We start from the raw sequence: 284513 nt of genomic DNA on the forward strand, positions 1-284513 counted from the left end.
TCATCCGAACTCTCATTCGGACTCAATTCCAGCAGCTTCTCTCTCCGTCTCTCACAGTGTTAATTTCTTTCGAGGGGCAGAAAATTCCCAAGCACATATATATGTTCCATGTCAGCTATCCTGTATCGCCTTACATTGCAAGAGTCTCACGGTGCTATAATTGTTATAGATTTGGCCACATAAAAGCCAACTGCAAAAGCCAGACCCGCCGCTCTCACTGCGGAGAAAAAGGACACTCTTACTCAGAAGAACATTGCCAGCCATCAACCACCCAAGTGTGTTAACTGCAAAGGTGAGCATCGAGCAGACTCGTCCGCCTGTCCTGAACTTCTAACTCAAAAAGAAATAAGGAAATACGCCGCCTATAGGAACATTTCTCTACTAGACGCTAAAGAGATATTTAAAGGTAACAAAACCCCTCCCTCTTTTTCCTCATCGTCCGAAGAATTCCCGCTGTTAAAACTTTCTCATTCTCTAACCCGTCCTTCGGATCCCAATTCACATTCCTCTTCCCCCTCTCCGCATCATACTTCTTCTCACCTCTCTTACGCTCAAGTCACGAAGATCCTATCTCCTCCCAGATCCCACTCCTCTCCTCCTCGCATGCCTGTCAGAGATGCTATTTTATCAAATTCTTCCGCTCCTCACTCTCACCGCACACGTCATAACAAAAATGAAAATGAAAATGAAAGTTTTCATCTCTTCCCTCCCTTTCATAAGTCCTCTCATCCTTGTGTTTCATTCTCTGCATCCCCCTCCTTCCCTCCAGCAATTCCTGCTACTTACCCTGGCAATCCTATTTTACTCAGTCCTTCTACTTTTAACTCCTCAATTACTCCCCAGAACGCTCTTAACCACACTTCTCGACTTATTATCGAATTGCTACCTTTTCTCACCTCTTCCAACCTTTCCGAACTCGTCCCCATTATTTTGTACCTTATTCGCAATCTTTCAGATAATCCAGGTAACTCCTTCTCTTCACCTCCTGCTTCGCATGAACAATAAATCCACTAACACCAACCTTAAACTATTCCAATGGAACTGCCACGGCATACTAAATAAGAGGGATTCTCTTACTCAAATTAGCAGCCAATTTGATATATTCGCGCTGTCTGAAACCTGGCTCTCTCCGGGTAAAGAATTCTTCTTAAATGACTTTCATATCCTGAGGAAGGATGGGCCCTCCAACAAATCCGGTGGCGTCTTACTTGCAATAAAAAAATCCACTCCTTTTACAAAACTCGACTCCATATTTTCTCTAGATAACATTCTCGAGGCTACTGCAGTGAAAATCTCCTCCTTACACACCGACATATTCATTATTTTTATCTATAGACACCCATCTAATTCTCCCTCTTCCATCTGGGAAGATCTCTTTAACTCCATTCCTATTTCTGGTCAGATCCTTATCACAGGTGATTTTAACGCACACCACATCTCTTGGGGCTGTAACCGCTCAGATTCCATGGGCTCTTCTTTATTCGATACTTCTCAAGACTTCTCTCTTTCCCCCATTAACGACGGCACTCCTACATACATTTCTTTCTCTGCACCTTCTTCTTCAGTTATCGACCTTACTTTCGTCTCCTCAGGTTTGACACCTTACTGTTCCTGGGAGTCTTTTGATGACTCGCTTGGCAGCGACCACATTCCATCCATAATTACTATCAGCCACCCTGTACAAACCTACTCCTTTTTTTCTCATAAGCTTCGAACTTCCAAGATCAACCGTAAACTCCTTTTCTCTGCTTTATCGCTCGCCTTCCCTTCCCTTTCTAACTGTATCGAATCAGCTCCCTCCCCATCCAAAAAATATGACATTTTCTGTAATTTTCTTAAAGATACAATCACTTCTTTAATTCCTGACCAGAAACCCGCTTCTAATTACTTTCCCTCTCAAAATCATAAGAAAACTCAACTAAACAATGGAAAATAACCTTCTCCACATATTCGTCCCCCCGCTACCTGATGGAATGAGCAATGCTCCGAAGCTGTCGAACTGAGGAAACAAGCACTCCGTGCGTTCCGCAAAAATCTTTCTAGCCACAACTTCCTCCATCTAAAGAAACAAGAAGCACTTACTAGAAAAATCCTCCGGCATGCTAAACGCACGGGCTGGAAATTCTTCTGCGAGTCCATCACCTCCTCTACCAACATTTCAGCCTTATGGCGAATAGTTAAAAGATTCAAGAACAGATTTCTGAACACAACTTCCGCTTCTTCTTCTCTCAGCAGCGCCACGTCGCCTGCTATCCTAAATTTAATCGACTCCATTTCCCCCCCTTCATGCCTCCATAAACTTCCTTCGACTTGTTTTCTCTTAAATCGCCCTTACTCTTGCCATATTTTTGATAATCTTTTTCAACTCGAGGAACTTCATCATGTCTTTTTTCACTCAAAAATAAGAAATCCTCTCCAGGTATCGACCAAATAGACTATCTCATTCTTTCCAGCCTTTCTTTCCAGCAATATCTTCCCCTATTCCTCACAATTCTAAATAACCTCTTCTTCTCCGGGGAATTTACTGAGTCGTGGACTCATTTGTTGGTCTATCTCATCCCTAAATCTACTCCAGGTAAATTCCGTCCAATTTCCCTCACTTCATGTTGCCTTAAAGTTGTCATGGGGTGATTTCCGCGCGATTTCGTTGATTGATAACGGGATTGGAAATCCGGATTCGAGGTTTTGCAAATGAGCGAGAGCGTGTGTAAGAAATAAAATAAACAAGTTTATTGGGTGTCTGAATTACAGTGTGAATGTATGTGCGCGTGGTTGTGTGTGTGTGAGCGCGTGTAGCTGTGTGTGAACGCGTGTAATTATGCGTGAGCGCGATATTCGGCGTGAGGCACTAAGTCGTTATTTTACGCAATTTTCTTTGAGTCGCAGATGCACGTCGTAGCGTGCCGCGATAAGGAGCTAGAATTTATTAAAGCTGATATGATAGTATACAATGGTGTGTATCTCGGATATAAGATATTTTGGATCGTAACAATACCTTTAAATGGTATATACGGCGCGTGTTGTGATTCGGGCGCGGTCAATGACCGTTGACGCGGCGCGTATCGTTTTTATGCACGCACGCCAGGAAAGCTTTGTTTTTAGTATATTTCTTTCTGGCTGGTGTTAGGAACGCGCGCTATATTTCGCAGAATTTAATAAATGCGGTTACGTGGTATTTAAATACACAGTCCCTTGCAATTAGGATGGATTTTCGGGAACGCAGTGCCGACGAGAGCGACTCGTCCGAGGTAGCTCTCTTCTCTACCTCGTGAAAGATGCACTTGCGTTTGGCGGTCGGATCTTAGACCGGTAGTCGAGATCTCTCGACGGAATCGGAGTTCACTCGGATTCCTGTTCTTCGGTCAGGTTTATGAAGATCGGATGGAAGTGATCTGGCTTTGTGGATCGAGAGCACTCGATGGAGGAAGAGTTCACTCTACCTCCTTTCTGAAAGCGAGATTTTAATTTCAGAGCGGTTTAGGTTTCGGAGCTGCTTCTCTTAACGAGAACGGATCGGGAAAAAGTAATTAGTGTGCCGAGCGTGCCCGTTTTATATCGGCTTAATTGCCTGCGTCGGCGCGCGGCGATATTACCCCTTCCGAACGGGTTACGGAAAGCGGTACGGTCGGGGGCCCGCTCGAAGGGGTTCGGGGTGTGCGCCGAGCGCGGGTTTTCGCCGGTCGCCGGATCGGGACACGTCGGCAACACTCGGCGATATTCGGCTCCCTTTTCCGAAAGAGTTAAAGTCGTTTAAAAAATGTGGGCGCACCGCGCCCCTGCCTATGTCCGGTGGATGTTCTGCCGGGCGGCAGCTTCCGGCGGATCGCATGCCGGGTATACGATGCATCTAAGGGGATGCACGGGGTGCATCGTTACAAAGTTCTCGAAAAACTTATTCTTCTGAGGTTGGATTGGTGGATGGAAAGATATGAGAGACTCCCCTCTACGCAGGCTTCCGCAAGTTCCGTTCTTGTCAAGACAATTTATCCATCCTTACCACCGAAATACATACTAGTTTCACCCGAGGCTCCTCTACCGCATGCCTCTTTCTTGACCTTTCTAACGCCTTTGACGACGTCATTCCCTCTATTCTCATCTCAGACCTGGTTGACCTAGGTATGCCTCCTATCCTATGTCAATTTCTTTATTCTCTTATTCATGTTCGAAAACTTCAATTTGTAATTGACGGGGAACTCACTGACATACGCTATACTCACACACAAAGGGGTCCCGCAAGGTTCCATACTCAGCCCTATCCTCTTTAATATTTAGGTATCAAAATTATACAAATATATAGGTGAACACTGCGAATTAGTTCAATTCGCAGACGATTGCCATCTTCGTTAGCTCTCCTTCTATCGAAAAAGCGCTTACAGAACTGGAAGTCTCGGCAAACAAAGCGGCTAAACATCTCACTTCTAAAGGTCTTACGGTTTCACCCTCTAAAACTTCCTTAATCATCTTTACAAAGAAACGCATAAACTCATTCGCTTTCTCAATTAACCTCGTAAACTCCGCCGTTCATTCAACTGATTCTCACAAATTTCTCGGAATCTCCCTCGATTACCGTCTATCGGCAGTTACTACATCCGCTCTCTCTCTCCGCTCGCTGCTCGAAGCTTCTCAACATCATCAACATGCTGAGGGGCACTTGGTGGGGAGGAGCACCTTCCTCTCTCCTAAATATCTACAAAGCCTTAATAAGAGGCTCCATGGAGTACGGTTGTCTCACTTTTCCTTTTAATAATCACTCTGCCATGCGTCATCTTGAAAATATCCAACTACGCGTCCTTCGCGCTTGCCTAGGCCTGCGAAAAACCACTCCCACAAATATTAATTGTTCTTGCGGAAGTCGGGGAGGGCCCTCTTAGATTTAGATTTGAATTCCTCACCTCCAAGTATATTCTCAAAATCTGCGCTTTGGACTTCCATCCGCTCATAGATAAATTATTTGCGCTCCTTTGGTTTTCGCGCAAATCTCGCATGACCAATCCCTCTGAAAAATTCCTCTTATTCAAGGCCTTCAACTCATTTTTTTATCTTAAATCTCATATCTCGAAATTTGATTATCCGGCAGTATACTCCACGGACTACAAGGCTCTCATCTCTCTCCCTTCAATTATCATCACGTCCCCACTTGAAGCAGAAAAAATTAAAAACGCTCCTATTCCTCAAATTGTTTTTATAGACATCTACAAAACACTTATCTCTTCCTGCACTTGCTTCTATACAGACGCCTCTAAAAATAATTCTAATGACTATGTAGGATTCGCTATCTACTCCTTTTCACCTCATTTGCAGTTCCTATTTAAAACCCAACGTTCCCAAAAATTCGATGGAAGAAGGTTTCCGATTAATTCTTTGATAAGTGGCAGTTTCCTAATTGTCTCGGTGCCATTGATGGAGTATAGGTATATACGTATTAAAGCTCCTCCTAGGTCAGGATCAGAATTCTTTAATTACAAAAGATTCTTCAGCATTGTGCTCTTGAGTACTTGCGATGCAGAATATAAATTCACCTGGGTGGATATTGAACAATATGGTATGTATCTGTAGCAATAATAAATCAAGTAAAATCTAATTTGTAATTGTTTGCATTTCATAAAATAAATTGTAATACACTTCAATATTTTAATATTTCGTCAATATTTCGTTAGTAGATTACATTGATTTGTTAAAACAATTCTTTATACTTTTTTCTGATATTTTAAAATAATAGTTTAGTCTAAAATAATTTAAGTAAAAATTATTTTTTATATCTCTTTATATTCTTTTTTCAATTAATATAATTTATTAATCAAGTGTCAATTAATTTCATGATCGAAGTCTGTTAATGTAATTTAATAATGCTTTTGTGAAAAGTCTCATATGCATGTACATTTTCATGTTCTGTTTGTAAGGTCGATAGTGATGGCGCCTGGAGCAATACACACTTTTTTTTAAGCAGGATTTAGAAGAAAGAACAGCGAATTTGCCACCACTTACTTTACTACCAACAATGGTACAACAATGCTATTTCCGTATGTCTTTGTTGCGGATGAGGCATTTCTTCTGTCAAATTATATGATGAGACCAAGAGAAATGATAAAATGACTGACGATGAGCGCATATTTAACTACCGTTTGTCCAGAGCTAGAAGAGTTATTGAAAACACATTCGGTATTATGAAAGCAAAATGGCAGATTTTACATTCCTGCATAAGCTATTCTCCAAAAAATGCAGAATTAATTGTAAAAGCCCTTGTATGCCTGCATAATTTTATGATGATTAGTGGAAGTGCCGAATATTGCCTTCCGGGACTTACGGATACTAAACAGAATAATGGCGAAATACAAAGAGGACCGTGGAGAGATAGCCAAACAATTTTTCATCGCCTTGGCATAGTTGGAGCAAATAGAAGTACTCGTATTGCATATGGCATGAGAAACTACTTAATGCAGTATTTTGTTTCCGAAATTGGCAAAGAGCAAGCCCCTTGGCAATATGAAAGAACATTCCGTATACATCAGCTATAAATCAACCACATTAAGATAACAATTGTAACATTACTATAGGAATATTTTTTTCTATTTTCTGATAATTACTATATTAATTAATTGTTTCTGTTTTAGATTATAAAATAGATGATATATAAAATCGTGTGCCATACTTTGTCGTTTTATTTTGTTGTTTGATTTATGCAAAAAAGAAAAAAAGAAGAATGTTAAGGCTCCGGAGTACTCACCGTGAAACTCTGAGTTGACGATGGCGACATAGGTTGAGAGTGCGGTAGGAACAAGAACTATATGCAACGACTTACCAGTGATCATATGGTAAGTCGTTCTGCAGTTCTTTTATAATAATAGGTGCTTTCCATTTATATCAAAACTCAGATAAATCTCACTTCCGTCTTTCTTTAACATTAATGTTGAAGAAAAACAGAAGTGATATTTATTTGAGTTTTGATGTAAAAAGAAAGCACCTAATGACAGAGAAATGATGATAATATATAGTTATTAAATAAATTAATATTAAAAATTTTAAACCAAAAAAACTTTCTTATATTTATTTTCCCGATAAATCTTCATTAATGGTCATATTAGTGATATCTAAATGACGACGCGGCTCGAAAATCGAATCGTAAAGCATACGAAGGGAAATAAATATAAATATATATATATATATATATATATATATATATATATATATATACAGGGTGTCCGTCGATTTTCGACCAAAATGAAATAAATAAGTAGATTGGCTCGAATTAAGAAGGAATGACCTGTATTGTTTTGGGATTGTCGCAATAATTAACGAAATATTAAATAAAAAAGATCGGCCAATCTGCGTGAGTAAAAGCGCGCGGCGACGAGAGTTGTCCCACCGTAATCCGATACTACGAGCGCGGCGAAGCGGTGGGCGGGTCGCTCCAGACATGATGGTGGTTTGCGATATATCGCAATACCGCGCCGAAAAATGACCCGTCCCCCCTTTTCGTAGCGAGAAAATGATGCGCTATCATTTCCACACCACCTTGCGGTAGATAGCATGGTGCGCTTTTTTTATAGTGGTTTCCCCCATAGGCCTATTCCACTCTCAATTTAAAAATTATTCAAAATGCTATTTACTATACGCTGAATATATCGTAAATGTAAAAAATTAATGGACAGTACCTTTACAAAAATTGATTGATGAATTGTGGTTGAAAATCCCTCGATAAAATGTATTGCACACGTTGATAATGTGATACGATGATAAAATTCTTCAAGAATCCTTTCTTCATCTCGTACACGAAGACGCACTGCTGGACCGGTTATCCCGATATTATGCACGACACTCAGTTTCACATAATTATTGCACAACACGTAAAATTGTACGGCCACTTGGTTTTCGTGCACACCCGAGAAATGATTCCATGTAAATTGCGGCCGCACGATAAGTATTTTCTCCCGCTAGTCCGTATGCCACAATCATCCGTATATTCCTGCAGAGTACACTTCATTTTCTCTGTTAATTTACTACGCAAACATAAGATTTTTATTAAAACGTCTTAGCTCTCGCACGCTGTTACCAGACTGCGTACGCCAGCAGCACGCAACTACAGCTGAGCGGACATGTGAGTGTAATCATAGTGCGCAGGCGTCGAACTCACACGTACGCTTACACTCACATGTCCGCTCAGCTGTCAGCTGTAGTTGCGTGCTGCTGGCGTACGCAGTCTGGTAACAGCGTGCGAGAACTAAGACGTTTTCATAAAAATCTTGTGTTTGCGTAGTAAATTAACAGAGAAAATGAAGTGTACTCTGCAGGAATATACGGATATGATTGTGGCATACGGACTAGCGGGAGAAAATACTTATCGTGCGGCCGCAATTTACATGGAATCATTTCTCGGGCGTGCACGAAAACCAAGTGGCCGTACAATTTTACGTGTTGTGCAATAATTATGTGAAACTGAGTGTCGTGCATAATATCGGGATAACCGGTCCAGCAGTGCGTCTTCGTGTACGAGATGAAGAAAGGATTCTTGAAGAATTTTATCATCGTATCACATTATCAACGTGTGCAATACATTTTATCGAGGGATTTTCAACCACAATTCATCAATCAATTTTTGTAAAGGTACAATCCATTAATTTTTTACATTTACGATATATTCAGCGTATAGTAAATGGCATTTTGAATAATTTTTAAATTGAGAGTGGAATAGGCCTATGGGGGAAACCACTATAAAAAAAGCGCACCATGCTATCTACCGCAAGGTGGTGTGGAAATGATAGCGCATCATTTTCTCGCTACGAAAAGGGGGGACGGGTCATTTTTCGGCGCGGTATTGCGATATATCGCAAACCACCATCATGTCTCGGAGAGCGACCCGCCCACCGCTTCGCCGCGCTCGTAGTATCGGATTACGGTGGGACGACTCTCGTCGCCGCGCGCTTTTACTCACGCAGATCTTTTTTATTTAATATTTCGTTAATTATTGCGACAATCCCAAAACGATAAAGGTCATTCCTTCTTAATTCGAGCCAATCTACTTATTTATTTCATTTTGGTCGAAAATCGACGGATACCCTGTGTATATATATATATATATATATGTATATACAGGGTCTACCAAAAGTGTGGAAACCCCTAAATATCTCGGAAAATATACGTTTTACAGAAAAGTGTTTCCAACAAAAGTTGTAGGGTTTAAGAAGATCTATATACTGATTCTATCAGTTTGACCTTGGATGGCGTCGTCAAGGTCAGGTCAAGGTCACATTGACTTTTTTAAATGACACCCCCTACATTTGATTGCATATTCTTATAGCTTAATTCAAGAGCTTTCCAAAACACTATAATAATGTTCATTTTTATTAAGTACTTTGCGAGTTATGAGGGTTGAATGATAGAGTAGCGCCGGTATTAACATTATCCAAGGTGTACTACATGGAGGTTACTCGCTCGGATTTGCATCTGTTGTGTGTGTGATCCAGCTAACTAAGGCAAGATCGATTCCTCAACATATCCTCATATTTCGCTGAAGTCAAATTGCCAAAAAATTGCTCCATAAAACGTGTATGAAACGTCTCGTTAGTTCCTTCATTTACCGCTATGTGACGCACTACATGCAGTCTAACTCGCATTTAAAATTCAACTAAGAATGTATAAAGCTATCAAAGAACGAGCACCTTCTAACTTCAGCTTTGAGCAAGCAGAAATTAATTGTTATCGTCCAAATACAACGTACGATTAATTAAAATTAAACGTTTTAAAAATGGCTGGCGACTTGTCGGAACGTGAAAGAATCACTATCCTCATGATGCGTGGATGGGGTGATAACGAAAGATCGTTCTCTGATGTCGTTCGATTATTTAATGACACGTATCCGAACCGTCGAATTAATAAGTCCACTGTGTTAAAAACAATAGAACGTTTTAGACAAACTGGTAGCGTAAGAAATCGCTCTAAGTCAGGAAGACCATTGTCTGCAACCAACGAAGAAAAACAACTTGATGTTCTGCAGACATTTATTGAAGATCCCAATTCTAGTGTTCAGAGAGTCGCTCAAACTCACGATATTGCTCCCATGTCGGTTTGGAGAATTTTAAAGAAGAACAAGTTCCATCCATATAAATTGCAATACGTTCAAGAATTGCAAAACGGAGATGAGGAGCGTCGTATACATTTCTGTGAAAGAATGATGGCACTAATAGATGTCCGGCCCATCTTCCCTTATCAAATTGTTTTCACAGACGAGGCAACTTTTACCTTAACGGGAGAAGTTAATAATCAAAATTTTCGTTTCTGGTCAGATGAGAATCCGAATTGGGTGCGGGAAACTCACACACAACATCCACAAAAAATAAATGTATGGTGCGGAATAATAGATGGCTATTTAATAGGGCCGTTTTTTTTTGAAGAATATTTGAACGCTCAAAGGTATGAGAGATTACTTGTTGATCAAATAATTCCAGCCATACAGAATACTTTTCCAAATAATTTCCAAGAAATATGGTTTCAGCATGATGGAGCTCCTGCTCATTTTGGTGCAGGACCACGTCGTATTTTAAATGAGACTTTTCCGCTACGGTGGATAGGAAGAAGGAACGGAAATGAGGGAGGAGAGGATTGGCCACCTCGGTCACCAGATCTAACTCCTCTTGATTATTATCTATGGGGATATCTGAAGAGTAAGGTTTACAGAACAAAACCTAAAACCATTCACGAATTGATACAGCGAATAAGGGATGAAATGGCTTTGATACCTTTTGAAACGAATCGTAAAGTCATTTCTACATTCTACCAAAGATTAGCATATTGTCAGGAAGTAAATAGCAGCCACTTTCAGCATTTACTTTAACACATTGAAACACATTTGCAATCGTTTGGTGCAACCTAACCTGATCTCTGTATACACGCACCGCACGCACGCACACGCACACATTTCGAACAATTATTATGATAAATGAGCATCCACAAATTTATTTACTGTTTACTATGTCGATTGCTTTCCAGGTCTTTAAATGCTCGATTGTAATTTGGTTGGGTCTTTGCTTTTGCTGACTGGATCCACGACCGATCTTGCCTTAGTTAGCTGGATCACACACACAACAGATGCAAATCCGAGCGAGTAACCTCCATGTAGTACACCTTGGATAATGTTAATACCGGCGCTACTCTATCATTCAACCCTCATAACTCGCAAAGTACTTAATAAAAATGAACATTATTATAGTGTTTTGGAAAGCTCTTGAATTAAGCTATAAGAATATGCAATCAAATGTAGGGGGTGTCATTTAAAAAAGTCAATGTGACCTTGACCTGACCTTGACGACGCCATCCAAGGTCAAACTGATAGAATCAGTATATAGATCTTCTTAAACCCTACAACTTTTGTTGGAAACACTTTTCTGTAAAACGTATATTTTCCGAGATATTTAGGGGTTTCCACACTTTTGGTAGACCCTGTATATATATATATACAGGGTGTCCCTAAATTCGCGCCCACGGAGTACAAGGCGTGATACTTTAGGCTAAAAGAAATAACTTTTTCCTTTAGCAAAATTGCGTGCGATAAGTAGTTTTTGAAGGAGAGCAGGTTGAAGTAAACCAATAGACGTTCTGGTGTAAGTGGCGCTCAGGGCCGGCGCGCGCGCTTCGTTCACTTGTATCAAATTCTTGACTAGTATTTACAAGTAATGTTAAAACATTAATGCTTTGTTATAATTAGTTTACTATGAATTTATTTTTATCTTAGTTATGATTTTATTTTAATTATACATATAATTAGTTAGATTATACTTAAGACTCAAAATGTAGAAAATTTTTCAAAATGTAAGAAAATGATGAAAAAAGAAAAAAATTTAGAAGAATAGAAACGCGTTTAGCTCGCAAAGCACATTACTATTTACATTTGTCTCTATTTTCAGATAGATCTACAAAATCAGACATTCTTTTATCTTTTATTACGTAAGAAATAAAAGCAATATTTATTTTGTTAATTATTCACTTTTTAAAGAATACAATATGGAAAAAGATCACGGTTCAGTATTCAAGTTGATTCTTATTATTTGAGTCTTAAGTATAATCTAACTAATTATATGTATAATTAAAATAAAATCATAACTAAGATAAAAATAAATTCATAGTAAACTAATTATAACAAAGCATTAATGTTTTAACATTATTTGTAAATACTAGTCAAGAATTTGATACAAGTGAGCGAAGCGCGCGCGCCGGCCCTGAGCGCCACTTACACCAGAACGCCTATTGGTTTACTTCAACCTGCTCTCCTTCAAAAACTACTTATCGCACGCAATTTTGCTAAAGAAAAAAGTTATTTCTTTTAGCCTAAAGTATCACGCCTTGTACTCCGTGGGCGCGAATTTAGGGACACTCTGTATACGCGAGCATCGAAGCATATAATAAATATAATATTATATATCTTATATACATATAATAATAATATATATGTAATTAATAATAATTATATATCTTAAATAATACTACAATTTTCGTATTATATGTCATCTTGTTATAAAAAATAAATTTTTTATTGCGCATTTTATCGCAAGTTGGAAAATAATTTTAATAAGACTTTTGCGATTAAAATGATACCAAATACAATATGAATCGGAGAATTTTTAATTATATGAATATTTTTATTATTTATGTAATTAAAAATAATCCGATTTATGTCGTGTTGTCATTTTAATCGTAAAAATCTCATTACTCCATTACAATTATTTTCGGATCAATAAAATGCGAAATGTAAAAATTGTATTTTCTGCGGAAAGATGAAATATAATACGAAAGACTGGAGATAAAGGAAGGCTCGCGAGCGAGACTTCGGAACTCCTTTCATGTTGTTCATCTAGCTTACTCCTTACTTGGTCTCTCCCTCACTTTCGACAACTCACCGCCCTCGCCTTCTCTTTTCTCTACAAACCACACTCAAAAAACCTCCTCCCTATCACCTAATCTCTCTCTTAAAAGATCCGTCTCCTTCTATTGTCAACTCTGTTTTTTCCTTCTTACACTCTCACAATCTCAAAATCTAAATTCAACATGATTTCTGACTTCCCTTCCTCGCCTATAAATTTACTACTCCCCTCACCCCCCCTTTTTTTCGTTACCCTCTTTTTGCCCCCCATTCACCCACAATCAACTTCTATATATAACACATATTCCTCCTTCCTAGGCTTCATCCTCTACTCTATAGAAACTGAAACTGAAACTGTAAAACTGAAAAACTGGAAAAACTATAGCTGCATATAAACCAGTCAAACAAAATTGGAAACCGAACCTAACGCATCAACCTTGAAACAACTTATCTCTGGCCGTAAGGGTCCGGATAGACTCGGCGCCACGAAATCTTAGAAGAAGAAGAAGAAGACAACTCACCAGTCTCGCGAAGATCTTATCTTATCTATAATATAAACATTTTAGAAAATAAAAATTGAAACTTTTATTTCGCATTTTATCGGTTTGAAAATAATTTTAATGGATTAATGAGAATTTTCTGATTACAATGACAACACGACATAATGATCAAACACGACATAAATCGGATGATTTTTAATTAATCAATAATCAAAAAATTAATTATTTATGTAATTAAAAATAATCCGATTTATGTCGTGTTTGGTGTCATTTTAATCATAAATATCTTATAACAATTACTTTTAAAAAATGTGCAATAAAAAAATATTATTTTTTATAGTAAGATGACATATAATACGAAAATTTTAGTATTTTCGACAATCTTACATCTTACCACAAATGTTTATTTATCTACAAATAAATTAATTAGTTTTTAGAGAAATAAATATTTGTAAAATTACATAAAAAATATAATTTAAAAAAACGAAAAACATTGGAGAGACGGAAACCGAATCCTACTGGATAGTAGACCTACTGTACATACGGATTGCAATCATATCTACCCATTAGAGAATTGATAATTGCAACTCTAACGGCAAGATATAAATGCACCCATATGTATATATGGGTAATTAGCACGATTTATTATATATTTTTTCATTTTAGATTTTCACTGCGCTCAACGCAGAATGCAAGTACATAAGCAGAATTGCACATACATTTCATTTGTCTATGATTAACTGCACCCAGCGCAGAATGCATTTTGATATTGATACTCACTGCGCCCAGCGCAGAATGTATTATTTTGACGGTAATCACTGCGCGTAGCGCAGAATGCATTATTTTGACAGTAATCACTGCGCCCAGCGCAGAATGCATTATTTTGACGGTAATCACTGCGCGTGGCGCAGAATACATTATTTTGACAGTAATCACTGCGCCCAGCGCAGAATGCATTATCATATATTTATTCCTTTTTCTAATGCAATGCTTATCTGTGTATCTGTCTTTTTTTCAATTTTTCCACGTAAATCTATTTATTCATCTTTTCTTTTTCCATAATTTTTTGTCTTTTTGCTTCAATTATATAATCTGGGTCACGAATTGCCATATTTCTTTCCAGTCTTAGATCAAGTAATTCTGGTAAAACACAGTCTTCATAAAATTGCGCCAGTTTATTAACCATATTTTCTGACCAGAAAATATCATCACGTTTAATTTGTTCCATTTTTAATCCAAATAGTGTCCATAATGCGAAGATGCAGTATTCTCGTTGTGTAATATGTAATTGTCCTTGTATTTGATAATAGTAAACGTGACTGCGTTTCATTTCTTTATCTGTTGCATTCTTGTATAACGATGGCAGATTCGACATATTTGCTGCAATCGCATCTTCTGGTGTTAAAAATCGTGCTGCAAAATGATATTTTATTTCTACAATTCCATTATCTCCTATTAATCCATCTGGCGAAGCGCCTAAAAATGGTATTTCTTTATCTATAAATAATCCGCAACGTTTAATGTTAATATTCAGTGCGCTTTCGATACTTTTGCGTGCAATATTTTCGTATTTTGTCCCGTGTTCCACTGATTCCACATTTAATTGTTGTGGATATATTATTGATTTAACTCTTGACACGCAAGAAGTACTTTTTCTCATTTTACATATATGTCCAAAGTGAGACGCGGTTATTATTTTTGTGCGATAATATCGCCAAATGCCGCTTGCTGCTTGTTCTTTAGTTTCTTCTTCTATTGTTATTCGCTTTAATTGCCAATCTCGTAGCATATGCATGTGTTGCGCTTTTCTTAATTCAATTTCGGCTGATGTTGCATCAGGTTTATCGGCCTGCGGCCCATAATCTTTGTCACTTATTGCACGTTTTACGTAACGTTGCGGTGTTGATCGTTTTCTCATATAATGTGTACTTGTTTTTTTCTTTTCTTCTAAATGCACTACTATTTCCCCTGGATTTGTTCCCAGAACATTACTTAAGGGGAGATATACACCTAGCATGGTCGAAAAAATCGATTTTTTTGCATTTTCTTGGTGCTTGAGGTCTCAAGAATGTCTGGTTAAAATTGCAAGTCAATATCTCGATAAATAACGAAGTTACAGCGGCAAGCGACCCTTCGAAGAGAGCGTGTCTAGACCTGTTTTACGATTCTATTTTGTTTTGTTTTCGTGCTCGGGTCCAGGTATAACGGAAATATCACACGACCGTTATTCTTTGTCAGAAATTGAACGCGTTTCGTCAGTAGCTTGCCGTTCGTGCAACTGTGCGTTACAGTGAGTTTTCGTCTGCGAATACATATTCTGAGGAAAATTTCTTGCAACATGCACGTTCAACAATGGTGTCACGTCATTGTTAGAAATCATGAACGTTAGGAATATCGGTCGGATCGGGCGCGCACTTGTACGCTGCGCAAGAAGATGAAACTCGCATAGCGAAAGCTGCAAGCGCAAGAACAGACTAAAGAAGGTCGAATACGGCGCCGACAACAAAATTTAGAAAATATGAACATTCCGTCGACCGTAGAAGACTTACACTATGGGCCTGGTATCGATGATTCCATGTAAATTGACAAATTTAATGATTTATTCCCAAATTTTCAAATGCGTTTTTCTCAAAACCACGTTTTTCAAATCGGTACCCAAAATTTCTCGAAAACCAATGAACCGATTGCCTTGAATTTTTTTGTGGTTATTCTATACATCATTATCTAGTACTTGTCATAGGATTTTTTTTTTCGTTGCTTAGTTTTTGTTTTATAGGCAAAATAATAACTAATTTTTGGTCGAAAAATCGCTATGTTATGTTCAAACGTCCGCCATTTTGTCATAAATCAATATTTTCAAAATCGGCTATGACAAGTACTAGATTATAGTATCTAATTTAATAGTCTTTCTGGTTTTTTGTTTCAGATGATTTTTGAAGAAACGCCAGTGGGTACCGTTTACCCGGATTTTTTTACGGCGCTCCAAAGATTATACCGCAACCTTATCAATTTTTGATTTTTTTTAATAAAAAAAAATTGGACATATTCCTGAATGTGTATACTTTTAGATAGAAAAACTCCCAATCCGAAATTTCAAATAGTTTTCCTTAAAAAAATTCACAAAAATGACCTTTTTTTCCGGCTCCTAGGTGTATATCTCCCCTTAATCGACTTATAGGCTTGCCAGTGTTAAATGTGACTGCTGCAGCATTACAACGCGTTTCATACGATCCTCTTAGACCATAATTAACTCCTTTTCCACCAGTACATTTTGCTATTACAGAGTTAAAAGTTTCTATTCTATTACTGTCTTTATTTTGTAATAAACTTTTGGCATTCCAACTTATATATTTTAATGCATTTTGAAGCTTTTCATATAGTCCACATCTTTTTAATTCTGGAATATAATTTTCTTCGTTTTCTTTTTGCGATCCATCGCAGAAATATCCTATTCTTGCACATCTATTATGTTCGCCAAAAATGTGATTTATTATATTATCCACGTCTATTTTGAGAGCTTTAATTTTTTCTTGCATTGTACTTTCCTCCTCCAAACAAACGATATTCTACAGCTTTCGTTACAGCTGTTCTAATTCGAAGTATCCGATTACCAATAACATTTCTTAATTTGCCAAAACGTCCTTTTGTTTTTGCTATTTCCTTTATTTTTGATGCCAAGTTGCGCAATAAATGATTTCGACATTCTATTTTTTCTATAAAAACATTTGGATATGGATTTGCTTGTATTATTTTTTTATATACACTGCTATCTCCGTCTGCTATAAATGTGGAATAAATCAGTCCTTTTCTATACTTCTCTTAAATCCTTCTACAATCACTTCTGCTTCCATACTTGTTGAACTACAATCTCTACCCCAAATTTTATAACATTTATGATTTGTAGGTTCTTTTTTAAACTTCTCTGCTGTAACACAAACTGCACAATATTTATTTTTTACAGACATGTGCAGTACTTTGCCTGTTCGTGCACCAATTATTGTGCCTACACCTGATTGAAGATTCATACCGTCCTGTTCTGTATGATCTTTTCATCCAGCTTCCGTCACCTTTTACTGCTATATGTGATATTCCATTTATTATTTCATTGCGTTGTAATGCCAAATCACGTTCTTCATTCGCAGCAGCATTCATGCTTTCTTCCGCAATTTTTGCAAATGCTTCAGCAACAGTTTCATGAGCCTTTTCGTAAGTTTTCTTTGTCATGCACTTAATATTCATAGCAGCGCAACTTTCTTGTAACTCTGTATATCCTGTACCAGTTAGTATTGTGCCAGCCACTGCCCCTATATTTACATGTAGACTTTTGTCAGGAGGCGGCTCACTCCAGACGAAGCTTTCAAAATGGCACATTCGGCATTTGAAAAAGAATTTATTTTTTAGTCTATACGCTCTGGCACCAATAAATATTAAGTCACGAAAACTACATTCTATTCCGTGACTATGGTTATCAAATTTTTCATGTAATTGTTGAAAAAGATAGACAAAATCTACGATACATTTTCTTGGCATAGTATTACTTTCTAGGCGGTATGCATCTATATTGTTATCTGTTATTAAAGTGTCACTTTCTTCAGTCTCACTGTCCTCTAATATTTTTCCCAATTCATTAACTTAATTCACTTAATGTATGTGTCGTATTTCCTTGTCTGTATCTATTTCGAGACCCATTACAGCTAATTTGCCATGCATAATTCTGTTACGTCCAGACCCTTGAAAGGTCGGGCCATCTGGAAGAACGTAACCTACTTACCCGGTGACACACTTTCGGGCGTGTGTATGGATCGGGTCGAGCGCACTGTGCTGGGGCCTAACACAGGTCAGTGACCAGAATGGTTCCTTTAACACTGTGAGTGCCTTAGGCCTATGCGGTCGTTAGTCCCTTTTCGGTAAGAGAATCTAATCTCTTTTACACGGGACGGGACCTTGTGCGATATTGGAAATAAAGGAGACGAGTGTGGAAAGATAGAAATAAATTTATCCCTCTATTATAAATTAAATTTATTCAAGATTATCATTAACGGATTTACAAGAACATTTTTAATGCGCGAGTAGTGTGTGAGGTGTGTGTATGTGTTACTATGGAAATTCGCGGGTGTTACATTGGTACGGAGGACATCAGCCAGGAATAAATAAAAGGAGTTGAGGAGGCTATATCCTGGCTGGATTTTACAATTCCTATTTAAATAAAATCTAAAGGAGTATTTCAGAGAAGGGACAGAGGTTAAAGGTCATTGAACTGGATGGTGGACGGTGGAAATTTTCTTAATAGAGCTTGGATGGGGACGGCTAGTGGTAAAGGTGAACCGGGGAGGTACCAAGGTATTATTGAGTCAGGAGGGGCAGTAGTCAGATAGTGTAGGAACTCTTCGTGGTCCACGTCACCTGGACCCACGCAATAAGATCCTTCAGGGATAGGGATATCGAGGAGGGGGAACTGGCTTATAAAATAGTCTAATTGATCGGGATGTGAAGGTTCAGAGGTAGGATTCGGGAGAGGAGATTCTGACGGGGATTCAGGGGGGAAGTCGAGGGGATGAGAGCTCTCGTCGAAGTCAGGAGGATATCCTGAGAAATCCTCCGGATCCTCAAGGAACTCTGAGGCCTCCGACGACGAATCGGAATCAATAGTAATTATAGGTATGGGAGACGGGGATCGAGGTGCTAATAAAGGTTGAGGAGAAGAGGGAGGGGAAGGCTCGGGAGAGATCGGGGTGGAAGATCTGGGAGGTGATGCAGAAAGGGGAACAGGTGTACTGGGGGAGGAAATGGGGGAGTAACTAGGTGGAGGGATCGAGGGGGATTTGTTAAGTGAATGGGTGTTGTCTTTTGGCGTGTCTATACTTAATCTAGACGAATTATTGCACGAACTCCCAGAAATTGATTCGGTTATCGTTTCAGGCAGGGCTTTCTTTAACCACCGGTTCCGCCGATTCCGTCAACGCTTAATATTAGACCGGGATTTGGGAGTCGACACTAATAAATTATAAGTACACTGTTTAATTATGATAGGAAGCGGATGATTGACCAGAGATTTTAAAACGATCTTTATTGAGAAACGATCTTTATGGTTTGCTACTGGATTGTTCTTTATTTTTGTGAAATATACTGATATGATTTTCTAAAGGAAAATATATATATATATACACTCCCCAGCAAAAAAAGCGGTACACTAAAAATTTAGGAAAAATTTACCAACCTTCAAATGCTTGTAAAACAGGAAATATTTATGATACGGGGGTGTTTAAAAAACGAAATTAAAGCTTGAAGCCAGTACTTTGAGAAACTTTTAATGCCGATTAAGTGGCGTGCTTAATTTACTAATGGTCGATGACAGAACGAAAACTTGTAAAATCGATAAGTACAACGTGCAGTTTCTAGAATTGTGTGGAGTGAAGCAGTTGACGTAACTCAATGAAGTAAAAAGCGCGTGAAAGTTCGAAATTTTCCCTTCAAAATGCGCTTTTGCGGAACTCGATACAATAATTTTTCGCTAAGTTATGCCAATCTGAAGAAAAAGTGTTTTTTACGAGATAATAATGAATTATGAATTGTAATGCCGCCGTTATGAGTGCAAATCACCACAATTCTGTCCAAGCCATATTGTTAGTCTGAAAACATATCAGTGTGTGTGTGTGTGTGTGCGCGCGCGCATATGTGTGTGTGTGTGTGTATTTGCACACCACAAGGATAAGGACCCCGTGGTTCGTCAACTCTCACAGTATTTAAAGTGTTTCCGAACAATCGCTTGAGACAGTATCTGATCGTATGAATGAAGTAATACGCGCAGGAGGAAGTCATACCCATTATTAGTGCACATGTGCGCGCACGTACACACACACCATAAGGAGGGTTTGGAGTCTTTAAATACTGTGGAGTTGACGAACCACGGGGTCCTTATCTTTGTGGTGTGCAAATACACACACACACACACACACCCACACACACACACACACACACTGATATGTTTTCAGACTAACAACATGGCTTGGACAGAATTGTGGTGATTTGCACTCATAACGGCGGCATTACAATTCATAATTCATTATTATCTCGTAAAAAACACTTTTTCTTCAGATTGGCATAACTTAGCGAAAAATTATTGTATCGAGTTCCGCAAAAGTGCATTTTGAAGGGAAAATTTCGAACTTTCACGCGCTTTTTACTTCATTGAGTTACGTCAACTGCTTCACTCCACACAACTCTAGAAACTGCACGTTGTACTTATCGATTTTGCAAGTTTTCGTTCTGTCATCGACCATTAGTAAATTAAGCACGCCACTTAATCGGCATTAAAAGTTTCTCAAAGTACTGGCTTCAAGCTTTAATTTCGTTTTTTAAACACCCCCGTATCATAAATATTTCCTGTTTTACAAGCGTTTGAAGTTTGGTAAATTTTTCCTAAATTTTTAGTGTACCGCTTTTTTTGCTGGGGAGTGTATATATATATATATATATTTATAGAGTAGGTTGTGGTTAGCAATCAAGTGGGAATGGGAAAATATACGTGGATGATCTTAGGAGATTTATTCGCGAATTCCAATGCTGAAATCCGGAGCGAATAAATTAAGGGAATACTCGTGAATTCCAATACTGAAATCCCGAACGAGCGGATAAAGATCTTGGGAGTTTTATTCGCGAATTCCAATGCTGAAATCCGGAGCGAATAAATTAAGGAAACACTCGTGAATTCCAATACGGAAATCCCGAACGAGCGGATAAAGATCTTGGGAGTTTTATTCGCGAATTCCAATGCTGAAATCCGGAGCGAATAAAATAAGGGTTACGGAGAAGAGAGTCGGATAGTTGGAAATTAGTTATCGCTAGTAAATTCTTGCAAAATTCTAAAGGAACTAAATAATGTCATTTGGTTCTTTTCAAATAGTTAAAGATCGTTTTAAAGGTCGTCAATTGAAGGAAAAAATAAAAGGAGTGGAGATTTTGAAACAGTTAAAACTTACTAATTGTTGAGTGCGTTGATAAAATTTGACTTAGGCCGGACTGTGAAGCTGGACCCCAGAATTGGTCGTTTGAATTAGCAAGAGCGTCCAGGGGACCTCAGGGATCACACTCACTTCGATTTTTGTTACTTGGATTTTTATATATATATATATATATATATATATATATATATATATGTATATAGCGCACTGATGCGGACAAGAGCAAACCGAAAAATTCTTGAGATTAACTGCATGTCCGCGCTCTCGGCTCTCGAATTTTAAAGTCTTTGCTCCTCCTCTCTTCTGGATAGTGGGAATTTCTTTTAATCAATCAAAAAATTTTTACTATTCCCTTCTTAGGGATCAAGGAGTTAGATTTTTAGGAAGAGAGGGTGTCTTAGACCTCTAATTGGTTAAGCCCTTTTTCTTAAGGTTTGGCTTCACCATCCAGTAGAGAGTGGGAGCAACCTGATTTCCTTATCTCCTACGAAATTGATTGAGAATGGCCTATTGATCCAGCGCACGTGCGATATTAATTTTATGGCTCTGCTCGTATTTACCTTTTGGTCAATTTCTTGATCACCAAGGCTCTTATTTCTGAGACGATCCATTGATACGCATGGATTGAATTTCTTATATTTCCTAGGCTCGTAAATTAAAAAAATTTTTATTTAAATTTTTCTTAGCGCTATCTCGACTGACCACTCTGGTTGTTTATCCGAGTTAGGTTTTCTTTATTTTAAATTCAACCCAATCGTTGATTACTTCTAAGAAACGTTTCGATGAAAGAACAGAATCGTGAAGTCCACCGGACGTAACAATTCTATCTTGGTGAAAAGTTAGCTCATTACTATCTAATCTGTGTCATTGTGCTCTTGTGTCAATTTTTCCTCATCTATATTTATTTCGATATCCATTGCAACTAAATTATCATGCATAATTACATCATCCTGAAAAGTATGCTTATTTTGCTCTACTTGCATTATTTCTTTATTTAATACATTAATTTCTTTATTCAATATATCTATTTTTTTCAATTTTTCTTTTCTCCTATAAATTAATGAAATGAGTTAATGAGAATAATGCGCGAATAACTCAGATTAATAAAACGTTTGCATATTGTTTTTTATAGTAATTAAATTGCAATAAACTATGCACTTTAGAAAGAAATGTTTCACACAAAAGTTGTATGGTTTGAAGGGGGCCATCAGATAGTGGCAATGATTTGGGAGAGTCATTTGAAAGTCACGTGCAGATCACAGTCAATTTCTTAAATGGAACTCCCTATTTTTTATTAAATATTCTGGTAGCTCACGTCGAGATCTTTCCAAAACACTATAATTCAGTTAGTTTTTATTAAGTACTTTCCGAATTATGAGGCTTGAAATCATTTCTTAATTTTACATATACCGTTAAATATCTTGCAAAATATTCATTTTTCGAAAATCTTACCTTTATGTACAAAATAATGGGAGGAATCAATTGGTGTAAAGAAAAGACATAGTTGTTTTTAAGAAAAAAATATGTAATTTGCAATTAACAATTACATATTTTTTTTAAAACAACTATGTGTTTTCTTTACACCAATTGATTCCTGTCATTATTTTGTACGTAAAAGTATTAAATACTTTATTATAGTGTTTTGGAAAGCTCTCGACATAAGCTATAAGAATATGCAATAAAAAATAGGTGGTTCCGTTTAAGAAATTAAAGGTGTCCTTGACCTGACCTTAACGATGCCATCCAAGGTCAAACCAATGACATCATCTTATGTTTCCCTCAAAACCATCCAATTTTTATCCAAAACGTTTTTCTCTAAAATGCTTAGATTTTGAAAGAAAAGGGGTGTACGGGTGGTGTAGGACACCCTGTATATATATATATATATATATATATATATATATGTGTATATATATATATATATATAGGGTGACCCATTTTAACTTAGGCAGCCAAATAACTGGAAAAATAAGCACGCTACGAAAAAATGGTTAGAATCAAAATTTCGTCATTTCGAGGGGGACGTACAATGACGTTAAAATCAGCCCCCCCATCCCTCCCCCTGGGCGGTGAGGGGGGGCAAGTTTGAAATCTTAAATGGGAACCCTTATTTTTCATTGCATATTCTTGTAGCTTATCTCGAGAGCTTTCCAAAACACTATAATTAAGTACCTTTTTATTAAGTACTTTTTGAGTTATAAGGCTTGAAATAATTTCTTAACTTTACATAAACCATAAAATATCTAGTAAACCATTCATTTTTCGATTATCTTACCTTCATATTTTTATGTACAAAATAATGAGAGGAATCAATTGGTGTAAAGAAAACATACAGTTGTTTTTAAGAAAAAATATGGAATTGTTAATTGCAAATTACATATTTTTTCTTAGAAACAACTATGTGTTTTCTTTACACCAATTGATTCCTCTCATTATTTTGTACATAAAAATATGAAGGTAAGATAATCGAAAAATGAATGGTTTACTAGATATTTTATGGTTTATGTAAAATTAAGCAATTATTTCAAGCCTTATAACTCAAAAAGTACTTAATAAAAAGGTACTTAATTATAGTGTTTTGGAAAGCTCTCGAGATAAACTACAAGAATATGCAATGAAAAATAGGGGTTCCCATTTAAGATTTCAAACTTGCCCCCCCTCACCGCCCAGGGGGAGGGATGGGGGGGCTGATTTTAACGTCATTGTACGTCCCCCTCGAAATGACGAAATTTTGATTTTAACCATTTTTTCGTAGTGTGCTTATTTTTCAAGTTATTTGGCTACCTAAGTTAAAATGGGTCACCCTGTATATATATATATATATATATACCCTGTATATATATATTGTTGTGCCCGGCGCGGCACAGGGTGTGGGGTAGCCGGGAGAAACGATTCGGATCCTCGGATCAGTAACAGCGATTCTTTTATTATAAGAGTTTTATTTTACAAATAGATTCTCGTACTTTATTTCTAGTCGATTTCTTTACAAGCCTTCTGTCCTTATTGTCGTCCTTTCCTGTGTCGCCTCGTTTTAGATTTAGAGCGTTTAATAATTCTTTGAGTCAATCGTTACACAGTATCGCAGTTAGCCCTCGATCTCGTACTAGTTGTTGTTTGATTTATAATTAACGACTGTCCGCCGCGGATTCGCGGTGGACGGCTTTTATTTCCTCGGTTTCGAGGGTGTTTTGGAAGGGATCGCCTAGCGACATGACCATGTATGGTCATGGGGGTTCTTCGTGGCGTCCAAAGTCCAAATGCAAGCGAAGGAGGTTCAAAGTCGAATCCCTTCGTTAGCGTCTTTCGCGTTTCCGGCGAGCGTTCTCGCGCGTGGTTTGCTGAGATGGCGGTTTTGCATGGTTCGCGAATGTTCTCTTATATATTCTATTATAATGGTATAATAAGTTATAGTCTCTCGGACTATAACAATATAAATTTAATTAGCTTTTTTTATAGTATAATACTTTATTAGAGGAGTACTGCAGTGTAGCAAAAAGATGAAACGCTCAACCGTTTTTGAGAACATTTATTTAATAAATACAGCATTCCTTATGTATCAGTAACTTTGCACCATTCACCATTAAGGCAGTATAGCGCGAGCACTTGAATACGAAAATATCACGCTACGAACTAGGGTTCGATTCCTATTTTCGATTTTTTTTTCCAATTTTTTTAACATATAATTGGGCCCCAAATTGTATTTATTGATTTAAAAACGAATTAATGTTGAATTATATAAAATTATTTTGACTAACATAATTCTTTTAAGAAAAAAACACAGGAAAAAAATTAATAATACCAAAAAGTCAACAAAAAATAATATAAACAAATAAAAAAAATAAAATAATATGAAATAATTTTGTTTTTAACCAATAAAATATATATGTAATTTTGTTTAAAATAAATAAAATACATTATAAATAAGAAAAATTGTTTTACTCTTTTAAAAACCGCATATTTGTTACTTCAATTTATTTTTTTTTAATAAATAAACATTAATTTTGTTTTTCATAAATAATCATAATTTGTGACTCAGTTACATGCAACATAAGACATAAAAACAAACATTAAAAAAATTTGAAAAAAAATTGAACAGAAATCGAACCCTAGTTTGCAGCGTGATACTTTCGGACTCAAGTGCACGTGCAATGCCGTCTTCATACTGAATGCAAAGTCAACGGCAGATAAAGAGTGCTATATTCAATAAAAAAATTTTTTACACAATGTCTGATAATGAGCTTTGCGCTCTATTGCTTCACTCGGGTACGTTTCTAATAAAGTACTGATAGTACCCGCCCTAGTTACGATACTGACAGTACTACTTTATAAAAATAGTTCATCCATGATACCAAGATTAATTACCATGATTGATGTACACTGGGTTTCATTACTTTGGCTATATAACGAACAGTGTGCACGGTAATTTTTCTATTTTCTTTTCTATTAATAAAATAATGTTACCTTTTATTTATTGACGATTTTCGTCTGCTTAGCCGCTTGCATGATAATCGGTACTTTTTTGTATTGCGCCTTCTCCCATAAATTCGTTCATTAACTTCGTCGCACATTTTTTTACTAATTTCACGCGTTTCCATAATATCACTTTATGAAAGTAATGAAAACTTGAGCTGTCTATTAGATCGCTCGATTGTTAAAGTACTTAGCACACAAAGATGTAATAAGATATCGCGCGCGACGAAAACAAAAAACTAGCGAAAAAGGCGGCGAGAAGCGGCGAGTATTGTTAATGTAAACCAGTCCATGCTTTACTGCGGTGCAAGCAACATGTGAGTATATATATAAATATACGTAAATATTATTGTGGCGGTACACGCCACACAAGATGTTTCGCGATAGCGCACTGACTCGGCGCGCGGCTTTCTCGCAAGCGCACGAGCAGGCGGCGACCCTGCTTTCTCGCAAGCACGCGGTCACGCGGCGGCCCTGCTTTCTCGCAAGCGCGCGGGCACGCGGCGGCCCGGCTTTCTCGCAAGCGCACAGGCACGCGGCGGCTACTTATAAGCTGCGCGCCTAGTACCGGGCACCTCCGCCAAGCGGCGCACGCCAACTGTGCTTTTCCCGCAATTCGGAAACAGCAAGCGGCAGATATAAGGAGGACCCCCGCAGAGACAAGACACCTCTCTCACGATTACCGCTTTGAACGCGCATCAAGAAGACAGAAGAGATTCCAGCAGAAGCAAGCAGCCAGCGATTCAAGAAGAAGTAGCGACCGGGATGGCATCATGGCGGCGAAGGAGAACGCGCCTCCTCTCCAGGAGGAGATCATCACCGTCCGGAAGAGGACACGTCCAGCGCCAGTGTTCTCTGGCCGAAGGAGCAACAGGGAGACGCCAGGACCACCCGCGGCACTCCCGCTGCCCCAAGGTACATTGGCTACCGGGAGCACACACTCGGGAGAGGCCTCCCTGGAATTTAGGCCCCGAAAGGTCATCCTCGGGGTTCGCATTCCGGCTTCTCTGAAGGAAGAAAGAAGGAAGATCGTCTACGACCGTCTCTGACCAAGTTAAAACAACCAGGAGGACGAAACCGGACAAACCGCACCCTAATCTTCCACCCTCGAGGCACAAACAGGATCGGTGAAAGACCCAAGGCAGTCCTCAAGCCGAGACCGACCACTCAGCTTCCGCCTCCGGTCTCACCAAGGTCCGTACCAGTCCCGGCTATACTCTGGTACACGCCACCAAGGATTTCACCGGAACCACCAGCCCTACGAGACCCACGGCTGTCACGGAGACAGGAGGTTCTCCAGTCAACGGCCACGCAGACTCCTAAAGACACGAAGGACGCGTCAACACAAACGGACGTCGTCCGAGAGGAGACCGTCCGCTACCGGGTCCGGAACACCGGGACACAGACCCTATCCCCGGAGCGCCACCGACACCATAGGCGTATTTCCCCATACAAACATCCTCGCCGACCATATTTATATTAATGTATGAAGACAGAATAAATGTTACTTGTATCGTTATTACCGTGTGATTACTGAGTACGAACCTATCATTACCTGCGGTTCCCTACAATTATAATAAATACTTGTATAATAATTATAATTCTTTTAATATTATAATAGAAAATCATTCGGAATATACTGTAATAAAAAATAACGTGAAGTAGTGACGTATATATAATATTTATACATTAATTTTATTTATTATATAAATAGATCCAGCCCAAAAGAGAAATGATGAGAAAAGAAACCGAGAGGATGAAAGATGACAAAAGGATGAAGAAAGATGAGGAAGATAGAAGAAGGAATGAAGTTGAGAGAAGGAAAGAGAAAGAGAGAAGAGAGAGAAAGAAGAAGGAAGAGAAGGAAGAATTAAGAAAAAAAAGGTTTGTGTGTTATTATATATATATACAGGGTGAGGCATCTAAAACAGACCACCTGAATAACTCCGTTGGTAAGCCGAATACAAAAAAATTGTTCAGACAAAAGTTGTATGGTTTCAAGGGGGACATATGATGGTGTCATTAGTTTAATCTTGAAGAGCCACCCGAAGGTCACGTGAAGGTCAGCTCCAACTTTTTAAATGGGACACCTTATATGCTTTTGCATATTCTTGTAGCTCATCTCAAGAGTTTTCCAAAACACTACAATTATGTTAGTTTTCATTAAATACTTTCCAAGTTATGAGGCTTGAAATCATTTTTTAATTTTACATAAACCGTAAAATATCTTGTAAAATATTCATTTTTCGATTATTTTACCTTAATACTTTTATGTACAAAATAATGAGAGGAATCAATTGGTGTAAAGAAAACATACAGTTGTTTTTAAGAAAAAATATGGAATTGTTAATTGCAAATTACATATTTTTTCTTAAAAACAACTATGTGTTTTCTTTACACCAATTGATTCCTCTCATTATTTTGTACATAAAAGTATGAAGGTAAGATAATCGAAAAATGAATGGTTTACTAGATATTTTATGGTTTATGTAAAATTAAGAAATTATTTCAAGCCTTATAACTCAAAAAGTACTTAATAAAAAGGTACTTAATTATAGTGTTTTGGAAAGCTCTCGAGATAAGCTACAAGAATATGCAATGAAAAATAGGAGTTTCCATTTAAGAAATTGAAGGTAATCTTTATGTGACCTTCAAATGACTATCCAAGGTCAAATCTAAAGTCACCGTCGGATTGCCCGGGAAAAATCCTACAACTTTTGTCTAGGTTATTTTCCTCTGTGATGCGTATTTTTCAAATTATCCAGCCGTCCCGGAACTTTTGACACACGCTGTATATATATATATATATATATATATATATATATATATACATATATATATGCAGTGTTGTGCAAGGCACTTTATTTTCAGTACAGCCCAGGTAGCAAGATGACGTCTAAAGACTTCTTAAAGACGTCTATGACGTCATTAAGACGTTATTAAGACGTCATTTGACGTCATTCTGCTACTAGGGAGGTACAGGTACTCTGAAAAAAATGTACCGACGTACAGATACAGGTACTCTGCAAAAAATGTACCGAGGTAGAGATATTTCATATTATGAAATACCTCTGCCTCGGTACATTTTTTCTAGAGTACCTGTACCTGTACTTGTACCTCAGTGCTGAAAATAAAATACCTTGCACAACACTGTATATGTGTGTGTGTATATATATAAAAGAATCTAAAAAGAAAACAATACATGTTATATATATATATATATATATATATATATATATATATATAACATGTATTGTTTTCTTTTTAGATTATTTTCTTTTTTTTTGTTAGAGTATTCTTTAAATTAAAGTCCTGTAAATAAAACATTTAATAAACATGATTAAATTTGCAGATTGGAAAAAGATTTAAGAAAAGAAGAAAGAAGAAAGGATAAGGACAAAAGTGAAATGTGAGTGTAGAAGAATCAACTGATGAAGAAAATGAAAGAAAAGAGAAGGAAAAGAAGAAGAAAAGAGGAGGAACAACATTAAAGGAGAGAAATAAAAAGTATGTATTTTTAAATATATACAAAAAGTTTTAAAATTATTTCTATTTTGTACATTTAATTTAATTTTTTAATTGCTACGTTTTCTGTGTTCATTAGTTATTATTTAACAAGAGCGAAAAGAGGAGGATGGAGAGGAGGATGGAGAGGAAACTGGAGAAGAGATGGTACAGGAGACTGGAGAGGAGGATGGAGAGGTGGAAGATGGAGAGGAGGAAGAAGAGGATGGAGAGGAGGAAGAGGAGGATGGAGAGGACGAGGATCTGGCTCTGGATCTGGGCCAGTTTTCATTTTTAATTATTGTTGAGGAAATATAAAAAAATTAAAAAAATATATATATAATAATAAATAATAATATATATAATGATAATATATATGTATTAGAAAATAATAATATTAATAAAATAACATAACATGAAGATTTGAATATTAATTTTTTTTATTATAATAAATAATATCTTTCCTCTCTTTCCTATATTCTTCCCTATTCCTATTTCTCTTGCTTGCCATTTTTCAAGGGTCATTATGTCTAAATATTTCTACGTTACCTACATGATATCGACATTACCCACACGTTATCTACATGTCAAAATTCTCATGCAGCGCCTCACTGCTATAAATCAGTGAACTATAAGGCGTGAAAAATGGCCTCGTAAGCGAGAAATGACAGCCTAATTTACGTTGCGTCCCATAATTATTTGCTTTGTACTAGTGTTGTGGTGTGCAATGTATTAAGAAAACTTGTAAAAATGGACGGATACTAAGCTGTATAAGGAACAAACTTTAGAAAGTAACATTTTCCTCTCCTTTCGACAGCTGTCAAATCGCGTGTTTTTTCGCATTTTCAAGGCTTCATTTTGGACTCAATTTACGGCTATTTATAAATTATCAAAGGAAAGGATTAGTATCCGTCCATTTTTACAGGTGTGCTGAAGAGATTGGTAGTCTTATTTCATTCAAATATGTTTTTATTTAGATGTCAGTCGCAATATAAAAAAATATGTAATTGTTAATTGCTAATGACATATTTTTTCTTAAAAACTATGTGTTCTTTACACCAATCGATTTTTCACATTATTTTGTGCATAAAAGTATTAAGGTAAAATAATCGAAAAATGAATATTTCACTAGATATTTTATGATTTATGTAGAATTAAGAAATTATTCAAGCCTCATAACTCGAAAAATACTCAACAAAAAAATATTTTATTATAGTGTTTTGGAAAGCTCTCGAGGTCAGCTACAAGAATATGTAATAAAAAATAGGGGGTGCCATTTAAAAAAATTGAGGTGACCTTCACGTGACCTTCAAATGACTCTTCAAGGTCAAACCAATGGTACCATCTTATGGTTCCCTCGAAACCAAACAACTTTTGTCTGAAACATTTTTCTCTCCTGGGTTTGGTTTTCGAGTTATTTGGCTGCCTAAGTTAAAATGGGTCACCCTGTATATATATATATACAGGATGTCCCATTTTAATCCATCCAATCGAATATCTCGAAAACCAAGCTTGAAAGAGAAAAATGTTTCAGACAAAAGTTGTATGGTTTCTAGGGGTACATAAGATGGTACCATTGGTTTGACCTTGAAGAGTTATTTGAAGGTCACATGAAGGTCACCTTCAATTTCTTAAATGGAATCTACATTTTCTCATTACATATTCTTGTAGCTTATCTCGAGAGCTTTCCAAAACACTATAATAAAATATTTTTTTATTGAGTACTTTTCGAGTTATGAAGCTTGAAATCATTTCTTAATTTAACATAAACCGTAATATATCTAGTAAAATATTCATTTTTCGATTATCTTGCTTTAATACTTTTATGTACAAAATAATGAGAGGAATCAATTGGTGTAAAGAAAACACATAGTTATTTTTAAGAAAGATATGTAATTTGCAATTAACAATTACATATTTTTTCTTTGACGTTCTACCTTCTTACAAGTAAATGAGCACATGCTCAGGGATACCCTGTATATATATATATATATATACCCCAATACCCCAACACCATGTATATATATATATATATATATATATATATATATATATATATACCCCAATAGCCAAGTCTGCTAAAGCAGATCTTGTCAGGGAATCTGTTACAAATTGTTGTCGACAGAAAGATTACAGAATCGATGCAGATTCTGATATATCATGTGATGTCGGCAGAATATCAACAGAAATATAACAAAGCTTGTTAACATAGTCAGTTACCAGATTGGCAGCAAAAATCGAACAGATTCTGCCGGCATAACTTAGTGGCAAATTGGTGGCAGAAATTGAACAGGATCTGTGCAATGCAATTTGACAACAGATTATCGGCAAAAATCGAGCAGGATCTGCATACAATCTCTGATAGCAGATTGTGGCAAAAATGGAATAGGGTTTGCATGATTCGATAGTTCCTTCACTTACCGCTATGTGAGCTGTACTTTCTCGTAATTGAATTTTTGTCAGAAATATATATAAAGTCGCGAATATGAATAAAAGACTAAAAATATAATAATTATCATTTTAATTTCTATCACTTTAATTTCTGATATCTGATACAAGCAAATGAGAGTCAGAATATTAAACTGATAGGAATCAATATGATAAATGAAAAATTATTCATGTACTGCCTATTTGAGGTATAAAGCAAGAATTTAATTCTAAATATAATAAATTACATCTCAAGTTTTACAAGTTACATTTACTTTTATCATTTACTTTATTATTAATTTAATTAAATTGAATTAATCCTTCGCTATATGAGATATAATTACGATATACATAACATATTATATATATATATGTTATTTTCTAAGAAAATTCTAATTAACTTGCCGATAATATTGTTATTTAGCACTTGTAATAATCAATTTTGATGCATTTATATAACATTAATAAAAGTAAGCGCAAATCTTGTGCAGTTTCTGCTGTCAATTTGCATGTCAAGTTGCATGCGCAGATTCTGATCGGTTTCTGCTGACAATCTAACATCAAATTGCACGCGCAGATCCTGCTCGATTTCTGCTGTCAATCTGCTGTCGGTTTATGCTGACAGATTCTGCTAGCAGAACCCAAGCTTAATGCGGACACAGTTGTTGCCAATCTGCCGAAATATTCTGTTCGAATCTGCTCGCATGCTGCTGGCAGACTGCTAACATTTTGCTTACTGGGTATGTATATACAAGAGTAGTTATACTAAGGGGATTCTAACTCTGGTCCTCTCAGGGAGGGTGAGGCGCGAGGGGATCCGCGCAGTGAAGGGGGATCCGCGGCGCGAGCGATGGACAAGAGGGTCCGCGCAGACAAGGGGGATCCGCGACGCGAGCGATGGACGAGGGAGTCCGTGCAATGAAGGGGGATCCGCGGAAAGAAGACGGTAGTGTGAGAAGGACAGCGCTACGTGTGGGAAAAGGATAGCGCTAAGTGTGTGTGAAGAGGACAGTGCGACAGGGATGGAGTCATCGTGGGACAAAGACGATGCAATGTAAGACGGCGTGAAAAGGACGACGCAAAGGTAAGTGAGCAACGAGTATATGAAAGAGAGAGAACGATAATATTCTAAAACAACGCGTGTTTTTTTGTGTCATAGCACGAAAGAGAGATTACTTATTCTAATCACGAGAGAAAGAGATAGCGCGAAAGAACAATGACGCATGCCGAAGATAATGAGACTTATGATTAACGCACGAGAGAGAGAACGATACTTACAACTAGCGCGAGAGAGACGCAGGGATGGGAATGCAAGGAGAGGCGTGTAAATAATCACATTTTTTTTAAATTAAAATATATAAAATTTATTAAAAATGTGTGTGTATTTTACAATTTGTGTGTGTGTACTTAAAATTAAGAATAAAGAATAAAATTTAAAATATAAAATAAAATATAAAATATAATGATATAATAAAATGATATAATAAAATATATAATGATATAATAAAATATAATAAAATATATAATGATATAATAAAATATAATAAAATATATAAATTAATTTTGGGGGGGGGGCGGTGCGCCAGGTCAGGGGGAGCCGCTCCTGTAACAGAAAAAGGATATTGGATTAATACAAGCGTAGTTATGATAAGATTTATAAAAAATACACTTGTCTATCCATTCCTTATCCTCCAGCTCCCTATTCTCCACCACATCCTTCTCCTGCTCCTCTTCTCCAATATTCCATTCTTCTTGCTCCCAATTTTCTTTCTCTTCTATAGTAATATCATATGGCTCTTCCCCGAAGAGCCGCCGCAGGTCAAAAATATCATCTACTGGCGACTCTCCGGGGTGTCGCCCCACATGTAGGAGAAATCCTCCCTCCTTGCCTGGCGCACCGCCCGCACCCACTAGCGGTGGCGTATATTTATAAAACCTGGTATTTGAACCTTATCCTGGAACTACAAAAAATATTTATTTTAAAAAATACTCACAAAATTTTTCACAATTTTTCATAAAATAATCACAAAACACTACTTACGTTCCATGAAAAAGTCATGTTTAACACGACGATGCAAAATATATCTAATAATTTTGTCTTCCAATCTTTATCTAAAAATGATCCATTGTTATATTGTTAAAAACAAACTCGTGACACACTTCGCACTCTCGCGCACTCTCTGAAACTTTCTGATGTGGCAACGAGGCCTCGGCACGAGATTTTATAGTAGACATGCCGCATTATCACCATGCCAAAAACGCGTCGTGAGACAAAAGTACGCGCGGTCCCACGCAACTCGGCGTGGTATAATATAATATTATCATATCGCGACTTTGTGAGCAGACAAACGTCTCAATACGAAACTTTAGAATAGGGACGTATTATTATCGCTTTACCAAAAACGCGTTGTAAGACAAAAGTATGCATATTTCCATGCAAATTAGCACGATATAATGTGTCAATTCTGATCAAATGGTTATCGAACGGAAATGAACGGCTATCAAACGACCATCGAACGGAAATAAACGACTGTTGAACGGAAACGAACGATCATCGAACGGTCATCGAACGGAAATGAACGACCGTCGAACGGTCATCGAACAACCGTCGAACGGTAATTGAACGGCTATCAAACGGTCGTCAAACGGAAACGAACGGTAATTGAACGGAAACGAACGACCGTCGAACGGAAACGAACGGAAATAAACAACTGTTGAATGGAAACGAACGACCGTCGAACGGCTATCGAACGAAAATGAATGGTCGTCGAACGGAAATGAACGATCATCGAACGGAAATGAACGATCATCGAACGGAAATGAACGGTCGTCGAACGGAAACGAACGGTAATTGAACGGTCATCGAACGAAAATGAACGCCCGTTAAACGAAAATCAAACGCGAAACTATATTCAATTATCGAACAAATATTTAAATGTATTACAATGTATCACAATGTAGTATCGAAATACAATATATGTGGCAGCTGTGTCACGTACGGAAACACGATACTGCGCACGTACATAGATAGGGATGAGGAAGGAACGGAGAGAATAAGAAAGACGATAAAAATATATCGCATCATCAATTTATTATAAATATGGATTCGAAGAATCATCATCATGATGTTTCAACCACCAATTATAAATCTTAAATACATTTTGTAGAGCGCAATTTTTTACATGATTTTCACACGCATAGTATTCTTAACATCTAACTTATTTAAAGAAGCTACATCCTCATAGTCTGCATCCAAAGTTTCGATAATCACATCGTTTCTCGCATCATTGTCCAGTATATCGGCCAGCCATTGCCGTTTTTCGTGTCCTTTAATGTACACGAGAGGTGACGCATCATCCTCCTCCGTTGCACCCATCACCGCCATCGTGATTAAACGTTTCAACTTCCAATATGAAACGTGTCCATCATTCCATGATAATCCATGGCGGTTTTTAATCAGCCATAGAACCTGGCATCTCTTAGATTTTGTGAGCGTGTGCCATGATACCGGACATGTAAAAATGTAATGAGAATGTATGGATCCTTTTCTCAAAACCGCAGCTTCCTTCACGACAAAATTTTTCCCAACGATAAATCCTTGCAGACCCACAAACGTTGGCGCAGCCATGATGACAAGATTCGATCGCAGACTGATGTCGATCGTCAAACATCTCAATCTTTTATATTTTTCTTCATATGCAATGGAGGGGATATTTGCTGACCTATGTGTTTTGCGGACTACATTAGTCAATGGATTATATTCGACAACCCGATCGTGCAAGATGAGACAATAGGCGGTAGTATTCGCCGGTATATTTTCCCTGCACTCAAACTCTATTCTCACGTCCACGATAGCAGTTTTGACGGATTCGTTTTGTCGCGAGCAATCAATGACCGCGAGAGGACCGCAATGTAGAAACTTTGAAATGGTTAACAGCGCGGTGCTATTCTGGCATCCGTAATAAGATTTGCGAAAACGAGAGTACATGTCGAATAGGACAATAGGCAAATCTATTTTTTTCAAAATCTAAATTTAAATTATCGTAGGGATAAAATTCCGAGTTTAAATAGAGTTTAACGTTGGTCAGTTTGCAGTCATCGAACAATGTAACATCTTGTGACACTGAATTCTTTTTACCAGTTTGCAGTGCAAAGATCACGTATCGCGGTTTCTCTAGCTGGGAAGCGGCTTTCACAGTCCACGAATGTTTGGTCGTGCTATGTAGCAGAGGAAATTAGTATAGATCCCAAGATCTGAAACTCATGTTCAAGTATCGTCCGCTTTTCATTCGCACATTCGCAACATTGATAATTTATTAAGGAAAGACACCACTGTAACTGCCCATTTTCGACTGTCTTCTTTGGTATTTTTTTTTTTGAGAAAGGAATAAAATATATGGTCAAAAGAACTTTTAGGCTTTATTAGACATATATTGAAGTACGTAAAAAAATTTTTTATTTGTTAAAAAAATACAAAATGGCGGCGCACGAGTCGTATAGCATTACTGGTTTGCAGCCAACCCTCTCCGCGGCACGCAGTAGAACTGTTGTAAATTTGATCTTGGAACAAAAAATAAAATATTTTCGTTAATTATATTAGTTTTAGCAGTCAAGTACGAAGGGAAATAAAAAAAGATTTTAAAAAAATAGAGACGAGTTTGAATAAAAAGTTCGATTTTTTGACCATAATTTTCATATAAAAAGTGATATATTTTTTGCAATTTTCAATTAATCGAAAAAGGCGCTCGTACTTGACTGTTAAATCGATCTAAGAAGTTACAGTTAAAATTTCAAGTCGATCGGATGAAAATTATTTGAGTTCTGCTGCGTGCCGATTTCAAAAACATGGTTTTGAAAAAAACGCGTTTAAAGTTTTCGGTACCAATAAATTGTTTATAACTTAAGAAATTCTTTATGTACCTTTAATCAGCGATTCCAGCTCCGTACAGTTGCCCTTCCACGTTGAGATCAGCCTCGTTTTTCTTCTCTCCGAGCTGCCAAATTAGCTCTTCGAGCATCTTTTGCCTGATCCGACATCGATCGCTCTGCCTTGGCGATTTGGATTGCGTCACTTTCCATGCAGAAATTGTAGCAGTTGGGCCCGATTTTCACGCCTATTACTTCCAAAACTTTGGCAAGAGACATAAGGCCATCGTTAAATGTCAATGTGGCTTCATCAACTGCAACGTCGAGCAATAATTTTCCACCAGAAGAATGTTTCGGAGCGATCGTCCACACGACTTTATTGAAGCACTCGTTCGTATTTTGCGTATATCCGCCTAAGCAGCGCTGAAGAAGTTCGCCTCTGCTTAAATCATCATAAATAGGCTTGATTGCCTCGTATACTTCATTACATATAGCCGGATTATGATTGTATTTTGCTAAATCATTAGCAGCTTTAGCACGTTGCCAAGAGCACCATGACTCTGAGCCGGCTGGGCAATCGTCGTGGGGCTTGTCGTTCGTAGATATTTTGTTTTAACGTGGCCCAAATTTCTTTTCGCATGTTATTGACGGAATCAACATTCAATAACAAGTAAACAATAAGTAGAGAGAAATTGCCGCGCACCGAAAACACGTGAAAACAAACGGCGTCTAGTCAACGGTTTTACAGATGCTACAGCTGATGAAATTTTTTTTTTCGTAATGCAATGTCACCTATTGGTAGAAAATAAAACTTATTTCAGTCAGTAACTTTTTCCTCAAAAATAATAAATTCACAAGGGTCGAGAACTGCGTCTACCTGCGTCGCATCGCCAAAGGCGCTTTTCAGCGCTCGGAGACGCTCCTCAAAAATAGCTCGAAAACCATTTAAAAAAATTTTTTTTCAGCTATAAACGAATATGCATCGTACTTTTGAAGGTTCAAATTTTTAAAGTGTTTCCAAAAAATCGATTTTTTTTTAATTTTACAGTGGTGTCCTCCCTTAATCTCGTTCAATATTACATGAGGCATATGCCACTGTATCTTGAGTAATTCAATCTCAGCTTCCGACGACGGATGTCCGAATAGATAATTATTATCATTGCGCGAACGTATCAGAATCAATTCGTGACAAGCGTTAATTACAACGCGTTTATAATCTTCGCAAGTCCCAACAACATGCTGAGCGGCACGCAAAAATTGAAATAATTTTTGTCACCGTTGTACATCAAATCCCTCGCAGCATTCTTCAAGTTTATACTTTTCTGGTGTGTTAGAGAGACATAATTTTTGAGCGTCGATGTTATTGCAACATTTCTGTTGCGATCAATCTCTACTCCGTCGAGTTCGTATCGAAGCTCATCAAACATGAATGCGACGCAATTGTTTCCGAATACAACCTTCATTTCATCATTCGCTTTATGCACATTAAACCTTCCCTCGATGTAAAGAAAGCTTTCGCACGGTACTATGTACAAATCCTGATGTTGTATAGGTATTCGTATCTCATCACTGTATCCAAGCATTGTATTGGCGTACGGATTGTACGTATGAGTCTCAATTTTGACGATGCGATCGTCAAAAACTGGCTCACCTCCGATATTCAAAATATCAATCATTCTTTTCGTACGATGAATCCCAATGATTTCAAAAATTCACGATTCAACGCGCTCAGCTTCTTTTTAACGATTATCTTATTATTGTCACCCGATACCGCTCGCCTTACTGCAATAGTATTGTCCCGCGTAAAAGTATTGTCTCTCGCGTGCTCCGTTTCGTTCAGCACGAGCATACTACGTTTGTCGCCGCTGTATATGCAATCTTACGGTAAATTCCTCTCCTTGAAAATCGAGCAATCGACCGCTTTAATCCACAATATGTATCGTTAAATCCATAATGCTTCGTACGACGATCGGCAGATAAATGATCTGTGCCGGCGTTTCCGATATCTTATATCCTGGCGGTACGCTCGATGAAAATTCATGTATCGTGTATACGTGCATGCCGTTGCTGTACGCACCAGTAGTCACGTTGCATTCTATACGAATAACATTTACGTTTATAATATTAACAGGTTCGTCCGATTCATACTACTTGCGAAGTTGCAATATACGATTCGATGAGAATCCAAGCAAGGATCCTACATTGTCGGGTTTGGTAAAGTTTATTCTGTAGGCGCATTTGATTTTGCTCTTTAGCGTACTGTGATTGGCGCGGAGCGCTATTGGATATTCCTCATCATAATCGTTTTCAACATCTCTGGAAAGGTGTTCATCCCGCAAAATTGCGCGTTTGAGATAGTCATTTATGGCGTACAATTCGTACGATCCTTCGGGAATCGTAATTTCCTTGTCGTCATTGCCAAAATAAAATTTATTATTCGAAAAATTTACGTTCGGAATCGTATGATAAGTTTCAAAATCCGTTAATCCAAGCTCGTAATCGGCATCGGTCAAATCTATAGCGGGGAAATTGCTTACAGCGAGAACGCTGCTTCTGCCAGTCAACGTAAGTGTCAGTGACATATCGAACGAATACTGTGACAATGGATTGTCAGGTTTTAAATTGATCATTTGAAGAAATTTTAAACAACTGTCCACAGATACTCTGATTATAACTTTGATAAGATGTGTAATTGTATTCAATTTTCACTCGTCCGAAATACAAGTTCTTTGGGCGGTCGAAGATTTCCAAAACTGTCGAAATATACGACACGATCACCCCTCTTTGCATATACTACCCAATGAGTACTGGGATCATCAACGTCATCCAAATTGCTGATACCGCTCTCGTTTCGTCGTACACCGTTTATCGGTAAATTATTGCGCATGAAAACACTTCTAAAGAAAGGTATGCGCATACGTTTCGCAAATTGTTCCAATTGCACGTTAGTTGTCGCATCCGTAGGCATTTTTAATGTTTTTTCAACGTTTTTCTTTCTCTTAGATTTTGTTGAGAATTTCTGTCCACGCTTGTACGGAGCGAGATAAAGTCCGCGACCTTCCATAGCGCGATTGTGACGCTGCATCTCTTCCAGCTGACGTTGCGCAGCCTTGCTATCGTTTACCGCCTTTGCGATTCCCGCCGCACCGCTGGCCAATGAACCGACAACTCCCGACAACGGTAAAAGTGGTAAAATACCACCGCGTTTTCCTACTGGAAGTATCCGTTTTTTCCTTCTCTTTGCCGTCGATGGCTTTTTCATCCCCATGCCGAGTTTTGTCTTTGCCTTCATTGCCGCCCAAACAGTCGTAGCGGCTGCTCTTTCACCGAGAATCGAATCCCTCGCGGTAATGCGTTCTCGCGCTCTTGCAGCTAATATGCGATCCGCGATGTGACGTTGGTCGAGGTCGTTGCTTCACGAGTAAACAATGTCGTGTTCGCGACACGCTGCGTCCAATGGATTGATACCTCGATCGCCTCTGGCCAATCGTTTCTCTAATCGAGTTCCCGGCCCGCAAAATTGATAACCGGGAATATGTAATTCGATGAGAAGCGCGTTTATCGCACGATTTAAGAGACCGCTACCTCTTACGACCTCTCGCTGACATTCGTAGCAATCTTTTATCAACGGTGGCGGACCGTCGATGTGTGTTCGTTGCCACGGCTGATTGTAATGTTGCATGCACGAACGATATTGTCGAACCTCCGAATCAGCCTTTATATATTCTGGAAGCTTGTCCCACAATCGTTCTACGTAATCACCAAAATTTTGCAGTAAAAGAATCTTTGGGATATACTGCAGTTGTTCGGCGGTAAGCCGGAGAATGTCTCTCTCATCCGACAGAAGAAGAAACATTTTTAATACTGAACGGTTTCGAGTCGAGACACTTCTATAAATAGGTCTCCCCCTCGTTTGCAAAATTGATTCGAAAGAGAAAACATGCGGTTCGTGCGACAAGCGCGGGTAATCAAAGTATCAAATTTCGACGATAGACTAATATCGGAGAAAAAAGTACGCAAGCATGGAAATATGCTACCGACTACTATACGCGGTATCGTTTGCGGCCCTTCAAACTGTGGTAAGACAAATGTGTTCATTAGTTTGATAGAAAGTCCGCACGGTGTACGTTTCGAGAACGTGTACGTATACTCGAAATCGCTTCAACAACCGAAATACAAATACTTGGAAAATTTACTAGCACCTACGAGGGTAGTTCGAAAAGTTCTCGGCCTAATATAGAAATGTCGCTAAGAATATCAAATGGTTATGATTTTTCTCAAGTTTAATCCCTCAGAGGGCGTACCGCACAGTTTCAGACAGATTCGTTCGCTAGTTTGTTTACTGTGCTCGAGTAAAACAGACAAGATTTGATACTTCTCCAAAAATGGATAAAATTGAATATCGCGCAGTCATAAAATATTTCGTTTTAAAAGGATTAACGGCAACAGAAATAAAAAACGAGCTGGATTCCACTTTGGGAGACTCTTCTCCATCATTTTCAACAGTGAAGAAATGGGCTGCTGAATTTAAACGTGGCCGTTCATCCATCTTTGACGATGAACGTTCGGGTCGCCCGAAAACCGCCACGAATGAGGAAATCATTCAAAAAATCCACGATAGCGTGTTAAATGATCGACGAGTAAAAGTGCGTGAGCTTTCTAACATTGCAAACATCTCAATAGATCGTGTTCACAATATCTTACATGAACATTTGCATATGAGAAAGCTCTCAGCGCGATGGGTGTCGCGTTTGTTAACGGTCGATCAGAAACGCATTCGAACGAACATTTCTCAAGAGTGCTTGGACATGTTTAAACGCAATTCAACCGAATTTCTGCGACGATTTATCACTGTCGATGAAACATGGATTCACCATTACACGCCAGAGACGAAACAACAATCAAAACAATGGGTGGAAGCGGGTGGAAGTGCTCCAAAGAAGGCAAAAACAGTTCCATCAGCCGGAAAAGTCATGGCGACTGTTTTTTGGGATTCGCAAGGTGTGGTGTTCATAGATTATCTAGAAAAAGGCAAAACCATCAATGGGGAATATTATGCAGCATTGCTGGAGCAATTGAACGATGCTATTAAAACCAAACGTCCTCATTTGGCAAAGAAAAAAGTGCTTTTCCATCACGACAATGCACCCGCTCACACGTCTTCAATTGCAGTTGCAAAGCTCCATGAATTGCGTTTCGAATTGTTACCACACGCACTGTACTCGCCAGATTTAGCTCCCAGTGACTTCTTTTTGTTTCCGAATATGAAAAAATGGCTTGCTGGAAAAAAATTCACGTCAAATGCGGAGGTCATCGCTGAGACGGATGCTTATTTTGGAGGCTTAAGCAAATCGTATTATACTGAGGGTATAAAAAAATTAGAACATCGTTGGTCTAAATGTATTGAGTTGAAAGGGGACTATGTTGAAAAATAAAAAAGATTTTTGCTGGAAATCATGTGTTTTCTTTGCCAGGCCGAGAACTTTTCGAACTACCCTCGTATACATGAAATTGGTTATTTTACATTTTCTAATAACAGCGACGTCATTCCACCAAGCGAAGCGCTTCCGAATTCCATCTTTATCTTTGATGATGTGGCGTGCGACAAGCAAAATGTGATAAGAGAGTACTTTGCAATGGGTCGACACTCGAGCGTTGACTGTTTCTATCTTTATCAGACGTACGCCAAGATACCTAACCATCTTATACGTGACAACGCGAACCTGCTGATCTTGTTTAAACAAGACGGCACAAACATGAAACACGTGTACAACGATCACGTGAATACCGACATGTCTTACGATGATTTCCGTGCATTGTCAGAAATGTTGGCAACGCAAATATGGTTTCGTAGTCATTGATAAAGATAGTACGTTGATTAATGGACGATATAGAAGAGAATTTAATGATTTCGCGATACCGTAAAGCGATCAGTCGTCATCGACACATTGATCGAGCATCATGAACGGTGATCGTGAAAAGATTACGACAGAGATTGCAAAAACGAGCGAATCGATTTGCAAAAAATATCGCGCTTTTAAAACTGGTAAAATGGAGGAAGATATCATATTGGAAAAACAATTTAAGCCAATTACCGAGCCTTTAAAACAGCTTGTCGAAAATACTGTGAAATCTGATGCGTCGAAAATCGAACCGTTGAGTTTGACGTTCGGAAAGAAGCACGAGGAAAAAATAAAGAGTCAAAGCAAGGAATAAAGCGAGCACGGATAAATATGCCGATAAATTCACACCAAATTCACCGATATATTCGATACCAAATCGATCAAAGCGAAGGAAGCAATTTTTTAATATGGCTACTGTTCAGGATTCACCCTAAATTTCGAGTGAAAATATCACCCCCGGTAATACTGGCGCCATCCGTGCTCGCCAAAGCGAACTCACGAAATAATTCCATACGGTGTTTTTTCGAAATCAGGATCCGCGTGATTGCGGAATAATACATGATCCTGGCCAATTAAGCACTCGGAAAATCACGCGATTCTACGTGCCTGAACAGGATAGGCTCAAATCGGATCATCCGATGCGCCATCAAATCCTTATTATCCGGGAGAAAGGCTCTCTCCCGAGCAGTCTTTGTCTAGTTCTTACCGAGTCATAACGGAATAATTGCGAGAATCGTGGAAAATTATAACGAATTATTACCAAAGTTATTGTCGGATTATCGAGCAGCGAGAACCGAAAGTTTGCAAGCGCGTTTGAAACAGTAGAACGCGCAAATCGCGATTATATTTAATAGACGAACTTCTGTAACAGATATCGCGACGGATCATTGGACAATTCATTTAAAGATAATCGATTCCGTTCAACACCTGAACGTTCTGAGCGCGAGTGCCGGGATTCGTTTGAGCGCCTCCACTCTAAGTCAGAGGTGGAGCCTGTCTCTCATTGAGCCTCCGCTCATTCGTCAAACACGAAGTAAGAGTAAGAAGACCTAACTAGATAGCGTACAGAGAAAAAAGTTGGTCACGAAAAATGTTCCACGAAGAAGGAAGTTTGCCGAATGGAATAACTTGCAACATTTCGTCGCCATCTTAAATCTGTTCTTTTTAGCTGAACCATGAGGAGCGTGAACTGAACTGACTGCATTAAGAGCAAGAGTTTACTTTATGACTTGTGACTAGAAATATTCATATACAACGTGGTATGCAAATAATTTTAATTAAACATTTTATATAAAGTATATATTTCAAGATTATATATTTTAAAGTAAATGTAGTTTAACATTTAACATTTTATTTATAATTGTATGTTTTGCAGAAAATTAGAATTTGTTGTAGTATAAACTTTTAATTTTTATAACCTAAAATTGTTAGTTGCATGTTAAATCAATTAATATATCGTTATAAGCAATATCTTTTAATCTATCTATTAATAAGTCAGAATAGATATATTTTCTAAGTATTAATATAAATATTAATATAAATAATTTTTAGCAATATATTAATATTTTCATTTTTTTATTTATAAGATAATTTAACTGCATTTCATTTTTCAATATTTTTAATTTTTATTATAGATACAATAAATTCTGAAGTAATGGCCTGTTGTGTCAAAGGTTGCAATTCAAGGGGAGGTAAAAAAGGATCAGAAAAAAGAAGTTTGTTCACACTTCGTACTGTGAGTATTTATGTTGGTTTTATATTCAGAAATCATTGTTGTATTTATGTTAAGGAATAACATTTTTGTTCAAGTTTTTTCTAAAGTTATCACGAGTATTGTACAAGTATATACTTTATTTAATTTTTTTATAGAATGATATGTTCATTTCTTGGTGCAATATTATGTGTAATGAAGATATAAAAATAAAGAAAACTAGCAGAATTTGTGAACTGTATTTTAAACCTGAAGATATTATTAAAGAAGATGCATTTTTACAAGAAGATGGATCAATCATTTATGTGCAAAGAAAAAATCCAAAATTAAAAGAAGGAGCTATTCCTACAATTTTTCCAATAAAAAAAAGTATATTATATTATCAACAGATAGAACATAAAAGTAACAATGATGTTATGTCTTCTGACGAGTTTTCAGTTTAATGTGAAACTTTGGAAACAGTTTCAACAGAAGAAACAATTCCATCTACGTCACATGTGATAAATAAAGCATTCCAAACCTTTATTCCAATTATTATTCCAAACAATAAACCTTTGCAAGAAGATGCATCTTTTGTGTCAAGGAAAGAAACAACTGAATTTTCTATTGAAGATATCAATATTGCTAAAAATATTAAAGTTCCAATAGTTTATTGGTTTACAAATATTAACAATAGCTGTATGATGTGGACATGCTGGACAAGAGATTTGCATAATATTTTAAGACGTGTCATTATTAAAACAAATATGAAAGTTCAAGTAAATATAATTCAATAAAACAATATTATTTAATTTAATTTTATTATTAAACTTAATATTATTTAATATTATTTAATATATATTATTTAATATTATTTAATATATATTATTTAATATACATTTACATCAATAATTTATTAAAATGTTGTTGATATATAAAATAGGTATTTATTGGAGATAAAAATAAAATGTATAAATAAAAAACATACTTTAAATAAAATGTACTAACTAATTTTACAGGGTTACAAATTATCATGGTTTTGTAATTAAAGAGCAATATAGAGGAGAGAACATGAGATGTTTGGCTTGTAAGAAAAATTGGAAAATGTTATTAAGAAAAGCGCATAATTTAACACTAATACAAAAATTAAGAAATAAAAGCAAAAAATTACAAGTGTCAAATTTAAATCACAAACGTCGAGAAAAAAGGCTTCGAAACAAAGTATATTAAATATTTATATATATTTTTTATAACATACAAATTACATTTTTCATTGGAATTTATTTTTTAACTTAACATATTTGTATATAGATTATAAAATTATATAATAAAATAAAATATTTGAAATATAAGTGCACTCAATGTAATGAAAAAATAATTGAAGAAACTATTTCCAAATTACCACAAGATCAGCAATTGGCAGTACAAGGTTGTTTTGCAGCAGCAAAGTTAACAGAGGCATGAGATATTCGAATGAATGGGTATATGAATACATTTTACTTCGGATTAAAAGTGCAAAAACCTACAATCACTTAAGATCTCATAATATTCTAACACTACCTTCAAGTGAAACGCTAAATCGTTATATTAAGATTGTCAAAGGTTGTTATGGTTTTCAATTGAGCACATTTGAAATATTGAAAAAGAAAACGGCAAACATGGAACCTAATGATGTGCGAGGTATACGAGTACATACAATATTTGATTTATAAAAATCAATTTTATTAACATGCAATGCAATTTTTACGTAATACATCAAACATAAATCGTATATCGATAGATATTATATATTTTAATAGCCAAAAGATTTTTTTAGGTGTTTTTTATTGTTGGATGAAATGAAATTATCAAAAACTTTATATTTTAATAGAACGAATCTAAAAGTTGAAGGCTTTGTTAATTTAGATAAATATATTCCAGAAGAACAAAAGAAAAAAAAGGGGGACCATGCATAGTTCTTATGTTTCAGCCTTTTAAAGGAACATGGGTTCAATCTTTAGCTTGCTTCTTAAGTGTTGGTAGCGCAAGTGCATCAATTTTGCATAAAATTATTATGGAGTGTTTAACAGAACATTTTAACAGAATTTTATTATTTTAACAGAACAATGTGGACTAAAAGTAGACGCTGTAGTGTCAGATGGAGCATCATGGAATCGATCTATGTGGAATATATTTGGAGTAAACGAAGAATGTGTTAGTATACAGCATCTTGTATATGTAGAAAGACGCTTGTGGTTTATTTCTGATTTTCCACATTTAATAAAATGTCTTCGAAATTATTTTTCTCAATTTGATCGATATGCAGGAATTTGGGTAAGTTTAAAAATTTGCATCATAAGAAACAAAAATCGAATATATATAATTACACATATAATTTCTTTCAAATTATTATTTAATTTAATAATTAAAAAATATGATAAACAATTGTAATCAAAAACTTAATAATTATAAATTATAATATATTTTTTATAATTGTATACTGTTTATATTTTATATTAACAGAAGCATATTATATACATTTAATATGCAATTGACATTAAACAATTTCATATAGTTATTCTCCGTTACGTACAGACTCCAGATGGTATAATTTCTTTAAAACATTGGTATGCGATACTTGCCATTGAAAATCCTCATGGTTTTAACTTAAAATCTAGTTATCATTTGGATGAAAACCATATTAAACCTAAGTATTACCAGAAAATGAATGTAGCAATGGCATTTCAAGTATGTAGATAAAGCTACACCGATTCGACAGTTTATTAAGCGTTATATACTACATCTGCTTCTTCGATTGATTTAAATCATTTAAGATAAAACCTACACCAATCAAAGCAGATTTAATATTTTATACGCATACTAAACAATCGGTGTAAACTAAGTCATTATTATAGTCACATATGTTATATATATATATATATATATATATATATATATATATATATATATACACACTAGTCACAAAAATTAAGGGATATTAAAAAAACTCCAAATTTTTAGGTGATTTTCAACAGGCTGTAACTTGGAGAGAAATGGTCGTACAGAAAATTTTTTTACATGCGCGGTTTATAAGTAATAGTAAGGAACCCACCGGAAAAAAAATTTTCCAAATTTTGCTCGTCTTAAAAACGATCTATGGACTTCAATAAATTTTTTTTGATAACGTTACCATAAAACTTTTTCAGATAATTTAATTCTTTTTAATTTGATCTACTTACGAGCTCTGTACGATGATTTGACGCTGAGTTATTGTCGATCAAAGCAAAACAGTTCTTTTTGACTTTAACAATCAATTACTCGCAAAATAATGATCGCACAGAAAATGAAAGTAGGGTTTTGTAAACTGCAAAACATTCTCTACAAGGTGTAATTAGTGGGGGGGAGGACACGAACATCTGGGTAGGAGACGCAGAAGGAATAGGGGAGAAGGAAGAGCCGCGGAAAGTCTCTCCTCCGCCGAAAGGCGGGGAGACCTTCGCAGACGACCCAAGGGAAGGAGGCCCGAGTCCACCACTTCCATCCAAAGATGGGGGAGGCCTCGGGAGGAAAAGGGACCGAAGAATCTCGCAACTGCCGGAGGGCAGGGAGACCCTAGGGTCCCAAGGAGAAGGAACGGGAAAAGAGAAGGACCAAAGTGCTAATAAGGCCAAACCGCTCCCAGCCGTGAAAGCAACGCCGGCCAAGAAAGTGCTACCGAAAGTCACGAGTAATGTAATGGTTACTGCCCCGCGTAAACTAAGCGAGAAAGACCAGCAAACAATATTAGACGCGGAAGAGAAAATAGCGCTAATGCTGAAAGAGATAGGGACATTGCAAGAAACGGTGAATAATATGAGGAAGAAGGCGGAATCTGGATCGGATAAGTCTGGGGACGCTAACGAACGGCCAGTGAGTGCCAAAGTCCTCAATAAAACATCCCAGCAACAGGATGTCTCAAAGACGTCAAATGCTGGGAAAAAGAAGAAGAAGGTGGGAAAGACTCCGATAAATCCTCCCCAACAAAGGGATAAAACGAAGCCCACTCCCGACCCAATGCCAATGGAACAACCTTGGTCAAAGGTTGTGGGCAGGAGGGAGAAGAAGAAGAAGATAGAGGGAGAAACAGAGCCACCGAGTGACAAAGAAGGTAGAGCGAAAGGGAAGGGGGCAGCGCCAGTGAACCCCCCCACTGCCACCGCTGGAAAGAAGAAGAGGAGACCACCCCGATCCGCGGCGGTGGTGATGACATGCGGAAAGGAAACGTATGCCCAAAAACTGAAGGAGGCCAGAGACAAGGTCAATCTTGAGGAGATAGGTATAAAGGACCTAAGAATAAGGAGAGCGATGACGGGTGGCTACGTCTTCGAGATCTACGGCGAGGGGAGAGCCGGAAAGGCGGACCAACTTGCGACGAAGCTTCGCGAGGAAGTGAGCGAGGTGAAAATTGCCCGCCCCTATAAGACGGCCGATATCAGGGTTCGGAACCTGGACGCATCGGTGACGGTGGACGAGGTTCGAGCTGCACTGGCAAGAGAGGGCCAGTGCAGCAAGGAAGAAGTAAAAACCGGGCCGATAAAAGAAACGCAGGTGGGTCTGGGCACAATGTGGGCCAGATGCCCGCTTGCCTCGGCTACGGCCATAGCCAAAGCCGGGAAAATTAAGGTGGGGTGGACTGCGGCGAGAGTCGAGCTACTGCCCGAACGTCCCCTTCAGTGCAACAAATGTCTGGAGGGAGGACATGTGGCAGCCAGATGCCCAAACAAGGCAGACTACAGCAGGCGATGCTACAGGTGTGGAAGAGCAGGACACCTTGTGCGCGCCTGCAGCAATGAGGCGCACTGCATCGCCTGCGAGGAAAAGAAGTTCCCAGCCGGACATAAAACTGGGAGTAAAGCCTGCAAAACGGCAAAGATAAAGAGGAGGGGGAAGAAGATAGGGACCGCCACTGCACCACCACCTCCTACATCACAGGTCCCAACCGAGGAGAGGGCAGTGGATCCCTCTCGCCCGTCCACGTCCAAAGGGGAGGCCTCGAAAAAAAAGACCTCGGTAACCCCCAAGGCGACCCTGAAAAAGGAGGAAGAAGTGGTGCGAGAACAACCCAAACCGCAAAGAAAGCCACAGAAGCAGCTCAAAGCAGTTAGGAAGAGGGTCCGGGAGACAGAGTCGGATACGGACTCGGAGCCTGGGACGCGGCCGTGCAAGGGTCGGGCCGTCGAAAAACAGGACAAGGACGGCGGGAAATCGGCGTCCGATGCCACGTGTGACGTGGACACTGAGGAAGAGAGGGAGGAGGTTTGCAGGATACTTGAATGATCAGGATCCTGCAAGCCAACATTAACCACGCCCGCCAGGCGCATGACTTATTCATGCACACCCTGGCGGAGCGAAATTGCGGACTTGGCATCATCGCCGAGCCGTACCCGAGAGCGACCAATCCACGTCATCCCTTGTGGATGGTGTCCCGGTGCGGCTCGGCGGCGTTAACCTGGAGGATGGCGGTTGACTCCCCCCCGTGCACACGCATAGAGGCCGGGGAGGGGTACGCAGTGGCAAAATGGGGGTCCATCGTCGTGGTCAGCGTGTATTTGTCCCCAAGCCTGAGCCTTGCCCAATACGCAGGAAGGTTGGACGGGATGGAGGGGTGTCTGCGAGGACGCCTCCTCCTCTCGGGCCCAGTTCTTGTCGCGGGGAACTTCAATGCTAAATCTCGGCTTTGAGGTTCTCCGCGGCAAGATGGAAGGGGCAGGGTTCTGGCGGACTGGGCGGCGGGACTTGGCCTGTGCATTATGAACACAGGGTCAAGGAGCACCTGCGTGCGACAGGGGGAGTCCATTGTTGACTTGACGTGGGCGCATCCCCCGGCCGCGCGCCTAATAAGGTCCTGGAGGGTGGTGACGGAGACCGAAACTCTATCCGACCATAGATACATCGAGATGGTCTCCGCCCCCACCCCCAGAGAGGTGCTCGCCCGCCGCAGGGAGACGCGGGACGCGACGCGACGATGGGCCCTTAGGAAGCTGGACGAGGAAGCTTTCGTAGCCTCGATCCTCGCGGCGCTGTGGGAGAGAGAGACGAGGGGAGAAAGAGAGATAGGACTCGAGGGGGAGGTACAGTGGATCCGGAGGGTCATGAGGGAAGCGTGTGACGCGTCGATGCCCCGGGTCCACCTCTCCCCCAGGAAGGCAGCTTACTGGTGGACGGAGGAGATCGCCGCCCTTCGGCGCTCCTCCGTCCGGGCGAGAAGGACCCTAGATAGGGCCCGCAAGGCGAGAAACTCCCCGCATCGCGCTATGAGGATCGAGGCAGCGCAGGAAGAATACGCGGCCATCAGGAAAGCCCTGCAAAGGGAAATCATAAAGGAGAAGGCCAGGGCCTGGAATGAATTGGTGCTCGCTCTGGACAAGGATCCGTGGGGCCGCCCCTATAAAATAGTCCTAAACAAGCTAAAGGGAGGGGCGACCCCAATTACGGAAACCTTAGACCCCCTGTTCGTTCACCGAATCGTGACGACCCTCTTCCCGGTGGAGGAGGGCGTTGACCCGGTACCCGATCCGGATTCCGGTTTGGAGTGGGGGGACAAGCTGGGGGTCACCCAGGGCGAGCTGAGGGACGCCGTCAGAAGGATTAAATCCAGGAAAGCCCCTGGCCTCGAGAGAGATGGCCGCGTATATGGGGCACCTCTTCACTGAGTGCCTCAAAGGAGGCTGCTTCCCCCTGGATTGGAAGAGGGCGAAATTGGTCCTCATTCCTAAGGAGGGCAAGCCGGAGGATCGTCCCTCCTCGTATCGCCCCATCTGCCTGCTGGACGAGGCGGGCAAGATCCTAGAAAGGATCATAGCCAATCGCCTCGTCCAGCAGCTGTCCCGGATTGGTCCCGACCTGAGTGAGGATCAGTACGGCTTTCGCGGCGGAAGGTCTACGATAGACGCGATACAGCGCGTCAGGTCCGCCGCGGAGGCCGTGACTGAGGACGGCGGGGTGTTATTGGCCGTTTCGTTGGATATCACGAACGCCTTTAACACCCTGCCGTGGCGGTGGGTGATGGGGGCGTTGAACCACCACAACGTTCCCCGTTACCTTACCGCAATGATCAGGGACTATTTCCGGGGCAGGGTCCTGGAATACACGGACCGCGATGGGGTGGTGCGAGAGAGGAGTGTGGGATGCGGGGTTCCGCAGGGTTCAGTATTGGGCCCGCTGCTGTGGAACCTCGCATACGATTATGTCCTCCGGTCAGCCCTCCCCCCTGGCAGCACGGTTGTCTGCTACGCGGACGATACGATCGTGCTGGCCGGGGGACTCAGCTGGGCGGAAGCAGCGGCCAAAGCCGAGATAGCTTTGGAATGCGTGGTGCGCTCCATAAGAGTCCTGGGGTTGGAGGTGGCGGCCTGGAAAACCGAGGCGGTTTTCTTTCACGACGGGTCGCACGGGCCGCCGCCCCCGACTCTCATCCATGTAGGTGATGCTCGAGTTCAGGTGGGAAGTAGTATTAAATACTTAGGACTCCACCTGGACTCGACCTGGTCCTTCGGCGAGCATTTCCGCCGACTGGCCCCGAGAGTAGAGGGAGTAGCAATGGCGTTAAGCCGGCTGCTCCCGAACCTCGGGGGACCGGGCGGGAGTGTTCGCCGGGTGTATGCCGAGGCTGTTAGTTCGGTGGCCCTATACGGGGCCCCTGTATGGGCCGATGATGTGGCGGTCACCCGCCGACTCAAAGACCTGCTTCGCAGGCTCCAGCGGCGGGTGGCCATTCGAGCGGCACGGGGCTACCGAACGACCAGCCACGCGGCGGCGACGATCTTGTCCGGCATGCCACTCCTGGATCTCGCGGCCCACATGTACCAATCCGTGTACATGAGGGTTCGCGAGCTCCGTAGCAGGGAGGTGGAAATAACCGGCAAGATTCGAGCCATGATGAAGGACCAGGCTCGACGGTCGATGGTCCTCGAATGGCAGAGGTCACTCGAGGACCCAAATATTGCGGGGAGGCGGACCGTCGAGGCCATACGACCCTGCCTATCAGAATGGATAGACAGGGTCAAAAAGGAAGGAATCACCTACAGGATGACGCAGGTACTCTCCAGTCATGGCTGCTTCGGGGAGTATCTGTGCAGGATAGGCAAGGAGCGCACCACGCAGTGCCACCATTGCGACCACCCGCACGATTCGGCGCAGCACACGCTGGAAACCTGTCCAGCGGCCGAACGTGCGGAATTAATGGCCGCGGTGGGGGCGGACCTCTCTCTCCCGGCCGTTATCAGAGCGATGGTCGGGGGGAGGGAGGCTTGGAAGGCTGTGTCCTCCTTCTGTGGCAAAGTTATGCTGCAGAAGGAGGACGCGGAGAGGGAGAGGGAGAGGCGCGGCGAGCGACAACGCCGGGTACCTCCCACTCCGCCGGGAGACGGGGGCATGCCTCCGCCGTATGGACCACCTCCGAGGCGGCGGAGGCATCGTAGCCCCCAACATCCCCTCCCACAAATTATTGGTGGGGGAGGATGACCTTGACAGGGGGCGGGGGGCCGATAGATCGGTACCCCCTCCCCCGGCCAAGGAGAGATAGGGGGGTACTGTCTCGGGAAGCGTACGCTTCCCGCGGCAGTACCCCGCGAAAGGCGAGTAGGAGCCCTCCGGGGGCGCGGCCGAGTCCTGATCCCTAAAGGGAAAGGAGGGAGCCCACCCCCGGAGGGACATATCAAGAAAGAGCCCTGGGGTGCTGCCCGAATCTCAACCCCTCTTGGGGAAGGGAGGGAGGCCCACCCTGGGGCTCGGGGGGCCGGAGCTCGAGCGGGAGACTCGAGCCCCGACCCCGCCCCCCGGAAAACACCGAGGAGGGCGTGGCGTGGAGGTGATGCCCCTCTGCGCCACAACTAGAGCAGAAGCCGCCATACAGGCGGAGTGGGCGAGCTCCCCCCCCTCGGGGGGATTCGCCCACGAGGTTAGATCGTGTGGGTGGGGGGAGGACGTCCGGTTGACATCGCTATGGCGCACCCGGTCCTCCCCCCAAACACCCGAGTAGGCATCCGGTGGAGTTTTAGTGGGTATACTGGTCCTTCAGACCAGGAATCCCACATAACCCGCCCTCCCTCCCCGGGGAGTGCGAGTATCCATAAAGGATTTCTCCACCGTTATCAAAAAAAAAAAAAAAAAAAAGGTGTAATTAGTGGCTTTTGATAAAAAAAATTTTTCCGAAGTGAAGATGTTGGCTGAAAAAAAGGTAAAAAATTGCATCTTTAAGGATATTTGGATAACTTGGAATAACTTTGCATATAATGGGTTAACGAAGGATATCGTCTGTAACTTTTCAACCACAAAGTGTCTTGAAAAAACCCTAAAAGTTTCAAAGCGCTGCGATTTTTTTTTCTTAGTGCCCAGAAGGTTTAAATTTCGTAAAAAATCGTTTTTGCGAAAAATCAACGTAACGAGCAATTTTTCACTTCTTATTCATTTTTTTAAGTTCAAAATGTTTTTTTAGCAATAATCCATATTTCTTTGATCAAAAACTTTGATTGTTGTAAAAAATTTTTTTACAACAATCGACGCGAGTGCCGGGATTCGTCTGAGCGCCTCCACTCTAAGTCAGAGGTGGAGCCTGTCTCTCATTGAGCCTCCGCTCATTCGTCGAACATTGAAAAGTGCGGTCTCGCTCGCTCTCACAGACAGCCCGATAGAGCGCTGTCTCTCTCTATCTCGCGCGTGCAGCCGTGGAAAGTGTGGTCTCGCTCGCTCTCACAGACAGCTCGATAGAGCGCTGTCTCTCTCAAGTTCGTGCGTGCACCCGTGAATAGTGCGGTCTCGCTCGATATCGCGAACGGCCGCAATAAAGCCGTCTCGCTCTCTCTCGCAAACAGCCGTTGGAGCGCTGTCTCTCTCAGTTTCGTGCGTGCACCCGTGAATAGTGCGATCTCGCTCGATCTCGCGAACAGCCGATAGAGCGCCGTCTCGCTCTCTCTCGCAGACAGCCGTTGGAGCGCTGTCTCTCTGTTTCGTGCGTGCACCCGTGAATAGTGCGGTCTCGCTCGATCTCGCGGACAGCTGATAGAGCGCTGTCTCGTTCGTTCTCACGCGAACAGCTGATAATGCGTTGTATCGTTTATATCAAGTGAACAATTGTATAGTGCGATCTCGCCGAACCGAGTACGAATCTCGACGTGCTCGAATACTCAAATTAGCGTCGCACACGCATCGAAAGCTAAACAAATCTTGTACATATCGTGTACTTTTACGTAATAAACTTATCGCCACTTGTGTGGATGCCATTGTGTTACAATCAAAGGAACAATTTTAACGAAACGTTATTTCATCCCGTCACTCATCCAGTGCGAAATCACGATTTGCAAATTCGCGATACTCTCTCGGGTGTGTCCCAACAAAACAAAATCGCAACTTACAGGTGCGATCCCGAACAGCTACTGTTTCTACTTCGATAAAAGTATAACCACGTCAAACAATACCATCCACGTCCGTCGAAGAAATTTACGAGACCACACTCGATTCGTTTGTAACATCAGTCCGACATGAATTAGAAACGTCCGAAGGTCAGAAAACGTTCCGAGAGCATTTTGGTCCATTGGCGCAAAAATATATAGGAGATATTATGAGTGTTGATAAAAATAAGAGCATGGATTACGTCTACGGTGTTAAATTTACCAGCGAAGAAATGATGCTCGGTGATAAATGTTTCGATGTGGACAAGGAAGATAATATAATTATCGATGGAATAAAATATAAGGGAACCGAAGGTATCTACGATTTGATTTTTAAAACATTTCCCAATCATAAAAAATATACTCGAGACGATTTGTATAAATATCAAAGTATATTAAATATAACAAATGCGCATAAGCGCGACAACAAAGTTAATAATCCTATTAAAACTAATAAAGGATAAACAAGTATAAATATATAATTGCGCCATTATTCCCCGATCGAAAGGTGGGAAGAGGTATAGATGCCGCGCACCATGTCGTTAAGCGACAATATGATCGATTACGTGCATTGGAACGGTCCCAACGAATTGGCAGATCGTTTGCGATTGCTGGACGCCTCGCGTCGAGCCGGCAACAATGCACACGACAATGAAATCTTGTCAATTATCGAAGAACTTCGCGAGGCTGGCATTATTATAAATTAAACTATGCGTCGACGATACGTGTCACTGTAAAATTCGATGTATTTTTTGTGATGCGAAGACCGTGACGCATACACTGCTGCAGGTTGCGATAGTGTATCACATAACGCTTCTGATCGTATAGCATTGCAAGCAGTTTGCATTCCCGCTTGCCAGGTGGTTTGTCGTGTGTCGAGTAAAACGGTAGGTCAGTCAACATCGTGAAGATGTTGCGGATACTCGAGATCGACTTCGAGGATATAGCTTGAAGGCGAATCTAGCGCGATTGATGATAAAAATTGGACACGTCGTCGAAAATCGGCATAGTGCAACGGCTGATACATTGTCCATCTGTATAAGTTTGGCTATTGAAAAATGAACGGTTATGGAATGATATTAAACGACCATCGAACGGAAACGAACGACCGTCGAATGGAAATCAACGATTATCAAACGCTTGTTGAATGGAAATAAACGATCGTTGAATGGAAATCAACGGCTATCAAACGTAAAACTATATTCAATTATTAAACAAATATTTAAATGTTTTATCATGTACAATGTAGTATCGAAATGTAATATTTGGCGTTTACGTAAAATGTTTTGGAATGGATAAATCGTTCTACTCTTGGATATATAAAAATTACGTATTGTATACAAAAACATCACACTATCGGTATGAGACCTGCCGACGTCACTCCAGCGATCGCCGAAAAACTTTTTAAATACGGTGTATAGCAACGTAAAAATTGCGGCTCCGACAAAATTTAAAGTAGGCGATTCGTGTGAGTAAATACAAGACCATCTTTGAAAACGGTTTCACGCCAAATTGGACGATCGAAGTGTTTAAGATTATCGAGGTTCAGGAAACTAATCCCGCAACATTCATACTTGAAGATTCGCGCGGAAATCCCATAGCTGAAGGATTCTACGAATACAAACTACAACGCGTCGCTAATCCCGACGTATATCTCGTGGAAAAAATTTTGCGTGAAAAAGGTGATAACGTATATGTGAAATGGTTGAGAATGGGTAAATCATACAACTCTTGGATACATAAAAATAATGTAAGTGTTTTAATAAATATTTATTAAAATATATAAAATATGCGTGGAGGATTCTACGAATACAAACTACAACGCGTCGCTAATCCCGACGTATATCTCGTGGAAAAAATTTTTCGGGGAAAGGGTGATGACGTATGCGTGAAATGGTTGGGAATGGATAAATCATACAATTCTTGGATTCATAAAAATACTGTATTATAAATATATAAATATATAATATGTTATAAAATATATAAAATATATAAAATATATAAAATTTGTGTATAAAATATATAAAATATAAAAATATAAATAAAATATAAACAAAATATGGTTATGTACAAAATATATACAATAATAAATAAAATATATACATGTATTAAAATATATACATGTATACAAAGGTATCCTATAATGTCCTCACGGTAGCGTATCGGTGGTATCGGATACGATACCATATCGCTTGTTGTCGTACGGACTCAGAGTAATTTTCGTCTCGCGAATCGTGTATACTTGATGTAGTTTAGATCGTATATACGACTGCTGACGCGTCATTCAACTTCTTCGTTTAAGCACCGCGTGTAATCGTCGAACGTTATCGTTCTCGCGACAACGTTACTCTTGACACCTTTAACTTTCTTCGTGTCTTTCTTTCCGTCCACTCGTAACGTGTACATCTTTGCTCTTAGCCCGACGAATTCGGTCATTTTGGCACCGTTGTTTTCGTCCTTCATTAGATCCGATATGTTTTTATTTACAAGCTGTATACCGTACGCATTGTCCACCGCATAATCGCTCGTGTCGAATCTGACGATATCACACTTCATATTCTCATATACGTCTTCACACTCAATGTGATATATGAGATTATCGATGTCGGTGTACATGACTTTACTTTTGTCGCGATACATTAGCAACTGATTCGACTTTGCTCTTCCAACGACTCGATATACGTATCGCATCGTTGTTCCCACACAATGTAATCTTCCAATGAATTCACCAAAGTGGATTGCTCTCGCAAATTTTGTTTCTCCATATTGTAACACACTTGCGAAAAGCGCTTTCCAATGACTGTTCTGATGTACTTTAGTGAAAATACTTGCGGGGTGTCTCTTTATCATGATCTATATTCTCCTGCATTGTTTCATCATCGAACATTCTAGAATGATTTCATCTTAAAAATTCTCCGCAGCAGCGTGTGCAATTTAACCTTGATAATTTCATGTTTTGTCACGTACATTTGAAAAATCTAACGTGATTGCATCAGGAGCAGCCGTACATCGGCGTTCAATTTTAGCGCATTCAACTAAATCTTTCTCGATTTTAGCGCATTCAACTAAATCTTCTAGGGATGATACACATTTTAACCTTGGCGGTTATTTTTTCACGTTTTGTCACGTACAATTGATTGCATCAGGAGCGGTCGTACATCGGCGCTCGATTTTAGCAAATTTAGCTAAATTTTTGTTCTGATGATGATGATGATAATATCATAGCAGCCGTACATCGGCGCGACAAAATTTTAGAGGAAATTAAAATGTTGCGTTAGCAATAATCTACATTATAATTTACGATACTATTTGAATTAATAATAATAACTCTAATACGATTGCAGTATTGCATCAATCGCGCATATGAAAGGTTCACTGCTGAAGAACTCGAAAGATGAATTTTTACGTTCCGATTCGAAACGGCGAAACTCTACCGTGTAAGAAACAAAAATGCGACACGTAAGTTTAAATCGTTTAAAAATTTTTCAATTTGTTTAAAATTTTCTTAAATATTGGTCTAATTATTTATATTTTATAGTATTCAACCTCGTCGTGCAGCTCGCATACTTGGAAGAAAGTATGCTCTAATACCGACGTCGTACAAGTATTTGAACATTGGAATAAGCGTGGTATAAGCGTTGAAGCTGTGCCGTAAGTGGAACTGATTCTCGGTGACAATTGAGGCAATCAAATAGTGTTATCTTTTTCAACGTGGAATTTGTTGATGCGGAAACAAGCAGACGTTGAACAATTTCTACAATCGACTGCTCACCCATTAAGGATTGGAGATTTAACGATCGAATGTATCAATCGAAAATTGTGAAAATCACATTATGCGAAAATTCTTTGTACATGAAACCAGAAACGTTATTACATTTATTTAATTTTGAAAATTGTATCGATCATATGCACAATTGGTTATGCGAGAATAGGTATCTCGTAAATGAAAAATTTAAACAATTTGAAACTGTATTACAACGTAGTAATATTACTACTGTATGCGATGCTGTAAAAACGATACGTGAGAGTGATGTTTTTAACAGCGAATCATTAATCGATTGCGAATTATTAACATGTGCTGTAAATGATATTCTTTACGATGCATGCAATAAATAATTATTTTTATTCCATCTATGATTTTATTTCTTTCCTTCCATACGAATAAGAATAGTTGACAATTTTTCTCAACACGCTCCGCCAAAGATGTAGAGAAATGCTGAGATAGATGAGACGTGATGCTCTAGTTGGAATGAGACGCAAGATATTAAAAGATATAATAAAGAGGAGTCTGCGGCATTAGAATATTATTTCTTTCGTTGTTCTTTGCGTTTCGTTAGTCTTGTGTTTCGTTGATCTCCTACTATGGCTGAAGAAGACATAATCATCGGCAATGAAGATATGGATGATAATTATGATGATTGAATGGGTCCAGCTGTGGCGGAAAAAATTGAGATTGAGAAAGAGAGGAGAGCGAAATGGAAGAAATTGTATGCGAAGGAAGAATCATCCGATAAGGAACCTGATTTCGATTTTCGGACTAGTGATGTTGAAGAATTACTTCAATATGAGCGGGAACAACTTTCAAAGAAGAATCTGGAAACTTCAATCGTTCAGTTTATAAGACATCAAGAGCTCGGCTTAAAAAAACCCCGCACAAATTCATTAAAGAGATTTCTCAAATCTCGAAAATTTTGTGCGAACTCAGTTGAAAAATGTGGTACAAATTGGTGCATCTATGCGGAAGATCCTAATCATACTACAGTAAAATGTTTTGGAAATAGACTATGTGAAAGACTTGAATCGGCCTCCCTGGCCCGGCGCACCGTCCCCCAATTAATTTTATTATATTTTTTAAAATTATATTTTATTATATTTTTATATTATATCATTATATTTTTATATTATATCATTATATTTTATATTTTATTTTATTATTATAATCTCAATTTTAAGTACACACACACACAAATATGTATAATACACAAATTTTAATAAATTTTATATATTTTAATTTTAAAAAAATGTGATTATTTACCCACCTTTCCTTGTGTTCCCATCCCTGCGTCTCTCTCGCGCTAGTTATAAGTATCGCGATATCGTTCTCTCTCTCGTGCGTTAATCATAAGTCTCATTATCTTCGGCACGCGTCATTGTTCTTTCGCGCTATCTCTTTCTCTTGCGATTAGAATAAGTAATCTCTCTCACGCTATGACACAAAAAAGAAATGTACACATTGAAATAAATTTTATATATTTTAATTGAGAAAAAAGAAAAAATCTAATTATTTGCATGCCTCTCCTTGCATTCCCATCCCTTGCGTCTCTCTTGTGCTAGTTGTAAGTCTTGCGTTAATCTTAAGTCTCTCTTTCGTATGCGTTCTCTCTCACTCGCGTTAATCATAAGTCTCACTATCTTTGGCACGCGTCATTGTTCTTTCGCGTTATCTCTTTCTCTCGTGGTTAGAATAAGTAATCTCTCTCGCTAGCACGACCAAACATTCATGGACCGTGAAAGCTGCCTCCCAGTTAGAGAAACCGCGATACGTGATTTTTGCACTGCAAATTGGTAAAAAGAATTCAGTGTCACAAGATGTTACATTGTTCAATGATTGCAAATTGACCAACGTTAAACTATTTAAACTTGGATTTTTATTTTTTTCTTCCCTGCGATGATTTAAATTTAGATTTTGAAAAAAATAGATTTGCCTATTGTCCTATTCGACATGTACTCTCGTTTTCGCAAATCTTATTACGGATGCGAGAATAGCACCGCGTTGTTAACTATTCCAAAGTTTCTACATTGCGGTCCTCTCGCGGTCATTGATTGCTCGCGACAAAACGAATCCGTTAAAACTGCTACCGTGGATGTGAGAATAGAGTTTGAGTGCAGGGAAAATATACCGGCGAATACTACCGCCTATTGTCTTATCTTGCACGATCGGGTTGTGGAATATAATCCATTGACTAATGTAGTCCGCAAAATTACATAGGTCAGCAAATATCCCCTCCATTGCATATGAAGAAAAATATAAAAGATTGATATGTTTGACGATCGACATCAGTCTGCGATCGGATCTTGTCATCATGGCTGCGCCAACGTTTGTGGATCTGCAAGGATTTATCGTTGGGAAAAATTTTATCGTGAAGGAAGCTGAGGTTTTGAGAAAAGGATCCATACATTCTCATTACATTTTTACATGTCCGGTACCATGGCACATGCTCACAAAATCTGAGAGATGCCAGGTTTTATGGCTGATTAAAAATCACCATGGATTATCATGGAATGATGGACACGTTTCATATTGAAAGTCGAAACGTTTAATCACGACGGTGGTGATGGGTGTAACGGAGGAGGATGATGCGTCACCTCTCGTTAAAGGATACGGAAAACGGCAATGGCTGGCCGATATACTGGACAATGATGCGAGAAACGAAGTGATTATCGAAACTTTGGATGCAGACTATGAGGATATAGCTTCTTTAAATAAGTTAGATGTTAAGAATATTATGCGTTGTGAAAATCATGTAAAAAATTGCGCTCTACAAAATGTATTTAGAGAGATTAATATTTATAATTGGTGATTGAAACATCATGATGATGATTCTTCGAATCCATATTTATAATAAATTGATGATGCGATATATTTTTATCGTCTTTCTTATTCTCTCCGTTCCTTCCTCATGCCTATCTATGTACGCGCAGTATCGTGTTTCCGTACGTGACACAGCTGCCACATATATTGTATTTCGATACTACATTGTGATACATTGTAATACATTTAAATATTTGTTTGATAATTGAATATAGTTTCGCGTTTGATTTTTGTTTAACGGGCGTTGATTTTCGTTCGATGACCGTTCAATTACCGTTCGTTTCCGTTCGACGACCGTTCATTTCTGTTCGATAATCGTTCATTTCCGTTCGACGACCGTTCATTTCCATTCGATAGCAGTTCGACGATCGTTCGTTTCCGTTCAATTACCGTTCGTTTCCGTTCAACAGTCGTTTATTTCCGTTCGACGGTCGTTCGTTTCCGTTTGACGATTGTTTGATGGCTGTTCAATTACCGTTCGACGGTCGTTCGATGACCGTTCGTTTCCGTTTAATTACCTTTCGTTTCCGTTTGACGACCGTTCGATGATCATTCGTTTCCGTTCAACAGTCGTTTATTTCCGTTCGATGGTCGTTTGATAGCCGTTCATTTCCGTTCGATAACCATTTGATCAGGGTTGACACATTATATAGTGCTAATTTGCATGGGAACATGCATACTTTTGTCTTACAACGCGTTTTTGGTAAAGCTGTAACGGAGCACCTTTCCCGACACCGCGGATCGGCTCGTCGGAGTCAGGATTCAGGAGAAGGGGAGGCTCAGACTCGCAGAACTACACGTGTACGGTTTAACAGAAAATTTATTTATTCAGATTATAAATCAGGGTTTATTAGAATAAGCAGGCAAGGCTCCGGATAATGAGCCGCGCGAGAATAAAATCCAAAAAAAACTTAAACTACGGATTATGTACATGCCTTATTTTAGTAATTAATTACAAAGGGTCGCGCCTAAATCTAGAAAAGTATTTATAAAGCGGTTGGTGCTCAAACACCACATAACGCGTACGACTTCTTCACGGGTACGAACGCGGAAGAGAAAACCCACGGGTGGTCGCGTGCAACGAGGCACGGACGCAGGCCTAGCAGGGTCTCAACCGAAGTCGGCTGAGGACAGGAGCACCCGTCTTCAGGGTGACGTACACGGGTGCCCCGTGGTACGCCGGGATACTGGACGTCTGTACGGTGCAACCGACCGGGCCCGGTAGCAACCAGGCTCTAGACCAGGGGAATTAATCAGGGCCCCAAAGTAAAACTCGCAATTCGGTGCGGTGCGAGGCGAGCGATACGTTAGGCAGCTGCGAAAAGAAAAAGGAGAGTCAGCTAGGGATCTAGGTTAGTGGAGACCAACTTTATTAACAACAGGTCGTCGCTCGAGAAGCCGTGAAAACGGCTGGTATTCCGAGGGCGGGCGGTCGGTGTCCAAAGACCCGGGGTGATGGTTGTCCTCCAGTGTCGAAGATACGGCGCTCGTCCAGGAGCCGTGGGCAACGGCTATCGTCCGGGAGCCGTGGAAGCGGCTAATCCTCCAATGCCGTGGATACGGCGCTTGTCCAGGAGCTGTGAAAACGACTATTCGGGGCGCGAGGTTGAGAACCGGACCGTTCCGGGCGTCGGTTGCAACCGACCGAGTACGGGAGCGCCCGTACCCTGGATCGGATCGTCCTTGGCTCGACAGGAACTCCTGGTTATTGGGTTCACCCGACCGGGCACGGTAGAGACCGTGCTCTGAACCAGGGAGCGAGGATAGGAGCTCGGTAGGCTTCGATTGCCCAGGGTGCGCCCTGTGGCTTCGAGCGTCCCGAGAGTCGGAACAGGAATAGGTAGCGATCTGCCGGAGCGGCCGCCTTATATACCCGGCTGTTACCTCCCCGCGATATCCCCACGCGGTCATGCGCGTAGCGGTGGGGTAGGCCGTGATCCTCAAACAGCGGCTCCTAATCCGCGGCTCGGTTGAGGTGCTCAATCGGCGGCGCTTGGCGCCAAATTGGCGCAGCGCAGTCTTAGTAACGGCCTTGTCGTTACAAAGCGATAATAATACGTCCCTATTCTAAAGTTTCGTATTGAGACATTTGTCTGCTCACAAAGTCGCGATATGATAATATTATATTATACCACGCCGAGTTACGTGGGACCGCGCGTACTTTTGTCTCACGACGCGTTTTTGGCATGGTGATAATGCGGCATCTCTATAAAATCCCGTGCCGGGACCTCGTTGCCGCATCAGAAAGTTTCAGAGAGTGCGCGAGAGTGCAAAGTGTGTCACGAGTGTGTTTTTAACAATATAACAATGGATCATTTTTAGATAAAGATTGGAAAACAAAATTATTAGATATATTTTGCATCGTCGTGTTAAACATGACTTTTTCATGGAACGTAAGTAGTGTTTTGTGATTATTTTATGAAAAATTGTGAAAAATTTTGTATTTTTTTAAATAAATATTTTTTGTAGTTCCAGGATGAGGTTCAAATACCAGGTTTTGTAAATATACGCCACCGCCAGTGGGTGCGGGCGGTGCGCCAGGCAAGAAAGGAGGATTTCTCCTACATGTGGGGCGACACCACGGAGAGTCGCCATCGCCAGTAGATGATATTTTTGACCTGCGACGGCTCTTCGGGGAAGAGCCATATGATATTATTATAGAAGAGGAAGAAAATTGGGAGCAAGAAGAATGGAATATTGGAGAAGAGGAGCAGGAGAAAGATGTGGTGGAGAATAGGGAGCTGGAGGATAAGGAATGGATAGACAGATGTAAGTATTTTTTGTAAATCTGATCATAACTATGCTTGTATTAATCCAATATCCTTTTTCTGTTACAGGAGCGGCTCCCCCAGACCCGGCGCACCGCCCCCCCAAATTAATTTTATATATTTTATTATATTTTATTATGTCATTAGATATTTTATTATATTTTATTATATCATTATATATTTTATTATATTTTATTATATCATTATATTTTATATTTTAAACTTTATTCTTTATTCTTAATTTTAAGTACACACACACATACGCGCGCGCGCGCGCACACACACACACACACACACAAATTGTAAAATACACACATTTTTAATAAATTTTATATTTTAATTTAAAAAAAAATGTGATTATTTACACGCCTCTCCTTGCGTTCTCATCCCTACATCTCTCTCGCGCTAGTTATAAGTATCGCGATGTCTTCGTTGCGCCAATTGTAAGTTTCTTTCATACACGCTATCGTAGCGCTGTCCTTCTCACACCACCGTCTTCTTTCCGCGGATCCCCCTTCACCTCGCGGACCCCCTTGTCAATCACTCGCGCCGCGGATCGCCCTTCCCCGCGCATGACGTCACCCCCGCGCGCCGCGGTTCCTCCTTTCCCGTGCGTGACGTCACTCCCCCCCCGCACCGCGGTTCCCCTCGCGCCTCACCCTCCCTGAGAGGACCTGAGTTAAATAAATTTGTCTCTATGTATTGGGCGCCCGAAGTCGTCTCGAAATCCTATTCGAATTATGTAAAATGTAGCGCGTGAAAGATGAGACGGGGCCGACAAGGGATGGAAAGAGACATGAGCTTTACGATAGAAAATCACCGCTCGCCTCATGCCTACCGCCGCGTGATTTGCCATCATTAATGACACAAAAGCAGAACGATAGATAGGCTCTTGTCTAACTCTCATGTCCATCTCATGTGAATAGTTCGGATATGATCCATAGCCCGGACATGAACCATAGCTCAGACACGAACCATAGCTCAGATACGAACCATGTATTATTATCGACTGTAATGGATGTAGTTGACGTCCACTTTGTCAGGCGGCGCATTAGCACAATGTGCTCGTTAAAGCGAGGTGGCCGGTCTCAGGTTTCTCTCTGGTTTAAGGATTACAGAATAAAGAGTTTGTTCGTAATTACACGTGTAGTTCTGCGAGCCTGAGCCTCCCCTTCTCTCGAACCCTGACACCGGCGAGCTGATCTGCGGCGTCGGGAAAAGTGCTCCGTTATAATTTATATATCTCAATGAAAAAAATCGTGCGGCGGTAATGGAAAGTGGATTTAAAAGGTGAAAATGCCATTGGCAGAAATATTTCAAAAAATTTGGTTGAACCCTACAATAAATTTATGAAATTGACCAAAATAGAAATTTATAAGCCATTCTATTACAAATTACTCGAAAGCCTGACGTTCTGAGGAAATTCTGCGGTCAGATTCGTTTTCAACGTAACAAAATCTATCAGATTCACTTATTCTACTTTTTATAACTGAATTTCGCAGGCCTGTGTTATTATACAATTTAAAAAATAAGTAAAAATTATTATATATAAAAAAATGATGAGTTTTTATATTTTAAATTAAGATTTAAATTTATTTTACTTAAAAATCGGAATTATCATTGCCATTTTAATGAAAAATGTACAATAGATAGAAACACATTGAAGTAATTACAAAGTATTTATTCGTTCTAAAATCCATTCTAAAATTCTCTTTTGTTAATATAAATCATAAAAAAATGAAATAATCTTTGATTAAATTAGATTGTATTATATATTAATAGATATCTTTTCCATTTATGTATTAATAACATTCTTAATTGGTACTCAAATGCAATAAATTTTTTAAAACTTCATTGTCGTTCATGATATCACATACTTAAGTCCATAACGCAGTTGGCATCATTCCTTCTACCGTAACAGCGGCAGGTTTTAAATCTTCATTGCATAAAAAATGTAATGGAAAATCGACCAAGTGACCCTAAACGACATTCTTTTAATATAAAAAAACAAACGATACATAAGTATTTTAAAGATTTACTTACCTTAATATTTTCCACTATTTCTTGTGCTAATAATGGTTCAGATAATGAGATAGGTATTTTATCTTGATATTGTTTCAGCATAGATAAATTAACTACTTTATCAGTGGGAATACACTGAAATACTTCTTCGTATATTTCTGTATTTTGTTTGCTTCTAGCGCACCATATGTCCTTGTAAAAGGATTTAATAATAGCGTCATCGATGTTGATATCTTCTTTAGTTTTTAATAGTCCCAAATGTTCGCGGAATAATTGTTTTCTTAAAGAAGAAGCAAATTTGCCACAAAGAAAAGGTATATTATTCATGCATCCATCTTCAAATTCTTGATCCTGTTTACAATTATAACTTTTATTAATTTATACCGATATATGAAGAAGATACAGAACGAAATGTGATAAAATTAACAACTCGTTTCATCAAATATTATAACATAAAAATAACAAAATATTATAACAATATAGATCAAAGATATATATATTAAATGTAACATCAAATCTAAGGTTACGTTCCAAAACGCAAGTAACCGAGGAAAATTTTACTCGATAGCTGATTTGAACCAATCGGAAACGCTTAAAAGAATTTCGGAAGGCTAGCGAGTAAAGTTTTCCTCGGAGAGTACGTTTTGGAACGTACCCTAAATAAATATTAAAATGTTCTGTTGCAAAATTCGCGTGTGTATATATATTATTATATAAAATAAATAAAAATAATCAACTCTCACATATCGATAATTTATATGTAAAAATAATGTTTTTGCTATTAGGAAAAAAAGTATAATTGTTTGGAATTTACTATTGATAAAAGTCATTATTCAGTAAACACGGTTTATTAAAATAATATAACATAGTAGTAAATAAATATCTAGAAGTGCCATTCTAACAAAAACTCAAGTTTTTTATAGCAATTAACAAAATTATATAAATCATAAAAATAAAATGTACGTAAATTTTTAGGAGAAGAGCAAGTCTTTATTAAAAAATATTTACTGAAAATTAGGGGTGACCTTACCAATTATCAAAATAATGTTGATGTGAAATCCTGCTTTGTTTGGAGAAAATCATATAAATCTATCTCATCTAGAATTGTATATTTTTAATTTTATATCGAAATGATGAGCAATATCATGTCTCTTATATTTGATACTTAAAGCTGAGCAATATTTAAAATTTATCGGAGAACACTCGCTCTTTTTTTTCATAATATATTTTAAAATGATTGAAATCAATGAGATCATCTTTAATATTCAATGTTACCAATATTATATACAGGGTGTTGAAAAATTAAGTGCCATAAATTTGTGTGATGAAAGAAGGAATCAATATAAGCATTTTAAGTATAGGAACCGTGGGTCGGCGACGCTTACTTACGGCGTGACAAGGGTTTAATTAAATTGTCACAATGTCTGCAATACAATGATTTTATTCGGTTAATTTTAGATGTTTATAATAAATGTTCGAAATTACGACCGCCAACGTTCCGACAAAAATCAGAACGACTTTACGGCTGAAGCACGCAATCATCTGACAGAGACTTTTGGCAACAGATGGATCGGGCGGGGTGGACCTGTGGGCCTGCAAGGTCACCAGATTTGACGCCTCTCGATTTCTACTTCTGGTGCAATGAAAAATATGATTTATTCCGAACCGGTTGAATCCGAGGAGGATCTGGTCGCTCGTATCGTTGAGGCGTCTGAAACTATCCGACAAACTCCTGGAATATTCCAAAGAACGCGGGAATCATTGCTCCGTCGTTCTGATTTTTGTCGGAACGTTTGCGGTCGTAATTTCGAACATTTATTATAAACTTCTAAAATTAACCGAATAAAATCATTGTATTGCAGACATTGTGAAAATTTAATTAAACCCTTGTCACGCCGTAACTAAGCGTCGCCGACCCACGGTTCCTATACTTAAAATGCTTATATTGATTCCTTCTTTCATCACACAAATTTATGGCACTTAATTTTTCAACACCCTGTATATACAGGGTGGGGCATTTATCTTGAGACATCGAAATATCTCGTAAAGTCTAAAAGATACGAAAAAATGTTTCAGACAAAAATTGTATGGTTTCAATGGGGACATAAGATTGTGTCATTAGTTTGATGTTGAAGAGCCATCTGAAGGTTACATAAAGGTCATCTCCAACTTTTTAAATGGGACACCCTATATGTTTTTGCATATTCCTGTAGCTCATCTCGAGAGCTTTCCAAAACACTATAATTAAGTTAGTTTTCATTAAGTACTTTCCGAGTTATGAGGCTTGAAATTATTTCTTAATTTTACATAAACCATAAAATACCTAGTAAAATATTAATTTTTCGGTTCTTACCTTAATGCTTTTATGTACAAAATAATGAGAGAAATCAATTGGTGTAAAGAAAACACATAGTTATTTTTAAGAAAAAATAATTAATTGTTAGTTGCAAATTACATATTTTTTCTTAAAAATAACTGTGTTTTCTTTCCACCAATTAGTTCCTCTCATTATTTTGTACATAAAAGCATTAAGGTAAGATAATCGAAAAATAAATATTTTACTAGATATTTTATAGTTTGTGTAAAATTAAAAAATGATTTCAAGCCTCATAACTTGGAAACTACTTAATGAAAACTAACTTAATTATAGTGTTTTGGAAAGCTCTCGAGATGAGCTACAAGAATATGCAAAAGCATATAGGGTGTCCCATTTAAAAAGTTGGAGATGACCTTTATGTAACCTTCAGGTGGCTCTTCAAGATCAAACTAATAACACCATCTTATGTCCCCCTTGAAACCATACAATTTTTGTCTGAAACATTTTTTCGTATCTTTTAGACTTTACGAGATATTTCGATGTCTCAAGATAAATGCCCCACCCTGTATATATATATATATATATATATATATATATATATATATATATATATATATATATATATATATATATACAGAATTAGGAAAAAGTCTGGATCCCCCTAAATATTTCGAAAAATATGCTTTTTAAAAAAATGTTTCATACAAAAATTATATATAGGGTTTTATGTGGCGCATTACACAACAACATTATTATGATCTCGAATAGCGTTGTCAAGGTTATGTGAAGGTCAGTTTCAATTTTTTAAATAGAACCTCCTTTTCATTGCATATTCTTGTAGCTTACCTCAAGAGCTTTCCAAAACACTATAATAAATTATTTTTCCATGAAGTACTTTTCGAGTTATGAGGCTTGAAATCATTTAATTTTACATAAACCATAAAATATCTTGTAAAATATTCATTTTCCGATTATCTTACTTTAATATTTTTATGTACAAAATAATGAGAGGGATCAATTAGTGTAAAGAAAACACATAGTTGTTTCTAAAAAAAAATATGTAATTTGCAATTAACAATTCCATATTTTTTCTTAAAAACAACTGTATGTTTTCTTTACACTAATTGATTCCTCTCATTATTTTGTGCATAAAAGTTTTAAAATAAGGTAATTGAAAAATGAATATTTTACAAGATATTTTATGGTTTATGTAAAATTAAAATTATGTAAAATTAAGAAATGATTTCAAGCCTCATAATTCGAAAAGTACTTCATGAAAAAATAATCTATTATAGTGACAACGCTATTCGAGGTCATAATAATGTTGCTATGTAATGCGCCACATAAAACCTTATAACTTTTGTATGAAACATTTTTTTTTAAAATGCGTATTTTTCGAAATATTAAAGGATATCCAGACTTTTTCCTAATCCTGTGTATATATATATATATATATATATATATATATATATATATATATAGTATAATATTATACATACACATATTCACTATTTATATTACATATACATTCGAAAAATTGTCCACTCATATCTTGTATGGTTGAAAGATTATACGACTTGCTTTTTTGTAATGAGGATACAAGATGAAATAAGGCTATGGTAATGATAAGTACATATACTTACACGAATTATTACGGCTATTTCGCTGTCTCTTGTAGCAACCATACTTCTATCATTTATATTAGCTGATCCACAGATTACTGTGTTATCATCTATTATTATTAGTTTGCTGTGAACATAGATAAGTTCTGTTATCATTGTACCATTTAACATGGAATGTGTCCTCAAACCATGGAATGTAATGTATTCACTAGGATCTTCTATACCTGCTTCTATAAGTTGATTTAGAATAGCATCCTTTCCCCTGTCATTAAATAAAATAGAAAAAAATTTATATGTACAGGATGTTTCATAAGTGGTAGGCAAAATTTCAGGAATGGATTCCTTATGCTTAGAGAAGGAAAAAAAGTTAATCAATATAGGTCCAGAAATGATTAGTTTTCAAGTTATTAAGATTTTGGACAATTAGAGGAAATGTTCAATATGTCCACCTCCTGTCGCAATACAAGCCTATCAATCGTTGTTGTGAGACGCGTTAAATGATACTAAACTTGAAAAATGTTTCAGTGCTCTTGACACACGTACGGCAGAGTGTTCGTGTATACATGAAAAAAGTATGGAATTGTAAACAAGAATAAGAATAATCCACCGCACTAACATAAACATACGCCGCCGAACTTGAAAAACATTGTTGATGCCTGTAAAAGGACTTCTAAGATGAGAAATGAGACAAAATTTTGTATTACAAAAATCTTAATAACTCAAAAACTAATCATTTACGGATCTATGTTAATTAACTTTTTTTTCTTCTCTAAGCATGAGGAATCCATTCCTGAAATTTTCCCCACCACTTATAAAATACCTTGTACACTATATTTTTTAATTAATTGTTTCGAAGAAAAAATATGTAATTGTTAATTGCAAATTACATATTTTTTCTTCGAAACAACTATGCATTTTCTTTACATCAATTGATTCCTCTCATTATTTTGTACATAAAAGTGTTAAGGTAAAATAATCGAAAAATGAATTTTTACTAGCTATTTTAGGATTTATGTAAAAGTTAAGAAATTATTTCAAGCCTCATAACTCGAAAAGTACTCAATGAAAAAATATTTTATTATAGTGTTTTGAAAAGCTCTTAAGTAACTACAAGAACTTTTTTTGGCAACAGATAACCCTGTAGTGCAATCTCTGATTGGTCTGCGCTTAATAGTATACTAAATGTTCATAACATAAAATGCACATAATTCTTTTTGCTGAACTAGCTGCACTAGTTTAGAATTTATTTTTTCTTACTCCATTAAAAGGAAAAGGATAAACTCTGAATTGTACAGTACAATTAGTTCAGCTACAAGAAACAGATTTTTTGTTTTTTTTTTTTCAATATGTGGCCACCAATGATGTTCGCAAAGAAACAAAATATAGCAAAAAGTGTTTCGACTCATTAAATACTGCGAAGTCTTTATCTTTTGTGTAAGACACGCACGTATGCATACACAATGTGCAAAATCCGACCAGCAATCTCCATGTGATACACATTAGACACTAAAGTGTTATTTAAAAACATAATACAAAGTTGATTTTAAAACCATGTAAAAAAAAATCAAAAAAAGATTTAAAAAAAATTGTTCTTACATTTTTTTGAGGAAAAAATTTTTTATCAAGTTGCAAAATATATCAAAAATATGTAATTTTAAGGAAAAAACTGTGTCCCTATTTAAAGCATGTAAGATAAAAAATTTTTAAATATTATTGATAGTGCGTTAAAATTGCAACTTCAGATTACAAAATGCTTTTTAATTTATTGTCTATGATTTTCTGTCGAATTTCAGCAATTTGGAAAAATAGACCTATTTTTAGCATATAAAGTGTTCTTTCTTTTGTTTTTTAGGTAGTGTACATATAAATAACTAAAGTTTTTTCACATGCGATCATATTTGATAATATGAATTATAGTAAAATATATCAAAAATTTGATTAATTTTGAATTAATATTTAGCCCATCTGTTACTGCGCGTAATTTATCATTAGACACTATTGTGTTTTCTGACTGTACCTCGATATAGAAGCATAATTCCAATGTGTTATCGCCCGTAATGCTGTTCCGCTTGGTCCCCCAACTTCTCCTTCAAAACCTGGTAATAAAGGCATTACGACAAATACCCTGAACACCGACCCTTCTCTATGCGCTCTCAAGATTCTTTTTAATAATGTCTCACCAATTCGATTTTTTACATTACTTTTATCCATGGAGGCAAGCGTTATAAAAAATTGATTTTCTATGTATATATACCTACAAAACTATGTAGATTAATAAAATGTAACAAAAAATATGATGAAATGCAAAATCTTACCTTTCAGCTTTACTGATGGCGTGGATATAAGCTTCTTGTATGCTCTGCTCTACAGTTTCCGGATCAAGGAAACCAGTCGACCAAGAACTCACTGATCGCAATACTTGACACTTGACATTGTACTTATTTACTTCTTTGATAAATGGAGCATAACTCCTACAATGTTTGTATGATTTTGGTAGTAAGTAAGGATAACATGGATTTTGATTTGCTTTTTCTAACTATAACAAATATTTTATCAATATACTATTTCTTCAATATATCTAAGAATTTAAGTATGTATATTACTAAGTGTCATGTACTTTGGCAGCATTCCAACGTTGTATAAAATGTCTGGCTACATCCCTAGCAGCAGAATTCTGCACTAAAATTCCTATATCGTGCCATGGCATTCTCGGAGTAGTAGTTCTATCTATCAGATCTTGATATGGTTTTTCAAGATCGTTAAAATCTTTAACAATGAAATTTGTATAATCTTTACCAAGCCACAATTTTGTAGTAGGTTTTAAATTGCAGACATAATCTACTGTATCTTCAGATTGCGATATCTCTTCACTAAATTAAAACAAATTATATTATGTAATTAAAACAAAAAGAAAAGTTAAATAATAACTAAATAATTAAATAATAATAAAGAATGATCAGTACTTATCAACATCTTCATTGGCACCTTCTTCGTGAGAACTATACATTATATCAATTAATTCCTGTCTTTTTTCTCGTACGGTGTTTTTCACTTTATCGACAGTTGTTTTCGCCATATCAAATATATTTTTTCTTTGTAATTCGGGAGTATTACATTTTACATTATTTTCTTTTTCTTGCAACATAAAAAATGAATTATCTATTAACAAATCTGTTGATGTTTGAACCTTTTGTGTTTTGTTATCCATATGTATCATTGGTCTATAAAAATAAATAAAATTAACTATATTATTTTTAATTATAATTCATATTTATAATAATTGTAATAACACTTACAACAGAGGCATGGATCTCGCGGTTACCATAGCAATAGTATTCGTTGCGATCGCTAGTGATAGTAATACGTGTTTATCTGTATTACAAGTTGATACCTTTTTACTGCTAGTATTAGTTAACTTATCTTTCGAAGGAATGTAAATACTCGATTGATGAATGGATTCTACAATTAAGATGGAATAATATAGATGAACGATACAGAGCAAATGAATTATGTGGGTTGGTTTGTATAAAATCTTTACTTGTTTCAAAATCAAATTAATTAAACATTGAATAATACAAGAAGCGAATATATTAGAAAAAATTTAAAAAATATTTACCTAAATCTATCAATCTATGTTCACTATTATCCCATCTACCATAACATAAATCGATACCACCAAGAAACGCTAGAGATTGATCAACGACTACGATTTTTTCATGATGAGCCCAAAGAAAAACGCCCGCTCTTGCATGATTTGGATGTCTCAAGACTTTTATATTTTCAGGGCATTGTTCCACAAGTCTTTGTTTGCTGTAGTAACTATTTATACCTAAAGCAACTTCAATTTCTTTATATATCAATATGAATATCTTGACACCTTCAAACTAAAACAAAAGTGCGAAAAATTTTTTATATATTAAATATAAATATTTTTTGTTTTGTACACATATAATTTAATAATATGTGACATAATTATAATATGATTGCAATAATTTAATTAATTCTTTAAAAACATAATTAAACAACTTTTAAATAATTTTCTTTACAATTAATTAGTATTACGTTTACTATAATTATATATTTACAATATTTGTACTTTGAAGAAAATATTATAATTATACTCACTGCTTTTCTTTGTAAAATTTTATCTAACCGCCAATAATCTCCATTATGCATTGGTCTTTTCATATGAATTTCTGGTGAAAGCCACCAATCTGCAATAAAAATTTCCTCTTTGGCGTTTTCTAATGCATCAGCCACAGCAGTCATATAATCGGCTCCATCCACAAACCAAGTTGCAAATATAGATGAACGATACGGAGCAAATGAATTATGTGGGTTTGTTTGTATAAAATCTTTACCTGTTTCAAAATCAAACTAATTAAACATAGAATGATCAAAGTTAAGTATAAAGTTATTTATTGCTTTGTTCAATTTTACCTTCTCTGTTACTAATTTCTTGTATAAACTCCATCCATTCCTTAGCTTTTCGTTTTGTCCAACATTTGATAACTATGTGCCTACTCAAATTTGCAATCTGTATTCCACTTCGTGAACCTGTACTATATATTCCAAAACTGATCCCAAAACCATTATCCATCAAAATAACAGATTTTATTTTTCCATCTCGAGTAAGATATGCCACAAAAGTTTCTTTAACGATGAGATGTCTCTTATGCCATTTGCCACAAAGTGAGGTGCACAGATAATTGCATTTGATACAGAAGCCACATTCAAACAAACCACAAAAATTACATCTGGTTTTAGCACCTGATCCAGTCCGTTTCAAAATTGTACCTTCTTTCCCTTTCATTCCTAAGTCTATCACGAAAGACAAACGTGAAATATCCAAAAAATTGATCTGTAAAGAATAATGGTGAAATGCTTCTTTAGAATTCTTTGAAATGATTTAGCTGATTAATTAAAACATACTTACAGTCTCAGGATGACGTCTGTATATTTCTATGTTAAGTAAATTATATAAATAATCTTCTAATTCCCTTTTTCTATGATTTAACTGTTCATAAGGTACTAAAATGTCAGGCTTATTAGGAAATCTATAAAAATATTTAAAATATATTTTTCATTAAATATAAATATAAATATATAAATATAAATATACATATATATATATATATAATTTTTTTATACTTTTCATTTTTACCTTGGCAAAGCATTTTTTTGTCTTCCTTTTTTTTCATTCTTAGTTCCAAGATTCTTTATGCTATTTCTCCTCTCTCTATGACTTTTTGTAGGGAAAGGTATATTCAAACTAGCACGATATATTTTCAATTGATTATGCAAATATTGAATATGTTTGTATCGCTTTTTAATAATCCAGACAAAAGGTCCATGTTTAAATTCTATAGTATATAGATTTGGATTCAAAGGATGTGTAGTCACACTGCGTTCATTATTTATAATTTTTACTTGTATTTTTTCACCAGGAATAAACACATTATAATTTTGACTTTTAAAGTTTAAATTATGTATAACACTGAAGGGTACCATGCCACAAGTTTCTAATAATATAAGAAAAAAGAATATAAGGATTAACGAAACATACTGATTTTTAAAAAAGAATATAAAAAGAATATAAGGATTAATAAAACATAATGATTTTTAAAACAATGAAAATTAAATGAAAATAAAATAAAAATATATGAATGTAAATGAAGAGTATATATGTTTTTATATTATATTGTGTGAATTTTAGTAATAAAGTGAGTAGGAAATTAGATTTTTTAGTAAATAAATACATCATATGACTAAAAAAAGTTACAGATTAAATTTAATAATGTTAAAAAGACAAAAAATATAAATGGAAAATGTATATGAAAGTAGATGTTTTAGTAGTATATATACATACCTTCTTTATTATCTGTACATTCTATTTTTTCTTTAGAAATTTGTATTGTCTTTCCATTCTCATCAACTATTATTTCTAATGAATCAGGTATCTCCAAAGTGTCGTCATATTCAGAATCTTGTGATGTTGTACAAGTTATATCTTTAGACGCAACCTCAACCAATTCAATAGACATTTTGATAAATTTTTCTATAAAATTTTCTATAAAAAACATATTCTTTTCTAAATATTAATAAAATATATATTAATAAAATATATATAAAATATGAGAGGAAGGTGATTTTATAAATTTTATTTTACATAATAATAATTATAAATTTGATTTTGGAATATTTAGACAAAAATTAAACATTCTAATATATTAATTAAAAATTCTAATATAGTAATTAAAGGTCTAAAAGCAGCAAAGTAAATCTTAGATATTGTCTCATACACACACACACATACATACACACGCAGACTTTCTGAATTTCTCACTAAATATAAAAATAATATAAAAAGTTTTTCTTTAAACTTTTTAAAAAAATTTATAAAAAGTTTTATATATATGAGAGATCTTAATATATATATATATATATATATATATATATATATATATATATATATATTAAGAAATTTACAGTTTCTTTCTCTTTCTCTTTGTGTGTGTGTGTGTGTGTGTGTATAAATCTATAAAATCTATAAAAATATGTAGGAGAATAATTTGCTTTACAATTTACATATACTTACAATAAAACACAATTCTAGTCTACAATCTCAATATAGTATGTGTACATAACTGATATATCTTTTTCTTAAATACTTGCACCAAAACGCACCGTTAAAATAATAAAGAATTATCACTGTTTTTTTCTTTCTCATCACTTAATTCAAGTAACGATTATTATCACAATTACTGCGGTTATATTATATGCACAGTTATATAAAATACGTAAACTAAATATTATTTAGCGATAAATATTATTTACGATGAAAAATCTCAAGTTTAGAAGAAATAAAAGAAAGGTTAAGAAATGTTACCGACTTCAACTACATATGCTTGTGATTTCCAGATATTCTACCATTTATCAGTAAGTATTGTGCCGAACCCGAATCGCGTTGACGGAATTACCCGAAGCCCGAAGCACTCCGAAGTCAGTGAGACATATATGTATATAATATCCTTGCGAATCTAAAGCCTCCGTTACAATGATTCTCGAGTGTATTACAATTCAATCGTACAGTCATATCGATAGTCCAGCTTCAGATGGTTATTTTCTTATTTCTGTATTATTTTCGATCGCAAAGCTGTCGTAATCCCTCGAATAGGAATTGAATCTATTCATTTTACTGTAACTATGACTGTTTTGCAACCGAAATTATCACCTCAAGCGATCATCGATACGACTGTACAACTGAATTCTAGATACACTCGAGAGTCATTGTAGCGGAGGCTTTATGTTTTCTTGTTATATCTATCTTTTGTTTATGACTTTTGTATTTTTATGAATTACGTAGATTATACGATTACGTGATGATTCACCATGCGATGACGATATGATTAACTGCCTACTGTGATTCGCATCACATCAACATCAATAATATATTCTTTCTACATTTTCTTATATTTTACACACACACACACACACATATATATATATATATATATATATATATATATATATAATAAAAATATATTGGATATATTTTTTCTGAATATTTGAAATTTGTATGCGATATATTAATTAGTATAAGTGTACTATAAATGTAAAAAAACCGTTTTTTTTTCTAATGAAAAAGATATACAGGATGTCCCATTTTAATGACCCACCCTAAATAACTTTCTTATTTTTAATTTTAGAAAAAGATGTTTTAGACAAAAGCTGTATGGCTTCGAGGGGGACATAAGATGGGACATAATAGTACCATTGGTTTCACCTTGAAGAGTTTGAAGGTCATATTAAAGTCACCTTCAATTTCTTAAATGGGACCTACATTTTTTCATTACATATTCTTGTAGCTTATTTCGAGAGCTTTCCAAAACACTATAATAAAATATTTTTTCGTTGAGTACTTTTCAAGTTATGAGGCTTGAAATCATTTCTTAATTTTACATAAACCGTAATATATCTAGTAAAATGTTCATTTTTCGATTATCTTGCCTTAATACTTTTATGTACAAAATAATGAGAAGAATCGATTGGTCTAAAAAAAACACATAATTGTTTTAGAGAAAAAATATGTAATTTGCAATTAATAATTACATATTTTTTCTCAAAAATAACTGTTTTTTCTTTACACCAATCAATTTCTCTTCATTATTTTGTGTATAAATGTATTAAGGTCAGATAATCGAAAAGTGAATATTTTACAAGATTTTACGATTTATGTAAAATTAAAAAATTATTTCAAGCCTTATAACTCGAAAAGTACTCAATGAAAAAATACTTTGTTATAGTGTTTTGAAAAGCTCTTAAGGCAAGCTATAAGAATATGCAAAAGTATATAGGGTGTTCCATTTAAAAAGTTGGAGGTGACCTTCAGGTGAAATTAGTGGCACCATCTTATGTCGCCCTCGAAGCCATACAATTTTTGTCTGAAATTTAGAGACACTTTCTAGTAAAACTTTTCCTTATGGAGATATTCGACTGTGTCCAGACTTTTTTAACACCGTGTACACACACACATACACACACACACACACACACACACACACACACACACACACACACAAAGTGTTTCTTAAAAATAAGTGCGAAAAATTTTAAGAGATAATTCTTTGTCGAAAATTAAGAGAGGTTTTTCATATAAGCATATAATTCTACAACATTAACTAACATTCTCTCTCTCTGTGGAGTTACACTTTTCCAAAAATGGGGATAAAAATTAGATCTTTATTTTTTTTTCAAATTTGGAACAAGTTAAAGAAATGAAATTAGGTGGATATTTTCTACTAGTAAAAAGTATTTATTAATATTTTGTTCAGTTTCCCATATTGTTATAAGGGGATGAAATTAGCAACCCCTATTCAATTTTTTATTAGAACTTTCTAATGGGCCAGAATATAATCATCTAAAAATATGTATTAAAAAATTTGATTTATTTAGAAACTTTTTTATTTTTTTCATAAATTTAGTAGTTTTCAAGAAAAAAAATAAAATACATTATCGTGCACAGTATGATGCTAATAACATAGATTTCGAATTATGGGAAATAAAATTTTAAAATAAAAATAAAATTAGAGTAAGTATTGGAAAAATTGAAAAAGGAAAACAAAATTATAATAAAAACCTAAAAAATAAAAACAATTTTTATCTCCATTTTTAGAGGAGTGTAACTTCACAGAAAGGGATGTAGGAATATGTTTATTTGAAAAATCTTCCTTAATTTTCGACAAAGAATCATCTCTTAAAATTTTTCGCACTTATTAAGAAACACCTTGTATACCTACAGTACAGAATATTACAGCAATATTATTAATATTGTTGTTAACGTTGCAATAACATTTCAATATTGTTGTAACCCAAACAGTATCAAGTCAACTGTTAGTTGACTGTCAGTCGGTAGAAAAAGTCTAAAGTCGGCTTCAAAGTCAGACTGAATATCAACTTATAGTCGACTGTCAGTCAGCTAATAAGTCGACTTAGAAGTCAATTTTATGGCCATTATAAGTCAATTTTCAATCAATTTAATGTCATGTGCATTAACTACTACATTTTTATTTTAATGTCATTTCTCAAAAACTCGATCGATTTAATGTTCTCTGTATACAAATACATATATGATGGAATTAAAAAAAAATTAACCGTCTGCTGTTAATTACATGGAGCTCTGGAGCTCCTTGCAAAAGCTATAGGAAATGCGGCTATAATATCGCTCTTTAATTGATAAGCCGTGATTCGTAGGACCTGTGTCACAGCCTTATATTCTGTCTTAGATGAATCCCACTTTCGGGTTAGGCATTTTCCTTTTCGCCACCTAGAGGCGAGGCGTGAAGCTCGTGGAAGTATGAATATTTCTATTTATTCATTAGATATTTTTGATAACTACTTAGTGAATATACACTCACACAAAAAACAGGCCACTAAATTTTAGCAAAATTTTTTAATATCTTTTAATAGCAACAAGTCAGCAAAAAATCATCATATTAATATGAAATAAAGTTCAAATTAAACACTTCTCTTAAAAACTAAAAAAATCACAAATTTGAGTTTCACAAAAAATGTTTTACAAAATAACGAACTGCTACAGATAAACTTTGAGAAATAGAAAACAAATTCTTTTTTAAACTGCTGCATTGCTTAGGAAAATCGGCTTCCTGGTGCAAATACTTTAATTATATAATATTGTTACATATAATACAATTAAAGAATAATAAAATTAAATCAACCAAGTCTTTAAAAATGCGTACTTTAATTGAAAATGTCTAATTTAATCGATTTATTGCTGTGCCGAAAGGTGACTTTAAATTTTCTGAAAATGATCGACCTTAAGTCGACTTATAGTCGATAAGTTGAAGTCGACAATATAAACCGTACTAGAAATAGTTGACTAAAGGTCGACTTAAAAAGACGACTTCAAGTTGATTAAAATATGTCGACTATCAGTCGACAAATAGCCATTCGTGCTGTATGGGAAGTTTTAGCGAGACATAATTATTTTTCCAAAAGAAAATATTGTTTCCTAAGAGTCTTATATAAAAAATATAACATATTGCTCATAGTATGTATTCGTTTAATTATGTATTCGCAGTTTTTATTAAACTGAAATATTTTACATATATTGTATAAATATTTTTTAATACATATATTTTGATGTGATTGATTTTTATTATATTTTATTTTAATATATTTTGTATAAGTATTTGAATTATTGGAATCATATAGAAATCAAACATTATCATAAAAATGAAACATTTCTATAATATAAAAAAAAAGAATTTTAAACCGTATTTGTATTACATTTTTAAAGTAAAATAAAATAGACAAATAAAACATGATTTTTGTAAGAAAAAAGACAAAATATAAAAAATTAGTTTGTAAAGACAAACTCATTATGTTGCACACTCCATTGCAACTAAATAAATATGTGCAATCAATAAGCTATTATTAAACATCGAGCTATGATTATGTGATGAAGAACGTTTGTATGAATTTATAGTGTGTAAATGTAGGTAATAAAAACTTGCACATCACATGGCATTTTGCTTTCTCTTTGACATAGATTTCGAGAAACATATCATTATAAAGTCGATAATGTATTATTCTATTGATTGATATTTTACTGAAAGTCGGCTAAAAAATGAAGAAAATGACACACGTGACCTAATTACTTTCATGATATGATTATGTTATAAAATGGGTATATTAATATATTAATACACGAACACACGCATACGTACACACACACACGCGCGCGTGCGCACGCACGCACGCACGCACACGAATATACATATTATATATATATATATATATATATATATATATATATATATATATACAGGGTGTCCTAGATCACCCGTACCCCCCTTTTCTTTCAAAAACTAAGCATTTTAGAGAAAAACGTTTTGCGACAAAAATTATATGGTTTTGAGGGGAACATAAGATGGTGTCATTGGTTTGACCTTGGATGCCTTCGTTAAGGTCAGGTCAAGGACATCTTTAATTTCTTAAATAAAACCACTTATTTTTTATTACATATTCTTATAGCTTATGTTGAGAGCTTTCCAAAACACTATAATAAAGTATTTTTTCATTGAGTACTTTTCGATTTATGAGGCTTAAAATAATAAGCTTAATTTTACATAAACTATAAAATATCTAGTAAAATATTTATTTTTAGATTATCTTACCTTAATACTTTTATGTACAAAATAATGAGAGGAATCAATTGGTGTAAAAAAAATATATAATTGTTCCGAAGAAAAAATATGTAATTTGCAATTAACAATTACATATTTTTTTCTTAAAAACAACTGTGTGTTTTCTTTACACCAATTGATTCCTCTCATTATTTTGTACATAAAAGTATTAAGTTAAAATAATAAAAAAATGAATATTTTACTAGATATTTTATGGTTTATGTAGAATTGAAAAATTATTTTAAGCCTCATAATTCGAAAAGTACTCAATGAAAAAATACTTTATTATAGTGTTTTGGAAAGCTCTCGACATAAGCTATAAGAATATGGAATAAAAAATAGGTAATTCCATTTAAGAAATTAAAGGTGTCCTTGACCTGACCTTAACGATGCCATCCAAGATCAAACCAATGACACCATCTTATGTTTCGAAAACGTTTTTCTCTAAAATGCTTAGTTTTTGAAAGAAAAGGGGTGTATGGGTGGTTTAGGACACCCTGTGTGTGTATATATATATATATATATATATATATATATATATATATATATATATATAAAATACATTCAATTCTTTTTAAATCACGATATAAAAAAAAAACAAAATATATATCTATATACAGAGAATATATATCTATATACATATACAGAGTAGACCATTTTAGTTAATACACGCAAATATCTCAGAAACACTGCATTAAATCGAAAAATGTTTCAGATATAAGTTGTATGGATTGAAGGGGGACATAAGATGGTATCATTGATATGACTTTGAGTGGCGTTGTCAAGATGAGGGCGAGGTTACTTTGGATTTTTTAAATGGAACTCCCTATTTTTTATTACATATTCTCGTAGTTTACCTCGAGAGCTTTTCAAAACTATAATGAAATATTTTTTCATTAAGTACTTTTCGAGTTATGAGGCTTGAAATAATTTTTTAATTTTACATAAACTGTAAAATATCTTGTAAAATATTTATTTTTCGATTATCTTACCCTAATACTTTTATGCATAAAATAATGTGAGGAATCAATTTGGTATAAAGAAAAAACATAGTTGTTTTTGAGAAAAAATATGTAATTGTTAATTACAAATTACATATTTTTTCTCCGAAACAATCCTGTATATGTATATATAGGAAGACCCATTTAAAGCATTACAAGCCATTATTTATAAAAATATGCATTATATTATAGCAAAACGTATTTTAGAGAAAAGATGTTTGAAGAAAAAAAGGAGATATTAGTTTAATCTTAAGCGTATATATGAAAATCATATAAAGTTTAATTTAATTTTTTTAAATGGAACCTAATTTTTTTTTATATAAATCGGCTTATAATATTTGGTATAAGGGGTTAAAAAGTAGGATTACTAAAAATTAAATATATATGGTTAGATTCCTCCATATCTTTGGTGCCATAATGTAAAAGTAAATTCCAATAATATTTTTAGCGGAGAATATGAGAAAAATAGTTAAAAAAATCTACGATCAATAGATATTATTAAACAATATTAATGTTAGTGTAATGAATATGTAATTTCATGACACTGTACATAGACTATGTACGTTTTTGACATTGTTTACCTTTCTTATATTGAAATCAAATGGAACAATATAATGATTGAGTTCTATGTTGTTAATATTTTTTACGACAGTGAAAATTATTATATTTTTACAACTTGAAAAGGGATGTTGTTGAGGCACGTACTTTTCAAGACGAGCCAAATTAGTTATAATAAATCAGAATAGATTTGGGTTAGATTATATTACTATCTAAATTACATAAATTAAAGAAAACAAGCAACAAAGAAAAATATCTTATTTATCTATTATAATATTATGTAAAATGGAGAAAAAGGAATTATTTCTAGGAAATAAATAATAATAAATAATGTTATATTATATATTCAATTACTATATATTTTAACTAATATTTTTTAAAAACATTTTATAATAGTAATAAAAATGTGTGAAAAAAATTAATATTCTATTATATTCTTTTACGTGTATCTAATAAGTAAATTAATCCTTCTGAAAATATTATATCGTGTTTTGACGATTATTTATAAATCAGAGTCTAAACCTTTTAAAATTCTTGGAAATATATTTGCCGGATATCTCTTTATTGGAATTATATCTCTGTTTCTTCGATCATTGTTTCGAATTATTTTTCGAAGTTTTGGTCAATATATATTTATTTATTTATGCGTTTTTATACAAACTATTTTATTCTATTAGATATTTTTTTATTATTAATTGAACAAAATATTTATATTTTTAATTTATATTAAATATTAATTTAAAGCTTATTATTATTTATTTAATTATTTTCCCAAGGATTTAACAAACATTAAAAATATTTTTAAATATAATGTAAATAATGAATTTTTAATATATTTTTTATTGCACGCGTTCAACGTTTTATTTTTAATCATGCAGATTTTATATGTTTCCCGGAATATTTTCTTAATAATAAACTTTATTAATAATAAACTAATAAATAATAATAATGTATAATTATAAAATAAATATTTCAATACATAATATACAGAGTTGAAATAAATCAATATTATAAACTTATATTTGTGCATTAAAATTATTGAAACTTGTTGCGCATACCATATATGTGGCACTTTTATAGATTAAATTTAAATAAAAAACTAACAAGATTTTTATGATAAAAAATAATGCATAAATATACATTTAATCACATTTATATTACAAATTCATATATTTATTCATTTATTTACTTCATTCACATTAAGAATGAAAAAACTTTCTCGACGGTTATATAATCAATAATGTATTAAAAAGTAAAGCAAATATTGCATAAATCGATTAAAATCCGGATTAAGCAATTAAATGCATTATTAGATCAATTAAATCGTGATGTCGAAAAACTTGATTGTTATTGTGTATATGATGTGTGTGATTAGATTTTTCGTTGGAGGCATGTCGTCTTAAAAATTTTGAATTTCTTATTATTTGACCTTAGATTTAAATATTATTATTCATTGTTTGCTTTAGACTTCAAAACTAAAAGTTAAGTTTATAAAAAATTAATGTGACGCATACATCTTAAGTTTCTGTTAAATCACAATCATTTATTGCATAAATAATCGTTTTTATATCATTATTGTAAAAAAAAATAATTTGCATAATATATTAAAAATTATTAAACAAATGCATTTTAAACGAATTTATTTTGTAAAATAAATTTGAATTTTTATGTAAAAAATAGTCAAATTTTAAATTAATACATTAATTAAGTTTTATATTTAAAAAATGATAAATGATTTGAATCGATTCGTATAGAAAATATCTTCCGAAAGAGTGTTCTCTTTATAGTATATTATCTGGTCTTATTCCGTATACTGAAATCCTTTCTCTTTAATTTGTGGTTACAGACTTTTCTTTTATTTCATGCTAGGTCGTATTAAATTGAAACTATTCCATGATCTATACACTCAGAAGTTGACATTTCATTTTAAAAAAATGATTTAAAATAATACTTTCTAAATGAAGCAAAAGTAATGTGCTTCATGTACAGAAAACCAATATCGATTTTTTAAATAAGTATTAATTCAGAATCTCTATTCTAATTAATTATACTAATTACTTATACTATTAATCTGAGGAATATCGATTTATATATTTATCTACTGATCAATAATAATTATAATTGTAAAAAATATAGTTGTAATAAATTGGTATTTAGAAAGCGAGTAAAAAATCCGGTACGTTTAGATTAGTTGATTTAATAGAAATAATGAATATTATATAACAATACCGAAATATCATAAAATAAATTGAATTTAAATAGTATAATACAAAGTATAATATAATTTAAATTATCATTGCAAAGAATCATCATGCATGCCGTCCATTCACTGCCATAAAAATAAGTTTTTTCGTAGTTTTCATGATCTACTTTTCGTTTAATGTTTTTCATTGGCGATAGTAACGACATCAATGAGTATAGCAAGGTTGATAGGCAGCAATGATGGAGATAGTGATGGTAGTGGTGGTAGTGATGGTAGTAATAGTGGTGATGGTGGTGATCGCGTGGTTCTACCACATTCGGGCGAAAGGGAAAATCTGATCGAATGAATTTTTTTTCTCCCGAACGTTGGCAACCGACATTTTTGAAACGGCTGATGTTTGAGCGGACTTGCATTTGTCTCGGAGCGTTCGACCGATTATCGTCTCAACTTCCGAACGCGCGAAAAATCAGCAGCGCATCCGAAAATGCGCCACGTGCATAATCTTATCTAATCATTTTGTTGTCATCCTTTCATACACGTATCCTATGATCTGATTTTTTTTTCATTTGTCGCTAAAATCTCTATTGAAAAAGTGTTTATCTCTCTTCTGCATTCTTATTCACATATAATAACATATTGTGATTTATTTATTCTTTCAACTCAACTGAAGTTTCTTTCCGTTGTTGGAGAAAGTATTAATTGCGAATTGTTGTAGTGAATTGTGTCGTGGCTTGAAATGAAACATTAGACAACTGCAAGGTGAGTGTTCTTGAAAATTAATATATTATTTAAATTAATAAATTATTTTTCAAATATACATAGAATTGAACTTTTGCAAATAAACTATTTATAATCAATAATATCTATAATTAATTATGTGAAAATAAAATGATAATTTGTCATTTATATATAATTTGTCGCTATATTGTGTCATTATATCGTGATTGATTGTGAATCGCAAAACTGTGGCAAAACTGTAGCGTTAACAGACTCAGTAACAGTCAAGTAAGTTAACTGACCATTCTTCAACTGGCCAATACAACTCGATAAACCACTTTCACATGCACGAATCGCCAGCCGTATGACCTCCGTTTCTTATATAAAACTCGAGCACCCGTGTAGTCATAACGATTATTTAAACGTTGAAAATATTTCACTTCCATCCAGTATTCTTTTGTCGTAGTTTCAATGACATTTTATTTTTAGTTTTATAATGATACTTTTGACAACAAGTTAGTTTTACAATTTTAACAAGTTAGTTTTGCGATTTTAACAAAATGAAGCTAGGTTCTAAAAAAATTTTTTAATTAAAATCTATAATCTATAATTAATGCTTCATGCTTACAAAATACATATGTCATAAAAAATGAGCTTAATTGAATTAACATATATTTTTCATATCTCACATTATACGGTTGATTTTTATACATATTGTATAAATATATAAATTTTAATTATAATTATATGATATAGATGTAATATATAAATAATGATACAAGCTATATGTTACAAGCTAATGTATGATAATAATTTCTAAATCAAACTGTTGAGTATATGATTTCACATCTTATTAATAAAAACATTTAAGTCTAAAATTTTGTTATTTCAAATTAACGTAATTCTATAATTCCAAAAGTATAATTCCAAATTTCAATACATCTCATAATATTTGTTATTTTTTGCATTTTGTGATATTTTATTAGCATTACAAATGTATAAACATACAAATATATAAACATTTAAAAATATAATTGCAGTTTTTCTTTGCAGCTTTTGCCTTACAGACTAAGACCTTTCAAAAATTAATCCAATACAATATTGTCGATCGCATATTGCGTGAAAAAAATTTACTTTCTATCGATGCGCAATTATATTCGGTCTTAAAGTTTGCGTAAACTATTTCGCTTCTCTACCTCTTTTTGTAACAATATTATTACCTACAAATATTTTTCTTTGCAAAATGATATAACGTGAAATCCTGTTGTTACCTAACTTCAAGACCTTAAAATCTCTAGTAAATAGATGAGACAATTAATTATATATTCAATTATGTGCTACGCATTGTTGTCGAATTGAAAAATAAAATATGAATTGCTAATGTTATGATTTAAAGTAATTTATAATATAATATAATGATTGTTGATAAATAATAGCATAATCAATATAGATTAACAATTAGAGTAAACAATTTGAATAGTGCAATCAACGTATATTTATGTGTAATTTATATATAATATATTAATTGATTCAAGCACAGTATGCATTGAAAAATAGTTATTCTGTTTAAATATGAAAGTAACATTAGATAACATAATATCACACAACAAATATCTTATAATTGTTATTAATTTTAAAAATATGTAAAGAACATTTCTGTATATAGTATTCTTCAGGATTGTGAAATAACGTATGATATCATTACAGTTACATTTTTTTACAATAAGCTAATAGCGTTATAAATTTCGTAGTCATGATGGAAAAAGTAGCGTAAAATAGTTCAATATATTTTTTCGATTAATGAATTCAACAATTATTTTTATTTTTAAATCTATACGTTGTGATTTCCATTTAAATAAATATAAAGAATGTAATGCAGTATTGTATGAAAACAAATTTTTAAAAAAATATCTCATCTTTATTGTCAATGATCATTCGTAATACATATTTAAAATAAATAAATAGGATTCAAATAAGATTTAAATAAATAAATAAGATTCAAAATTATAATCAAAATTATTATATATTTTATATCGATAGTATAGTAGATATTGATATTTAAATGTTATATAACTTTTATTATGTTTTAACAAAAAATATTAAAAAATATACAAAAAATATTAAAAATATAAACTTTATATATTTTATTATGTCTCTTAATATTAATAAAAATTAACGAAAATTACAAATTACTTTTTAAAATTGGTAATGAGTTACTTTGTAGAAAAGAAATGATAATAGTAACAAATTATTTTATTATATTTTAATTTGAATAATTTTAACATTTATTGCATTAAAAAACATACTCATATCGAAATTATATTTCAATTATATTTAGTTTCAATCAGTTTTATTTCATAGTGAAGTTAAATCATCAAAAATAAAATTATTTTTGGTAAATATTTACTTTAGATTACACAGCTCGAAAAATTTTTATTTTCACATGATTTGTAGAGGATACATTCTTAAATAATACACCGTTTGAATTTTGCGGCGATCTTTTTTCTGAGATATGCACGTTTGAAGTTTCATAACTTTTATGTCTAACTTTATATCTTTTCGTTTCTATGTATGTGTATTTACATTTTATTGTTACATTTGTTCGTAGTTTCATGTTATAAAGTGTTTGTATACTGTGCCTATTAAAAGTTCTGGGACGGTTTCATAAACTATGCATTTTAGAAAGAAATGTTTCAGACAAAAGTTGTATGGCTGGAAGGAGGCCATAAGATGATGTCATTGGTTTGACCTTGAAAAGTCGTTTGAAGGACACGTGAAGGTCACCTTCAATTTTTTAAATGGGACCACCTATTTTTTATTGCATATTCGTGTAGCTTATCTCGAGAGTATTCCAAAACACTATAATAATAGTTGTTTTTTTTAAAAATATGTAATTGTTAATTGCAAATTATAATACATATTTTTTCTTAAAAACAACTGTGTTTTTCCTTTACGCCAATTGATTCCTCTCATTATTTTGTACATAAAAGTATTAAGGTAGGATAATCGAAAAATAAATATTTTACAAGATATTTTACGGTTTATGTAAAATTAAGATATTAATTCAAGCCTCATAACGCAAAGTATTTAATGAAAACTAACTTAATTATAGTGTTTTGGAAAGCTCTCTAGATGAACTAAAAAAATATGCAAAAGCATAGAATGTCCCATTTAAAAAATTGGATGTGACCTTCACGTGACCTTCAGGTGACTCTTCAATGTCAAATTAAAGATACCATCTTCAAGCCATACAACTTTTGTCTGAAACATTTTTTTCTACAATCAAAATTAAAAAAGTTATTCGGGGTCATCGATTAAAATGAGACACCCTGTATATGTGTATATATATATATATATATATATATATATATGTATATACATATATATATATATATATTATATATATTCTTGACATATATATATATATACAGAGTGACCCATTTTAATCTCCCCACCTAAATTTCTCGGCATCTAAGCAAGATAGAGAAAAATGTTTTAGACAAAAGTTGTATGGTTTCAAGGGGGACATAAGATGGTGTCATTAGTTTGATCTTGAAGACCCACCTGAAGGATCAGCTCCAACTTTTTAAATGGGACACCCTATATGCTTTTGCATATTCTTGTAGCTCATCTCAAGAGCTTTCCGAAACACTACAATTAAGTTAGTTTTCATTAAGTACTTTCCAAGTTATGAGGCTTGAAATCATTTTTTAATTTTATATAAACCGTAAAATATCTTGTAAAATATTCATTTTTCGATTATTTTACTTTAATATTTTTATGTACAAAATAATGAGAAAAATCAATTGGTGTAAAGAAAAGACATAGTTATTTTTAAGAAAAAATATGTAATTGTTAATTGCAAATTACATATTTTTTTTCGAAACAACTATGAGTTTTCTTTACACCAATTGATTCTTCTCATTATTTTGTACATAAAAGTATTAAGGTAAAATAATCGAAAAATGAATATTTTACAAGATATTTTACGGTTTATATAAAATTAAAAAATGATTTCAAGCCTCATAACTTGGAAAGTACTTAATAAAAACTAACTTAATTGTAGTGTTTTGGAAAGCTCTTGAGATGAGCTATAAGAATATGCAAAAGCATATAGGGTGTCCTATTTAAAAAGTTGGAGCTGACCTTCGCGTGTCCTTCAGGTGGCTCTTCAAGATCAAACTAATGACACCATCTTATGTCCCCCTTGAAACCATACAACTTTTGTCTAAAACATTTTTCTCTATCTTGCTTAGGTTCCGAGAAATTTAGGTGGGGAGATTAAAATGGGTCACCCTGTATATATGTATATATATATTCTTGAAAATTGCGACTTATGCGAATCTGTTAATTTTGTAATAAAAAATTCAAAAATTTATTGATTTTAGAATTACAAATGTAATATACAGGGTGAGCCATTTTAATTTATCCACCCCAATAACTTTTTTATATTTGAATGTACAACAAAATGTATCAAATAAAAGTTGCTTGACTTCGAGGAGGACAGAAGATGGGTGGCAAAAATTTGACCTTGGATAGTCATTTGAAGGTCACATAAAGGTTATCTTCAATTTCTTAAATGGAACCGCCTATTTTTCATTGCATATTCTTGTAGCTTATCTCGAGAGATTTCCAAAACACTATAATTAAATACCTTTTCATTAAGTACTTTTTGAGTTATAAGACTTGAAATAATTTCTTAATTTTACATAAACCATAAAATATCTAGTAAACCATTCATTTTTCGATTATCTTACCTTGATACTTTTATGTACAAAATAATGAGAGGAATCGATTGGTGTAAAGAAAACACATAGTTGTTTCTAAGAAAAAATATGTAATTTGCAATTAACAATTCCATAGACTCGCATAAGTCGCAATTTTCAAGAATATATATATATATATATATATATATATATATATATATTATTTTAATGGATTCTTTAATAATTTTAATAATTTTAATAATTTTATTAAAAAAGCATCTTAATATTTTTCAGAATGACACGACCGTATACGTTATGTTTGGTAGTGATATTGATGATTTTCGCTGTTATCAAGGCCTCTCGTGAACAGATTAATCAGGTAACTTAATTGTTATAATAATAAATTATAATTACTGTTTATTCTTTTCTTATATATTTAAAAATTTGAAATAAGTGTATCAGAATAATTGTATAACAACTTAATATGCTGTAAATTAAAATATTTTTTAAATTAAAATTATTCAGAAAAGATTTAGAGAAAAATCAATAACAATATAATACACTGTTAATCAAAACATTTCCTACATTTTTACAAAATTATTTAGAAAAGGCAGAGAAAAAATTATTTGTGCATATGCAATCTAAAGTTAAAAAAGGAATAGACGATGAGATATTTTAAATCACATTTTGTATATATATCAAAGAATATATATATATATATATATATATATATATATATATATATAATACATTATACATTATTTTATATATAACTATTCTCTCGTAACTGTACATTTTTAAACTTGTTTTTATGATTGTATTATACAACATTATTTCTTATAGTGTAAAAGTTGAGGAAAATATTGTAGCTTATGTATACATCCATTGATATATATATATATATATATATATATATATATATATATATATATATACGAGAGAACAGTTATATATAAAATAATGCATAATGCATTAGATAGATATATAGAAATTGACAAGATTCATTTTACACGCGTTTTATGTCAAGGATGTATATGTACTTAATATCGACATTTACGACATTTGCGCTGATTTTCTTTCTTTTTTTTTCCACGAAGGCCGTCGACCTAGCGGAACGAGTCGATTCACATTATTCGGTTAAATCATACAGGTGAAATTGCATGCAATGCATGACGCTCGATAATTAGAGACAAAGAAAACAGTTCTTTATAATAATTACTTGTATAACGAAAAAGAAAATCTTCGTATGTGAAATGAGAAATTGAAGACAATATTTCTTTCTCATTAAATTAAAATGTACATTATTATATATTTTTTCAGTTGTATATATAGACTATTTCACTTTATTTTAGTAATAAAAATTAACATAAAATCGAAATAACAAAAAATTTTATTAAGTTCTCAACTGAAATTTATTATTGAGTTTCGTAGAATTTTAATTTGTGATAAAGTAATCTAAATAATAAATATTAACGAATTATATAGCAAATGATTAATTACTTTCAAACAAAATTCGATATCAAATTTTTTAGAATATTTGTTTACTAGGAATTTGTTACTAAGGTGAAAAATTCTAACATACTTTGCATTATAAAATAAATTACAAATTATCTTATAAAACTGTGACATTTATTAGCATATAACGATTATAATTTATACATTTGATATATAGCAAAAATGAAAGTGTGAATAGTCGTGTAAAAGAGAAATTAGAAATATATGTATATTAATTTGTCACTATGTTGAATCATTCATTTTTCTCTTTCAATCGTGTTTAAAAATGTAGTATTAAATCATTTGTTTTGTCTATTATAATTTGTCAGATTTCGAATGCTTTCGCCGACTCTTCCACTGTAAAGGTTGAAATGCGTTTTGATGTGCAAAAGCAATCTTCCTTATGCATTTTTTATCAGATCTATCAAATTGTCATAAATGCAAGTTTATATATGTGTTTTCTCTATAATTTGGCAAGAAATTCGTTAATAAACAAAGTTTAAAATAAATAACATATATATTGATTGTATTGTTAAAATTTTTAATAAAATATAAAATCGAAATTTTTTTTCTTTCTCTTTTAGTTCGAAGCTTACTTACGCAAGCACACTTACATATAGTTTTTATTAAACATTTTAAAACCTGTACAAATATCATTTTTTTATTAAATACTTTTATTTTAAATACATATAAGAAATATTAAAAAAGAAAGATCAAAGAAAGAGAACTTGGAAAATTAATATGTAAAGCTAACATTTTTTTGCAGATATAACACTATCGTATATATTGATTATATATAACAATAATAACACAGACCTGCGAAATTTTAGATTTGATTAATTAGAAAAAGCAGAGTAATTAAATCTGATAGATTTTTTGACGCTGAAAAAAAATCTGGTAGAATTTCTCCAGCATGTCAGGTTTTTGAGTAATTTGTAATTAAATAGTCCAAAAATGGCTATTTCGCCAAAATGGCAATTTCATGAATTTATTATGAGGGAACCTAATTTTTTGAAATATTTCTGTCAATGACATCATATGGTACAATCTTCACCTTTCAAATCCAGTTTCGATTGCTGCCGCACGATTTCTTTTCACTGAGATATACAAGTTATAAGACTAGTCATGCATATACAAGTTATAAGACTGGTCATGCAGTGGTCCAATAAGCCATTCTAATTCAACCATATTACTCTCTGCCTTATAAATCAAAATTTGGGTAAAAACATAAATTTTTTAACACTGCCTGTCATTCTTTAAAATAAAAAACGACGCATCCAATATGACGGGCAGAATCACAATAAAAAGGTATAAAATTTTAAAAAAATCAAAATATGTAACAACTGTATCAGATATATTTTTACAGGACTTTTTTGGACAACCGAATTTGACATATGTAAGCCTTTTCAAATTTTAAGATGGTGAATGCTATATTGTAGCCTATGTAAATTTTCTTTAACATAAATTTTCTTATAACTTTATACCTGTACATCTCGAAAAAAATCATGTAGCGACAATGGAAAATGGATTTGAAAGATGAAGACTAATACTATACGATGTCATTGGCAGAAATATTTTGAAAAATTAGTTTCTTCCATAATAAATGAACTTTGACTTGCCATTTTTGAAATTGCCATTTTTGAATTATTTAACTATAAATTATTCGAAAACCTGACGTGCTGGGAAAATTCTATGGTCAGACTCGTTTTTAGCGTAAAAAATCTATCAGATTCATCTATTTTGCTTTTTGTAACTGGTCTTTGGAGGCCTGTGTAATCAATTATTCTCTCTCTCTCCCCCCCCCCTCTCTCTGTCATGATTGTTATGATGATATACATATAAATTTGAAAATTAAAAGATGCTACTTACAATTAGATAAACATTGATATTTGAATAACATTTTACAATAAAAAATTATAATCTGCAAAATTGTTATCTACTAAATTAAATTTAAATTATAAAAAAATGAATTATTAAATATTGTATAATTTCATTGAATACTTATAATCAATATCCTTATCAAATAAGAAAATCTAGAGTCAAATTTAAGAAAACTACTGTTATTAAATTTCCGTTACTTCACAAACTTAATGTCTAATAGACATTTTAATTCAATAGGATAAGCATTTATGATTATATTAAAGAAAGAATCCAATATGAAATTTTAAAATTTGAAAAAAATGTTCTGTTTCGTTTAATATCTGTATATATCTATCATCATGTATATTTATTATATTTATTTCTATATAAACTTCTTCGTTCAGTTTAATTCTGTGCGTTAATTATCATTATTCACCACTAATCATCATTATTTAATACATATTAATCATTTTTAATTAATGCACATATAAGATTTAATGTACTGAAATTTAAACGAATAATAAAGATAATGTACTTGAAATTTAAACGAATAATAAAGATTCGATATGTATGTACTTTTTGTTCTATATATTGTTTGTTTTATGGTTTCAAGAAACTATATATGTGCCTTTACTTATAGATATAATTTTAAAAAGCTTTATAAATATTTTTTCGAAAAAATATTGATTACAATTTAAAATCTAATAATTTAATTTTACGACACATAATATCACATATATATTGAGTATTAAAATTTCATAAATATTATTCACAAATATTACTTTGTTAGTGTTCATTGTCTATTTTGTAATCTATTGTCCATTTTATCATTGTCTATTTTATTTTCATTATTATTTTTTTTATTATTTCAATTATGATTGTAATTTTCATGTATTTTCAAGAAGGCCAAGAGTTTGCGCACTAATCTATGTATTAATCGGTGTAACAGATACAACGCAAAATGTATATACTTGAGAGTGAGAGGACATAAGGAAAAAAAAATAAATCGTAAGAGTTGCCACGCCTAGTTATGCACTGTTCGCTTTTTAGTGAATGATATATAATGCGTGATTAAAAATATATCGTTTCTCTGTTTATTCTATTTGCTTTATAATACAATTGCGAGTATAATTTTTCTTTCGATATTTTTTGAGTCAATACTAAAAATAAATAAATAATATTATTGTTATAAATAAAAATAAAATAAATAATATTATTGTTAGTATTTAATCGTTAGATACTAGATGATATTAATATTGTAATTCAAAGCAATAAGTACACTTTTTAAATAAAGTGCGAAGTTAATAATTAGTCTGTTGTGCATATCGATAATCTTTACTGAAAGCAAGAACAAATAATTTTCTTATTGATTTAATGATGCATTACGTAAAGCAAATTACATTTCTTATTCTAGAACAGATTATTTTTATAAATGAATTGCTCTTATTGTATAAGTGAATGGCTCTTCATAAAATATGTTAATATTCATCGACATCTTTCAATATCGTCATAAATAAATATATGTCATGAATAAATATGTATATAATAAATAATAGTATGCGTATAGAACCCTCCATTTTTTGTAAACTATGTCAACAGAAATTCTTGCACACAGTTCAAGGTCTTTTACAACATAATTTTTGCAATATCATGCGTTATTAGAGAATATAGTTTAACATATCACACATTAAATATACACACATAAAGATATATATAATAATTACGGTACATATCTCTTCTTCTTCTCTTTTTTCTGTCCTTTATTCGATTCCGAACGTGGTAATCTCTCTTTTATATACCTGTATTGCGCACCAGATTATTACACGTATATGGGACCTACAGTTTAATGCCGATTCCGAACGACTAGATTAGAGAGATTTTCATAGCAAGACTTCTCGATGATTTGTCATTGCCTTCTGAAAGAGGAGCGAGCGTATACAATTTTTCGATTTTACCAAGAATCGAACCCAGGACTTTTGGCTTTGTAGGCTGGTGCGCTGCTTAATAAAGCACAATTCTGCTTCGCAGAAAAGCGAAGCGTGGTATACATATATAATGTTTTATATCGATAAATTATATAATATTATAGTAAGTTTCCTCTGTTTAGTTAAAATTTTATTATAAATGAAAGAATAACATATTTTAATAGTAAGAAATTTTATTAAATTTTGTATATTAATTGTATACTAATTTTGTATATTAATTGTATATTAACAAAGAACAAAAATAAGTAATCAGTACAATTTTGCAAATATCTTGATTTTATTTTTTATTTATTATCTCTAAACAGAATTCTAAAACTAAATAGAATTCTAAAACTTTTGACTAATTTTATTATTTGTATATGAATATGAATGAGAAATTTCATGAAATTATGTCAGCTTCATGTGTTTGTATCATAACATGAGATTGTTGCGAGGCTTTTAATTAAAAACGTAAAATTACATGTATATATATGTATATACATATATATATATATATATATATATATATACATGTAATATATACATATATATACATGTATATACATATATATACATGTAATTTTATATTTTTAATTAAAAGCCTCGCAACAATCTCATGTTATGATACAAGTACATTTGGAATTCTATTTAGAGATAATAAATAAAAAATAAAGTCAAGATATTTGCAAAATTGTACTGATTACTTATTTTTGTTCTTTGTTAATTATTAACATACAAAATTTAATATGTGTGTGTGTGTGCGTGCGTGCGTGCGTGCGTGTGTGTGTGTGGGTGTGTGTGTGTGGGTGTGTGTGTGTGTGTACATGCAATATAGCTCGTAAAAACAATGCAATCAATATTTAAAAAATACTGTTACATACAGAGTAAAAGACATCAATCTCTTAAAAAAAATTTCATATATCTTCTCGTTCAATATTGAAACGTTCATGTATGTACTCACATATATTGCGGATATTATGCTGAATACGCTCGAGGCACAATATTTTATTGCGTATACGGATATATGCTCGCGGATGTAGCAAGCATTACACAAGCGCGTATGTATGCGATTTTAATCGGATTTTTTATTAGAGAGAGAAATCGCGCTTCTCTTCTGTTACATCGATCACTTCAGTGAAAAAAAATCTCCCTTATTTTTATTTATTATATCTCTCACAAACTTTTTATACTTTCTATTTATTCCCATAATTTCCATAATTTTAAATTAAGATTATACAGATAAAGGGCAATAAGGATATAATAATGTTCATTATACATATCAATTGACACATAGACGAATGATAAAAGATTTTAAGCAATGAATTTTTCTTAAATTATTGAAATACATCTGCGAAAGAAAAGGGGAGATATAAGATAAAATATATATATATATATATATATATATATATATATATATATATATACATATATAGGGTGTTCGGAAATTCAATTGACAAATTTTCAGATATTATCGGGGGCATCATAAGAATCATTTTTTGCAAATGAACCTGAGGTCGGAAATGTCATTACATCGCTACGACATACGGAGTGTTCGAAAGAGGTCGAGATCTCGAAATATCACAAAATTTAGAAGTTTTACAAAAAATGGTTTCAAACAAAAGTTGTAGGGTGTAAAAAAGTCTATTTATTGGCGCTATGTGTTTGATTTTGGATGGCGTCGCGAAGGTCACGACAAAACCACCTTGAATTTTTGAAATAGAACCCTCCACTTTTTATTGCATATTCTTGTATCTTATCTCGTGAGCTTTCCAAAACACTATAATTAAGTTAGTTTTCATTAAGTACTTTCCGAGTTATGAGGCTTGAAATCATTTCTTAATTTTACATAAACTGTAAAATATCTTGTAAAATATTCATTTTTCGATTATCTTATCTTAATACTTTTATGTACAAAATAATGAGAGGAATCAATTGGTGTAAAAAAAACATAGTTATTTTTAAGAAAGAAAATGTAACTGCAAATTACAATTATGCGTTTTACAATTATGCGTTATTTTGCGTTTTTTTTCGGCTTGCGAGTCCGACCGCCATTTTTAAGTTTCATATTCGTGTTCAGGAGGTAAAAATACATAGGAATTGGATATTCTTACCCATTATTTCATATAGGTGGATTTTCCGTAGATTTACTGCCTTTTCTTTTGATAAATGTATTAATGAATTTATGAAACTTCTTTTGTTTATAACTTTTTAATAAACAATGAGCGACGCCTAAAAACTTTTGGATGTTATTCAGTGACCTTGACAACATATGTCAAGGTAATCGGGCTTCCTTCATCGAAATGTTTACCATATTATTTTATATTATGGCATTTAAACTTTAAATCAAGATTATTGCAAACAATTTTACTTTCACTTATCTCTGATGAGTACAGAAAACTTTAATGGGAGCATTACTGTAATATAGATTTATATTGTTTATGTTATTTAATATCAACTTGATTATCTGATGCTAGTTTTATATATAATTTTAAATTTAAAACTAATGCATACTTATTTTTTTAATTACTATAGATATTTATTTGCATGAAACAAAAAAGTATATATAAGACAAAGTTTCTTAAATAATTATATGTATAGTAGGCGCCAATAATGCCTTAACATATGAAATTGGTCGCATTCGAGACTAATAATATCTTAATAATATCTAGTTATTATTAGTCTCGCATGCGACCAATTTCATATGTTAAGGCATTATTGACGCCTACTGTAAGCATAAGCTTTAGTTTGGTCCACCGAAAAGACCACACCTTTAAAAGTAGTTCATGCAAACCAGTTTTTTATAGGTCACATTTATGTATACGCTCTCATATATACACGAGAATATTAAAATAATGATTTGCAGAGAAACCTTGAAAGTTTGTTGTCATGTGTCTTAAAACAACTCTTATTAATCTTATATGTCTATCACAAAAAAATCAGGTTAAAATATATTGCATAATTAAATGTTAATTTTGCATAATTAGATGTTAATTGCTAATTTATTACCCTAAAGTATAAATTTATTGCTCCTATCCATTAGAAAAAAATGAAAAGTGACGTCTTACTATTAACATCCTTATTTAAAAAAAGAAACATTTACATATTTGTAAATCAAATAACAAATATATTAGAATTTATTGCTAATTAATTGCTCAAAGATACTGAAAAGTTTTGAAAATATTAAATTTTTATAGTCACTTTTCCTCTCCAATATGACATATTATGAATATCTAAAAATAAAGTGGTTAAAAAAGTTAACAATACCAGCTTATAAAATTGATTTCTAAATTGTTCTCAAAATAAATAATTTCTGAATTTATTACTCACCATTTAACTTAAAAAAGTATGCAAAACTTGCTTACAAGAATGAACTTCAAGTATATTAATTACTATAATAATTTCAATTTTAAAGTGTTTTAATTGTTCTTATTATACATTTTAGAATTTGAGTAACTTTTTTTAAACTACATACAAATTATAAAAAGAGCTTTAGAAATTAAAGGATTCTTAACTCACTTAATATTGATATACATAAAAATATATTGATAACAAATTAGTAACACATTTTTTGTAGCGAATTATTGTATTTAGTTAATTGTATTGATCTCATATCAATTTTTAAAATTTTTTATTTTTATCATTTTTTTAGATTTTTTGAAACATTTTTGTACTTATTATATTTTTTTTTATCTTTGTGAGACTTTTTTAATTGGAGATCACATTGTTTTTTGTGTGAAAATTTTTATTTATTTATATTTAATATTATATTTAAATTATAGTAATTATAAAATATATTAATGTAGAATTTATTTTAATATAGAATTATATTTAAATATGGAATTTTTGCATAACTTTTCTTTTAACTATATACGTCATATAAAAAATTAACCTTTTGTAATTTCGGTTTCCTCAAAAGAGATGAATTTCATATGAGACAGTTTTTGAAGATACTGATTCCAAATTTATTATAAAAATTTAAATTTAAAATATCAAATTCAAGATGGCGGCCATGAAAAACTGATATCGATGTATTTAAAATATGAACTTGGATTTTATATTTTTAAATATATATTACATCGCAAATTAAGAATATATTCAAATTAAGAATACATTCAAATTAAGAATATATTCAAATTAAGAATATATTCTTATTCATTAAAAATATCTAATAAGAGGACTTATAAAGTATATATTTCAAGAATACAATTTTTCGGTGTATACACTTTTTTTTTACAAGTCGTGTATATATTCTTTCAAATGCCAGTTGCACGCGTCGTCTTATTTCGCGCGTATTTTGATTACACGTATAAACTATTATTATAATATTTATCATAAAGTTGTAATCATATTTAAATAAAACTTTAAGTATATAATTAGCGTATCAAGTCTACAATTTTTCGATATAATGGTTATTTTTTACTATCTAAAAGTTTAATTTTTTGCAAAGTTTAGATAATTATATTTTATTGCAAACATTCAAAAAATGCAATTTTTTTTACATGTAGTTTAAACTTTTTTCTTTAAAATAAGCTAAGGTAAAAGTCGATAGGATTTTATTATTTATTTAAAATTATGATTTCGTAGATGGCACATACAGGATGTCCCATTTTAAAGGACCCACTCAAATAACTCAGAAATACTGCGTTAAATAAAAAAATGTTTCAAACAAAAGTTGTGTGGCTTCAAGGGGGCCATAAGATGGTATCATTAATTTGACCTTGAAGAGTCACCTGAAAGTCACGTGAAGGTCAACACCAATTTTTTAAATGGGACACCCTCTATACTTTTATATATTCTTGTAGCTTGCCTCAATAGCTTTCCAAAATACTATAATAAAGTATTTTTTCATTGAGTACTTTCGAGCTATGAGGCTTAAAATAATATGTTAATTTTACATAAACCATAAAATATATCTAGTAAAATATTCATTTTTCGATTATCTTACCTTAATACATTTATGCAAAATAATGTGAGAAATCGATTGGTGTAAAGAAGAAACACAGTTGTTTTTAAGAAAAAATATGTAATTATTAATTGCAAATTACATATTTTTTCTCCGAAACAATTATGTTTTTTCTTTACACCAATCGATTTTTCACATTATTTTGTGCATAAATGTATTAACGCAGTGTTTCTGAGATATTTCAGTGTGTCCTTTATATGTGCCGGAGGTACGAAAGCGTTAAAGGAATCTTAACTCATTCAGTATCCATTACAAATTAATAGCACAATTTATTGTACTTGGCTAATTGTATTAATCTCAGTTTTTTAATTGTTCATATTTATCATTTTTCTAAATTTTTATATTTATTTAAACATCTTTTTATGTATTTAGCGTATTTTTTTGTCTAGTGAGGTTTTCTTTTAAAATTAAGATAAATTAGAAAAAGAATAGTCCATTTAAAAATATTAATTAATTAATTTTAATATTAATTTATTAACCCTTTCACTCCTGTAGGAGCATATATGTCCCGATGATATAATTAAATAAATATTCGTCTTGTATTTGTTGAACCTTTTTTTCCAATACCTAACTCATAATTATAAATTTCCAAAAATATAAAATCAGGAGTGAAAGCGTTAATATTAATAATTTAAAAATAATAATAATAAATATAGGTAAATATAAATATAAATAAAATATAGGTAAATATAAATATAAATAAAAGATATAATAAAAGATATAATAATATATTATAACTTTTTAACTATATTTTGTGAACTTTGCGAATAGATTTTTATAATCATAAATCGTAATATTATGAATGTATCATCAGAAATATAATCGCTTGGCATATATGCGTGCGACCATATACATATATGTGAGTTCTTCAAAGTTGAAAAACTGAATGTCACAATTATACCTTAGGATTGATTGCACCAATTTTATTCAAACTAGTCACAATAGAAAGTTCTCATTTACATTTACATTTGTATTAGAAAAATATCGTTATATTTTTTATTATAGTTTTAGTTCCTGAGGTATTTTAATCGAAAGTTTATTTGCCGTAAAATAAGCTACTTGGTAACTCCTCAACATATCGAAAGCAATGATGTCGGATCCAATTCTTTTATGTATTTGGAGACGCTATCGCATCGATCTTTTTTGATATAGTATATTAACAGAATTAATTACTGTATGAATAAATTTAACCTTAAAATAATTTTCCGAATTAATGTATTGCATTTAAAATGATCTACCCTAACCATATGATATCATTCGAATATTTTATACTCATATACTGAGAATATATATTACTGATATAATGTACTAAGAACATTCTTATTATAATAACATCTCTTATTATTATTAATATATTATTATTATTAATATTATTAATATTATTTATATTATTATTATTAATATATTATTTCTTATAGTCTTAGGATATACTTTTACTACCTAAATTTATTTTTCTTGCTTAGTAAACATATATATACGTGCTTCTGCATTTGCCGCTACGCGGCAAAACTAGACTTGACTAAATTCGAGATAATTTAATTTCTCGATTTAATTTCTTATCATGAATAAATATATAAAGCCTATAAAGAATGAATATTAATGTAAGATGCAAACTTTATCCTTTTTTGTCGGCATAATAATAGTTTCTAATATAATTCCAACAAGGAATTCGAAATATATTAAACAGATCATTTGGAATTGGAAAATAGTGGGAAATTGTTCAGTTATTATCTTTTGAAGTAAAAGATTGAAATTTCTAAATAAATTAAATCTTGTTTTTATAAATTAAAAACATACAATTTATTTTATTTATTCAAATAACAATTCTATATATGATAAATAGTTTGTACCTAACAATTCTATATCAATTCTATATCAATATTCTGTTTTTATGAATCAATTCTGGAGTATAACTAACAATAAGATGTAATATCGGTATAACATCTGTTATAATATAATATAATATCTGTTATATTATAATATAACATCTGTTATATTATATATTATATATATATATATATATATATATATATATATACAGCGTGTCCCAAAAGTATGGACACACCTGATTTTCTTGGAAAATAAGCGTGCTAGAAAAAAACGTCAATAACAAAAGTTTCGGGAAATCAAACGGTGCATCTAAAAGTGACCTTGAGTTTGACCTTGAGCTTGAAGAAAAAATATGTAATTCGCAATTAACAATTCCATATTTTTTTTTAAAAACAACTGTATGTTTTCTTTACACCAATTGATTCCTCTCATTATTTTGTACATAAAAGTATTAAGGTAAAATATTCGAAAAGTGAATATTTTACAAGATATTTTACGGTTTATGTAAAATTAAGAAATGATTTGAAGCCTCATAACTCGATAAATGCTTGAGGAAAAAATATTTTATTATAGTGTTTTGGAAAACTCTCGAGGTCAGCTATAAGAATATACAATCAAAAATAGGGGTTCCCATTAAAAAAAAACACTTTGACCTTCAAATAACTTTGAAGGTCAAGCTCAAGGTCAAACTCAGGGTCACTCTTAGATGCATCGTTTGATTTCCCGAAACTTTTGTTATTGACGTTTTTTTCTAGCACGCTTATTTTCCAAGAAAATCAGATGTGTCCATACTTTTGGGACACGCTGTATATAAAGGGTGTTTCATTTTAATTCGACCACCTAAATTTCTCGGAACCTAAGCAAGATAGAGAAAAATGTTTTAAACAAAAGTTGTGTGGTTTCAAGGGGGACATAAGATGGTGTCATTAGTTTGATCTTGAAGAGTCACCTGAAGCACACGCGAAGATCAGCTCCAACTTTTTAAATGGGACACCCTATATGCTTTTGCATATTCTTGCATAGCTCATCTCAAGAGCTTTCCAAAACACTATAATTAAGTTAGTTTTCATTAAGTACTTTCCAAGTTATGAGGCTTGAAATCATTTTTTAATTTTACATAAACCGTAAAATATCTAGTAAACCATTCATTTTTCGATTATCTTACCTTCATTCTTTTATGTACAAAATAATGAGAGGAATCAATTGGTGTAAAGAAAACATACAGTTGTTTTTAAGAAAAAATATGGAATTGTTAATTGCAAATTACATATTTTTTCTTAGAAACAACTATGTGTTTTCTTTACACCAATTGATTCCTCTCATTATTTTGTACATAAAAGAATGAAGGTAAGATAATCGAAAAATGAATGGTTTACTAGATATTTTACGGTTTATGTAAAATTAAAAAATGATTTCAAGCCTCATAACTTGGAAAGTACTTAATGAAAACTAACTTAATTATAGTGTTTTGGAAAGCTCTTGAGATGAGCTACAAGAATATGCAAAAGCATATAGGGTGTCCCATTTAAAAAGTTGGAGCTGACCTTCGCGTGTCCTTCAGGTGGCTCTTCAAGATCAAACTAATGACACCATCTTATGTCCCCCTTGAAACCATACAACTTTTGTCTAAAACATTTTTCTCTATCTTGCTTAGGTTCCGAGAAATTTAGGTGGTCGGATTAAAATGAAACACCCTGTATACAGGGTGGACCATTTTAATCTATAATGGAAAATATCTCGGAATGTTGGTGAGATACAACAAAATGTTTCAGACAAAAATTGTATGGTTTCTAAGGAGACATAAGATGGTACCATTGGTTTGACCTTAAAGGTCAATTATAAAGGTTATTTGAAGGTCACATGAAGGTCACCTTCAATTTCTTAAATGGAACCTACATTTTCTCATTACATATTCTTGTAGCTTATCTCGAGAGCTTTCCAAAACACTATAATAAAATATTTTTTTATTGAGTACTTTTCGAATTATGAGGCTTGAAATCATTTCTTAATTTAACATAAACCGTAATATATCTAGTAAAATATTCAATTTTCGATTATCTTGCTTTAATACTTTTATGTACAAAATAATGAGAGAAATCAATTGGTGTAAAAAAAACACATAGTTGTTTCAAAGAAAAAATATGTAATTGTTAATTGCAAATTACATATTTTTTCTTAAAAATAACTATGTGTTTTCTTTACACCAATTGATTCCTCTCATTATTTTGTACATAAAAGTATTAAAGCAAGATAATCGAAAAATGAATATTTTACTAGATATATTACGGTTTATGTTAAATTAAGAAATGATTTCGAGCCTCATAACTCGAAAAGTAGTCAATAAAAAAATATTTTATTATAGTGTTTTGGAAAGCTCTCGAGAGAAGCTACAAGAATATGTAATGAGAAAATGTAGATTCCATTTAAGAAATTGAAGGTGACCTTCATTTGACCTTCAAATAACTCTTCAAGGTCAAACCAATGGTATCGTCTTATGTCCCCCTAGAAACCATACAACTTTTGTCTGAAACATTTTGTTGTATCTCACCAACATTCCGAGATATTTTCCATTATAGATTAAAATGGTCCACCCTGTATATATACAGGCTGTCCGTCGATTTTCGATCTTAATGAAATAAATAAATAGATTGGCTCGAATTAAGAAGAAATGACCTGTATTGTTTTGGGATTGTCGCAATAATTAACGAAATATTAAATAAAAAAGATCGGCCAATCTGCGTGAGTAAAAGCGCACGGCGACGAGAGTCGTCCCATCGTAATCCGATACTACGAGCGCGGCGAAGCGGTGGGCGGGTTGCTCTCCGAGACATGATGGTGGTTTGCGATATATCGCAATACCGCGCCGAAAAATGACTCGTCCCCCCTTTTCGTGGCGAGAAAATGATGCGCTATCATTTCCACATCATCTTGCGGTAGATAGCATGGTGCACTTTTTTTATAGTGGTTTCCCCCATAGGCCTATTCCACTCTCAATTTAAAAATTATTCAAAGTGCCATTTACTATACGCTGAATATATCGTAAATGTAAAAAATTAATGGACAGTACCTTTACAAAAATTGATTCGTGATTGAAAATCCCTCGATAAAATATATTGCACACGTTGATAATGTGATACGATGATAAAATTCTTCAAGAATCCTTTCTTCATCTTGTACACGAAGACGCACTGCTGGACCGGTTATCCCGATATTATGCACGACACTCAGTTTCACATAATTATTGCACAACACGTAAAATTGTACGGCCACTTGGTTTTCGTGCACACCCGAGAAATGATTCCATGTAAATTGCGGCCGCACGATAAGTATTTTCTCCCGCTAGTCCGTATGCCACAATCATATCCGTATATTCCTGCAGAGTACACTTCATTTTCTCTGTTAATTTACTACGCAAACACAAGATTTTTATTAAAACGTCTTAGCTCTCGCACGCTGTTACCAGACTGCGTACGCCAGCAGCACGCAACTACAGCTGACAGCTGAGCGGACATGTGAGTGTAATCATAGTGCGCAGGCGTCGAACTCACACGTACGCTTACACGCTTAGTAAAAATCTTATGTTCGCGCAGTTAATTACCAGTGAAAATGAAGTATACTCCGCAGGAATATACGGACATGATTGTGGCATACGGGCTAGCGGGAGAAAATACTCATCGCGCGGCCGCAATTTACATGGAATAATTTCTCGGGCGTGCACGAAAACCAAGTGGCCGTACAATTTTACGTGTTGTGCAATAATTATGTGAAACTGAGTGTCGTGCATAATATCGGGATAACCGGTCCAGCAGTGCGTCTTCGTGTACAAGATGAAGAAAGGATTCTTGAAGAATTTTATCATCGTATCACATTATCAACGTGTGCAATATATTTTATCGAGGGATTTTCAATCACGAATCAATTTTTGTAAAGGTACTGTCCATTAATTTTTTACATTTACGATATATTCAGCGTATAATAAATGGCACTTTGAATAATTTTTAAATTGAGAGTGGAATAGGCCTATGGGGGAAACCACTATAAAAAAAGCGCACCATGCTATCTACCGCAAGGTGGTGTGGAAATGATAGCGCATTATTTTCTCGCCACGAAAAGGGGGGACGGGTCATTTTTCGGCGCGGTATTGCGATATATCGCAAACCACCATCATGTCTCAGAGAGCGACCCGCCCACCGCTTCGCCGCGCTCGTAGTATCGGATTACGCTGGGACGACTCTCGTCGCCGCGCGCTTTTACTCACGCAGATTGGCCGATCTTTTTTATTTAATATTTCGTTAATTATTGCGACAATCCCAAAACAATACAGGTTGTAACGATGCACCCCCAGTGCACGTTACGAATTCCCGGAACAAAGCTACCGCCCGGGAAAAGATCCGCCGAGCAAAGGCAGAGGCGCACCGCGCCGAATTTTCGTTAAAGTTCAAACATTTCGAACGGATTAAAACCGAACCGAGGAAAGCCGAAGGCGCCCGATTTACCGTATCGTTACCGTTTTTAATCTCTCGGTGGGTGGCACCTGTTTTGTACGCCGGCGCGAGACTAATTAGCCGGGGTATAAAAAGGGCCCTCGAGTAAATCTAGAGATAGATTCTGCTTACTCCAAGCCAATAATCCAGATCACGATCCATTCCTAGAAACAAAACCAGCCGAGCCCCGAACAGAAGGTAGAGAGTACTCTGCCTCAGCTGTGTTTTCTCAGTTTCGGACTTAGGGCCGCGCTTCCTAGACTCAAACTACTCTGCCTAAGGAAAACCGCGCTGGAGCGTACTCCGGCACCGTCGAAAAATCTCGACCCCGGCAACACATCCCGCCACCATACCGCCGTTGCAAAATATCAGGAGGTAGAGAGTCGAACTGCCTCCAACGGGGTGTTCTCGTTCGCACGGCGGAATCCCGTGACATCCATTCCTCGCGAAAAAGTTTAGAAAACGATTAATTTAAAGCGAAATCCGAACATCTCCCGAATTTAGATCGTTATACGAGCCGAGATACACGACTCGCGAGGGCATTGCCCTCAATCAAAATAACAACACAGCTGACGCATGGGTATATATGACGGGCTTTAAACGCATTCCGATTCCCGAACGTTGCGATATATTGACAATACCGAATTACCGCATTATATATAAACAATACCGTTCTACCGAACTATACTAACGATACCGAATTACCGCATAAACGCAACCGAGCTACCGTTTTTTTTCTTATATTTAAACAATACTGAGCTACCGATTGTACCCTGGATACCGTTGCCCTCGATTGATTCTCATGCGCAAAATTCATACCGAAAATCACGCCGCACACGTTCTCACATTTACGCACACGTTCCGGCAATTATACACACACGCTCTTGAATTTATTCATTTATACTGCACCCACATCTTTGTATTCTTTTCTTTTTTTTTTGTAATAAAGACATTTTCTTTTTCTCTGAGCACCGCGCCTGATCATTTAGCTTGCCTATCCGAAATCGCGAATCCTGATCCCGACTGCGGTTATCCGATACCGTTTTCGCGGAAGTCGTCCGTGACATTGGCGCCCGAACAAAAATTTCAATAGAGGCAAGACGCGATAAGAAGGATGAAAGCGTGGGTGTATAAACGTAATAGAAAACAGTTAGCAAACTCATTCGAACTAGATGATACAGGATCTCTGGAGGAGTTACGTAAACATCTACACTGATTCGCGGAAGCTCACCCCGAGAAATTCGAAGGAATGGGGGAGGAGGCAAGTACATTGCCCCGACTAACGGTGACATCACCGGGAAACATGGATTTTCGCATCCCCACTGCGGTCGAACCAGATTTTTTCGAAGGAAGGGCGATTAATCAAATTCGGAAGTGGGGATGTCACTTCAACGGGAAAGACCCAGCCGCGTTCTTAGAACGGGTGGAGGAACTGAGAGGGGCGTACGGCCTTTCACGAACTCAGTTACTACAGGGCCTACCAGAACTACTAAGGGGGGATACGTTATTATGGTTCCGTAATTATCGAGAAACGTGGGGACACTGGGAAGAATTCGAGCGCGATTTCCGGCAACAGTATTTACCGCGCCGATATGCAGCTACCCTACGCCGCGAAATCATGGGCCGGCACCAAAGATCGACCGAGAAATTTGCACCGTACGTCACGGTAATGATGACGCTGATGCGCCGGGCCGGAGGATACTCACGGGAAGAGCAACTCGATCTCGTATACGAAAATATGCACCCGGCTTACAAACACTATATAAGGATAGACGACATAAGGAACATGGCCGAATTACAGGCAAGGGCAACGGAATATGAAGACATAGTACAGGAACAGAAGGAGGCGTTAAAACGAGAAAAGCCAGTAGCCTCCGCCGTAGTGACCGCGTACAATATGAAGGAATGTTGCTGGCGGTGCAAACAGAGGGGGCACACAAGAGTACAGTGCCAAAGACCGGCAAAAAAGTTCTGCTCACGGTGTGGTCGCGATGGAGTTCTAACCAGGGAATGCCACCCGCGGCAGGGAAACGCCAATGGGGCCGAGGCAACTACGCCCGCGGAAAACACCTCGACCCCCTCATAAGATTCATACCGCGACCACACACAAAAATTAAGATCCAGAACAGAGAATACGAGGCATTAATAGACGGCGGCTCGGAAATATCATTAATAAACCAGGACACGGTACAGGAATTAGCTGAGGTAGGATTTAAAATCCAGGAAGGCGGGGGACTAATTCAACTAGCCGACGGATCGGAGGGAAAAACCGGCGGGAGTATAAACCTGCCGGTACGTCTACGGAACAGGACCACAAAGCACGAGTTTTTCATCCTCCCAAACATGGAGGACGAGATATTGATAGGGATAGATCTCCAGGCAAAATTACAGATAAAAATCCCACCACCACCGAAGAAAATAATTCGGAAAATCTTGAGATGTAATGCAGCCAGGGGGCTAGCAGTACAAACAGCTAGAGAGAAGGAGAAACTACAAAATTTCTGGAAAAGGAGCTGGAGTGGTTCAAGGAAGTTCACGGGGCAACGAACAAAGTGGAACATGATATACGGCTCCGCAATACAACGCTGTTAAAACAAAGATACCGACCCCGTAATCCGGCCATGCAGGCCATCATCAACGAAGAAGTAGGAAAAATGCTGGCAGACGATATTATTGAACCATAGCCCATGGCATAGCCCATGGAGCTCGCCTATAGTACTCGTCAAGAAAAAAGATGGAAAGCATCGATTCTGCATCGATTTTCGGAAAGTCAATGACGCTACGCACAAAGATGCGTACCCGCTACCGCAGATTCCCGCAACATTAGACAAATTAAGAGGAGCCAGGTATTTGTCCACGCTGGACTTAAAAAATGGCTATTGGCAAGTTCCCCTTACACCGGACAGCAGACCGATTACGGCATTCACAGTCTCCGGAATGGGACTATTTCAATTCAAGGTGATGCCATTCGGATTACATTCGGCACCCGCCACGTTCCAACGGTTATTAGACAAAGTACTCGGGCCGGATTTGGAACCGCATGTTTTCGTATATCTCGACGACATTATCGTCATCAGCGAAACATTTAACGAACACCTCGAGTTGCTCACCGAAACGTTCCGCCGCCTTCGAGAAGCGCGACTCAAACTGAACCCTGACAAATGCAAATTTTGTGTCGATCAATTGCGCTACTTGGGACACATTGTCGATCGCGAAGGAATAAGAACCGATCCGGAAAAAGTCAGTGCCGTAGCAAACTGGCCGGAACCGCGAACTGTCAAACAAATCCGCCAGTTCATAGGAATGGCCTCCTGGTATAGGCGTTTCATCGCGAGCTTCTCCACAATCACTGCCCCACTCACAGCGCTCACGAAGAAAAATGCACGATGGATCTGGGGCCCGGAGCAAAGCAAGGCGTTCAGGACAATAAAAGATAGATTAACTTCCGCACCAGTATTAACCTGTCCAGATTTCTCACGACGTTTTTACCTGCAAACCGACGCCAGTACATCGGGACTAGGCGCGGTACTGACGCAACAATACGAAGAAGGCGAACGAGTCGTAGCGTACGCAAGTCGTACTTTAAACACCGCAGAGAAAAATTATAGCGCCACGGAGCTCGAATGCCTGGCCGTCGTGTGGGGGATTCGACGAATGAAAAATTATTTAGAAGGATACGCCTTCACCGTAATCACGAATCACCAAGCCTTAAAGTGGCTGCAGAAGCTAGAATCCCCGACCGGACGACTAGGGCGCTGGGTATTCGAGCTCCAGCAATATGACTTTGACGTCAAATATCGAAAAGGCGTTCTTAATAAAGTAGCGGACGCGCTATCACGCTACCCGACCGTCAGCACCGCAAAGAAAACAAACCGCTGCCAATGGTACAACCTCATCCGAGAGGAAACGCTACGAGAACCCGGGAAGAGACCAGAGTACAAAATCAAGGAGGAAAAACTGTACCGTCACATTTTACACTCGCTAGATTTCAAGGAAAGGAGTAGCGACGAACAATGGAAAATCTACATTCCAACGCCAGTGCGAAAGGCGGTGATACACCGGTATCACGACGAGCCCACGGCCGGACATCTCGGGATCGCGAAGACCATCGCCCGAATCGCCAAGAGGCACTATTGGCTGGGCATGTTTAGAGACATCGCTAAATACGTTCGACGATGTGAAATATGCCAAAGCTTCAAAGCAGCACAACAAAGGCCGGCGGGAAAGCTACACGCCACGGAAGTAAAGAGACCTTGGGAACAAGTCAGCATCGACCTCGTCGGACCATTACCGCGATCAAAAAAAGGGCATACATGGCTACTCGTCATGCAAGACCGTTTCTCAAAATGGATGGAACTCACACTGCTGAGAAAAGCGATCGCCGACGCGGTGACTCAGGCAGTAACAAATAATATCATTCTAAGGCACGGCAGACCAGAAATTATCTTATCCGACAACGGAACCCAGTTGCGCTCAAAACAATTAGAAAACCGGCTGAAGGAGTGCAACATCCGCCACGTCACCACGCCCGCATATGCTCCACACTGTAACCCGGTAGAAAGAACAAACAGGACAATCAAGACAATGGTGGCACAATTCGCCGGAGCAGATCAAAAAACGTGGGACGAGAAACTGCCGACCTTACAATTCGCCTATAACACAGCAAACCACGAGGCCACCGGATATACGCCGGCCTACCTGAATCTCGGTCGCGAACTCGAAGCACCGACAGCCGAAAACCAGCCGGACCGACTAGCACCAGCACCGGAAGTAATAAAAAAGCAGCTAGAAGAAGCCTACGAACTAGTCCGCGTCCACCTCGCCAGAGCTTTCGAAAAACAGAAGAAACATTACGATTTAAGAAGAAGATCATGGAAACCAAAAATAGGCGACTGGGTGTGGAAGAAAACACATCTCCTCTCAAGAAAAGCGGACAGCTTTAACGCAAAATTGGCGCCCAAATACAGCGGGCCGTACGAAGTTCGTCGGGTAATATCACCGGTAATCGTCGATCTCCGAAATAAACAAGGGAAGTGGCTACGACTTATCCACATACAAGACTTGAAATCAGCAAGCGAACAAAGAGATGTCAGCAAAGAGGACGAAACGATAAACAATAACACGGACAGCGAAGGGGATGACGACGAGTAAACCAGAACTAGAGAACAGAAGAGCTTAAAATGTCGAGCAGTACAGACATACTTAAAGCAATCGAAGAATACCTCGGCGAGGACGCCGACGTCAAGGCGCAGGCCGCACCTCCAGCTCCACCACCTGAGCCACCGAAGCCGTCACAGCCGCGGCCACCCCGAGTCGAAACACTGGTGCAACGATCCGACCGAGAAAACGCCAGGAAGCGAGAACTCTTCCTGGCCGAACCACCACCACCACCAGCAAGGCGAGCACCGAGGCCCTTCGAGAGGCCACCACCACCCTCAGCAAGTGCTCAACCGGAACCACGGCCCGAAATATTGAGGTGGATGGGACCGATGATCGCTCCACCGATCCCCGTCGAGGTCGAGCCCGGCCTCATCATCGAAGTGCCGCATTTTGCCATCCACGTCAGCCGGCGTTACAAGGCTAGGACACCACAAGGGCGCTGGATCCTTCGTTTCAGCAGAGACGGCAAACTGCGATACCGCCGCAAGATCGAGTAAGCGAGCGACCTTTTGTACAACGCGGGTATTATATTTTTTTTTGTACCAACAATCGCACCGACCATCGCGTACTGTGCCTAGGGACAGGCACAGTGTAAAAGGGGGGGGGGTGATGTAACGATGCACCCCCAGTGCATGTTACGAATTCCCGGAACAAAGCTACCGCCCGGGAAAAGATCCGCCGAGCAAAGGCAGAGGCGCACCGCGCCGAATTTCCGTTAAAGTTCAAACATTTCGAACGGATTAAAACCGAACCGAGGAAAGTCGAAGGCGCCCGATTTACCGTACCGTTACCGTTTTTAATCTCTCGGTGGGGGGCACTTGTTTTGTACGCCGGCGCGAGACTAATTAGCCGGGGTATAAAAAGGGCCCTCGAGTAAATCTAGAGATAGATCCCGATTCTGCTTACTCCAAGCCAATAATCCAGATCACGATCCATTCCTAGAAGCAAAGCCAGCCGAGCCCCGAACAGAAGGTAGAGAGTACTCTGCCTCAGCTGTGTTTTCTCAGTTTCGGACTTAGGGCCGCGCTTCCTAGACTCAAACTACTCTGCCTAAGGAAAACCGCGCTGGAGCGTACTCCGGCACCGTCGAAAAATCTCGACCCCGGCAACACATCCCGCCACCATACCGCCGTTGCAAAATATCAGGAAGTAGAGAGTCGAGCTGCCTCCAACGGGTGTTCTCGTTCGCACGGCGGAATTCCGTGACATCCATTCTTCGCGAAAAAGTTTAGAAAACGATTAATTTAAAGCGAAATCCGAACATCTCCCGAATTTAGACCGTTATACAAGCCGAGATACATGACTCGCGAGGGCATTGCCCTCAATCAAAATAATAACACAGCTGACGCACGGGTATATACGACGGGCTTTAAACGCATTCCCGAACGTTGCGATATATTGACGATACCGAATTACCGCATTATATATAAACAATACCGTTCTACCGAACTATACTAACGATACCGAATTACCGCATAAACGCTACCGAGCTACCGTTTTTTTTCTTATATTTAAATAATACCGAGCTACCGATTGTACCCCGGATACCGTTGCCCTCGATTGATTCTCACGCGCAAAATTCATACCGAAAATCACGCCGCACACGTTCTCACATTTACGCACACGTTCCGGCAATTATACACACACGCTCTTGAATTTATTCATTTATACTGCACCCACATCTTTGTATTCTTTTCTTTTTTTTTGTAATAAAGATATTTTCTTTTTCTCTGAGCACCGCGCCTGATCATTTAGCTTGCGTATCCGAAATCGCGAATCCTGATCCCGACTGCGGTTATCCGATACCGTTTTCGCGGAAGTCGTCCGTGACAAGGTCATTCCTTCTTAATTCGAGCCAATCTACTTATTTATTTCATTAAGGTCAAAAATCGACGGACACCCTGTATATATACAGGTATATAGCTGTATATATACAGGGTGTCCCAAAACTCATAATCAATCTTTCAAAGACAGATTCCTGGGATTATTTGGAGACGATTTTTCCTCAGCGAAAATGTCGATGAAGGCCATCATTTTTTGTATGTTCCCGATTTTTGTCATCATATATCTTTGCAATTAGCCTTAAATTAAAACTTAACTAAAGTAAACTCTATTTAAAATTAATCAAAAAATGTTGTAACGGGCGTGATTCGTTAGATTCGCGGATAACTGCAGTCGTGTCTTCCAGGATCGGTTAGGCAAGCGCAACAAAAAAAAAAGGAACGAATGGTTATTTAATAAATGTATGTATTTAAATGTTGAGTATGTACAGTTGTATCAATGGTGTATGCGTGTGTGTGTATATATTTTCGAACGGCGCGTGAATCGGTTATGTATGTGTGCGTGTGTGTGTGCGTGGAATTCCTCGGGCGCAAAAAAAAAAACGCGATGTTCTTACGATAAGCTACGGGCTTCGCCCGATCGTCGTACCACTGAATTAACGTTTCGGAAACGGCCAGCGTTTATCTCGCTCGTATGCAACTTGGAAGGATGCGTTTTCGGATGGCAGATTTTATATGCGCTTTAGATGACACAAGTCATACAGATTTTATATGCGCTTCAGATGACACAAGTCATACAGATTTTATATGCGCTTCTTTTGATATAAGTCCGGTTTTAAACGGTCGTCGCGTTTTCGTACAGCGAGCGATTTTCGCAATCAGCTGATTTAATTTGGCTTCAATCGGGCGCGGTCAACGACCGCAGGACGTACGCGGTGTGTGGTTACGTTGTTTTTGCACACGGTTCTTTTCGCGGAATTATGTGATATATTCCTCGGATGGTGATGTCGGGATTCCGGGATAGTCAGTGTTAGCGGGAACAACCCGCTGGGGGCAGCTCTCCTCTCTACCTCCGAGTGCACTGACTGGGCTAGGACGGATGCTGCGTGCGTACCGAGATCTCCCGGTTAAATCGGGATGCGCCCCAATTTATTTTTCTTGCACGTGGAAAATGGATGCGTCTACTGATTCGAACCCCTGAGATCTCCCAGGCGTGGTGGAGAGCACCCCATCGCTTGGTCGCGAATTTCTTCGACTTTTAGATGTGTGGCTTCTTTTGCGACTGCTCGCTCGAAAAGCTCGGATAAAAAGGTACTCGTTTGGTTGATGGGCCCCTTTTTATACTGGGCTAATTAGCCCGCGCAGGCGTACATTAGAGTTGCCCCCACCGAGTGGAAAGACGGAACGTTGTGGGTTCCGCTCGTAGGAGCGCGACGAAGCCGGGCGCGGGGAGATTTAACTCCTTCGTTCGGCACTCGTCGGCCGTTTTCGGCTCGCTTCGCCGATTCGGTCTGGCTCGGTTTTAAGCCGTTGCGGCGTTTAAAAAAAGATGTGGCGCTACGCGCCCTGCTCTCTGCCCGGCGGTGTTCTGCCCGGCGGCAGCTTCCAGCTCGCATGCTGGGCATAATTAGGGGGGTGCAAGGGTGCATCGTTACAATGTGGTTTCGTTAACATTTTATTTCAAAACTTAGTTTACGAAGAAACCCTTATTTCCAATCATTTATAATTCGAAAATTATTAGTTCCTCGACATTTTCGTTGAGGAAAAATCGTCTTCAGATGAAACTGTCTTTGAAAGATTGATTATGAGTTTTGGGACACCCTATACATATATATGTATATATATATATATATACACACATATGTATGTGTGTATATATATATATATATATGTATATATATGTATGTATATAAGGGTGTCCCATTTTAATCGATGACCCCGAATAACTTTTTCAAATTTGATTGTAGGAAAAATGTTTCAGACAAAAGTTGTATGGCTTGAAGGAGGACATAAGATGGTGTCTTTAGCTTGACATTGAAGAGTCACCTGAAGGTCACGTGAAGGTCACATCCAACTTTTTAAATGGGACACCCTGTATGCTTTTGCATATTTTTTAGTTCATCTCGAGAGCTTTCCAAAACATCATAATTAAGTTAGTTTTCTTTAAATACTTTGAGAGTTATGAGGCTTAAAATAATATCTTAATTTTACATAAACCGTAAAATATCTAGTAAAATATTTATTTTTCGATTATCCTACCTTAATACTTTTATGTACAAAATAATGAGAGGAATCAATTGATGTAAAGAATACACAGATGTTTTAAAAAAATATATAGAATTGTTAATTGCAAATTATGTATTTTTTCTTCGAAATAATTGTGTTTTCTTTACAGCAATTGATTCCTCTCATTATTTTGTACATAAAAGTATTAAGGTAGGATAATCGAGAAATGAATATTTTACTAGATATTTTATGGTTTATGTAAAATTAAGAAATGATTTCAAGCCTCATAACTCGAAAAGTACTCAATGAAGAAATACTTTATTATAGTGTTTTGAAAAGCTCTCGAGATAAGCTACAAGAATAAGTAATAAAAAATAGGAGGTTCCATTAAAAAAATTGAAAGCCTTCATGTGACCTTTAAACAACTTTTCAAGATAAAACCAATGATACCATCTTATGTCCCCCTTCAAGCCATACAACTTTTGTCTGAAACATTTTTTCCTACAATCAAAATTAAAAAAGTTATTCGGGGTCATCGATTAAAATGGGACACCCTGTATATATATATATATATATATATATATATATATATATATATATATATCGATCCCCCGTGATACTTTCGTTCGGTCTGAGTAGCTCGTAGAAAACGATGCCTTGCATATCCTACTAAATGCAGAACATTGCTTTGTGGCCATGGATATTTCGCTTTAGTGTGGATGTTGATGGTTGGCCGGGATCACCCATGACTTTTGCGATTTTTAAAATAGATCCACTTTTCATCGCCAGTCACAATGCGCCATAAAAAGAACTCTTTTTTTTCTGCCTGGCGAACAGAGAAATAGATCTTTAAGCGATTCGCAATGGCATTTTCGATTAATTCGTGTGATACCCATTTTTCTTTATTTTGAATTTTTCCCAGTATCTAGACGTTTGGAAACAGCCGGAGTAATATTTAATGCTGCAGACAATTCTTGCGTTTGAGCTGAGTTTTCGTCCAATAATGCTTGTAATTCGGTATCTTCAAATTTTTTCGGTTAACCTGAGCGTTGTTTATCATTCACATCATAATCACCACTCTTAAATTGCTAAAAGCATTCTTGGCATGTTCGTTCCGATGGAGCACAATTGCCATAAGCTTCGACAAGCAATTTATGAGCTCCAGCTGCAGTTTTTTTTTTCAAATCGAAATAATGAAGCAGCACATGTCGAAAAAACAACTTATCACGTTCCATGTTTAATCAAAAGAAAAAAATGGCACTGTTCGCTTAAGTGAATCTGTTCGTAATGAATTATTTTGACAAATGTCTAACCTCTAAAATGCAGATGCATTCAGATGTCAAAATAAATTACACCTACAATTAGCGTCATCTAAATGTGAACCGCGGAAACTAAATTTACTCGTATACCCTTGTCATTACTTTTATTGTGTAAACTTTATTTTCCAGCTACCATCTAAATTCTGGTTCCTTATCTAATCTTGGTATTGAAATCTCCTATAATTATTTTAATGTCATTAGACGGAGTCTCATCATAGGCCTGTTTGAGTCTCTGGTAGCAGCTTTCTTTTGTTACTTCATCCTTTTCCTCCGTTTCTGCATGCGCATTAATGAGCGAGATGTTAAAAGGCCAAATCGTAATTCTCAGCACATATAATTTTTCGTTTATTAGTCTAAAATCCAGGATATTCTCTTTTATCCTGTGATCCTTTTATTCTTTCTGACTATAAAAGTTATTCCTAACTCATATCTGTTCTCGTTACCGCTGTGTAATATCATGTACGTTTTTGTTTCGGAAGTTCCGGATCCCATCCATCTTGTTTCTTGTATGTCTTTACGATGTCAATATTATAGTCCGATATTTAATCAGTTTTTTCAGAGCACCCGTTCTGTAAAGATCCCTCGTGTTTCAAGTTCTAAAAATCAGGTTCTTATTCTATTTACATTCTAATTCTATTTATTTGTTCTTCACCTTTAGTTCCGTTTCATATCCGAAGCTTCGAATGAGGTTCCTTGATCTTCGATTTTTTTACGGAGTTGTCAGCCCCACGTTCAATTCTCTTCCTTCATCCGGGTTTGGGATCGGCTCCAGCAGGCTCTTACCAAGCTCCATGAAGATGGAGTTCAGATTCCCTTTATTGTTTTTTAATACATAAATAATAGATAGATTTTATATTTTTTAATAATTTTATATTTTTAAATAATAGATTTTACATTTTTTTAATAACAAAAATAACAGATGTTACACTTAAAAGGAAATATTTTTTAGCTTTACTATTTTGTAAAAATAAAAGAACTTTCTATTTGATATACAATCCAACTATTTCACATCAAATAATTTTAATATGATTATGTAAAAAATTAAAATATATAAAATATATGAAAGTATTCTTAATTTTTTTATTAATATTCTTTATTTGTATCTATCTTTATTTAATTTTTATCATTATTTCTCACTATCATTACTTCATTGCTTAATCATTACTATAACCGTTGATATCAATAATTCTTGCTAATATTTTGAAATAAATTACATGAAGTAAAGAATTAAAAAAAACTGGAAATTATATAAGCCATAATCAAAATAAAACAACAATAAAAACAAATTTGCAATGCAATTGTGCAAACTTTTACAGCAAACGATAAGGATTACAGAAATTTTAACTGTTAATCGACATGAATTAAATGGATTAAATATAACATTACGAACATAAAAATACTCCATCTTTGGGGAGTGTATCTTACTTCCAAAGAATTTTTTCCATCTACAATGTTATTTATAGGGAGGGTCCCGTTAGCGCACGATGCGATAGCGCACAAACCCGATAGCACACGAAAAATTGAACACAATTCCCGAGATCCCACGACCCGATAGCGCACCAACTTTGCACCAAGTACAACTTTGCACGCGAAGTGAGGGGGACCGGGTGGTTGCGGGAGGGGGGGTGAAAGCCTTGCAACCCCCGTGTGTGTGTGTGTGTGTGTGTGTGTGTGTATGTCTTTGTTTTTTGAAAATCCCTCGAGATAAGGTACAAGAATAAGTAATAAAAAATATTCTGTTTAAAAAATTGAAGGTGATCTTCACATGACCTTCAAACGACTTTCCAAGATCAAATCATTGCCACCATCTGATGGCTCCTTTAAAACCATATAACTTTTGTTTGAAACAGTTTTTTATTTAACGCATCGTTTCGGAGATATTTGAGCATATTATTTAAAATGAGACACCCTGTATAATTCTCATGATTAAAACTTAGAGAAGTATGAGAAAAATAGCACACCATAGTAGTAAACGAACGAACCAGCGGCTACTGATTTTACAGTGAAATTTTTCTTCTACTGACTATAATTAATGAGATATAAGATAAAGTAACAAGAAATAAGCGTTTTTATTAAAGATGAATAAAATACTGATTCTTAGTGATCTTATTCTTATATATATATGTAAATAGAAATTAAGTTTTATATATAGGTATCGTAGAATATAGTTTTCGTAATAATTATATATACATGGTGTCCCATTTTAAAAATTCCACCTTCATAACTTTTTTGATTATAGAAAAAAATGTTTCAAACAAAAGTTATATGGCTTGAAGGGAGACATAAGATGGTCTCATTAGTTTGACATTGAAGAGTCACCTGAAGGTCACGTGAAGGTCATATCCAACTTTTTAAATGGGACATCCTATATGCTTTTGCATTTTCTTATAGTTCATTTTGAGAGCTTTTCGAAACACTATAATTAAGTTAGTTTTCATTAAATACTTTCCGAGTTATGAGGCTTGAAATAATTTCTTAATTTTACATAAACCGTAATATATCTAGTAATATAGCTAGTAAAATATTCATTTCTCGATTATCTTGCCTTAACACTTTTATACAAAATAATGAAAGGAATCAATTGGTGCAAAAAAAACACATAGTTGTTTCGAAGAAAATATATATAATTGTTAATTGCAAATTACATATTTTTTCTTAAAAATAACTATGTGTTTTCTCCAAAAAATTTTGTTCAATGTGATAAAGACGGGGTTCTTACCTCTGAATGCCATCCGCGACAGAGAAACGTCGTCAGGGCTGGCGTTACCGCGGTCGCGATCGTCATCCCAGACTCCGCATAAGATTTTCACCGCGGTCATATATCGCAATAAATATTGGAAGGATCAAGCTCGATGCCCTCATCGATTCGGGATCTCGCTGCTGAACGCCCACATCACACAAAGACTTCGGGCAAGAAGGATTAGAAAGCAGCCAGGAAAGGGACAAATCGTGTTAGTAGATGGGACGCCGACGCATCAGGTACTCTCACGGTGCCCACACACGTGCGAAATTCGTTCATCATCCATATGTTCTTGGTTTTGCCCAATATGGAGAGTGACGTTCTCCTCGGTATAGACTCAGAGGCGAAATTACAACTGGGGACACCACCGTCGCCACTCTCCATTGTCCGAACCGCAAATCAATGCTGTGCTTCTGAGAGACTGATCAACTAGACGTCCAAGCAGCACAGAATATTACGCGAAATTTTAGAAAAAGAGTTGGGGAAATTTGAAGATATCCGGGGACCCACCGGAATGGCTCAACACCATATACGTCTGAAAGACCTCATCCTGATATAGCAAAGATATCGCCCGCGTAATCCAGTCATGCAGGCCGTCATTAATAAGGAAGTCAATGAAATGCTGAATCAGGAGATTATCGAGCCATCTAGCTCATGGAGCTCATTCGTTGTCCTGGTCAAGAAAATAGACGTACTGATTTCCGACACGTAAATAATGTCACCCACCGCGATGCATACCCACCATTGCCTCAGGTGACGGCCATCTGACAAACCACCGCTCGACAAACTTTGGGAGGCGCGATATCTATTTACGTTAGATCTGAAGAGCGGGTACTGGCAGATACCCCTCTCTCCGGAAAGCTGCCCCATCACCGCGTTTACCGTGCCCGATAAGAGGCTCTTCCAGTTCAAAGTCATGTCCTTCGGCTTGCATTCGTCACCGGTCACCTTCCAGCGATTGCTCGATATCGTGCTCGGACCTGAACTTGAGCCCCACTTCGTATATCTGCATGACATCATTGTCATCAGCCGCACGTTCTTCGAACACTTGAGGCTGCTCGCCGAGATGTTCTGCTGACTCCGGGAAGCGCATCTACGAGAAATGCAGGTTCTGTGTGTTGACCGATTAAAATACTTGGGCACGTAATCGATCGCGATGGAATCCGAATTGATCCGGAAAAGGTAAGCGCAGTGGTCGACTGATCGGAATCGGCCACCGTTAAACAAGCCCGTCAATTTCTCGGGATGGCATCATGGTATCGCCGGTTAATCGCGAATTTCTCCACCATCGCCATCCCACTGACGCGACTAACACGGAAAAACGCGCGCTGGAAATGAGGACCAGAAGAACTAGTCGCTTTTCGGGCCCTAAAACAGGAGTTAATTTCCGCGGCGGTGCTCACCTGCTCGAATTATACACGTCGGTTTCTCTTACAAACAGACGCCAGCAGCACCAGTCTCGGGATTCTAACATAGAGATACGCCGACGGCGACGCAAGCCGCATTCTCAACGCTGCTGAACGGAATTATAGCGCGACCGAACTCGAGTACCTTGCAATTGTCTGGGGAATCCGGCGGAAGAAGGGGGGATTTGGAGAGATACGCCTTCACGGTGGTAACCGATCACCAGGCGCTAAAATGGCTACGTAAACTAGAATCTCCAACCGGACGCCTTGGATGGCGCCTCGAATATAGCAACATGAGTTCGACATCCAGTATCGCCGCGGGGTACTTAATCGCGTCGCAGACGCCTTGTTGCGTCAACCGTTGAATTGCGTCTTACGCACCGGCCACTGTAAGTAGCACCGGAAAATTATAGACGAGGTTAGAAAAACCCCGGCTGCCCGATCGGAGTACCGAATTACCGAAGGACGAGTCTATCGTCACGTCCTGCACAGTCTGAATTTCAGAGACGAGCTTGGAACAACAATGGAAACTGTGCATCCTGAGGCCATTGCGGCAAACTACCATGGAGAAATTCCATGATGCCTCCACTGCTGGACACTTAAGGATTGCAAAAACGATCGTGAGGATCGCCGAGCAATACTACTGGCCCGGAATATTCCGGAATATTGGAAAATATGTAAGAGCATGTAAGAATTGCCAGAGGCACAACACCGGCCCGCCGGAACTCAACATACTACAAGTGTCTCTTGACCTTGGGAATAGGCCAACATTGATCTGGCCGCTGCCCAAATCAAAGAAGGGGCATACCTGGCTCCTTTCCAGGATCACTTCACAAGTGGGCAGAATTTGTCCTACTCTGACACAGCCGAGGCAGTGACCAAGGCAATTACAGAAAATTTGATCTTACGACACGGACGATCTGATATTATCCTCATGGATAATGGGACGCAGCTGCGATCAAAGTTTCTGGAAAAGCGACTGAAGGCCATGAACATCTGACAAATCAAGGCTCCAGCGTACGTGCCACACTGTAACCCTGTAGAGCGAACGAACAGGACTATTAAAACAATAATCGGGCAATACGTCCAAAAAGATTATCGCTCGTGAACAATCTATCCGCATTGCAGTTCGCATACAACACTGCGACGCATGATGCCACGAGTTATGCGCCAGCATATTTATTGGCCGCGAGCTGACACCACCAATCGAGATAAAAGCACTGCCGACCACAGGAACTGCACCGGATACAGTACGAAAAAAATCTAGAAGAAACAGTTCGCATCAATTTAGCGCAAGCTTTCCCATGGCAAGAAAAGTATTATAATTTACGCCGCAGAAAATGGAAACCAAATCTGGGAGATTGGATGTGGAAGAAGGAGCACTCGCTCTCTAAAAAGGCCGACGCTTTTAATGTCAAGTTAGCTTCCAAAATACAGCGGACCGTACGAGGTAATAAATATTGTTTCACCGTTGTTGATATACGAAGCAAACGGAGAAAATGAATCAGGCATGCACACATGCCATTCAAGACCTGAAAACCATCCATACGCGCGGAGGAAGATAACAAAACAGAGGACGACTTTTTCTCCCACCGAAACCAACGAAGAATCCGAAGCAACGGCTGACGATTAAAAATCTGAGAGATGTCGAGAGAAGCAGACGATATTTTACAAGTGATCGACGCCTATCTGGCAGAAGAAACTTCGTCGTCGGAAACGCCAGAGCCCAACAAAGAGCCACCACCACCACCGGAGAAACCGAAGGCTTTTCGGGTCGGTACCGTGATCTAGCGGCCCGACCATGAAAATGCCGTCAAGGTCTGCCTGCTGACAGCTTCGCCTCCGCCACCACCAAGGAGAAGACTGCCGCGGTTATATGAGCCCCGCCCGCCGCTATCAGCTCGTGAGACAGTGATCGTCTTCACTGCCGCTGTGCCAGAACTTTTGGTACCGATTTGGGGCCTATTCTGACATCCGATCTAGGTTCGAGCCGGGTTTTCGAGGTACCGCATTTTGCGGTCCACGTATACCGCCGCTACCATCCTCGCACCGCTGATGGACAGTGAATACTGAGGTCCAGCCGCGATGGGAAACTGCAATATCATCAGCGGATTTGTTGAGCTCGACCATCCGGTTAATCACGCCTCAGGCGTGAATCATGCATTCAGGCATGAATTTGAGAAGGGGGAGGGTGATGTAATGCATCCCCGAAATGCATCAATTCCAGGCGAATACCGGCCGGAAGCTACCGCCCGACTATTGGTCGAGCCAAGGCAGAAGCGCCCATTTTTAATCACTAGTAAACTACCGGGTAGGACAAAGACAGAGCAAGATATTTACGCTCCCGTCGAGAGTCGATTCCGCCAGTTATGATCCTGCGCTCGGCACCCCGAACTCTCCCGGGCGGACCCGAACCGTTCCGAATATTTTTATCGCCGCCCGGTAGGAGTAATTACTGAATACGCCGGCATGGGTGATTAACCGCATATAAAACAGGCTCTCGGCGATACAGCGAGACAGATCCTACCAATCCTTCCAGATGAACTAAGTTGGTCCGAAGGTAAGCGAAGCGAAGCATCCTAACAAGAATAAAAAGGCTAGAGGATAATGAAAACGCTGCCTCTGTCGATTGCTATCGGCGCCTTCGAAATCGCATCCACATCGCCAACCGAAATCTCGGCGTCGCGCTTATTACGAGTTGGAATATTAGCTGCCTCCGACGCTTGCTAGCGTCGCGACCTATGGGGGAAACCACTATATATAAAAAAAGCGCACCATGCTATCTACTGCAAGGTGATGTGAAAATGATAGCGCATTATTTTCTCGCCACTAAAAGGACGGGTCATTTTTCGGCGCGGTATTGCGATATATCGCAAACCACCATCATATGTCTCGGAGAGCGACCTGCTTTGGCGCGCTCGTAGTATCAGATTACAGTGGGACGACTCTTGTCGTCGCGCGCTCTTACTCACGCAGATTGGCCGATCTTCTTTATTTAATTTTTCGTTAATTATTGCGACAATCACAAAACAAAGAGGTCCTTCCTTCTTAATTTGAGCCAATCTACTTCCTTATTTCGTCAAGGTCGAAAATTGACGGACACCCTGTATAATAAATTAGCTTAAATGCGACTAAATTCGCGTTGGTCAGATTGTTTCGGCCATAGACATAGTAAGTATAGACCGAGTATCCATTGTATATAAGCGTTAAGCATACGAAAAGAAAGACAAAATATGTAAAATGAGTTTCTTTCTCTTTTTAATGCCGGAGAAGTGGGAAGCACTTCTCCTTATCTCCTCGTCCCTTCATGACGAACCGGCGCGAGAAGATGTGAAAAGTGCTCCCCACTTCTCCGGCATTAAAAAGAGAAAGAAACTCATCTTACATCTTTTGTCTTTTTTTCGTATGCTTAACGTTTATACAATGGATGCTCGGTCTATACTTACTATGTCTATGGTTTCGGCAGTGAATCAAAGTCAAAAATGAAAACTCCCTAATACCTAATCACCAATAACTTTTACATAATAAATAAATAGCTATCGAAAAACAAATCACTATCAAAAAATAGATCACAATCGAAATATCAAATCAGTCGCATTGTGCTAATTATATAGAAATATTACATACAGGGTGATTCAAAATAACCCCTGTGTCCGTGAAATGACACATTGTTGAGTCAATTCTAAGACGATTTTTCATTTTGCAAAATTTCGTCCGAAGCTTAGTTTTCGAATTATTAAAGAAAGAAGTTAACGCATGACGGGTCGGATACAAGAGATAGGCAAGGGTGACGCGAGACCCGTCAGACGCGGGCGCTTACGCGGGGCGCCTGCTGCGATCAGCTGGTATACACACAACACACATGCGACACATACATTCTCTCTCTGTCTGCTGTCTGTCTGTCTGTCTGTCTGTCTCTCTCTCTCTCTCTCTCTTTCATTCGCTCACTCTCTCTCACATTTTTTTTTTTTTTTTTTTTTTTTTTTTACGAGAGGGGAAAATGCATTTTATGCATACTCACCGGTCGATCCAGTGAGTTATGTGGGACTCGAGTACCAAGTCGAATTACCAACTCGGTACTCCCTATCCACTAAAAACCCTTCTCTTTTCGCGAATTTTCTTTGACACACTGTCCCTCTGTCCTTCCCGAGATCCGTTTTCACATAACGTTAAAAAATAGTTATTATTACCTTGTTCGATGACTTCTGATGTATTGCTGTAATTGCTTGAAGGAGAAATGAATTTTCCGATAGATCGTACGTTCTCAAATTTAACGTAGATATCACGTTGCACAAGACAGAAATCCACACTAAATTATTAACTGAAAGTTTTTCTTCTTTTATGAACTGCATTCTTTTATAAACTTTAACGTAATCACATTTATTTATTCACTCGATGAGACGAGAAATTTACTGATGACTCTATCACTAATCACTGTCGAATAATAACTGTTGGCGATTAAAAATCACTCGATGAAAGAAACACGCGCGGACACGTTACTACACGATGCGACAATGCGACGATAATTACTCGGCGAGTGCAAGTGCCGCTGCTTCCTTGTCATGGTAGGTTGCGGTAGGTTAAGGTACTACTGGCGCTATCGAACGCGATCATGTGTTCGATTGAAGAATGCGTGGTAGAAGTAAAGAATAAACATTTAACATATTAATATTATTATCATGAATATGTGTGATGTCCATACATCGTATGATATCTATTTAAAAATTAATTAGATTAAATAAGTGTTTTTAAAATATTTATTACTTTTATACACCCATATTAAATATTAATATTAAATATTTATTTAATTATTTTATCTATATTATTTACTATTTTATTTAACTATTTTATTTAACTATTTTATCTTTAAATATTCTATTTATTTATTTATCTATTTCATCTATTTATTTTTAACTATTTATTATCAATGACCGATTTTCGATCATTGATAATAAATAGTTAAAAATAAATAGATGAAATAGATAAATAAATAAATAGAATATTTAAAGATAAAATAGTTAAATAAAATAGTTAAATAAAATAGTAAATAATATAGATAAAATAATTAAATAAATATTTAATATTAATATTTAATATGGGTGTATAAAAGTAATAAATATTTTAAAAACACTTATTTAATCTAATTAATTTTTAAATAGATATCATACGATGTATGGACATCACACATATTCATGATAATAATATTAATATGTTAAATGTTTATTCTTTACTTCTACCACGCATTCTTCAATCGAACACATGATCGCGTTCGATAGCGCCAGTAGTACCTTAACCTACCGCAACCTACCATGACAAGGAAGCAGCGGCACTTGCACTCACCGAGTAATTATCGTCGCATTGTCGCATCGTGTAGTAACGTGTCCGCGCGTGTTTCTTTCATCGAGTGATTTTTAATCGCCAACAGTTATTATTCGACAGTGATTAGTGATAGAGTCATCAGTAAATTTCTCGTCTCATCGAGTGAATAAATAAATGTGATTACGTTAAAGTTTATAAAAGAATGCAGTTCATAAAAGAAGAAAAACTTTCAGTTAATAATTTAGTGTGGATTTCTGTCTTGTGCAACGTGATATCTACGTTAAATTTGAGAACGTACGATCTATCGGAAAATTCATTTCTCCTTCAAGCAATTACAGCAATACATCAGAAGTCATCGAACAAGGTAATAATAACTATTTTTTAACGTTATGTGAAAACGGATCTCGGGAAGGACAGAGGGACAGTGTGTCAAAGAAAATTCGCGAAAAGAGAGGGGTTTTTAGTGGATAGGGAGTACCGAGTTGGTAATTCGACTTGGTACTCGAGTCCCACATAACTCACTGGATCGACCGGTGAGTATGCATAAAATGCATTTTAGCCTCTCGTAAAAAAAAAAAAAAAAAAAAAAAAAAGTGAGAGAGAGTGAGCGAATGAAAGAGAGAGAGAGAGAGAGAGAGAGAGAGAGAGAGAGAGAGAGAGAGAGACAGACAGACAGACAGCAGACAGAGAGAGAATGTATGTGTCGCATGTGTGTTGTGTGTATACCAGCTGATCGCAGCAGGCGCCCCGCGTAAGCGCCCGCGTCTGACGGGTCTCGCGTCACCCTTGCCTATCTCTTGTATCCGACCTGTCATGCGTTAACTTCTTTCTTTAATAATTCGAAAACTAAGCTTCGGACGAAATTTTGCAAAATGAAAAATCGTCTTAGAATTGACTCAACAATGTGTCATTTCACGGACACAGGGGTTATTTTGAATCACCCTGTATATACACATTGCACATTTGAGTTAAATTACTTCATATTATTATAACTTACTTTATATTAGTTTCATTTATATTATACTTTCTGGTGTAAGCAGTCTCATTGTGGACTTCTCATCAAATAGGTCTCATTTTTAGCGTTCTCTTTAAAAATATTTATTTCATTCTTTTCATAATTGTCTTTTCGGTTTTTTTGATTGATATTTCTTTGAATTCTTGTGTATCTTTCTACAATGGAAGCATCACATAAGCGATTTGTGAGACAGTAATTTTGCAGTCCTGTGGTCTTTGGCCCTTCCAAGGATTTGTCTTCTTGTATATATTCCGTATATACCAGGACGAGGTTTTAGATGTCAGCAAAAAAGGTTTAATCTTTGAAAAAAGAACAACTCGAAAATAAATTTTGCACAAATTGCTGATAGAGTTGTCAAAAAAGTGGAGGATTTGTATGATAAAGTGTCGACATCAACTGTGACCGTAACTAAAATGGTCAATTGATTCACAACTTTCATAATACTTATATGAATCTCATAAAGTCATTTACATCACGACAAGGAGATAAAGAGAAAGCCAACTATCAAGCTAAAATTGAGAAATTCAAACAGGATGCCTCAAAGCTTTTTGACGTTGTTTCCTGCAAATGTCTCATGATCCTCAACTGTAGTTATGGAAAAGATTGATATATCTGCAATTGTCCTCAATCTGTAATAATAAACTCTTCCTATGAAAAAACAAAAAAAGATCCCTAGATTAGAAATTAAATTTCTTTATGATCAGAGACATAAACGAATTGGACAGATTGTTAGTGTTAATAAAAAAAATCACAAAAGTATTTACAAAACGGCTTAAGAGAAAAAACAAAGAGCAAACTCGCCATGAAAGCGCTGAAACAGTTGATATTCTCATAGATAATGCATCTCAGCAGCAACCTACTGCAGAAGTCGAATAGAGACTCCTGTCTCTTTGCAAGAAAACACTGATGATGACATATTTAATCTATCAACATGACACTTATATATAAATCTAAAATTAAAATAAAGTCTCTAATGACAAATTTAAAGTTAAAGAAAGTAGCATTGATATAGTATATCCGATCGAGCAGCAGCTGCGATTACATCCAGTGTTTTATTAGATGCATAAATAATAACAGAAACTGCTCTTGTTATTGATAGACATAAAAATTAGAAAAAAAAAAAAAACGTGCATCAGGGCCAGTTTGCAGAGTGAAGTTTTGGACACCTTCGCGGCCTCTTTAATTTTAATGGTCGATAAGATAACACATTAATTTTCGTAGGCAGATGAAGAAGGAATACATTTTTCTCATACAAGAATGAGAGTCAGAGTATATTTGTCATGTTATGTCTCGGTCAAGATCTGCAAAAGACACAATAGATGCAAAACTTACAGAACTAAACATATTTTTTACTAATCTAAATGTGATAGGTGTACCTATTAACATTGGTTAGAAAAATGGTATAATATACAACTTGAAATGCATTTAAAAAGATCTATCAGTGGATAATTTGCATTTTAACAAACTGCCTTTTAGACATTTTTTTCCAGTTCCTCGATGGATCCATTAAAGGCTCAACATCATTTTTTTAGATCCATTGGATAGTCTCTTTTCGGATGCTACAATTTAAAAATTAACTCATAGAATTCGAAACATTTGATTGATCATCCCGAATAGAGATAAAAATCATCTCAATAAGAATAAAAATATCTCCTTAACATTTTCGTAATCAAATCTGGATTCTGCCCACCAAACATTGCTATTTCAAATCTTGGTGCTTTATATCAGTCTCGGCGGCTCACTATTGTAAACAATATTCTTAGACTATACATACCCACACAAAATCCTTCTAGAGTTAAAATACATGGTCAAGTACATAGTATTCTTAGATTATACATATTCACACAAAATCCTTCCTGTGCTAATACATGATCAAGTACATACTTGCGTCATACGTCCCAGTTTGATTTTTTGTAAAGAAAGAATCATCAATAATACATGGCTTAAGACATTTATTTGAAACTATCAAAACATCCAGAAAACCTCCGTAAAGTTATTGATTTTTTCATACAATAAAATGCTTACTTTGCTCCGGAGAATTTATTGTTATTAATGATAATGGATGAAGACATGTTAGGGAACTTATTTTTAAAAGAATTCTTACGAAAACACATGAAAATATAAAATGTAAAACACTAGTAAATTTCGTACTCCCAAAAATCAATTTTAATGCAACAGATTATATAGATATAATTGACTGGAAAAAGTATTATCTCCACCCCTTTTGAAAAATATATCTAATCAAAATTTATCTGACTTGATAGAGAGTGGGTCCATACCTGATTGAGATATAAAGAATTTTCCATGCCATACGCAGGCTGTTGGACGCTGCGTTAAATTAATTACAGAGACAGTCCAAGCAGTTGGATTTTGATAACCTGAATAGATACATACGCTCAACATTTCGATCTAGAAAAATAATGACTAAATTCAACAATAAAGAACAATTTAGATTTGAAATGTTTTAAAACGTCGGAATTCGCCATTTGCTTGGTTGGTTGACTAGGTAAAGCGGTAGTAGAACTCGAGGTGCAGCTACCTTCTCGTAGTGAGTGGCTTTTACTATCAAGAAAACGAACCAGAGTTGTACAATATAAAATTCACAGTGATCATATGCCATATATCTCGATGAAGACCTGAAGCCTGTGAATGAGTTAATTTTCATTCAAATAGCGGGCTCCTTGTTCTCTTTCCTCGTTAAAAATTGGCTTCATATTGATGTAAATAATCTTTTGAATGCTTAAATAACATTTTAAGTTGTGAAGGAGTAAAAAATGATGGTGGAAAAACTTTTTCAGAAATTCAGAAGAATTGTCAGTCTTGATCAAAATTTTGATTTTCTTACGGGATTAATATTGCCCGATTCGAAAATTCTTTTTGAATTATCTTTGTATTTATCAAAGGCAACTTTTCCGCACATTAGATTTTAAAGTTCGAAAAAGTCCTCAGATCGAGCCACCCTAATACACATATACACGCGTAAGACGACGATTATTTTAAAGAAATCCACATTTCATGTCCGTACAATATGAAATATATTTAAATTAAAAATTTAATAAAATACATTTAGATATATTTCTTTATTATAAAAAAGAATTTTTTCTTAAAATTAGACGACCATTTTGCTAAGCTTTAGATATTCGGAAGTAATGAAATTATTATAGTAGTTTTTCTATTGCAAAAAATTATCTAATATTCATACAATAAATATAACAAATCTGTTATTGTTAATATATGTATTTTGTAATATTATAATTTTTCTATCTTCTCTTCCCCTTTTTGTCTCTCTTCCTCTTCTCTTTCTTCGTTTCTTTTTTTCTTCTCTCCTTTCTTTCTCTTTCTTTTTATATTGTTATATTTTATTTATTCTTATATCTTTAGATCAATGATTTGTCAAATTTACATGTAAATAGATTTAATTCTATCAAATTGTTAAGAATTAATTTGATACGCAAAATTATAAGAACTATTTCAATATGCGAAAAATTTAATAAATCAAAATTCAAACAAGTATTTTTACAGAAATATTGTATTATCTATTTGCATCTATAAACTTTCAATATTGAAAATAAGTTTGTTACTTTCACGAAGAATACACAAAAAATACATCAAATAAAGATACCAGAATTAGAGAATATTTTTTCCTAAGCATTAATAGATCAATGCAGTCACGAATGTTGCACATTTAAGCTGATGATGAAAGTATAAGATGATGAAAGTATAATCTGTGACAAGAATAAAGTTTATTTGCCATAATGATTCGAACTACGATTAATCCATCAGACATTATTGTCACGACAATCGATTGATTAATCTGCCGAGATTATCGAGTTATTATCATTTAATCGCAATTCGAAAAGATTCTTTTAATTGTATAATTGATACTTTTCCATGATTGCTAGATATAATAATCGATTTATGAATATCGCATTGATTTCTCTCTCTCTCTCTCTCTCTCTCTCTCTCTCTCTCTCGATAACAATATTTTAATTATGTAATACGCTTCATTTTTTTGCTATTAAATTTTTAACACTTTAATCAACGATTTTGAATTTCGATTATCAATTAAATAAAATTTCTAATCAAAATGTTTCTAGATGATTTTACGTTTTAATTTGTTGATATAATTGTTGATAACTTAAACAATTTTATTTTTTAATAATCCATTTTATAAATATTTATGCTTCTTATTTCGCGTTTATCAATGTCATTGATTATCTAAGTGCAAATTATTCATATAAGTAAAATGTTTTGATTATCAATTCTATAAAGAATATCGATTAGAATAATTTCTTAAAAGAATAATTTAAAAAATTCTGTTTTTTTTCGAAATTTATAATATGTTTCATTTTTTTCAGAATTATAATGGAAAATAATATATAATACAACAATATTAGTTAATTTAATATACTTTATAAAATAAAACAATTTCAATTACATTGTCAAAAATATATATTTGTAATATACTTTTTAGGATAAACAAAAAGTACAAAATCGCGGTACTGCACGATATCATTCCAATTTAATGTCAGAATTGAGTGACTTTACTGCGCTGACAACCAGATCACCTCGCGGTAAAAGTTCTCGTACAAAAACAACTCCCAATTTAGAAAAAAATGAAACACATATCGCAAGGGAAAGTCCATTAAGATCACGATCAAAATTATCAAGAACAACTGATAGCTCCGCTGTTACGTTACGGACAAATACAAGAAAATCTAATGTTGATAATTCTCGAAATCATTTAAAGTTACATACTTTACAAGAAGAAATAACGAAGAATCGACACGATGATAATAAAGAGAATATGCCTGAATCACAAATACTAAAACAGCAAACAGCTTCTAGACGAATATCTTCGGACATGTCTTCTGTTTGGATAGATAGTGCGAAATTGGATCACGAAGTGTTCACAAAATCCGATTACTCAAGATCAAGAACAGGAAGAAAGATTTATACAAATTATAACGGGAAAGAATTGAAAAGTCAAACAATCCCGCTTAGAAAGTCAGCAAAAGAAAACATAGGAAAGAATAAAAGTTCAATCAATGAATTGGAAAAGAAAGAAACACAATTAGAATATCCGATAGTCAAGAAAAATGCCTCGATAACTAATGTATCAAGAGTGATAGATACGAAAAACGCAAATAACTCTAACAATCGTAAAGCAGAAAATATAAAAGAACAAGATGTTTTGCCATTAAACTCTGAAAATGTTTTGAGAGCAAGTATTACTCCAGCAATTGAAAATAGCAAAGATGTCAATCTTTTAATATCTGCAACAATGTCGTCCATTAACTCATCTCCGAGACAAACTTTAAGATTGATCAAGGAGAAAGTGGAAAACAACAATATTGCAGAATCAAACACAAAGAAGAGGAAACAATTTGACCGATCGAAATCTCGAGGCATATTCAATGCACATAATCCCGAAATTGTAAATTCCGAAAGCATTCCCCGACGGAATTCGTCCAGATTCGCCGACATTGTGAATAAAGAGACAAACAGACGTTCTTCTAGTGCTAGAAATAGATCTAACACAAAAAACATTAATTCCGGAAGTCAATCCGCGTATAAGTTGAGAAGTACAAACACGACAGAAGTAAGAGGTAATGCTGCAAATAAAAATGTTGACATTAATTCTGAAATAAATATAAATGGACAAACAAAAACACGCAATTTGTCTAACAAAGAACATACGATTGAGGAAAAACAAAAATCCAAGCATGATCATAAATTAAAAGTTACAGAACTCAAAATGGATAAACAAAATATTCGGACTCAACCTGGAAATTGGTCGCGCACAGTTAGTAACTCCGGTAAATAAGAATTTTTTGATTGTTGAATAAAATGTTATGTAAATACAAAGAAATTATTAATTAATATTATTTAAATAATTAATAATTAATTTAAATAATTGATACATGTCTTAAAAAATACCATTCTTATTTATTTATAGAAATCACTTTAATATTGTTTAGTTGCTTGCGATTGTTTGATAATAAGATTTTTAAAAATATACATTTAATTCAAAAAGTTTATATAAAGTTTTCATAATTTAAATTCTTTTATTATTATTATTAATTAACAATAGCAACAATAAAAAGCTGTATATCTTCACAAAATATTTCACAAATTTAATAATAAATATATTTTTTCCAGACATTATCACTACTATTCCAAAGGCGACAATCGAAACTACGACTGTTTCTTCTTTGAATACACAAACGACATTAAGTTCTATTTCTACGATGAGCAAATCATTAACAATCGCTCGAGTATCCTCTTCAACTGAACAAATTTCTAGAAACAAGGAAAGAAAAGATTCTCGAATGAAGAAACTTCCGAAGGAAGATTTCTTTAATCATGGTCTAGGCTTTCGAGGTCGAAAAATCGAGGAATCTTCTTCAATTATTGCAGATTTAAAGACTACTACGTCTAAAAGTGAGACTCAATTACGTGGCAATCCCGGATGGACTCTCAAACGCCGATTTAATTATGTCAATCAGGATATTCCATCAACTACCTCTGCAGTTAATCGAAATCAGACTGACAAAATCATCTTATCCAATCATCTATCGAGAAGTACCGAAGTGCCATTAAGTAATGCAAAAGTTTTAACAAGAGGCACTAAAAGACCAAAAGCAAAAGACAAGAGCAATATCATATCAGATATCACGCCAAAAGATGTAACAAGAGGTAATAAGACTTTTAATAAATCCGAAGCTTTCGATTTACCTAAGAAAACTGAATTGGAGGAGAACGATAATTATCCTTTGGCATTTCGAGCTAAATTATCTCAATTGGTAAGTTTGAATTTATTTACGTTAAATATTTTTAATTATTTATAGATTTTTATTTAAAAATAGTTTTTCTTTTATATTTATTATAATAATTTTTTCCTATATATGTAAAATTCGGAATATAAAATAGCTTTTAATTTAAAGTAACTTTTTAGCTTTAATTCTTGACTAACAAAGAAATGCACGGAAGTGTCCCCCTCCAATTTTGATGCTAGTCTAAGAGGTAAAACATATCTTTGAAAAAAATCGATTTTTTTCTTTCGAGACAAATATCTCCAAAATTATAAGAAAAGATAGAAAGAAAGATAGATAGAAAAAAATTTTTAAATTAAATGTTAAATGATTTCAAGTGTTCTTTACAATGAAATAAAAACGCTTAAAAATTATAAAAAATAATGTTTAGTGATGGAGGTATATTGAAAAATTATAAAAATAAAAAATTTTTTTGACATTGTTGTAAAGTACTCTTGAAGTTAAATATATTTAACTTTAATTAAAAAATTTTTTTTATCTCTTATAATTTTGGAAATATCGTTTCAAAAGAAAAAAACCAATTTTTTCAAAGGAGTGTTTTACCCTCTAGACATATATGAGTACGTATAAAAAAATATGTAATCCTCATTTTTATCTAAAAAACATATTAAAAGCTCATCAAAATTAGAGGGGGATACTGTTGTGCATGTCGTTGTAAAAAGAAAATAAATAATAATATTATTAATAATTTTGAACGTCCGTAATTTAATACATATATATTAGAGATGCACGACATCAATCAAAATACAATAATTTTATAATTATTCATTCATTAAATTATTATATCTATTTATTACATAAGATTATTATATTTATTTATTACAAAAAAGTTAATAATATTGTAATAAAAATATATTAAGCATTATATTTCAAAATTGTTTTGACAAACTTCTGAATTTTTATCACGAGTTATTTTAATAATATTTGTTATAATAGTGTAATATTAGTAAGACAAGTGTTTATTCAATCAAAGAATACTTTCAGAAAAATTCTAACTTGAAACTTACTGAGGAAAAGAGTACAACTAGGAGTAGATTACAGGTAAGATATGACAATCGACACATTCACTAAATTAACTAATAATTATTGTAATGTATCAATAATTCATTAACACTTATATATATCCTAAACCTCGCAATTTAACATTTACAAGTTGAATTTATTTAATATTAGGCATCTAATATTATAGAAATAGTAATTATTTTGGGAATTTTTATCTTGGATTGATTAATATGTGTACTTGCATCTATCAGTGCATGAAGATAATAATATGAAAAAATAAAAGTATATTACTTAATTAACGTGGCATAATGACTTTTTCTCGAAATATAATTCTTATACATTTATATAAAGGTTGAAATATTCCACAAAAAGATTTTTGAAAAAATATTACGCAGACATACACGATTTAGCACGAAAAATTAATGCATATATTCGAAAAAATTGAAACTATAAAAAGATGTATTTGCGATAAACATAATTTCATTTTTTCGAATTCTTTAATTTAAATACTTAAATACACATATAAAGACATAGTTATATAGTTAAATTAGATTTTTAAAGATGATTTTGAAAATTTTTGAGTATTAATTTCTAAATTAGCTAAATTCTCTAGCTAGTTTAGAGCTAGAATCTCTAGACTAGACTAAAAAAAGATACTTCGTATTTTCCATTCAATTCTATTCATTTTTCGGAGAGTCCATTTAGGTTTTTTATATTGTTTAAATAAATATTCCTATATTAAAAGAATATAGTTTTCGATATAGCTTTTAAATACACATATTTAAATGCACATTTATCACATTTTCTTCCAGTTGTGGATGGAAAGATTTTAAAGGAAAGATATAGGTTTGATTACATTTTTCAGTAAATATTTTATGAAAATAAATTATTTCTCACAATCATCGAACATCAAATCCTCCTTAAGATTACAATCTTAATATTAAACCAACACAAAAAATCACAATATAAAAAGGATTGATTGCTGTAATATAAACGCAAACTCACATAAATGCATCATAAAAACCAAGCTGGATGAATCCAAAATTGGATGATAATGTGTAATCTTGACGATTAGATAATATTATAAAATTTATTTGGTGACTGATGATAGTAAAACAATATAGGAAAATGTATTTTTTAAAACTTTCGCCGGAAAATTTACAAGAAGCTTTATTTTTTAAGACCTCGTTGCAATAGAGATTATCAAATAATATTAAATTAAATATTGTAATATAAAAAGTAATTCTATATATATATATATATATATATATATAATCTAATATAATTATTTAATTAATTAATTAAAAGTATCTAGTATACAGTATCCAAAATTTTAAATTTTATCTTAAATCGTTTTGTGCTTATATTATTTTTTATAAGACTAATTTGTTTTGAAAAAATGAAAGAAATTGCTATATATTTATAAAAGAAAATAGAAGGGAATTTAATACAATTGCAAATGATATATTTATTGTATTTATTGGAAATGCTGATACACTTATGAATATGAAAAATTTATAAATTGATAATATAAAATATTTCTCCTTTAAAAATTTTCTTTTAAATAAAAGTTTTGTAATTTTTAATGTATTTTATAAAAAATTTTCGAAAATTCATATTTTTCAAAATCTCTCCCTCTTTTCCATAATTTTTGAAAGTTTTAAAATTATTTTATAGGAGGAAAAGAGGGATATTGGAAGAAGCCATAAAAAATATTTTCTTAATGGCCATATTAGAACAAAAAGTTATATGTCATTTATTTTGATATTTTGAGATTATAATATATATGAAGCTTATCACAAAATCGAGAAATATTTTTGCCTTTTCCAAAAGACTATAACAAATATACATCTAACATGTACTATACTATCTATATACGGATCACTCAATTACGAATGTGTGTATGTGAGCACGTGCACATTTGCAGATAAGAACATGTTATAAAATAGATAGATCGTTTTTTACATAATCATATTCCACACCGTGCACTATATTACAAAAATATGCTTTATATTAAATGATTGATACAGAATAATTTGTTGATAATTGCTAAAATTTGTTGATAATTTGCTAAATTTTTTTGCACTCTATTAACAGATAATGTAATATAATTTTTCAAATATTTATATATAAATTGTATGTATACTTCTATATGTATATGATTTGTTTATCTTACAATTTATTTATCTTTTGGATAAAACAGTTTTATTTCGGAATATTTGATAAAAGAAAAAATGATTAAACTTTCAGTCGTTGTCTACGCCAATGAAATCTTGGTTCGAGTTTATTATTAATCAACTGGCTGCATGGATCATCTTCTTTCTTCAGTTCATCAGTCTTCTATTTTTCTTTTAAAAGTGTAGGTGTAGCATATTTAGCAATCAGTATATTGGTTCTTTTTATTTATTATAAAAGTGAAGAATATACATGTTTCTACGATTGATTTTCATGAACGGTTTTTTAAAACATCGAAAGACAAACTGTGTCGAGGTTATCATGCCATACTAACAGAATCTATTTCTGAGCTTTCGGCAGGTTGCTTACAAACGCTTGACGATCTTCATCGCGCACCTAAAATGCAGCTCTTTAAACGACCTTTTCAGGCAACGAAATCGAGCCCGGTGAATCTGTTCTCCGAAAGATCTAAACTGAACCTGGACTTAGCTAGAAAGTTGATCAAACCTGAACTGAACGTTGATGAGAACAACTTTAATGAAAAGATCTTCCCTTATTCCGGCAAATCGCAAGTAAAAGAAATTTCAACTGTCAATGAAGACAGAAATATAGAAAAAACTACAAAAACGACTATCAAATTCAATGATGCACATGTGTCACATGGAATTGCAAATACACAGAAAGAGAAATCAATTACAAGAGACAGATTGAAGATCTTCGAGGCTAGAAAATCCTCAAAAGATCAAAATGTCAGAGATTCGTTTAAATCCATAATTAAAAAGAATCAGAGACCTTCAGAAAGAATGATCACATCTTCGCCTACAGAAGGAACATCGATGAGTAGTATTACTAAGTTTAATACTATGCCACGCAGAATCACAGCTTCGCATCGAGGTATCACATCTGTAGAGGAAACGACCACCATGACTATCGATACGACGAGAGTTCGATCTTTAATATCACAGAATACTATGCCGCGAGAACAAACATTGGCAAACATAATAGAAACTCTTGATGAAAATAATATTGTAACTATCAAACCATTAAAACAAAATGAAACATCTATCAAAATAATTAAATCAGATAAACAAAAACGCAATAATACGAAAGAAACTGCTGTGACAATGGGTACTACATCAATTACGGACGCATCAATAGAATCTACGAACATTTACACCACAGAACTCCCTCATGAGATAACATTGTCACCAACAGTTACCACGCCGAGCAGCATGCATTCGTCAGTAGAATCAAAGAAGATATATCCTGTTTATATTCCTGACGCAAAGAAATATGATTCATCGGAAGACAAGAATAGAAAACTTATGAACAATACGAACAAAAACGTTTTTCAACCTCGTTATACAAAGCAACAGACACCGGACAAAGTGGCGATTTCCATGGTAACATCGATGACTGTTGGGCCCACCAGCCGATACATCAAGAAGAAATCGGGCGTTTTCACGCCATACGATGCCGTTTCCAAGCCGTTAAGCACAGAGGCGACATTTATACACACGAAACATAGGGAGTTCCGTCCGCGAACAGCAACTTACAGGAGACATTCCGAAGTATCAACTAACCATTTGATGACCCGACAGTCAACTAAGCCGAATAAGGAAGGAACTGCTGATATCATCAGTGTAACACCAAAACCAACTCAGTATCATGCGCAAGTCATCACAGAAAAAAGTCGTTCCAAATCTTCTGAATCACTCGTTAATGTGAAAATTGACTCTTCAAACAACAGCATACCACTAGTCAATGAGAATAGTAACGGCTCTAATATTTTCAATCCCACCAAAAGCGCATTTTCCAGCAAGAACACTACTACATTATTGGAGCAATTACGGAGTACTGTGGCACCGCTCTTGAATACTTTAAATGATAAAACCCCCATTTTCTCCAGAGCTTATTCCAACGTAAATACTGGGGTGAGTAATTTTATAAGTTTTAAAAAATAATCTGATCATGTTTAGGAGATGAGCATATTTCGAGATAAATTATATGTGTGTAATATGCAGAGTGTATATCCTAAAAAGTGGGAACTATTGCAATGGTGGATTCAGGATACAAAAATAAGAGAAAAAGTTCATATAAACATATGTACGATATGATCTTGTTTTCAAGTTATAGCTTCTTTTATTTTTCAACAGAATTAAGATAGTTAAGATAACAGAAAGTACTCAAAATGACTATCTCTAACTCAAATACAGGTTTCAACTAGGGTTGCCAAATCCAAAAATCTAAATTACCGGACATTTTGTCTTTGGAAGCAAAATTTAACCAGACAAAACCGAATAAAAATAGTAATTATAAAACTAGTTTAAATACAAAATTTTATAAGAAATTATTTACAATATTGTTTTCTAAACAATTTTATAAATAATTTGGATGAATAAAACAAACAATAAACTACTGTTCTTTAATATAAGACATATTTTATTATTGAACATAAAATTTAAATCATTTTATAACATGACATTTAGTATTATAAACATTCATAAACATTTTGTTCAAATATTTAACACATTAAAATAAAAACATTTTATTAAAACATTTAACAACATAATAAAATAAAGAACATTTAATATATATTAAAACATAAAATCTTCTTCTTTAAACAAAAAATATTAAATATTAAACAGAAAATATTAAATTAAGTATGTTCGAAAATCATAAAAATTATTTCGATTCGAGACACCGCATAAGCAATAATCAGAAATTATTACTTAAAAATTCGAATTTAACGGGCATTTGGAACTTTCTCGAGTCTTCGTTTTATAAACAAAACTCGAACGTTCGAGTTGTTTCCCATTTTTTGCGCCGCATGAAAAATGCTCGTTACAAACATTTAACAACAACACTATCAACCGTCGCCTAAATCTACTCAGCTTACGAGCATGCGCGCCCATGCGTCATGATCAACTGATCGCCAATCAGCTGATCTAAAAAGATTGCGCGTATGACAATTAAACAATTATCGATGTTAGACCTCATCGACAGCCAATGATGCGCGGCGGTCACCCTGAGGTCACCGCCAAATTACAAAGTTAATTGGTCCACGTCGCAACGGGCCCAAAATTCCGCATGCTATATAATGGGCACCGCGCGTGGACTAACACAAGTATCGCACTTTTCACTAAATCGCTCACTGTAAAAAACCGCTTCGCTTGAACCGTTTTGTTTAACTGTTTTTGTACTATTACACGACCGCTTGCTCACTCGGACTTTCTTGAAATCTCGGACTTATCTCGACTTCGGAGTTATTTCAGTTCCTGAAATAATTGTATATATTCTTTTGTGTAAAAACTTTAGTGTTTAATTGTGTGGCGTTAAAATAAAATACAAAAATATACGTGTCGTGGTTCGTCGTTATTTTCAATCTTGTGGTGTCCTTAAAACAGATTCTTCGTGTCGTGCCTCCCGCACAAACATATTCATTCGCGAACATTTTCTGGTCCTTCGAGCCGGATATATCATCCGCATCCACAGTTCGTGGGTGAAGTTCTCGTGTGACATCCAGTGCGCGAACCTGAACAGAAAGACAATAACACAATGAGTGCCGATCTGAAGGCGCTATGCTTAGAAGCACAGAACGACATCCACGGGCGAATGTCCCGCTCCGTGGACAATCTGTGCAAGATGGGCGTCTCGAGCATCACAGCCGAAGCAATCCAAGCTCACCTTCGCATCCTCGACACTCTGTGGACCAAGTTCGAGGCTCATCACGATCTCATAAGGATAGCGCTGAAAGACAAGTATCTCGAGAGTGAGTACGCAGAGGCAGATTTTATTGATATCGCGGAATCAACTTACATCTCAGCGGAGCATGCTAGTCGAGTACGCGAACAATCTCAAGGGCGAGTCGTCCACCACGCCCAAGGCCGAGATTCACCAAGAGCAGGCGCTCGCTCAAAACCTCGCTGCCGCGGATTAAGCTCCAGTCATTCTCTGGCGCATACAGAGATTGGCCCGCGTTTCGCGACATCTTCCTGTCCATTGTCGGGAGTAATTTGTCCATATCTGACGTGGAAAAGCTCCATTACCTCCGCACGAGCTTACAGGGTCCTGCGAAAAAATTGATTAGATCGTTGCCAATTGTCGGAGGCAATTACGAGCGGGCGTGGTCTATTCTCAGTTCTCATTACGAGAACAAGCGGAAGCTCATTCGCGCTAACTTCGCCGCTTACACCGCCGTACCGAAGATAAAGGCCGCGACCGCCGACAAACTAAGTCGTATCTATAACGCCGCCACAACTGCCATCAATGCCCAGGAGAGCATTGACAGGCCTATCGACACGCATGGAATGGACCTCTTCAATTACCTGCTTGTTGAGCTATTCGACCCACAAATCCGAATGCAATGGGAGTCCTCCATCCGCGATTCCGTCGACCCACCAAGTAACGACGTCCTTATGGATTTTATCGCGAAGCAAGTCCTCACGCTGAACATCGTGACCGACCACTGTCGCGAAATCCGGAGGAGCTTTTCGGTCCGCGAAGTTGCACTTCGTGAAGCGCGCATCTGACTCCTCAATTTGCGCCGCCTGCAAAGAAAAACATTCCATTATGCAGTGCGCGACGTTTAAGGCCAAGATCGCGACCGAACGGAAAAGCCTTGTGGAAGCAAACAAGCTGTGATTCAATTGCCTCGGTAATCACTTCCTAACGAAATGTCAGTCGACCAAAACGTGCTTCACCTGCAAAGCACGACACCACACACTACTGCACGAAGCATACTTGCAATCCGATGGAGCGACTTCGTTGTCCGCCACACATTTCGCGTCGGACCGCAAGGCGATCCTCCTCGCGACCGCACGGGTCACCATCAAGAATGACTTGAGAAGATCGCACGACGTTCAAACACTGATTGACCAAGAAGCCGAGGTCTCTCTGGTTGCCGAGGCTCTGGCACAACGGTTGCGCCTGCCGCGTATCCGCTCCTCGATGAGAATAGCCGGAATCGGAGGAGCATCCGGAGCAATCCGCGGACGGCTATCGATGATGCTCTCCTCGGCAATCACTGGAGCAACGCTCCCAGTTCAGGCTTACGTTCTTCCGCGCCTCTCAACGTACAGGGGCCCGTCGTGCGAACCAGCGTCGCCTGGCCACACATACGCGGTCTCCCTCTGGCCGATCCACAATATCTCGACCGAGACCCGATTGAGATACTGCTCGGCGCGGCTGCCTACTCCGCCATCCTTCAAGATGGACTTCGCAAGGGACACAAGGACGAGCCAATCGCACAGAAGACCTCCCTCGGATGGATCCTGTCGGGAGGTCACAGAACCATGACCCAAGGCGGCCATACCGCTCATCAATACGCTGTCGACCGCCAGCTGACCGACTTGGTGCAGCTCTTCTGGGAACAGGAGAAGGAGTCTACCGCTCCCGTCGCTCTCACCCCGGAAGAAAGAAGATGCGAGGACATCTTCGCGAGCACACACACACCGACGCGGGACGCTACGTTGTGAGGCTTCCCTTCTCCGGTGCTCCACCCTCTCTCGCGGAGACCCGCAGGCCGACCGAGCGTCTGCTCCACGCCATGGAGCGCCGCTGCACCAAGGACGCTTGATTCGGCTGCCTCTATCGCAGCTTCATGCAGGAGTATGACGACCTGCAACATATGGAAGTTGTAGACACCTCATCCGAACGAGTGGACACCGCCAAGTGTTACTTACCGCATCACGGAGTGTTGCGAGAAACGAGCACCACTATGAAGCTCAGGATCGTGTTCAACGGCTCACAGCTCACGACCTTGGGCACATCACTCAACACCAGTTGGCGCCAGTCTACTGACTGGCGCCAACCTCTTGTCAGCTCTCGCCGACATGCTTCTTCGCTGGCGCTGGCACCGCTACGTCTTCGTGGCGGACATCGAAAAGATGTAGCGCCAAATTCTCATTCATCCAGATGACCGCAATCATCAGCGGATACTTTGGCGGCACCGTGCTACCGACAGCATCCGCGAGTACCGCTTACGAACGGTCACGTATGACTTGGCGTGCGCGCCATTCCTCGCCATACGGATCTTACACCAGCTCGCCGACGACGAGAGTCAACGATTTCCACGAGGAGCTGTCGCGTTGCGCCACGATACTTACGTGGACGACATTGTGATCGGCACGAACACCGTCTCGGAGGCCACCGCTGCATAACGGGAGCTCCGCAGCCTCTGCATGGCGGGCGGGTTTCCGCTTCGGAAATGGACGGCCAACAGCGTCCTGGACGGAGTTCCACACGAGCACCGGCTCACCCGCTCATCTCACTCGTGGTCACACAAAAGCCACGCGACACTGGATCTTCACTGGCACCCGGCCAGTGACCACTTCACCTTTTCGGAACAGGCACGTTACATCAACGAGCTCACAAAACGACGCGTCCTGTCCGAAACCGCTCGAATGTTTGATCCGCTGGGTCTCACTCCGGTCACAATGTGAGCCAAAATTCTGATCCAGTCCGCCTCGGAAGCTGGACTGGGACACTCCTCTTCCATCGGCGAACAAGCTTGCCTAGAGGAACCTGTTCTCGCAACTTCCACGCCTCAACGAGATTAGGATATCTCGCTGGCTCGCCAGCGACGGTCCACACTCACGCGTCCAACTTCATGGGTTCGCCGATGCATCGGAGCGAAGATACGCCGCCGTAGTGTACCTCCGCTCCTCCACTGAGAAAGGCACCACACTCCACTTACTGATCGCAAAGGGCAACGTCGCCCCCGTGAAGCCCGTGTCTTTACCTCGACTCGAGCTGTGCGCGGCCGCCCTCTTAACGAACCTCATCGTTCACACGCGCACGTTGCTAAGTTTGTCCTCAGTTCCAGTCTTCCTCTGGTTGGATTCCAAGGTCACGCTGCACTGGATCCACGGCCACGCTTCCCGCTGGAAGACCTACGTGGCCAACAGAGTGTCGCAAATCCAGGTCCGACTACCCAAAGCGCGATATGTACCGGGCAAAGACAATCCGGCTGACTGCGCCTTCCGGGGAATCCTGCCAAGTGACCTGGTCGATCATCCTCTATCGTGAACCGGACCATCCTGGCTCCGAGAGGACAAGGCAAGGTGGCCAAGCGACGACGGCGCCCTGCCGGACGCGGACTTGCCGAAACAAAGAGCCGCCACCTCACTCGCAACCGCCGTCAGAAACGTCTCCGAACCGGACTTCCTCCTTCGTTTTTCATCGCTGAACCGGCTTCTCAGGATGACAGCTTGGTGCCTTCAATGGCGACGAACAGGCATCCGGAGGACACGTAACGCCGCTGACATCGCACTCTCACGAGATCGAGAACGCACTCCTACGTTGGATTCACACCACACAGGCACTGCACTACCACAGCGAACTCGCAGCACTGAGCAAGGGACGTGTCTTGCCATCACGAAGTCCGCTCACCAGATTGAGTCCGTTCCTCGATGACAGCGGTGTAATGCGAGTCGGAGGACGACTCAAAAACGCCATCCTGTCTCACGACGAGCGGCACCCCATCATCATCTCGCCGGAATCCAAGTTGACTCACCTGATGGTGGATTCTTGCTTGCGGCGAACCCTGCACGGAGGAGTGCAGCTCACTGTCGGGTTGCTTCGCCAACGGGTCTGGATCCCACGTGGTCGACCCACCATCGTCAAACGAGCAATCCACCGATGCGTTACCTGCACGCGATGGAAAACTGTCGCACCACAGTCACTAATGGGTAATCTTCCTCGAGAACGAGTGACTCCTGCACACCCGTTTCTGCGCATCGGGGTCGACGACGCCGGCCCGATCCTCATCCGGACCAGCAAGGGAGGAGATCACAGGGCGAGCAAAGGCTTCATTTCGGTCTTCGTCTGCCTCAGTACCAAGGCAGTTCACCTGGAGGCAGTCACTGACTACACGGCCGAGGCGTTCCTGGTTGCCTTCCGCCGCTTCGTCTCCCGGCGAGGCCTCTGCAACGAAGTTTTCTCCGACTGCGACACGAACTTCGTCGGGGCGGACCGGGAGCTGCGGGAAATGTTCCGCGCCTCTTCCTCCGACGGCCGTCGTATAGCTCACGCAACAGCCTCCGACGGCGTGAGATGGAGATTCAAGCCCCTCGCAGCACCACACTTCGACGGACTTTGGGAGGCAGCCGTCAAGTCCACAAAGCACCACCTCCGAAGGGTCATCGGCGAAGCCACCCTCACCTACTAGGAGATGGCGACCCTTCTTGCACAGGTGGAGGCGTGCCTTAACTCACGCCCGTTGCAGCCGCTGACGGACGACCCCGACGACGTGACGGCACTAACACCAGGGCACTTTATAATCGGAGCCCCCCTCCTGGCCGTTCCCGAGCCGTCGCTCACCTCCGAGAAGGACAACGCGCTCGGTGGCAGCTCCTCCAGAAAATGCGCGACCACTTTTGGGAACGGTGGACGCGCGAATATCTTAACACCTTGGCGGCACGACCAAAGTGGATTAGAAGCGAGGCCGACCCCAGCATCGGCGACCTGTGCCTGGTACGGTCCGAGGTCACATCCCCGACCAGGTGGCCATTCGCGAAGATCGTCCTTCTGCCAGGAGACACCGAAACATCTTCACCACATCCGGATTCGTGAGCCCGCACTTAATCACATTCTGTTCAACGGCCCGTTTTCACCGTGTGATATCTCGCGTTTATCACACTTCACTTGCATTGTATTATACACACGTCATATTTCCACGAGAATCGTGCCGCGCTCAATCATGTTCACACACTCGATCTTATGTGCGATCCGCGGGCCGTGTCATCAGTTTTTCCTTTTTTTCTTTATTCTCACGTCGGGATTTCATGGTCACTCACTCATCACTGCACTCCACATTGTAACTCTCAACTTTCACTGCACATTGTAACTCTCAATTTTCACTCGCGAAAATTATTCACAATATCACTTTGTACATTTCATATCATTCACCGCTGTATATATTTCACGATAACGCACTACCTATTCACACGAAAGACTCAAGCAAACTAATTCACACGTGTCATTACGCTACGTCATCACCACATTCCATTCATCGATCGTGATTCACTATTCACCAATTGAACCGTTTACGACATCTGTCCGTACTCACACACGCTTACAAATTTCGTCACGTACTGACGAGGAGGGCGGAATGTTCCAAAATCATAAAAATTATTTCGATTCGAGACACCGCATAAGCAATAATCAGAAATTATTACTTAAAAATTCGAATTTAACGGGCATTTGGAACTTTCTCGAGCCTTCGTTTTATAAACAAGACTCGAACGTTCGAGTTGTTTCCCATTTTTTGCGCCGCATGAAAAACGCTCGTTACAAACATTTAACAATAACACTGTCAACCGTCGCCTAAATCTACTCAGCTTACGGGCATGCGCGTCCATGCGTCATGATCAGCTAATCGCCAATCAGCTGATCTAAAAAGATTGCGCGCATGACAATTAAACAATCATCGATGTTAGACCTCATCGACAGCCAATGATGCGCGGCGGTCACCCTGAGGTCACCGCCAAATTACAAAGTTAATTGGTCCACGTTGCAATGGGTCCAAAATTCCACACGCCATATAATGGGCACCGCGCGTGGACCAACACAAGTACCGCACTTTTCGTTAAACCGCTCACTGTAAAAAACCGCTTCGCTTGAACCGCTTTGTTTAACCGCTTTTGTACTATTACACGACCGCTTGCTCACTCGGACTTTCTTGAATCTCGGACTTATCTCGACTTCGAAGTTATTTCAGTTCCTGAAATAATTGTACATATTCTTTTGTGTAAAAACTTTAATGTTTAATTGTGTGGCGTTAAAATAAAACTCTTAAAAAATACAAAAATATACGTGTCGTGGTTCGTCGTTATTTTCAATCTTGTGATGTCCTTAAAACAGATTTTTCATGTCGCGCCTCCCGCACAAACATATTCATTCGCGAACAAAGTAAATCTATTTTATTATATTTTTTGAATTATATATCTGAGTTTACTTAAAATTGAATTTTTCTGTATTTCTTACTGTCTTTAATAGATTAGATCTAGCATAATTTACGAATTCAGCACATGTCATATCAAAATTAATAACAGTAAATAATTCTGCTTTGACCAATTTAACTTTCATTCTGTTTCTTGATTTTATCCATCCTTGTCGTATTAAACTGAATACTTTTTCTGGGATAGCATTACTTGTTGGTATTGAAAGTACAGCCTGAATTATTTTTACTATATTATTTGTAGCAAAATTACATTCTTGAAAATATCTGTCCATTGTTGATCAACGGACAGATCAATGGATAAATTTTTATGGTAAATGTTTCTTTTACGTCACACAGCTCGAAAAATTTTTATTTTCACACATGTTGTAGAGGATACATTCTTAAGTAATACACCGTTTGAATTTTGTGGCGCTCTTTCTTTGTTTCTAAAATATGCAATTTTGAAGTTTCATACTTTCATATCATTTTTCGTTATATCCTATTTATGTGTTCACATTTTTTGTTTACATTTGCTCAACACGGTTTGATATTATATTTTCGTTGTGTGTTTACATTTTTTTGTTTATGTTTGCTCATTGTGACTTCTATGTCGCTAAGAATTTAATATAATTTAATACAATTAAAAAATATCACAAATGTATGTGTACACATACACACATACACACGCGCGCGCGGGGAGTGCAAGGGGAGGCCTTCGACTCCCCCTCCCGCAATTATCCCTCCGGTAGTCAAGGTGGACCTCGCTTTACAACTTACAGCATATATCCATTGTAATTGAACTCTTCGCAATGCGTCCCCTACCGGCGGGGTGGTTGCGAGAGGGGGGGGGGCCGAAGGCCCCCTCTTGCACCCCCTGCGCGCGCGCGCGTGTGTATGTGTGTGTATATGTGCCTATATTTCTTTTGAAATATACATGATGTCGTAAAATTATATTCTATTCTTGAAACTTTTTTGTTAATAACTATTTAATAAATAACAATAAACGGTTAAAACCTTCTGAAAGTTATTCAGAAAGATGACCTCAGGAAATGTAAACACAAAAATAACATATTTAGAAAGTAACAAAAAGATAATACAAGTAAGTATGAAACTTCAAAGTTGCATATCTCAGGAACGAAGAGAGAGCGCCACAAAATTCAAACGGTGTATTACTTAGGAATGTGTCCTCTACAACATATCTGAAAATAAAAATTTTTCGAGCTGTGTGACGTAAAGTAAACATTTACCATTTTTATCAATACGATCAGCAACAATTTTTAATATTATATATTCTTCATATAACTGATCTTCATCAAATTGTAGTTTATGAACTTCTGCTGCTTTTATGATATCTTGAAATGAATCAAGTTTTAAGGGACAAAGATTTGAAAAATATTGGAATGGACTATCTCTGAAACTATACCACTTCTCAAGATAAGAAATACAAACATGTATAGATAAGAACTTAATAGCATTTTTTTCAAATGAATTTCTTTCAGATATTATTAAATTTGGTAATGCTTGATTAACTTTAAATCCCAAAAATTTGTCTGTTATTTGGATCTTCAAACTATCTCTAAAGCAACAAAGAGTATTATGCAAATCAATAACGGTGATAGTATTACTCTCAAATTTAGCAATAAAACATTAAATAAATTCATTATATTATGAATAAAATATAAATAACATTCTGGAAAAGTAAGATTTGAAGAAATATCTTCATTTGCTTCATTGCTTCGATCACTTATAAGTCCTAGAATTACTTGATGAATATTATCGTGTTCCAAAAAATATAAGTTTTAATCACTGGCCTGCATTTTAGTAACCTATCTACAGCTGGATACAAAGTAAGCCATCTGATTGGAACATGACGAAGAATGTCTTCATATTCGAGATTTACAAAATCAAAACATTCTTTCAGTTGTTCAATATTTTGTGCATTAATAGAGAATTCATTGTAAACTTTAATGACTAGATTCTCTATATCATAAGGCAATTTTTTGTTTGCTTGTCTAATACTATTATTTAAAATATGACATAAACAATTAGGTTAGGTTAGGTTAGTTGCTACAAAACCAGAATTATGTTCATCTTTCAAAAGTTTATATACTGAGTGATGTTTATCAAAATTTACTGAAGCATTATCAGCTAAAAATGAAATCATATTTCTTTGCTGATATGCCAGATTTAACCAAAATTTCTTTAATTTTTTGAGAAATTGCAATTGCTGTTTCATTGGCATCTTCATAAAATTCAATAATTTTATTTTGAATAGATCAATTGTAAAATATCTAATAATTAAAGGAAACATTTTTTATTACCATGATTACTAACATCGCATGCAAGAATAAGGAATCAAAAGTAACTGGTCTATCTGTGGAAGATACAGTTGAAGTACTGGTTCTAGGTTCATTAATTGACATAATTTGAGAAACAGAACTATTTTTTAAATCATATAAAATATCTTGTAGACTTGCTTTAGCCAAAATATTTTTAACTATTGCTTCTATTTTTGTTCTACCACATTGTAATTTTTGTGCTAATTTAGAGTCTGAAAAAAGTATTTTGGCATTTTTAGTAAAACAATCTGCACTATTATAACTATGTTTGACCGAATGGTATGTAAAGGAAAGTTCACATAAACTAAGAGATTCATTTTCCGGTGTATTTTTACTTTAAAAAAATTTATGAAGTAATTGATTTTGTTTCTGTTAATTGCCTACATTTTTATGTGTTAATGAATTTAAATGTTGTTTAATTGCACTGATCCCATCGTATTTTACAGTAAAACGTATTCGACATATCTGACATTTTGCATTTCTTCATTATATTTTATAAGCCACGATTTGAAATTTTCATCTTTAAGCCAATTATCATTGAAAGAATAAAAACGTTTTACTTTTTTCTTTGGCGTTAGTTGATTCATTTTTAACAAATTTGAAGTCCTGTAACAAATTATTTTGGTAATTAATTACATTAAGCAACATTCTAATGCTCTTAACCTTGAGTCACAAGGAGCAAAAATGATGTAAATCAATTCTTTTCTATTATAATTTAAATTGGAATTACAGAAAGAAAAAAAGAGAAAGAGCAGCTCTCTGTCTGTGATGCTAATTTAAATTAGGAAAAATTGACTCATATTACTTTTGCTCTCAACGACTTATATGATATCTGTGTTGCTTGCATTTTTTGCATTTTCGCTTTGTTTCTTTTTAACATCTAAATATATATTTATTTTTTACAGTGCAAAAATTTTTGGGAATTTCAAATAACGCGAACAAATCTATGTGTAAAAATTCGAGTTGGAATAACCTTTACATGTACATCAAGACCAAGATTTTAGTGTAAATAATTCAAACTTACTTTTAACTGTAAAAAATATTGAGTCACGGATTAAAATTGTTGATAGATTACGTGAAATGATTAATAGTCAATGATTGACTTTTTACAGTAGATCAATCAAATCTGTTTTTCTAAAACTAATCACTACAGTTCAGATCTTAGTGACGTTCTTCTCCACTACTAGAGCGCCACGAGTGGACAGTCTATTAAATAATTTGTTAAAGCACTAAATTTCATTTTATTATTTCGATGTAAAACCATACATATGGCGTCCGGTTTGACTTATTAACCGGACACCGGATAAGACTCCTGAAAACCGACTCCTGACAATCCGGGTCAAAACCGGACGGTTGGCAACTCTAGTTTCATACGTCTCATCAAAGATTGTCTGACTTTTTAAAAATTCCAGGTATTGCTCGAATTTTCCAGCAACCATCTTCAATACGTTGACAAAGTATCTCGATATTGTCAATGGATGTTTTGTAAACAATGGATTTTATATGCCCCCACAAGTAATAATCGAGTGGATTTAGGTCTGGAGAGCGAGCTGACCAGGTAATTGGACAAGCACGGTCTATCCCTCTACCAGGAAACCGTTCATCCAAATAACGTCTAGTTTCTCGACTGAAGTTGGTCATATTGGACATATGTTTATATGAACATTTTCTCTTATTTTTGTGTTCTGAATCCACCATTGCAATACTTCCCACTTTTTAGGATACACCCTGTATGATTAAAAGATGAGTTTTTTTATGCTTATGACATGATACTTGTTTTGTGAAAAATGTTTATTAATTCATTAATTCATAAAAATGCTTTATTTTTATGAATTAATGCCATAATAATTTAATATAAATGTTAAAAAAAATTAAGATTAAATTTGCTGGAGGCTTGCCCCGGCCCTATTTTAGGGTCCATCCGCCACTGCTATTTGGTACAGTGGGGATTTTAGTATACAGGGTGTCCCATTTTAATGCCCCACCCCAAATAACTTTCTTATTTTTAATTTTAGAAAAAGATGTTTCAGACAAAAGTTGTATGGTTTCGAGGGGGACATAAGATGGTACCATTAATTTGATCTTGAAGAGTCACATGAAGGTTACGTGAAGATCATTTTCAATTTCTTAAATGGAACACCCTATATATTTTTGCATATTCTTGTAGCTTATCTCGAGAGCTTTCCAAAACACTATAATTAAATTAGTTTTCATTAAGTACTTTCCAAGTTATGAGGCTTGAAATCATTTTTTAATTTTACATAAACCATAAAATATCTTGTAAAATATTCATTTTTTGATTATCTTACTTTAATACTTTTATGTACAAAATAATGAGAGAAATCCATTGGTGCAAAGAAAACATACAGTTGTTTTTAAGAAAAAAATATGTAATTTGCAATTAACAATTCCATATTTTTTCTTAAAAACAACTGTATGTTTTCTTTACACCAATTGATTCCTCTCATTATTTTGTACATAAAAATATTAAGGTAAGATAATCGAAAAATGAATATTTTACAAGATATTTTATGGTTTATGTAAAATTAGGAAATTACTTCAAGCCTCATAATTCGAAAAGTACTTGATGAAAAAATGTTTATTTATAGTGTTTTGGAAAGCTCTCGAGATAAGCTACAAGAATATGCAAAAATATATAGGGTGTTCCATTTAAGAAATTGAAAATGATCTTCACGTAACCTTCATGTGACTCTTCAAGATCAAATTAATGGTACCATCTTATGTCCCCCTCGAAACCATACAACTTTTGTCTGAAACATCTTTTTCTAAAATTAAAAATAAGAAAGTTATTTGGGGTGGGGCATTAAAATGGGACACCCTGTATACTAGAGGGATCTTGGGGAATGTGGCCACTTTACGGCGTTGTACTCGTCGATGCCGTTTTCATACGGAAGGCTAGTCGGAAGCCAGCATGCACGCAAATACCTCCACCGGCACTTATTTGATCAGCGAGCGACCTTTCAGGGATCCTCCATAGCAATCGGCATTGCATCCATCAAGTGAGATCAACATCGCTCTGAAGTCGCATGTTACTGTGTTAAAAAGCAGCATTAGATGTGAGGTTTGGATAGCTCAGTAGTCTAGAGCAGTTGCCCGGAAAGCAAAAGACTCGGGTTCGATTCCCGATCCAGCCACTCACATATTTTTCTAGTCTGCGAATATTGTTTTCTAGCAATTATTTGTTAGGCTGAAAAATGTGTGAATGTTCTCTCCACAGAATATGCGTCGATGCCGTTGCCATGGATGAATTCTGTCACTCGTTAATCAAATGGGCGTAAGACACGTCCTCTTCTTACATACATCTCTATCTTTTTCTGGAATGGCTTAATCAATGTGCGATGCTGATATAATTATAGCAAAATATTTACTTATACCTATAAATATAAAAATAACATAAAATACATAATTATTACATCTTATATAAATACATGCAACATAATAATATTTATAGAAATTTAATTTACCTACATTTATTCATATTTTATATGAAGAGTAAATAAAAAATATTTAACAACTTTAATCTTTCATACCTTTGGATCAAAAATAAAATAAAAGATTAAAATTTTTTAAAATTTAAAAAGAATTTTAATAGTTATCTTTTGTTCAGAGTGATGCTTATTCTTAACTTCCATGCAAAAAAGCAAAATAATATTAGCTTATAAATCTTAAATGACATTAAAAATCGAGTAAACATTCATTTGAAAGTTTTCAAAATGACTATTACAAAAGGTCGCTGCCACTTTTTAACTCAGAGTTTTGATCATATGAACAAAAAATAACTTTTATAATCTCAGAAAATCCTTCAAAATTTCAATCCTCTCTTTGCTTTTCTCTTTTTCCTTCCTCCTCTCGCCATTCTCTTTTTTTCTCTCTCCTTCTCTCACTAACTCCTTTTCCTCTCCTTTTCTCCCGATCCTTTCTTTTCCCTTCCGTCTTATTCCTTCCGCTCTCTCTTCTTTCTCTATTCTGAAAGTATATTCGGACTTTTAGTCATCTTGTCAAGACCGAGATGATCCATGCTGTGTGGTTTTTGTAAAAATTTATATTTTTTGTGTAAACAGAACTCCGCTCCTAGGATAACGCCTAATGGTTCCCCACCTAGATTCAGTGCGAGATATAAAGGAGCGGAATTGTTTGTGAAAAAACCGTCTCCTGATCAAGTTGTAATACCATCAATCACAACATCATCGACTACGGTTTCGACACTGATAAAGGTAAGACTTTTAAGTATTTTGAATAAAATTGAATATTTTCAGGACATCTGAAGCTGTTTTTAATGTATAATATTGTAATTACTTTTTAATTACAATATTAAGTACATAATCAAATAAAAAGTGATAGATAAATTTCCTAGCTTCAACATTATACTTTAATGCCAATAATTATGTTGATAAATATCAACACAATTTTCACTTTAAGACTGTGATATAAGATATGATAATATTACTGATAATTATTTCATAATATATCATTATAATTATAGCGTGTTACATGTGTTAATTATTCTCAAAAAAATTTTTACTTCTTCTTAGAAGTGATAAAAATGATGTTTACTATGTATTTTACATTATTAGCTAAATATTATAACTGATTTCAAACATTATCTTAATGCAAAATTCTAAAACGGGTATTTGTATTTGTATTTTATGTGCGTTTATACGTATGTATATTTACTCTGTTATGCTATTCTATATATGCAGAATATATTCTTCATACACTAGTGGAAAAAATTAAGGGATCAAAAAAAAATTCCAAATTTGTTGCGATTTTTCGAATGGCTGTATCTTCGTTAAAAATGGTCGTATCGGAGTTGCAAAAAAAGCAAATTGAAGCGCCAAGTGTCTAGTTTAGAGTTCTTTTGGCCGAAAAATTTTCGAAGCCCCAGATTTGACGCAATCCTAAGAAATAGTGAAAAAAAAATTTTGCAAATTTTTTCATTTGTTTTTTGAAGTCCACAGACTCGGAAAAAAATTTTTTAGCTAAACCAGTGCATGTATCCGATAGCTTGTTTATTCAGCTTTAATTTGCTTTTTTTAAAACTTTGATACGACCATTTTTCGCTGAGATATCGGTCTTTGAGTGAAAAAGGACCCTTTTGGCTTTGATCATCGGTATCTCAGGAACCAATGATCGCACAGAAAATCTAAGGGTGGTTCCATAATCTGGAATAAATTCTCTAAAAGGATTATGATATTCACGAAAAAAATTTTTTTTTAACTTTCACATGAATTTGAAAAAACAGGAAAAAAAAGGCAATTTGGGGTTTTTTAGAAAATCAACGGCTAAATTACAAATATTGATAAAACGACTAATGTTAAGTGTGCCTTTTACAGTTCAATATACCCACAAAAACCCTGTAAAATTTCATTTTGATCTATCCAACCGTTTTTCTGTTTCGAACAATCAAAATTTTGAAAAAATTAAAGGATCACGTTTTTTGCTCTTAAACGCTCATAATCTTCAACAAAATGGAAAAAAAATTTTTTTTGAGCTTTTTTCATACTTTTACCACAAACAGCGTTCAAATTTAAGGTAACCAAAAAAAATGTCTGTGTGTGTGTGTGTATGTGTGTTTCTTTAGGAGAAATGAGACCCGTTGGCTCGTCAGTTCCACCGTATTTAACGACTCCAAACTCATTCTCCAAAGAGTGTGTATGTATGTGTGTGTGTGTTTGTATCTGCGTCTGTCCGTCTATCAGTTCCCATTTAATAACGGGTATTGCCCTGTTCTCAATAACGGCTCTCAAGCGTTCAGCCATATTGATGCAGCGGGTAATCTCAGGCTGCGGAATGGTGTTCCAAATTTGCTGAAGTGCGCGCTCTAATGCGGCTAAGTTCTGCAAATTTGGATACTCCCTGCGCAACCGACGGCCCATTATGTCCCAAACATGTTCAATGGGGTTGAGGTCTGGACTCATTGCTGGATGTCGCAGTAATGTGATGTCGTGCCGTTCAAGGAAACGTCTGGTGATATTGGCTGTGTGTGGACGTGCGTTATCTTGCATTAGAATGAACGATCTCAGATGTTGTCGTTTGCGCAGTACAATTGGTCTTAAAATTTGGTCAATATAGCGCCTAGCCGTTAAATTTTCGCGAACAATCACCAAAGGTGTTCTCCAATTTCGCGAAACGCCGCCCCACACGTTGTAAGAGATCACGAAAAGTAAAAAAAAGTAACACGATTTCGTTACTGCATTCCGTGATTCTGCTGATCAACTTTAAATTAAATTTAAAAAAAAATTGATACTCCCAATTGAATTTCGACCTCGATTTACACGCTTTTCAGAAATTGCTTTTTTTTACTTTTCGTGATCTCTTACAACGCTTAAAAAAAACAGTTTTTTTCAAAACTACTCTTTTTGCAGTGAAAAAAAAATTTGGGAAAATTTGCCGAAATCGAAAATTATTTTTGATTCCTTATCATGGTAAGACGGCAGTTATCGGAGCCGGAAGTTGCTCGTTTAGTAACTCTAATTGAAAAAGGTTACAGTCAACGTGCTGTTGCCATTCAGATGGGTGTTAGTCAATCCGTCGTATCTCGTGCTTATGCCCGATACCAGGAGACGAACGGATACAATCGTCAACCTGGACAAGGTCGCCATCGTGTCACTACTCCTCGCGATGATCGGGCAATTGTTCGACAAGTTCGACGTGAACCTTTTAACAATGCGAATATCGTGGCACGGAACTTCCCGAATCGGAGACAACAGCAACAACAACAGCGACAAGGACAGCGACAGCGACAGCGACTACGAAACATTTCCTCCCGAACAGTCATCAACCGTCTTCGCGAAACTGGGTTACATGCACGACACCCTAATCGTGTACCCATGTTGACAGCGAGACATCGCCGAGCTCGTTTAGCGTATGCTAACGCACATCGGGGTTGGACTTTAAGGCAATGGGGAAATGTTTTATTCACTGACGAATCCCGTTTTAATCTCTATGGCAGTGACCGACGTCCCCTTGTTTGGCGCCGTCGTGGAGAACGTTTTCGCCAGAACTTCGTCCGTCCGGTTGTGGCCTACGGCGGTGGATCGGTCATGGTGTGGGGCGGCGTTTCGCGAAATTGGAGAACACCTTTGGTGATTGTTCGCGAAAATTTAACGGCTAGGCGCTATATTGACCAAATTTTAAGACCAATTGTACTGCGCAAACGACAACATCTGAGATCGTTCATTCTAATGCAAGATAACGCACGTCCACACACAGCCAATATCACCAGACGTTTCCTTGAACGGCACGACATCACATTACTGCGACATCCAGCAATGAGTCCAGACCTCAACCCCATTGAACATGTTTGGGACATAATGGGCCGTCGGTTGCGCAGGGAGTATCCAAATTTGCAGAACTTAGCCGCATTAGAGCGCGCACTTCAGCAAATTTGGAACACCATTCCGCAGCCTGAGATTACCCGCTGCATCAATATGGCTGAACGCTTGAGAGCCGTTATTGAGAACAGGGCAATACCCGTTATTAAATGGGAACTGATAGACGGACAGACGCAGATACAAACACACACACACATACATACACACTCTTTGGAGAATGAGTTTGGAGTCGTTAAATACGGTGGAACTGACGAGCCAACGGGTCTCATTTCTCCTAAAGAAACACACATACACACACACACACAGACATTTTTTTTGGTTACCTTAAATTTGAACGCTGTTTGTGGTAAAAGTATGAAAAAAGCTCAAAAAAAATTTTTTTTCCATTTTGTTGAAGATTATGAGCGTTTAAGAGCAAAAAACGTGATCCTTTAATTTTTTCAAAATTTTGATTGTTCGAAACAGAAAAACGGTTGGATAGATCAAAATGAAATTTTACAGGGTTTTTGTGGGTATATTGAACTGTAAAAGGCACACTTAACATTAGTCGTTTTATCAATATTTGTAATTTAGCCGTTGATTTTCTAAAAAACCCCAAATTGCCTTTTTTTTCCTGTTTTTTCAAATTCATGTGAAAGTTAAAAAAAATTTTTTTTCGTGAATATCATTATCAATCCTTTGAGAGAATTTATTCCAGATTATGGAACCACCCTTAGATTTTCTGTGCGATCATTGGTTCCTGAGATACCGATGATCAAAGCCAAAAGGGTCCTTTTTCACTCAAAGACCGATATCTCAGCGAAAAATGGTCGTATCAAGGTTTTAAAAAAAGCAAATTAAAGCTGAATAAACAAGCTATCGGATACATGCACTGGTTTAGCTAAAAAATTTTTTTCCGAGTCTGTGTACTTCAAAAAACAAATGAAAAAATTTGCAAAATTTTTTTTTTCACTATTTCTTAGGATTGCGTCAAATCTGGGGCTTCGAAAATTTTTCGGCTAAAATAACTCTAAACTAGACACTTGGCGCATCAATTTGCTTTTTTTGCAACTCCGATACGACCATTTTTAACGAAGATACAGCCATTCGAAAAATCGCAACAAATTTGGAATTTTTTTTGATCCCTTAATTTTTTCCACTAGTGTAGTTTAAAATATAATAATTAATAATATATTAAATATTAAATAATATATTAAAAATTAATAATATATAATATATTAAAAGGCCTTAACAAGTTAGGATAAAAAAGTGACGGAAGGTCTCAGGTAAGGCAATACCTGATGTTAATGATTCTTTTCAGAAGAAATTATGTGAGGTAATTTTCTGTGCTTAAAAGGTTTTCCCTACGAAGGTACCAGAGGATTCTGAAGCGATTATACTGTCATCATGGACCAATTCTGCCACAACTTCACTGAACAATTTCATTCTTAATAATATCCATATAAATAGTTTACGTTAATCATCATTACGTCTATCATCCTTTATCATAATGAGAAATAATTTTTATCGTTGCTCATGTTTTTAATTATTTTATTATTAATAACAATTTTAATTAATATAGTCTGTGTTCATTTGTGAATATCATTGCATTACCGCTTGAAAAGAGCACATAAATATAATTATTGCACATACAATTTATTAAAAATAGAGTTGATTTCTAAACCTCATTAGGAATGATGTTTTAACACCTTATTAAAATAATGCTCTGTATCTGAAAAAAAGATGATTTACTAACTTCGATCGAAAAAAAATTAATGCACTATCGTCGAGCATGATCATGTTATCTCACATGTTATCTCTCGCATTTTTGGTATTGCCGTAAGTTTATGTACGTGTGCAAATATTGTATCATACACAATTTTATATATATATATATATATATATATATATATACTTATATCTTTTACAATAAATATATCAATTTTAGCATCATTACGCGATTAGCAATTGTTTATCCTTTTATAATCAAATTAAATCAAATTAATCCTTTCGTACCTGACTTTTTTCTAAGAATAGTTTGCATGTAATTCGCATTTTACTGAAGATTTGTAGATTCGCTAACTATAAATCTGTAGTGAAAATTTTAAAATTCACAATTGCCGATTTAATATGGGAAATAAAAATGTAAAATTTTCTTGGATTTATGAAACTTATGTTCCAGTGGTTTTTGCGATCACTGATTTGAAATTTCAATTGTTTCCATAGATATTACTTATCAGTTTTTACGATTTATCAGTTATTTTTACTGCTACTTCCATAATAATATTAGACATAGTCAGGACCGGATTTAGGGGGGAGGGAACAGGGGCTGAAGGGGCCTCCACAACACAAACTTTTGAGTAAAATTTCCTATCGAATGGTATACAACACTTACAAGGTCTATGTATATTGCTTGACCTTGTTATTTTGCAATAAATTATTTAAACAACGTAAAAATTTCTATTTGATTTTGATTCAAAAATGGTTAGGGATCTCCACCTCTTCCAAGGCCTCCACATCTTTAAATCCGGCTCTGGACATAGTAATATTAGACCAAGCGTGACCTCTTGTAAACACTGAAGCTCAAATAGAAAAGGATGGAAAGTATTATAGATACCATCTACTTTTATCTCTCTAACGAGGGCAGAGTAAGGTTAAAAAAGAGGAGCAATCAGCTTTCCTCTCACTTTTTCTTATCCTCACTTTCTCCTTATTAGAAAAAAAAAGGTGGATGGCATCTACCTTCCGTCTTTTTCTCCTTATGCTTCAGGCCTGTCGCTTCCTGCTCGGTCTAATATTATTAAGTCTATGGCTATTTCTCATCAGTTGTTTTCCTTATTAGTAGCTTGATTCAGTTCGAATCATCAGTTGGTGAAACAGTTGTATAAGTGAAAAAAGTCTTACTATACAGAAGCTAAAGAACTTCCAGATAATTCGGAAATAAATGACGAATATCAAATTGATAAGATGATAAGATTTCGAAATCTGACAATGAGTCTGAATCAGAGCAAGACGATGACAAAAATAATGATGGAGTTGTTATGCACATAGAGTGGTCATAGGACATTGAAAGATTTTTTTCGATAATGAAATTGTAAAATAAGCGAAGGTAAATATAGACGTGGGAAGTAATAACTTGGAAAAATACTTCTGTGTATTTCATATATATTTGATAACAAGTTAGAAATAAATAGAGAAAGTTGTATTATAATTAATATCTATAAATAGAGAAAATTGTATTTGAAACTAATAAATATGTTTCGTGAAAGCTTTAAAACTCCCAATGTGTACAAACGAGAAGAAGCACCTCTTAAAATTCGGAGATTTAGATGGACTAATTTGGAATTGAAAAAGCTTGGATTGGAATCCAAATTTTTATGGACATTCATCAATTGTCAAGAGTAAGACATTACTGGAGTTCTAATTTTGTTCTCAAGATAGATGTTATTGCGAATACTGTAACATGTAATCGTTTCATCAAAATTACTGAAATTATCTATATCAATGACAATATATTTTAGTTCCCGAAAAATGATTTAAATCACGACAAGATAAGAGCTCTCATTAAAAGTATAAATGATAATAATGCAAAGATTTACAAAGGATAGACAAGAAACCTTATGACACTTTTGACGACACAAAATCTAAAAGATATAACAAAAGCACCAAAAAAATAAGAATGAAAATTTGCCTGTTTACTATTGTGACTTAACAAAATAATGAAAGATATGAATCGATTCAACTGAAAGAGTGATATGTTATTGGTAGGCATTCAAGTAACATAAGTGATAGCACAGAATTTTTTATTATTTCAGTGACTTAGCAATTGTAAATACCTATATTTTATATAAGACCGAAAAAAAAATGTCTGCTTAAAATCAACTACATTTTCGGCTGAAATTGACAAAACAATTACATCTTGATAGATATAGGTCTTGAAAATGCAAAGAACGTTTCCAGTTTCGAGGACATAAAAAAATATTGGATAAACTTTCCCAAAAAGTGCATGTCTCCAATGTGAGGGAAAACATTTTATACAGTGTCTCTGTGTCATTCTTCTAGTTAAAGCAATTCTAGCGCATGACACGAAGAGAATGACACATTATTATCATTATTATTATAATTATTGAAGCTTGCTTGCAAAAAGAGAACCTCTGTATTTGTCAGCCCCCTGACATTTGCTTAGTTCAAGTGTTCATATAGTGGCGCTAACAACATTACCAGTCACCACAGTACAGGGTGTCCTAGGTATCTTCCGTCCAAAAAAAATTATAAGCAGAGCTCGCTAAACTGAATTAAAGTCCTGCACTATTTTGCACAAAACCACGTAAAATTTTGAAGTATTAATTAAAGAAGATATCAATGAGCCAATTAATAAGCGATCCACATGGCTAGGCAGTAGTCGGCCATTCCAGCGAGGACGGTTACCGACATTTATTTAAAAAAAAAATTTTTTTTACAAACTTTAGTGAATCTGATAAGAATTCCGCACAGTATTTCTTGAATTTTACAAATCTTATAACTTTTTCCCTGTAAAATAATTATAATATTTTAAATAAATATTGATGTTTAAATGTTGAAAAAGGTTTTTATTTGAAAAATAATTATTTGACTAGGAAGTGATTAAAATTTCTTACAAAATCGCATAGAAATATCGCAAAAATACGATCCGATTTCACTTTTCTTATACGAATTATAGTTCGAGTTATCAAAAATTTTTTGCTTTTAATTTGCTAGAACTATTAGTATATTTGATACAGAACTGCAGAACTATTGTAAAATAAACTACAACTTCGAAGAATAATTGATTTTACATGATTTAGTGTGATGCGGGAACTTTAACGCACCATATTTTTGGATTCAATTTTTTTGTATTTAATCATCAAAATTATTTTAAATGTTTACATAGAACTCTAGAACTATTCAAAAGAATGTTAAGAATTCGAAAAAAACTTTTAGATTTTTAGATACGATGTTTACAAGTTTTTATAAGAATCATTTTTACTTCGTTTTTTGCTACCACCTGATATTCGCAAGCAGTCGCATATTTCGGGCAAGCGGTGAGCCGTCCTCGCTAGAATGGCCGACTGCCTAGTCACGCGGATCGCACATTTATTGGCCGATCCTCTTTAATTAATACCTCGAAATTTTACGTGGTTTTATGCAAAATGGTGCAGGACTTTAATTCAGTTTAGTGAGCTCTACTTATAATTTTTGTTGGACGGAAAATACCTAGGACATTCTGTGTGTATATATACAGGGTGACCCATTTTAACTTAGGCAGCCAAATAACTCGAAAAATAAGCACACTACGAAAAAATGGTTAGAATCAAAATTTCGTCATTTCGAGGGGAACGTACAATGACGTTAAAATCAGCCCCCCACCCCTACCCCTGGGCGGAGAGGGGGGGCAAGTTTGAAATCTTAAATGGAACCCCCTATTTTTCATTGCATATTCTTGTAGCTTATCTCGAGAGCTTTCCAAAACACTATAATTAAGTACCTTTTTATTAAGTACTTTTTGAGTTATAAGGCTTGAAATAATTTCTTAATTTTACATAAACCATAAAATATCTAGTAAACCATTCATTTTTCGATTATCTTACCTTCATACTTTTATGTACAAAATAATGAGAGGAATCAATTGGTGTAAAGAAAACACATAGTTGTTTCTAAGAAAAAATATGTAATTTGTAATTAACAATTCCATATTTTTTCTTAAAAACAACTGTATGTTTTCATTACACTAATTGATTCCTCTCATTATTTTGTACATAAAAGTATGAAGGTAAGATAATCGAAAAATGAATGGTTTACTAGATATTTTATGGTTTATGTAAAATTAAGAAATTATTTTAAGTCTTATAACTCAAAAAGTACTTAATAAAAAGGTACTTAATTATAGTGTTTTGGAAAGCTCTCGAGATAAGCTACAAGAATATGCAATGAAAAATAGGGGGTTCCATTTAAGATTTCAAACTTGCCCCCCCTCTCCGCCCAGGGGGAGGGGTGGGGGGCTGATTTTAACGTCATTGTACGTCCCCCTCGAAATGACGAAATTTTGATTGTAACCATTTTTTTGTAGTGTGCTTATTTTTCGAGTTATTTGGCTGCCTAAGTTAAAATGGGTCACCCTGTATATATATGTATATATATATATGTATATATATATATATATATATATATATATATATATATATATATATACAGAATGTCCCATTTTAAGCGTCCATCCCAAATATCTCTCTCATTTTTTATTTTAGAGAAAAATGGTTCAGATATGTTTTGTATGGTTTCGAGGGGGCCATAAGATGGTACCATTGATTTGACCTTGAAGAGTCATTTGAAGGTCACGTGAAGGTTACCTCAACTTTTTTAAATAGCACCTCTTATTTTATATTACATGTTCATGTAGCTGACCTCGAGAGCTTCCCAAAACACTATAATCAAATGTTTTTTCGTGAAGTTTGGAATTATAAAGCTCCAAATTTACAAAATTTTGATAAAAATACAAAATATTTCGTAAAACATTCACTTTCTCAGTCTCTAGTCTTATCTTACATGATTCAGCCAATCAAGGCAAGATCCGAGCATGATCCAGCCAGTCAATGCAAGATCCGAACATGATCCAGCCAATCAAGGCAAGATCTTCTTTTGTGTACAATTACTTTAAGTGTTCAAAAACTTGGCCATTTACTTGTATGCATAGCTCTAGTCTATAATTAAAGTCGTCCTAACTTTTTCAAGAACACCTACATTAATACTTCTGCAAGCCTGTCTGATCCGGTTTTTCATATTTTCAACGGTTGTAGGCTTTTGCGAATAAACTATATCTCTAATGTAGTCCCAGAAATAAAAATCTAGGAGCGTCAAGTCGAGTGATCTTGGGGGCCATTCTTGAACTCGGCTGCCCATACCAATCCACCTTTTCGGGAATCTATTGTTTAAATATTATGTAACGGCTCGAGATCTAAGAGCCGTTACATAATATTTAAACAATATTAATATGCTCCATCTTGTTGGAACCACATTCGTCTGAGTAAATCATCGAAATGTCTCAAGAGGTTGGGCAGGTCATCTTGAAGAAATCTTAGATAGATTGCCGTATTGAGATTTTCTTCAAAAAAATATGGACCAACAATAACATCTCCCAGGATGCCTGCCCAAACGTGGACCACTGCCGTTGGAACTCTTGGCTTCTTTGCCAATGTGGATCAGTATCTGAGTAATAATGGCAGTTATATCTATTAAGCCTCCTCTATTACAAAACGTGGCTTCATCAGGAAAAAGCGTATCAGCAATGAACCGGGGATTTTTTTGGATTTGATCTCGAGCTCAATTACAAAAACATACACGGCGTTGGTAGTCCCTCTCTTCCAATTGCTGAGTTAGATGAATGGGTGATATGGGTGAAACTTGTTGAGCTTGAGCACACGATTGGCTGTTGATTTAGATATACCGTGTTGCCTCTCAATTTGTCTCGTAGAGATTTGAGGATTCAAAGCAACGACATCTATAACAGTCAATGATGTGACTTCATCAGGAAACGATTTTCGCCGGTTTCTTCTAAGAAAATCCTGTTCAGCTTTGTCGCAGAGTCTTTTTATTACTTTCCTATCAGGATGGCGTCTGGAAATCTTTCAGCATAAAGCCTTTCTGTTGCCGAATAATTATTCACTCAGCCTCACCCAAAATGCGAATCATGTCCACAATTTCATTTGGTGAATAAGCAGCTATAATTATAAAGAAAAAAAGCGCCAAAATACCAAAAATTCCTGTCTTATAAAAAAAAAAATCAATGGATAATAATATGCGTCTGTCTGAGATTTCACCAAAATACCAAAAGTTGCCCAAGTAAGAAATTTGAAACAAGCCTCTTGATATTTGTTTCATTAAAAGAATTGACAATTGCACTTTCACTTGTTACAGTTCATTGATTATCAGGCAATACAGGATCTCGTCTTGACTGGCTGGATCATGCTCGGATCTTGCCTTGACTGGCTGGATCATATAAGATAAGACTATGAAAGTGAATGTTTTACGAAATATTTTGAATTTTTATCATTCAAAATTTTGTAAATCTGGAGCTTTATAACTCGAAAAGTACTTCATCAAAAAACATTTGATTATAGTGTTTTGGAAAGCTCTCGAGGTCAGCTATAAGAATATGTAATAAAAAATAAGGGATGCCATTTAAAAAAATTGAGGTAACCTTCACGTGACTTTCAAATGATTCTTCAAGGTCAAATCAATGATATCATCTTATGGCCTCCTCAAAACCATACAAAACATGTCTGAACCATTTTTTTTTAAATAAAAAATGAGAGAGATATTTGGGGTGAACACTTAAAATGGGACACCCTGTATATATATATATATATATATATATATATATATATATATATATAGTATACAATATAGTATATAAAATATATATGTGTGTGTGTTTTAGCGATATATATGTTACTATATACTATATTGTTGCGTTCGCGGAGTGATATATATCGAACACGCGCAACATAACTAAACGGCACAGACACGTTTTTGAGCCGTGGTTTTCCCGCGGAATTAGAGTAAATGCGGAGGCAGGGATTTGAGAAGTCCTTATTGGACGTTGGATCCTTTTTATATCCGAAGATGTCTGGACATCGGTCGAAGAATGGGAATTTGAAGAAAGAAATGAAAGTTGATTGAGATTAAAACGTGCCAACTTTTCTATAGTAGCAGCTAAAGCTAGAGCAAGAAGACACGGCTAATTTTCTGGAGTCGACACGCCGACTTTGGATTTGCAGTAAATCGCTCGGTATTTCTGACAGGAGTCGAATTAGAGCAAGAAGCCTCAAGATTCTAAGAAGACAGTTTGTGATTGTCGGAATAATCTTGAAAAACGGGGGGCAGTGTTGCGTCTCTGCGGATGTATTCGCCACTCGTTGTATTCTTTCGGCGGAAAGTACGTCGACGGAAGAAGATCATCTCTGCGCACATTGTTATAAACAACGACTCAAGACGTTGTTTTAAACAACGACTGACGGAGAGCCTGAGCCCAGCTGTCAAGCTGTCCGGATGCACGTCTATTTGTGACTCGTTTTCCGATTATTCCGAGTTCTTGTGTATTATCTTGTTTATTAAAGTTTTCTGGTTTCTTAAATCACGTTATTATTTTCGTGTGCTCGAGTGCGCGAGTGTCAGCGTATGCCGTTCGGTTGTGTCGTGCACGTTCGATATATAGATTGATAACTTTTTGCAGTCCTGAAGTGTGAAGGAGTAGTGAGTCCGAATCGCACTCACTCCTTCCCTACTCACCGCTTTGCCGCACGCCTAGTATAATGTTACAATAGGACGACTCTCGTCGCCACGTGCTTCTACTCACGCAGATTCGCCAATTTTCCATAATTAATTTTTAGTTAATTATTGCAAATATCGCAAAACAGTAGAGAACTTTTCTGTTTAATTTAAGCCAATTTATCTCCACACTTCAAAATTACAAAAAGTTATCAGACATTCTGTATATCGTTTCGCGGACGCAACTATATACAGGGTGTCCTAGATCACCCGTACACCCCTTTTCTTTCAAAAACTAAGCATTTTAGAGAAAAACGTTTTCGACAAAAATTGTATGGTTTTGAGGGAAACATAAGATGGTGTCATTGGTTTGACCTTGGATGGCATCGTAAGGTCAGATCAAGGACACCTTTAATTTCTTAAATGGAACCACCTATTTTTTTATTGCATATTCTTATAGCTTATGTCGAGAGCTTTCCAAAACACTATAATAAAGTATTTTTCATTGAGTACTTTTCGAGTTATGAGGCTTGAAATAATTTTTCAATTTTACATAAATCATAAAATATCTAGTAAAATATTCATTTTTTTTTATTATCTTACCTTAATACTTTTATGTACAAAATAATGAGAGGAATCAATTGGTGTAAAAAAAACACATAATTGTTCCAAAGAAAAAATATGTAATTTGCAATTAACAATTACATATTTTTTCTTAAAAACAACTTTGTGTTTTTTTTACACCAATTGATTCCTCTCATTATTTTGTACATAAAAGTATTAAGGTAAGATAATAAAAAAAAATGAATATTTTACTAGATATTTTATGATTTATGTAAAATTGAAAAATTATTTCAAGCCTCATAACTCGAAAAGTACTCAATGAAAAATACTTTATTATAGTGTTTTGGAAAACTCTCGACATAAGCTATAAGAATATGCAATAAAAAGTAGGTAGTTACATTTAAGAAATTAAAGGTGTCTTTGATCTGACCTTAACGTCATCCAAAGTCAAACCAATGACACCATCTTATGTTCTCTTCAAAACCATACAATTTTTGCTGAAAACGTTTTTCTCTAAAATGTTTAGTTTTTGAAAGAAAAGGGGTGTATGGGTGGTCTAGGACACCCTATATATACACGGTGGCCGATTTATCTGAAGATATTGAAATATCTCGAGAACTATGCATCGGATCAAAAAAAGTGGGTAATGAAAGTTGTCCGTCTCGAAGGGAGACATTTAATGATACTAAACTCGATCCCCTACTGCCACCCCCTGGGGATGGGAGTGAGGGAAGATAAAAAACTTAAATAGGAACCCCCATTTTTTATTGCAGATTTGGATTTTCCAGAAAAAAGTACCCCAATTTGTGTGACTTACGAGTTTTTGCATTTTGGTTCACAGATGGCGCTGTAATAGACAAAAATCAAAATAGGTAAAAAATCGTTGAAAATTGGAGATATTTCGAGAAATATACATCAGATCAGAAAAATAAAAGTAGACGTATTTGATATTTTTCAAAATGTTATTCAATAACACCATAATTGACCCTTCCCACCCCCACCTCCTGGGTGTGGGAGAGGGAATTATTTCAAAATCTTCAATGGGAAACTCTTTTTTTATAGCAAATCTTGGTTCTCCATTGATTTGATATTATTGGTATAATTTCTTTCACAGATGTTGATGCAATCGAAAGCAGGGAAAAATTCATTGATTTGTTTATCAATAAATCAAAAACTACTTTTAGCATTACCCAGGAACAACGACGTCGACCTAGTATTTTTTGTTCCCTTTAGGGTGCTTGTTTTAAGTGAGTCCCCTTGCCTCTCACAAATCGGGGTGCTTTTTTAATGTGAGTCCCCTTGCCTCTCACAAATCGAGGTGTTTTTTTAATGTGGGTCCCCTTGAATGGGGTTTCCCATTGAAGATTTTGAAATAATTCCCTCTCCCACACCCAGGAGGTGGGGGTAAGGGGTCAATTATGGTGTCATAGCATTTTTAAAAATATCAAATACGTCTACTTTTATTTTTCTGATCTGATGTGTATTTCTCGAGATATCTCCAATTTTTAACGATTTTTTACCCATTTTGATTTTTGTTGATTACAGCGCCATCTGTGAACCAAAATGCAAAAACTCGTAGGTCAAATTGGGGTGCTTTTTTCTGGAGAATCCAAATCTGCAATAAAAAATGGGGATTCCTATTTAAGTTTTTTATCTTCCCCCATCCCCACCCCCAGGGGGTAGCGGTGGGGGGTCGAGTTTGATATCATTGGATGTCCCCCTTCGGGACAAACAACTTTCATGACCCACTTTTTTTGATCCGATGCATAGTTCTCAAGATATTCAATGTCTTCAGATAAATCGGCCACCATGTATATGTATAAACCAATGAATCACCAAATAAATCATCCTGTGATTCATTTTAATCTTAGCAGGCAAATATTTTGAAAAATATGCGATATACGAAAAAATGTTTCAGACAAAAGTTATATAATTTTAAAGGGGACATAAAATGGTGACAATGACCTTGGATAGTCGTTTGAAGGACACGCGAAAGTTATCTTTAATTTCTCAAATGGAATTCCTTATTTTTCATTACACATTCTTGTAGCTTATTTCGAGAGCTTTCCAAAACATTATAATTAAATGTTTTTTCGTTAAGTACTTTTCGAGTTATAAGGCTTGAAATAATTTCTTAATTTTACATAAACCGTAAAATATATCTAATAAAATATTCATTTTTCGATTATCTTACTTCAATACTTTTATACACAAAATAATGTGAGAAAATCAATGGGTTGTAAAAAAAACATATAGTTTTTAAGAAAAAATATATAATTGTTAATTGCAAATTTTTTTCTTACATATTTTGAAATTACACAATTTTTGTCTGAAACATTTTTTCATATTTCGCATATTTTTCAAAATACTTCTTAAAACATTAAATATAAATACAGTAAATCCTATTCTAATTTTATATAAATATTTTGCGTATTTCGTCTTACTGACAATGAGAATATAATTCATGGGCGGTGAGTTTAATTGTAAGCACATTCGTAACAGATACATTTAATAAATTTTTTTATATAACATAATGAAATAAATGACATGTGTAAAACAAATGTAATATATGTCAATCTATTATATGTGTTTAACTCTTATATTTGTTCTTAAACTGTTTTATATTATAATTTATAAATTCTCGCGAGAAAAAACCATTCTACAATCAATAAAAATAAAATTTTCAATGAATTGAAAAGTTTAATTATATTACAATATATTGTATAATATATTAATTTCAATCATAGATGTCTAATAACCTCTTTCTTTTCGATTTGCAATTTCTCTAGATAATAGCAAACATACATTGATGGAATTTGGTAAGGAATCTTATTGCAAAGAATATTATAAGCATATATATTACCTGTCTCATTACTGTATTCATTTAGAAACACAGCTTTGTTTTTCGTAAATAGAGTAACTAAAACATATTAAATTTTAAATACGCAAACTACTATTGATGTTTATGCTAATCTCATTTTTTTAAGTTTAGAAATTTTACTTCATATATACGAAAAAAGTGTAACCAATACGTTTAAGAATTAAAACGCTGCTCCTGATTTGTAGATTAATATAATATAAATATTCTTGATACCTATCTATCACATCATAAATTGCACTAAAATCTGTACAGCACTTGCACGCACCGAATTTCTGATTGCAGAATTCTGATTTGGCGTCGCCCGTTCACATCAACAGCCCCGGCGAGCCCAGATTCATCACTTTTTATCAAGCATTAGAGTCAGCTAGCATAAGAAACGAAAATCTTGGCATAAATGATGTGTCTCAGCGGCAAAAACTAACTGGCGGGGTAATGAAGGTAGACTCTAACGCTACTGTACCTAACGGCATCAGTAATGATACTGCTAACAACAATGATATCGCAAGTCCAATATCCGCATTTACCGTGACTACATCCTTCCCAGATATTACTACCATAGATATTACTACTGCTGTTCAACCGACAAATCTTTCGTTTGCTTCGAGATTAGCTACGGAGATTATCCCTGACAATGCCTCGAAAATTACTTCGACAATTCAAATCCCCGTAAATCCAGATATGAGCGAGCAACCGACTACAGCATCTATTATGGAATCCGAAATCAGCACCTCCGATAATACAATGACAAATACACTGGCTAATGCAAATGTTTCGAATACTTTAATGTTACTTAACACCACGACGGAAATAGTCACAAATGAGGCATCGACAAATGCTGTAACTTCGGATATACTGTCTTCCACGGAATCTACTTCCGATAATACTAGATCTATTGAATCAGTGACTAAAACTATGGAAGTAACATCGTCTTCCACGATGATAACAGATGTATCCACGCCCACTTCTCTAAATCTACAAATGTCGACTATATCGGACATAACATCTTCTCCAATTACCGAAAGCATTACTGTAACACAAATATCACCAGAAACAACAACTATGTCCGTGATGAATGATATATCTGAGAATATCGAGACAAACACCGTACAGCAATACAATGAAACAATGCCTCCAACGACAGAAATAAACGATATAGTTGAAAATATAGAAATAAATACGATACAACAATTCGATGCGACAATTCCGCCTCAAATAACGAAACCTATAAGCATCATCGAATATATTACGACAGAGAAAATTTTCAACAACATAACTGAAATTCCAATAACGCAAACACCTGTTGTCACATCTACGTTTCGCACACGATTTATCGATATCGCACCAAATATTTTATCACACTTAAAGTCGCAAGACAGTTTCTCCACAATTAGACCATCTATACAAAATCCCGTTGTTATCAACACCTCTCCCAATACAATATTGAATTTGTCATCAATAAATATGAAGAATTCGGAAGAGATGACTACCATGGAACCTATAGAAAACGTTGAAATAACAACTAGTCAAGATACAACACAATACAATACAACACAAACAACGATAAATAGATCAGTGCAAACAATGAGCACTCCAAATATAGTAGCAGATGTAGCCGCTGAGTTTTCGATTGCACACAATCGATCTAATAATCAGGAAATAAAGGCAAGGGATATGCCAAGTTCGAATATGACTTATAATGCGAGAAATTCATCAAGAGAAATTGCAAATAACTCGCAATTTGCTGATTTCGTTACAAAGAATAATTCACAATTGTCTAATGATACGTTGCTCACTAAGCTAATGACTATTGCGAAAACTCTCTTTACGGAAGAAATAAATGAAACGCAACAATTATTGTCAAATCAGATTTACGATGTCGAAACGACTACTGTTCCAGACACAAAAAATTGGACTCAAATTGATGGCATGATAGAAAACAATGATAAAAATCAATTCATTTTATCAAATGATACATCAGAAATAACCAATGCCGAACTGTCGACTGTTTTAAAAAACATTTCTGAACGTATAGATGTCACAACATCCGGAAACGAAATAGAAGAAAATTCTAATCGCCCCCCTACTATAAGATCGGAAATTTCATTAATGGAATTTAACACGCGACCAACTGATATTACAAATTTAATTGATGTAGGTGATATTATTACAACGCCTGTTTTTCAGACAAAGATCGAAATATCAAACATAATAATCGATCAGCATGAGTTCTTAACTAACTACTAATATGCTCGATTTACAATCATCTAATCCAATTTAAATGTCTGATAACCGTATGATATCAAATCTATGCCTTCGACCATTCTACGCAAGAATCAATTTGCAACTCTTCCAAATAATAATATTGAATTCGAACTTATTGGAACTTATAACTAATAATCCCTTTGTAACAAATATTATCAACGCTATTACAGAAGAAACGCTCTTAATATAAACAATTTTACGATATCGAACAATATAATATCTGCGGAAACAGTAATCACTAAGAATTAACCATTGATGTAGCCATTACGTGACGAATGCGCGAACAAACGCTGTAAGTGCTTCTAATCAGACACCGAAATCTATCACAATAGAGTTTGCATCTGAATTATAGATTACGAAAAATTGTTTTTCCTCAAGAATATATCAGTTATTATTATAATATTGTTAACAATATTCGATGATAATACGATTAATATGAATGATTTTCAATCATTCGTGTAAGTTCGGTGTCTTTCATCACATCAATTTGTAACCTAATAAGCTTCACTGATATCATCACTACTAATCAATTCAACGGTATAACAAGCGTTCTACAAATACTAATTGATCTCGTAAGTAAAATACCAAATCTTATTACCCATTTCCAGGATACAACGGCAACAACAATCGCCCAAGGGACGGCGGTTGGCTCAAGAATTATTCAATCCGAGCAATCAACTGAAACGATCATTACTAGTACTCTTATCACATCCTCCGAATCCCCCATGGTCGACACAACGACCATTTTACCCTCATCAATTGAATCAACAACGGACAGTATGACATCGACGTCGACAATGACGACAACGACTCTCCCAACGATATCAACAAAATCACCAATCAAGCTTGCCACTGTCGGGTCTATGCCCGAGACGACTATTCCAGCTATAGATATTAACGAAAATCTTATCTCTACCGAGATGACAACCACTGATACTCGAGACACAACGGTTGCTTCAATGGAGTCAGAAGAATTGATGACAACAAAGACAATCGCATCTGTCACAAGCATGCCGACGACAATTACATCACCGATCACGCGGATTACTACGTCGAATCGAATAATGTCACGTCCGCCGCTTACATCTTTTGGTGTTCAAAACATGAGATCTTTTAGTGGCAACCAGGCGACATTGGCTTCAAAATCCAGTTCTTCCAGTAAAGCACCCGTCCGTGACTACCAGATTTATGGTATTTATCCCAACAAAACCATCGTGCGGAAACGACCGGAGGACAATTTAATCGATGCCAGGAATATAAATAGTCCATATGTGATATTCGGCATTTTCCCGGATGGCAAACTGGTTCGCAAGTTTCCTAACGGAACCATAATACCGGATTCACCTAGAAACCCAGTTGAGGTTGTGTTTACGCTCAGTACCACTACTAACCGACCAACATCCAGGCCGTATTATAACCAAGTTAACCAAGCAGGCACTTATAACCAATATCAAACTCCGGTGTACTATAGTAACCCGATGTACTATAGTAGACCTATGGACAAGCTGACGGAAAACATTCAGAGTTCCAGCCCTGTTGATTTTGGACTTATCGATAATGCGATCGGCATTTCCCCTGGAGTTGGCCCAAAATTCACAACATCATTTGGTTACCCTGATAACGCTCCATGCTCAAACAAAATGGTATTTTTGTCTGATCTTTTCATCAAAATCGTACTTTATTCGGACACATTTAGTCAAGAATTTTTTGATTTCTTAAGAAAATTTCATTTTAAGAAACGATTATTCTAATGTTTCTAAAGATTTTTTAAAATTATTTCTCGCAAGTATAATAAAGTTAATCGTTAATAAAAGCTAAAATTATATCAAAAGACACAGAGTAGTGTCACTATATAACAAGCAGCAACAATGAGGCAGACTATGCATCTATATACGATATAGCTTCTCAGTTACGAGTATTTTAGATCGGGTAGTATTATCGGATTTCAATCATTGGGTCAATCAAATTCTTAATAAGATTCACTGATAACTTAACTTAATTGATAGATAGGGGTTTCAAATAAATAAAAAAATATCTTTATTTTTATGTGCCTTAACAACGGATATTACAATGCAAAATCTTAATATGAAATTTTTTAAGAAACGTCATGATCATCGTAACTATAATCATTTTTTTTGTTCTTTTCATATATATATGTTTTTCATTACATATGTTTGTCTTTTTTTATTGTATGTAAAAAATGTCTGTTCAAATTTTTAACATAAAATTATGTTAGTGATAGTATTTCAATTTTTACAAAATATTTTACATTTACACAGGTGTGTACGAAATATTATTATATCATGTTACAGAGATTTTAATGATGCTTTCACCAATTTTATTTACGCAGACAGATATTAACAATTTTGCTTTAGCTAATATCGGATTTCTTAATATATTATTATTCGTGCATTCTTTCATTTTAATAGTCACAAATAATATCATCAATTGGGAACATTATCATTATCATTATATGAGGTATTAATGAGATATTAACAACATTTTGTGTTCGAATATACTTGTAATACAAATTATGGAGCAGAATTCTCAATAGTCATATATGAATTAAGTATTTTATTTTAAGAATAAGGATCAATCAAATCATGATTTCGTAATTAGCATAAATGAGAATGAATATTCCATGCTTTCTTTGCAAGGCAATTATTGCTAAACACGCACGCACACACGCATGGACGCACACATAGACGCATGTAAGCACGCAAACAAACAATTAAATATGCATTTTTTTGTTCTGTAATTTATATTGTTTAAACTTTTCAGCGATAAAACTGCATATTATCGACGACTTCATGAATTTCGATGACCTTGATATATGTTGACAAGGATATGTTCCTGATTAATTTGTGAAAAGTTTAGCCATTGTCGCTCGTTGTTTAATATAAGGTTATTTACAAAATAAGTTCAATTGTTCCCATGAATTTATTTTGAATAAATCTGCATAAACTGCACTCTCAGTGGAAGATTAGATATGGAATCAATCCCTTTATCTTGCAAAGTACGTGCAACAAGAAGTAAAATGTAGGATGAACTTTCCTTTACAAAGTACATGCATGGATATAGTGAGTTCCGTCCCTCTCTCCCTAAGGGTCTCCACATTTGCATTACCAATTACATATTTTTTTTTAAACAACCGTTTTTTCCTTACACCAATTGATTCCTCTTATTATTTTGTATATAAAAGTATTGAGGTAAGATAATCAAAAAATGAATATTTTACTAGATATTTTATGGTTTATATAAAATTAAAAAATTATTTCAAACCTCATAATTCGAAAAGTACTCAATAAAGAAATACTTTATTATTGTTATTAGTGTTTTGGAAAGCTCTCGGGATAAGCTATAGGAATACATAATAAAAAATAGGGGGTTCTATTTAAAAAAATTAAGTTAATCTTGAAATCTCCTTAATGCCTTCATCTATAAAAATATCGTTTATACTATACGATGTTCCCCCCCCTCTGTGTCACATCTTTTGGTATAAAAATTTTTTCATAGCTCTTCAACTTTGGCTAATATTCACATCGGTCACTTTATATAAATCACCCTGTATATATATATGTATATATATATATATATATATATATATATATATATATATATATAATTATACATGTAGGGAATATTTTTGCGTAACTATATTTATGTCTACGCAGGCAAATGTAATAAATGTCTATAACTATAATTATGGTTGCGTAGTCAAGTATGTAAATTTTTACACATACACACATACATATAAATATATACTTATAAATATATGTGTATATAATTATGCACTATCGAACTATAGAGTTATAAATATACATACTTATATATAATTATGTACACAGATAATCTTTTTTTGTGTAACTATAACTTGTATGAATAGTTACTTGTAGGAATAAGGTTTAGATGTTGCATGGAAGTAGAAAAAGAGTAACATCATATTTGTAAAATTGAAAATATATTTTAAATTATGGGAGGATGAACTATATATGTTGATGCTGCCTTATAAAATAATATTTATTACAATACGCTACAAACTTATGTCAAACTTCCATAGTAATTACATTATTATTATTTATTTATTACATACATCTGTTTAAGTTATTTCGAATTTTTAACTTTTTTCTTCTTTTATAGACCTAGTAATGCCTAAATTTCAATTTTGTAGATTTTTAAGATCTAATACAATGACAGAATTGCAACATATCTTATCGTTCAATTACAAATTCAATTCTGTTCAATTCTGAATTTCTAAAAACATTCTTTGATTCTTCATACGTGAAACAAAATTTTATTTTATAATAAAGAATAATGTAATTATAAAAAAGATATCCCTAAAAATAATTTATCTCTCAAAACATATACGTAAATTTTACATAAAGATGTGAAATCCCTCCAAAAAAAGCCTTACAAAAATAAAAAAATACGTCAAGTACATAAAAAATATTCCACCTTGTATGCAACAAAACGTTTATAAAAAAATATCCCTAAAAATAATTTATAATAAAAATTCTCTCTCAAAAAATATACATTTTTCCTAAAAAAAATTCAAAACTAAATATGAAATGAATCATTAATTAGCCAAGTACATTGAAGCAATTGATAGGGATTTGTAACTTGAAATCACAAATTCAATCTTGCATTTATGTATTAGATTCTCGACAAAATGAAAATGAGTTTCAAAATAAGTTCAATTCTTTGTATGATATATAAAAATACATTATTATGTATGATCCAAATAAATATTTGTACAATATATGAAATAGCATTAATATATTGCGGATTTTATATTGCAGATTGTAAATAGTAAGTCATAAAACTATTTAACACTTACTGCAATAATATCGATTACATTAATCGCCAATTTTAAATTTAAAAAAGAAAAACTAATCGACTTGTTTTAAGATCATAAGTTTTACTATGTAGACCTGGAACTAAAAGATTTAAGAAGTTACATACAAAAATTTGACCCGAGTCGTATTGTAATTTATACATTTTTATTATTAGGATATATTTAATTTTGAAATTAATCATAAAGCTTTGCTAAGTAAATTTGGAACTAAAAAAATTAAGACCAAAACGACTTACAAAAACTTGGCGTGCTTGTATTATAATTCACATATTTCTATAATTAAAATTAATTGCAGGTATGTAATTCGCAAACTTTGTAAAATTATGTGTATTATAATGTGACTCGAGCACGCCAAGTTTTTGTAAGTCGTTTTGGTTTTAATTTTTTTAGTTTCAAATTTACTTAGCAAAGCTTTATGATTAATTTCAAAATTAAATATATCCTAATAATAAAAATGTATAAATTACAATACAACTCGGGTCAAATTTTTGTATGTAACTTCTTAAATCTTTTAGTTCCAGGTCTACATAGTCAAACTTATGATCTTAAAACAAGTCGATTAGTTTTTCTCTTTTAAATTCAAAATTGGCGATTAATGCAATCGATGTTATTGCAGTAAGTGTTAAATAGTTTTATGACATACTATTTATAATCTACAATATATTAATACTATTTCATATCTTGCACAAATATTTATTTGGATCATACATAATAATGTATTTTTATATATCATACAAAGAATTGAACTTATTTTGAAACTCATTTTCATTTTGTTGAGAACCTAATACATAAATGCAAGATTGAAGTTGTGACAAATATTTCAAATTACAAATCCCTATCAATTGTTTCAATGTACTTGGCTAATTAATGATTCATATTTAGTTTCATATTTAGTTTTTTAGGAAAAATATATATTTTTTGAGAGAAAATTTTTATTATAAATTATTTTTAGGGATATTTTTTTATAAACGTTTTGTTGCATACAAGGTGGAATATTTTTTATGTATTTGACTATTTTTTTATTTTTGTAAAGCTTTTTTTGGAGGGATAAATATATATAGATTTATATAGATTTATATAGATTTTCAGTATTTCTCGCAAAACGAGGTTTACATTACTATTGTGCCATTGGTTAGTCACTATCTTTAATTATTTATAACTTTGTTATAAATAACGAGCGACGACTAAAATCTTTTAAATGTCATTCAGGGACATATCCTTGATAACATATGTCAAAGTCATCGAAATTCATGAAGTCGTTGCTAATATGCAGTTTTACCTTTTCTGTTATTCTTTCTGTTCAATATGAATTAAATCCATTAATTAAATTTACTAGAAACTATACATATTCTATATTATTAAGATTCAATAATTCAATGATCCAAATAGGATATTTTAAACAATTAAACAATTCATATATAAATATTACTAAAGAAAGACTGATATAACTTGTAAAAAATTATCTTTTCAAGAAAAAATGATAAAAGGCTCCAAATTCATGCGCTCTTGGTTAAAAATTATGAATAGAGCAAGAAGCTGTAGATTGTGATGTAGGGTGTTAGAACGTAATAAATTCAAAGACAGAAAATTATATATTTATTAAAATTAATTGGATGGAGATAAGCACATAAATTGTCTCAACATTAATTCGAATACAATATAAGGACATACGTACGTTTCGATCAATTTTTGATCATTTTCAATGTCTCAACAGTTATATCAAAAAGGACAGTAACAAAATATAATATAAAGAGATATGATAAAGATAAGCGCGACAAAAGAAAAAAGAAGTGGAAAGGCGTAAACTTTTTTAAAACGGTCGCAATTTTAAAAACAATAAATTAAGAAAAGTAGTCGAAAACAAAAGCGCATATACATAAAACATGTTAAAAGATTAGAGCTGTATGGTAATGAAAAAAATTATTTTGAGTGGAAAGCGCACGCTCATTTCGCTATCAAAAACCTCATCACACGAACGCAATCAGATACTTTTGAAAAAATATATCCGTGCAAATCAATCACATTTCCCTAAATTTAATGAGAGTGAGGATATCTTCTTATGATAAACTAGAATTTCCCCGTATACAATTTATAATATTATATTATTTCGAAATTTCACTGTACATTAAAAATGGCCTCCACAGCAATATTATTTAATTGTCTATTCAAATCTATTTTCTTTTAATTGTAATATAAAAATAAATGTATTAATTCATGTGAAATAAAAAATTATATAAACTAATATAAATTCTTTGTTATAAAAATTATGATAATGAAAAACATTAATTATATTATTTTAATACAGTTAGTAAAACAGCACCAAGTTTTTGCCATTAAATTTTTTACTTTTATATTTTTTATACTATTTTTTTATTTCTAACTTTTACAAGAAATTGAAATAAATTTTTTTTACAATTATTATTTCTTTTTATATCATAATTTTTGTAGAATCACACTATATTATCATTTTTTGTAAATAAATTTGAATAACAGAATAAAATAACGCTTTTTTGTATAAGGTCTTTTTACATATTAAAAAATATATTTTTTATACAATAATTTTTTAAAGGGATACACATGGATTGGATGTATTTTCTCACTTTTATACTATATATCAAATTAGATTGTACAAAATACAATATAGTTTTATTTCCAGCTTCTATATATAAAGAATTATTTGTTTATCATTATTTTTTTTAGAGAGAAAAGATTTTTTTAAATAGAGAAAGTTTTTAAAGTTATCGTCATTCTATTCTATAGTATATTATAGTGTTAAAAATTATAAAGTTTTGAATTGCAACGCATTGAATTAAAATCATGTTAAATGCTACTTCTCTCTTTCTTTCTCTTCCACTCTTCTCTCGCCTCACTTTCTCTCTCATCTTTCTCATTCTTCTTTCATTCCCCTTTCCTCTATACACCCGACTTTCTTTCTTTCCTATTCCTTCACCTTTTCACATTTACTGTCCCACTCCATGGCTCCATTTTCTTTTTGATTTCTGTTTGCTCTTTTCCTTCTCTTTGTTCCATTTTTTGCCCTCCTTCTTATCTATTTCTTTCTTCTCTTTCTTCTTCCCCTTTACTCTTTATCTATCTATCTCATAACTCTTATTTCTCTCTCTTTTTTCTCTTTTTTCCCTGTCTTTCTCATTTCTTCTTCTCTTTCTTTTTTTTTTTTCTTCTTCGCTCTCTCTCTCTTCTTTTCTTCTGTTTCTCTCTATTAAAAATCAGATTATATTTAATATAATCACAATTAATCCAGATAGCACAGAACGTCCATAAACATGAAATGAACGTTTATCATACATCCGATTCCAGACATCCGTTAACGGCCAATATTTGAACATTCACAAGATGTCCAATCTTGGATGTCAAAGTTTCACACGAGCACACAAGAATGTATTAGTTCGTTTACCGCTACGCGACGTGCGATGCGCTATCTTTCTCGTATTTAAGTTTCAGTTATGAGAATTATATAAAGTTTGCAAAGGATAATAATAATTAAAATTAAAAATAGATTGTTCAATTTAATTTCTGATCTCATTGCAAGAGCTTCAGATATTAAATTGATTTTATAAATCAGACAAGTAAATGTCCGGCGAATAAACGAAAATAATCCGGTACCTATTTAAACTTGCTAATTGCACTTTACATTTTAAATTACCTATTTAAAATGTAAAGTGCAATAAGCAAGTATAAATATAAATAAAATTTTTACATAAATTTAAAGTTTTATATGAAATAGATAAATTATATTATTTTATTATTTAAGTTTATTGGGCCAAAAAATTTATGTTTTATTTGTTATAAAGGATGCATAATACGATTTATTTATGTATAATGAAGAATAATTTTTTTATACATGATTAAATTAGGTCAAAATGCATACATAATTATATCTACACAATTATACATAATTAAATATAAACTTTTTTCTGAGTTTATGAATTTTTAATGTTTATTTCAACAATAATTTGGAAGAGAGCCACTGAAAATGACGTCCATTTCAAGTCCTTTCTTGAGTATTATTTTGAACGTCCGAAGTTGTGACAAACCGGCCTTATGGGCGTTCAATGTGTCCGTCGAACTTAATTCACACGTCTTTTGGATGTCCCAATGTCCTCTACCTTTTGTAATTTTTGCAATAATTAATGAGACATTAAAAAAGATCGGCCAATTCGCGCGAGTAGAAGCGCACGGTAAGAAAAAACATCCCACTGTAATGTGAGGCTTGGCAAAGTGGTGAGGGAGACATTTTCCAAAGAATGATGGTGGCGGACGGCATTTTAGCGTTATTTGTAACGACACATTTGATGACTGCCCCGCTCATTACAATGGGACGGTTCTCATATATATAGGGTGTATCAGGAAATTTTTGACCTTTACGAAGTAAGGAGGTAGAATGGCTCAAATTAAGAAGGAAGGACCTCTATTGTTTTGTGATTGTCGTAATAATTAATGAAAAATTAAATAAAGAAGATCGGCCAATGCGCGTGAATGCGGCTAAAAGCACACGATGGCGAAGACGGTTTGACTGTAACATAATCGCGACGCGCGGCGAAGCGGTGATTAGAAAGGGCAGAAGCGATGAGTGTGTAAGCGCGTGGCGAAGGCTCCTCTCCTCCTCAATCATCGTTTTACCGCCATTATGTTACAGTCAGACCGCCTTCGCCGTCGTGTGCTTCTAGCCAGGTGCATTGGCCGATCTTCTTTATTTAATTTTGCGTTAATTATTGCGACAATCACAAAACAATAAAGGCCCTTCCTTCTTAATTTGATCCAATCTATCTTCTTACTTCGTAAAAGTCAAAAATTCCCTGACACCTTGTATATTGTATATGTCCTAGACTACCCGTACACCCTTTTTCTTTCAAAAACTAAGCATTTTAGAGAAAAACGTTTTCGACAAAAATTGTATGGTTTTGAGGGGTACATAAGATGATGTCATTGGTTTGACCTTGGATGACATCGTTAAGATCAGGTCAAGAACACCTTTAATTTCTTAAACAGAACCACCTATTTTTTATTACATATTCTTATAGCTTATGTCGAGAGCTTTCCAAAACATAGTGTCCTTGACCTGACCTTAACGATGCCATCCAAGGTCAAATCAATGACACTATCTTATGTTCCCCTCAAAACCATACAATTTGTGTCGAACCATACGTATTTCTCTCAAAACTATACAATTTTTGTCGAAAATGCTTAGTTTTTGAACGAAAAGGGATGTACGGGTCGAGAACACCCTGTATATACGTAGTGTCGCAAATTTACAAATAGATCCAGTTAAACTAAATGAAAAAGTGTTATACAATTTTGCAAACAACCATGTAAAATTTCGAGATATTAGAGGACTTTCTTACTCAGCTTAACCCGCTCTACTTGCATATTAGAAATTCGGCAATTATTATCGGACACCTTATATATATTATCAGTAAATTTTCAGTACATAATTGTAATTCCTGATTCATAAATGACATTACATATAATATTACATATGTGACATATTAATATTACATATTACATTCATAGTTATACTCCATATAGAATTGGCACATATAGAATATTAAATATATTGGCATATATAGAAAATATTAAATGCAATTAAATAAATAAAATAAATTATTTAAATGTATTTATTAATTTATGAAATTCGGGATTTAATTTGTATAAACATTTCGATTCTTTTCTTCAAATAAACAGTAAATCGACTATTTTTTATTTACCCACATAATTTCAAGTAATCTGTTTGATATTTCAAATCCCTTGTTTAGATTGTATTAAAAATTAAACTGATAAAAAAGAGATATACTTTAAATATTAGTATCCATTTATTGTGTATAGGTTTCATATCTATTTCATAATAATAAAATAAACACAAGTTAATTAGGTTTTTTGGTGTATAATGTAGGATCAAGTGTATAACAATATTATATTGCAATAATATATTTTGCTACATTATTGCTGTAATGCTTTAAAATAATACATATTGTTATGTCTCCGGTTTGCGTGGCATTCGAGATATTTTAGAAAGCTTTAAAGTTTTCATCACTTCCGGTGCGTATTGTTAAGAGATTGTTTACAAACAAAAGAGAAAGAGAGAGAGAGAGAGAGAGAGAGAGTTCGACTCGGGCTGTCATTAGTAAATATTTATCTTTACACAGCTACCCGCAAATGACTAGACCTTAACATATACTCGTATTATCAAGATCACTGTCCTGAGTAACATCCAAAAGGTTGAAGGCGTCGCTCGTTGTTTATTAAAACGCTATAAACAAAAGAAGTTTCATAAATTCATTAATACATTTATCGAAAAAAAAATCGGTAAATCTTTGAAAAATCTATCTATATAAAATAATAGGTAAGAATACCAAATTCCTACGTATTTTTACCTTCTGAATACGAATATGAAACTTAAAAATGGCAGTCGAACTCGCAAGTCAAAGAAAAACGCAAAAAAATATAAATTAAAGATAAATAAAAAAGGTAAACAATTTAAATTTATATAAGGTAAACAATTTAAATTTATATAGAATTTAATGCAATTTAATACTAAAAAATATCACAAATGTATGTGTACACACACACACATACACACACGCGCGCGCGCGGGAGGTGCAAGGGGGGCTTTCGGCCTCTTCTCCCGCAACCATCCCGCCGGTAGTCAAGGTGGACCTCGCTTTACAACTTACACCATATATATTATGATTGAACTCTTCACAATGCGTTCCCTACCTGCGGGATGGTTGCGGGAGGAGAGACCGAGGGTTTTCGGCTCCCCCTTGCATCCCCCGCGCGCGCGCAGTGAGTGAGTGTGTGTGTGTGTGTGTGTGTGTGTGTGTGTGTGTGTGTGTGTGTACACATTTGTGATATTTTTTATTATATTAAATGTATTTAAAATAATTATTTTTTATATAACAGCTAAAATAGTAAGTTTACGTAGCAATTGGATATTCTTACCCACTATTTCATATAGATACGTTTTTCAAAGGTTTATTGATACTTTGCGTTTTTTTTTAGTCTTGTGAGTCCGACCGTCATTTTCAAGTTTCATATTCCTGTTGAGGAGGTAAAAATAGGAATTGAGTATTCTTACCCATTATTTCATATAGGTAAGTTTTTCGAAGGTTTATCAACTTTTCTTTCGATAAATGTATTAATGAATTTATGAAACTTCTTTTGTTTTAACAACACGACAAGAAACTAGGGATTAAGAGCCACAGCGGATGGTAATGCCTAAAAATTCTTTAATTGTACGCGAAAATTTAAACGAGAATGAGGTATATACATATATTTTACTTGGTGCATTTACCAAGATATAGATTCTCATTTTTGAGAATTCTATAAACCCTCTTTACTCCCCTGAAGAGATGTAGACGAGAAAAATATCGGGGCGAAGTCGCTGAATCGGGAATTGAACCCGAGTCTTTCGCTTACCGGGCGACTGCTCTTACCACTGAGCTATTCAGCCTCACACCGATATCCCTTTCATCTATTTGTTTATAATTATGGAAAATGAAAGGCAATCTTTTCAGCTACGCGTGAATTAAATAAATTAAAAGGAATTAGGCTCTATATGTATTAAACAACACGACAAGAAACTAGCGATTAAGAGCCACAGCGGATGGTAATGTCTAAAAATTCTAACGCCTAAAATCTTTCTGGATGTTATTCAGGGCAGTGACCTTGACAATATATGTCAAGGTTAAGTCATTTGCTGGTGGCTGTATAAAGATAAATATTTACCAAAGTTTCATAAATTCATTAATTCATTTATCGAAAGAAAAGCAAAATTCACTCTTAACGAGGATTAAATATAAGTTAAGGTTAAATATAGATGAATTTCGCTTCATCGTGGAAAGTACATGCATGGACGCAGTATTATAAACGAAACATATTTTTTCGGGACGGAACATATTGTATCTATGCATGTACTTTCTAAGATGAAGCAAAATTCACTCTTAACGAAGGTCAAGATTAAGTAAACTTCGCTTCATCTTGAAAAATACATGCGTGGACACAGTGTGTTCCGTCCCCCCCCTGTGGGGAGCTCCACTTTCAGAAGATATAATCTAACCCAACCTACATATGTCCGTAATATGGGATATACCTCGCTTTGCATAGAAAGTTATAAATCTATAATATATGCACAGTAAGCGACAACGATTCTTTCCTAGGCAGGGCAAGGGGAAGCGTAGAACTGGCCAATCAGCCACTGCCGCGCTGCCAACTGATTAGCCAGTTCTACGCTCCCCTTTGTCCCGCCTAAGAAAGAATCGTTGTCGCTTACTGTACATATAATAATATATGTACATGGTATTCGAAAAATATGTTCTATTTATAAGACTTATGTTCTATTTATAAGACTTCTCTTGTTTATAACTTTTCAATAAACAACGAGCACCCACTAAAACCTTTTGAATGTTATTCAAGATCATCGTTTTGACAATATATGTCAAGCTCAAGGTTATCCGAGGTGGCTCTCCTAAACTAAATAATTACCCGATCGAGTTCGCGAGCGCAACAATATGTATAATACATAGTTTTGTATGTTATAAATAACTTGCATTACATTATTTGTTATTTCTATGTTACATTATTGCAACAGCATTTATTGGAAGAGAAATTCATAACATTGCATAATAATATTATTGATAGATTAACATTCAGTTTTTTTAGAATAACTTTATTAATTATTATTAACTTTTCTCTGACAAATTTTCTTTATCTTTATTATAGCAGTCTTTATACACATATACACGCGCGCACGCGCACGCGCAAATTCTCTATTATATAAGACTTTATATATATATATATATATATATATATATATATATATATATATATTATATATACAGGGTGACCCATTTTAACTTAGGCAGCCAAATAACTCGAAAAATAAGCACACTATGAAAAAATGGTTAGAATCAAAATTTCGTCATTTCGAGGGGGACGTACAATGACGTTAAAATCAGCCCCCCCCACCCCTCCCCCTGGGCGGTGAGGGGGGGCAAGTTTGAAATCTTAAATGGAACCCCCTATTTTTCATTGCATATTCTTGTAGCTTATCTCGAGAGCTTTCCAAAACACTATAATTAAGTACCTTTTTATTAAGTACTTTTTGAGTTATAAGGCTTGAAATAATTTCTTAATTTTACATAAACCATAAAATATCTAGTAAACCATTCATTTTTCGATTATCTTACCTTCATACTTTTATGTACAAAATAATGAGAGGAATCAATTGGTGTAAAGAAAACACATAGTTGTTTCTAAGAAAAAATATGTAATTTGCAATTAACAATTCCATATTTTTTCTTAAAAACAACTGTATGTTTTCTTTACACCAATTGATTCCTCTCATTATTTTGTACATAAAAGTATGAAGGTAAGATAATCGAAAAATGAATGGTTTACTATATATTTTATGGTTTATGTAAAATTAAGAAATTATTTTAAGCCTTATAACTCAAAAAATACTTAATAAAAAGGTACTTAATTATAGTGTTTTGGAAAGCTCTCGAGATAAGCTACAAGAATATGCAATGAAAAATAGGGGGTTCTATTTAAGATTTCAAACTTGCCCCCCCTCACCGCCCAGGGGGAGGGGTGGGGAGCTGATTTTAATGTCATTGTACGTCCCCTTCGAAATGACGAAATTTTGATTCTAACCATTTTTTCATAGTGTGCTTATTTTTCGAGTTATTTGGCTGCCTAAGTTAAAATGGGTCACCCTGTATATAATATATATATAATATATATAATATATATAATATATATATATATAACTTACTATATATACCGACTTTATATATATATATATATAATATATATATTATATATATATATATATATATATATATATATATATATATATTGTTACGTTTCTGATGTTCATGATCGTCAAATCGGCATCGCAAACGACGAACATCTGGTTGTCAATAATTGTTTATAGAAGAAGAACAGCTGAGTCAGAAAATAGCTGTCAAGCTATCCAGATGCGTTTTACATACAAGCCGATCCGTTGTATTATAATTTTGTTAATGACTGTGTTCTGTGTTCTGTGTTGCTGTGTTGCCTATTAAAGTTCCCTTGTTACCTTTAAAAGTGCTTATTCATTTGACGCGGTCCGCGACGGCCGATTTCTTTAGTGCGCGTTTTCGATATATCAAAGTCCTCGCCCTGGGCATAACATTTTGGGGATTCGTCCGGGATAAAAGGACTCCGCAGTAATTCTGTGCAAGCAGTATTTTTGTGCCATTAAAACGAGCAGGAATGGCTACTAATTTTGAGCAACAAGATCTGGCAACGAGTATCTCCACGAGTAAGAGAATCCGAGCAGCGACTCCGCTTCCGTCTTCGGGACGTCGTCGCTGGAGGCGTCCACGCTTCAAGCAGCGATGCGGGAGATTCGTGAGCTACGAGAGGAGCAGCTGCAGATGCGAGCTGAATTTGAGGCGCAGCTCCGACGCTTGGAGGAGAGCAGGACGACGAGCTCCTTTGCTTGGAGGAGAGATTACAACAAGAACGTTATCCTCAGCTAAGTTCCCCCAATAATAGAGCTTCGATTTCGTGAGATGAGAGTTTAATTCGAAATGAACTCGGTTATAAATTAAAGCTGGACAGTTTCGACGGAAGTGTTCCCTTGCGCGAATTTATGGCACAGTTTGATCTGATAACGCGAGCGAATGCTTGGATGAATTCCGCGAAAACTGTGGCGTTGGCGATTTGTTTAAGGAGAAAAGCGCGCTCAGTATTAGATGGGATTTATGAAATAGAAAACCTTTGGTTTGAGGAATTAAAATCAAAATTAGAATTACGTTTTGAGAAAGGGCATTTGGCTCAAACTTATTACGTGCAATTTACGAATCGAAACAGAAATTTTCGGAAGATCTGGCTATATTGAGCGCGGATTTAGAGAGATTATCTCGTCTGGCATGTCCGGAATGTTCTCACGAGGTCAGAGATAAAATAGCGAGTGCACAATTTATCGCTGCACTGTCTGACGGTTTCTTAAAATGAACTTTGCAATTAGAGATCTCTTCTTTAAAATCGGCAATTGAGAGAGCTATGGCAGTGAAGGTAAATTAGAATAGTTTCGCAAAAAACAAATTTATCCGACATGAATCTAACAAATTTAATATGTAACGTACGATTTTTCGTACTTGGATATCGCGAGATTTCGTCAAATTTATGGATAGTCGTCAGATCCAGGTACGAGAAATAAAGATGTGTGGGTATGTGTAAAAGCAATTGTATTTATTTAGCTGATTGTATGTGGTGTACAAGTGTAGGTGTGTCTGTGTGTGTATAAGTGTGTAATGTTATAATCTGCGTGTGTGGTGTGTGTGTAAGTGTATCAAATTATAATGTATGTGTGCGCTTGTGTATACGGAATAATGCCGTGAGTGTACGCGCGTTAAAGTGCGATAGTTCGATCGACGCGCGTTAAGACCGATAGATCGATACGCCAAGAAATCGCCGTAAACCGATGAGAAATATTCGCCGCTATAACGGGCGCGGATACGCGTTGTCAAATGTAAGTCGATCGCAGATGTGCCTCAGATCATGGGAGGCAACGGGAACGAGATATAATAATAATTTTAAGCGCGAGAAATAATTACAAATTCGTGCGAGATGCGATTGAGCGGTTCCCGGTACCGGCGCGTTATCAAGTTTTTATCGCGCGCGCGTTTTTGCTCGGGTTTTTGCCACGCGATGTACGGTCGGCTAATCGAGGCTTTAAAGTCCGGCGATATTAATAATTAAAGTCTCGTTAATTTTCCCATTTCGGATGAAAGGTACGGGAAGGCGTCGCGACGCTAGCAAGCGTCGGAGGCGGCTCAAGTTCCATCGTGGGATAGGTGCGATACCTGAAATTCGGATTCGGAAGCGATTTCGAAGGCGCCGATATCAATCAGCGAAGGCAGCGTTCGCACTACCATCTGGCCTTTCTATTTTCGTAGCATTTTCCTCTTGTTCGCTTTGCTTGCCTTCGGACTAGCTCAGCTGCTGAGAGAATCGGAAAGATCTGTTTCGATATGTCGCCAAGAGCCCGTTTTATACCCGGTTAATTACCCCGCGCCGGCGTAATCGGTAATTACTTTCATCGGTGGCGGTAAAAATATCGGAACGATTCGGGTCCGCCCGGAGAAGTTCGGGGAGCGAGGGTTCTCAAACGGCGGCTCCCGACGGCAGTATCGCGATTATGATAATCGCTCTCCTACCCGGTTGTTTTCTAACAGATTAAAATGTGGGCGCCATTGCTCGACCGGTGGTCGTCGGGCGGCAGCTTCCGGCCGGTGTTCGCCGGGAAACGATGCATTTCGGGGTGAATCGTTACAAATAAATTCAATTCAAAGCAAAAATCCATTTCAGAAAACAATGAAAAGAAAGGAGAGGATGACGGAAAAAAGAAATTTCAAAAAAATAATAAGTTTAATAATAATAAATTTCGATATTTATCTGGAAAAGAGTGTTGGCAGTGTGGCGCCCAGGGACACTTCCGATCTGAACTTCCTACGGCTACGGAAAACAAGAATTAGTCGAGCTTTTCGGGGCAGATTTGACTGGAAGAATAAAAGCCCCGGAAAATTATTGTTTTAATGAAAAATGTTTTAATTTAAGTAGGATTAAAGAAAACTTGGGTAAATATACCGAATAGGGGACTCAGCCTCAATAACCTTGACCTTGACATATATTGTCAAGGTCACTGTTCTGAGTAACGTGCAGGAAGTTTTAGTCGTCGCTCGTTGTTTATTAAAAAGTTATTAACAAAAGAAGTTGTATTAATGGAACTTAATTTTCGGACACCATGTACAATAACAGATCTCTTGTCGCGTTGAAAGTTAAACGTGAATAAACGTAAAGAAAAACGCAAAAAAAGGCAAATTGAAGGTAAATAAAAAAAAGGTAAACAATTTAAATTTATATAGAATTTAATACAATTTAATATAATTAAAAAAATATTACAAATGTATACACACACGCGCGCGCGGGGGGGTGCAAGGGGGGTTTTCGCCCCCCCTCCTGCAACCTTCCCGCCGGTAGACAAGGTAGACCTAGCTTTACAACTTACAGCATATATTTATTGTGATTAAACTCTTCGCAATACGTCCCCTACCGACGGTAGCTACCGGGGTGGTTGCAAGAGGGGGCCGAAGGCCCCCCCCCCATGCACCTCCCGCGCGCGCGCATGTATGTGTGTGTACACATACATTTGTGATATTTTTTAATTGTATTAAATTGTATTAAATTCTATATAAATTTAAATTTTTTACCTTTTTTATTTACTTTTAATTTACCTTTTTTGCGTTTTTTCTTTACGTTTATTCACGTTTATAACTTTCAACGTGATAAGAGGTCTATTATTGTACATGGTGTCCGAAAATTATGTGAAAATCGCAAAACTTCTTTTGTTAATAACTTTTTAATAAACAACGAGCGACGACTTAAACTTCCTGCACATTACTCAAGTCAGTGATCTTGATAACATATATGAAGGTCAAGGTTATTGGGGCTGGGTCCCCTATATATTTACCAAAATTTGTTTTATTATAAAGGATTAATTGACAATAACAATTGTAATTTTTAAATTGACACGGGCTCCGATATCTCGGTTTTGAATAAAAGTCTAATTAGAGTGCCAAGATGGTGGTACGAAATTAAAGAAAGCTATATAAAATATCCAACGAGAGAGATTATTCCGATCCAATTTAAAGTCATTGTTCAAGTAAAATTAAGAAAGTATTCTTTAGATGTTCCTATACTAGTTGCAGAGATTTCCGATGATTGTATATTAGGTACTGATTTTCTTTTAATGATAAATTTGGAAAAAATTTTCGACCCTATTTTTGGTAATTCGGTAAATGTTATTGAGTTTTCATGTAAACGAATAGTTTCGGAAGTTTTTTGTTCTTTGAAAACAATATTGAAGAAAATTCTAAAGATTTAAATTCTTTTCAAAAAGATTTTTTTGCTAAATTTCTGAAGGAATTTCAGGATATATTTTCGGTAGATTTAATTTCAGGAAATTATGAAATCTTGGAACATGTTATTAAATTAAAAAATTCTAATCCCATCAAACTCCTCGCAGAGTCCCTTTATATCTTAAAGAAGAGGTGAATCGAATCATTCGAGAAATGAAATCTCAAGGTGTCATCGAAGAGTCACAAAGCCCATGGGCATCCCCCGTAATACTCGTAAAGAAAAAGGATGGATCATTGAGATTTTGTGTGGATTATCGGAAGGTACATACTCTTATCATCAAGAATTTTTATCCATTACCACGTATTGAGGATATTTTGGATCAATTATCAGGAAATTCATAGGTTTTTATCGTGAAAAGTGGATATTGACAGATAAAAGTGCATCTAGAAGATAGGGAGAAGATGACGTTTTCCGTGGGAAATGGATTATGGCAATTCAAAGTAATGCTATTCAGTTTATGTAATGCTCCAGCTACCTTTAAATGTTTAATGGAAACAATATTACAAAACATCCTGTCGAAAATTTTTTTGGTATATTTAGACGATGTTATTGTTTCATCTTTTGAGGAGATGATATCAAATTATGGGAGGCTTTTCTTCGTTTTCGTACAGCAGACCTGAAAATCAATCCTAAAACGTGTTCCCTCTTTGGAAGAAAAGTAAAGTATTTGGGACATGTTGTTTCTGGACAAGGTATTACTATTGACCCTGAGAAAATTTCAGCGGTAGAAAATTGGCCTGTTCCTCATAATAAGAAGCAAGTTCGAAGTTTTCTGGGATTTTGTTCCTATTATAGGAAATTCATAAAAAGTTTTTCTTTAATAGCAAAACCTCTGTTTTTGCTTACTGAAAATCAGTATAAATTTGAATGGACTTAGGCATGTCAAGAAGCACTCCATAAGCTGAAGTGTAAGTTGATCTCTTCTCCGATCCTTTCTTTTCCCATTCAGCTTGTGGAGTTCATTTTGGATACTGATGCTTCGAATCATGGAATTGGGGCAGTTTTATCACAGATACAGGACGGCTCCGAAAAGATGATTGCATACTACAGCCGAGTGCTTAATAAAACTGAGAGGAATTATTGTGTGACCCGACGAGAACTTTTGGCCATTGTAGAATCGCTTAAATCTTTTCATCATTATTTATATGGCAGGAAATTCCTGATTCGCACAGATCATATTTCTCTTCGCTGGTTAATGTCATTTAGAGATTTAGAGGGTCAATTAGCCTGATGGCTTGAGAGAATACAACAATTTGAGTTTAAGATAATCCATCGGAAAGGTCAGCTGCATCAAAATGCTGATGGATTGTCGAGACGTCTTTGTACAGAAAAGGATTGTACTTGTGCTAAAGCGGAATTCAAGGAAAATTTAATTGCCCGAATAGTTTTAGAGGAGGAAAACTTGGAGGAATGGCGCAAGAGATAATTAGAAGATCCTGTGATTTCGATATTTTTACAAGGAAAGGAATTAGAGAGGCGTCCGCTTCACGAGGAAATTACCTTGCAGGATGTTTCAGCAAAAAGGAAAACTTGGAGGAATGGCGCAAGAGATAATTAGAAGATCCTGTGATTTCGATATTTTTACAAGGAAAGGAATTAGAGAGGCGTCCGCTTCACGAGGAAATTACCTTGCAGGATGTTTCAGCAAAAAGGACCCCACACAAAACATGGGAAAATTCGATCCCGGCGAAATTTGATAAAACTGTGCCATTTTGTACTTTGAGTAATGCTAATCAAAAGTTGTCGCGGACGCAACTTGATCCTATGAGCCGTTTTAGAGCTACAGTGGTGCTCAAAGTGCAGAAATGCGGTCACGCCATAATGTTAATTGTCTTAGATATAGACTTGTTCTGGGTTCTTATTAATACGTATGTGTAGTGTGTCATGTACTATCCTCATTGCTGGACGTGACGGATGTTTAATCCCTCGTGTATGTGTGTGTGTGTGTTGTGCATGCGTGCGTGCGTGCGTGCATGCGTGTGTGCGTGCGTGCGTGCATGCGTGTGTGCGTGCGTGCGTGCGTGTGTGCGTGCGTGCATGCGTGCGTGCGCGCGCGCGCGCGTGTGTGTGTGTGATCGTATAACCCATGTGTGTGAGAGAGTGCGTAAATGGATTGGGTTTTAATTCTGTGTACTAATGGCTACAGCTGTTAATTCTGTGTACACGCACCGGCAGGAATAGTCTCCCGGTATATATGTATCTGTATAAATATATAATTATTATATATTTATATACTTTATATATAATTATTATATATTTATATATTTTATATATTTATATATTTAATAATTATATATTTTTATCTATATATGTAATTATTATATGATTTAATTGAATGCCGGCTTTTGACGCGCAATTCAGCCGCATTTCTTAAAGAAAGAAAAGAAAAGTATATCGATATTAGAGGCATATCGATATTAGAAGAAATGAAATACAAATAGAGACAGCGTGCCGTGCTGAGTGAGTGAGGCGCGCAGACACCACTAACTTGGATACCATGATATTGTAATGCTTTCTCTTTCTATCTTACGGCGTGCGCGAAGGATAGAAGCCGCGCGCGCGCGCGCACAAACACACACAGTAAAGAGGGTTTGGAGTCATTAAATATTACGGGAGTGACGAACCGTAGGGTTCTTATCTTTACTGACACACGCACGCATGCACGCACGCATGTACAAAAAAGATCAAACATCCGTCACGTCCACGCCGTTGATTTTGGGTAACGCTGAGAACAGATAGTGCATGACACACTGCACATATGTATTAATAAGAACCCAGAACAAGTCTATATCTAAGACAACTAACGTTATGGCGTGGCCGCATTTCTGCATTTTGAACCACTGTAACACTGAAACGGCTCATAGGATCGAATTGCGTCCGTGACAACTTTTGATCAGCTTGACTCAAAATACAAAATGGCACAGTTTTATCAAATTTGGTCGGAACCGAATTTTCCAATGTTTTGTGCGGAGTCCTTTATTGGTCATATTGGGATTCTTTAGTTTTAAAAGAATGTTTTCTTTTTAAAAGGTGGGAGTCTCCAAATTTAAAATCTGTAATTTTTCAGATTATTGTTGCCAGGAATTGCATCGGTCAAATATTGGAGCTAGCCTATGATTCTGCAATAGGCGGATATTTTGGAGTGAATAAAACATTAGATAAGATTCGAAAACGTTTCTATTGGGCTACGTGCAAACATGATGTGGAAGACTGGTGCCGTTCTTCTTGTGGAATTTGTGTAGCGAAAAAGGGTCCATCAGAAAAGGGAAGATCTCCAATGCAGGTTTATAATGTGGGAGCTCCATTTGAGAGAGTCCAAATGGAAATTCTCGGCCCGCTCCTATTACTTCAAGCGGAAATAGATATTTATATTTCACTATTGATTGTTTCACAAAATGGATTGAAGCTCTTCCATTAAAGAATATTAAAACTAATACGGTTGCGGTTACTAATAAGGTTGCGGAGGCTTTTGTGAATCAGATAGTTTTTCGTCATGGAATACCTTTAGATGTACAGATCAAGGTAAAAACTTTGAATCAAAGATTTTTCAAGAGATGACACGCCAGCTAGGAATTAGAAAAACTAGGACTACTGCTTTACATCCCTATGGATAAGTTGAACGTCATCATCAAACGATTTTAAGTTATTTAGTTAAATTTGCTGCAGAAAATTAAAAAGATTGGAATAATTGAATTTTTATGTATTTATTGGCTTATCATTCTTCGAAGCATGAAGTCACGGGCGTCTCCCCTGCAGAATTATATTTCACTCGGGACTTAACATTACCATTAGATTTGTTGCGAGGAAGCCCCCTTCCCGAGGAAAGTAGGGAGAGTTCGATTGGAAATTATATCCGGAGATTAAAGGAAAAAATGCAAAATATCCATGAATATGCTAGACAACGCATAAATTTATAATCATTATGATCCAAAGCACGTTATAATCGTAAAGCTAGGTAAATTCACTTCGAAGCAGATTAAGATGTTTGGTTTTTCAATCCTCGGAGATTATTAGGAAGAACTCCTAAATTACAAAGTAATTGGGAGGGTCTCTATAAGATAATGAAGAAACATGATGATGTAGTTTTTGTAATTCGAAAATCAAATAGACATAAAAATAAAATAGTTCATGCTGACAGATTAGCTCTATGTTATCATAGGCAGGATTTTAATTGAGAAAATTTCGGAGCCCAAACTTTTGTAAATAATCATTACTGTTAATTTTTATTACATAAATATTGCTGTTTTCTTTTATTCGTTCAAGAGATTTAATCGAGAACAATACCTAAGAATCAACAATCTCAGAAAGGAGGAAGAAATTTTTCTTAAAGATTTGCCTCACTCACGGTTTTCTTGTGGGACTTTGGGCAAATGCCGAGGCAGGGGCTTGAGGTGTTCTCTTGAGAGAACGGAGGATTCACGGGAGGATACCTCCTTTTTGCCTGAAGATCACGCATCGGAACATCGAGCCAATTAAGTCGATTAAACCCAAAAAAATATGTCGTTCGATAACCTGCAGCAGAAATTCAGAACAGGAAATTAGAGCAGGAAGATACATTGGGTGCTTTATATTCGACGAAATTATTCGAGGAAATTATTGGAGAAATTCCGGGACCAATAAAGTCGATTGAGCCCAGAAGGATGTGCCGGTAACCTGCAGGATAGGACAAGGGGACACATCGGGTGTTCTAGGCTCGACGAGGAAATCATTGGAGAAATTCCAGAACTGAAAAAGTTGACTGAGTCCAAAAAAATGTGTCGTTCGGAGACCTGCAGCAACAGCTCAAGGTTGCAACAGAAGGTTCAAACAGAACAAAAGGACACGAGAATTCTTCGACAAGAAACCTTCTGCCTTTTATTGTCGGGACGACAATTCATAAGAAGGAGGCAAGTGTTACGTCCCTGATGTTCATGATTGTCAAATCGGCATCGCAAACGATAAACATCTGGTTGTCAACGGTTGTTTATAAAAGAAGAACAGTTGAGTCGGAAAATAGCTGTCAAGCTATCTAGATGCGTTTTACATACGAGCCGATCCGTTGTGTTATAATTCTGTTAATGACTGTGTTCTGTGTTGCTGTGTTGCCTATTAAAGTTCTCTTGTTACCTTTAAAAGTGCTTATTCATTTGACACGATCCGCGACGGCAGATTTCTTTAGTGCGCATCTTCAATATATATCAAAGTCCTCGCCGCGGGCGTAACAGTATCATATATATTATTTTACAACATTACAACAATAATGTAGCAAAATATATATTATTGCATTATAAAGTAGTTATATACCTGTTTTTACACTATACAGCAAGAAAATTTAACTTAGACTTTCACAAGAGAGCGCGCGCGCGCATGTATGTATGTGTGTGTGTGAATGAGTGAGTGTAAAAAGCATACATATTATACATATTATACAAAGTGTTTGATAAACATTACATACAACAGAGTACAGTAAACTGAACAGAAAACTCCTTTACATTTTGTAATTTTTGTAACAATTATTGCAATATTAATTTAAAAAATTAGTATATTAGCGCGCTTCTCACACAGCTAGATGTACGCTTTGTGTGTGAGGATGATAGCGCCGCTACATCTTGTTAATGAAATAATTTTATTGAAATAATTTTATAATTTACAATTTTTATTCTTAGTAAAATTATTTCAATTATTTGATTTAAAATTTTGAAGTCTATCATTATTGTTTTTATTTCAATTAAATTATTTAATTGAAATAATTTTATCAAGACGGGAGGATAATTATCGACTGATACAAGCCCTTAACGTCACTCCCCGTGTCACTCCCCGGTTATTCCTCGCGCATATCTCGACGCGCAGCTATAAACTTTTCGTTCCTGTGTGACATTCATTATTGGCACGCTTACAGCGCATCCCACAGTCGTGTAAGACGCGCACTAATACGTCAATTTTTAAAAATTAATATTGTAATAATTATTATTAAAAATTGCAAAATGATAAAGGGGACTTACTGTTCAGTTATCTGCTCACGAAAATTAGCTTAATGTATTATACTAAATATATACAAGGTGGTCCATTTAACTCTGCCACCCCGAATAATTTGGTTATTATTAATTATACAGAAAAATGTCATATAGAAAAGTTGTTGCATTTGAAGGGGGAAAATAAGTTTTTGAAGTGAATGTTATCCAAAGGTCATATCTTCTGAGATTTCGATGGTAGCAATGTTTTTTTAAATGGTTTAAATGAAAATTAATCCGTTCCTTCACGTCCTCCGGTAAATAATATGGAATTATAGTGATTAAACGCTGCAATGTTTACAAACACCGTAGGTTGTGTGAAACCAGGTTCTGACTTCTTCGAACTTGAACAATGTTTGTTCGAATCATTCAGTCCAATTCTGAATGCTTAAGAGTTCACTTGAAGTAATTTCAGACTTATTTGCGAAAATGTTCACGCAATTAGAAAACACTGATATGGTGTTCTGTTATGGCGAAGCGGGGCAAAATTCAATGCAAGCATGTCGGCTCTATGCAGAAAAGTATCCGGATAGAGTATGTCTGGCTCGTCGTGACTCTTGATCATGTCATCAAATTATTTCGCGAAACAGGCAGTGTTCAACCAGCTAAAAAATCGGGATAAAACTCAAACTCATGAAGGATCAGAAATTGCTGTTTTGGGCGCCGTAGGATTGGATGAGAAACCTTCATTAGCGCACAGTACAATTGGGCGCGTTGCAATTGCACACCGTGCTATTAGACACATAAGATTGCGCACCGTTCGATTGGACACGTTACATTTGCCTAGCGTTCAATTGGACACAGTTCTTTTGCGCACCGTTCGATTGGATACGTTACATTTGCGCACATTACTTTTGCCCATGTTACTTTTGCGCACATTACTTTTGCCGACTTTTATAACTTTTATAAACTCATGTGGAATCCCAGTTTGCGTTGCAAAGTACACGCCCAGACTGCACCCCCCACTTCTCCCACCCCGTTGCAAACCCATGTGGAACCTCCCTTCGCATGGAAAAGTATATATGTGCAAAAGTAATGTGGGTAAAAGTAATGTGCGCAAAAGTAATGTGGGCAAAAGTAATGTGTGCAAAAGAACTGTGGGCAAAAGAACTGTGCGCAAAAAAACTGTCTAATTGAACGATGGGCAAATGTAACGTGTCCAATCGAACAGTGCAAAAGAACTGTACGTAAAATAACTGTGTCCAATTGAACGGTGGGCAAATGTAATGTGTCCAATCGAACGGTGCGCAATCTTATGTGTCTAATAGCACGGTGTGCAATTGCAATGTGTTCAATTGTACTATGTGTCAATGAGCCACTTCCGGATTGGATCCGCATGCTAGTTCTCGACAAATTGCGAGAATTGGTATTTCCAGATCTAGTATTTTGCGAATACTGAAACGTTATAAGTTTCACCCACATTTCATTGCATCATGCTGTTGAAGGATATGATTTTCAAAATCGTATCAATTTTTGTCATTGGGCACAACAGCAATTACAGACCGATGAACGTTTCTTCGAGAACGTTTTATTCAGTGATGAGTCAATTTTCACAAAGGGAGGTAAATACGCATAATATGCATTATTGGTCGGAAGATAAATCCGAGATAGCTTCGACAGGTCGCTCATCAGCGTCCATGGAGTGTAAATGTATAGTATGGCTTAATCGAATTATCGGTCCATACTTCATTGAGGCCAATCTGAATGACAAAAATACGCCGACATGTTAACTGGCAAGTTACTGGAATTTTTAGAGGATATCCCATTACAAGATCGTCAACAAATGTGATATCAACACAACTGGTTGTCCATCACATTTTGCACACATATCACGCGATGCAAACCGAAAGTTTCCCGAAAAATGGATTGGTCGAGAAGCACAAGTTTGTTGGCCTGCTCGTTCTCCTGACTTGACACCTCTTGATTTCTTTCTCTCGGAAATGATCAAGGATATTGTGCACCGAGACGTCCAACAACACGGGAGAATATGAAGGAACGTATCATCAATGCGTGTGCAAGTGTTGCTCCGGAAATGATAGGCAGGGCTAGGCAATTCTTTATTATACAAATGGAGCTCAGGTTGATGGACAACATTTTAAGCACATGTTAAAATAAATTAAGTGAAAAAAAATACTGACTTTGCCACTAAAATTTATTCTTTTTGAATTTCTATTTCCATCATTTAATCATAAATTTTTGAGCCGAAGGTCATTCAAAGGTCATGTTATTACACATGGTTGAACGCGTTTCGATGTCAACTTTCTCGTAGTGGGCAAGAAAATAGGTAGTCCCATTTAAAAAAAACATTGCTACCACCGAAATCTCAGAAGATATGACCTTTGGATGACAATCACTTCAAAAACTTATTTTCCCCCTTCAAATGCAACAACTTTTATATATATGACATTTTTCTGTATAATCAATAATAAAAAATTATTCGGGATAGCAGAGTTAAATGGACTATCCTGTATATACAGGGTGTCCCATTTTAAATAATACGCTCAAATATCTCCGAACGGTGCGTTAAATAAAAAAATGTTTCAAACAAAAGTTGTATGGATTGAAGAGGATTTTAGATAAAAGTTGTATGGATTGAAGAGGATTTTAGATGGTGGCAATGATTTGATCTTTGAAGTCTCATAAAGGTCACTTTCAATTTCTTAAATGGAACTCCCTATTTTTTATTGCATATTCTTGCAGCTCATCTCGAGAGTTTTTTAAAACACTACAATTAGGTTAGCTTTCATTAAGTTTTCGAGTTATGAGGCTTGAAATAATTTCTTAATTTTATATAAACCATAAAATATCTAGTAAAATATTTATTTTTCGATTATCTTACCTTAATACTTTTACATTTAATACTTTTTTACATTTTTTAATACTTTTGTACATAATAATGAGGGGAAACAATTGGTGTAAGAAAAAAACATAGTTGTTTTTTGCATCAATTGATTCCTCACATTATTTTGTGCGTAAAAATATCGAGATGAAATAATTGAAAAATGAATATTTTACTACATATTTTATGGTTTATGTAAAATTACGAAATTATTTCTAGCCTCATGAGCGAGACTTGAAATAACTTCTTAATTTTACATAAATCGTAGTATTTAGTAAAATATTCATTTTTCGATTATCTTACTTAAATATTTTTTATGCACAAAGAGAGAAATCAATTGTTGTAAAGAAAACACATAATTGTTTCAAAGAAAAAATATATAAATTGCAATTAACAATTACATATTTTTTCTTAGAAACAACTATGTTTTTTCTTTACACCAATTGATTTCTCTCATTATTTTGTGCATAAAAATATTAAAGTAAGATAATCGAAAAATGAATATTTTACTAGATATTTTATGATTTATAAAATTGAGAAATGATTTCAAGCCTCATAACTCGGTAAGTACTTAATGAAAACTAACCTAATTATAGTGTTTTGGAAAGATGAACTGCAAGAATATGTAATGAAAAGTAGGGAGTCCCATTTAAGAAATTGAAAGTGACCTTTACGTGATCTTCGAACGACTATTGAGGGTGTAGTTAATGACACTATCTTATGTTTCCCTCAAAGCCATATAATTTTTGTCTAAAACGTTTTTCTCAAAAATGCTTAGTTTTTGAAACAAAAGGGATGAACGGGTAGTCTCAGACACCCTGTATATATATATATATAGTTGTGGCACTTTTTTGGCCATATATGAACCATTACCAATGAAGTGGTTAAGTTATACTGAGACGACTTTTCTCGCCGCACGCTTTTAGTCACGCGAATTGGCCGATTTTCTTTAATTAATCTCAAAATTTTATATAGGTGTTTGCAAAATGATGTAAGACTTTTTAACTCAGTTTAGCAAGATCTACTTATGGTTTTTCTTTAGCACACGATAGCTGGGACACTGCATATATATAGAGGATATTCGATAACTTTTTGCGCATCCAAAGTGTGAATGTAGCTAACTAAAATTAAGAAGGAAAATACTTCACTGTTTTATGATTTTCGCAATAATTAGCATGAAATTATTTACAGAAAATCGGCCAATCTGCGTAAGTAGAGAAAAGTCTCAATGTAACTTGATATTAGAGGCGCGGCAAAGCAGTGAGCGATGTTTATTCACCAACGTAACGCCGTGCGCCACTATCATGTTTTGGAGAGCGCTCCACTCGCCTCTTCCGCGCGCCTAGTATCAGTTTAAAGTGGGACGGTTCTTTTCACGCAAATTAACCGATTTTCTTTAATTAATTTCTCACTAATTATTACGAACATTCCAAAACAGTAGAGGACTTTCCTCCTTAATTTGAACCAATCTATCTTTACATTGGGTTTATAAATAATTGTCATATATTTAATATCTTTTTGTTTAATTTTATTTATTTTTGATGTACTATACTCTTAATATTAAATATAATATATGCAATAATCAATTATATATTTTACACAAAAAATATTTACAATTGGACTTTAATATACTAAAAATTTATAAAACTTTATAAAAATTTTCCATGATAAATTTTATATGGTAATTATGCACTTTATATTTAATTTTAATTATACACCACTACGAGGCTCTCATCGATTTTATCACCGGTCATTATTTATTAAATAGTTATACACAAAAAAGTTTTAGTAATTTCACATAATTTTCGGATACTGTGTATATTTTACAAAATGAATCTCTGTTAGATTCATTTATTTATGTGTGATAAATGAAATGCGTGAGCGGAGAAAGGATGCTTCTTTTCCAATTACCTCTATCCTGAAAAAAAGTTTCCATTTCGTACAATATGAAAACACAATGAAATTTGAATTATATAACTCAAACTCTATTTAATTTAAGTTAAAAATAGGTTTGGATTAAGTTATATCTTCCGGAAGTGGAGCCCTCCCGTAGGAATGGAAGAATTATGGAACCCACTATGTCCGCACGTATTTTGCAAAACGAAATGACGTTTGCTCTACATTCAATCATCTTCACTTCGTCTTGCAAAGTGACACATGGACACAATGGATTCCGTCTCTTCCTATGGAAGGATTTCACTTCCGGAAAATATAACCTAACCCAAACTTATTTCCGATTTAAAATTAAATTTTGTTTAGGTTATATAACTGAAATTACATTGTACTTTTGAACAAAACAAAAATCTTTTTTTTTTTTGGATAGAGGTGCAGGAAAAAAGCGGAATTCTTCCCTTTTTACGCTTTTATTTTATAATAAAGTAAAACTATAAAATACTTTTTTCTTAACTTGACGTGTGGACGGCGATAATTTATTATATTTTAATTTGTATATTTGAACAAAATTATTTATTCTTTAGGTATTGGATTCATGTTTGTTGTAATATTAAAAAAAGGATAAAATTGCATATTAGCGCCGACCTTACCAATTTCGATGATCTTGATATATGAGGTCGTTGCTAATATGAAGTTTTACCAAGAAAAGCATCAATTCATTCATCATATAATTATAATGACGACGATATAGGAATTCAGCTAAATATCCTATATAATATTTTTTTAAATTCCATTAACGAGGAATATAGAACATATCCTTGATTAATTTATAAAAAATTTTAGCCGTTGCTCATTGTTTATTACAAAGTTATTTACAAAATAAATTCAATGTTCCGTTAAACTTATTTAAGGTAAATCTGCATAAACTGCACTCTCAGTGGGAGATTAGATGTGGAATCAACTTCCCTTTATCTTATAAAATACGTGCATGGATACAGTGAGTTCCGCTCCCCCCCCCCCCTACGGGAGTCTACACTTTCAAAAGATGTAACCTAATCCAAACTATTTATGTTTTAAATCAAATTTGTTTTAAATGAAAAATAAGTTTGGATTAGGTTTCGGAAGTGGAGCCTCCCGTAGGGGAAGGGGGCAGAACTCACTGTATCCATGTATGTATTTTGTAAAATAAAGGAAAGTTTATTCTACATCTTATCTCTTGCTGAGAGTATAGTTTATGTAGATTTATCCAAAATAACTTCAATGGTTCCGCATGGATTTTTAATTTTTTACATAAAACAAGATTTACTCTATACTGTGTGTGTGTATGTGTGTTCCCTGTTTTCAATGTAAAACTATACAATCTATTGTGTAATTTTATAGAGATTTTCCATAGAGTTTTCCATGCAAAACGAGGTTTACATTACTATTATATATCGGTTAGTTACTATCTTTAACTATTTATAATTTTATTATAAATAACGAGCGATGGCTAAAAATCTTTTGTCACTTAGGGACATGTTCTTGGTAACAAGGTGATATGTCAAGGTCATCGAAATTTATGAGGTCGTTGCTAATATGAAGTTTTATCAAGAAAAACATCAATTCGTTCATCATATAATTATAATGACGACGATATAGGAATTCAGCTAAATATCCTATATAATATTTTTTTCGAATTTCGTTACCGAGGAATATTTGCGCGAGTTTCATGCCAAGCGCGTTCAATATGCTGCGTATGTGCACCAGTCGTAGCGTCGATGAAATTTATTTTATCATTCTGTTGAATGTACATAGCCTTTGTTGTGCAAATATTTATGGAATTTCCAATAGTCTGACATAATTGTTGTTCCGGATTTTATCCGTTTTTTTATTACATCGAGTAATGTGTCAACAGAGCGATTATTTACGAGTTCAATAAACAATTAAGTTATTGATCTTTGAATACTCCAAATATCCCTTGTCCTTCTATGAGTCATTCTTAATTATTTTTCTTTTTTCCTATTTTTGCTTCATCAATTTCTACAATTTCTCCTTCAGCTCCATTTTTTTCTAACGTTGAGTCTACTTATTGAATACATAACTATTAAGCGTCGTCTATAATGGCAGTAGGATTAATGCATTAAAGCTGCAACTCAATAAATTGACCAATCATAGTCGAGTATTCTCTTAATGCTTGACTGTGATTGGTCAATTCCTTAAGTTACAGCTTTAATCCATTAATCCTACTGCCATTGTAGATGACGTGTTACAAAACAATTAATATAAACTTAGAAAAAAGAATTTATAATAATGAAAACTTAATAATAAAGTGAATACTCAATAATTATATCTCATGACAGAAAATCGATCAATTAACAATAATATGTGTAGAAAATGCAAGTTCACATTGAAGAAAATTTTGACGCGGTGGTTTAATTGTAAGAAAATACGCTACAAATCGACATATCCTTTGTAAATCCAAATGACTGTGAGAACCATGTATTGTGAAGAATATTCAATTTAATATTACACCTGTTTCTTATCGATTGCAAACATATTGACTATTATAACATCGAAATATACTGCAATTAAAATCCATCATGTTATTACAAGAAGATGGCAAGAATTATGAAATATCAAATCGAACGAGTAGTTTATTCGAAGAGAGAGATTAGGTATAACAAAACTGAAAGGGTTTGGATTCATGGGCCTTTGTTTATGAGAAAATTAATTAATAGTTGCATTTTAAATTCAGTAATTTAGGTGAAATATGCGTGAAGCGCGATGGCTAAGTAGATTAAGGCGCGCATTTCATATTTTGTCGTCTACATGCGAGAAAAGTTCAAGTCCTCGCAATCTCAACTTTTTTTAATAATTTTTAATAATTATACTTTTATAATCATATTTTTTATACATACATATATATATATATATATATATATGTATGTATGTATGTATGTATGTATGTATGTATGTATGTATGTATATATGTATGTATGTGTATATATGTATGTATGTGTATATATGTATGTATGTGTATATATGTATGTATGTGTATATATGTATGTATGTATAAAAAAAATATATATATATATCGTAAAATATTCATTTTTCTATGATCTTATCTCAATCACTTTTATGCACAAAATAATGAGAGAAATCAATTGGTATAAAGAGAACACAGTTGTTTTTAAGAAAAAATATGTAACTATTAATTACAAATTACTTATTTTTTTCTTAGGAACAATTACGTGTTTTCTTTACACCAATTAATTTCATTATTTTATACATAAAAGTATTCAAATAAGATGATAGAAAAATGAATATTTTGCGATATTTTATAAATTATGTAAAATTAATAAATTATTTTAAGGTCAAACCAATGTCACCATCAGATATCCGCTTTTGAATCCTACAACTTTTGTCCAAAACATTTTTTCATCTAACCACTTTCTGCACTGTTAATCAGTGTGCACAATTAAAATTGGACACTCTGTACATATTTTATAGTTTTATTTTATTATAAAGTAAATGTGAGCAAGGGAGGGACTCTGCATTATCTTCTGCATATTCTTTTTTTGAAAAAATAATCAATCCCAAATTTTTGCTTTTAAGTTTTAATTAAATTAGATTAGGTTATGTATATATTAAGTAGTATATAAAGTAATATATACATTATGAACTTTTATTTTATTGTAAAGTGAATGTCAGAGCAGGGGAGAGAGTTTACCCCACATCCTGCTTCCCTACCCCGAAAAAAAACTAAGTTAATTCAAACCTACTTTTTGCATTTATGACGCGCACGTTCCTGAGCGCTCCTTAGTTACGAGCGACCGGCGGCGCGATCGCTAAGACACAAGCGGTAGGAGAGGAACAGTAGGCGTAAGCTAAGAATTTTGGCCGAAAGTTGCAAATAAATCCCAGCACATATAGATATACGATTATTATCAAAGTTACATATACTGTATATAGATACACGGTATCCTATGAAACATTACCTTAACGCTATGGTCGCTGAGCCATGATAACTTAATATTTGTGATGGCTCAAATGTTATATTACGAAAAGGATCAATCTTTAACTGCTTATATCAATTTTTTGGTCCAATTCAAAAAAACAACTTTACATATATTGATTAGATATTTTCCATTATTATTAGTATTTTCCATTATTATTGCAAATTTTATGGAAATTGTAAAGAGCAGCATATAGTGTCTCCTTGTCAATAAACCACTTTTCAAATATTTCGAAAACCGAAAGATCGCCAAATAAAAAAAATTGAATATTAATCAGCAATATCACCTTACATATCTGAAAATCATGTTCATAGATAAGGGGGGGGGGAATATCTGTTATGTAAATAATTACCGATAAAACAATACAAGATATAGTAAATCTATATAAAAAAATATTAAAAGAAATAAAGATTTCTTTTAACTCTACAGTTCTTTGAGTAATAATTGTCATAAAAGCATTTAAAACATAAAACTTTTCAATAATGTGCACAAAAAATAAATGGAATTTCATTATTTAATATCAGACAATAACAAAATACTACATTTAGCTTTTTAACACTATGTCTTAAAGAAGACAACAATTATAAACTTTATGTTTGAATAGTCATCATATTATGGTTATTTTTTGACAATTATAAATGTGTGATAAAAATTTTTCAGAATAATATGTTATTAAATACCCGAATGAATACGCTGCCAAATACAGCTTCGATGTTTAGTAAACTGCAAAAGCCAATTGACTCTTTTATCATCTCGGATCGCGAAACTAATGAAGCTTCTCGAAAAAAAGTGACATCTAATCAACACAGTTCTGTATATATCGGACAGGTAGAGTAAGAGAAATGTGGAATTATATTATGATTAAGCATAAAAAGAATATTTTGACATAGCTATAAATATTTCAGGATAAATTTATTAATTATCAGATCAATGGTGCACCTGATATCAATCCAAAAGTGATCGATGTGAAAATAAATTCAGTCGCTGTAAGTAGTTAAATTGTAAAACTTAGTATGATAATTTCTTTATAATGGAATTTTTTTATTGAACCAATTTCTTCTATCGAAGAAATTCTTGTTTCTAAATATAAAGTTTTTTTTATTTTTACTTATTATGAAGTCACTCATATTTTTTTTATTTTCTACAAACAAGAGATTTATTTCGCGAACTAGATGTAATTTATTATTAAAATATATCACAATACGTTTATCACCAATAATTATATAATATTTTTTAATAATATATCAAGCTGATAAAAATTACGAAAATTGTATTTCTAAAATATAAACTATGATTATTTTAAATATAAATTGAAATTATCACAGGCTACAGAAAATAAATAAATAAATATATATATATATATATATATATATATATACATATATATAATATATATAATATATATAATATATATATATATAATTTATATTTAAAATAATCATAGTTTATATTTTAGAAATACAATTTTCGTAATTTTTATCAGCTTGATATATTATTAAAAAATATTATATAATTATTGGTGATAAACGTATTGTGATATATTTTAATAATAAATTACATCTAGTTCACGAAATAAATCTCTTGTTTGTAAAAATTAAGAAAAATATAAGTGACTTCATAATAAATAAAAATCAAAAAACTTTATATATAACAAAAATTTCTTCGATAGAAGAAATTGGTTCAATAGAAAAATTCCATTATATACTAAAATATAAACTATGATTATTTTAAATATAAATTGAAATTATCGCGGGCTATAGAAAATAAATAAATAAATTAATATATATATGTATTGTATATATACAGGGTGTTTCAGAGCATCCGTACCACCCATTTAAAAACTAGAGAAGTGGTTATTTCAAAAAAGTAAAAACACTTTCTTTATAAATCGGATGCGCTCTATCAAATGGTGATATTTTCAACTTCTGGTTCCGGCCGCAAATAGGCGATTCAGAACGGAAGTGCATTTTTTTAAATGGAACCCTCTATTTTCCATTATATATTCTTGTAGTTTACCTCGAGAGCTTTCCAAAACACTATAATAAATTATTTTTTCATAAAATACTTTTCGAATTATGAGGCTTGAAATCAATTCTTAATTTTACATAAACCATAAAATATCTTATAAAATATTCCTTTTTATATTATCCTATCTTAATACTTTTATATACAAAAGAGTAATCAATTGGTGTAAAAAAACATACAGTTGTTTTTAAGAAAAAATATGTTTATTGTTAATTACAATTTACATATTTTTTTTTCGAAACAACTATGTTTTTTCTTTACATCAATTGATTCCTCTCATTATTTTGTATATAAAAGTATTAAAGTAAGATAATCAAAAAATGAATATTTTACTAGATATTTTATGGTTTAAATTATTTCAAGTCTCATAACTCGAAAAGTACTCAATAAAGAAATACTTTATTATAGTGTTTTGGAAAGCTCTCGAGATAAGCTATAAGAATACGTAATAAACAGAATACGTAATAAAAAGTAGGGGGTTCCATTTAAAAAAATTAAGTTAATCTTGAAATCTCCTTAATGCCTTCATCTATAAAAATATTGTTTGTACCATACGATATCCCCCTTTGTGTCAAATATCTTTTGGTATAAAAACTTTTTCATAGCTCTTCAATTTTAGCTAATATTCGATCACTTTATATGAATCATCCTGTATATATATATATATATATATATATATATATATATATATATTATATAAAATTATATATTATATATTATATTTAATTATTATTAAAATTATAATTGTCATTACTTATCATTATAATGATCAATTATTTCTTTTAATTTTGTTATTAGACCTCTGTGAACGAAGATGTAGCATCATCTAGGACATCGATCCCATCTTTTGAAAATTTACTAAATAATCAATCGGGTAGTGGTATAGTAACAACACTTCCCGGTTTTCTTTGGAAAGATCCTCTCGAACAGATATTCGGTATCACCACCAATTCACCTATGCAAACAGCATCTGTAGCATCGAATCAATTGGTACATATTAATAATACATAATACATATGACGATTAATTATTCATATAAAATGAAACTGAACTAATATTAAAAGAATGTTAAGAAATATAATAATACTAAAGAAGCAATTGTATTAAATAATTGATGTTTTAAAATTGTTACATTTAGAAGAAAAAGTTATATAAAATAATTACAGTGAGAAATCATCATCTGAAAAGATATTGAATCAATGACTCTTCAATCAAAGAAGTCGATTGATATGGAAGTTTAAAATTTAGACATTTTTGTATTTTTCAAATTAATCCTCTAGACCTAATTAAATATATCTATTAAACCTAAATAAACATTGTTATATTAAAGTTATATTAAAGCAATAAAATGAAATGTGACATACATAACAATATACATAATAAATTACTGATTAATTGTAATTTCTCATTCATAAAACATGCAATATAATATATGGTTTACTATATAGAATTGATTTTTACAGATATATAAAGTTGATAATTAAATAATAAAATTTTATCGTATAAAATATATATATATATATAATTATATATATATATATATATATATATATATATATGTATATATATATATATATATATATATATATGTATAGAGAAATCGGATAAGACTAGTAGTATACATACATATACAGGGTGCGCCAAAAGTCTGGATACACCTAAATATCTCACAAACGGTGCATTTTAGAAAAAAAATGTTTCAAGAAAAAGTTGTTTGCGGGCCATAAGATGGTACCATTGGTTTGACCTTGAAGAGTCATTTGAAGGTTACGTGAATGTCACCTCAATTTTTTTAAATGGCACCCCTATTTTTTATTACATATTTTTTTAGCTGACCTCGAGAGCTTTCCAAAACGCTATAATAAAAATTTTTTCATTGAGTATTTTTCCAGTTATGAGGCTTGAAATCATTTCTTAATTTTACATAAACTGTAATATATCTAGTAAATTATTCACTTTTCGATTATCTTGCCTTAACACTTTTATGTATAAAATAATGAGAGAAATCAATTGGGGTAAAAAAACACATAGTTGTTTAAAAAAAAAATATGTAATTGTTAATTGCAAATTACATATTTTTTCTCAGAAATAACGATGTGTTTTCTTTACACCAATCGATTTCTCATATTATTTTGTGCATAAAAGTATTAAGGAAAAATAATCGAAAAATGAATATTTTACTAGATATTTTACGATTTATGTAGAATTAAAAAATTATTCAAACCTCATAACTCGAAAAATACTCAACGAAAAAATATTTTATTATAGTTTTTTGGAACGCTCCCGAGATCAGCTACAAGAATATGTAATAAAAAATAGGGAGTGCCATTTAAAAAAATTAAGGTGACCTTTTCGTGACCTTCAAATGACTCTTCAAGGTCAAATCAATGGTACCATCTTATGGCTCCCTCGAAACCAAACAACTTTTGCCTGAAACATTTTTTTCTAAAATGCACCGTTTGTGAGATATTTAGGTGTATCCAGACTTTTGCGCACCCTGTATACATACACATACATATACAGGGTGAGGCATCTAAAACAGGCCACCTGAATAACTCCGTTGGTAAGCCGAATATAAAAAAATTGTTCAGACAAAAGTTGTATGGTTTCAAGGGGGACATATGATGGTATCATTAGTTTAATCTTGAAGAGCCACCTGAAGGTCACGTGAAGGTCAGCTCCAACTTTTTAAATGGGACACCCTATATGCTTTCGCATATTCTTGTAGCTGATCTGAAGAGCTTTCCAAAACACTATAATTAAGTTAGTTTTCATTAAATACTTTCTAAGTTATGAGGCTTGAAATCATTTTTTAATTTTACATAAACCGTAAAATATCTTGTAAAATATTCATTTTTCGATTATTTTACCTTAATACTTTTATGTACAAAATAATGAGAAGAATCAATTGGTGTAAAGAAAACACATAATTGCTTCGAACAAAAAAATGTAATTTGCAATTAACAATTACATTTTTTTGTTCGAAGCAATTATGTGTTTTCTTTACACCAATTGATTCTTCTCATTATTTTGTACATAAAAGTATTAAGGTAAAATAATCGAAAAATGAATATTTTACAAGATATTTTACGGTTTATGTAAAATTAAAAAATGATTTCAAGCCTCATAACTTGGAAAGTATTTAATGAAAACTAACATAATTGTAGTGTTTTGGAAAGCTCTTGAGATGAGCTACAAGAATATGCAAAAGCATATAAGGTGTCCCATTTAAAAAGTTGGAGCTGACCTTCACGTGACCTTCGGGTGGCTCTTCAAGATTAAACTAATGACACCATCATATGTCCCCCTTGAAACCATACAACTTTTGTCTGAACAATTTTTTTGTATTCGGCTTACCAACGGAGTTATTCAGGTGGCCTGTTTTAGATGCCTCACTCTGTATACAGAGTGATCCCGAAAATCTTCCGCCTTTAAAATGACGTATTCCTGACACTATTCTAAGACAATTTTTTTACCAAAATTTGATTTGAAGCGTAGTTTTTGAGTTATAAGCAAAAATAGTTAGTAAATCACGCGTCGGGTACAGAAGACAGGCAGGAGCAGCCCGGCGCGCCGCGAGCGCGGGCGCAGCTGATCACCCGACAGGTGATTACCACTGCATGAGTCACTAACTATTTTATCTTATAACATAAAATTATACTTTAATAAAATTTTGGCAAAGAAGAAAATGTCTTAGAATTACATCAGGAATACGTGTTCCTTAAAATAATGTTAATTAAAATAATGTTAATTAAAAGTTATTCCGGATCGCTGACCGTCGAACGCTGTAATCAGCTGATTGCTACACGCGATGTGTGTATGGCGGAGTGTGTGCGTAAAAGGGAGAGAGAGAGAGAGAAAGAGAGCAAGAGAGAGGAGGGAGAGGGTAAGAGGGACAGACATTCACATACGCGCACGCATGTACGCATACACTTTTTTCTCTCTCTCTTTCTCTCTTTTACAACACTCATACACTCTGTCATTCAGTCTCTCACTCACTCACTCACTCACCTGCTTACTTATTGCTCACTCACTTTGTAGCAGCGTAGCGAATCTTCATGCTACGTATTGTTGTTAACTGCTGCACGGTTATTAGATCGCTGCACCCCTGATTGTTAGAGATGCGCGACACATCGAAACTTTCTCGCTTCGAAACACTCTTACACTCGATTGACACAGATTATGCGATAACGAGTTTACTGTTTATTACTCACTCGATTCACATCGTTTTAATACTAAAAATTACTTTAAAAGAAACGCGAATGCAAAGAACACATGACTCGACGCGAAGCGACGAACCGCGGAGACTGCGCGACCACGACGGTTATGTTGCCAGAAACGCGACATCTAACAATAAACGACTTGCGCGTGGCGCGTGATTGACGCGATAAGACGAACAATCGGCTAAAACCTTCTCATTGCGAATGCGGTAGAAAACATGAAACGTATAATGACGTACTTAAAAAAATTAATTATTTATTATAAATAATAACTATTTTTAATCATAATAAATAATTATTATTTTAAAAAGCATGTGTTATACGTTATTACATTTTCGAAACTATTGCATTCACGATGCGAAGATTTAAGTCAATCGCAAGAATAATTAACAAATTACATTTGGGAAAATTTATTTTTATTCTGCTCACAATAAAATATTCCAACGTGAAAATATATTGGTCGCTCTGAAAAGAGCGGATTGTTTAAAAAAATTTTAGAGCAGATGCTCAAAATGCTCGCCATCCATCCTAACGCAAGCTCTCATGCGTTTTAATAAATTTCTTTCGACGTTTTCCATTATTTCTTCGTCGATATCCCAAATAGCAAATCGTAATCTTGTCTCTAGATCTTCGATATTTTCGGGAAGCGTTTTATAAATTATTTCCTTACAGTATCCCCATAAGAAAAAATCTAGAGGGTTGAGATCCGGAGATCTTGCGGGCCAACGTATCGGGCCGTCCAGGAAAATTCTCGTTTAAGTAATTCGTAACGATTCTGACGTTGTGTGGCCCAGCACCGTCTTGTTGAAAGATAATATCGTTTCTTTCAAATAATGGCACATCTTCCAGGAAATGTGGTAGATTTTCTGTTAAGAAATCGACGTAGGTTCTTCCAGTTAAAATGTCTGGAAGAATAACTGGACCAAGCATTTCAGTGCCCATTATTCCAGCCCATACATTAATCTTCCAACGAGTTTGAAAATTTCGTAATCGCGTGACTCTTGGATTTTCTTCGCTCCAAAAGTGCATATTATGGACATTAAAAATTCCTTCTTGTGTGAATAGCGATTCATCACTGAATATCACACGAAAGGAATATCTGGGATCTCGATCGACGTTTCGCAGAAAATTTTCGCAAAACGTTCGTCTTGTAGGGTAATCTGCTGGTCGTAAATGCTGCACGCGTGTATAATGAAACGCGTGCAACTTTTCTTCTTTTAATATTCTTTGTACGGTTGTATAGGATAAATCGTGTTCTCGAGCGACTACCCGAATATTCGTTTCGGGATTATCCTCGAAAGTACGTATAACTCTCTCTGTGTTCCGTACATTTCTAACGCCGCGATTTCTCCCAGCGTCGTGTTTGTTCGGCAGGACACTGCCAGTTTCGTATAGTCTTTGAGCTGCTCCAAGTATGACATGACCCGATGGATGTCTTCAGTTTGGATATAATTCGGCGTATCTTCTTGCAGTAGGATTCTGCTGCCCGTGACACTCGCCAAGTGCCATCAGCATGTCGTAGTATTCTTGATTTGTGTACGCTGCCATATCTTCTTCGGGCTTATTGATAATCGCTGATAACCGCAGACTTATTGATTGCATCATCGATCATGCGTTTAATTTATACGATCTTCGCTGGAGGTCTGCGCCCCTCCTCGCCTCCCGCGACCAATCGCTAATAAGCATGCGCGACATCCGCCAGTAGTACCTTAACCTACCGCAACCTACTATGACAAAAAACTGCTTGCAGTCGCCGAGTAATTATCGTCGCATTATCGCGTCGTCGCCTCGTGTAGTAACGCGCGAGTTTCTTTTATCGAGTGATTTGTAATCGCCAACGGTTATTATTCGACAGTGATTAATAGAGGTTAGTGATAGAGTCATTAGTAAATTTCTCGTCTCATCAAGTAAGTAAATAAATGTGATTACGTTAAAGTGTATAAAAGAATGCAGTTCATGAAAGAAGAAAAACTTTCAGTTAATAATTTAGTGTGGATTTCTGTTTTCTGCAACGTGATATCTACGTTAAATTTGAGAACGTACGATCTATCGGAAAATTCATTTCTCCTTCAAGCAATTACAGCAATACATCAAAAGTCATCCAACAAGGTTATAATAACTATTTTTTGACGTTATGTGAAAACAGATCTCGGGAAGTCAGAGGGACAGTGTGTCAAAGAAAATTTGTGAAAAGAAAGAGGTTTTTAGTGGGTAGGGAATACCGAAGTGGTAAATCGACTTGGTACTCGAATCCCACATAACTCACTGGATCGATTGGTGGGTATGCATAAAATGCATTTTCCCATCTCTCGTAAAAAAAATTATAGGTGAATGAGCGAATAAGAGAGAGAGAGAGAGAGAGAGAGAGAGAGAGAGAGAGAGAGTGAGAGACACACAAACAGATAGAGAGAATGTATGTTCGCATGTTCGCATGTGTGTCTGTATGTGTAGCGACTAGCTGATCGCAGCAGGCGCCCCGCGTAAGCACCCGCGTCTGACGATGAATTGCGTCATCTTTGCCTGCCTCTTATACCAGACCCGTCATGCATTAACTACTTCCTTTAATAATTAAAAATTAAGCTTCGGACAAAATTTTGCGAAAAGAAAAATTGTCTTAGAATTGACTCAAGAATGTGTCATTTCACGGCCACTGGAATTATTTTGAATCACCCTGTATGTATATATATATATATATATATATATATATATATATATATATACACACACACACAAGGTGTCAGGGAAATTTTCGCAGTCACGAAGTGAAGAGGTAGATTGGCTCAAATTAAAAAGGACCTCTATTGTTTTATAATACTCGCAATAATTAACGAAAAATTAAATAAAGAAGATCGGCCAATCTGCGTGAGTAGAAACGCGCGGCGACGAGAGTCGTCCCACTATAATCTTATACTAGGCACGCGGCGAAGCGGTGGGTGAATTGCTCTCCGACATATGATGGTGGCGTGCGATATATCGCAATACCGCGCCGAAAAATGACCCGTCCTTTTGTGAGAAAATGATGCGCTATCATTTCCACACCACCTTGCGGTAGATAGCATAGTGCACTTCTTTTTAAAATGGTTTCCCCCATAGGCCTATTCCACTCTCAATTTAATGTGAAAATTGTTCAAAATGCCGTTACGCTAAATGTACCGTAAATGTAAAAAATTGATGATGACAGTGCCTTCACAAAAATTGATCCGTGGTTGAAAATCCTTCGATAAAATGTGTTATACACGTTGGTAATGATACGGATGTAATTTGTTACACGTAAAGCGTGATGTATCGCGTATCGCGAAAATTCCTGTGCCACACAACGCACGCTAGTTCCAGAATTTTCATAAAATGTTTCAAGAATCTTTTCTTCATCTCGTACACGAAGACACACTGCTGGATCGGTTATCCCGATATTATGCACGACACCCAGTTTCATATAATTATTATACAACACGTAAAATTGTACGTCCACTTAGTTTTCGTCCACGCCCGGGAAATCATTCCACGTAAATTGCGGCCGCGCAATAAGTATTTTCTCCCGCTAGCCCGCATGCCACAGTCATATCCGTATATTCCTGCAGGGTATACTTCATGTTCACCGTTAATTTACTACGCGAACACAAGATTTTTACTAAAACCGTCTTAGCTCTCGCAGGCTGTTGCCAACAGTGCATACGCTAGCAACACGCAACTGACATACGGACTAACGGGAGAATACTTATCGCGCGGCCACAATTTACGTGGAATGATTTCCCGGACGTGAACGAAAACTAACAAGGGAAATGTCACAACTGTCTGGAACCGATTTGATTCTCCTTCAAATATGTTGTTAAATACACAAATCTAAAAGATATGTATTTTTTTATATGTGCAGATTTTGAGTTTTAAGAAGTGAAACACCCCTTCGAAAAAAAACGGTATTTTTCTTTAGAATCGAATATTTGCTAAATTATAAGAGTTAAAGAAAAAAAACGTGCAACAAATTTTAATGGCTTGAAGAGTACTTTAAAGTTATATGAACAAAACTTTTTTATTTTTTATTTTTTTTTTTTTTTAGAAACCCCCATCACTTAATTTTTTTTTCAAAATTAAACTTTTTCTATCTAATTTAAAACTTATTTTTTCCAAATTCAACCATGTGTAATAAAGTTATGTTACGAAATATCATTTTCGAAAATTAGTTATAAACGCTCTCGTATATACGCTCATCCGTGCTATGTGCGTAAGTAATTACCGTCGAACAATAAGATATATAAAAAATGTTTATGTATAATTTTTATTTATGTTTTCTATGTATTTATAATTACGTATTGTACATATTTACATTAAAAAAAATATATTTGTATTTTATATTATTCACTCATTATACACATTACAATAATGATATTCGACAAAAAAATGTTTCAAGCCTAATGACTTCTTGCACCAAGAACATCTTACTACAGCTATATTAGTGCAATCTTCGATATCACATTTTGTTGAAGTTTCGTCGAAACTAAAGAGTACTGGATTTTCAAATTCGTCTGGTCTTTCATTCGTATAACCACTTTTAAACCACGAATATTTAAATAAGTTTTGATATCGTGGGGATGACAATTGATTATGTATTAAAGATTGTAATTTTATTATATTATTTCGTTCATGTAAATTTATATAACTTTCCAACAGTAAAACTATATCTGAAAATCTTTTAGCAAAATTTTTCTAAATGCTGAATCCATAAACATCTAATGGTTGTAATTTCCTATTATCATAGTAATAATATGTGTTCCTGGAGGTGTTAAATTCGAAATAGTATTGGGGCAATGTCCAGTCCATGAATCAATAAGAAGAACGCTATTAGGACTAATATTTGCAAAATAAGCTTCTTCTAATCACATTCTAAAATGGTCTGTAAAAAATATAAATGTTAATTTAATAGTTTTTTATGACTCTTATTAAATTGTTAAATGAAATAAGTTTGTTAAAGAAAGTAATTATAAAAATGAAATACCTGATGTCATTTTACCAGATTTCGATGCTTTTACAATAACATTTTCTGGTTTAAACAAATTTTCTTCTACTCTTGGTCCAAATTTACCATTAGCTTTTTTTAATACAATAAATAAAGGTGACAATAAATTGCCATTACAGGATATTATTGGTTGTATCATATATGAATGAGTTGTTGATGATATGGATTGCACGACACGTTCTATTTTCTTTTCTCCTTGGTTAGACAATGATCTTCAAGAATGAATTTCCAATTGGAAACCATTTTGATCTGAATTGTAAATATTTTCAGATCCAAACTGTTCAATAAGAGGTTTTACTCTTCCCAAAAAATCATTAGCTGATTGTTGCAAATCAGCAGAATCTTCTAATGTTCTTCTAGTGACAAACTTCGTAACTGTTCTTGAAACAATTCGGTGAGACTTCTTGAATCTTGCTATCCAACTGTGAGATGCCTTAAATATAGGATTTAAATTTCCTATTTCTTCTTGAGCTTGTAAAGCCCATCTTTTTAGATCAATATCATGAACCATGAATCTTGATTTAACAGCTGCAATAAATTCATCATGTGTAAATTACATAATATCATGTGTAAATTTGGAGATGTAAGATAATTTTTCTATACGACTTCCACCTGATTGTATTTGTTCTTCCCATCGCCTTAACTGACGTTCAGATGAAACTCTTCTAAATTTACTTTGTACTACTTTTAGAGAACGATTCCTTTTTTGTCATTATTGTTTTCATCAATGTCCCGATGTCGCCAATACTCAACAGCTCGTCTTTTATAAGAACTATCAAAATTTGTATCATCATTTGAAAAATGAGGATGAGAATTTAAATTATCTTCATGCCATGCTTCTTCGTCATCTTCAATTATTTCAAAACTATGTAATTTATAAGGTTCTTCATAATCAAAATATATTTCTTCCGTTACTTCCAACCCATTATAATGAAAAACACTATCCAGCAATATTTTTTTTATGTTTTCCTTTAATTCCACTTCTGCTTCAATTACTGATGTTTCTGTTAGATATATTGAATTTATTGACACCAATAAAAATCTAACAACGTTAAGCGGATTGATAATCTTATTCAAAGATGTTAAATTTTGCTTTCTATATGCAATAGAAAAATAGTTTACACAGATATTATTACAACGAAAAGACTACATTGACTGCGAGAATGATGCTGCTACATGAATTTATATTAACTTATCAGAAACACGTACATAATTACATATCTTATCTTATCATTCATTTAACATGAGATATAAAATTTGTTTATGCCAAATATTGCGACATGTACTATTTATTTGCAAAGATTTAATTATAAAATTATAACTTATCTGGAACACGTACACAATCTTATCTTATCATTCATTTAACGTAAGATATAAAATTGTTTATGCCAGATATTGCGACATGTTTTTATTCGCAAAAATTCAATTGTAAAAATTATAACTTATCTGGAACACGTATGTACACATAATCTTATCTTATCATTCGTTTAACGTAAGATATAAAATTTGTTTATGCCAAATATTGCAACATGTATTCGCAAAATTCAAATGTAAAATAGTTTTATTATAGGTAGATAAATTTGGAAAAAAATTGTTTTTAATTTTTATAGAAGAAATTAAATATTTAAAAAATAATAAGAGACCTGGGGGGTATATTTAGAAAAATTCTTATTAATAATATTTAAAATTTTTTTTTTAAATTTAAATATACACAATACGTAGTTATAAATACATAGAAAACATAAATAAAAATTATACATAAACATTTTTTATATATCTTATTGTTCGACGGTAATTACTTACGCACATAGCACGGATGAGCGTATATACGAGAGCGTTTACAACTAATTTTCGAAAATATTTCGTAACATAACTTTATTACACATGGTTGAATTTGGAAAAAAATAAGCTTTAAATTAGGTAGAAAAATTTTAATTTTGAAAAAAAAATTAAGTGGTGCGGGTTTTTAAAATAAAAAAAAATTTGTTTATATAACTCTTCAAGCCATTAAAATTTGTTACACGTTTTTTTCTTTAACTCTTATAGTTTAGCAGATATTCGATTCTAAAGAAAAATACCGTTTTTCTTCAAAGGGGTGTTTCATCCCTTAAAACTCAAAATCCGCACATATAAAAACATACGTGTCTTTTAGATTTATGTATTTAGCAACATATTTGAAGGAGAATCAAATCAGTTCCGGACAGTTGTGACACTCCCCTTAAGTGGACGTACAATTTTACATGTTGTGCAATAATTATGTGAAACTAGGTGTCGTGCATAACATTAGGACAACCGGTCCAGCATCTTCGTGTACGAGATGAAGAAAGGATTCATGAAGCATTTTATGAAAATTCTGGAACTAGCGTGCGTCGTGTGGCACACAAATTTGGTTTTTCACGATACGCGGTACATCACGCTTTACGTATAACGGATTATTCACCAACGTGTGTAACACATTTTATCAAGGGATTTTCAACCACGGATCAATTTTTGTGAAGATACTGTCATCATCAATTTTTTACATTTACAATACATTCAGCGTACAGTAACGGCATTTTGGACAATTTTCACATTAAATTGAGAGTAGAATATAAGCCTATGGGGGAAACCAATATAAATAGAAGCGCAACATGCTATCTACCGCAAGGTAATGTGGAAATGATAGCGCATCATTTTCTCGCCATTAAAAGGACGGATCATTTTCGACGCAGTATTGCGATATATCGCACGCCACCATCATGTCTCAAAGAGCGATCTGCCTACCGCTTTGCTGCGCGCCTAGTATAGATTATAGTGGGCCGACTCTCGTCACCGCGCGCATCTACTCACGCAGATTGGCCGATCTTCTTTATTTAATTTTTTGTTAATTATTCCGAATATCACAAAACAGTAGCTTCTTCCTTTTTAATTTGAGCCAATCTACCTCCTTACTTCGTGACTGCAAAATTTTCCCCGACATCCTGTATATACAAGGTGATTTAAAATAACCATATTGTCCATGAAATGACACATTCTTGAGTCAATTCTAAGACGATTTTTGCTTTGCAAAATTTTGTCCGACACTTAGTTTTTGAATTATTAAAGGAAATAATTAACTTATGACGGGTCGGATACAAGAGGCAGGCAAGGGTGGCGCGATTCACCGTCAGACGCGAGCGCTTACGCGGGACGCTCCCTGTGATCAGCTGGTTGCTACATACACACACATGCGAATACATAATTCTCATTCTCTTTCTCTTCTCTCTCTCTCTCTCCCCCTCACTCTCTCACTCTTTCTCTCATTTGCTTACTCACTTGAAGTTATTATTACTCCTACTTAAATTATTATTTACTTTTTATTATTATTTTCACTTTAATTATTATTTTTTTTTATATTGTACGTTTTTTTTCTTTTTACGAGAAAGGGGAAAATGCATTTTATGCATACTTCCTGAGCGATCTGGTGAGTTATGTGGGACTCGAGTACCAAGTCGAATTACGAACTCGGTACTTCCTACTCACTAAAAACCCTTCTCTTTCGAATTTTCTTTAACACTGTTTATTTTACATCCCGAAATCTGTTTTTACACAACACCAAAGAATAGTTATTATTATCTTGTTCGATGTATTGCTGTAATTTCTTGAGAAATGAATTTTCCTATAGATCGTACTTTCACTCAAATTGAACGTAGATATCACGTTTTAAAGGACAGAAATCCACACGAAATAATTAATCGAATGTTCTTTTTTCTTTTATAAACTGTATTCTTTTATAAACTTCAACATAATCACATTCACATAATCACTGTTGGCAATTAAAAACCACTCGATTAAAGAAAGACACGCATACATACGTTATTACACGACGCGACGACGCGACAACGCGACGATATTTACCCGGTGACAGCAAATAGTTTTTGATTATGGTAGGTTACGGTAGCTTAAAGTACTAACAGCGTTGTCTAACGTGAACATGTGCTTGATTGAAGATGCGACAATTTAGCGTATAATATTATTATCATATGATATTTATACATCGTATGATATTTGTTTTAAAATTAATTAGAATAAATAAATGTTTAATACTTTTACTATTAATGTTAAATATTATTTATTATTAATACTAAGTATTATTATTAAATATTCTTAAATATTATTATTAATATTAAATATTTATTTATTATTATTAAATAGTATTATTAATATTAAATATTTATTTATTATTATTAAATATTATTATTAATATTAAATATATTTATTTATTATTATTAAATATTTATTAAACTATTATCTGATTGAAAATCGATAATCAATAATAATATGAAAATAATATGAAAAAATATCATTAAATTCTGGCGTTTTAATCTCTCTGGCTTTTTTCTTATAGTTTTAAAAACGAATTCAGAGCGACCAATATTTTTGAACATTTGGGACATTTTCTTTCGTTTCTAAAACCATAAGAAAAAAGCAAGAGAGATTGAAACGCCAGAATTTAATGATATTTTTTCATATTATTTTCATATTATTATTGATTATCGATTTTCAATCAGATAATATTATAGTTTAATAAATATTTAATATTAACAAATAAATATATTTAATATTAATAATAATATTTAATAATAATAAATAAATAATAATAATTTAATATTAATAGAATAGTTTGTTGTTGCCCCTCAGGAATTACAAGGCGCTTTTACAAGGAGCATTCCCGAACCTTTTACAACTCCAACAACTTACATCCCCCCTGACCTGGCTATTGTGCGACCATTACATCCTGATTCCCGCACCCTCTTTACGTACCCTCCCCTCTCTCTCTCTCCGACCCTCACCCCCTTTTCCACTCTCTGACCCCTTCTCTATCTAAGCCTCTTACCCTATCTAAGCCTCCTTTCTGCTCATGCTCCACTTTCCATCTCCCTCTTCTTCCTCTCCTTTTCGCTCCTGAGCTTTGCCTTTCCTATCCCGTCTCCCTTCCTGTCTCGTCTCCGTTTCTTCCTGCTCTAGTTCTTTCCTTTCCATTCCTCTTCCTGTAACCGAACATAACGGTAAAACTTACGAAAATAGACAAAAGCAGCGATTCCTCTCCACTCTCTTCAATTTCCTCCCTTTCTCTTATCTCCCTCTCCTACCCTTTCCTACTTTTCTTCTCTGTCCCTACTCTCTCCCCTTGTCTCTACTCGTTCCCCTTCTCCTCCATCTCCTATCCTTCCCTCTCCTACCCCCTATTCCCTACCATCTTGCCCCTCCTTCTCCTCTCTCCCTCTTTATCTATTTATCACTTTTCCCCTCCATCTCCTCTGTTTCCTCATACCACCCATTTCTTTCCATATCCCATCCCCATGCACTTCCATTTATCCATATCCTCCTATTCGTCGTTACCACTACCTTCCCCTTCACCCTTTCCAACCTTGCCCTCTCCACCAGTTTCCATCTCACTCTCCTCTCCTCCATCATTAAGTCCTCATCCATCCCCATTCCCCAATTCTGCCTTATTTCTCAGCCTCTCTCCAATAACTCTATCCTATCTCTCAACTTCCCCATCTTTACAATAAGCATCGTTCCCGCCCTTCCTCTCCCATACCTCACAAATTTCTACCTTTCTCCTCCATCACAATCCCCTCCATCAACTTTCTCCTTTCCTTCGCACTGCCTCCCTCTACTCCTTCCCACACTACATTTCTCCTCCCTCTCTCCCTTTCCTTTCTCTCTATCTTCCTTCTCTCTCCGTCCTCAACTCCCGCACTCTTTTGTCCAACGTCCTCTCTCCTCTCCATTTCTGCCAACTTCTTCAACACCACCACCATCTCTTCCATAATCTTCCTCAACTCCCTCAGCTCCTCCGCAATCCCACCACTTTCTATCTTTCTAGCCGTCCTTCCAATCTTCCTCACTACAACCCCGTGCTCTCCGTATCTCTTTCACTCTCTATCTCGGCCGCAATCCCGTACTCTCCGTATCTCTTTTATCGACCCACGCATCGATCTATTGATCGCTCGCTTTTCTTCGTCCAGCCTCTAACGCCATCTCCACTCTCCATCTCAGCCGTTCCGCTACTCTTCCTCTTCCTGCCTTGCCGTCCATCTTCTCCTTCTGACTATCCCTTTCTTTTTCCAACGCACTCTACCTCTCCCTCTACTCCTTCTTCTTTCCCTCCTTCCACCATTCTTCCCAGTTCAGCACTTTTGCTCCGACTTTCAGCTCTCAAAAACTTTCCATCCACTCTCTTTCTATTGCTGCCTCCATACCCTCCTATTCCTCTGATACATCTCCATCTCTTCCTCCATTTCCAACTATCTTCTCTTCTCCCAACTACCTCCATTTCCTCTTTTTCCTCTCTCTTCCACACCTATCACCTTGCCCATTCCATCATGGCGAACCTCTCTATTTAATATTAAAAATAATATTTAATAATAATAAATAAATATTTAATACTAATAATACTATTTAATAATAATAAATGAATATATTTAATATTAATAATAATATTTAAGAATATTTAATAATAATACTTAGTGTTAATAATAAATAATATTTAACATTAATAGTGAAAGTATTAAACATTTATTTATTCTAACTAATTTTAAAACAAATATCATACGATGTATAAATATCATATGATAATAATACGCTAAATTGTCGCGTATTCAATCAAGTACATGTTCACGTTCGACAGCGCTGTTAGTACCTTAACCTTTTTTTTTTTTTTTGTTTCGCTGGCCGGGAGGTGGAAATGCTTTATGCAGACCCCTGGGTCGGCCCAGGGGTACTGTGGGACTGAGTGCAATGGGGGGCAGGCGTGAAAACGCCCACTCCCCCGTACGTTACCCACTAAAACCACCCCCCTGTGGGTGGCTCAGAAGGAGCCCGGAAGTCCATCCATTGCCCCGTTTCTTACCGGCCGGGAGGAAACGTTTATCACATTACTTCTCCCGGCCGGATGGGGCTGCGCCACAGGCGCCCGTCCTTCGACACTTCCGCTGTAGCGGGACTACCGTCCCAGCATCATCTAGTTGCCGCTCCCCCCCCAGGGGGGCACAGAGTCCTAATGGACTGCCCACCATGTGCGTGGAGTTAGCACCGCCATTTTGGAAAAAAATAAAAATAAAAATTGTGCTGAATTGTGCTAGGTTTGTGCCATGTTGTGCCGCAAAAATTAATCACATATCTTAAAAAACAAAGCGGTAGATCATAAAAATCACTTTTTTTGTCAGCATCGCCATTTTGTAAAAAAATAAAAATAAAAATTGTGCTGAGTTGTGCTAGGTTTGTGCTATATTGTGCCGCAAAGATTTCGAACGTATCTCCTCCCGTTTCAGAAAAAAAAATTAAAACGTCAACTTTTGAAATGCAAAACTTTACAGCCTTATAACTTTCGATTCGAGACAGATAATCTAATTTCTCAAATTGTGCTGAGTTGTGCTCGTCAAGACGAACAAAAATAATGTATGAAAAGTCCCGCAACCTTCGAGGGGTGGCTGAGAATCTGTAAAAAAGGGTGAGGGTGAATAAAAAATTTTACTTTTTCGAAATTTCTACACTTGTGTCAGATTGTGCTAGTCGAGCACAACAACTTTCCCTAATGGCAAAATGACGTCGGACCACTGGAATTTGCCGTACAGCTAAAATAATATCAGTTTTTAAATGCAAAGCTTTTTAGCATGCTGTGGCAGATAAAAAAATTTTTAAATCAAGGCCAAAAAAATGTAAAAATAAAGAATAAAATTGTTGTTAAAGTAAAAATTTTTAAAATTAAAATATTGTATTTATTTAAATCCTATATATTATATATATATATATATATATATATATATATATATATATAATATATAGGATTTAAATAAATACAATATTTTAATTTTAAAAATTTTTACTTTAACAACAATTTTATTCTTTATTTTTACATTTTTTTGGCCTTGATTTAAAAATTTTTTTATCTGCCACAGCATGCTAAAAAGCTTTGCATTTAAAAACTGATATTATTTTAGCTGTACGGCAAATTCCAGTGGTCCGACGTCATTTTGCCATTAGGGAAAGTTGTTGTGCTCGACTAGCACAATCTGACACAAGTGTAGAAATTTCGAAAAAGTAAAATTTTTTATTCACCCTCACCCTTTTTTACAGATTCTCAGCCACCCCTCGAAGGTTGCGGGACTTTTCATACATTATTTTTGTTCGTCTTGACGAGCACAACTCAGCACAATTTGAGAAATTAGATTATCTGTCTCGAATCGAAAGTTATAAGGCTGTAAAGTTTTGCATTTCAAAAGTTGACGTTTTAATTTTTTTTCTGAAACGGGAGGAGATACGTTCGAAATCTTTGCGGCACAATATAGCACAAACCTAGCACAACTCAGCACAATTTTTATTTTTATTTTTTTACAAAATGGCGGTGCTGACAAAAAAAGTGATTTTTATGATCTACCGCTTTGTTTTTTAAGATATGTGATTAATTTTTGCGGCACAACATGGCACAAACCTAGCACAATTCAGCACAATTTTTATTTTTATTTTTTTCCAAAATGGCGATGCTAACTCCACGCACATCCGCCCACCGCCAACCAGGGGGAGGGGGGGGCAAAACATACTCCACGGCCGATTCCGGAGGACCCCCCCCCAAGGGCTCCTCAATCCAGGGGGGGCCCCCCGGGAGCGGCCATCCTCAGCAACACTTCCGCCCTCTGGCGGATACGTATGGGACGAAAAGGTCCCCCCCCGACAAGAGGGGGGGAACCCCGACGTCTCTCCCTCGGTAGTAATCGCACCGCTTGCGGCCGGGGGGAACCCCGGCTATCTCCAGGGCCGCCCCGACCGCGAGCGGGCAAAGACACAACACCCATTCTCACACACATCCATACCCGTTCACTCACACTTCTATACACACGTAAACAAGTAGACAAGAAAAAACAAAACAGGCAAGACAACCAAACACACACCACATCATACCATCCCGTCGCCAGCAGCCCGGCGGGGCGAGGGGCGATCCACGAGCATGGCCCGACCGGCGGTAACATCAACGGGCACGCGACCAAGGGGGGGGGGGGCGACGTACTCGGCGGGGGAGGCTGCCCGGTTTTCCAGCCGGCCCGCCAGCTCGCCCGAGGCCCGGCCCGCCCGCCGCGACCAGAGGCTCGAGCACCGACCCCACGCCCCCCCAAGGCGCCAGGGGGGAGGACACTTCTAATTCCTCCCCCCTCTGCAGCGGGAACACATTCATACACGCGGGGAACGGCGCGGGCCCCCCGCGCCCCGGCTTCGGACTACTCACGCTCAGAGAGCGCTTTCCCATTCTACACCGGGGCGCGGGTAGAACCGCACCTATCCCCCCCCGCACTCACACACACACGCTCACGCGAGAGGAGGCGCGAGCCCCCCCCCAGCCCGGACATCGAACTACTCACGCTCAGGGAGCGCTTTCCCATTCTCCGCCCGGGCAGGGGGGGGAGACCGCACCCACCCACACGCACACACACTCACCCGGAAACCGGCGCGAGGCACCTCCCCCTCCGAATTTCGAACTACTCACTCCCAAGGGAGCTTTCCCATTCTCCATCCGGGGAGGGAGGCACCGCACCGGATCCCGGGCATGCTCAATCATACACACATGCACACCCTTAACGTGGACGAGACGCTCACACACCGAATGACACGCCGATACCCTTAACCAGAACACAAGGAACACCCAACATTTAACAACTCCACAAGGGACACCCAACATTTAACAACTCCGACGCGAGTCCGCCCCCGCGATCACGTCGGGTTACTCGTTACTCGTTACACACGGCCGGTCCTCCACGGGCCAGGGCGAGCCTACGCTCCAGCCCCGCTCTACCGCTCGGAACCCTTAGCCGCTTTCACTTTCACTTTCATCCTCCGCGGCAGCATGAGGCGAACCCCGCGCCGGACTCCCATCAATTGGTGTGCTCTTAGCAACTCCCCCGCCGATCCCGAGCCCCGAAGACCCAAGATCGGCGGGGGAGCTGAGCCCCCCCACCACGTCAAGGTGGCACACCGTCGGGGGGGGTAAGTACCTTAACCTACCGTAACCTACCATAACCAAAAGCTGTTTGTTGTCGCCGGATAAATATCGTCGCGTTGTCGCGTCGTGTAATAACGTATGTGTGCGTGTCTTTCTTTAATCGAGTGGTTTTTAATTGCCAACAGTGATTATGTGAATGTGATTATGTTGAAGTTTATAAAAGAATACAGTTTATAAAAGAAAAAATAACATTCGATTAATTATTTCGTATGGATCTCTGTCCTTTAGAACGTGATATCTACGTTCAATTTGAGTGAAAGTACGATCTATCGCAAAAATTCATTTCTCAAGAAATTACAGCAATACATCGAACAAGATAATAATAACTATTCTTTGGTGTTGTGTAAAAACAGATTTTGCGATATGAAATAAACAGTGTTAGAGAAAATTCGAAAGAGAGGGGTTTTTAGTGGATAGGAAGTACCGAGTTCGTAATTCGACTTGGTACTCGAGTCCCACATAACTCACCGGATCGCTCGGTGAGTATGCATAAAATGCATTTTCCCCTCTCTCGTAAAAAGAAAAAAAACCGGTACAATACAAAAAAATAATAATTAAAGTGAAAATAATAATAAAAAGTAAATAATAATTTAAGTAAGAGTAATAATAACTTCAAGTGAGTAAGCAAATGAGAGAGAGAGAGAAAAGAGAGAGAATAAGAATTATGTATTCGCATGTGTGTGTGTATGTAGCAACCAGCTGGTCGCAGCGAGCGCCCCGCGTAAGCACTCGCATCAAACGGTGAATCGCGCCATCCTTGTCTGCCTCTTGTATCCGACCCGTCATAAGTTAATTACTTCCTTTAATAATTCAAAAACTAAGTGTCGGACAAAATTTTGCAAAGCAAAAATCGTCTTAGAATTGACTCAAGAATGTGTCATTTTACGGACAATATGGTTATTTTGAATCACCCTGTGTATATATATATATATATGTATATACACTGTATATATATTGTATATACAGGGTGTCCCATTTTAATGCCCCACCCCAAATAACTTTCTTATTTTTAATTTTAGAAAAAGATGTTTCAGACAAAAGTTGTATGGTTTCGAGGGGGACATAAGATGGTACCATTAATTTGATCTTGAAGAGTCACATGAAGGTTACGTGAAGATCATTTTCAATTTCTTAAATGGAACACCCTATATATTTTTGCATATTCTTGTAGCTTATCTCGAGAGCTTTCCAAAACACTATAAATAAACATTTTTTCATCAAGTACGTTTCGAGTAATGAGGCTTGAAATCATTTCTTAATTTTACATAAACCATAAAATATCTTGTAAAATATTCATTTTTTGATTATCTTACCTTAATACTTTTATGTACAAAATAATGAGAGAAATCCATTGGTGCAAAGAAAACATACAGTTGTTTTTAAGAAAAAAATATGTAATTTGCAATTAACAATTCCATATTTTTTCTTAAAAACAACTGTATGTTTTCTTTACACCAATTGATTCCTCTCATTATTTTGTACATAAAAATATTAAGGTAAGATAATCGAAAAATGAATATTTTACAAGATATTTTATGGTTTATGTAAAATTAGGAAATTACTTCAAGCCTCATAATTCGAAAAGTACTTGATGAAAAAATGTTTATTTATAGTGTTTTGGAAAGCTCTCGAGATAAGCTACAAGAATATGCAAAAATATATAGGGTGTTCCATTTAAGAAATTGAAAATGATCTTCACGTAACCTTCATGTGACTCTTCAAGATCAAATTAATGGTACCATCTTATGTCCCCCTCGAAACCATACAACTTTTGTCTGAAACATCTTTTTCTAAAATTAAAAATAAGAAAGTTATTTGGGGTGGGGCATTAAAATGGGACACCCTGTATATATACATCCGTCCGTCAATTTTGACCTTGACGAAATAAAGAAGTAGATTGGCTTAAATTAAGAAAGAATGACCTGTATTGTTTTGTGATTGTCGCAATAATTAACGAAAAATTAAATAAAAAAGATCGGCCAATCTGCGTGAGTAAAAGCGCGCGACGACGAGAGTCGTCCCATTGTAATCTGATACTACGATCGCGGCAAAGCGGTGGGCGGGTCGCTCTCCCAGACATGATGGTAGTTTAGGATATATCGCAATACGCATCGAAAAATTATTTGTCCTTTTAGTGGCGAGAAAATGATGCGCTATCATTTCCACACCACCTTGCGGTAGATAGCATGATACGCTTTTTATAGTGGTTTCCCCCATAGGCCTATTGCATTCTCAATTTGAAAATTATTCAAAATGCCATTACTATACGCTGAATGTATCTTAAATTAATAAAAAATTGATGGTGACAGTACCTTTACAAAAATTGATTCGTGATTGAAAATCCCTCGATAAAATGTATTGCACACGTTGATAAAATGCTTCAAGAATCCTTTCTTCATCTCGTACACGAAAGCGTACTGCTCGACCTGTTATGCATCCCCAATATTATGCACGACACCCAGTTTCACATAATTATTGCACAACACGTAAAATTGTACGGCCACTTGGTTTTCATGCACGCCCGGGAAATGATTTCATGTAAATTGCGGCCGCACGATAAGTATTTTCTCCCGCTAAGACGTTTTAATAAAAATCTTGTGTTCGCGTAGTAAATTAACAGTGAAAATGAAATATACTCTGCAGGAATATACGGATATAATTGTGGCATACGGACTAGTGGGAGAAAATACTTGTCGTGCGGCCGCAATTTACATGGAATCATTTCCCAGGCGTGCACGAAAACCAAGTGGCTGTACAATTTACGTGTTGTGCAATAATTATGTGAAACTAGGTGTGCATAATATCGGGATAACAGGTCCAGCAGTTTGCCTTCGTGTACGAGATGAAGAAAGGATTCTTGAAGCATTTTATCAACGTATCATTATCAACGGGTGCAATACATTTTATTGAGGGATTTTCAACCACGGATCAATTTTTATAAAGGTACTGTCACCATTAATTTTTTACATTTAAGCGTATAGTAATGGCATTTTGAATAATTTTCAAATTGAGAGTGGAATAGGCCTATGGGGGAAATCACTATAAAAAAGGCGCACCATGCTATCTAGTGACACGCAAGGTGGTGTGGAAATGATAGCGCATCATTTTCTCGCCACAAAAAGGACGGATCATTTTTCGGTACGTATTGCGATATATCACACACCATCATGTCTCGGAGTACAATCCGCCCACCGCTTCGCCGCGCTCGTAGTATCAAATTACAGTGGGACGACTCTCGTCGCCGCGCGCTTTTACTCACGCAGATTGGCCGATCTTCTTTGTTTAATTTTTCGTTAATTATTGCGACAATCACAAAACAATAGAGGTCCTTCCTGCTTAATTTGCGCCAATCTACTTCCTTATTTCGTCAAGGTCGAAAATTGACGGACACCCTGTATATAGTCTGCAATATCTTCGGAAAAAGTCATAAGTAAATCTCGTTAAATCAAACTAAAAATTTATATACCATTTTGAAATGCACCACGTAAAATTCGAGATATTAATTAAACAAGATCGGCCAATGCGCGTGGCTAGAAGCGTGCGCCGCCATCATGTTTTGGAGAGTCCGTCCACCGCTCCCTCTCCACTTACCGCTTCGTCGCGCGCCAACACACTCATCGCTCCTTTTCTCTCCAATCACCGCTTCGCCGCACGTCGTCATTATGTTACAGTGAAACTGCTTTCGTCGCCGCGCGCTTCTAGCCATGCGCATTGGCCGATCTTTTTTAATTAATATCTTGAATTTTACGTGGTGCATTTTAAAATGTTATATGATCTTTTAGTTTGATTTAACGAGATCTACTTATGTTTTTTTCCGAAAAGGTTGCACAGACATCGTGTATATGTCTACTACTAGTGTTGTCTGATTTCTCTGCGTCTATCTGCTCGCAGATGACGGAACACTAATAACGGATTGTACTAAAGACTGTATCAAATAAAATAATATTGTTACGTCTCTAAGTTCATGTCAAATCAGCATGTCAAATCAAGTCGGCATTAAAAATTATTCTCTAACGCGTTGTTAAAGAATGTTTAAAAAAAAGACTAGACAAGAGAGATTCGAGCAAGCTGTCCGAACGCGTTTCCGACGGCTCCGACTATTTGCGTATTTTAATTTTTAAATTACGTGTTTCGTATTTTGTGTTGTTGTATTATACTACGTTATCAGTTATTATTAAAGGTCCTCGTACTTTTTAATAAAATGTATCTTTATTTCGCGAGTATCGGATGTGTCGAACGGTTGCGCCGTGCGCTTCAATAATATCGATTATGATCTGCGGACGTAACTATATATATGAAATGTATATTCATTAATTTGGCTATGTCAGTGGACGTGATCTATGCCGTTAAGTCAGAGAAATTCGAAATTGATTGTAATGATGATAATACCTCTGAAATTTACCCTAGAGAGAGAAAATGAATGAGCGGTGAATGTATCAATTGGAATAAATTAGCCACTGATACAGGATCACCAGCCAGTGATATTTTTATGGCATTAAAAAAATTTGATGAAGAAAAAAAATCTAAAGAGATAAAATTTGTATAAATGCCAAACTTCAATTAAAACCTTTTGTTTTGTTTACTTCTTGAGTACCTTTCTATCAATTAACATATCAATTAACTTACGAATGTTTACTCAGGATCCAAACTGGGCAGTCCCTTGCAAAAAAACATTCCTAAAGTCAAGAGAATAAAATTTTCGACTAATTAAAAAGTTAATTAGATACTAATTTCAACCATATACGGAATAGACGTCTAACAACTCTTTAACCGTCTTTTCGATCTTATTTTTCAATTTCATTTCAATCTCATTTCTCACTGGAATAAGAATAACAATTTTAAATATCTATTACATGTCTTTTTCGTTTTCTATCTATTTCATATTTTCTGCAACAAATATTCTTTGTATTATTTACAGTCGGCTGAAAATGATGTACCGATTACGTCACGTCCTATAAATTCCTTGGTGGAAGTCTTCACGCCGGTTATAAATAGTATAACTTCAACGAATCCTGAAAACAAACCAACAACTATATCAATTAACCCGATTACAACTACTACTCCTATTACTACCATATCAATACCAACTACCGTACCAACAACTATTGCTGCTACTACTACAACAACACCTGAGACTACAACAGCTGCAACTACAACAACAGCTGCAACTACAACAACAACTGCTACTACAACGACAGCTGCAACTACAACAACTGCTGCAACTACAACAACTACTACTTCGATCATTCCTACAATAACTACCACTCCTACAACAACTACCACTTCTACAACAACTACCATTCCTACAACGACTACGATAAGTCAAATAAAGAGTAGTATATTTTCTTTTCCTCAGCTTACAACAGCCACCATAAAAGCTAACACTTTATCAGATATAACAAAACGTTCAAATACAGTCTCATCATTACCTACTGCAACAATATCTGCAAACAACATATTAAACGAATTACAAATGAATACGAAGGAGAACGTCTTTGGTACAACATTCGAAGATTTGACTTTCCTGAATTCATTGGTAAATCAATTTCATTTTTTTCTAATTACATTAACGATTTTTTAACGTTTTTTAAAGATAAATTAAAATAACAAGAATATAAAAAATTAAAAAGTAGAAATAGTGATTGACAATTACTAGAAATTTTCCAAAGAACAATACATAAATTTCGCTTATTAGTTTTTATTTTTTTTTTATTCATTAAAGATTGCTCAAGCAACTGAAGTTTTATTTATAATTTTTTTAAAATAATTTTTTAATAAACTATAAATAATAAAGATTTTTTCTAAAATTACTCAAAATCGTGACAATATAGTTAAAGTCAAAATCATGGAAGAATTTGTTTATATATATGTACTAATGTAAAGTTATATTATTAAATTAAATTAAATTATATATATATATACAGGGTGAGGCATCTAAAACAGGCCACCTGAATAACTCCGTTGGTAAGCCGAATACAAAAAAATTGTTCAGACAAAAGTTGTATGGTTTCAAGGGGGACATATGACGGTGTCATTAGTTTAATCTTGAAGAGCCACCCGAAGGTCACGTGAAGGTCAGCTCCAACTTTTTAAATGGGATACCTTATATGCTTTTGCATATTCTTGTAGCTCATCTCAAGAGCTTTCCAAAACACTACAATTATGTTAGTTTTCATTAAATACTTTCCAAGTTATGAGGCTTGAAATCATTTTTTAATTTTACATAAACCGTAAAATATCTTGTAAAATATTCATTTTTCGATTATTTTACCTTAATATTTTTATGTACAAAATAATGAGAAGAATCAATTGGTGTAAAGAAAACACATAATTGCTTCGAACAAAAAAATGTAATTGTTAATTGCAAATTACATTTTTTTGTTCGAAGCAATTATGTGTTTTCTTTACACCAATTGATTCTTCTCATTATTTTGTACATAAAAATATTAAGGTAAAATAATCGAAAAATGAATATTTTACAAGATATTTTACGGTTTATGTAAAATTAAAAAATGATTTCAAGCCTCATAACTTGGAAAGTATTTAATGAAAACTAACATAATTGTAGTGTTTTGGAAAGCTCTTGAGATGAGCTACAAGAATATGCAAAAGCATATAAGGTGTCCCATTTAAAAAGTTGGAGCTGACCTTTACGTGACCTTCGGGTGGCTCTTCAAGATTAAACTAATGACATCATCATATGTCCCTCTTGAAACCATACAACTTTTGTCTGAACAATTTTTTTATATTCGGCTTACCAACGGAGTTATTCAGGTGGCCTGTTTTAGATGCCTCACCCTGTATATATATATATATATATATATATATATATATATATATATATATACAGGGTGTCCGTAGATTTTCGACCAAAATGAAATAAATAAGTAGATTGGCTCGAATTAAGAAGGAATGACCTGTATTGTTTTGGGATTGTCGCAATAATTAACGAAATATTAAATAAAACAGATCGGCCAATCTGCGTGAGTAAAAGCGCACGGCGACGAGAATCGTCCCACCGTAATCCGATACTACGAGCGCGGCGAAGCGGTGGGCGGGTCGCTCTCCGAGACATGATGGTGGTTTGCGATATATCGCAATACCGCGCCGAAAAATGACTCGTCCCCCCTTTTTGTGGCGAGAAAATGATGCGCTATCATTTCCACACCACCTTGCGGTAGATAGCATGGTGCGCTTTTTTTATAGTGGTTTCTCCCATAGGCCTATTCCACTCTCAATTTAAAAATTATTCAAAATGCCATTTACTATACGCTGAATATATCGTAAATGTAAAAATTAATGGACAGTACCTTTACAAAAATTGATTCGTGGTTGAAAATCCCTCGATAAAATGTATTGCACACGTTGATAATGTGATACGATGATAAAATTCTTCAAGAATCCTTTCTTCATCTCGTACACGAAGACGTACTGCTGGACCGGTTATCCCGATATTATGCACGACACTCAGTTTCACATAATTATTGCACAACACGTAAAATTGTACGGCCACTTGGTTTTCGTGCACGCCCGAGAAATGATTCCATGTAAATTGCGGCCGCACGATAAGTATTTTCTCCCGCTAGTCCGTATGCCACAATCATATCCGTATATTCCTGCAGAGTACACTTCATTTTCTCTGTTAATTTACTACGCAAACACAAGATTTTTATTAAAACGTCTTAGCTCTCGCACGCTGTTACCAGACTGCGTACGCCAGCAGCACGCAACTACAGCTGACAGCTGAGCGGACATGTGAGTGTAAGCGTACGTGTGAGTTCGACGCCTGCGCACTATGATTACACTCACAGTCCGCTCAGCTGTCAGCTGTAGTTGCGTGCTGCTGGCGTACGCAGTCTGGTAACAGCGTGCGAGAGCTAAGACGTTTTAATAAAAATCTTGTGTTTGCGTAGTAAATTAACAGAGAAAATGAAGTGTACTCTGCAGGAATATACGGATATGATTGTGGCATACGGACTAGCGGAAGAAAATACTTATCGTGCGGCCGCAATTTACATGGAATCATTTCTCGGGCGTGCACGAAAACCAAGTGGCCGTACAATTTTACGTGTTGTGCAATAATTATGTGAAACTGAGTGTCGTGCATAATATCGGGATAACCGGTCCAGCAGTACGTCTTCGTGTACGAGATGAAGAAAGGATTCTTGAAGAATTTTATCATCGTATCACATTATCAACGTGTGCAATACATTTTATCGAGGGATTTTCAACCACGAATCAATTTTTGTAAAGGTACTGTCCATTAATTTTTACATTTACGATATATTCAGCGTATAGTAAATGGCATTTTGAATAATTTTTAAATTGAGAGTGGAATAGGCCTATGGGAGAAACCACTATAAAAAAAGCGCACCATGCTATCTACCGCAAGGTGGTGTGGAAATGATCAGCGCATCATTTTCTCGCCACAAAAAGGGGGGACGAGTCATTTTTCGGCGCGGTATTGCGATATATCGCAAACCACCATCATGTCTCGGAGAGCGACCCGCCCACCGCTTCGCCGCGCTCGTAGTATCGGATTACGGTGGGACGATTCTCGTTGCCGCGCGCTTTTACTCACGCAGATTGGCCGATCTGTTTTATTTAATATTTCGTTAATTATTGCGACAATCCCAAAACAATACAGGTTCCTTCTTAATTCGAGCCAATCTACTTATATATTTCATTTTGGTCGAAAATCTACGGATACCCTGTATATATACTTCAAGATTTACAGGGCATCGATGCAATCTCTTCGGAAAAAAGAAACATAAGTAGATCTTGTTAAAACTAAAAAGTTATATACCATTTTGAAATTCACTACCTAAAATTCGAGGTATTAATTAAAAAAGATCGGCTAATGTATGTGGCTAGAAGTGCCGGAAGGCGATCTCACTGTAACAATGGCGACGCATGGCAAAGCGATAATTGGGGAGAGGAGAAGTGATGAGTGTGTTGGCGCGCGGTGAAGCGATGAATGGGAAGGGAGCGGTGGACAAACTCTCCAAAATATGATGGCGTGCGCTTCTAGCCACGCGCATTCGCCAATCTTTTTTAATTAATATCTCGAATTTTACGTGGTGCATTTCAAAATGGTGTATAACTTTTTAGTGCGATTTAACGAGATTTACTTAAGTTTTTTTTTGGGGGCAGATTGCACAGACATCCTGTATGTATGAGCACGGACTAAAACTGGATTAATATGAATCAAAGTATTTCTATCTTTATAATATATATGAAAGATCGGTGAAGTGTCCTCTACTAATTATCTAAATAATCGTTATTTCTTCTATTAAGTTGTAAGAATATTAAAGTATTTTATGTTGTATAATAAATTATAAATAATATAGCAAAAATTTTTTTGTAGTTACAGAACAATAACGTTAAAACTACATCGAAAACACTAAATGATATAGAACAAATGTTAGCAAACAGGGTGAGCAAAAAACAATATTTATAATAAACACGTATTTGAATATAATATCTCTAATATAAGAACGTGTCTATTATTATTTTTTTAAATTATTGTTGTTTTATATATTTTTATTGTTATATATTTTTTATTTTATATATAATATATTTTTATTTTCTGTAGATCTTAGCACTTGCACTGACTAAACCTGGACCGACACGATCGCCGAAAGCGATTAAAACCGAAAATTCAAATAGCATTCTTAATACAGTCAAGGATTTTCCATCATTTGAATCATCTTCCGAACCGATAATAATCGATTTATTGCCAGTTTCATCAACGCTATCACCAAGTGTTAGTAGCACTGCATCGACTACAAAAAAATATATCGAAGCGAGAACGCCCGCATTGATACAATCTAACGCTGTACCAATTACTACGACTAAGATACCAATCGTTATTACTGCTAAATCTAAAACGACAATGCGACCCAAGACTACTACTCAAGCACCCGTGGGATTTGGTGTAAGTTTATGGCGAGCATTGTTCGGCAGCAACCGTTTTGAAGCGTCCACAAGAGCAAGTGTTAAGAAAAATCCAAAACCTGTGACTTCTAAACCAATCCATGTTACTCAAAAATCTATTGAGATTCAGAAACCAGTACCAGTACAAGTACAAACTGTACAATCAACTACGCATACAAGTCATATAATGTCCGCGATCAAGTCGCATACAACGCCAAGAAGCGTCAGTATTTCGGACATCCAAGTGATCTCGACTAAACCGCATGCAGACAATATTGATTCCGCCTCTGCTTCGACACCAAGTTCAATTTCAACACAAAAAGCATTGTTAAACAATCCAAATCCTAGATTGAATAATGTCCTTACGTCTACACATTCACCCGAGGATGATACGAAATTCTTAGTCGCACTCTTGCAAGCTATACAAACAGGTATAAAACTTAAAGCTTTAGTATTATATTTTTTTTATAAGATACTTCAATAAAATGCAAATTTAATTATAATTATAATATTAATAAAATTTTATTAAATATAATATAATATAATATTAATAAAATAAATATAATATAATTATAATATAAATTCACATAAATTAAAATCTCGCGAACTAATAAGTTTTAGATGTCGGATAGTCAGATGTATAACATAAATTCACTTTTGATTTAGAATTGTAAAAACAAATTTCTAATGTTTTATCAATAATTAATTAAGCTGCTTAGATTGGTTTAAATAATGTTTTTTTATACTTTTTGAAATTAATGAATTCATTTAAGAGATTTTTATAAGATTCCAAAATCTGAAGTCATGCAGAGAGAGATTAATAGATAAGCAAAAATTTTATTTTAATTGCGAAATTAATTTTTACGTTTCCAATGTTTAAAACTACAAGTTCATTTTCTTCGAAACTTCTTAAGAGATTTTTATTAATCCATAATAAATTTTTATATTAGAAATGAAAACTAGCACTTCTACAACACCTAAAATAACTGAAGATGATGAAGCCTTTTTAAGAGCGATTTTAAATAATCAAGCTAGCATTTCTACTGCGACACCATTAACAACCGAATTGAATCCTGCTGCTATGCTAGCATTACTTTTAAAACAACAAGGCATAGAACCGTCAACACCAGCAATAAAATTTAGGGAACAATTGCAATTAGCTGTAAGTAATGGTTTTTTTGCTATTTTCTTTCAAGATATTCTGCAATTTATGATTTATTAAAAATGTTTTAATATCTACACAAAGAAGTGCGCGATAATGAAAAATCGATCATTTTCCAATTAATAAATATTAGAATATATAAAATGCTTAATAAATAAATAATGTTTGCTCATATATTGCAATATATTTTTAATAATTATAACAATTGAGAATTTAGAATTATTATAAATAATTATAAAAAAAACTATATATTAAAATTTCAAAAATATAAATTTATTGAAACTTTTTTTACCTAATTACAAATTAGAGCTGCTTTAATAAAAATTGGATTTAAAAAGTTTATTCTTAACAGAGGATAGAAGATTAAAAATTATTTAGATTATTAATTTCTGTTGACATATAATCGAGTTCAGATTTATGCTTATATAATATAATTGATGAAAAATGTGATAATTCGAAAAATCTTATATTTATTAATGATAAAGAGATCTAAGAAATAAGTACTTGATAAGCTAATTTATAATTTTTCTACGAAATATATAATGCATGTATTTTGAAATTTTTTCCAATTAAGAAAAATTAATATATGTATCAGAACCTGGACATGACCACTACTCGATCAATGACAATGACCACTAATCGACCAACCTTCAGTTCGAGCACGATTAGCACAAGAAAACAATCGACTACACCGAAACAATCTTCTAAACCATCGAAAGATAATCGAAATCCTGATTATACGTGGTCTCCCAGTTCAACATATCCACCTCCTCTTTTCGGAGAAAATTCGAGTAGTGGACTGATTACTGCTACTAGAGCTATCGGTCAATTTCTTGGCGCTGCTATTACGGTAAATATTTATCATGAACAAATTTTTCCTATTTTTACTTTTCTTACTTGTGATTGTAAAAAATTTAGTCAAAATCTAAAATTCTAAAATTTTATCTTGCTATAAAATGACTTTTATCTTTGTTTTTAAGATATCTAATATGTGCATTTATTAAATTAAATTTGCTTTATGAAAAAGTATTCTTTAAAAGCAAAATTATTTTTGAAAATTAAATTATAAAATAACTATATAAAATGAATTATAATTCTATATAAAATAAATTATGAAAATAAGTTGTGAAAGTATGCAAAATAGTTTTCTTCTATTTATTTCATTTTCTATATTTTTGAATAAGATAATTAATATAATTAAGAATAAAATAAAAAAGACTTTTTATAATACTTTATATATTATATATTATATACCACACATATTAAAATTTTTTTAAATCATATTTATTATTAATGTTTTTATTTCAATTTTTGTTAGGGTGCAGCTCAACAATTACAATCTTTTCTAAGAAATAGTACCAGAAGCATAAATGGATAATATTAGAAAAGGACAATATATATTCATCCGACAATATATATTCATCATTTCCGTTTTTTGAGAACAAAAGTCAGAATTGATGTTATAGCAGTTATTAATCAGGATTACGTTCCAAAACATCCTCTCTAGAGAAAAATTTTACTCTATAACCATTCTAAAATCTCTTCGAGCATTTCAAAACTGAGAGGAAACATTCGTGTTTTCTCCATTTGTGTAAAATTCTCACCTGCATTTTGACTAAACGACAAGCAATAAAAAATGGCGAAAAAAATGGAAGTGTAAGTTGAAAATTTTTTAAATCCAAATTATAAAATAGATAACATTCCAATTGTATTCGAATTTTATAAGATAATAGTATTTCCTTTTAATTACATCCAGTGCGTTCCAAAACTCGATTACTTTCGTTACACAATTTGTTTCTCTTCATTTACCTTGCGTTACCACTAATAACAATTTTGGAACGTAGTCTAAAAACATAGTTACTGTTGAAAACGCATTTAATGATAATATGAAAATCGACGCTACGAAAACTCAAAATGAACAGCACAAAGTAACCTAATAATTCAAGTAGCAAAGAGATGCCAGAAGACAACATAATAACAAAAAAATTTAATCATCCATACAGCATAGAAACTTCCATCAACATTGTTACAATGTTACAACATTGCTCATTGCAGTGTAATGTTGCGAAAATATTGTAAAGACATTATTTTATAATATTATTTTAGCAATGTTGCAGTAACATTTTAAAATAGCGAAAATATATAATAGCGTATGACATGTTTTTTCACTTGCCACTATACGGCAACATCAAACTTAACTCGTATTCAAATTTTCATCTAAAATAGATATAGAGTTTACAAAGAACTAATGTAGTAAGGTATATTTCTTGTCTTGTGTCAGTTTAATTTCTGATAAGCTGGCTTGATTTGTTTAATATTCTGAATCAAATTATTTGTTTAATAATTTGGATCCCTCGTTGAAATTCAGAATATAAACAGATTTTTCTCAATTGGGAGGGTAAATGGGAAATAGTACATTTATTGCACATATTAAGATATTCTGGTGTTGAGTGTATGTAAAATAATTGTATATAGATTATCGAGATTTACATATTTAATAAGAAACATTAAAAGAGAAACATTTAATAAGAAATACTAATAGATGTTTTTTAAAGACATTTTTTCCTTTTCATTAAACATCTTTTATATTTTCGAAGCTTATTCATTAAATTTAAAGCATTCTACATTTATAGCTAAACGTGCTTTAATATTACAAATACATTGCACTGTAACATTATTATAATCTTACATTATAATATTTCTAAGAGCAACATTTCAACGTTGCTACAAGCTTCCAATAACATTTCGCAACTTCTATGCAATACTACAATGTTATATATAACGTTATTGCAATCTTTTTCGGTGCTGTATGAGCATAATCTACTTTACAGTCATTTATAATATGATTTATGATATTGACGACTAATAACTGAAAAAGAACATAAAAATAAAAGTAATATCAATTTGGTTACGATGTTATTTTGCTACTTGCAAAATATTGTCGTATTATAATATTATGTATATATAAAAATATACAATTTAATATTATAGATTAGTGCTGGAATTTACTTGCAACTTTCGACCAGATTTCTTAGCTTACACCATAGACATAGTAAGTATAGACCGAGCATCCATTGTATAAGCGTTAAGCATACGAAAAGAAAGACAAAAAATGTAAGATAAGTTTCTTTCTCTTTTTAATGCCGAAGAAGTGGGGAGCATTTCTCCTCATCTCCTCGCCTCTCCATGACGAACCGGCGCGAGAAGATGTGGAGAAGTGCTCCCCACTTCTCCGGCATTGAAAAGAGAAAGAAACTCATCTTACATCTTTTGTCTTTCTTTTCGTATGCTTAACGCTTATACAATGGATGCTCGGTCTATACTTACTATGTCTATGGCTTACACCTACTGTTCTCCTCCTACAGTTCACTCCTTAGCGACCGCACCGCCGGTCGCTCATAACTAAGGAGCGCTCAGGAACGTGCGTGTCACAAATGTAATGTGGCAATCTTTTCAAGTTCTCTTTATTGTTTAATAAAAATAATTATTCTATTATTAATTACGTTTAAAACTCAAATATTTTAAATTGTTACAGAACATATACATAATTAATAATAGAACAATTATTTTTATTATTAATAAACAATAAAAAGAACTTAGATAGATTGTCACATTACATTTATGATGCGTTCCTGAGCGTCCCTTTATGAGCGCTCCTTTACGAGCGACCGGCAATATGATCGCTAAGACGCAGCGGTAGGAGGGGAACAGTAGACGTAAATTAAGAAATCTGACCGAAAGTTACAAGTAAATTCCAGCACTCTTCTATATAGTACTAATGATTGATCAAACGTAATTAAATAAATAACAAAATAACTTATATTTAAGTGATAAAAATTCGAGAAATTTAATTTAGATAAAAATTAAATTCCGATTTTTCATTTCAAATAAGCAATAAGTAGAAGACTTTCTACTTAATCACCCGATTTTTCGAACAATCTGTTTAATATTCTAAATCTTTTTTGCATCAGATAGATAAAGATATATTTTGCATCTCTTAAGTTAATATGTTATATTACTTTAATAAATAGTGTTTACTGAGAACTACTTTTTCAATTATTATATGCATATCAGTTAATGAAAAGCATGAATAATGAATACGAACAAGTCAACATCTATACAGTACAAAAAATTGCAAATTATTGCAGAATAATTTCATTGAAACATTACAATATTACAAATTGATTGGGAAATTTTGCTGCATTATTGCTATAAAATTGCGGCAACGTTAAGATGTATGCTTTCTGTAATATTGCAACGAAACATAGCAGCATTTATAGCAACATTGCAATGTAATATATTTGAAAAAATATAACCACCCACTCAGCATATTATATTATTGAAATATTGCTGCTATATTTCATTTGAAATATTACACCTTTCAATAATATTACAGAAATATTTCACTGTTTGTGCAATATTTCTGCAATGTTTCAATGTCCCCAATCATTTCAAATATAACCTTGCTAAAAGATTTGAATAATATTTCGGTAATATAATCTGAAATATTCTGAAATATATCTACTTAATATTGCAGAAATATTTCAGATACATTTTAGCTAACAAATTGCAGATACAATTTCAGAAATATAAGGACGCATTCCATGGCAGAAAAACAGAAACCAATCAAAACTCGTGCTGGTAGTCACAGTTTTTACTTTCTGCCTTTCTGATGTACTGTTTCCCAGGTAGCAAGCAAACGTCATTTTGAAGCATTCCAAACTGATTATGACTGACATTTTTGGTCATATGTCGTCAAAATGACTGATTTGTTACATGATTTTATATAGACGTCTTAATATAACATTATTTTGATGTCATATTTCATATTATGAACTGACGATTATATTATTAATGTGATTAGTTAGTACATCAATCAAATAAAAAATCTTTTAAATTTTTTTATATAACATGATTTTCACGATCAGACTTTAACAATTTTTCTTTCGATGCATGCGTTTATCTGTGCACGACTCACGTTGCTACGCAGTGAAAATATTAGCTATATCAATCGAGTAATTAAAGTGCCGAAAAATATACACATTTTTTTGTACAGTTAATTGGCAAAATATATTTTTATAAAATGCAGACAACGAAAGACATTATTTATTAAAATATATTAAAATTTTATATATTAAATGTAAGTTTATTTACATTTATATAAAATAATAATAACAAATATAAAACATGTGACCTATTTTCTTATCATATTTGCATTTCCCAGCGTTTTCGAATAAAGCAGTTCAATCGATCCGAAATTCTTCTGAAGACTAGAATGGTTGTAATTGTTCAATAATGCTCTCGAATCAGTTAATCTACTTTATATTCGCTATTAAATACATTATTATGTTAAGAAAAAAACGTCAAAATATGATAAATTTTATAACGTCAAAGTGGGGTATATATCATGACGTCAAAAATCTGTGACATTAGACCTTCACTTTTACGTCATAAAAACGTCAATTCGTGACATCAGGAATACTCAGTGAATGACCAATTTGAAACATTAAAATGACGTAACGTATGCTAGCTACCTCGGTTATTATCAGCGCGAGTTCTGATTAGCTTCTACTTTTCTGCTTTTCCGCCAAGATTTGAATGCACCCTTACTGTAATATAATGAACATATTTAAAAATAAATATATCTAAGAATTTTCTAATGCATTAACATTACTTTTATTAACACAAGATTACATTATCATTAATGATAAAAATGATATAAATCGTTAAAAAAAATCGAATTTACATTTGTTACTTAATTCATTTTTCTAAATTTTTTATATTTTAATTCCTCACAAAAGAAAAATTAATGAATGTAAATATAGTAATTCCACCAATAATGCTAAAAAAATCTTATTTAAAATAAATAATTAATCTCTTCATCTCCAAACAAAGTTTCGTCATTGTTTTGAAGTTGTTTTATTTTGTAGAAGTTGTTTCTTTTATTACTTCTTTAGTTTTGAAAAATACGTATATCTTTTAATACATTACACAAATAATTTTAATAATTATACAACTTTAATATAAAATTAGTGTTATTTTTGTCTGAATAAATGTAAATTACTTGGACTAACCAAGGTGCAATACTTTTATGTTGCACATAATTCCCAATATTATTGAAATAAAGCTAAGCAGCTTCTAAAAAGTTATAATTAATTTGTAATTATTATGTAAATTTAGTTGTACAGATTTATACTAAAATTGATATCATCACAAAAACTTATTCATTATATATTTAAATAAATTGATATTTTTAGAAGCTATATTTGACTGCGGATTATCCTTTTTTTTGAAGTTTTCCTCTTGAAAAATTACATTGAAAACACAATGTTTTCCAGGATTTTGTACTTAGAACAGATATAAAATGTTTGAAAATTTTAATTCTAATTTAAATTATCAAAATGAAGAAATTAAACTCATAAACATACCGTATTTGGTATCTAATGTTCCGTTAGATTACATGCATCTTGTGTATTTAGGAGTAATGTATAAGTTAATTTATTTTTGGTTAAGCGGGCCAATCAATAAAAATGTACGACTTCCAGCCATTGTCTAATATTGTGAGTGAAATTTCTGATACGTTAATAAATTTAGTAAAATTTATATCGTCGAATTTCAACAGAAAACAAAGAGCTCTAAAATATTTAAAATATTGAAAAGCGGGACATCATTTATTTTTGAGACCAATAATTTACGTAAACATTTGAGAAAAGATTTATACAATCATTTTCTAGAACTACATTGCTATTATTATTTCAACTTCACCAGTTCTTTCTTCTAATGATGTAAATATGTCTTATGCAGAACAACTATTGAATCATTTTGTTTAGAGTTTGGAAACATTGTATGATAACAGATATATCAGCCATAATGTGTATAATTTCCGACATATTGCACAAATGTTAGGAAATACGGGATCTTAGATGAATTCAGCGCATTTTGGTTCGAAAATTTTATAGAAACATTGATAAAACATGTGAAAAAAGACGAAAAGCCTTTTCAACAAATTTCCAGAAGATTGAAAGAATATGAATTAACGTTGCAAACGAAAAATTCCTGGAAATTTAGTCAGATTGGAAACGTGATCATAACGATATTATGCCTCATAATATATTCTTATTTCTTTTTAAAACAATATAAAAAATTTACAAAGATTTTTACATTTGTATCAAATAATAAAAATAATTGTTGCTTATTAGACGATGGTACTATTGTTGAAGCACTATATTTTGCTATATAATAATATATAATATATTATTGGTAGAGAATTAGTTAAATTAAAAAGTTTAATCAAAAAGTTTATATGAATATTCTATGAATTCATCTAATTTGTCAATCTACGTATTTAAAGTAAATGAAATTATTTTATCATGATTATATTTAGGATCAAATTACTAAAATTATCTTACAATAAAAAAGCAGATTCCATTGTCGTTTTTTCTATCCTCCATACCACAATTAAAAATATGTAATATTTAGGATTTAAGATCTTTTGTAAGATTTAGATTTAGAATTTAGAATTTAAGATCTTTTGTAAGATTTAGATTTAAGATTAGATTTAAGATTTAAGATTTCTTTTGTAAATAAAACTTTTATAATTTTACCTTATGAAATATTAAATAAAAAAATATAATACACACACACATATATATATATTAAAATATGTTTACTGTTTTATTGCTTATTTTATCTATACTTTAATTTTATTATTATTTACTAATTGTAAGTATATTGTTACGTCCAAATCCTGAATTAAATAAGTCGTATGGAAGAACGTAACTTACTTATCCCGTGACATGACGGGGATGACGCAATTGGAAGGGGCAGTGATTATATAATCAACAGTTCTTGGTTATCGACTGGGTTTCGGCCCACGCAGAATGCACCTGCAGATATGGGAAGATCGAGGAAGGAGAACTAGTTTAGGAAGTAGTTTAGTGAGTCTTGATAGCCAGATTTCCATTATGAGGCCAGGAGTTCCATTATGGCTAGGAGGGTCAATAGGAAAGTCGTGGGAATCTTTCTCAAGGTCGGGGAGATCTCTCGCGAAATCTTCCGGAACCTTGCTGAACTCTGAAGTCTCAGAGGGGTGAAAGGGGAAGAAGGATCAAGAGTAATAACAGATATGGGGGAAGGAGAGGGTGACGAAGAAGACAAAGAAGAGGGTTCAAAAACAAGGATAGATGAAATAGCAGGGGGAGAAGAAGGTTCCGACGGAATCAGGATAGGAGATCTGGAGCCTGACGGAGATGAAGGCCGAGACAGGTGTACAGGGGGAAAAAGAAGGATGGTCTAGGGAAGAGACAGGGAAATAACTCAGTATAAGGGCTGGGAAAGGGGGGAGGTTAGAAGGATGTGTGATAGTGTCGGATTCTGGATTGTTAACGACCCAATCCATTTTTTTTTTACTTTCGATATTGTAAAAAGCAGAAAATAAAATAGAACGCTTATTAACAAACAAAAAAATGTCTATCCCGGGATTTGAACTCGGTCCGCCGCGGCTTTTCGATATTTTCAAAAATTCATAACTCAAAACTACGGAGCATTCAACAAAACGTCAAGACATGTATATTTTTTTTGGCCTCTAGAATCATCAAAAAAATTGGCATCCCAATTTTCCATGTGCTGGATGCGATGTCCCCTTGTAAGTATATTTTGATACAAAACATTTATATAGTAGTTTTAATGAAACTAATTTTTATTTTAACCCATACTATGACACCTAAAAGAAAATGCGTATTTAATGATAAATTACAAGAAGAGTTTCCTTTTAATAAGAAGACAGTCACAAAAAGTGATGTTAGATGTAAGAAATTTATGGCTAATTTCAATATCGCAAATAGAAAGCGACAATAAAACAGCACATGGAGACATTAAAACATAAAGAGACTGATCTGAAGGCTTCATCATATAAACAGATAAAATCGTTTTTTAGAAGTGAAACGTTTCGTGATAGAGAAAAATCTTTGGCTCTTAAAGAAGCTAATTGAAGTTATTTAGTGCAACACAATCATTCGTTTTGATGTAATGACTGCACTTCAAAATTAATAAAAAAATGTCTTGATGAACAATATTCTTGCTAGAACAAAAACAGAAGCTATAATTCTAAATGTTCTTAGTCCATATTCTGTTAACTTGATAAAAACTGATTTGTCTAAAATGAATTATGTTATCATTTATTCCGACTGGGGGGTAAAGCAAGGGTGTCCTCTGAGCCCAATTTTATTTAACGTTTGTATTGGCAGATTTGGAGGAGGAAATGGGGAAAGTAAAATGGGGGGGAGTGAAACTAGGGAAAGGGAGGGTGTATACTTTAGCGTATGCGGATGATATTGTTTTATTGGCGGAGGAGGAAGACGAGATGAGGAGTATGATGGGAAGGTTGGAAGGATATTTAGGTAGGAAAGGGTTGGAATTGAATACCGGAAAGACAAAAATAATGAGATTCAGAAAGGGAGGTGGAAGAATGGGAAAAAGAAAATGGCTGTGGAGGAGAAGAGAGATAGAAGAGGTAAGGGAATTCCGGTACTTAGGGTATACACTACAAAGGAATGGAGGGCAGGAGGCACACGTTAAGGAAAGGGTCAGGAAAGCGGCAACGGTGATGGAACAGATATCGGAAATTGGGAAAAGGAGGTTTGGGAGAGACTGGGGAAGAAGACTCTGGATATTTGACAGATTGGTGTGGACGATATTGGGATATGGGGCGGAAATATGGGGATGGAAGGAAAGGGAAAAGATGGAAAGGCTAGAGGAAAAGTGGGTATTGGGGGTAGAGGGAAGAACACCGGGGTATTTAGTAAGGAAAGAGTTGCAAAGGATAAATTGTGGGATAGGGCAGGGAGGAGCTATGGCGTTTGAGGGCAGGGAGGAGCTATGGCGTTTGAGAAGAGACTAAATGAGGGGAATGGATGTGAACTGGCGAGGAGGTGTTGAGAGGAGATGAAGGAAAGATACAGGGAGGGGAAAACAAAGTCGAGATGGGAGGAAGAAAGGAAAGAATTTTTCGGGAGCAGGAGAATGAGGATAGAGGAGATAGAGAGGAAAAGAGAAGAAAAAGAAACTTGGGTCGAGGAAATAAAGAGTAGGGAAAAAGATAGACAAAAAAGGGAAAGATGGGAAGAAATAAAAGGCTCTAAATATAACAGATGGTATAAGGAGGTTAAGGAAGAGGGAATTCCAGGATATCTGAAGAAGGGTTGGGGAGAGAGTAGATGGAAAGGGTGGCGAGGTTTAAGTTGGGAAGTGAGGTAAGAGAGAGTAAGTATTGGGAGAAGGAGGAAAAGAAGATCTAGGACATGTAGGGGGGGGGAAGAAGAGACATGGGAACATGTATGGGAAGGGTGTGGGAGGCAGGAGGAGGTGGAAAGTGGCTGGGAGGAAAATGTAGGATACCCATCCTAGGAGATGAGGGGAAGGGAGAGGGATAGATGAGGAGAGTAGAGAGAGAAAGAATGGGGGAGGGGGAGGAGGGAGGAGTAGAGAGAGAGAGAGACAGAGAAAGTGAGAGAGTGAGAGAGAAAGAGAGAGGAAGAAAAAGAGAGAGTGATTGAGAGATAAAGGGGGTAGGGGGCAGAAAAGAATGAGAATAGAGAATGAGGAGCAAGAGGAAACGGAAGTCCAAAGGAGGTGTAGGTGTGTGTGTACGGAGCAGCTATGAGTGGAGAAAACAATCTGCACTCATGGCTCTCATGCGTGATAGATTATATATGCGATAATTGTAATATGTTAGGGCGGCGGCAGTTGCGAGCGAGTTTTTGTATAATTTTGTTGTGTTATGTTTTTTTTGTAAAAGATTGTAACCCCAAGGGGAACAATAAAGCACTACATTTATTCCGACTGTTCTAATCATGGTAATGTAAAATTATGTTCGATTCTTGTTAGATATTTCTTACCAAACGAAGGTATTAAAGTTAAAATTTTGTCTATAAAACAATTACCAAGTGAAAATTCAGATATTTTAAAAGATTATATTTGGGATTCACTAGACAAATATGACAAATATATCTACGAAAAAAGTGGATTTGTGTGCTGATAATACTAATTGTAATTTTGGTGGCTCTCAAAGTGTTCGGGATCGCAACTTTGAATTGCGATTTCGTTTTGTCGGGACACACCCGAGAGGGTATTGCGAATTCACAAATCACGTGATTTCGCACTGGATGAATGACGGGATGAAATAACGTAAAATGGCTCCTTTGATTGTAACACAATGACATCCACACAAGTGGCGATAAGTTTATTGCGTAAAAGTCATAGAGCTTATACTAATGGAGAGGCCTTGCCTATATCCTAACCATAGGCAATCTCGCGCAAAGAGGATCAATAGAGAGGTGAATATATTCTGTCTCAACTGTGGCTCCGCCACTAAATTATAATAGATGTGAAATGAATATAAATTTATGTTGTTTAGATTTCCAAAGGCAACAAACTTTCGAATAGCTTGGGAAATAGCGTGTAAGTTACAGCAACCTGTATCTAAAACAGCTCGTATATGTTCTGAACATTTTACAATAAATTGTTTTATACCAAAGAGAGATTATGATATAAAATTATTAAAACCATCAGCGATACCATTAATATTTTCATGGAATCAGGACAATTTAACAACAAATAACAAGTAAGGTTCAAGAAAATTATACATAATAAAATATACATAATATGTTCAAAAATGATATTATAATAAATTTTTATAATATAATAAATATAAAATTATAATATAATATAATATAATAAAATTTTACTTATAACACAGTGTCGACCAAACTTATAGTCAACATATTAATGTGGTTTCTACACAGAATCAAGATTGCACACATGAAATTGTACTCAGTCAGAAATGTAACTTTGATTCAAAGTTGATTCAACGTCGATATGGTTGACAACTGGTTGAGTCGATATTTAGTCAGAAATGTAACGTCAATTCAATGTTGATTCGATACGTTTGACCTACAGTTGATGCGTCATCCGCTTGAGTCGAATAATTGAATAAATTGATTTTCGTGCAATATCGATTTATGATTTTTGAATGTTTCATATAGCGTGAGATTATTTAAATTAATTATAAGTAATTTTTTTATTATTACTAATTAATAAAATATTAAATTTGCAAGAGATAAAAATTATACGCAATAATTAAAATTAAAAATTTTTGATATAATTAATATTAGAAAAATATTAAGAATATATTGAGGCATAAATATATAAAATATTATATATATATATATATATATATATATATATATATATAGAACTATTTCTATAAGGTTTTGCAATTTTTTTGCGAATGCGTTCTAATTACGCGCGGTAATCATAACCGCGGTGAAACAACAGAAAGCACAGATCGATGTGTGCAAACATATGTTGGCCGTGTTCCGAAATTACTGCCAGTACTGCAAATTCTATAGTGCACGTTACGTATATTATATATTTTCAGTGCTGGCAGTAAACTGGCAGCAATTTCGGAACACGGCCGTTATGTGCAGTTATTGTGTGTGCGATATTTCTTTTTGCTAACCGAGTTTTGCAAGTCTCGCAGTCTCGACAGGTAAGATTAGATAAATAAATTTCTATTTTAATAAATATAATATTCGGTTGCAAATAGTTAATTTAGTAATGCAAAAATATTTGTCCGCTAATACGTAGTGCCTATGCCGGCTTTGCCACACGTGGACACACACCATATATTACAATAAGTTAAATTGAATAGATCATTAATATATATTCTTTTTGATAGTTAAATTATAAAACAATTTTATTCAGTAGTGAAAAATACACATAGTAATGTAATCTTGTATCATATATTTATTTATCTCTCAACCTAACCTAAAAGTGATAAAGCTATTAAATTTTGAGAATGGAATATTTATTAATATAAGATAGAAAATAAATATTTTAAAAGTGTTAAATTGTTTATTAGTACAATTGTAAAATTTTCGTATACAGAAAAATTAATGCTTTAAAATGTAAAATTGGCTATTTAGTTTGTAAATAGTGTATAGCGAACAAATATTTTTGCTATTACTAAATTTAACTGGCAATATTTATTTTTATTTTATAATATTTTGCTATTGTATGTAGAGATTAACATTTGCTGAAATAAAAATCAACTCTTATTGATGAAAGCATCTTACAAGATAAAAAAAGAAGTTCAAATTAACAGTACATATAATGGACATCGATGAGAATAACAAGGTACATATACAGAGTGAGGCATCTAAAACAGGCCACCTGAATAACTCCGTTGGTAAGCCGAATATAAAAAAATTGTTCAGACAAAAATTGTATGGTTTCAAGGGGGACATATGATGGTATCATTAGTTTAATCTTAAAGAGCCACCCGAAGGTCACATGAAGGTCAGCTCCAACTTTTTAAATGGGACACCTTATATGCTTTTGCATATTCTTGTAGCTCATCTCAAGAGCTTTCCAAAACACTACAATTATGTTAGTTTTCATTAAATACTTTCCAAGTTATGAGGCTTGAAATCATTTTTTAATTTTACATAAACCGTAAAATATCTTGTAAAATATTCATTTTTCGATTATTTTACCTTAATACTTTTATGTACAAAATAATGAGAAGAATCAATTGGTGTAAAGAAAACACATAATTGCTTCGAACAAAAAAATGTAATTTGCAATTAACAATTACATTTTTTTGTTCGAAGCAATTATGTGTTTTCTTTACACCAATTGATTCTTCTCATTATTTTGTACATAAAAGTATTAAGGTAAAATAATCGAAAAATGAATATTTTACAAGATATTTTACGGTTTATGTAAAATTAAAAAATGATTTCAAGCCTCATAACTTGGAAAGTATTTAATGAAAACTAACATAATTGTAGTGTTTTGGAAAGCTCTTGAGATGAGCTACAAGAATATGCAAAAGCATATAAAGTGTCCCATTTAAAAAGTTGGAGCTGACCTTCATGTGACCTTCGGGTGGCTCTTCAAGATTAAACTAATGACACCATCATATGTCCCCCTTGAAACCATACAACTTTTGTCTAAACAATTTTTTTGTATTCGGCTTACCAACGAAGTTATTCAGGTGGCCTGTTTTAGATGCCTCACCCTGTATAATTATTTTTACATATAATACATTGTACATTTTTTTTATGTGTGTGTGTGTGTGTGTGTGTGTGTGTTTATATCCATTTCTTATATCTGATTAGTAGATTATTTTTTTATGTAATAAGAATGCTATGCTCAAGTGATTAAGATTTCTGTTGTTTGTTTCATACGAAATTCAGATACTTTAATAAAAAGAATAAAGATTAATTAATTATTCTAATTATATATGTTCATATTCTATTGTTTTCAATGTTACAGATGACATATATTGTTTCTATATTCTATATACTACTTCTATATGTACTAACAATATTACATATATTGTTAATACATTTATTAACAAATATTATTATAAATTATCATGCAGTCTAGTCTATGTTTCTAAGATAAACTATGATAAATATTAATTTATTTGATTATTTTTCTGATTTTAGAAGCAAGTTTAGCTATATTAAAGTCATAAGTACTTACTATTTTATATTATTTCTTCATAAAGATTTTGAATGTCATCAATCATTGATCTGGCATAATATTTAGAAGGTACATAATATAAAGTATATCGCAGAAGTCATATTCTTATTTTCTATGTAAAAAGATATAATAAAATTTTAATTTATCTCTTGTACACTTATTTACGGATTATCTTCAGCTAACAATAAATGACAAGCTTTTTTTATTAATCTTTAAAACAATTTAAAAAGTTTTTTTATATTTAAATTTTATTGATGTCCTTATTTTACATGAAGGAGGTTTTTATATTTCTAAATTCCTTTAAATATCATTTATTTGTAATTTGTTGTAGAAGTTTTTGCAATGTAATCGTAATTGGAAAAAGAGGATTGAGAGGAGGGCTATGAAACGTTTGAGGCTTGAAGAACAACAAGATTATGCCCTCAATAGAGTCTGTACATTACTAAAAAAAAAAAATTAAGATTCAATAATTCTAGCAGCAGCAGTAGTAGTAGTAGCAATGATAGCTTTTTTACAGATATTTGTGAAATGTCAGATCAAGTTGAAATATTTGCAGAGGAAGAAAATAATGTGTCAAGTGAATTAAATAATTTGAATCAAAATAATTTGAATTCTGGAACTGAACTTGAGATTAGTGATCATGAAGAAGACACAATTTCTAATAAGGATGCAAATATCATGAGTTCAGAAACAAATACTGATGATGATAGTGAAAATGAAAATATTGATGCAGTTTTTGATAACGATGAACAAAAAGAAAGATATATCACATTAAGTTTATATGAATGGGCATTATCAGGTGGAATTCTTTCTATGAGTAAAATTGATGAACTTCTTGCATGGCTTCATCCAGTGTTTCCTAATCTGCCTAAAAGTTATAAAACCTTGCTTGGAACATCTGATAATATAAATATTATAAATTTTCGGAATGGAGGGCAGTTTTTGTATAAAGGAATAAAAGATAATTTAGATGGATTTATTTTAGAAGAATACTTGCAGAGAAAAAAAAAGATTGAAATAGATATCAATACTGATGGACTTCCTCTTTTTCGAAGTTCTAAAAAAAAGTTTTGGCCAATTTTAGGACATCTGGTAGGGACTAAAAATGAACCATTTGTTATTGCCATTTACTTTGGAACGTCTGATCCTAGTGACATTGAAGAATTCTTGCAAGATTTTGTTAATGAGGCTAAAAATCTAATCAACAATGGTTATGTACAAAATCAAAGAACTTATGATTTTTTTATTAGACATTACATTCTTGATGCTTCAGCTCGAGAGCTTATAAAATGTTGTATAGGTCATAATGCATATGCTTCTTGCGAGAAATGTATGGTGTGGGGAGAACGATCGGATAACAGGCAGACATATGTTGATCTTGATGCTCCTTTGAGAACTAATGAATCTTTTAAGAATCAAACACAGTCTCACCATCACAAAGGAGTGTCACCTCTTCTTAGATTGAATACTCAAATGATTTCTCAGTTTCGTTTAGAGTCCATGCATTTAGTATACGAGGGTGTATTTAAGAGATTGTTAGAAGTATGGATGCGATGGATAGGCCCATGGAAGTTGCATTGGACTATTGTGGAAAGAATGTTTAATATGCTTATCCAAATAGCTCCCTCTTGCCCTCAAGATTTTGCCCGAAAACCAAGATCTCTAAGTGACTTAGCATTTTATAAGGCTACGGAATTCCGTCGTTTATGCTTATACGATGGCATTGTGGTGTTTGCTCAGCATCCTGATATTAATGTTTATAAGCACTTCTTATTATTACATTGCGCGATTTTTATTCTTGCAAATCCTGTCCTGCATAAAATTATGAATGACTATGCAAATATTTTGCTCAGAACTTTTATTAAACATTCTGTTACAATTTTAGGAAAAAAGTTTGTAGTTTATAATGTGCATTCTCTTTGTCATTTAGCGCAAGAGTGTAATGATTATGGCCCTTTAGAATCATTTAGTGCCTTTTATTATGAAAATAAATTGAAAACAATAAAAAATCATCTTAAATTTGGTTTTAAACCTCTTCAGCAGGTAGCTAAGCGTGAAATAGAACGAGGAAATGAAAAAATTGTATTCATGGATTCTGAAATTAACGAGATTGTTTTATCAAAGAAACATAGAGATGTAAATGAATTAATTAATGGCAGTCAATTTAAAAAAGTTTCAGTAAATGGTGTAATTCTTCAAGTGAATGATAAAGATTCATATTTTAAAACAAATTTAGGTCAAATTGTAGTCTTAAAAAATATTATTCTTACAGAGGATGATAATGTACTTTTTATTGGTAATACTTTTATAAATGTTGGAGATTTTTATACATATCCTCTGAATTCCTCAGAACTTGGTATTATTAAAGTATCTGAATTGAACAATGATAAATTAATATTTCGTTTACAAAATATTGTTGCTAAATGCTGGCTTATCCCTTTAAAAGATGAATATGTTTGTATACCTTTGCTTCACACAATGCCTTTCTGCAAATAAAATGCCAGAATTTTTATTTATATGTTTAAGTATTTTTATTTATATGTTTAAATATTTTCAAATATACAATTTTATTCTCTTTTATTATTTATTTAGATCCGTTATTATTAATTATATTTCTTATTCAATTTTATTATTTATTCTCTCTTGTGCAAAGTTCATATAGATTAATTCAATTTAAAATAATTTTTTTCAGTTTGTCGTTGTAAAGTTTATAAATGAGGATGATACTTGTAACGATGAAGATAATGCTGTTTTCGAAGTCGGTCTTACAAAATGGCTAAAAGAACTAGATAATATGAAAATAAATATTTCTTGGCCTCCTCGATCTGCGCAAAGCAGCGCATTAAAAAAAGAAATGGATGCATCTCCTTCATGGCCAACATATAATGTTATTGTTTTAAAATTTTACAGTATGTTGTTTTTTGTGCATATATAATTGTATATTTTTTCTCAATTTTATTTTGAAGTTAAATTATTCTCTTATAATCAGATACGCTTTTGGCTGCACGCAATGGACTCAATGGTTTCATTATGTCTTCTGCTTATGAAACGGATGTTGAAGTTGGTCGTGGCAAACGAAAAAAAATTGAGCGACGACGTTTTTCATTTGATTCTCCTGAAAAACAAATTACGAAGAAAACTAGGAAAATTCCGAGTTCAGATTCTAATCCAGATGATCCTGAGATTTCGCAATTTTCAAATAAAACAAATGTTGCTGCTCCACCACTTGTCTCTTATAAACCTCAAAATAATAAAACTGAGTCTCAAAGAAATATTACGCATGGCGAAAATATAAAAACAAAGATATTTGAAAAAAGTCAATCTACTATAATGTCGACGTCTCTTGAAAACAAAAAATCTAGAAAAGAGCTTTTGCTTGCAAAAATAAATGAAGCAAAGAAAATAACTCCCGTTGAAGATAATAGATCAGAAATTATAAGAGCTGCAAGAAAAAGACAGCAAACGTGTGATATAACAAAACAATTTACATTATCTTCTACATCACCTCAACATGATATGTCTCGGAAACATAAGTCAACTGGCGTAAGCTCGAAGTTTGAAATGTCTTCGTCAACAGGATGTGATGTACAAGAAAATGTTCATAGCATTTTACAGCACAGTATTTCAAAGAAAGTGCAAGTTTGATCAGATCATTTACAAGCAGATTTTCGGCACTCCGATGGGTTCTCCACTCTCTCCGATTTTGGCGAACATTATTATGGCGGATTTGGAGGAGAGAGCAATCTCATCCCTCCTTGTTCCCCTCCCGTTTTACATACGTTATGTTGACGACATTGTTCTTGTTGCTCCCAAACAATTTATTCAGCACATTTTCCAAAGCTTTAACTCTCTTCATAATAGACTAAGTTTCACCATCGAATACTCAAACAACAACATAGTATCAATTTCCTAGATACAACTATGATTATTAATGAAAATTATATTGAGTTTAATTGGTACAGAAAACCGACTTTTTCAGGTAGATTTCTCTCATACTTTTCACACCATCCTCTGTCACATAAAAGAGGAGTTGTTATCGGTTTAACAGACAGGATTTTTAAACTTTCACACCCGCGGTTTCATACTGATAATTTTTCATTCATCATCTCAACGCTATTGGAGAATGGTTACCCTATACATTTCATTTTTCAAACCATTACCCAGAGACTTAAGTTTTTGGTTTCAGCTAGTAGCGATGACGTCAACATGCGTTCTCAACCTCCCTCCTCTCCCATTCCCGCTCCGTTTTTTACCATTCCTTTTTCCTCAAGTTTTCCCAGAAATTTTATTTCTAACATTAAGAAATATAGCAATAGAAGATTGGCGTATACAGTGAACAATAAACTAAAATCTTTCATCAGACTATATAAGGATCCTTTGCCTGAACTCCACCACTCGAATGTCATTTACAAGATTAGTTGTATGGATTGTGATGCGTCGTATGTGGGACAGACGAAGAGGAAATTAATAACACGAGTCAAGGAACACCGCTCTGATATCAATAAAGCATCTGGTTCTCTCTCGGTTGTGTCCCTCCATAGAATGGAGGGTTACGAATTCGATTGGGATAACGTTTCGATTTTGGAGGAGGAACCGAGTTATAAAAGAAGATTGATTGCAGAGATGCTGCATATTTCTAGTCAGATCCACAGTATCAACATTCAGAGCGACACTGAGTTCTTAGACAAGATATATTCGCCAATTATTAAGAAGTTCGCGCGCTGATTTTTGTATTATTTCTGTTTGTCTTTTTCCTTGATCCCGTCCTTTGATAATGCTTCTCTCTCTTCCCCCTCCTTTTGAGTTCCTGCGGTGCCTCTCTTCGCCTTCACATACTTCAGTTCGACGCTTTAACAAGTCCGTTTGTGTTGTGCGTACTTTGCTCTCCCTTCGAAGAATTCTTAAAGTCTTTTTACGGCCAATCTATAGACAGGGTATGCACTGTTAATTTTTACGCTACACTATTATCTAATTTTTGTATATTTTATATATTTTATTATATTTTTTATAATTTTTTAAATTTTAATAACGTGACTCTTGTATTTGTTGTCGGAGGTTCTCTAAGTTATTTTTAGTGAGTCCATTTTTGTCTTTTTTCTTCATTTTCTTTCTTTTTTCCTTCTTTTTTATGTAATGCCGAATTTTTAAAGGTTTATCGGACGCATTGAGTCCTACTGCATTTTGGTGCTGGTCATCGACTTGTGCATCTTTGACGGCGTTTTTGTACTGTGATGTATGTGGACCTGCGTGTGAGATTTTCCTTTGGAATGTGGCATCGAAGGGAGTTGCTTGGATTTTATCATTGGCACACGGGGACTTTGCGAGACGGAGTTGCTTATGCGCTCACCAACGCGTGCGTTTCTTTGTGCGATTCGAATTTCGACCGTTTTTGCGCTATCTATTTTTGACTCTTATATTATTATTTATTTATTTTGTTTTTTGCGTCTTTCCATTACGGTTTACTAATGACTGTCACCTTTAATTTATTTTATTTTATATTTTCGCGATTTGACATTGATAAGGATCCGAATTGGATCGAAACGCGGCGTTTGTCATGAAAACTAAATAAACGTTTGAATAGGTTATTATTTTAATATAACTGTATTTATTTCGCTTCTTTTACCATTGCGTTGGTCCTTAAAGCCTTTTATTGAATTTTTTATTAAAGTGCAAAATGTTAAGAAATTGAAAAAAATTAGAGTTCCTTAATTGTGTCATCAGAGGACGATGATATTTTGCATCCCAAAAAATGTACGAGACCACTAACAACAGCAAATATGTCAAATAAAAATATTATTACTTCTGATACTGAATTTATAGAAAAATCACCATCCGTGTCAAATGTTTCACATTCTCAATTTGATTGTGAGTTCAGTCAGTCTAGCAATGCTTTCTCCCAAATAAAAGAATCATCTACACAATCTACACCTCGCTCAGTTCGTCAATCAGGTACAATTAACATTTAATAATTCTTTACTTTCTTCTAATTATTTTATTTAATATTAAGTTGTAATATATAGTCATTTATGTCACATTTTTTTCCAGGTAATCTGTCCCAGATTTGATCTGAAATCAAAGATTTTCCTAAGAAGACATACATTCGAACCCAAGAGATTAGTAGTAAACTAGACATAGTTATTATGAATTTAAGTAGATTAAATCGCTTTCTTCTTCCAAATGAAAAAAGGATAGTAAGACCAACAGATCTTCCTTCGCTTCCAATAACAACTAATGAAGAGTTAAACAAATTTGAAACATTTTTATCAGAAAATGATAACATAACTGGAACTGTAAGCTATATTTAATTTTGTTTTTTATTGTTCTACGTTCTAAATGTTTTTTATTTGTTTAATTATTAATATTCTGTTTATAGATTTGTTATATGAGTCAAATTATTGGCTCTAAGGATAATATTAAAGAAGCCACATATAAAGTGTTAAAGAAGCTTATTTCAAACACATTAGCATCAGAGTTCAATTTGAAAGGTGGTGGTAATCCGTCCAAAAAATGTTTTGAAAAGTTAACATTATATGAAATTGTTGAAGGTAAAAATTACTTGAAATTAACTTAACACTATTATTAATAACAATATTTATATTATAAAAATCTTTCTTTTAAATTATTATTTGTTAAATTATCTTCGATTTTTTTTACTTAAATAGGCATTTCTTTTTATTAAATTCTACATATAGAAGATAATAAGTATATATAGGATATAGGTTTTATGAATCACCGAGGTTGGTGAGCAATAAATTCTTCTATTAATAATTTTTTTAATTCACAAAGGATACATTTAAATAAATGATCTCTTTTTGAAAATACCAAATTAAATTAATTAAATAAGAATGAATGTTTTCTCAATTAAACTATACTGACTACAATTCTCTCTCCCGAAAGATTTGTGTTCGACTTCTAGTAACTCGCATCCAATATTTTTCTTGCATATTTTTCTCTTTTTATCATCCTTGTTTAAATAATTTAATTTAATATTTCCGAAGAAATATCGTTTATCTAAATCGATTCTTGATGGATTAAAAAACTTTATAATAGAAAAATAAAAAGTTATTTTGCACCAACAATCGTAGCGGCTCATGAAGCTTATATATATCTTCTGTGATTTAATAATCATATGAACCTAAAACCTAACTCATACTGTATTTGTATTATTTTTTATGTATTTTCTGCATTTGACTTTTATTTAATCTCTAATATATTATTATAATTATTTTGTTTTAGCCTTTAAATCTTATATTTTCTTTTTGCTATCATTAATTTAGTGGTCGTATTTTTATGCAAACTTTTAAAAGAAATTGCAAAACATAAAATGTGTTGCATTTTCAGGTGTTATTTTAAGCAAGAAGCCACAGGCAGAATTAATTGAGATTGCTGCAGCAACTTCATCTTGGCTGAAGCAAGCTCCTTGGCGTCGGCAGGATGATGGAACAATGGGCAAGAGAACAAAATAATATATCGTCTAATATGTGATATTCAATTTATAATAAGATTATAACTAGATATATGTAATTATGCATAAGATACTTTACCAAATATAAAAATGCTTTAAAGTCTATCGGCCGCGTTCAGCAAAAAAAGCAGCTTTGCAACTGTTATAAAATTTGTGCATCTGATTGGTACATTCTCTTCATCTTAACTGAATCTAAGAGCATATATGCACGAATTTTACAACAGTTGCAAAGATGCTTTTTCTGCTGAACGCAGCCAACATTATTTTTAACTGTAACGAGTATGTGATATTTAATTTTGTTTTTAGTATGTGATATTTAGTTTTTATTTCAGTTTACAATTATCTAGAGAAATATGCAATATATTTTTTTTGTTTGATAATCGCAGGATAATTCGTACATTTACCTTAGACCCGGTTCCACAAACGTCGGTTATAACTTTAACCTCCGGTTAAACTATATCTTTGTTTCTTTTCAGATACGTTCTTAAAAAGATACAAAGATATAATTTAATCGGAGGTTAAAATTAACCGACGTTTGTGAACCGGGTCTTAATATGCAAATCAAAACAAAAATTCGCTTTTTTCCTAGTATACTCATCTTTTAACATTTGTGATTTAAAGAGAATAGAAATAGATAAGGCTATTATTTTTGCGTTCATTATTTTATAATATAATATATGATATAATATTATATGATAATAAACTCTGTCAATATTATTTTAAATAAATATAGCGTGCAATAAAAATTTTATAAAAGTAAAAGAAAAATTATTTTTGATATGATTATAATGATTACATAAAGTTACTTTTTTTATAAAAGCATTAATTATTGAAATATATATTAATAAACTGGTTGATTCAACATTGAAATTATGTCGAAATGATAGTCGAAAATTCGTCCAAATTTTGTACTATTTCGATGTCGATTCGATCAAAATTTCAACTTTATTTCAACATTGGTTTCACTGAAGTATTTCTCAATATGTTTGAGTACATATTGTCACAAGAAACATTTATAACTCATAAAGAGGAGTTGATAAATATAATAATTAAATATTATATAGATATAAGATTTTTTTATATTGGGAAAAATACAATAATTAATAAAAATGAAAAACGAATTAGAAAAAAAATTAATATTATTTCATAATGAATAAACATAAAATAAATAATTTAAAAACTTAATAAAATGTATTGTTTATTTAATTCAATCTTCCTAACAGTTTTATTATTTTTTAAATATTCTTATTTTTTCTTTAATACAAAAAAATTTAAATAGATGTTGCAGCAAAGAAATTTTTACAAAAAAATAAATACAAAGAAATAAAATTAAACAGGGTACCAGATCACTTAGTTACGAACCTATGGCCACAGTTGAGACAGAAAAATGTATCCCTCTCTGTCGATCCTCCTTCGCGGCATGGCCCCTCCATTAGTATAAGCTCTATGGTAAAAGTACACGATATGTACACGATTTGTTAGCTTTCGATGCGTATGCAACGCTACTTTGAAGATTCGCGCACGTCGAGATTCGTACTCGGTTCGGTGAGATCGCACTATACAATTGTTCACTTGATATAAACGATGCAACGCGTTATTTATCAGCTGTTCGCATGAGAGCGAGCAAGACAGCACGATTCACGGTTGCACGCATGAGATTGAGAGAGACAACGTTCCATCAGCTGTCTGCGAGAGCGAGTGAGACGGCTTTATTGCGGCCGTCCGCGAGATCGAGCGAGACCGCACTATTCACGGGCGCACGCACGAACTTGAGAGAGACAGCACTGCAACGGCTGTCTGTGAGAGAGAGCGAGACGGCTTTATTGCGGCCGTCCACGAGATTGAGCGAGACCACACTATTCACGGTCCGCATGAGAGCGAGCGAGACAGCGCTCTATCGGCCATTCGCGAGATCGAGCGAAACCGCACTATTCACGGGTGCACGCACGAAACTGAGAGAGACAGCGTTCAATCAACTGTCTGCGAAAGCGAGCGAGACGGCGCTCTATCGGCCGTTCGCGAGAGCGAGCGAGACCGTACTTTCCACGGCTGCACGCGCGAGATACAGAGAGACAGCGCTCTATCGGGCTGTCTGTGAGAGCGAGCGAGACCGCACTTTCCACGATTCGACGCGAAACTGAGAGAGACAGCGCTCTAACGGCTGTCTGTGAGAGCGAGCGAGACTGCACTTTCCACGGCTGCACGCGCGAGATAGAGAGAGACAGCGCTCTATCGGGCTGCTGCGAAAGCGAGCGAGACGGCGCTCTATCGGCCGTTCGCGAGAGCGAGCGAGACCGTACTTTCCACGGCTGCACGCGCGAGATACAGAGAGACAGCGCTCTATCGGGCTGTCTGTGAGAGCGAGCGAGACCGCACTTTCCACGATTCGACGCGAAACTGAGAGAGACAGCGCTCTAACGGCTGTCTGTGAGAGCGAGCGAGACTGCACTTTCCACGGCTGCACGCGCGAGATAGAGAGAGACAGCGCTCTATCGGGCTGTCTGTGAGAGCGAGCGAGATCGCACTTTCCACGGTTCGACGCGAAACTGAGAGAGACAGCGCTCTAACGGCTGTCTGTGAGAGCGAGCGGGACCGCACTTTCGACGGCTGCACGCGCGAGATAGAGAGAGACAGCGCTCTATCGGACTGTCTGTGAGAGCGAGCGAGACCGCACTTTCCACGGCTGCACGCGCGAGATAGAGAGAGACAGCGCTCTATCAGGCTATCTATGAGAGCGAGCGAGACGGCGCTCTTTCAGCCGTCCGCGAAATCGAGCGAGACCGCACTATTCACGGATGCACGCACGAAACTGAGAGAGACAGCGTTCTAACGGCTGTCTGTGAGAGCGAGCGAGACCGCACTTTCCACAGCTACACGCGCGAGATAGAGAGAGACAGCACTCTATCGGGCTGTCTGTGAGAGCAAGCGAGACCGTACTTTCCACGGTTCGACGCGAAACAGAGAGAGACAGCGCTCTAACGACTGTCTGTGAGAGCGAGCGAGACCGCACTTTCCACGGTTCGACGCGAAACAGAGAGAGACAGCGCTCTATCGGGCTGTCTGTAAGAGCGAGCGAGACCGCACTTTCCACGGCTGCACGCGCGAGATAGAGAGAGACAGCGCTCTATCGGGCTGTCTATGAGAGCGAGCGAGATGGCGCTCTTTCAGTCCGCGTGAGAGCGAGTGAGACGGCAATAGTTCACGAGCACACGAATAAGTGGAGACTCAATGAGAAGGAGGCTCCACCTTTCGCTCAGTGGAGGCGCTCTGACGAATCCCGGCACTCGCGCTCAGACTGTTCACGTGTGATACGGAGTCGATTCGTTCTACTGAGTTCACGACTGATTGTTCGCGATCCTTTATGCAATGACGAGTCAATTTACACACTAGCGGTTTTAATGTCTCACTTGCGATATACTTAGAAACTTCTCGAACTTATCACTTTCAGTTCGATCTCAATTATTAAGACTTACACTTTCATGATTCAAACAAAGACTTTTACGATTTTGATAAGAACTCAGCTATGACTCCGATAAGAACTAGACAAAGACTCTCTCCAAGAGAGGCTTTCTCCCGGATAATAAGGATTTGATGGCGCATCGGATGATCCGATTTGAGCCTATCCGGTTCAGGCACGTCGAATCGCGTGATTTTCCGATTGCCTAATTGGCCAGGATCATGTATTATTGCGCGATCACGCGGATTTTGGCTGATTTCGAAAAAACACCGGACTGAATTATATTTGTGAGTTCGCTTTGGCGCGCACGGATGGCACCAGTATGGCATCGGGGGTGATATTTTCGTTCGAAATTCAGGGCAAATCCTGAACACAAAGAAAAAGCAAAAACAACGTTTTCCATAAAATTCAAAAAATGTGTGACAATAAGTTAATTGGCATCAATTGTGCCGCCCTCATATGCAATAACTGCATTTCTATTGGTACGGAATGTCTCTCAATTGATATTGAAGTTATATTGGTGAAAATTTATTCATATTTCTACATCTATACAATCAGAGTTGAAAATTTTAAAGAAATTTGTGATGATATAGATGTTCATCACAAACTACTTGGTTACAGTGAAACCAGATGGTTGACTCTGTTACCGGCTTTAGAAAGAATTTTGAAATTGTTCCATCCTCTTAAGTTGTATTTTTTGGAGCAAGAGAAATGTCTTACAATTTTAAAAACCTTTTTTAACAAACCTTTTACTAAAGCATGGTTATTTTTTGTTCACAGTCAAGCTTCAACTTTTTATACATACATATTTTAAAAATAGAATCTCAAAATATTTCTGTGTGAAACTTTTCACAATTTAAAAAAATTGAAATTAAAATTAAGTGAACGTAAACAACAAGAGTTCCTACCCATGAATGATAAAAAAATTATTTCAGAATTAGAAAAATACCAAAGCCATAAAGTTAAATTATTTAGAGAAAATATGCAATTATTTTATCAAATCTGCAGCGAATATTTAAATCAATGGGACAGCGCCTTCCTTAAAATATAAGTATTTGACTGGATTCTTTTGCGAGAAATTCCATTGTGGTTAAAGGAAGAGAGTCTTTCTTTTATTTTAAATAAAATAAAACTAAACATAGATGACGGTGAACTATTCGAGGTTTATTGCGTACAAAGCTACATTACCAAAGAAAAACTTGAAGAGTGGTGAAAAAGTACAAAAATAGCTTGTCATGAAAAATGGATAGAAGTATTTAACCCTTTCGTACTTCCGGAACATAATATGTTCCACCTACGAAAAAAATCATGACATTTAAACAAATAATCCGATTGACTTTTACCTTGGCTTGTTTTAAAGAAGAAGATTCAAGCTACATGTAAAAAAATCGCGCACTTTGAAATGTAATGTTTACAATAAAATATAATTATTTAAACTTTGCAAAAAATCAAACTTTTAGAGAATGAAGATTAACCTTATATTAATTGAAAAATCATAGAATTTATGCGCTAATTACAAACTTAAAATTTTATTTAAATATGATTACAACTTTATGATAAATATTATAATATTTTAAATATGTAATCAAAGTATGATGACGCGTGCGACGGGCATCTAAGTCTTGAAGCAGATGCAAAGCTTGTAAAAAAAAGTGTATAACAACGCTATAAATCGAACGTATGTGTATTCAGGAAGAAACATAATACAGAGTGTTTCATTTTAATCCGACCACCTAAATTTCTCGGAACCTAAGCAAGATAGAGAAAAATGTTTTAGACAAAAGTTGTATGGTTTCAAGGGGGACAATTGGTGTAAAGAAAAGACATAGTTATTTTTAAGAAAAAATATGTAATTGTTAATTGCAAATTACATATTTTTTTTCGAAACAACTATGAGTTTTCTTTACACCAATTGATTCTTCTCATTATTTTGTACATAAAAGTATTAAGGTAAAATAATCGAAAAATGAATATTTTACAAGATATTTTACGGTTTATGTAAAATTAAAAAATGATTTCAAGCCTCATAACTTGGAAAGTACTTAATGAAAACTAACTTAATTATAGTGTTTTGGAAAGCTCTTGAGATGAGCTACAAGAATATGCAAAAGCATATAGGGTGTCCCATTTAAAAAGTTGGAGCTGACCTTCGCGTGTCCTTCAGGTGGCTCTTCAAGATCAAACTAATGACACCATCTTATGTCCCTCTTGAAACCATACAACTTTTGTCTAAAACATTTTTCTCTATCTTGCTTAGGTTCCGAGAAATTTAGGTGGTCGGATTAAAATGAAACATCCTTATATATTTAAAAAATAAAATCTAAGCTCATATTTTAAATATATTGATATTTAAGTTTTTCATAATCACTATCTTGAATCTGCCATTTTGAATTTAAATTTTGATAATAAATTTGAAATCAGCATCCCCAAAAATTTATAAAACTATTTTCATATGAAATACATCTCTTTTGGGAAAGCTGGAGATACGAAAGGATTAAGCACCTTAGTGACAAACAAATTTCTTTCAAAAATATATCAAAAATTGTAGAATTTTGTTCCTGGCTCAAACGCTCCAACTGAAAAAATATTTTCAATTATAAATAATTTTTGGAGTAGTGAAAAAACGTAATTGAAAGTTGAAATTCTGGAAGCCTGCATTTGCACAAAATTCAATTATGAGATGAATTGTTTACAATTTCATGATTTTCTGAAAAATTAGAATGTACTTTTAAAAAAATCCATTTATCTGAAAAATATCACTAAAAGTTTTCTTAAAAGTATATCTATACTAATAAATAATCTGTTTTGTTTTTGTGTTAATTATATTTAAAAATTTTTGTCAGTAAAATGATTCATATTAAATCCGTTTTTATTTTTTATTATCCGAAACCTATTTGAGAAATTAAGGGTTTGTTTCAACATATAAAAGTTATAATACGTAAACTTCTGATAGTCAGAGAGTAGTTTTTTTTTACTCGGCGATTTCCAGCTTGTCCTTTATTTTCTCTCTGAAAATATGGTCACCGTACCCATACAACACAGAAACTTGCATCAACATTACTGCAACATTCCACATTACAGTATAATACTGCAGAAATATTGCAGAAACATTATTTTGCAATATTACTTTGGCAATGTTGCAGCAACATTTTAACATAGTGTATAAAAATGTATGACATGTGTTTCTTTAGTTGCCGTTACGTGGCGACACCAAACTTAACTAACTCGTATTCGAATTTTCATCTAAAGTGGATATAAGGTCTACAAAGGACTAATGTAGTAATTATATTTCTTGTCTTGTGTCAGTTAAATTTCTGATAAACTGATTTGATTTATTTAATATTCTGAATCCTAATAAAGGATCTAGGTTATTAAACAAATATTAAACAAATATTAAACAAATAATTTGTTTAATAATCTGAATATAAAACAAATAACTTTTGCTCTGACAAAATTGCGTCTGAGCATTACTTTTTAAGTGAGAACAACTTTAAGCTAACGAATAAGCATCTTATTGTTAGATGACGCTTCAATTAGGGACGGCGCGCGTACGGCATGTGTGACGTTTGATCGTGTATGCTATTTTATCTTTATTTACCGTAATCCTATAGAAACATTAGAAGAGATTTGGAAGAACAACTTCATTATGCAATAGCAATTGTCAGAAATGCTCCAATGAGCACAAGAAATCTTATTTGCAGAGTACATGTATAATGAAAGTACATGTAAATGAAAGGTCTGCATTTTGAGCACATGCTCTGAAGCATTTAATCGGTACTTTTCAGGGCCAACAAATTTTTAAAACGTTGGAACAATAATTTTAGATCAAAATTATTTACACGTAATTTAATCTTATTTTTCCTTCAGCAGTTGTGTGTGCTTCGGGGCATCTATTAGAAAATCTTTTCTTCTTAAGTAAGTTGTATTGAAAATAGCGATACTAGATGCATAATTCTTGTAACACTTTAATGAAATGAAATAACATATATGCTCAATAAATAAAATAACATATATGCTCAAACGTCACACATCCCATGTGCGCACCACCAGTCAGGCAGAAGCAGGGGCGCGGCACCCACAATTTTTAAACTTTAATGTTTTCTCCGGTCGAACATTGCCGAGGATCGCAGAAAGACTCTGACGAAGTGCCGGGTAAAACGGCCCACGTTTGGCATCCCAAATCCCATCGAGTACCGTTCCGCCACTCAGGGTATACGAGGTGTGTTAAAAAAAAGGTGACTTTTCAAATTTCGCGGGCTACGTACATTCGATTTTGGAATTTTTTTTTGTTATGTTGGTACACATGTCCCCAACATATGTTGACATTATCAGCTGTTTTGCATGTTTGGTTTGTTTTTCACAGATATAAGGGTTAGACGTGTTTTTGGTGTGCTTGGCGATTTTTTGCTATCGAAAAAATTAAATTTTGTGTGAAAAATAAAATTAAGTGCTCTGACGTACTTGAAATGTTGACTGCGGCATTTGGCGAGTCTACTCTGAGCAAAAAAAAATGTTTACAAGTGGTACAAGCTCTTCACAGAAGGTCGAGAAGATGTTAATGACGATGCCCGCCCTGGACGCCCCAGCACGTCAACAACCGATGACAACGTCGAAGCAGTGAAGAAAATTATTATGGAGAATCGTCGAATCACTATTAGAGAAGTTGCTGAGGATGTCGGCATATCGGTTGGCTCATGCCATGCAATTTTTTCGGGTGTTCTGGGCATGCAACGTGTGTCGGCGAAGTTTGTTCCGAAATTGCCAGCTCACACGTCGTTGCTTGTTCGTGATTTTATGGCCAAAGTCAACACCGTAACCATGCCTCAGCCACCGTATTCACCGGACTTGGCCCTCTGCGACTTTTTCTTGTTCCCAAACTGAAAAGACTCATGAAAGGACGGAGATTTGCCACGATTGAGGAGATAAAGACCGCATCGCTGGAAGAGCTCGAGACCATACCAAAAAGCGCATATCAAAAGTGGGGATTCTTCGAAGATTGGAAAAAGCACTGGCACAAGTGTATAATATCTGAGGGGGATTACTTTGAAGGAGACAAAATAGATATTGATGAATAAATAAATATTTTTCGAGAAAAATAAAAAGTTACCTTTTTTTTGAACACACCTCGTACGCCGGCTCGGGCAACCAATCCTGGTATAAAAAGGCTAACGAGGGCCTAAGAAAACATAATCTCAGACGAGCTTCGTAAGAGATTAGATTCCCTTCTTCTCCCGCTTGTATAATGCGAAGATAACTAATCCCTAATCTCACACACAAGACAACGGGTGGAGAAAATTTACTATCCACCTACTTCGAGCGCTCTCGATCCTTGTAATCTTTTATTTGATTTATCTTTATCCAGAGAAAGATAGGAATGTATGTGGGAGAGGTTGGACGTGTCTTTATGCACATTTGAGAAAAGTGTGTTTTTAACACAAACCACTTCAGTCCAGCAAGCACACTCGGCAAGACGCATCCTTCTACTTGATCAGTATCAAATCTATCCCAGGGTGGAAAGAGAGCCGCCTGCGACGAGCATTCTCGTCAATACTTGGATCCTCGTCAAATCACTTCTCGCGTAATCACTTTCTTGCGCAACTAAGCACCGAGCAATCGATCCATCGGCTTTCGGGAAGGCATATATCGAGCCGCGGAACCATTTACCAGGATTAACGGTTATTAGACTCTAATTGTAAATTAAACACAGCGCAATTCTCATTGTAATTCGATCAACCACCTGTCAGATAGCCGCGCATCTATTCAAAGTCCCGACAACAGCTGATCGCCGGAGCCACGCGCCACAAAAACCACGCTACAACGTTATACAAAAACTCGACGAACCGAGGCGCGATCGAGCTCCGTACGACACGTAACGGGCTAAACAATTTAGAGACGCGATTTAAATACCAACACGAATTAAATACAGACTACTCATTACACTCTCGCACACATCATATGCACACACACACACACATAAACAATTGTATTGAAGACACCTAATAAACACTCACACATTAAACACCGCATATCTCTTTATTTTATCTCTCTCTATCCCGTAGGAATATTATACGCGCGTTAAATGTTTAATATTGTATGTTGGCTGCGTTCAAACACATGATTACGTTCGGCAGTGCTGTTAGTACCCTACCCGCAGTTAGTAACCTACCGTAACATAATTACAGCTGTTTGCTACCGCCGAATAAATATCGTCGTGTTGTCGCGTTATTGCGTCGTCGCGTCGTGTAATAACATATGTCCACGTGTATTTCTTTCATTGAGGGATTTTTAATTGCTAATGATTATTGGGCAGTGATTGATAGTGATTAGTGATAGAGATAATGATAGTTTAGTAAATTCTCGTTTTATCGAGTAAGTGAATAAATGTGGTTACGTTGAAGTTTACAAAAGAGTACAGTTTATAAAAAGAAAAACTTTCGATTTATTTAGTGTGGATGTCTCACTCTTTTGTAACGTGTAATATTTACATTAAATTTGAGTGAAAGTGCTAGATCTATCGGAATATTTATTTCTCAAGAAATTACAGCAATAATCTCAAGAAACTACAGCAATAATTAACAGAAGTCATCGAACAAGATAACAATAATTATTCTTTGGCGTTGTGTCAAAACAGATCTTGGGAAGTCAGATAGTGTCCCAGAGGAAATTCGTAAAAAGAGAGGGGTTTTTAATGGGTAGGGAGTACCGAGTTGGTAATAGAATTACTTGGTACTCGAGTCCCACATAACTCACTAGACCGACCGGTCGGTGAGTATGCATAAAATGCATTTTCCTCTCTTGTAAAAAAAAACTATGGGTAAGTGAGCGAATGAGAGAGAGAGAGAGAGAGAGAGAGAAGAGAGAGAGAATGTATGTATTCGCATGTACGTCCGTGCATAGTATTATATAACGACCAGCTGATCGCCGAAGGCGCCCCACGTGAGCGCTCGCGTCTGACGGTCAGTTGCGCCGCCCTTGCTTGCTTCTTGTATCTGACCTGTAATAAGTAAAATATTTCTCTTAATAATTCAAAAACTATGCTTTGCTCGAAATTTTGCAACAATCACAGCAAAAATCGTCTCAGAATTCGATCAAGATTATGTTTTTGCAAAAATATAAAGTTATTTAGAATCATCCTGTATACAGGGTGATTCAAAATAACCCCTGTGTCCGTAAAATGACACATTGTTGAGTCAATTCTAAGACGATTTTTCATTTTGCAAAATTTCGTCCGAAGCTTAGTTTTCGAATTATTAAAGAAAGAAGTTAACGCATGACGGGTCGGATACAAGAGGCAGGCAAGGGTGACGCGAGACCCGTCAGACGCGGGCGCTTACGCGGGGCGCCTGCTGCGATCAGCTGATCGCTATACACACAGACACACATGCGACACATACATTCTCTGTCTGCTGTCTGTCTGTCTGTCTCTCTCTCTCTCTCTTTCTCTCTCTCTCTCTCTCTCTCTCTCTCTCTCTCTCTCTCTTTCATTCGCTCACTCTCTCACGTGTATTTTTTTTTTTTTTTTTTTTTTACGAGAGGGGAAAATGCATTTTATGCATACCCACCGGTCGATCCAGTGAGTTATGTGGGACTCGAGTACCAAGTCGAATTACCAACTCGGTACTCCCTACCCACTAAAAACCCCTCTCTTTTCGCGAATTTTCTTTGACACACTGTCCCTCTGTCCTTCCCGAGATCCGTTTTCACATAACGTTAAAAAATAGTTATTATTACCTTGTTCGATGACTTCTGATGTATTGCTGTAATTGCTTGAAGGAGAAATGAATTTTCCGATAGATCGTACGTTCTCAAATTTAACGTAGATATCACGTTGCACAAGACAGAAATCCACACTAAATTATTAACTGAAAGTTTTTCTTCTTTTATGAACTGCATTCTTTTATAAACTTTAACATAATCACATTTATTTATTCACTCGATGAGACGAGAAATTTACTGATGACTCTATCACTAATCACTGTCGAATAATAACTGTTGGCGATTAAAAATCACTCGATGAAAGAAACACGCGCGGACACGTTACTACACGACGCGACAATGCGACGATAATTACTCGGCGACTGCAAGTACCGCTGCTTCCTTGTCATGGTAGGTTGCGGTAGGTTAAGGTACTACTGGCGCTATCGAACGCGATCATGTGTTCGATTGAAGAATGCGTGGTAGACGTAAAGAATAAACATTTAACATATTAATATTATTATCATGAATGTGTGTGATGTCCATACATCGTATGATATCTATTTAAAAATTAATTAGATTAAATAAGTGTTTTTAAAATATTTATTACTTTTATACACCCATATTAAATATTAATATTAAATATTTATTTAATTATTTTATCTATATTATTTACTATTTTATTTAACTATTTTATTTAACTATTTTATCTTTAACTATTCTATTTATTTATTTATCTATTTCATCTATTTATTTTTAACTATTTATTATCAATGATCGAAATCGGTCATTGATAATAAATAGTTAAAAATAAATAGATGAAATAGATAAATAAATAAATAGAATAGTTAAAGATAAAATAGTTAAATAAAATAGTTAAATAAAATAGTAAATAATATAGATAAAATAATTAAATAAATATTTAATATTAATATTTAATATGGGTGTATAAAAGTAATAAATATTTTAAAAACACTTATTTAATCTAATTAATTTTTAAATAGATATCATACGATGTATGGACATCACACACATTCATGATAATAATATTAATATGTTAAATGTTTATTCTTTACGTCTACCACGCATTCTTCAATCGAACACATGATCGCGTTCGATAGCGCCAGTAGTACCTTAACCTACCGCAACCTACCATGACAAGGAAGCAGCGGTACTTGCAGTCGCCGAGTAATTATCGTCGCATTGTCGCGTCGTGTAGTAATGTGTCCGCGCGTGTTTCTTTCATCGAGTGATTTTTAATCGCCAACAGTTATTATTCGACAGTGATTAGTGATAGAGTCATCAGTAAATTTCTCGTCTCATCGAGTGAATAAATAAATGTGATTAAAGTTTATAAAAGAATGCAGTTCATAAAAGAAGAAAAACTTTCAGTTAATAATTTAGTGTGGATTTCTGTCTTGTGCAACGTGATATCTACGTTAAATTTGAGAACGTACGATCTATCGGAAAATTCATTTCTCCTTCAAGCAATTACAGCAATACATCAGAAGTCATCGAACAAGGTAATAATAACTATTTTTTAACGTTATGTGAAAACGGATTTCGGGAAGGACAGAGGGACAGTGTGTCAAAGAAAATTCGCGAAAAGAGAGGGGTTTTTAGTGGGTAGGGAGTACCGAGTTGGTAATTCGACTTGGTACTCGAGTCCCACATAACTCACTGGATCGACCGGTGGGTATGCATAAAATGCATTTTCCCCTCTCGTAAAAAAAAAAAAAAAAAAAAATACACGTGAGAGAGTGAGCGAATGAAAGAGAGAGAGAGAGAGAGAGAGAGAAAGAGAGAGAGAGAGAGACAGACAGACAGACAGCAGACAGAGAATGTATGTGTCGCATGTGTGTCTGTGTGTATAGCGATCAGCTGATCGCAGCAGGCGCCCCGCGTAAGCGCCCGCGTCTGACGGGTCTCGCGTCACCCTTGCCTGCCTCTTGTATCCGACCCGTCATGCGTTAACTTCTTTCTTTAATAATTCGAAAACTAAGCTTCGGACGAAATTTTGCAAAATGAAAAATCGTCTTAGAATTGACTCAACAATGTGTCATTTTACGGACACAGGGGTTATTTTGAATCACCCTGTATAAGTATATAAATAATTATTATTTCTAAATATAACAATTTTTAAAAGTAATGTTGTCTGTCTACTATCTGCTACATATTATCATAATATGTATATACATTAATATATACATACGACGATACTTCAATACATTTTTCTGTGATGTTATTTTTTTTAATTTAAAAAATTTTTTTATTTTTCTAGATATTTATGATATTTATAATATTTATTGATATATAATAAGATTTATACTAATGTAGATTTTATTTTAAGAAATTAATTTAAAAAGTTAGCATCATTTCTTTGTGTTAAGAATAATTATATAACAGAACAGAGCTACTAAATATGGAGATTAAAAATCTGTTTAATAAAAAAATCATTCATCAAACATTCTTCAAATTATATTTATTAACGTTAATATTTCAATCGACAATACATTCAATAACAATCGGTAGAATTTATATTAATTTTCTTTGTATATATATCCATTTATATACAATTATATGCACATATTCTTATCGAGGCATTATCGATTTATACTATCGGTTTATATTATTTTCAGGATTTGTTTCTGTTAAAAATATAACGACATTCTCGAGAAAAAACTTGACAAAGTTAAATAAAAGAATTTATATAATTCTATGACTAATATTTAATAAGTGTGAAGAAATAATATTTTTAATCCTTTTGTTCTTGAAGTACAAACATTACTAAAACTTTAATAATATCGGCAAATTTTTGAAAAGAAATTTGAGTCACAGTAAAAGTGAAGAAAAGTTAACTAACCTATCATGAGAAAGAATCAAATCGTTAGACAAAATTGTTTTAATAAATTATTAATTGCAAAAAGCTACACTTTCGCTTGTACTACTTGCTAAAAGCTGTTATAAATTCTCATTGACTCTTGTTAACCTATTAATTGATTTTCTTTTTGATATGAGTTATGTTTGATATACAAGATGTCTTAAGAAAAGGAAATAAAAATAGATTTTATAATATGAATAAAACTACATAACATTTAATATATATTAATTAGGAATGATATATATCAAACCGATATTATTAAGCGAACGAAAAACAAATGGCAATTCTTCATTTAATTTTATAATTTATATAATTTGTCATTAAAAGCACTAGAAACAACCGCTTCAGCGATATTCACTTAATTCTTTTCGTATGTTATACTTTATGAAGGATATTTCAATGTTCGAGAAAAGTGATCATCATATACTAAATTTCAAATCTGACCAGAGTCATTCTGATAGTACTGTGAGAAATAAGCGAGAAGACGATGAAGTTACACTTGCAAATATTTCTATCATCTCCAGAATCTATCGGTAAGTTGCAAAGAAACATAAAATGCATAAAATAATAACAAAATTTAATAACAAAATTTAATAACAAAATAATAACAAAATTAATAACAAAATTTATGACAAAAAAGTGTAAGTATAATTTAAATTCAGAAAAAAGTGGAAATCAAATTTAAAAATATCTTTTAGTAGTGAGAAGAATATAAATTCTATTCCATTTAAAAAAAAAATAGAAAAGCATAATATAAACATAATATTGTACATAAAAATTGTCATTTAAGGTAAAGTCAATTTTATTAACACATTAAACTAAGCAATAATAATAAGCCATAAGAGCCAACGCAGTTATACGGCGTATTGTTTGAAGGAATTAATCCATACACATGATCTCAAATCAGACAATCAATCTTCTTTATTAACATCAAACGTTTCGGACTCACTTCGAGCCTTCTTCAGTGAATCTAATAAAAAAACACAGTAAAACAGAATAAAAAACGCAGATATCAAACCAAAGAGGAAATACATAATCAACATACGTGCATACTCGTAAAGAACGTCGTGATCCCGTCAAAGCCCATCCACTCGAATATCCCCGATGCAAGCAGCTCTTACAACGGTGCAAAACGCAAAGAGAGATGCACTGACAAAATAAATGTGCCATATATAGCTAAAGTTTTTTAAAATAAGACGGTCAACACTAACCCAAAAGCTACTCACTTGGACACGAGAAGACGAGCCGAGACGGACACAAAGCAACTCATAACGCACATGGTCGACGGTATAAAAAGATTCAAACTCTAACGACGAAATGACGTACAAGTGTGATCGACAAAACAATTCACATACTTAGAGGACATATAGAGTAGTGAATAGGAACCCGGTCAATAGATTGATTGGCAACTTGCATGATCTCTTAGCTAGGTGGAGAGCACACGAGTACATCTCCTATGCGAAGTATAGATCCCTAAATTGTACGGATGGTGTTTTGCCGAGGGCTTATGGGCTGCCAAAAATCCATAAGAAAAATAACCCGTTACGCATAATAGTCTCTTCTAAGAATACGCCGCTCTATGGTCTCGCTAAGTATTTGCACGATATCATCAATAAATCTGTTCCACGACCAGATAGTCAAATTATTAACAGTGCACAAGTGGTGGAGAGACTTAATGGTAGACGCCTTGATGACGGTTTTAAATTGATCTCTCTGGATGTCATCTCTCTGTTCACGAATGTACCTTTGGACTTGGCGATCGATAGCTTGGTGAATCGATAGGACTATATAGGAACTAATTGTCGGATTCCTCGGGATGAATTTTTAATGGCAGTTCGTTTTGTTTTGAACTCCACATTTTTCATGTTTAATGGGGTGTGTTATCAGCAAACATTTGGCACGCCCATGGGCTCACCTCTTTCACCGATCATCGCCGAAATCACGCTCCAAGACTTGGAATCGAGGGCCACCGCGACTCTTACAGTGGACCTTCCTTTTTATTTTAGATACGTCGACGATATTGTGTTGGCGGCTCCCTCCTCTATGTTCAGCACTATTCTGGACACTTTTAACTCCGTCCACACAAGGTTGCAGTTTACTATGGAGGAGGGTGTCAACAACCGTTTGAATTTTCTCGATGTCACTATAATTTTAGAAAATGGATCAATTCTTTTTAATTGGTTTCATAAACCAACTTTTTCGGGAAGATACCTCCACTTTGAGTCGCGACACCCTCTGTGCCAGAAGAGGGGCACGATAATTGGTTTAACGGACAGGATGTTTTGGCTCTCTCATCCGAGGTTTCACAAAGAAAATTTTCAATTTGTGGTTGATATTCTTTTGAATAACGGATATCCTCTCTCTTTCATTTTCCATACGATTAGTGACCGGTTGAACTTTTTATTACCTAAATTTAATAATAAACATGTTGACATCGCGACTGCGGATAGGAACTTGAGTGACGGGGTTGGTGGAGGAGAGAGGATATCTTATTTTAATGTCCCGTATATCAAGGATTTTTCTGAGCGTTTTCGACATTGCATCGGAGATCTGGGTGTACGTCTTTCATATACTGGGATAAATAATTTGCGACAGCTCATTAAAGTCGGCAAAGATGGGCTGGAGAAAGACTCACGCAGTAATATAGTGTACAAAATTAACTGCGTGGATTGCAATGCATCGTATGTGGGACAGACGGGACGCTTATTGAGGACGAGGATGAGAGAGCATAAGAGGAACCTTACGTCTGTCATTGCTGAGCACAGAGCTTTGAATCACACCTTAGACTTTGACCACGTTGAGATTTTGGATGAGGAAGCATTTTTAGAAAAGAGATTAATATTGGAGATGATATATATTAAGCGCCAAAGAAACGCCTTGAATCTCCAGAGTGACACTTTGAAATTGAATACTTCGGCTCTATCGATTATCGAAAGTATATCGAGGATTTAGTGGTATCATCGGTGTGAACATATTTTTAGTTCAAACCGGTGTTGTTTATGAGGAGATTGCTTTTGTCCTCTAAGTATGTGAATTGTTTTGTCGATCACACTTGTACGTCATTTCGTCGTTAGAGTTTGAATCTTTTTATACCGTCGACCATGTGCGTTATGAGTTGCTTTGTGTCCGTCTCGGCTCGTCTTCTCGTGTCCAAGTGAGTAGCTTTTGGGTTAGTGTTGACCGTCTTATTTTAAAAAACTTTAGCTATATATGGCACATTTATTTTGTCAGTGCATCTCTCTTTGCGTTTTGCACCGTTGTAAGAGCTGCTTGCATCGAGGATATTCGAGTGGATGGGCTTTGACGGGATCACGACGTTCTTTACGAGTATGCACGTATGTTGATTATGTATTTCCTCTTTGGTTTGATATCTGCGTTTTTTATTCTGTTTTACTGTGTTTTTTTATTAGATTCACTGAAGAAGGCTCGAAGTGAGTCCGAAACGTTTGATGTTAATAAAGAAGATTGATTGTCTGATTTGAGATCATGTGTATGGATTAATTCCTTCAAACAATACGCCGTATAACTGCGTTGGCTCTTATGGCTTATTATTATTGCTTAGTTTAATGTGTTAATTTTGAGAGCCTTAAATTGTGTTCATTTTTAATTCAATTTTATTAATTTACTACTTTGTTTTAAAGCAGTCGCAAATATCATACTTCTAATTTCTTAAGCTATAGGAATTTATCAAAAAATACTTGTCATCTTATTAAAAGTTATTTATTCGTTTTTGCAATGGATTAACGATTACTATTCTAAATCTTAAATGACGCATAAAATTCTTATATTTTTTTAAAGGTCAATACTGTGCTAATTTCCATATTTAGTAGTTTACATTCATTTTTTCTCTTTCCTTTATTTTCACATTAAATTGTTCTTTCTGATTTACTGAGATAATCCACTTAATCTTATGTATAATTATGTTAATATGTACGATCTTAAAATCTCTAGAAAGCAGTTTGAGCAAGCCAACATCTCTCAGAGCATTTGTACAATTCGACAATCAATTCATAGAAAAAGTAAACGACATTTTTGTGACATTGAGGTAAGGAATCTAAATTCTCAGTTTGTATAAGTTCATTGAGGTAAGGAATCTAAATTCTCAGTTTGCTTTTATTTTCTTTTTTTTTTTTGTTAAATTCAACGACATAAATATCAAATATATCAAAATATATCAAATATATCAAATATATCAAAATTCTGTTATAATTTTATTAAATATAAAATGGTTAAAATTTTATTTTTTTACAGATGGAATCAATCTGAATTTACTGATGAAATAATACAAGGGTACACAGTACAATATTTTTTCATTGAAGACTTAAAAGAGATTCAAACCTGCGACGATAAAAATATCACAACTACAAAATTAGAGCACACGGTGCACAATCTAACATCTAACACCACATATTATTTTCGAGTACGTGCTCGTACTAAAATTATTGCTGGTCCTTACACGAATAATCAATGTGTCGACTACACATGAAAATCCAATACCGAAATTATTAGTCATAACGGAGCTAGATATGACAATATGGACATGGATTTAAATACTCGTATTACTAATGTCGTAATGTCAGAGTACGTATACTGATAAAAAAAGTTATAATTATCGTAAATTATTTTTAACTAACTATAAAGTTAAAGTTATTATTATTATGCACCAGTTTCTTATTATCAACATTATAGTAGTAATAACTATAAAATTAGAAATCTCAAATATAATATTTTACTATACAATTATAGTTCCTCTTTTTCAGATCAGTAATAGAATATAGCTCTTTTTTTCAGATCAGCAACCTATGCCACTTATTCGATACAAGAACATAGAATTTATTTTCTAACAGAAAAAGACCTAATGACATTTAAGATTAATGAAAATAATATCACAAAAATAGCTAGCTTTGATTATTATGTATTATATGTGATTTTTGCATTGACTGAGTAGCAAGAAATCTATATATATATATAGCCTATAGAAAATTAGACTACTCTGATATTATAAAGTTCGACTTAACAATGTGGAAAAACGGCATAATTAAATTTGATGAGATTTTCAAAGCAAGAATTGTTTATTACGGGAGTTTAAGACCACCGTCTATGGGATACGTTTACTTCCCCTGAAAAAATAATTTTCCATTAAAAATTTATACAAATTTTTCTATAATTTTATATGATTTTATAATTAAGGTCATAAGTAAAAAAAAATAATGTTATTATATAATTATAATAACTTCGAATTTTTTCACTACATATAAGTTTCTGTTTTTGTTAAAATAATGTTTTATAATGAGTAAAATAATTACATATTTTTTAGAATTTTATATCACGTATCATATAATTTGACCCATTCAGGATAAGATATAATGAAATATCATCTCGATGGGAAAATCGAGCAAATTGTTCGAATAAATACATTCTTTTGCCTATATCGTTTAATGAAGTCAAATTCTTTTATGAATTCGTGATATGAAAATTGATAACATGAATAATGAGGAACTGTTAATTTACTGGTTAACTGATAGTTACATAATTGTAACAGACATTAATATTTCTATATGCAATGCGATTTTACACAAGACAGACATAAGTGTAAGTTATACCTTTCACTTCCGATCTATGACGATTGACAAAACAAACATTAACATTTTAGTAGATGATTCATTTCCATATATACTCTACGCTTTGAAAAAGAAATATGCAAGTCTCAAGAGCGTAAATGCAGAATATGTTGAATATGTTGAAAAGATAATAATAAGTACAGATAATAATGTTTTATAAAATTTACGCTTTTGATAAATCTTTACAATTATATCCTCCAATGAGATGTCTGACACCTGACGAAAAAGTTTATAATTTTGAGAATGTGGATGCAGCGGCAAACACCATCTTTGTGAATCTTCCGGAGCCGACTGTAAAGAGTGGATGCAAAAAATATAATTTACTAACTACTATATACTATCTTCGTAAGCTGTTTAGACAACAATCTCAACAAGTCTGAGAAATTCAATGTGCAGACGTTCGAGCGAGATTACTAGATTCTTACACTTAGGAACTTAACACTCTTTACAGAGTACAAGTTGAAGTTTACTTTAAGCAATTTTTATTTTGATCAATTATCAATAAATCCATTCGATTCGAATGTGATACCAATAAAAACTAATTCGGGCAAGCTTAATGCACCAGATAACGTAAGTGTTCCATCTTTGAAGCCTACTATAGCAGTAATACATTGGATGCCACTCAAGAAAGTGAACTGCGTGGTCGTGACCTACGAAGTGCATTGGAAGTCAGTTACATTAGTGAACGGCACGCAACAAAAGAGCAACAATTTATTAATGTGCCGAAACGTACGACAGACGGCAGATTTTTCACAAAGATTAACTTGTCGCTACCGGTACAAGATTATTTGATATACGTGCGTGTATATCCAAATAATTTCAGCGATTTCTACAACGAGAGTTTAAGCAAGATCGATTACATATACTCAGAACCAAACAACATTACTTTGAGCGAGGTCGAAATAAATAGCATGGACATTTCATGGATCTCAAACATCAATCTGACCTGTTCCTCTCACACTAGAGTACAAAGAGAATGCAACAGAAGAGTGGCAAAAAACGAATGATATTAAAATGAATTATAACAAAGAAATAATATACCATATCGAAAATTTACAATCCGGAACATTATAAAAGTTTCGCTTGATATTAAGATATTCTGAATATGAGGAAAATTTTATATGGCCGGCTGATGAAAGATTTATTTTTTCAACACTTGGTAAGCAAACGAAAACTGTACCTATACAGTACAATAAGATTGCATGGATATATTGAAGAATAATTTTATTGAAACATTGCAATATTGCAAATCGATTGCGAAACTCTGCTGAGTTATTTTTATAAGATTGTGATGAAGTTAAAATGTCCGCCTTTTACAATGAAATATTGTAGCAATATTACAGTGTAATATATAGGAAAGAATGTAATGTTATTGCAACCATTTAATAATATTATGTATAAAATATTTTTGTTTTTGATGGATGAATATCTTGGAAACATTTAATTAAATTAAAAAGCTTGATATAAATAGAAGTTTGCAATATCTAAGATAATCATGTCTAAGATAATATATTGCAAAATTGTATTTAAACATAATCACATAACATAAAATATTATTCCCGATTCAGCGACTTCGCCCCGATATTTTTCTCGTCTACGTCTCTTCAGGGGGGTAAAGAGGGTTTTATAGAATTTCTCAAAAATGAGAATCTATATCTTGGTTAAATGCACCAAGTAAAATATATGCATATGCCGTGTTTTTCGTTTAAAATTTCGCGTACAATTAAAAAGAATTTTTCAGGCATTTACCATCCGCTGTGGCTCGTAGACGCTAGTTTTCTTATCATGTTATAAAATATTATATTTTTATACAAAATTACTTTAAAACTTATACAAAATTACTTTTACTTACGAATCACTTTTTTTATTTTAAATGTTTTTTATACTCTTATAATGGGATATATTAGGAGTACAAATAAGTCTCCGCCGTTTGACAAAAGATGGCCTCACCAGTAAGTTATGGTTGAAATTGTCAGATGTAAAACGTCATATCGTAAGGTTGGACATCTGGCAACACCATAACCTTGAAATATTAGCGATTTCGTATTAGCATCACATAATTTTTTTCGTGGGAAAATGTCGAGTTTTGAGCCGAATAAAATATTAAATTATTAATTTCGCAACACTCCTCAGGATGTTGGTGAGGAGAGTGCGAGGGGGAGCAAAAACGCCGTCAAAAACACAACGAATATCATATACTCGTGCCTGGCGGAACAGGGATGGAGGGTGTTCGCGCGCGACCGCGGCGGGACGAAGGCCGTCTCGATATATCGAAGTTGGGCGCCAGATATGGCAACTTTCACGCATCAATTTTCGCTAAACGCCAAAGAACGCGAAAAAACGATAGCCTGCATCGTCACGGGCCGACTAGCTCGCCTAACGGTAGAGAGGCGAGGTTTTGGAAAAAGTCACGCATCGTAGGTACCCGCCCGATAGCTCTCTCGTAGGTACCGGCCCAGCCACGCGTCGTAAATACCGCCCGATAGCTCTCTCGTAGGTACCGTCCGGCCACGCGTCCTAGATACCGCCCGATAACTCTCTCGTAGGTACCGCCTATCCAGGCGTCGTAGATACCGTCCGGTAGATCTCTCGTAGGTACAGCCCGACCTTCTTTCTCTCATCTCCCCCCAACATCTTCTCGCTATATCGCTTCCCTTTCCTTTTGTTTAATCTATCCTCAAACTCCCATGTTCTCCTTGCCGCCCTAACCTTCAATTTATTCCTCTGTAATTCCTCCTTACTAGGTACATGGAGTTCTTCCTTCTATTCCAACGTCTACCTCAAATATTTGACCTCCAACTTTTCCAATTCTTCCCTCTCCTTCCACCCCCATACGTCCAAATCAAACTATCAAACAGCCACAATCTCCTTCCCCAGTCTTCCCAATTCTTCTCTTTCCTATCCCCCATATCTGTCCCATAATCGCTGACGCCTTTCTCCTTCTTTCTCTAATCTGCGCTTCTTGCTCTCCATTCTTTTGCAGCACATATCCCAGATATTTATACTCATTTACTTCCTCAATTCTTTTCCCTTCCACCTCCAGTCATTTTAGCTTCCCTTCCTCCTCCTTTTCTAAACCTCACTATTTTCGTTTTCCCTGTATTCTCCAACTTTTTCCTTTTCCTTTTATCCAAAAATCCCTGTATTCTCCAACCTTTTCCTTTTCCTTTTATCCAAAAATCCCTCCAACCTCTCCATCATATTCCTCATTTCCTCTTCATTTTCCGCCAACAGCACCATCATCCGCATACGAAAGCGTGTAAACCCTTCCTTTCCCCAACTTAACCCCTCCCTCCACTTCACCCTTCCCTTCTTCTCCTCTATATCCGCCAATATTAAACAAACTCGGGCTCAACGGACAACCCGCCTCACTCCCCTTGCCGTCCAAAAACTTTCCCCCCTTCTTCCCTATTCTCACCCTAATCCTCGTCTCTCTGACCACCTGCTCTGCCCTTACCGTCAATCCCTCTCTAATCCCCAGCTCTCTCATTATCCCTATCAACACCTCCTTATCCATCGAATCAAATGCCGCTTTCATGTCCACAAACAACGCGAGTTTCCCCCCCTTCTTTCCTAATTGCCTGTTATCAAAAAGTTCAAAGTATAGATGTTGTCCATAGTCCTCATCCCTTTCCTAAACTCTGTCTGATTATGCGGTATCAGCCCCTTCCCTTCTATCTCCTTCCTCATCCTCTCCGCCAGCACTGCAGCATACAGCTTATACGCTGTAGACATCAGTGTCACTTCTCTGTATTCCTCCACTCTCTCTCTCTCACCCTTTTTAATTATCGGTACTATTACCCCCCTTCCTTCCATTCTTCTTGCCACCTCTCTCCCCTCCTGCTACAAAATTCCCTTATCCTCTAACCCTCCCCCATACCTCCCCTGGTATCTCGTCTAATCCCACGCCTTCCCATTCCTCAACTTGCTAATTACCTTTT

The 284513-nt window shown here is 34.8% G+C and overlaps 2 protein-coding genes and 1 non-coding gene across 4 annotated transcripts; 1 reads left to right on the plus strand and 2 right to left on the minus strand.

The window, feature by feature from the left end:
* Nucleotides 1-65700: 65700 nt before the first annotated feature.
* Nucleotides 65701-77132, minus strand: LOC105254432 (phospholipase D2). 2 transcript variants are annotated; one of them, XM_011263104.3, is made up of 15 exons: nucleotides 76497-77120; nucleotides 75768-75968; nucleotides 75063-75420; nucleotides 74835-74955; nucleotides 74339-74759; nucleotides 74024-74259; nucleotides 73515-73782; nucleotides 73195-73357; nucleotides 72862-73119; nucleotides 72516-72768; nucleotides 72214-72434; nucleotides 71916-72152; nucleotides 69920-70160; nucleotides 65981-66310; nucleotides 65701-65916 (listed from the first exon to the last, which is right to left on the minus strand). In XM_011263104.3, the coding sequence occupies exons 2-15, from the start codon at nucleotides 75940-75942 to the stop codon at nucleotides 65815-65817; spliced, it is 3384 nt and encodes a 1127-aa protein (XP_011261406.2). In that variant the 5' UTR covers nucleotides 75943-75968; nucleotides 76497-77120; the 3' UTR covers nucleotides 65701-65814. The 2 variants fall into 2 exon arrangements, with proteins under 2 accessions (XP_011261406.2, XP_011261408.2); XM_011263106.3 differs by lacking the exons at nucleotides 65701-65916; nucleotides 65981-66310 and having other exon boundaries at nucleotides 69920-70025; nucleotides 70123-70160; nucleotides 76497-77132.
* An 8648-nt stretch (nucleotides 77133-85780) lies between these two features.
* On the plus strand, nucleotides 85781-241352 carry LOC105256518 (mucin-17). The gene is made up of 18 exons (XM_025406776.1): nucleotides 85781-86127; nucleotides 91086-91170; nucleotides 132827-134171; nucleotides 134515-135158; nucleotides 136173-136229; nucleotides 138794-140299; nucleotides 154730-154882; nucleotides 170991-171146; nucleotides 173579-174613; nucleotides 207192-207359; nucleotides 207437-207517; nucleotides 209355-209546; nucleotides 232724-233341; nucleotides 237173-237241; nucleotides 237401-238172; nucleotides 238692-238903; nucleotides 239499-239753; nucleotides 240222-241352. Exons 2-18 carry the CDS (start codon nucleotides 91087-91089, stop codon nucleotides 240279-240281), a joined length of 7407 nt encoding a protein of 2468 aa, XP_025262561.1. The 5' UTR covers nucleotides 85781-86127; nucleotide 91086; the 3' UTR covers nucleotides 240282-241352.
* Trnat-ggu lies at nucleotides 185225-185296 on the minus strand. Its single transcript has one exon. It is a non-coding gene; the product is annotated as a tRNA-Thr (tRNA).
* Nucleotides 241353-284513: the final 43161 nt, after the last annotated feature.

Source organism: Camponotus floridanus, unplaced genomic scaffold (genome assembly GCF_003227725.1).
Source record: "Camponotus floridanus strain SB8 unplaced genomic scaffold, Cflo_v7.5 scaffold153, whole genome shotgun sequence".
NCBI classification, from domain to species: Eukaryota; Metazoa; Arthropoda; class Insecta; order Hymenoptera; family Formicidae; genus Camponotus; species Camponotus floridanus.

What these genes read in the sequence shown, in the direction of transcription:
- LOC105254432 (XM_011263104.3), bottom strand. Translation starts at nt 75,942, where the DNA reads ATGTCTATTGAATTGGTTGAGGTTGCGTCTAAAGATATAACTTGTACA. An exon ending in AAATTTTACAAAGAAAAGCA is followed by an intron (nt 73,783 to 74,023) that starts GTGAGTATAATT and finishes CTTTTGTTTTAG; the next exon opens with TTTGAAGGTGTCAAGATATT. An exon ending in GCGAGATCCATGCCTCTGTT is followed by an intron (nt 73,120 to 73,194) that starts GTAAGTGTTATT and finishes TTATTTTTATAG; the next exon opens with ACCAATGATACATATGGATA.
- LOC105256518 (XM_025406776.1), top strand. Translation starts at nt 91,087, where the DNA reads ATGACACGACCGTATACGTTATGTTTGGTAGTGATATTGATGATTTTC. An exon ending in TGACTTTCCTGAATTCATTG is followed by an intron (nt 233,342 to 237,172) that starts GTAAATCAATTT and finishes ATTTTTTTGTAG; the next exon opens with TTACAGAACAATAACGTTAA. An exon ending in GGGAACAATTGCAATTAGCT is followed by an intron (nt 238,904 to 239,498) that starts GTAAGTAATGGT and finishes TATATGTATCAG; the next exon opens with AACCTGGACATGACCACTAC.